This window comes from Canis aureus, chromosome 14 (assembly GCF_053574225.1).
Source record: "Canis aureus isolate CA01 chromosome 14, VMU_Caureus_v.1.0, whole genome shotgun sequence".
Taxonomy (NCBI): domain Eukaryota; kingdom Metazoa; phylum Chordata; class Mammalia; order Carnivora; family Canidae; genus Canis; species Canis aureus.
In genome coordinates, this window is record NC_135624.1 from 63,123,259 (window position 1) to 63,391,636 (window position 268,378).

Here is a 268,378-nt window from a genome sequence, read left to right on the forward strand (position 1 = left end):
ATTATTCAGCTGTGTCTGTAATTATAGGATATAAGCTTGATGTGTTGGCAAAGGATATCAAAAATGATCAAGTAACTTCTCTAATTTCAAAAAACTGATAATGAGTAAGATCCTAAAAATAGGTTTGATATCATGCTTGTAGGTTACAAAGTGCTTTTTTGAATCATTAGATCAACAAATCATTACATAATCTCTGTTCAGTATATGTGCTGCCGAAGCCAGCATTACATAATCTCTGTTCAGTAATCACATTTCATATGTGGGGAAACTAAAGATCATGAAGGCCCTGTGGACCTACACAAAGACCTAGTACATAGTAGAAACCCTGAGCTTCTTTTTGAATTCCTGTGCCATCAGCCAGCCTTTCTTATAGCCCCAAATGTTACACCACATTATCACCATTCCCCACAACTGGCTTTCATTCTCAAAGCACAGCTTTGATTATGGTGCTCTCTTTTCATGCAATGTCTTTTCCTGTTTCACCAAATCCAATTTATTGAGGGTGCCTGGGTAGCTCAGTTGGTTAAGTGTCTGCTTTCAGCTCAAGTCATGATCCCAGGGTCCTGGAATTGAGCCCCAACTTGGGATCCCTGCTCACAAGGGAGTCTGCTTGTCTCACCCTCTTTCCTCTTTCTTTTCCTTCTCTCTCTTTCAAGATCCAAATCCAAGATTATAACATTCATGAAAAACTTTCTCCTATTACTCTAAACAGAATGAATCACTAACCACTTTGACCTTCTTCCATTATACTTTTATTTCTTTTTTATAAATCTTACTAAAATGTCTAATAAAAACATTCATTTACATTTCTGTATCCTTCTCAAGGAGACTGTAAGTTCCTGTAGTACACAATAATCTAACTGTTCCCCAGTACTTAAGGGGAGTATAGGGTCCTCAGTGAATGTTTAATAAATAAAATACATTATGAAAATATTCAAATTCCTAATGCTAAACAAAAGAGCTTTTTCATATCTCTGACCTATATGGGCACATAAATTAACAGATTATTCCTCTTTGTCCTCTTTGTAAAAAAAAAAAATTAAAATCAGTATATCAGTGGTAACATTTCTCTTACTCAATTATTTCTCCCTTATTCAATTACTTTGCTAGTTTTGTTATTAGCAAAACAAATTGGGTGACTTTGTGTCTATCCATACCTCTACAGAAATTGTAGTGCCCATAAAATATGAAGTCATGAATAAAATTATTTGTCACAGGACAATGCAAAAATCATAATATATGTGTGTGTATATATACACACAAATGCACATACATATATATATAATCGTACATAAAATTTTATATATATATTACATGTATAACCACAGGATTTAACATTTGTGTCAGCTATGGAAAAAACAATTTCAGATATTTTAGTTAACCAAATATATATTCCCTTTCATATAAAGTAAATGCACACAGCAAAGATTTTACAAACTTCATTGAAGAATGACTTCTGATCATCGGTTTCCATAAATCTCCTGATGGACATTCTAGAAACAAACCCCTAAAGGAGGAAAAGGTAGCAAGTGGTGAAGAAAATAAACTTTTCTGCAGTAAATGACAAAAACATCCAACAAGATTCTACTTGTACAATGAGCCTTTTATTGTGTCACAATGACAATCTTTGTCCCCACAGGTCAGGAAATTAGAAAAATATCCTTTCCCTTATAATTCCTTTCACTAAGGGAAAGGAAGGGAAATGAGTTGGAAAAATTAGAGAGGAAGACAAACCATGAGAGACTCCTAACTCTGGGAAATGAATAAAGGGTTGTGGAAGGGGAGGAGGGTGGGAGGGGAGGTGGGTGGGGGGTTGGGGTAACTGGGTGACAGGCACTGAGGAGGGCACTTGATGGGATGAGTACTGGGTGTTATACTATATGTTGGCAAATCGAACCTCAATAAAAACAAAACAAAACAAAACAAAACAAAAAAAAGAAAAATACCCTTTGAACAAAGACTACACTTCTCTACTCCAAGTTAAAATTGTTCATAGCTAACAGCCCTAACATTAATGAGGGAAACTCTGCCATGATCCATAAGTTGGCTACAAATTAAGGCCAGCCTAATGAGCCTCTTGGCATGACTTGTATAGGGAAACTGCTGTCTCTCTTGGTTATTTTGAGGTATCAGACGTTTCTCAAACATTAAATATTAATTCTTTGGTATTAACATCAGCAATCCCAGTTAAAACTATGGGAGGGAGAATAAGAGGACCAAACTATCCTCAACATAATTTGGTAAATGAATTTTATAATAATTATTTCTTGAAAATGCCAGTTTAAAATATCATTTGCTTAACCAATAGAGCCAAGCAGGCACTGCTCAAATTATTATTTTTAATGACATTTGGCTTCATTGGGCAAAGTAAAAGAGAACAAAAGACGGGAATAAAATAATTTAGAACCTGTTTCTAATGAATAAAAAACTAATATAATGTTCTCTTAATCTTAGGAATATCCTCTGACCTGAAAAACAAGAGAAGGTGATAAATATCTTATTATATCTTGTTCAGTACATAATACTTCTAATAATTTTTCATATAGAGAACCAGTATCACCTGATGAGTTATTTCCTTATATAAATGGCTAATATATCCAAGAGATAATATTTCTCCAGAATTCTACATGAATTCAGTAACATGGTAGCAGAGTTATTCTTCTGGGTAAACTTCTGGCCTAAGTTTGATCAAACCAAGGCAACTGAAAGAAAGTAGCTGCAATAGAACAAGGTGAAAAGTGAGGTAGTGGCAGCTAAAGGGCTCCTTCTTCCAATATCTTAAGAATGCATCCAATTTCTCTCAACTATCCAAGACTTAAGTAGAGGAATGAAATACAACCAGGGGCACACTGATCTCTAGCAGCAATCATTCCAAGCGAGAGCCCAGTGAGAGCTGAGATCCACCAACAATCAGAGGGAAGTCAGTTCTAATGCTCTCAGGAAAATCAATCCCAGAAAACTTATCTCTTATCCACATACACTGGCTCTTCAGTGAAATAAATTAGAATTCCAGGGAAAACATAATATACCTGCCTACTTCTTCATGACCAGGTTCTGGCATCATCCAGAAGAAAGTAATGAATCCCAAACTTTCAAGCGTATAAAAAGCTATTGAGGTGTTAATTTATTATACAGATTTCCAGGAATGCTCTTCTAAAAATTCTGACTCAATAGTGTGTGCTGACATAAGAATTTGCAACTTAAGCAAGTATCCAGATAATTAATAATTTGTGCAACAAACATTTGAGCGTATAAAATATGCCAGACACTTTAATTAGCTGTATGCAGTGGTGAACTTAGGTTCTCGTGAAAGAAGACAGAGAATAGTACATGAACATATATAAATTTTGAAAATAATTTTATGTTGTAATATGTTATGAAAAACATAAAAAGATAAAATAATAGAGTGATGAAAAGAAGGAAAGGCCTATTTAGAAAATGTGCCAAGAAACATCTCTCAGAAGACATTTGAGCTGAAATTTAAATAATATATATAAAGGAGACACTATTTGAGAAGTATAAGAGTAAGTTTCAGAGACTATGAACACAAGTAAAAAGTTCCTAATTCAGGAAAGAGTATAGTACCTTCTAAGAAAGAAAGGTTATTGAGACTGACACATAGTGAGAAAAAAAGTGGTGGAAGATAACTTAAGAGGGATAGAGACAATAAATCAACAGAAACTAATAGGTGCTGATAAGATGCTTGGAATTTATCCTAACTGCTAGTGAAAGCCACTGAATGACTTTAAGTAGGAGAATAACCATATCAGGTGTATGTTCAAAAGATAACATTTTTTATAACTATGTGAAGAATGTTTGTAAGTTGACAAGAGTAAAAGTAGGGAGAACCAGAAAGTACTGAGATGGTCAAGTGTGAGATGTCAGAAGCTGGGAATGATTAGAGCAATAAATGTAAGACTACAAAGTGTTGGCAGCTTTCAGGTATATTATTAAAATAGGTGCTTATAACTGTTTTAATGGCTTATTGAGGAGGGGACAAAAGATGACTCATGGGATTTTTTTTTTTTTTTTTTTTTTTTTTGTCTTCAGCCACACAGAGTATCATGGCATCATTTACTAAAGAGGAAAAAGCTAGTAGAGGACTTGGTTGAGAAAAAGGATGTGTTTGGAAATCAAATACTGTTTTGTTCATATAAATGTGGGGCATCCATTTCACATGCAACTGGAGATTTTTTTTTAATTTTTATTTATTTATGATAGTCACAGAGAGAGAGAGAGAGAGAGAGAGAGAGGCAGAGACACAGGCAGAGGGAGAAGCAGGTTCCATGCACCGGGAGCCCGACGTGGGATTCGATCCCGGGTCTCCAGGATCGCACCCTGAGCCAAAGGCAGGCGCCAACCCGCTGCGCCACCCAGGGATCCCCTGGAGATTTTTTTAAAGAGTTTTTATTTATTTATTCATGACAGACACACACACACACAGAGATAGATAGATAGAGAGAGAGAGAGAGAGAGAGAGAGAGAGGGAGAAGCAGGCTCCATGGAGGGAGTCCCACTTGGGATTCAATTCCGGGTCTCCAGGATCACACACCCCGGGCTGAAGGCAGGCGCTAAACCACTGGGCCACTGGGGCTGCCTGTGAATGGAGATGTTAAAGCTACTGCTGGATACCTGAATCTGTAGTTCAATGAAGTTAAGAGAATGTGTATCATATTTAAAACCATAGGAATGAGTAGGTCAACTATAAAGGTATTAAAGAGAGACAAAAGGTAGAATGGTAAACTCAGGAAGAATCCATGAAAGTTTTCCCAAATGTAGATAGAGTCTGAGAAACATAAGAGGAACCAAAATGTTAATTAAAAGCAGCCAATAATTTGAGAGCTAAAAACAAAAGAATAAATCATTACAGGTCAGAAGGAGCAATCACCATGCCAATGGCTCCAGAGATTGATTAAGAGAAGAATCTAAACATTTCCAATGGATTTGATTACATAGAGGTCATAGTTAACCTGGCTATATATTTTGAATGGTATCAGAGGAATAAAAGACCTATGGAGTAAATAAAGCAAAGAGTCCTAGGATCATATTGGATATATAATGCTTTACAAAACTGAGAGCTTTCTTGATTACCTTTTTTAAAAATCTGTGTTATTATAGCAAGCCCAGAAACTCTGGGATTCTAAAAGTTACTAAAGCATAAATTTATATGTGCACTAATGCCAAGGTCAAACAACACTCATTCTGGGATCCAGATGATATCCAATGTCTTCTTAGGGCCTCAAAAGGGTCTCTCCACCTATGTCCAACAGAAAGCATTATCTGTATACATACTCTCTGCCAGCAGAAACTATGATTGTCTACTACATTCTTCAAAGTGCCCTGTTTTTAATAAGAACTATATAAGTGTGTACTGTTGATTTAAATGCACTGTGTCATATTCCATTTTGCTAGTGTTGAAAAATGTTAAGAGCATTTTACATTACTTTCCCAGAATTTTCACATACAGCAAAGTTTTCCAAAGCATACAAATTTCTGCATTAAAATGTTAATTTTCTGGTGCCTTAATTAATCATGTTCAAAGTTATGTTAGCTATTTACATTGCACCTACTATCACAAACACTGTTATATTTCAAGCACATGATAGAGTATTGACATCAGCCTGGTATTAATGAAGTAGCTGAGAAATAAAATGAGATAGAAAAAATACAATCACATGCTGTGAATACCACAAAAGAAAAGATATAAGGTACATATCAGATATGAAAAATGATAACAGAAGAAGGATTTGTTATGGGTAAAAGAAAGCATAGGTGTCAATGATCACCATCTTATCACAAAATGATTATTTCATTGTGCTTGAAATGTGAACATATGAACTCACAATCACGTCTTACCCAGCTCCACTACGTCGTTATATAAACAGACATGATTTGGGACCTAAACAGGGGAAAGAAGCTTTAGCTAGACTAAGAAGCCCTGTTGGCCCTTTCCCCACAATTCAGGGATGTTTCAGGAGTAGACTATGATCCCTGAATTGAATAGATGACGAGGTCAAGGCTAGTGAATCAGTTTCAGATTGTAAACACTCTTAAGTTTTAGGACCTTGTTTATCACTATTCCAACTTCCTGAGATATTTCACATTCATGGGAGTTCTGATCTTCCTTTTATTTTTCTTTGGAAAATACCAGAGAATCTGAGTTGCTCCAATGTAGAGTTCAACTAGTTCATCTATACCAGCCAATCAAAACTCTTTAGCTCTCTTAGACTGCCTTAGGTTAATATATACATGCGGAATACTCCATGTCACTAGTATTCAGGTAAATGTTAGACTGTAAGTTTCACAAGGGCAAGGATCTTGGCCTGCTTTGGTTACAATTTATTCCTAATGCCTGAGACAGCACCTGAGCTAATATAAGAACTCAACAGGGCAGTCCGGGTGTCTCAGTTGGTGTAGCGCCACCTTCAGCCCAGGGCGTGATCCTGGAGACCCGGGACTGAGTCCCATGTCGGGCTCCAGCATAGAGCCTGCTTCTCCCTCTGCCTGTATCTCTGCCTCTCTCTCTCTCTCTCTCTCTCTCTCTCTCTGTCTCTCATGAATAAATAAATAAAATCTTAAAAAAAAAAAAAAGAAGAAGAACTCAACAAATACCCAGTGTTTCAAGAAGGTCAGATTATTGTTTGAGGTAGATGGGTGACCCCACTGTAGAAATGGTTTTCTCTTGGTATAGGTAAGGATTCCTAGCATTCCCAGGTGAAATAAAATTACTGAAATATATTTTCCCACTAAAACAATATTATTAAAAGTGTTCTGACGTCTAATACTTGTGAATAATACTAATTTAAATAAATTCTGGTAATTGTGAATTAAATACTCAAAATTAGTATCATTCTATGGCTCTAAATCAATGACTGAGAAATTATCACATAGAAAAGAATGCCTTCATAATTTGGAGACTGACCAGTCCATAATTTTCTATCACTTGACCCTGACAACCAAAGAAAAAAGGTGTGATTAAACAGTCTATACAGAATGTCTGGTCTTAATACCCAGACAACTTGTTTTAGCAGTTTTGAATCTCTGCCATCTTTCTGCAAACACCAGAAGCCAACTATTCTGAGAAATAGAAAATCTCAACTCACTCTGTACATACTCAATAAGCATTCATTCTATGATTCTGAACACTGTTCCTAACTTTCTAAGACATGAGATTGTTCTAAGAAAAAAAAAACAAGAATATAGGCAGAGCTACAATGATGATACTATTTCTTCTATTCTGGCAGTCTTACATTGATTCCTGTAAATACTTCAATCTTGCCAAGACCTCACAGCACAATTAACATTTTTTTTTCCCCAGAGAAATGCAAACAAAAGAAAATATCCTTTTCTGAAGTAGCTAAGCAAATTACTTGGTTAGCTATTTTACCAAAACAACCCCCATATTGGTGGTTTTATGATACTGACTATATATGTCAGAATGAGCTATCTCTAAAATAGAGCAATTATCCTCAACTCAATAATTTCATTTTGTATATCAAGAGTATTACTTGTATTACCAAAACCTAAAAATCTAAAATAAAATTTGATTCTTAAGAGCTTAATCAATGAACAAATGTATACTGAATGATTACACCATGAGTTTACTGAAAACTGTATGTTGCAGCTCAAATGCAAATGGCTATTTTATATTAATTAAAATATTTCACATTAGATTTAACTTGTAAGAAATTGTCCTGGGTGTATAAGAAATGGTCATTTTTCTAATTTTCAGAAATCAATAGTTGTAATTCTATAAAGAAGATCAACTAGAGCTCATAATGTATGCAGTATCACTTGATATCTATGTTTTAAATGAAAAAAACTTTAAAAATATGAGAGTGTTGTGGTTAGCTATTTTTCATTTTTACAACAGCTTTAAATTCAAATAGGTAGGGTTACTTAAGAATACAATTATTTTTTTTAGAACTCTTCTGTATCTTTTTATGAAACATAAAAATTCATTCCTTAAAAAGTGTAAGTAGTCTTTCTTCAGGTTTTACAAATGACAACTCTATTTCCCCCTCCACATTTCATTTACTAAGATTGACCCAAAGATGACCCTACTGTGATCAAATCTTTCCTTTTTGTCATCTTCCTATTCAGTGAAATGTAGGAGGAAAATAAATCACGTGAGCAAAGCACTAATACCCTTTAATAAGTCTTCAGTTATTTATCTTGGGTCTTCCCTACAATCGAGAGGCCAACTCAACCTACCGCCGAGCAAGACCTGACAGGCACAAGGAAAGGTAATCATATTGAAACATCCAGAGAGAGTGATTCCTTTTCACAGTAGGTGTTAATAATACCACCAAAGTTATTTTAGAAGCACATTTTCTTCCTTTACGCTTTTATTGTTAAGCTTGAATATGTCTTGGCTTCATTTTGACATTAGTTTCTAACCTAAACCTTAGATTCTGAATGATGTAAATGATCAGATTTACTTTTAACTTCACTTTGGGGTAAAGGTCAAGTTTTGATACTCATAAATTACTAAAGAAAATGTAAATTCTGAAGAACAAGGTAGAGAGGCAAAGCCAAACTCTTAACTACAGAGAACAAACTGATAGTTACCAGAGGGGAGGTGGGTGGGGGAATGGGTTACATAGGTGATGGGGATTAAGAAGTGTAATTGTGATGAATACCAGGTGCTGTATAGAAGTGTTGAGTCAAAATATTACACACCTGAAACTAATATTACACCATATGTTAACTGTAATTTAAATAAAACCTTTAAAAATTCATAGAAACTAAATAATTAAAAACTAGAAAATAAGGTATTTAAGACAAAGAATCTATTTCAACAGACAAATGTGGAGAGTTAACTTTTCATCAAATGACATGTAATAATAATCCAGATCGATCCCTTAATTAATTTCAAATATAAGGTTATCTTAAGGTCACAATTTTATTTGTTATAGTATAACTATTGTTTTAAAACATGCTCTTTTGTATCGTCATGAAAGCTGAATAGTTCTACTATTTTACAAATTATTTCTATCTTACCAAGTGATGAGGGCAAAGTCAAGTACTCATTGGTTTAAGTAGCTGATAAGTTATGTATGGTCTTATCTGATTTCTGTTTATGCTAAAAAGGAAGGAATTACTATCATTTTATAGAATGTTGTGTGTGTGTGCTTGTGTGTTATAACTTTGTGGGAACTGAACAGGAGTCTTATTCACCATAGAAATTTATTGCTCAATCTATAATTTTAAAAGTTAAATAATCTATGTTCATAATACTTGCTAACACTAGATCTTAATCATTCCAACAACAACAAAAAAAGAAATAATAATTATATGACACGCTAGGGGTATTAATTATCACTACAATGGTAATCATATTACAATTTATAGTATGTATCAAATCAACATGTGGTACACCTTAAATTTATACAGTGTTATATATCAAATATATTTCAATTAAAAAGTTAACTGTCAAGTAAACACTTACTCTTTATGAAATTTGAATATGCTGTAGGTTGTACAGATTTGATTCCATATGAGTACTTTTCTATCCACTGATATCCCATCAACAGTTTAGTAGACAGCCTTAATCATTATCACCTGGGAATGGAGGCAAATAGAGTTTGATGTGCTTCTTCTTTCCAAGCCTGGGTTTTAACTCTGTGACCCTTTGTCATAAAACTCTGTTTGCAGGACTCAAGTCTATTACAAGTATGGCAATAACAAGAGCTATATCAAATATATCATAAAGAATGCATTTTCAGGATCCACCCTCTTCCCTTCATCTTACATGTTCCCATTAGATCGATCATGGAATTACAGAATCTTAGAAATCAGTTAAACCTTCATTTTAGATTAGAAAGATAAGGTCCAGGCAAGGGAAATTACTTTGCCAAAGTTATACAAGCAGAGGTAGGGACTGGGCTAGAACACAGTCCTCCAAAGGAATGTATAGTCACAACACTCTCCAACATAAAACCACACAGCTAGTTTCTGTTGTTTACAAAACCATGCCTAACTTATTCACCTGGCATTCAGGGCTTCTACTTTTGCTGCCCTAAACATTCTTTTCTACTTTATCTTTCCCTTCTTATAAAACACCACTCCATTCAAAATGTTTATGGATATCCCCAAGGCTTTCTTCTACACTTGAGAAGGTTTTGTCCGTATTTATCTCTCCATGGACAAATCCCATCTATATGCCATCTCCTTCACAAAGAATTTGATGATTCTTTTAACTGAGACCTTCTATCTGCAGAAAACCACTCGTGGCATTTTCCACTTTCTTTCCCCTTACACTGATTTGTGTATGTTTTAATGCTCTTCCTAAAACTGATGCTAGATGCTGGGAAAGCCTGTATCAGAGTCACCCTAATAATCTCGTTTGGTTTTTCTAAAGCTTACGATAAAGTTTCCACATTGGCTAAATCTACCCATAAATCTGGCTTTTTCCCTCCCTTAAAGCAAAACAAAATAAAACAAACAAACAAAAAAGTCCCAAGTCACTTCTAAATTATAAAAGATCCTTTTAATTTAATTTTTTTATTTTTACTTTTAGGTGCAATGATGAAGAGATTTTTCCTAGTTGTGAATATCGTTGCATTAGCCTTGCCATTTTTGGTGAGTCAATTTCATCTAGTCAATTGTAGTAAGACTTTAAGAAAATTTTATTTAAAAGTTCTAATTATGCAAATTTTTCTAAGTGCAGTTGTACTTACTTCATATAACAAAATAATTGGGGATCCCTGGGTGGCGCAGCGGTTTAGCGCCTGCCTTTGGCCCAGGGCGCAATCCTGGAGACCCGGGATCGAGTCCCATGTCGGGCTCCCGGTGCATGGAGCCTGCTTCTCCCTCTGCCTGTGTCTCTGCCTCTCTCTCTCTCTCTCTCTCTCTCTCTCTGTGACTATCATAAATAAATAAAAATTAAAAAAAAAAGAACAAAATAATTGCATACTGGCTATATTTTCTTTAAAACAACTTATTGTTACATTCTGGGGGAAAAACAATAGTGGAAATATTTTAAAATTACAAAATGCTCTAAAAATAATTCCTAAAAAATAAATACATAAATCATATTTCAGATCAGAAATTCCTTTAATTAAATTCCTATCTCAGATCCTTTTTCTTTAGGAACTAAATCCTTAAAACATTAGGAACTTGGTTAAAGATTTTCCACCAGTATCAAAGACCTTGAACACATCTACTTTTAACATTCAAATATCATTGTGTCTTTTGTTATACTCCTCTCATTATGTCAACTGACTCCTCCCCAGGGATAGTATCCATAAACAATTCTATGGTTTTCAGACATTTTCTTGAATTGCATGCTATATGTTAAAGCTATTGGACCAAGGAAAAAGATTTGGCTTTTTTCTTTCTTTCTTTCTTTCTTTTTTTTTTTTTTTTTTTTGACTTGCTTTCATGTGTGTTGGCTTTTGCTGTTTCATTTTCACGTTCATTCGGGGATCCCAGGCACTTATTTGCCAATAGCAAGAGCAAGAAAACAAACAGAAGATGTTATATGACCATCTCTTAGATTATATATTTTGGAAGACACTATTGCTTGTTTCATAATTCATGTATTACTAAATTTAGACTTGCTTTTAAGTTGATATCTATTAAATAATTCTATTAGGTAAATTCTTGGAGTCAAACTCTAAAAATTTGTATTATGGCTTTCACATTTATTTTCTTTCATTTATTCTTTTCAATTTATTGTAGCCACCAGCACATTGCAAACTTGGGTTCTTTCTTTGAGGGACAGGATTAAAATTTATATAAGAAAATTATTCTTTTAGGTTTATGGACACAATTCCAACTTGTGTTGTGGGGGAGGGGAGAGGAGTTGTGGGTTCTCACACACCACCAAGTAATTTTTGGACACCACCAGAGTGTTGAAGAATTTGACTCAATTCTGACACTATCTTCCCAGAGATAGTGTCAAATTTCACAAGTTAAGGTTTCAGACCTACAAAACCTCCCACTTCAGACCTTAGTTGCAAGCCCGGGCTGTTACCTGTAGTTCTGAAGACTGGCTATAGATGGGAAGTTCCCACAACTCCCTTCTTGGGCTTGGTTAGTTAGCTAGAGTGGCTTACAGAACTTAGGGAATGTTTTACTTACTAGATTATGGGTTTATAAAAGGATATAACAGTCAGATGGAAGAGATGCACAGGGTAATATATGTGGGAAGAGTTGCAGCCCTCCTATACCCTCTCCAGGAAAGTCATTCTCCCTGAATGTCCATGTGTTCACCAAACTGGAAGCTCTCCCAGTTCATCCTTTCGGGCTTTTGTGGCGGCTTCATTACATAGAGATGACTTATCAGCCATTGACAACTGATTCAGCCTCCAGTCCCTTAACCTGTCCCTGGAGGATCAGGAGGTGGAATTTAAAGTCCCAACCTTCCAATCAAGTGGTTGGTTTTTATGCCAACCAGCCCCTATCCTCAGGTGGGGTCCAAACGTCATTTCATTAACATTATAAAATACACCTTCTTCCCCAAGGCACCCCCATCACTTAAGAAATTATAAGGATGGGGATCCCTGGGTGGCTCAGTGGTTTAGTGCCTGGCTTTGGCCCAGGGCGTGATCCTGGAGTCCCGGGATCGAGTCCCACATCAGGCTCCCCGTATGGAGCCTGCTTCTCCCTCTGCCTGTGTCTCTGCCCACCCCCTCTATGTCTATCATGAATAAATAAATAAAATCTTTTTTTAAAAAAAAAGAAATTATTAGGGTTTTAGGAACATAACTGTGCCAGAAACTAGAATGAAGACCAAATATATATTTATTATAAATTGCAGTATCACATGATCCACAACTTCCAACTCTATGGCAACCTCTTCCTGAGCAACTTGATCCTCCTCTAGCTCCCAAACACTCCTTCCCATTTTCACAAAGGCTTCAAGCCAGAGGGACATGAACAAATAATTCAAAAAAAGAATGAAAGTTTATAGACATATAGAATTTTGGAAGTAAGGCTTCCAGGACCTTGAGGGGGCTAGCTATTGTTGGGAAAAGGTCATTTATTACTGTCTAATAAAACCTGAGTTTTGAGACTCTTCAAATGTATATTGGTGGGTCACATGCTTGAGGGATAATTGCCAACACGTATCTTGAGGGATTTAGAGGTAAAAGAAATTTCTAAAGGAATTTTTATATGTTAAAGTAGACTTCCAGGATCCTGGGGCTCAGGATCAGGGGCAATCAGGCTAAGATTGTCTTCTGCCCTGAGCAATGTATCAACATTGAGGCAGTTGAGTCTGTAGAGGAATGTCACTCTGCCTGATTCAAGGACTTGTCATTGAACTGTACATAGTAAGGAAATTTAATAATTTTTCTTTTGCCTTTCTTTCTGACATCATTATGACCTCATGTCAAAAGTTTATAAAACCATTGTGAGTTTCTAAAGCTTTAAGTATATGCCTATGGAACTTGTTTTCTCTCCTGATTCCCTATACATGTTGCAATCCAGAATTAAGAAAAGTATTATAAAAACAAGTGAAAGTTGATTTTTTAAAAAAACACTATTATTTATATAACATTTATATTTTATGTGAAAGGCAATTTTTTAACCTAAATAAATCTCATAAATATCTTAGTAGGAGAGCAGAAAGTATACTCAATGCTCCTCTTATTTTTAACAATATACATTCAAAAGGCAAACAAAATCCCTCCAAAAAACCCAATGTACATTCAATACAAACTTAATATGTTACTTATATTTTTCATTTAAGCAGCTATCATGTATATTTGTTGGCACAGGGGTCTGATGATCATATTACTTTCAACCTTAAACTCTTCTCCCCAGGGTTGATTTTTAAAGATTTTAATTAGTTTATTGCTGTCACTTCTTGAGTAGTTCATAGGACTTATAGATTAAATAACCATGGAGAATGCTTTACAATATTTTACAATATTAAAAACATGGAAACCTTGTTTAGTCTTTAGTACAAAAGATTTATAAAACCACACGCACAAAAAAAAAAAAAAACTGGACTCTGCCTAATATTTTTTTAACTTATTTCTTCTTTCTGTGAACCTCAGCAGGGTGCAGAGGTGCAAAACCAGGAACAACCAACTGTAAGTTTATTTAAATTATTTCTAACAGAGATAAGAACTCTGAAGTATAATATTATACAAAGTTCAATGATATTTAAATGCCTTATATCTAGAAATTAATAAATATACCCCATAAAATAATCTCATAATCTTTGAAAAAAGTATCACCTTAGCAACCAAATGTATGAATCAATCTCAATATTCATTTGAAAACTGTGGATTCTTTTTATAACCCAAGTCATGTGTTTTTGGTTTTCATGTTTATTTTGCAACATGAGAAAACTGTCTTAAAGTTTAATATTGGGAAAAGAGGAAAACAAATGTAAAGTTTAGTATCTCTCCTCACTGAAGACTTGGGGAAAGATCCCTCTCTGACCCATCTTTGAATACTTCTCATATGTTTGCACTGACCTCCTCTTTTTCCCAAATATGTTTGAATGAACACATTTAAATGTGTCTCCTTTCATGAGAAGTACTTGCTTTGCAGTATAATTTTGTTGATTTGTTTTTACTCATATGAAAAGGTCTAATGGCATATTTTTATAAATGCACATAAGAGACACACAGAGGCAAAGAAAAATAGAAAATTCCCTAACTGAAAAAAAAAAAAAAAGAAAATTCCTTAACTGATTTTTAGTGAATAAAATGAAGCTGAAAATAATCCAAAGTATAAATCCAGGCATCCTCTCACATCACATTATTTTACTACTCTGCTACAATTAGTTTAGAAAAAAAATGTACCCTCAGCCTAATCTCTAGATAAATAAATTTGTAAAGAATTACAAATATGTGGTAAGAATACATATATACATATGTACTTACATATATATGAAAATATATATATGCACATATATTTCTGTGTGTGTGCTATGTTTAAACACAGTATGTCAAAGCTCTCTGAGATTTTTCTAGCTGTTGTACTTGCTATAATGCCCCACGTTTACTGAACACTTTTCATACATGCCTAAACCTAGGCAACGTGGTTTTACATTATGGATTACCTCAACTAATTTGTTTGAAGCAAACATTTTGGGGGCATCTGGGTGACTCAGTGGTTGAGTGTCTGCCTTTGGCTCAGGTCATGATTCCAGGGTCCTGCAATGGGGCTTCCCAGAGGGGACCTGCTTCTCCTTCTGCCTCTGTCTCTTCCTCTCTCTCTGTGTCTCTTATGAATAAATAAGTAAAATCTTTAAAAAAAAGAAACTAACATTATTTTTAGTGTTTGCTGAAAATCAAAAAGTGGAAGGGAAGAGGACAAATCTGTATCTTTGTAAAATAATATAGTGATTGAGTTCATTACTTCCAGTATTGTAGTTATTTAAAGTCAAACACTGAAATATGTACTTCAAAAAGTTCTGATTTAAGATATCTCTATATTCTAACCTACAATAATGCCATCTGCATGATGTATTCTTTTTACAGTGTCGTGAGAATGATGAAAGACTGTTCAATCAGAAAACTGTCAAGTATATCCCTATTCATTATGTGCTAAATAGCTTTTCTCACTATGAACCCAACTACTACCCACATAGACCAGCTGAACCAATTAATCATCAATATGTGCCTTATCCATTTTATGCAAAACCTGCAGTTGCAGTTAGGACACATGCCCAAATTCCTCAATGGCAGGTCCTGCCAAATGCCTACCCACCCACTATGATGCATCGCCCACAACTACATCCATCATTTATTGCCATTCCCCCAAAGAAAATTCAGGATAAGACAAGCATCCCTACCATCAATACCATTGCTACTGCTGAGGCTACACCTATTCCTTTCACTGAACCAAAAGTGAACACTGCAGTCACTTCAGATGCTTCCTCAGAATTCACCATCACAAGCACACCTGAGACTACCACAGTTCCAGTTACTTCACCTGTAGTCTAAAAACTCTGAGGAAACACCAAAGAAGACAACGCAGGTAAATGAGAAAAAGACAAAAATAAATAGTACAGACAAGATTCATGTATTTATCAGTATAATCATAATACCTAAAATAGTATAATAGATAAATTAAGCTTATTATGAGAGTAAGCAAAATGAGTTCATTATAATTGTAATTTGGTGGTGCCATAGCATTGATATACTAGATTCTGTTCCAATAAGAAATGAAATATCTTCTTTTACAAACTACAGAAAAATTAGAGATTTTATTAGCAAACTTTATTTCAATAATTGAAACACTCTTAGAATCTACTAGTTTTGTTTCATTCCTACTCATACACAAGGAAAGTAGAGTACCATATTATGTTAAACTTACGATTTTTCTTATTTCAAAAATAAATTTTTAGAACATTTATATAGAATATGAGGGTAAATACATTTTAAACATTTAACCATGTTCTTGCACTCTTAATTTTGCCCTGAATCAAACAAAAGGAAGTACATTTTCCATGCATTCCTTTATTTCAGACATCATTTCTGAAAGTGTCCAGGAAGCCAGGCACTCAAAATTTCTTGTATTCTAAGATGAACCCATGGGAAAATTGGAATTCCTAGTTTTAAAAGCACATATATACTAAAGGAATACTTTCAGAATCTTAAATGTGATGCCAACATTTCCATTTATTATTTGGATCAATGAATAATGGCAAAATCTAAACTGAAATTTATGGAAAGAAATTAAAGGGAAAGATAAATAAAATAGAGAATAACCAGGATGTGAAGTACTTTGGGGGAGAAAGTTGTAAAATTTTAAGGTTCTTTGAAATAAATATTTTCAGTGCATCACATTGTCTACACGTTATATAACCTGAAATACAACACAGTGACCTGTGATACAAGGGAATAGTATTAGACCAGAGAGGGTATTTGTTTCATCTTTGTGACTTAGGCAAGTCATTGCTCTCTCTGAACTTTCATTTTCTCTTAATTTTGGGTTCTATAGGGTTCAAGTGACAGTGCATATTGTGGAAAGATTGTAAAAATGATCAGTCTACAAAATGTATTAAAAGAATAAAATCCGTAAATGCTAAAATTTACTTTTAACCAATATCTTGTTCTTACTAAATGGTAGAAATGTTACATAGTTATCTCAGATTACTCCTATAGCAACCATATGGGACAGATTATATTACTATCTTGAATTCACAAATAAAAAATAACTGGCCCATGGATATTAAATAAATTACCACAACTCAAAAGTTCAAAACTGGGAACCAAACCAAACCTGTCTGGTTTCAGATAGTAAAGCAAAATTACTGTGCTATTTCTACACAGACTGTCTAATGCACAGAAATAGGGAAAACACATTATGGTTTTCTTAGACAAATGTATGTGCAAATTATATTATTTAGCTCTTATTTAATAGGACATATGGTAGGAAAAAGAAAGTGAGATAGTAGATAAATTTTTGACTTATTAAAATTTAGAAAATAAAATAAGAAAATTAATAGAAGCAACATGAAAGCAAGTAGTAAAATTACATATTTTATTGATTCAAAATGTTACATGATTCCGTTTCTAATGAAATAATCATTATTTCAGTAGTTATGAGTAAACTCATAAACCTAAATTTCTAAGTTAAAAACAGTGCATAATATCACTTATAAAGAAGCATATTAAGGACATTGTCTTAGTGTAAATATTAAGCAAAGTCAATTATTTTCAGTTACTATAAGCCAAGTTTAAATATTTAAATTTATAAAATCCTTGGAAACAGATATATGAGACAAATCACTTAAATAAGAGTCTACATGAGAACTATTAACATACTATTAGCTAAATTCCTCAACTTTCACCATTTTTTTATAGGTCTTGCTGAAACCAAATGACTACTCCAAACTCTTCCTTTGGTCACTCGTCTAAATTCATTCAAGAGAGAATGTGATTTTGATGAATTTGGCTCCTTTCTCTTCTCATCTCACATTTTACATCCAGATCACATTTAATTTTTTGTTTCTTGCACAATAAAGCCATTTGAATGCAAGCGGATCTCTTAATTGAGGAGTCTGTGGATTATACCTCAGGGATCTTTGAAACCTTGAAATTCCAAGGCAAATTTAGTGTGAATTTGAATAAATAAGTTTATCTGGGGGCAAAGTTCATAATGTTCTCCAATTCTCAAAGTGGTCCATGGTCTAACGGTGATTAAGAATGTCTTCTCTAGTATGACACCAGAACATCTAAACTTACAAGTACGTCATCAGAACTAGAAAAGGATTAAGTTAACATTTTCCAATCCAAGGGACCACAAAGTGACTCTTGGGAACCCTGGAAACTCCATCAGCTTCTGTAATTTTGCCATGGATCTGTGTTTGTAGCTGTGGTATCTATAGCCTGCCTATACCCAAATTGGCTCCTAGGAATTATCTAAAATTAGCAATACTGTGGAGCACTTAAATTTAATGTTAACTCTAGGGCAGCCCAGTTGGCTCAGCGGTTCAGCGCAGTCTTCAGCCCAGGGCCTGATCCTGGAGACCGGGGATCGAGTTCCACATCGGGCTCCCTGCATGGAGTGTGCTTCTCCCTCTGCCTGTGTCTCTGCCTTTCTCTCTGTGTGTCTCTTATGAATAAATTAAAAAATCTTAAAAAAAAATAATGTTAACTTTGGAGTTTCCAGGGTTTCATATCTATCTGTCCAAACATAAACATGGGTATGTGCATGCACATTGCGCGCACACACACGCACACAAGGAAACTTCTGGAATTGTAGTCTTCCAGTCTACAAACATTGGTGAATACTCAAAGTCCAAAAATAGAGTTTTCCCTTAAACACATATTGCAAGGTAAATGAATGGGTTGTTCATGTGCTTGCTCCATATTTAACACATCCTGCCAGAGAAAATATAAATTACTCAACCCTTACAAAGTGCTTACTGTCACCCTTCTAATACTTTTGTGAAACCCTCAACAGATGTGTTATTATTTAGGAATGATCTTTAGCCCTTTACCAACTCATTCATTCAAATTCTAGAGTCTGGAAGAGGAAGAGAGGCATGGTCAGGAGCATGGGATGGCTGGACCTCATTTGCTATGACTATTAACTATTAATTTCTTGAAAAACAAAGCAAAAATGTGGAAGAGGTAGAATTTATTTTATTAGTTAAAAATATCATCTAGTAGGTACAAGGTACTATAAGAATCACAGTACTATATAATGATATTTAATAATAACAATATTTAATAATAATATGCAATCAGTATACCCTATAGACCAGTCAATATTCTATTTGTTTACATATATTTACTAAATTAATATGTACCCATGGACTACATGTTGTTGTTGCTGCTGCTACTGTTGTTATGCTAGAGAAATGAAATAATTTTCCCCAAGTGGGGCTGGGGTTTCAACCCAGATAGTTTTGCTTTATTTTTTTAAGAGAGAGAGAGCAAGAGGGGAGGGGGACAAAGGGAGAGTGAAAGAGAATCTTAAGCAGGCTCCACACCCAGAATGGTCTGACACAGGGCTCGATCTCACAACCCTGAGATCATGACCTGAGCTAAAATCAAGGGTTGGAGGATTAACTAACTGAGCCAAAAAGGCACCCCACAGATAGTTTTGCTTTAAAGTCCTTGCTCTTAACCATTTGAACACTACTATATAAGCATTTCCACTCTGGTAGGTGAAATAAAATATGAAGCATACTTTGAAATTTTTTTAAAAATCTTACATATAAAGCTTTCACATATATTAATCTTCACCAATAATCTCTCTTTTTTTTTAATTTATTTTTTATTGGTGTTCAATTTACTAACATACAGAATAACACCCAGTGCCCGTCACCCATTCACTCCCACCCCCCGCCCTCCTCCCCTTCTACCACCCCTAGTTCGTTTCCCAGAGTTAGCAGTCTTTACGTTCTGTCTCCCTTTCTGATATTTCCCACACATTTCTTCTCCCTTCCCTTATATTCCCTTTCATTATTATTTATATTCCCCAAATGAATGAGAACATATAATGTTTGTCCTTCTCCAACTGACTTACTTCACGCCATCAGGGAAATACAAATCAAAACTACAATGAGATACCACCTCACACCAGTGAGAATGGGGAAAATTAACAAGGCAGGAAATAACAAATGTTGGAGAGGATGCGGAGAAAAGGGAACCCTCTTACACTGTTGGTGGGAATGTGAACTGGTGCAGCCACTCTGGAAAACTGTGTGGAGGTTCCTCAAACAGTTAAAAATAGACCTGCCCTACGACCCAGCAATTGCACTGTTGGGGATTTACACCAATAATCTCTTAAAATAATTTGTTACTGCTCTTCATTTTCTATGTGTGAAAACAACTTCAAAACAGACATAAAGTAGTGAAAATTTATGGGCTTTGGATTTGGATAGAACTCAAAGTTTCAGCAAAAATTATCCTTACCGTGTGACCTTGAGCAATAAATAGAATAAAAATTAATATTTTTGATTCTTTGATATATATGTGTCAGGCTTTGTAACAAGGATTTTATAGGTATTAGTTTATTCCATGTGGTACTCTGTTAGATACTATTATTATGCTCATATATAAATGAGGAAACTGAGACTCAGATTAAGTAACTTGCACAAGACCATAAACCACTAAGTAGTAGAGTTTAGCTTGAACTCTAGCAATTTAATGCACCAGGCTTCATTACCTTATTACTAGACTATACAAACTGTAATCAGAGATATTCATTAATGTGCCCTATATTAACTGGGCATTCGGTCAATTTTCGTTCTTTTATCCCTAAGTTCCCTAAGTAATATTTCCAAGGACATCCATTGCCCACAAGGTAAAGTCAACTTTTATGATTTTGCTATCACCTTCCCACATCATCTCTTTTCCTTACATCCTCATATCATACACTCCAGTGACTTAAAACCTCTGGTGGCTACTTTAGCTGTACCAATACCAACACAAGCATTTTTCTGAAGCTGCTCAAGTTCTTCTGATAATTCATTTTTTTATGACTATAACTGCAACACATTTTCTTCCTTTTTTTTATAATAAATTTATTTTTTATTGGTGTTCAATTTGCCATCATACAGAATAACACCCAGTGCTCATCCTGTCAAGTGCTCCCCTCAGTGCCCGTCACCCATTCACCCCTACCCTCCCCCCCGCCCTCCTCCCCTTCCACCACCCCTAGTTCATTTCCCAGAGTTAGGAGTCTTCATGTTCTGTCTCCCTTTCTGATATTTCCTACCCCTTTCTTCTCCCTTCCCTTCTATTCCCTTTCACTATTATTTATATTCCCCAAATGAATGAGACCATATAATGTTTGTCCTTCTCCGATTGACTTATTTCACTCAGCATAATACCCTCCAGTTCCATCCACGTTGAAGCAAATGGTGGGTATTTGTCATTTCTAATGGCTGAGTAATATTCCATCATATACATAAACCACATCTTCTTTATCCATTCATCTTTCGATGGACACCGAGGCTCCTTCCACAGTTTGGCTATTGTGGACATTGCTGCTAGAAACATCAGGGTGCAGGTGTCCCTGAATTTCATTGCATCTGTATCTTTGGGGTAAATCACATAATCGAAATCTGATTTCTTGGCTTAGAGATCATATATATATTTTTAAAGATTTATTTACTTATTTTAGAGAAAGTGAGGCGAGTACAGAGGGAGAGAGAGAATCTCAAGTAGACTTGCCTCTGAGCATAGAGCCCAGGTGGGGCTCAGTCTCATGACACCAAGACCATAATCTAAGCCAAAATCAAGAGTCAGACACTTAACTGACTGAGCCACCCAGGTGCCCCTTGGATATCACATTCTTAAGAAAACCTTTCCTGAACTTCCAAAATCAAATGACCTACTAATGTGCTACCACAATATCCTGTTTCTGCCAGTTCCTTCCCCCTTAGTAGTCATCAAACACTGTTACACCTGCCTGTCTACCTTTCCTGCTGGCCTATTATCCCTATGAGCATAGGAACTCTATTCTGCCCACTACTATATCCAAGGTAAAGACTTGATACAGGGATCCCTGGGTGGCGCAGCGGTTTGGCGCCTGCCTTTGGCCCAGGGCGCGATCCTGGAGACCCGGGATCGAATCCCACATCGGGCTCCCGGTGCATGGAGCCTGCTTCTCCCTCTGCCTATGTCTCTGCCTCTCTCTCTTTCTCTCTCTGTGACTATCATAAATAAATAAAAAAATTAAAAAAAAAAAAAAAAAAGAAGACTTGATACAGTGTAGGAACTAAATAAATATTTCCTACACTGATCCAAGGTAAAGACTTGATACAGTGTAGGAACTAAATAAATATTTGTTAAACAAATGAGTAAATAAAGGAATAAGTAGATTGTTAATGACTGAAGCTGAAACACCCATTTAGGAGGATTAAATAACCTAGACCTTCCTTGCTGAAATCTAAAAAAAGTAAATGTTGACTTCAGCAGTTTATTTGTGATCACAAATCAAACCACCAAAGCCAGTGATATTGTTAAACCAAGTTTAAACTCAAAAGGGAATTACTACAAATCATTATCACCAATCACAGCAATATAAAAGTATAAAGAGAGAATGTTTTTATAACTTACTCTCAATTTTCAAGGAAAGAAAGCTGAATGTCAACAGAATGATAATTAAGTTACTATATCAACATTATGTATTATCTTAACTTTAGCAGACTATTTAAAAGGAGATGACATCATGTTCTCTTCCTAATATGATATACTTGAGGAGTGGCCACATGCCCATATTAATGAAATCATGACTATAAAGTCAGACTGATGAACAAAAACAGACTTAAAATATCAAGCATATTCTTTTTTTTAAAGATTTCATTTATTTATTCATGATAGACATAGAGAGAGAGAGAGAGAGAGAGAGAAGCAGAAACACAGACAGAGGGAGAAACAGGCTCCACACTGGGAGCCCGACACGGGACTGGCACGGAACCGCTGAGCCACCCAGGGATCCCCAAGCATATTCTTTTATGTGCATATTTTATTGACTATATTGAAAAATCCCAGAAACTCTTGAAGGCAAGATTAAACTCTTATACATTCCTATAAAATAATATTTGGCATTAATATAGCTATTTTCCATATTTAAAAATCATTCTTTTGAATCACTCATCACAAAATACCTACAACCATTACTGGGATGTTAAGACAGAACTTTAATGAATAAAACCTTTAAATATTTCAGGCCATAGAAATGATAAATTTTAAACTACTGATTTCAGCTAATAGTAAAAATAATTAAAAAGTTATAAAGAATAAAATAATTTTTCTAAAATTTATCTTTGAAACATATTTCCACAAAAATAATCCATGAAAGTAATTGATGTTGTCAACATATCTGACTTTCTTTTAATCAGTATTAACCATTAACCCTTGTCAACAGTAATGATATTAAAGTTTTCTCAATCTCTCCCCAACAGGAAATAAGTAGGAGGGACATCAAAGTATGAAAGGTTTATTTATTGAAAGGGTGCTTACTAGTTTTAATTTGGAGACAACATCTACTAGAGAAGAATCAGCTTGGTAAGGAGAAGATAAAATCTGCCCAGAACACTGAGGAGAAACCCTCTTCTAAGGTATCTAACACAGGTAAGAGTGTGGAACATAAATTTTTCATTAGACTCTGGGCTTTCCATAGTTTGGACACAAATGTAATAGTTAAACTAATCACTGAAATGATATGCTGACTGAGATAAACTGAACTTGTTTCTAATATTATACTAATTATTATGGGAACTGTTCATACACCATCAAAAGACAGAGTTTCACTTTTTCTGCAGTTTAATCAAAGCTTATTCGTATGAATTACTCAAATTCTATGGCCAAATAGCAACCTTTGATAAAATGCAAGTTAAGTAAAAATCATAAAGCAAGTTTGTCTTCATTAAGTAAAAACTTCTGTAACAGGAATGCTCCATTCTGCCTAAGACACTGCTGAAAAAGTGGGTGCCAATTTCAATGCTTGCTTCAACCCTTCCAGGCCTCTATAGAAATATTGACTTAAACATCATAAAAGTATGAATTATAATTTTTAGCTAAAACTTTCTAAAAATAATTTTTACTTAATAGGCTTTTTCTTATATTTAAAGAAGCATTATGACGTTAACCCTAATTACCCTCATATTATTAGAACTTTATAAAGGATGCAGAAAGCCTTTAGGTAACCAGCAAATTATTTAGTGATAGTACTGCTCCCTGAAAAGTCTCAATATCATGATTTACTAAAATAATTTACACTATTTACACTATAAAGTATGGACTGTCTTTATTCTTAATTTCCTTCCTTCCTTTCTCTCTTTCCTTTTTTGCTAGAGTCTATGAAGAAAAGATGAAGATCTTCATCCTATCCATGATTACCTTGAACCTTACTACATTCTTCTTGGTAAGTTTTCAAAGCTCTTCAACAAGAAATTTTTTCCCTTTTAGAAAAAGATAAAGAGGTTCATATCAATCATATGCCTCCAAAAAAAACCTTAGAGTAAAATATCATTGTGTTTGTAACCAAGATAAGGCATGTTTTGTTGCTTTAAAAAATTTGCCATGAACTCTGATTATTATATCCCTTTCTATATATTCATGTAGTGGGATTATAAAACATCAGAAGCTTATGTCCACACAAAAATATGCACAAGGATGTTTATAGCAGTTCTATTCATAAGTACCAGAACTTGGAAGCAACCAAGATGTCCTTTAGTGGTGAGTGACTAAACTGTAGTACATCCAAATAATGGAATATTATTTGGTACTAAAGAAAAATGAGTGGGCTTCCCACCAGGTGGCTCGGCGGTTTGGCTCCGCCTTCAGCCCGGGGCGCGATCCTGGAGACCCAGGATCGAGTCCCACGTTGGGCTCCCTGCATGGAGCCTGCTTCTCCCTCTGCCTGTGTCTCTGCCTCTCTCTCTCTCTCTCTCTCTCTCTCTCTCTCTCTCTCTCTCCTCTCTGTGTATTCTCATGAATAAATAAATAAAATCTTTAAAAAAAAAAGAAAAATGAGCTATCAAACCATGAAAAGACATGGAAAAAATTTAAATGCAAATTACTAGGTGAAAGAAACCACTCTTTATACTGTATAGTTCCAACCATATCACATTCTGAAAAAAAGGCAAGGTACAAAGAATTTGGGGGGCAGTGAACCATTCTGTAAGATACTATAGTGGTGAATATATGCCATTACACATTTGTTAAAACCTACAGAATGTACATCAAGAGTGAAATCTAATTTAAACTATGGACTTTGAATAATGATGTGCATATGTAAGTTCGTTGACTGTAACTAAGGTACCATTCTGGTGTGGAATACTCAAAGTGGGGGAGACTGTATATGTAGAGGCATGGAGTATATAGAAACTCCCAATACCTTCTACTCCATTTTGCTATAAACCTAAAACTGTTCCAAAAAGTAGACTTAAAATAATAAAAACAAAATTTGAAAAAAAAATTAAAAATGCTTACTTTTTTTTCTTTTTACTAGTGAATATTTTTAAATTCAACCAATATGACTCATGACCAATGCCACACATTTTTAGAAATTTGTATACTTTTTTATTTGCAGACAAGTGAGAGTCTTAAAACTCATGACCAATCAAGACAAAAGCTATTAAGGCTGAATTCACCTTCCAAAACCAGAAAACCAAAGTCCTCTCATGCCCAGGCTGCACTAAGACAAGCCTAAGCCCAGACATCAAAGCAGCCATCAAGTCAGGCTCCACTTACTGAGACTCAACCAAAATCATCTTCATCAGTTTTACCAAACCAATTCCCAGTATCTAAATTTGAAAAATCTTCAAATTCCAGGTCTACATCCAAGCATTCATTATCTTCCCAAGATGCAGCAAAAAAGATCCACCTTTACTAAAAAGCAATTCCTAGCTAATAAGATTGTACAAAAACAGCCACAATCAAAATCAACTTCAAAAAAACAGAACACAATCCACAAGTCTGCATGCAAACTGATTTTGACTGGCAAGTCTGAGTCCAAAAATCCATCTCCCACCAAAACTTCTATAAAAAGGAAGAAAACTACTAAGCCTAAGCAGAAACGGTCAAAAATTATCAAGTCTCTACCCAAGCAGACATCATTTTCCCGCAATATGGGAAAAGGGTCTTGTTGCTAGTATTACAAGAAAATCAGCTGTAAAGACAGAAAAACTAAAGGCTTCCACTGCCACACTTGCACTTAAATAGACATCATCTTCCCAAGGTGCAGTAAGAAGCCACCGGTTCCTAAGTCTAAACGGCCAACGTCTATAGTTTCTAAGAGTGAAACAAAGAGAGCTTCTTCCAAGAGGTCTCCACCAAACAATATACCAGGCTCCAGGTCTGCTTCAAAAAGAATTGCTAAGTCCACAGCCAAGTCTCAAGGATGCACTTCTGCCAGAAACCAGGGTCTAGCTTCCAAAAGCAAACCAAGGAAGATGAAACTTTTGCATTCTGTTAACCAGTCTCCAACAGATCCAGAATTCCTAGGTGCTCCCAAGCACTATGTGCACAAATCTCATCCACCACTATCTTGTCTAATAAAATCTCCTCCATCTCGACCTCAAACTCCTGCATCTAAACCTCGTATGCCTTGTCAAAGTCAACCAAAAAAGCAGTCATTTGAGAGCTCTGTAGGGGCAGTTCCTGCATCACCCACAGCAACAACTACTGTCTTTGCAGATATTACCACAATAGCCACTGGAAATATTAATGATATTACTACTAGCATAGCTCAAATTACACCTAATGCAAAAGACTTTGCAACCACCCTCTCACCTGCTACTACTATTTCTGCATTTCAAATCACCACCCAGTTTGCTGATACCACCACCACCAGATGAGAGACCACTATCCTTGAAGGTGACATAGCTATGGCTGCTGTAACCAGCAATACTGCTATGGCAACCACTTCTGCAATTGACACCACCACCACTAACAGTGGTACCACTATTGAAGAGACTCCTGTGACCACTTATGTGACTAGCCCCATAGCCACTACAGTGAGCACCAACAGTGCCAGTGGTACCATAACAGACACTGCAGCCGCCGCAGAAGTTCTGAAAACCACCACAGCTGCTCCAGGAGTGAACTCATCCACCCCTGGCACTGCTCTGCTTTTGACTGATAACCCCTAAAGCCACCACTGTTACCAGTACAACTGCTGACACTGTGCCTGAAGATGTCACCAACCCTGAAGAGTATTCCTATGCCACTAAAGATTATGATTCAGCCTCTGAATATGAATATGACCCAGGGCTTCCTGCAGATCCCACTGCTATTCCAGAGTCTAATGCCACAGGCCTGTTACGCCTTTAACTCCAGAGGTCACTTCTCCTAAATAAAAGGCCTCAGAACCTAAAACTGATAACACTACCCAGAACCCACAGGGGAGCTACTGCGCATAGACCCTGAAGATTGACTTAATACTCCAACCAGTAATCAAAGGTATGAAATACTGAAGATATGAGCAGTGAAAATACAATAATTCTTTAAGTATACTGTATTATACATTTTAGCCTTTATTCTTTGTCTATCGCCCACATATCATTTCACATATTTGAAATACCATAAGAATTGTCATTGTGTTTTTTAAAAATATTCTTTAATCTCTACACTCAGTGTGGGGCTAGCATTTACAACCCGGAGATCAAGAGTCATTATGCTATACCCACTGAATCAGCCAGGTGCCCTGAGAACTGTCATCGCATCTTATTAGGATGACTGAATTCATTTTACAGCCCTCAAAACTTGACATATAAGGATAAATTTATCTTTTACTCTCACTCCAGTCTAAAAAGTCCTTAATGTCTTAAAAGCAAGAATCCCTACATCCTCATAATTCCTCTCTTAAGCAATGAAATCTCTCATTCACTTACCTTGACTATATTATTCCTCCAAAATTTATCTCTTATAGTTCAAAATAATATTTTATTAACTTGGTTAATTTCATTTTATGAAAGGAAAGAAACACTTACAAATGTTACCTATAGAATAATAGGAATCCTTTATGCAGGGTATGAGACTTCTAGGATACCAGAAAATCAGAGGCAGAGATCTCATTCAGCAAACCTGGAAAATAAACATTCTCTCTTCCACCGAATGAAAGCTGGCACTGGTAAATACCAAGAGGGTTCCAGAGGTTTATAAATATTTCTTTACATAGAAAAGACTATTTAAATTATTCCTGAACTGTGAATCACTGGAAGAGCAAGAAAGAGCTTCTTAGATCCAGTAAGATGCTGTCTTGCATGGACAATGTCACTGGCATCTTTGGGACCAGACCACTCCTCACCACTGTAACCACACACTCATGGACTGGGTCCCAGTGAGAACTAAACTGAGAAATCCTGCCTTATCCTTCCCCTCCATACCATCACACTTCACTAAAGCCTCTATATCCTCTAAATAAATAGGGGCTTGATTCTCTTGTATAGGGCCTGTATGTGTCTGTGTAAGAGAGGGAGAGGAAGAGAGGAGGAGATGTGGGGGAGGGGAGTTGCTTGTCAATCTATAGCTCATCTGAAAGGCTACACTCATATTTGTTATTTCCATTTTCCACCACAAATTCTTTCTTCTTTTCTACAATGTGGATTCAAATGGCATATATACAACAGTCATTTAGAATTGAAAGAAAAAGAAAGGGGCAGCCCCGGTGGTGTAGCGGTTTAGCGCCGCCTGCAGCCCAGGGCCTGATCCTGGAGACCTTAGTAGGATTGAGTCCCACGTCAGGCTCTCTGCACAGTGCCTGCTTCTCCCTCTGCCTGTGTCTCTGCCTCTCTCTCTCTCTGTGTGTCTCTATGAATAAATAAATAAAATCTTTAAAAAAGAAAGAAAATGAAAGATTGTTTTTCTTATCAGGCTGAATATATTTTAGGTTTATCAATTTTTATCTTAAAATATTCCTTCTCAAGACTACCCCACAGGAAATTTTTAAATCAGTGTATTCATATTGGATGGGCACACCTTCATAATCTGGATTGGGATTATAAAAGCATACCAAATTAGTAGATAAGATGTCTCTTCTTTTTATAGCCTTTGAAGATAGTTTACATGTAGGTGAAAAATATAAGGATCTCTGAAGCATAAGCTTACATTTGGATCTCTTCCATAGCTCCATGAATGCATATGTCTAAAAGATTTCTGCTGATACTCTCATTCTTAACACTTAGGAACTTTTATAGACCCAAAATGCTGTCCAAGGTTTTTACTGTGTAAATAGTTTTTAATTTAATTTTATTTTCAGATAATTGGATATATTAACACAATTTTGAGCATCTACAAATAGCAAGACTCTGTACTAAGTGCTATGAGACAGTACAAAAAGGCCCCAAATAGTGACAATAGTCTAAAAAAGCTCAGACTTAAAGGTGGACACATAGAATATGTGTCTAACTAATGATGGAACAGTCCAAAACGGAAGGGGCAATTTCTTACAGACTGAGAGACCAGGGCAGTGATAATAAGAAACAAAGAAAAGTGTATGAATAAGGTGTTCTTTGAACTGGGTCACAGGTTGAACTTTTACTTTCTTATTTTTTTCTGATTTAAAGAGTACTTTTAACAACTGAGTTAATGACTAATAAATAAAACATTTTAGAAAATAGGAGAACTCATATAAAAGTCCATATTTTCCTCCAAAACACAAAAGATCTGGTATTACGGCCATGTAATCCTGCATAACTGTCAACCACAGCAATGCTACTCAGAGTGGTCTGCAAACCCGCAAATTGATACAGACCAGTTAGGAGTGAAGGATATAAATCAATGTTGTTAATGCACACAGTTGTTTTTTTCAGCTTCCTTTATCTTAATAGATTTATTCATGTTTTCATTCCTTCAAGAAATCAAGGCTTTCTTGCCAACAAAACTATTATCTTCTGGTGCAAACTCTTCACCTAATCCCTGACCCATCCTTTGAGTATCAGTGAACTGGAAGTAAGAAATGGCTAGCCCTTTCTTTCTTTTTTTTTTTTATTAATAAGTTTTATTAATTCATTCATGAGAGACATAGAGAAAGAGAGGCAGAGACACAGGCAGAGGGAGAAGGCTCCATGCAGTGAGCCCAATGTGGGACTCGATCTCGGGGCTCCAGGATCATGCCCTGGGCTGAAGGCAGAGGTGGCTCAACCACTAAGCCACCCAGGCATCCTGGAGCCCTTGCTTTCATAAAGGAGGCATGCTCTCCTCTGGTCTCCACCAGGCCTACTTCGCAGATTCATTATTAACTAGGTCCTCTAGACATTTAAACTTGTAATCCTTGCTCTTAACAATGAAATCACATGTTTGAAAAGGAAAGTAGAATTTCCTTAGAGACGATTTAGGATTGGAGTGGGACTAGTAAAGGCTTAATGGGGAAACTGAGGGAACAATTTTGTAAGATATTAAGTAATAAATAATAGTAGAACTTGATAATTGGTATATTTGGTAGGACAGAGGTGAAGAAGTAGCTTATTATATTCTGGTTTGGATGACGAGTTGGAAGGTAATACCACAACCCAAAACGGAAAAAGTCAGTTTACAAGAAAGATCTTACTTTGATTTAGACTCTACACATATCCCCTCTCTTCTAACTCTCTGAGCTAGACTGTACACTTTTGTGTCCTAAAAACTGAAAGTATGGCATCATTTCAAGTACCCATGGAGGATTTACAAAAATGAATCACAGATTAGGCCACAAATATAACTTCCTCAGATGTTACAAACACAGAAATCCTACAATTGGAGACCTCTTGAATGCAACAAAACTAAAAACTAATTTTAAGTCTAACCAAAAATACCCAATTATTCTTCCAAAAGAACAAAACTGCAATTAAATAGCATTAATAAGGAATTAAAAACAAAACTGAGACTAAATAATCAAGCTAATGGGATGTAACCAAAGTTCATGAAGAGGTGAAATGCTATATTAGTATCATTTGAAGATTAGATTTATCAAAAAGCTATACTCCTCCTTATTTATCAAATGAATTTCAAATAGGGTAGGGGGAATATAAAAAGATTAAGATTTTTTTTTCTAGTTTTACTGAGGTATAATTGACAAACACAATTGTATATATTTAAAATACACAATCTGGGTAGCTCAGCGGTTTAGCACCTGCCTTTGGCCCAGGGCATGATCCTGGAATCCCAGAATCAAGTCCCACATTAGGCTCCCTGCATGGACCCTGCTTCGCCCTCTGCCTGTGTCTCTGCCTCTCTCTCTTTCCTGTGTCTTTCATGAATAAATAAATAAAATCTTTAAAAAAATAAAATACACAATGTCATAATTTGCTATATTCCTACATTGTGATGTGATTACCATAATCAAGTTAATTAACACATCCATCTCCTCAAATGATTATTTAAAAAAAATTTATTAAGTTCAGCACTAATGGTGATGAGGGTCACATAGATTTTCACATTGTCTTGGAAGCTGACAGCACTTTTGAAAAAGAAACAATTTCTACTTCTCCAAATGGTGACAATCTCAATAATGGTTATATTTCAATATAATATATACAGTGCATAATGCTACAATCACAGTTTGAAAAAAATGTATGCAAGAGTATATATCAAGAACCAAGCTAGAGAATCAAATATGTAGCACTGCGGTAATTAAGAAATTGTTTCCATTTTAAACTCTCTCTTGATTTACCGACACACAAAATAATTTAATTTTCTATTGCTATACAGAGCAACACTTTCAACCCCATTAAAAACAAAGATACTTGACAGATGAATCATTTGAGGAGATAATTATGGAAAACTATATAGAAACATATATTTATTTATACTACTTAATAAAATCTACATTGATCTCCAACTTCATCTGCCAATACACTTTGCAATTTTGGGAGCCATTATTCCAAAGTTCTGTCATTCTCCAATATGAACATACAGAACATACAGCTGTAGCTGCGTATGCTACTACTATGTTACTACTACTAATAATAATAGCTAACACCTCTACAATGCTTACTATGGGCTAGTCACTGTTGTAAGTATTTGACATATATTAATTCATTTAATCCTTAACAATCCTATGAAATAAGAATTATCATTATTCTCATTTTATAGAGAAAACTAAGGCATGGAGAAGTAAGCCATTTGTACAAGATCACACTACTAGGCAGGGCAGCAAGGATGAAACTCAAGCATGTCTGGCTCCACAGCATGTCTGACCACTACCCAGAACAGCCACTCAATTTAAATGTTTAATTTATAATATTCATATTCTGGTACTGATTGAGATTCTCAATATTCTTCATTTTTTAATTTGTAAATATTTTTAATTGAGTGAAATCTTATTATAAACTATCTTACTGGGCAAATAATTAGTAGAGTTTTCCATGATTCTTTATAAAGCTCAGAAAATGCTTTTGAGAACAATGACATTGAATAATTAAAAATAGTAGCTAATAATGGAAGTATAATGAAAGATGCAATCCTGCATTAGAAAAATCTATTATCATTAGAATGTTGCAGCTATTCAATAAAATTGCAAATTGCTGAAGTTATATTAAAATACTATAAATTAGTTTGAGGCATCAAGAAGAAGGTATGGTAGTGAAGATGAAAAGATACAAAAAGAAATGCACATTCTAAATTGTTTATTTTTTCAGGAATGGGAGTAAAGAATCTATATTAATTTCAGGTTAAGGAATGTTATTAGTATATCCTAATTTATAGACATACTATATTAACATATGCATTTAAAGGTCTTGTCATTTTTATCTAAGTATCTTCATATTATATAACAAGAGGGGAGAAACAATATTATTTCAATATTGGAATCTGTAAAAGAACCTACAAAAGTAACAGAAAGGCATAAAGAAATAGTTTTAATGATTTTTTTCTATATTTAGGAATGATTTTTAGGAATGATTTTTTCTATATTTAGGAATGATTTTTTTCTATATTTTTTCCAGGTCTTGTTCAAACTCAATCAAGCATTTTTGCTATAATAAATGTTTCTTAGTGATTCAGTAGCACCTGTATTCAACTTAAATGTGATATATTTTTAGGTCGTAAAACTTTTCCCTGTATTTTGTCAGTGTACTTTCAAGTTTCTCAAGAATAGTCATCACTCTTTAATAAAACTTTTGGCAAGCAAATTAATCTTTGAGTGAAGAAATTTTAAATAACAAGACTAAACTAAAATTAGTATTTTATATCATTTATAATTTAATTTTAAATATTACTTGAAGCGCAATCTAGTTTATTTTCAAATTTTAGGAAATAGAAAAACCAACAAAACACAATTATCCTGCCACCCAGAAGGAGGAAAAATGGTCTCCTAATCCAAATGTGTACATCTCACACTGCCACAAAATATTTTCTCTACATGTAAGGACAAGTTCTGTATCATTAAACAGCATCACAGATAGAAGGCTTCATATTATTAATGCATCATAATTTACATAACCAACTTTTTTTAGGTAGATATATTTTCTCTTTTTTCTTTTACTGAATAGTTGTATGACACACATTTCTAGGATCCAAAATCATTTCTTTGGGATAAATTTCTAGACATGAAAGGAATGAAGGCAACAAAACATTATACAGACATTTGTCTATAGAGATTTTACAAACATTTTATATTGATTGCTGATTTTTGAAAGCTATAAAGGGCTAGTGGCAAATGTAAGCAGTGAAATGGTTTGGCCTAAAACTATCACATCCTTGAGATCTTGGTGTGGCAGAGACCTGTTAGGAGAATGTTAATATAAGCAAGATTCTCCAAGCCAATGATGGTGGCTTGGCTGAGGAAGGAAAAAGAAGTAGGACTCTAGATACTCTTTGAAGGACTTCTTGATGGACTAGACAAGGTATGAGGTAAAGAAAGGGTCACGATGATTCCCAAGATTTTGGTCGGAAAAACTGAAAAGATGTTGAAGGCTGTAATTACAGCAGGTATAGTTTAAGGGAGATTATGAGTTCCATTTTGAATACATCAAACGTGATACGTTTCTCAGTGATCTAAATAACAATATCAAGGACACAGTTGGATACTCAAGTCTGAAGTGTAGGAGAGAGATCAGGACTGGCAAGATTATATATTTAAGAGCTGATCCCATAGAATAGGCATTTAAACCCATGAGACTAGATAAGATCACCAAGGCAGTGATTGTAGATAGAAAAGGGAAGAGTCAAACAACAAGCTCTGGGACACTTTAATATTAAGGAGTTTCTAAATAAAACTCTAGGTTATTATTTTAGTTATTTTTATTAATAATAAATTGAATATGTTCTCTTTGATTAAATGTCTGAATCCCCTTGTGTTAACGCTAAGGAAGATATAATAAAATAATTAAACAAAGATAAACATATAATGTTAATAAGGGATATTTTCCCACTGAAAATATTGTTAGTCAAGAGGACACCAAGTGAGAGAAAGCATTCTATACAGAAGGAATAGCTAAAGCAAAGATCAAGATATTTTTCTTAGAAAGTTCCTAAACAAAACAACTTATATTTCTAATGTCTGCAGACCAGAATCTCTTCACCCACAAACCCTCTTGACTATGTCACAGTATCTGAATAACAAAACTATATGGAGAACTAATGGAGAACTAATAAGCAAAATAAATAAATAAATAAAGCAAATCATATTATGGATTAAATCAGTGTGACACGCTTAAGTGTATGTGACCTTTCTAGTTTGAAACTGATGATCTCAAGTCTCATGAAGGGACAGTATTATGTATTGTTCTGTTACTAACATGTTTATTACACTGTTCTATTACCCAGCAGACATTCAAATCAGAGGCTTTCTAAAAGAAAGGTGAGTTAGAAGACAAGTTCTTCCAATAGTAGGGGAATTGCCTAGCTGAAATATATTGGATCTACCAAAAGTGGTCCTTTGAAAAAGCAGGCTACTCATTTCCACTTGATCTTTCATTAGTGCCATAATCATTGTTTTGACGTACTCTCATCTCAGTACCAGTCACAGAGCTTAAAAGAAAATGTTTACTTTCTTTGAATGAATGAGTGGGATTTATTATAAAAAATGCTTTAAATATGAGATTTAGTTAAAATCAGTATTTTAACATACAAGCCAATTAAGGTAGGGATGCCTGAGTGGCTCAGTGGTCTACCTTCAGCTCAGGGTGTGATCCCAGGGTCCTGGGATCCAGTCCCACAACAAGATCCCTGAGGGGAAGCTGCTTCTCCTTCTGCCTATGGCTCTGCCTCTCTCTCTGTGTCTCTCATGAATAAATAAATAAACTCTTTTTTTTTAAAAAAAGGCCAATTAAGGTAAACAAGTATTAATTCAATTCAATATATAAATGTTTACATTTGTTAACCAGACCTACAAACAACTTTACAATGTATTTTATGCATTACTAAACATTCTCATTTAGATCTAAGAACATCTTATAATGTGAAATAGGAAAATTTTTTACAGGTAAGTTAAATGATCTCCCTTGGTTAGCATAGGGAGTAGCAGCTAGGGTTTATATAAAAACCCTCTCATTCCAAGGACAACTTCATTTACCATCCAAGAACTATCAGAATTACTTCTTTAATGAATTTTCAAATATACTGATTTATTCTCTCACATGTATTTCCTCAGGCACAGAATTTTTTGCCATCTCTCCTGGATTATGATTTAATATATTTTACATGTGAAAAATGGAAAATGAGAAAATAACTAGTATCCAGGGAAAGTAAACTTTGTATAATTAAAAATACATTCAAAAAGCTCTAAAGTACTTGCTAATGAAATAATTCTGATACGGACTTCCTAACACATTGACAAGAAAGGTGTTCTCTATATTTTTCCAAATAAAATTATTTAAGAAAATATTCCAATACATTTTAAGCAATTGGAAGAATTCCTTTTTTTTCTTCCAAAATATTTTATTTATTCATTCATGAGAGACAGACAGAAAGGCAGAGATATAGGCAAAGGGTAGTAGGCTCCCTGCAGGGAGCCTGATGCAGGACTCTATCCCAGGGCCCCAGGACCACAACCCGAGCCAAAGGCAGACACTCAACCACTGAACCACCCAGGTGCCCCACAACTGGAGAATTCTGATTGTAGTTTTCTCCTGGAATGCTTTCATACATTGATTATTCAGCTTTACCAAAAATATATACAAGTCAAAAATAGTCTATTAAAGTCCTGAAACTTTATAGTAGAAATATGATAATATTAATTACTATATAATTAATATTAAGTTACTAAATGTTATTCTTTGATAATGATTTTCAAAACAGAATAATAGCCTAGAAATTGCAAGATAAATTATTAAGGAAAATCATTAATTATCACATTCTACACTAATTAAATGCAAGGATTCATATGGTCTTCAAAAAGAATATGTAAAAAGAAAATCTTCTTTTTCAGGAACTATCTACTTATCTGGTTGCTGTTGTTTCAAGATTAACCTGGAGCTATCCCATCTACATGAACTGTCATCCTCTATCCCCAATAGTACCATCCATCTACCCCAGAAAAGTTAGAGGGAAAGAGAAAAAAAACTGAATTATTTTACCAAATGAAAAACCACTCAATTAGTCCCCAAAAGGCATTAAGACATTTGGGGACATTATTCAGGTTCAAAAAAAGAACAATTCTTAGGACACTTGGGTGGCTCAGTGGTTGAGTGTCTGCCTTCAGCTCAGGTCTGTGACCTGGGGTCCTGGGATCGAGTCCTGAATCAAGCTCCCCAGAGGGAACCTGCTTCTCCCTCTGCCTATGTCTCTGCCTCTATCTGTGTATCTCTCATGAATAAATACATAAAATCTTTAAAAAAAAAAAAAAAAGAACAATTCTTGATCAGGATCCAGGGAAAGCATAAAAGCATAGCTACCAGGGTATCCAGTTAGATAAACCTAGCTCTAGGACATTCTTGTTCCAGATTTCTTTATAAATTTCTCTACCAATTCCTCAAGGGAAGAAAAGAGGCCTGGAAAAGTTAAGAGATCAAGTGGGGAGCACAGTGGTTTTGGAGAGCTGTGATAAAAAAACAATAGAAACAGTTCATTAACCTGTTCAATCCTTCACAAGAGACCTGAAAGGAATCAGATATAGATGGTGTTAATTCTAAGGAAACATGTGACTACATGCAGGAACTCTGCATGCTTATCACTGTTTATCAAGTTATTTTTAAATTCTGCTTACTAACTATGATAGGCAGAATAATGGCCCCCAAAGATGACTACCTTAATCCTTAGAACCCATGAATAGGTTGAATAGGTATCCTCCCTGGCAAAAAGGGACTTTGTATATATGATTAAGGACTTTAAAATGGTGAGATTGTCATAGTTTTTCCAGGAAACATCACTCCTTACGAAAATTATTCTTTATGAAATGTGCCTGGGCCTATTTTAGAAAACATCAAGACTAAATGCCTCGTTTGTTTTTGATATTGATTAAATGTGTTTTCTAATTCAAATTCATCTAGGTATCAAGCTCTTCCTAGTTTAAAATCTGCAGTATTCGTTTGTCTGCTTGAGCTGTAGATTGGCTGATTACTGGATACTCTGAGTAAGGATTTCTTGTTTGGTTCTCCAAACTTAGTGTTAAGAACAAGGGCATTGATTCCCTCAGCCACAAAGGACCCATGGTCACTTTTGTTCTTGGTAAACTGGTATTCAAGTAAAAGGAGTAAAATAGTTGTTCTGTGTGTCCTGGAATGGTACGGTATGCACATCAAAATTACCTGGAAATTGCAGGGCCCATGCATAACTTTGCAATTGTGCTAAATCTTCTCTCAGTGCCTTTAGATCCACCCTCTACCTTTTCCTCTCTGCCCCCAGAGGCTCACCTGTGTGAGGTGACTCATTAAGCTCCTAACTTTCATACTTCTTGCTAGATTCAGCTAATTAGTGAGTGCTAAAATGGAATGAAGGGAGAAAGACATTCCCAGATTATCTCACCAGTTTCAAAATGAAATAAGAATGGATGAATGGACGAATATTTAGGTATGAAGGGCATGATATGGAGAGTGTGGACTGGAAAAACACATGTCAATATAGAACCAATGGCAGCTACATAATTCTTCTGTCAAGGAAAATATGGACAGACAATATTAACACAAAAAATGAACTTTAAATTTCTCTCAAAAGAAAAATTATAAAGAAATTTATATATTATAAAGTCATAGGGATTATGGCAAGATAATGGATTTTTTTTTATTTTACCACAAATAAATTTTACTTTACTATAGGTAAATTTTCTTCAACGCTATTGAATTAAGAGCCCAAATAGGGGGATCCCTGGGTGGCTCAGTGGTTTAGCGCCTGCCTTTGGCCTAGGGCGTGATCCTGGAGTCCCGGGATAGAGTCCCACATCGGGCTCCCTGCATGGAGCCTGCTTCTCCCTCTGCCTGTGTCTCTGCCTCTCTCTCTCTCTTTCTCTCTCTCTCTCTGTGTGTCTCTCATGCATAAATAAATAAAATCTTAAAAAAAAAAATCCCAAATCGTTCCAAATTTCTATAACTGAAATATGGTGTTTCACTACTTCAGAAACAGCACCATATTGTGTTAAAAGTATCTCTATTTAAATTCTGACTTAATTATTCATTCAACAATCATTTACTTTCTTAACTTATAAACTATTGAGTGAGATCATATTTGATCAATTTTTGAAAAGCCATAATTTTGAGGTTGCTCACGGTAATAATGCCAAGTTAAATGATGAAGACTATGAGCAAAAAGAAATTGGCATTATCAGATAATTACAAATGCAAAAGATAAAAACATTTCACACTGAAATTAACTGAAATAAAAATTATATTTTCTAGAATTTTTATATGAACATATATATCAGAATAAAGATGTCTATTTAATAGATTGTTCCCCAAATGACTATACCTGCAAATCCTCATCTGTTTCTGAATTGTTACCCACTATTTGTAATTAATCTGACTATAGCTTCAAAAGCTATATATCCTTCAAAAGCATATATGATATATTTATTCTCCTTTCAAATTTTCTACTAGGTAGTCACTTTACATTGTCTTGATTTTCTAAACATTACATTTTAGATCAGATAGGCAAGTTGGTCTGAAACTCCCTTCTCTAATTACTAAATATGAATCACATGTCAGCAATTATTCTACTTTTTACTACAAAACCTGACAGAAAAATGTCTAAGATCATGCTAATACACAAGAATTTAATAAGAATATATGCAGATATTTTATATTTATTTAATTGGTGTTTAAATGTAAAATGATTAATAATCTTTTCTGTTTCAATAACATTATAAACTATGCAATGTATTTTATTAAATTGTATGGAAACTTGGTCTACTTTTCTAAAACTTCTTGAATAACTTTCAGTTCACACTGAACAAGGCATGAGTAATTCATAGCTTATGATGTTATATGATGTAATTTCCATGTAAGAACTGTCCTTAAAAAAAAAATAAATATAAACTCAAACTCAGGAAATATGCAAAGTTTTTACCTTCCAAAGTCCTTTCTACCATATTCCAATATCCAATCAAAATAAAAACCATAAATTGGAACACCTATAATACTGATTTCATAAAGGAGAATGTTATGATTAATGTTCCAGAGTAATGATAAACATAAAAGAGGAAGGAGGTCAACTTCATTATGAGTCAAATCAGTGTATCAGTAATAAGTACACATAATTTTATTAACTTTAAAGTGATTACCTTGATTTTCAGAAGAGACAATATTGTGCATTGTTATTGCATAGCCTTTATTATGATATCGATTATCACGCAGGCACCTAACCCTTCAGGTGCAGCCAAACCCTGACTTCTGATCTTCACAAGATTCTTGGAAGAAGAGGTGAATGAAGAAAGTTTGTCCAAAAGAAATGGCTAAGTGGAAGTGTGCTTTCTCTGTTAACCAGGTATCAATGGATCAAAGCCTCTCTTTTTTGTTTGTGTTATATTTCTTTCCAATAAATACCTAGCTCCTCAAGGCAGAAACTAAGTCTCTTGTTCCTACTGAATCCACAATGCCTCCCATAGATGGACATCCAATAAATATCTGTTGAACGAATAAGTAAATAAAAGTTGTCATTTCAAGTCCAGTAATGCTTAGACTTAAATTATATTAAATACATCTATAAATAATAAGTTATAAAAATTCAATATATGAATAAGTTATATATATAATAATATTGTCATAAAGTGTTATAGAGTTTTACTGTGTAAACTTAATTTACATCTTAATTTAATCCTAATAGCAACACACGCAGGTAAATAGAATGGGATTGATCATTTTGTAGATGTGAAAATGGCATTTGCAAATAAGTCTATCAAAATTATATAGAAACAAAATGACAGAGCTAGGAGTTATATCTAAACCTCCTGATTGCCAGTTCAGCGTTCCTTCTATCATTCTAGAATTGCCTTTAATTTTTTTTGCACTTTTTTCTAAAATACACTGATGATTTTTCACAGCTACATTTCTTCAGAATTAGTGTATTTGCCATTTGTTCTGGTATTTAGCTTAATATGGAGGAATATGTAAAAATAGTAACTAAATCAATATAAAATTAATAAAAGTGAGTATGCCTAATGGAAATTATCTGTATTTCTCTCATTGCATGGTCACCTGCAATTGCAAAAGTATTTAGAAAGTAGATTACTAGATAATTTAGTATGTGCTTTTCAAAATTTGGGAGCTTCTAAGTTAAAAGGTCATGAGGAAGGAGAATGGGGGCACAGCAGGATAGACATATTTCACAAATTTCCCTAATATGGGCACTTGGAGTTTACGTGCTAAATAAATGTGTTTTAACTCAATGGAGGGACAAATATTTATATCCTCTTATTACATTCTCTCAGACATTCATCTCTTCAATTCTATTAAACTTTGAAATACTGAAATAAACTGCAAAAGTAAAAAAAAAAAAATCAAAATAAATAAATAAACTGCAAAAGTAAAGTTTTTCAAATGCCAAATACTGGGGAACATTTGACAATATATAAATTATTCTACAACTACAAATAAGAAACTGAACCATAGTTTTCTTAAAATGAATAATATACATATAAGCTACCACATTAATTTATGAATTTTGTTCGCGATCAGATCTTATTATTATCTCTGCAAAGTAAAAGATAGAGTTCTTAATGTTCCTGAGTCAGAAAATCAAAAGGGCAAATATTTCAAGATTGAATTGAAATAATTCCACATGCATATTTTTTTTCCTAGCCCCCACTCCCTACCACAACCAATAGGCAAAAAGTAGGAGGTACAAAGGGAAGGCATGGTTGCCTTATTAGATGGAGGAACCTTTCAATTAGTTCTTTTTACATCAAGTCTTAGAGGCACCGCTGAGTCAAGAAGAAGCAAGTCCTGACCAAGACCCAAAGGAGACACCCCTCTCAAGGTAATTGTATGGATATGACACTGCTTCCAGGGCACTTTTACTCCATAATATCCTTTCCTTTATTAACATCTGGTTTCCCAATCAAGAAGAGGCTAGGGGGCACAGATGAATTCAATTTTGGACAGGCTAGATAAAAGGCAAAATGGCAAAACCAAATGAAGATGTCCTTGAAAGAGTTTGACATATAAATCTTGATCAATAAGCTTAGAAGTCAGCATAGAGATGGATGCTGTTTCCAAGTAGAGGCAGTAAATCACACAGAGACATTGCTATACAGTGAGAGAAAAACAGGACTGATACCAGAGCCATAGTGTGGGTAAGCAGGGAAAAAAGAAAACCCATGAACAAACCTAAACAAAACAAAACAAAACTTCAGAGAGGTCAGAAGAATAAGGTGGTTGCGCAAAAGCCATGAGAAGAGGGAAGGACCTGGCAAAGGCAAACACTGGGGAGAATTCCATCCTGTAAGGTAAGAATTAGATGGACAGTAAACACATCATTAGATAACTTGACTGGAGCTGTTCCAGTAAGCAGATGGAATAAAAAAACTTTTTGCATTGAATTTTATAACAGAATATGTAAGGACCTTTGAGGAAGAAAAGAGTATCTCTCACACACACACACACACACACACACACACACACACTGTGGGTGACAGAGAGATACCACTGAAGATCAATGAGAGGTGGGGTTGCAAAGCACCTTGTAAGCCACTTGAAGAATTTTTTAGGGGGGAGGCTTCAGGATAAAGAGTAATGGGAAACCAGGAAAGAGTGCAATGAGGGAACTAAAATAATCAGATCTGTATTTTATAAAAATCATAGTGACCATAGTTAATTAAAAGCAGGGCTGTCGGTAAGTAAAGAAATTATTTTGGTAACCGTGAAAAAGAAAACTCAGTAAGTCAGGGACACTGAATTGATCTCCCCTATCTCTCCATATGCTAGAACAGTGCCTACTACTTAATAGGCAATAATATTTGCTAAGTTAAGGAGTGGCTCAAATAAGATGTGATACTAACTTAGCTAGGATGCTGTTGGTGAAGATGAAGAGAAGCAAAGGAACTCAAAACTCTGTCTAGAAAGTAAAATATAGAGATTTAGCGATGGATGGACACAACAAAATGAGTGGAAGAGTCAAGGCTGGCTTGGGTTTCTAGCTTACACTAACTACTGGGTGAATACTGTGTCATTCATTGACATGGGGACACATAGAAAAGACTTCTGTGGGGGAAGATGATGATGGAAACTGATTCGGTTCAGACCCAGATTGAAACACCAAGTGGTTTCACAGTTCTCCGATGACTCTAAAAGGTGATCTGGTGGCACTAACAGCCACAAAACTGTGGGTTCCCACTGCATCTTCATAAGCCATGTGCTACTAGAGACCAGCTAATTTATACTGAGCTTCCCTATGGTAATTCCTTTTTTTTTCCCCCCCCATGGTAATTCCTAAGACAGGTACAGGATGCCTTTATTTTCCATTTTCCTTTCAAAATATTCTGGAATCAGCGGTCTTTTTTTCCTATATACTCATCCTCATAATCCGGCATCATGGAAACATCATACAGTTTCTACCCATAAAACTGTCTTACATTCAGAAGAACAATACAGGGTTAAAAATTAGGGATCCCTGGGTGGCTCAGCAGTTGAGTATCTGCCTTTGGCTCAGGGCATGATCCTGGAGTCTCAGGATCAAGTCCCAAATCGGGCTTCCTGAGCGGAGCCTGCTTCTCCCTCTGCCTATGTCTCTGCCTCTCTCTCTCTCTGTGTCTCTCATGAATAAATAAATAAAATCTTTTTTAAAAATTAGACTAATACAGGTCAGAAACAGATTTCATATATTCAGTAACTTTAATTGTGATGTGCACCTCACCTAAAAATGAATTATCAGTAGGTAAAGTACATAATAAAATTTTATAAAACATTTTCAGGTAAAGGATCCTGTAGACTAAGATGTAAAAAGGTGAGGAGGAGAGCAAAAGTCAAATAGTGTCATAGAATCCCAGGATTTCATGGAGACTATCCTTCAATATAATAATATTGTGCACCATGTCCCCATCACACATGTAAGAACTGAGTTCCATAAAGCTGGCCACTCAGCCTAACAGCACACCATGTACCTTCCTAGAACTCTCTTTATGTCACAACTGCTATGGTTTTCCCAAATGATGGGATATGGGGGGAGAGGGCAAGCAGGGCGTGTGTGTATGTGTGTGTGTGTGTACATGTGCTTGTGCAAATAAACATGCAGTAGTGCATAATGGATAGGTAAGGGATTTCTTAATTATTACAATTCCTAATGGAGGATGAAAGTCTCCTTTTAAGTGAGAATTTAAAGAAAAATAATCATCTTATTAGCATACCAAATGGAAAAAACTGATTTTTAGTGGTTTCAAATAATGATAGTGTTTTCAAAATATATATAGGTATCTTCTCATTTCACATTCACATTAAGCTTAATTTTAGGAAAAAAATTCTTGACTTTTAAACTTGCTACTAAATTGTAATTTTGTATCACTAGGCAGTTTGGTAAAACCTATTCCTTCACAGTCAAATACATAACAAATCTTTCTCTTGCTTCTTCACTTATAGGGGTTAAAAGGACAGGATGAAGGCTTTAATCCTGACTGGGCTCATCCTGGTCTTTGCCATTTGTTTCCCGGTAAGATTCTATACATCTGAATACAAGAACTACTTAAAACTGAGAACTACATTAAGATGGGGTTTGGAGTGAGATTACAGCACTGTATTTTTAAAAACAGAACAGAGTCACATGAGATGAGAACAGGAACGATTACTTCTAATACTATAAAAAATACGTTTATTCAAAATCACCAGAAATTTGAAGAGAAAAAAACAAAGCAAAGGGAGATGTGGAAGGGAAACAGAGAAAAAGAGGGAGAGAAGCAGAAGAGAATGACTGTTAATTGAGGACGGTAAGGTATGAGAAAATCTCCACATACATTTGGAGGACTAGAACTAAACTTGCAAATTAATGACCAAGACTTCCACTTGTCCTTCTCGTCCATGTTCACTCACCACCTTCGTTGTAAGGAGATTCCCCTGTGAGGTGAAAAATGAGGATGCATTTATCTGTCTCTCAAGTTCGTTTTTCACTCAACCTCTGAGTCTATTATTATGTTCTCATGATCAAAAACTGCAACACGTTCTTCCACACAAGACACAAACACAGTGAGAAAGAAGATAGTCTCTTCTATTGATATCTAAAATAGACAATTATTAGCACATTTGACTCATCTGAAACATGATTTGTGCAAATAGGTTTTTTTGTACCTCTTTGAGTGAGCCTTGGTATTTTGAATTTTGTGGCTTTTGCTTTACCCTTTTAAATCTCTTGCAGAGTTAAAAAAAAAAAATCTTCCTCAGGGCACTTGGGTGACTCAAATGGTTAAGCATCTGACCCTTGATTTCACCTCAGATCTTGATTTCAGGGTCATGAGTTCAAGCCCCATATTGAGCTCCATGCTTATAGAGGAGTCTACTTTAAAAACAAAACAAAACAGGGATGCCTGGGTGGCTCAGCATTTGAGCGTCTGCCTTCAACTCAGGGCTTGATCCCAGAGTCCTGCATTGGGCTCCCTGTATGGAGCCTGCTTCTCCCTCTTCTTATGTCTCTGCCTCTCCCTCTGTTTCTCTCGTGAATAAATAAATAAAATCTTAAAAAAAAAAAAAAATTTTCTGCTCTTCTGACTTACATACTATTTTTTAGTTCCTTACATTTCTCTTTGATCAGAGCACAGTAACCACTATTTTTAGAATTACTGGTGGTCTTCAAGTGTCTGTTCCATGCCATTTTAACCAACCATGCTTTATTCAAGAATCCTTTCCTTTTCTGCCATTACTATTATATCCCTGTCATACTGTTCCCAGAACATTTAATGCCTCAGACAAAGCTTTTCCAATCAAGAGAAACTCATTTTTGTTGCAGTTTTTAATATCCAACTTTCTAATTCAACACCAAATATTTCTTTTATATAATTTCTAAACTAGGGTTTAGGGTTTAGGGTTTCAATGAGATGCGTGTAACATGGTTGCCCTACTATGTGATTCTTTTGCCAATTCCTAAGGGAGATGATTTCATCCTGCAATTGTTAAGCAAAAAACAAGTTTTAATAGATTTAATGGGGTATTTTTATGAAACCAGTGAGTTGGATTTCCCCAAATTAGATTTCTATATTTTGTTGGATTTTCTCAGTAAATACTAAAAGCATTGAAAGTAGCACTGAGGTACTTTCTCTAATCACTCACATATCGTGCCTTGTTCTTTTAAATGTATAGTGCAGTTTATTCTAAATTTATATGGCACTTAAAACCAAAGCACCTTCCAAACTAAAGAGCAGAACAGCTTCTGTAACTAAAGTGAAAATACAAAGCAATAATTGAATGGTTCATTTGGTAATATCTTTTATTCTCTCCTCCTGCAGTTCAGTGAGAGTCAGCAATCACAGCGCCGGGCAAGAGGGAAGACCATCAATAGTCGATCAGTGCAAAGTTCCCCTGCCAGGACATCACAAAACAGATCTCCATCCACCCAAGTCAATAGGAAACCTCAAATCCGTTCTCGTGCCTCTGTCTCATCTGTGTTGCCTAACAAAGCAGCCAGCCAATTATCTTTAAATTCTAGGATATCAAGTAGAAAGAAAAAAACTGTCCTGACAGCAAAAAGGCAAAGTCTACAAGTCAGGCCTAAGAAAAGTACATTAACTTCTGCCAATAAAAGGCTGACCCCCCTTTCGTCTGGTTTAACAGGACGAAATATTCCACGGAGCACAAGTAAAACTCTAAAACAGCCTAAGAAAAATCAGAAGACAACTGCCAAGAAACAGTCAAAAAGGACTGCAGTAGCACCAAAGCCATCTTTAGCTATAAAGAAAAGTCAAAATGCACCTAAAAGACCCCCGCCCCCCTCTGCCAAGAAGCAGCTGAATTTCCCAAAAGTAGCTAAGGCGGCATCAAAAGGAACTTCAGCTTCAAAGAAAAGTTCACAGAAATCAAAGAAAATCCAGTCTCCACCTGCTAAGAAGAAACAGTTAAAACGACGCAAAACTAAATCAGCTCCAAAAACAGATCTACATAAGAAGAAATCTCAAAATATTTATAAACTAACCATGTCTGTATCCAAAACACAATCTAAGTCCACGACAATAAAACGTTCCCTCAAAACTTCCTCAGCTCCAAAGAAAAGACCAACTAAATCTCGCAAGACTCCATCATCATCTGCCAAGAAAAAACAGAATCGGCCAAAAGCAGTTAAAGCAGTCCCCAAAAACAATGTAGCCAAAAAGAAAACTCTAGGGAAACAAAAAAATAAACAGTTACGTTCAGTCAAAAAAGGGCCAGCTAAGGCAACAGCAACAAGCGCAGTTTTAAAAGTCAAAAAGAAAAATCTAACCGCATCTAAAAAGACAGCATCTATGCCTGCCAAGAAAAAGCTCAATCAGCCAAGAAAAGTTGCAACAAAAAGGAAAATATCTAAAGCCAAAAATAAAGTGTCAACAAAATCCAAAAACTTTAGTGCACCTGCCAAGAAACAAGTGAATCAACCTAAAGTACTTAAATCAGTACTACAGACACAACCAACCTCAAAAAAAATACCAAAGAAATTGAAAAGCTCCTTGCCCCAAACTGCCAGGAAGGGGTCAAATCAATCAAAAGAAAGCAAATCTCCAGCTCTCAGAAAAACTCCGGCCAAAAAGAAAAATCTAAAAAAATCTAAACCAGATGCTAAAAAACTGCTCAATGGGTCTAAATCTGCTCAAGCTGGACCAAAAAGATCTTTAGCCAAGAAGAAAACTCAAAAGAAATCTCCACAGAAAGGGCCCACAGCAGGTAAAAAAACTGTGAAAATAATTCCTGCAAAGAGTAAAGGTATAAAACCAACTAAAAAAAGGCAGCCTCCCACTCTAACAGCAAAGAAAAGGCTAAGTAAATCCAAAAAGAGACGATCTAAACCTCTTAAGAAAGGTGTAAATCAACTTAAACCCCTCAAAGGAAAAAAAAGACCATCTTCCACAGCAGGCAAAACTGTAAAACAACCAAAAAAAGGGAAATCTATACTTGTCAAAAAGAAGTTGAAACCATCTAAACACAAAGGATCTAAATCTGTTCAAAATCCACAGAAAAAGTGCCTGCGTAACAAAGTAAAAAAACCATTTCCATTAAATGTACCATCTAAAGTTCATCCCTGTCTACAACCAAATCGACCACGTAAGTGTCCACTGACAGCTCATCAAATCTATCCACCTCCACTAAGACCATGGCCAGGTGTCCAACACCCCCATATACACCAGCAGCAGCATCACCGACCTCATTTGCCTCATAAGCCACCCTGTCATAAACCAAAACCTCCAAAAAGGCCAACAGGAACAGAAGACAGTACAACTGGTAGCCTGACCAATGCAATCACCACGACACCTGGAGCTGTCACTAATTTAGCTTCCATCACTAGCACCACGTCCAATAGCAAAACATCTCCATCAGTTGCTCCAACTAGTATATCTGACACTGCAACTGAGGGATCAAATGCAAGCACCAGAGCACCTGCAACTCTATCTCCAACGGCTCCCACCATGGTCCATGTGACGTCATCTACTAACTCAGCAACAGATGTTGCCTCCACCACAATTGCCCCAGCATCTGTGGTGACCTCAGTGGAATCCACATCCCAAGAGTCCACTGTTTCTAGGGCTGCAACCTCCATGAACGCAGGGGCTACTTCCACCACTGTACCTGATTTTACCACAGAGGTCTCAGAAACTGAAGCGAACACAGAAGAAGATGCCACTCTCTCAGCTACAGAGGATTCCACCACTCAAGCTGCCTCTACAACTTCAGCAAACACACCTCCTGCTACTGTTGCCACCATTGCTGTAACCACAACCCCTACATACGTTGCAGCCACAACTGTAATACCTCCCACAACCCCAGGGATTGGTGCCACTAACTCCGGTGCTACCTCATTATCAGCTGGTGCTACCACAGCTCTCGCTTCTGCTACTACGGGAATACCCAGAACTTCTACCACTGCTTCTAGTTCTGTCACAACAACAGCTATACCTGGTGCCACTACCACAAGTGCACTAAGTCCTACAACCACCAGTGTACCTGGTCCTGCCACCGGAGCTGCATTGAGTCCTGCATCGAGTCCTGCCATCCCACCAGTGGCCGAGGCTACCACTGAAACAGCAATTGACACAACCACTGAAGCTACTTCCCCAGTGAGCGAGGAAGTCACTGAAACAGCCGATGACACAACAGCCAACGCAGCTGCCACCACAATTTCACCTAATGGCTTAACGACTGGGGCAACGGACTCGACAACCTTGGAAAGAGACATCTCTCTCCCTGCTACCACAACTGCTGGATCTTCAAACTCAACACCTGTGGGGACAACCACCACCACCACAGCAGCAGCTTCTTCAACCCTAGGGCTGGATACGACCACCAGTGGTACACTCACATCCTCGGCCACCAGTGATACAACTGCTGCTACCAGCACAACTGTAGTAGGTGCTACCACTCCAACCCCTGTGACGGCAGCCTCCACTGTTGAACCAGTTGTGTTAACCAATGCAGGTGAAACCACTACCCAGAGCCCTGATGTTACAGCTCCAGGGGAAGAGGCCACCACTGAACCAATAGATGACACAACCACTGAAGCTGCCACAACTGCACCTGCTGAGGCCACAACTCTCACAGCTAACCCTGCATCCTCAGCGGATTTCACATCTCCAGCTGTGGGTAAAACTGGTTCAGCTACAACCAGAATATCTGGAGGAGCTACCAACACGACCACAGCAGCCTCCATAACTTCAGGGGTTGATGCCACCACAAGCGGCACCACCTCTCCTTCCATCACTGGTACCACATCTCCTTCTGGTGCCACCACAACTGTACCACGTTCTGCCTCTACTACTGAATCTGGTGCACAGACCAACAGTGAAACCACCACCCAGACCCCTGGTGCTCCAGGGGATGAGACCACCACTAAATCAGCAGATGGTACAACCACGGCAGCTATCACCACTCCAGCAGAAGGTACCACAACCCGTTCAACTGACTCCACAACCTTAAAAGCAGGCACTACATCTGTTGCTACTACTGCAACAGCTGCGTTATCTGCAACCACAATTCCTACAGCAGCTAGCCCTGCAACAGCTGCAGCCTCCACAGGGACTGCAACTACACCTTTAGCCCCAGATGCCACCACTACTGCCAGTATGAGTGTAGCAGCCGCCACCACCCCTGCTGAACCTGCTTCTTCAACCACTGAAGCTGCAACTCCTACGGAGGAGAACACTACTGAACCTTTAGGGACAGCGGCCACTACAACTCCATCAAGCTCCACCTCCGCCACTGCACCAGAAGATTTAAGCACTACACTGGATTCGACAATGCTGGAACCTGAAACAACTGCCCCCATTGATGAGGCCACAGCAGATACTACTCTCCCTGAAGGAAGTACTGATGCTGCCACAACTCTTGCAGGATCCACTGCACCTTCAGAAGAGAACTCTACTGCTCTAGCCATCACAAGAGTAGCAGCAACACCCATATCTGAAGCTAATACCATTACCACTGCCCCAGTGACAACCAGTAGGCTCACAACTACAGTCACCACAAATACAGCATCCACTGAAACCACCTCATAAGAAAAGCAATGCCGTGGTGCATCTCAAGCATCTTGATAACAGGTAAAACACTGCATGCAAAGATTTAGATGAGGAAATTCAATAGTGCCCTATATATCTCTCAATGCCTTACTTAATAACTAGTTACTCTTGATATGTATATGTTTTGATTTTTTTGTAATTCTATGAAAGAGAGAAGATAGTCAGTCTCTCATTTTTCATATAGGACACAGAGGTTGGAATTTTCTCAAATTCGGAATACACAGTGGCAAGACCAGGACTAGAATCCAAATGTCTTAATACTTTTTTTTTTTTAAGATTTTATCTACTTATTCATGAGAGACACAGAGAGAGAGAGGCAGAGACACAGGCTCCACAGGGAGCCTGATGTGGGACTCAATCCCAGGACCCCGGGATCATGCCCTGAGCTGAAGACAGACTCTCAACCACTGAGCCACCCAGGTGCCCCCAAATGTCTTAATACTTATGTCAGAAAGCTTAGAATTCTAGAATTAATCCCAACAGATCATTTAGTAGGCAACTGAGTCCTAATCAGTTTGTTTCTTTTTCAAAATAAAGATTACTGAACTCTACTACTCTAGAAACTATACATTTTTAAATAAAATTCCTGGGGGTTGAGGCGGAGTCTGATGAGGTCATAGTGTAAAAACAGATAGTATTTCAGAAAGGGAAACTGGCAAGTATACAAGCTCAAGTGCAAGAATGAGTATCACAGTCAATTGACTGTAAATAGTTGAACGTGATTGGACTATACCAAAAGTGTCACCTCAGTAAAGTTCAGATTGAAATGAGTGAATGTTGCTACTACTGATAAGGAAAATCCATGGAGGAGAAAAACAATTAGAAAAATTTATAAAATAAACTTTCATCAAAATAGAATACAATGAAACAGCTAGTCTAGATTAGAACCATGATCTAAAGCTCTTAAGATACCAGGAGCAGATCTATTTCAGAGAAAGGTTACTGGAACACATAATATCGAATTTTTGTATAAAGATTTTTGATTTTTTTGTTTTTATTTTTTTAAAGGTGTATGAAAGTATTCTAAGTTGTAATAATGATGAAGCAGGCCTTAAGCATAGCAACTAGCCATGCTTTAAATATAGGACATCTAACTAGATATGTTTTACTTTACAATAGAATCATGAGCGGTCATGAAAATGAGAGAGTTGTGCTGGAAAAGGAGAGGGTATACAGACTGGAATTTATTTTATGTAGTTAATATTAAATAGCAATTTTAAACCAAATAGATAATGCTCATTGGACTGTCGAAATTAATTTTATATTTCTCAACATTTTTTCTAGGTCACAATTTTCCTAAATATTAAACTTCTCACCTTAACTTTTGCCAATATTGCCTCAAGAATTGACTGCAATCACACTTCAGAAATGAGATCATTCTAGAAATTCTGCTTCTTTCACTCTCTCACTTCTTATGTGTGTTCATTTACTTTTTCAGCTTTGTTCAATAAATCATTTTGAAAATCGTTTGTTCCCTGTATGTATTTGTATCACTCTCACATGTTTGGAAATAAATGAAAAGAATAATATGCCTGTCCTTCTAAAAAAGATTCCAATAATGAGCAATACTTAAACATAAGGTTGATGGAGACCTTAATGTTCCCCTCAGCTTGACTAAATTTTAGACAGGTTTCTTCCTGGGACACCCGGGTGGCTCAGCAGTTGGGTGCCTGCCTTTGACTTGGGTTACGTTCCCAGGATCCGGGATTGAGTCCTGCATCAGGCATCCTGCGAGGAGACTGCTTCTCCCTCTGCCCATGTCTCTGCCTCTCTCTCTCAGTCTGTGTCTCTCATGAATAAATAAATAAATCTTAAAAAAGATGGACAGGTTTCTTCCTGACTCTAGACCCATCAAGTCTTAGAACAATTCTTAATTCTTTATCTCCCTCTTTGACTTTTTAAAAGCCTCTTCTCAACTCTACAACCCAGAAATATCTTTCCTAAGGACGTAGAAGCCAAGGAAAACAGTGCCCCTATCTCCCAGTCTCTGTGGGAGGGTAGGAGCCCATTTAGATAAGCACCAACAAACACATAGTATAAATGTATGTAAAACATTTGCCAACTCAAGAATTACATAATTTGCTCTACACCTTCCATTTATCAATGTATCCTCATAACATCAACTGGGTAGTTTCCCACTAGCTCATCCCAGCACTAAGAAACCTCCCACCTTTTGTTTTCTGTAGAGTTGATTATTGAAATAGTCTTGAAGTCTTCCTTGTCTGTTAGTTAACTTTGTCCTGCAATATTTGCTTTGACAAGGTAAATGTGTGGAATGCAGAAATTATAAACAAAGTTTGGGTTAAAACTTCCATCAGACAAGCTCCACAAGAAGTCATAAAAAGAATGAAAAACAAGATCAGGCCCACTAACATAATCTGAAATGTCTTTCACATTATGCCAACTCTTATATTTTGGAAACTGAGAAAATATGAACAAGTATACTTTTAAATGTATAGCTAACTTTAAAAGAAAGTAATAACAAGGGAAACCCCTACAATACAAAAATAAAATGAAAATAAAATCCAGGGAGGACATATGCATGGACTCTAAGGCCAACCTCAAGGATGTGGCTGGTCTTGGTAACCCAAGGGTTTGAATTTCAAATCCTAGAGAGAAACACAAAACAATGGGCATTGAGCCCACTCCAGACAGACAGCTGAAATGAAGTCTCTCCACATAAACCTGGGACTCTCAGAAAGTCACATCCTTTCACTGGATTCAAAACATTTTGATCACTGGTAGAGGAAACTGAGAAACTGCACTATACCCACTTGAGTCTGAGAAATTAAACAGAATTTAAGAGACATTGGACATAGATTGAAAGTGCCTATTTCCCTCCTAATAACATAATAAAGACAAAGGAACAGAGGCAATATGCAAAGATGGAAGGGTTGAGAATCAGTCATATCATTCAGTTTTATGAAAATAACAAATATAGATATTTTTATTAAACAAAGAACACACATAAATCTTGAGCTAATCCTCCCCTTGAGCAGCATCTTGGTACACATCTTCCTCAACTTATGAAAGGGTTATGTCCTGATAAAACCATCGTTAAGTTGAAAATATAGTAAGTTGAAAATTAATTTAATACACTGAACCTACCAAACATCAGAGCTTAGCCTAGATACCTTAAATGTGCAGAGAAAACTTACATTAGCCTACAGTTGGACAAAGTCATCTAAACAAAGCTTATCTTATAATAAAGTGTTGAATAGTTCATGTAATTTGTTGAATAGGCAAGTGAAAAACAGAATGGTTGTATGGGTACAGAATGGTTGTAAGTGTGTCAGTTGTTTACCCTTGTGATTGCATGGCTGACTTGAAGCTGCAGCCCCTGCCACTGCCCAGCATCAGGAGTGCATCTTGCTGCATACTGCTAGTCCAGGAAAAGATCAAAATTCAAAATTCAAGTGAAGTTTCTACTGAATATGTATCACTTTTGCACCATCATGAAATTGAAAAATCATAAGTTGAACCATCACAAGTCAAAGACCATCTATGTTAATCACTCTAGTGAATTCATTAGATCAGTCCTGACCCAAGGACACCTTCTTCACAAATACACATCGCAGAAATAATGGCCATCCTGGAGGCTTTAGTATTGTCCAGCTTGTCTGTATATCTGAAGTACTCTTGAGGTTACTATTTACTTTCCAAAAGAGTAACAACAATAGCTGGTGATTCCTGAGCACAAAAAGGTCCTAAGCATTTTATGTGGTGTTGTATGTAAGTGATGAATCACTAAATTCTGCACCTGAAACCAATATTACACTGTATGTTACCTAACTGGAATTTAAACAGAAAAAGAAAAAGAAAAAAAAAATTCAAATCTTAGTAACAACCCTATGAGGTTGGTTCTATTGCGAGGCCTTTTTTACATATAAGAAAACTGAGGCTTGGAGAGTTTAAGTATTTTGCTCAAGGTCAAAAAGCTAAGAAGTGGTGGAACTAGCATTTATAAAATAACATCTATATTTAACATAAATAAAGACTGGGACACCTGGGTGGCTTAGTTAAGCAGCTGACCTTTGGTTTCAGTTTAGATCATGATTTCAGGGTCCTGGGATGGAACTCTGCATCAGGCTCCATGCTCAGCTGGACAGTCTACTTATGGATTCTCTCCCTCTCCCTTTGCCCCTGGCCTTACTCACACACTCGTTCTCTATCAAATAAATAAATAAATGTCTTTTAAAAATTAAATAAAATAAATGAAGATTAACACACAACTTTTTTTTTTTACTTAAATTCAATCTGCCAACATATAGTACATCTTTAGTTTCAGATGTAGTTTTCAATAATTTATCAGTTGTGTATAATACCCAGTGCTCATCACATCACATTTCCTCCTTAATAATGCCTAACTGGGTAGTTATCCCATCCACCCACCCACTCACCTCCCCTTCAGCAACACTCAGTTTGTTTCCCAGAGTTAAGTCTCTCATGGTTTTTCTTCCTCTCTAATTTTTCTCTATTCAGTTTCCCCTCCTTTCCTTATGGTCACTTTCACTATTTCTTATATTCCACATAAAAGTGAAACCATATGATAATTGTCTTTCTCCAACTGACTAAGTTCACTCAGCATAAAACCCTCCAGTTCCAACCACGTCAAAGTAAATGGTAGGTATTTATTCTTTCTGATGGCTGAGTAATATTCCATTGTATACATATCTTCTTTATCTATTCATCTGTTGAAGGACATCATGGCTCCTTCCAGTTTGGCTATTGTGGCCACTGCTGCTGTGAACACTGGGGTGCAGGCATCCTGTCATTTTACTACATCAATATCTTTGAGGTAAATACCCAGTAGTGCAACTGCTGGGTCACAGGGTAGCTCTATTTTTAGCTTTTTGAGGAACCTCCATACTGCTTTCCAGAGTGGCTGCACCAGCTTGCATTCCCACCAACAGTGCAAGAGGGTTCTCCTGTTTACACATCCTCGCCAACATTTGTTGTTTCCTGTCTTATTAATTTTAGCCATTCTGACTACTGTGAGGTGGTATCTCATTGTGGTTTTGATTTGTATTTCCCTGATGACAAGTGATGTGGAGCATTTTTTTTCATGTGCCTGTTGGTCATTTGTAGGTCTTCTCTAGAGAAATGTCCTCTGCCCATTTCTTGACTGGATTGTTTTCTGGGTGTTGAGTTTGATAAGTTCTTTATAGATCTTGGATACTAGCCCTTTATCTGATACGTCATTTGCAAATATCTTCTCCCATTCTGTAGGTTGCCTTTTAGTTTTGCTGACCGTTTCTTTTGCTGTGCAGAAGCTTTTTATCTTGAAATCCCAATAGTTCATTTTTGCTTTTGTTTCCCCTGCCTTTAGAGACGTGTCTTGCAAGAAATTACTATGGCCTAGATCAAAAAGGTTGCTGCCTATGTTTTCCTGTATGATTTTAATGGATTTTAATGGATTCCTATCTTTCATCCATTCTGAATTTATATTTGAACATATAACTAATTTAATTGCAGGTAACATCTTTGGCATAGAAAAGCTACCATGAGCTTTCATCCACTCAGTTGCCCAAGCTACAAATCTCAATATTATCCTCACCTTTCTTAATCTCACCATATTCTACTGACTCCCAATTATTTTGTTGGTTTTTTTATAAGTTATATTTTCTTTTCTTGCCCTTCACAGAGACTTACAACCTCTATTTTACACAGATTTATAGATTGAAAATTAGTCTTCCTGCTTCTAATCACTCTCATTCATCTTTCTCACCATTAAGGCCAAGAATGACTGAAATATACAAGGCACCACAACAGAGTATCATGGCTGCACAGAAATGAGTTCTGAGAGGTAACAGGGGATAATATTCTATAGGGCCTTTAAGAATTTAGTTTTATTTTTAGTACGATGAATAGTCACTGGAGGCTTCGAACAGACAAGTAGCATAATCTAATATTTAAAAGAAACACTATACCTGCCTATAATGATAATAGAAAGTGGAAGCAGAAAACTAGTTAAAATACAAAAGCAGTAATCAAAGTGAGAACTGATTTAAATTTGGACTAGGATGGTAGTGCTGTTCCTGTGAAAAAGTCATCAGGTGCTAGATATATTTTGAAGGCAGAACCATTAATATTTGCCTAAGAATTTGAGAATATGAGAATAGCATTTGAATCAGTTAAAATAAAACAAATAATCAAGGAAGACTATGACCTGAACAACTGGAATTAATGAGTTGCTGTATTAGTTTGTACATGCTGCCATAACAAAATACTTTAGAGTGTGTAGCTTAAACAATACAAATTTATGTTCTGACAGTTATAGAGGCTAGATATCTAAGATCAAGGGGCCAGCCAATTCAACTACTGGTAAGAAATCTGTCTTGTAGATGGCCTTCTGATTATGTCTTCCATGACCTTATATCTGACGATGCACACAGAAAAGAAAAGATGTTTTTTCCTTCTTATAAGGGCACAAGACCTATCTAGTTAGGGTCTCACCCTTTTGTCCTCACTAAAACTTAATTATCTCTTAAAGACCCAATCTGCAAATTGGTCACACTGGTAATTAGGGCTTTGACATATAAATTTTAGGTGTACATAATTCAGTCTCTAACAGCTGTCAACAAACAAGATGAAGGAAACTATAGAAGCTTCTTCATTAGGTGGTTTTTGGAGTATATTAGAAGTTTTGTTTGGATGTGGCATCTAATTAGTTCTGTTAAATAAGAAATTGGATATAATATTCTAGAATTTAGGCTAGATGTCTGACCTGGAGACATCAATTTGATAATTGTTATTATTTTTGTATTTAGAGACATGTTAGTCACAGGAGTGAGTATCCATAGAAAAGCGAAAAGATTCAAAAACTAAACCATGGAGTACTCCAAATGGTTAGGAGATAAGGAAGAATCAACAGAAAAAAAAGCAAGGAGAGACCAGTGAATTAAAAGAAAGCAAGAGTATATGGTACCACAGAAATCAAGTGAAGAAATGTTTCATGGAGAAAAGCATTATCAACTGTGTCAAATGTACTGATAAGTCAAGTAAAATGAGACCCTAAAATAAACAACTTGATTCAATAACATGAAGGCATATGAAAAACTTGAAAGAATGAATTACCAGAGCAGCTTACTCAGGTAGAGTAGTGAAGGCAAAAGCCTTTGAAGTAGATTGAAAGAGTGGGACAAAGGAACTGAAGACAAGCTTTATTTAGTGATGTTATTATAAGAAGAACAGAGAAACGGGGTATCTGAAGGAGAAAATTAAATCAAGGGGGGGGAAAGGTCTGTTCTTTTTTTTTTTTTTTTTTAAGGTCTGTTCTTATTTTTTGTTTTATGGTGGAAGAAAAAACATTATATCCATATGTTGATGATGATGAGCTAACAAAAAGGGGAAAATAATACAGGAAGGAGGGAATCACTAGAATGAAGTCTTTGAATGGGCAGGAGGGGTGAGAATTGGTCTAAAATGGAGGAGTTGACCTTAGGCCTAACTTTGGAGAACTTATATGTACTAATTGGACAGAAGACAGAATGCATGAATTCGGATTATAGAGAACACAGAAATATGGTGGTTGAACTTGTGAATGTTCTCTTTTGATTTCATCTATTTTGTTTTTCATGAAATAAAGAACAAGGTCACCAACTGAGAGTGAAAATGAACAGGAGGTATTGGAAATTTGAAGAGGAAAGAAAAGCTATAATAAGATTGAGAAAGTAAATGAATTTGGATTGGTCATTCTGTTTACCAATCAGCATTAACAAGTACCTAGACATTGTGATCAAGTATGCTTTTCTCTGGGCACAAGAACAAAATGGATGGAGAGTTATGTTTACTCTGAATTGATGTTTTCCAAACAAGTATAATGAAGCAAGAAAAGGACAAAAGAGTTAATGGTATGTGAAAGGGAGAGATTATAGTACTTTTTCATAAAATATGAACTGAATAAGGAGAACAGTGAAGACTCAGGGAGTAAGGAGAGTTAAAAGTTGGTATGATTCATAGACTGTAGGAATTCGTGAAATTAAAGAATTGTTAGAATCACAGTAGCAGAGATAGGTTAAAAAGTAAGACATTTCTAACAGGGATCATTAGTCACGAATGGTATGTTTTAGTTGTGGCCATGAGAATGAGTGGTTAAGACAAAGTAAACAAGCATATTGGAAAAAACAGTCAAAGAACTGAGAGGACAAAACATTGAAAAAAAACTATGTAGACACTGAAATCACCAAGAATTGAGAAAGCAGTGGTTATAAAAAAAAGTTACAGTAAGCCAAGAGATAAAATTTGTGATCGTTGGGCAGCCTGGGTGGCTCAGCGGTTTAGCGCCGCCTTCAGCCCAGGGCCTGATCCTGGAGACCCGGGATTGAGTCCCGCGTCAGGCTCCCCCCATGGAGTCTGCTTCTCCCTCTGCCTGTGTCTCTGCCCCCCACCCCCCATGTCTCTCATGAATAAATAAATAAAATCTTTTGTAAAAAATCTGTGATAGTTATTTTTTTGTGTTAACTTGACTGGGGTAAGGGTTGCCCAGATTAAATATTATTTCTGGTTGTGCCTGTGAGGTTGTTTCTGAATGAGAATAGCATTTGAATCAGTTAAACTCAGCAAGGTAGATGACCTTTCCCAATGTAGGCATCCATCATCCAATCCTTTAAAGGCCTGAATAATGCAAAAAGGTGTAGAAGGAAGGAATTTGCCCCTTTATACCTCCTACTGCTGCCTAGAGTTGAGACATATACCATTAACTACCCTGGTTCTCAGGCCTTCAGACTTGGACTGGAATTATACACCTCAGGCTTTCCTGAATCACTAGCATGTAGATGGCAGATCATGAGACTTCTCAGCCTCCATAATCATATAAACCAATCATATAAATCTCTTCCTGTAAAAAAAAAAAAATACACACACACACACACACACACACACACACACATACACATATATATTCTCTTTCTCTGGAGAACCATGATGAATACAAAATCTTTACAGGAAGAGGGAGACTGAATTCAGTCTGAGTTTAGTCACTAAATGACTAACTGGATATATAGTGAGAGGTATATAATGATGCAAGAAATCTAAGCTGGTAAAAGTTTGAAAAAAGACACAAAATGGTGTGAAGCATCAATAAGGAGCAAGGGAGATTCCTGATTCACCTCTGAGTTCAAAGGTACAAGGACTATGGAAAAGCAAAGAGGCAAGACTTAAAATAGTGACAGGTAAATAAATCCATGTTTTCAGGTTGGGGAAGCTAGGTTTTGGATTTTGTAAAGGACAAAGGGCACAATAAGATTAGTTTTCATGATTTCAAGGTAGATGTGTTAAGGTTGGGACTAGAAAAGGGTTGAAGTCTTAGAGCCTTGAAGTCACTCCTATATACTGAGACTTTAAGACCCAAAAAGGGCCAGTCTTCTGAGATGTTACTCATGAGTATAGTGACATAAGGAAAGATTTCTTTACCTCAGAGTTCCTAGGACTTCCCTAGATCTCTGTTGATCTTACTCTTGTCCCAGGCCATGGATGCTACAAAGAAGTATGGAAGTCAGACATTCTCTCTTCTTAACCCCAAACACCCCTGAGAATTCTCATTTCTGTACCATTTTTTACACTTTTTCCTACACCTAATAAGTACCCCCAACCCAACTCCAGTCTCAGAACACCCAAACTTCCAAGCCAAGAACTTTTCAAAATTTCATTTCTTCTCTATTGAAACCCTAAAATTATAGCCCTTTGATCATGCAACTCACAGGCCAGATTTTGCTTATCTTGCTTCCCCATTATGTCACTCAGGGCCTGGAGCTGAACCTTAAAGCTAACAAGGGCTCAATTAATACTTGAATGCATAAATAAATAAATAGCAATAAATATGGTTATTTAATCTTTCCTCTTAGAATAGATCATAAATTCTTTGAGAATCAGTGTTATAGCTTCTACTTCTGTTTTTACACCAGTGCTTTTTACAGATACTCAATAATACCTGTTGAATTGCTATGTATCCTCATCCATTAAACACATGATGCTGGTAAGCTTGGTGAGTCAGTAAAATAAAATAAATATTCTGTGAAAATTAATTAGGGCCATGCCTGTAAGCTTCACTTTTGCCATTTAAGAATCATAACTACATAAAGACACCAATAACCTGTTTTCTAATCTGTGGCTCCTCCTTTGATATAATTATTTTAGTATATGAAAAAGTACCGGTGTTTGCCTACTTAGGCATTACCAAGGACAACTTCCAGAAATAGTGAGTAGATCATAAACTGGAAGGTATGTGGAAAAATAAATGAATTGTTCACCTCGATGAAGGGGAACAATGGATGAGAACTTCCTGGACTACAAAAAAAAAAAAAAAAAAAAATCAAAGATGAAGTTTCTTAACAAAGACTTGATTTTTTTGTCCCAGGTTCTACTTTAGAAATGATAAAGCAGAATTCTAAGCTATCTCAGGTATTATAAAGATGAACTTGTGCCAGCCAGGAATTCTGAGTCTGGTGGCTTACTTGAAAAGACCTGCAAATATTATCTGTAATTGGATGAACATTTCATCCTTAAGTATGTATTACTTCACTAGCTTTCCAACAATTACGTCAAGTACCATGAAGAACAATATTTAATGTCATGGCAATGGTATTTCTAAGCTACTAAAGTGATAACATTATAATTGTTCAACTCATGACACACTGCTTTTGATCTGAAGGTAATTATGAACATAGAAGTTTTGTACATCAATACTCTACCTGATTAAAAGAACAATCCAAGGACAGTCTGGGACATAATTTGGGGATTTTGTATTTGTTCAATGTGTAATAAAAGAATGTCAGCCATAGAAAAGTATTAAGATGAGCCAGAGGGTAAGGAAAATTGAGGGAGCCTAAAGGAAAAACAAAAGTACAAAAAGCTTGATTTTATTTGTCTTTCTACTTAGTAGCACTCATATATCACAACCATTATTGAGTTTTAGGGTTACATGATATGAAAGAAGTATGCAGGGTAAAAGAAAAAATTATAATTGGCAGTAATTAAATCTTCAGGTGTCTTCAAATGAAAAGAAACAGCAAGCCAATTAAGTTCAAACTGAGTCTCTATTTTGTCTGATAAAAGTACTATTGTACCATGCCTTCCATAGCATAAACTGAAAGTCAATAAAAACTTAAGTTCAGATTTTTAGGAAGGATTTAAAATATACACCAATGAATCACGTCAGCAAGTGGCAAAATAGGGATGATGTATTTTGGTGGATTCCATGTAAATGGACAATTAGTCTCAGTCACTGGAGTTAACAGTTGTATCACCCAATGCTGAGTTGAACAAAGGAACTAGAAGCCTGGTATCTATATAAATGATGTAGAAAAGAAAAGACAAAATATAATAGGTATGTTATTTTTTAAAAATCTCTTCTCCTATATTATAAACATATTTTTCGAACACTCAATGAAACACAATTCTGTCCTTACAAAAACCACAGCCTCATAGGGTGAATCCCAAAGTAAACTAATTAACGGAAATACATGTTAAATGTATGTTAAACTTTTGCTACAGAAGCAGAAGAAGGAGCTTATGTTTAAAAAAAAAAACCAGGAAAAAAGGAAATGACACTAAAAACTAGACAGTTAATTTTTAAAAGGCTTCAAAATAATTAAAATATGAGCCTTGCCTCCTTTCAATTTAAAGATAAGATAATAGGTTCACTTCCTGCCTGAGAAATGCATGCCCAAAAGCCAAAAGACACTTCCTCTCTTTTGTTTTGGGATTAGCTCAGAAGCAATCCTTTATATGAGAAGCTTTTTCTCTTCCCATTAAAATAAAGGAAGAAGAATGAGGAGCTTGCCTTTCTTTCTGAGATTTAGACTTTGTCAGCATGGATTTTAACTTTGTGCACTGCTGAACCGGGCTGATTTGATCCAGAGTTGAAGCTAGAAGACGGCTGGAAGGAAAGGTAAATACTTGAATAAATCAGGTTTGGAGCCATTCTTTCTTCAAATATATATACTTTCTTATAACCCTTTTGTATAAGGGACCTACTTGGAAAAATTGTAAATTCTAGCTGAATAAAGATTCAACAAATTAACTTTTGTCTAAATAGTCCTGAAAAAAAAAGAGCAAGAAATAGATATCAACATGAGAATAAGGGTGAATTTCTACAATGAAGCCCCTACTGAAGAATATTGTCCAAAATGTACTTTGTAAACACTTACTCCTGGATTCCCTGTAAGTTATAAAAAATAGCTAAAATTCTTTCTATTCTCACTGATGGGTTAATATTGACCTTAGCAAACAGTATTCTATCCCACATACGGTCATTTCTTTTTTATTATTTAAGATTTTATTTATTTATTTATTTATTTATTTATTTATTTATTTGAGAGAGAGAGAGAGAGAGAACATGCACACAAACAGGGGGGAGGGCAGAGAGAGAGGAAGAAGACTCCCTGCTGAGCAGAGAGCCTGATGTGGGGCTCTATCCCAGGACCCTGGAATCGTGACCTAAGCCAAAGATGTTACTCCTGGGATAATGACCTGAGCCCAAGGCAGGTGCTTAAGCACCTGAGTCACTCAGGCACCCTTGGCATATTGTCATTTCTAATAACGAACTAGATTTACTTTGAGTACTGTCTATCTTATTAGCAAGCCATCATTTTAGTTAATGTTTAATTAATTAGCTAATAATATTAAAATATAATAAAGATTATTTATGATGTTTTCTAAATTGTGATTTAAATTGTCAGTGAGTTAATGTAACATAAGACAATTTTGCCCTTAGTTGCAGGGAATAGCAAGACAAGATGAAGATTCTAGTGTTAAGTGTGACCATCTTGAATTTTGTGACTTGCTTCCCGGTAAGTTTCAGTATTTTGGATAACAGTATCCTTATGAAACTAAAAATTAGATGGAGGGAAAACATCGATCATTAGCTTATGTTTAATGCAGAAAGAATACTTTGCTGAACAAAATACCATTGTATTTTTAATGTTCTATTTTCCTCCCTTAAAATTAATTATATACATAATGAAGTAAAGATAACAGAAGTTATAATACGTAACAGTAGAGAATTTAAAGGGCTTCTGTATACTTCTTATAAGAAATTCCATACTGAAAGTCTGCTATAGGACACCTGGATTTATACTTGCAGAGGCTAATTAATCTTAATATATGAGTTGTTCCTTTTTACCTTGAACTACGTATTTCTGACTTGATTAACCTAACAACTTATGGATAAAAAAAAAAAAGCACAGACCTACAGAATGTTGTTTTATTTGATCAATTTAGCACTGTGACTACTGATTTCAGGTTTTTAGTAAAATATAATCAGCAAGAGGAACCTCATAAAAATGTTGTACTTCTTTCCCTTTAGTATAATGGGAATCAGGAAACACACAGTCAGACAAATTATTTGTCTGCCAAACCACCTTTGTCTGCATCAGAGAGCCACAGAGCAAATCAACTCTCATCCATCCTCAGAGCAAAAAATAATTCTGCACCTACAGATGATTCAAATAGTTACTCTGAGTCTACCGATACAGTAACAAGGCACTCTGGATCTCTTTCAGAGAGAAACCACTCAGAGACTCTTCAAGCTAGTATGTATAACTTTCCCCCATTTGGAAACGATGTACCAAGTAACCCTTCAGCTAACCAGACTTCAGCTAGCTTTGCTTATGTTGAGGGTCCAGAAGACAACTCTACTCAGGCAGAGTCTCCAATGAGCAATGTTTCACCTTCATCTGCTGCTATGCAGGATACTTCTGCTGTCAGTATCATAATTTCCAGATTTGTACCCAATTCTGCAATAACACGGAGGATGATGGCTGTTTCTGAGGAAAACAGCATCTCAGCACCTGTATCCATAACCACCCACCAGTATAAGTCTGATTCCATTGCTATTCCCCACTATCAGGGAAACACCAAAGCAACCCAGAGTCTTGAACCCTTCTTGCTATCCACTGGAAGATCTAAGCCATTCTTTGCTCCTAATCATGCTGCATACATACAAAACACTAAGAATGAGTTTAGTGCCTCTGCAGACGAGAGAAACACTGCCATATCAAATTCAAACAACCTCCTTGGAACTTATACCACTACTGGTGAGGAAGAAGCAAGACTAGAGAATATATTCTTCACTGATACTACCACTCTTATGAAAGAAGGCAATACAGCTACAATTGATGCCACAGACATTCTAGAAGATTATACAACTCTGCTTGATGTTCCTGACATGGAGGATGAAAATGTAATTATAAGTGATACTACTTACCTGGAAAGATATGGCAAAACTATGAGCAACTCTCCAGATGCTCCACAGAAAGACAATTCTGTTGTAATTAATGCCACAGACAAAAAGAATCACCACAGAACTACAGTTAATACTCTAATGCGTAGCGTTTCCTCTGCAAAAAATACCAATGACTTTGAATCTTATCCTATTCTGCGTACTTATAACAAGGCTGATATCAAATCTAGCATGACCACCACTGATGCTGATGAAGCCACTTCCAATATCAATCCCATTAATACTAAAAATTCTTTTCTTAATTATAGAATGTATAAGAAAAACAATAATGCTATTAGTAATTTCAATGATACAAAGACAATGTTAGATGTAGCTAAAAATACGATGCATGCAGGGGACTTAACTTTTTCCAAAACAAATGGCATCACTTCTACAAAGCATTATGCTAACCCTAACTCCATAGCACCAACAACTAACATTAATTTTAAAACAGCTCGGCCTTCAAAGGAAAATACAATAATAGATGGCAGACATACTGTACAGATGGAAAACAGCATGACACCTAACAATAACAATATTGCTAAAGCAACTGGATCTAAACTTGATGACCCAGTAATTGAGTTCCATTCTAATAATCCTGCCAGTGTACATCTTAAACTCGATAGGAATTATTTTAAGTCTGTGAGCAATGATGAAATTGAGGAAGTCATTCCTGTGGTCCAACAGACTACAAATATGGACCAAGATGATGCAGTTACAACGGAAGTCATCTTTCTTCATCCAGACATTTCCACAAGAGAAATTAGAAGAAAAGTCTACTCTCTTAACCCTGGTGCAGATTATGGCCAAATAGCCAGAAACAAAATCATCCTCCTTCCTGACATCCCTGATATGTTCAACTCCCTATTCAAAAATAAAATAAGGCTCTTTACAATAGACAGCAAAAACCTCATTAAAAATAGAGGTGACCATAGAACCCCCACCACAATTTCTGCAAATAACACCAGAGCCAAAATGGATGTTGAAAGAACTAGTGTGCTTAAAACAGCCAATTTCCAGAGCAATATCACTCCTATCATCACTCCCCCTGGAACTGTTGGAACCGTCTATTTTAGTGAAGACCGTGTAGCTGACATGACCACCACCTCAGCTTCAAAGCTCAGTTTCACTCCTTCAGATAAATCTACTGACTCTGTGGATGAAACCATTAGCCTCTCTACTAATAATAACAATGCCAGTGGTGGTACAGGTCCCAACCCTGAAACAGACTTTCCTATTAACAAAGGAGACACTTTTCTGTCAGTAGCTGAATCATCCATCCTAAGGCCCAAAGCCCAAAATAATCAAGATCAAAACTCCCTGCTAACTAAACATGATTCCTTGACTGATGCTTGGATATCAGATTCTGTGGCTAAAAATTCTCATCTCACTAATGATGCCATTATACGAAAATGGAAAATTAATAAAGTATCAGTAGATCCTTTGAACATTCCATTGGAGTCTACTTTCCTTACAGCTGATTTCACCTTTCCCACCGACGAATACAGTACAGGTAAGGGGCCCACAGATATGACTGACAAGTCTAAACTGATGATTAATAAGGCCACCATACCAGAAGGAAGGTCCACTGTAGCCCTTAACTCCTTGCCTGCAAAAACAGCTGGTATTCATACACAAAAACAAAGATTTAGAAGTTTGATAGACAAAGAAAGGCTTAATGAAGAAGAATTAACTCCCTATATGGAAGTAAAATCTGCAGTGGGAGAAGATGGTATTTTTCAGATAGAAGATCTTTTACCTGAACATAATTCCAAGTACTCTGAATCAGGAAGCAGTGACTTTGAAAGGAATGGATTTGTGGCTGTGCATAGCACAAAACCTCTTTCCAAATTAAGTAGTAATATACTTACCACTGAAGTAACAGTAAGTGACAGAGACCTTACCACTCCTGAAGAAGAAAATGCTGATGTCCTATATGTCACTAAACCTGCAAATGGCAAAACACATTTTAAGACTATAGTCACCAAAGCAACAGTTAATGGTTTGAGCAAAAGTGCATCTGTGAAACAGAATGTGGAAGCAGCAGAAGGTCCTGAATTCCTTCCACGTAGCAATTCTATCCCCCAAAGTGGAAAGGATCACCGCATACTCTCTAATTTATACTACAGTGTAATCACTGATAATCCACTTACTATCAACAAAGAGAACCCAAATGTTGCTCGGAACACTATGCAATATAAACCATTACTCTTCGCAATGGATAATGCAGACCTTACTGATTATACAGATGACTCTCAAACCCCTGCTGCCACCCCATCAAGCAATGCTAAAAGACTGATCAATAAAGGCAAAAGGGCTGGGACGGAAATAACAACTATCCCTCTTGGCCATCCTACTCTAGTTGATGATATTTCCAATGAGGATAAAAATACTGATGCTATAACAGACTTGGCTTCAATAGCTCTCATCTCGCCATTAAGGAAAGGCATTCTGCCCATGAATGAAGCTAATACTCGTAACAATAAACCTAAGAAACTAGGAACTGACTTTACCATGTCCAGAGGAGATCCCAAGGTGTCTACAGATGATGGCACTCTATTAGCAGCTTATTCCTCTGCTTTTATGCCATCTGTTGACCCTTACAGTCATCCTCAAGCAACAAATCCTATAAAAAAGATCTCTTTGGCAGATATTATAATACCAAAAAATTTTCAAAATAAGTCTACCCCAGCAGCTTTGACAGTGGCTGTCACTGCCACTTCTCCAGGAGATGCTGACACCATGCTTTACAGTGCACAATATGAATCTAAGCACCCTTTTAAGGAAAATATAACAGTGAACTCTGAAGCATATCCTCAAAAAGACATAGGCATTATGGCAAAGGAAGAAGGTGGACTTGAAGAAAATGTGAGGGATAATGTTTATGTTACACCTATTGCAGGTGATAATGTTCCTAAAGACAACAACTTGACAGCTAAACATTCTCTTCACTCTGGTGTATATCATTCCACCAGATCCAAAGGAACAACTAAAACCACAGCAGACCAACTTGAATTTGAGAATCCTGCATCATTTTATAAGACTGAAGTCTCAAAACCTCTACTTAGAAAATTTGCTCCAGAGTTCCAAAGAAAAGTGATTGTGAGAAACAGTAATAGTGATGCTGAACATGACACACCCTTTGGTGGTGATAGTCTTTATCCGATGATGAAAGAAAATGTCCCAAAAGGCTATATATTTTCCCCTGAAAGAAGATCTACTTTTATAACATCAGATTTTAGAATTCCAATGAAAGATAATACAAACCCTGTTCTGGAAGGCACTGTATTATTAGGTAAAGGAATTTCTCACACAAATTATGCATCCTATACTGATGAACAAAGTGATCCTGGAACAGAAAAAGACCAAACTGGTACAGATAGCACAAAAAATTCTCACACAGGCATTATACCTGTGACCTTCTCCATTCCTATTCCCTCTGAAGACATAAATGTGAAAAATTATTACCATATATCTGGAACAGGTACTCCTGTATCCCTAGGATATGCATATACATTAAGAGATGATTCCTCTATTCTTAGGCCTGAAACTACTCTGGCAAAGGAAAATAATCTAGATGCTATGGACCTGATCATCATTGAACCTGATAAAAGTGATTCAGAGTATATTTCAAATAAGCATTCCCTTGAACTAGAGAAGGAAGAAAAGAGTTTTATTCAAAAACCTATTTCATTTATACACAGACCAAATGGACTCGAATTTCATACAACCTACCCTAAAGCTGCAGCCTCAAAGAGTCTTCTGTATAGAATAACTCACCCTGAGTTTGAAACTAAAGAAAAATATCAAACTATTATTCTCAAAGAAGAAAATTCTGACTCTGATATTGTTGCCACTTTTTTCAAAGATTATACCAAAAACTTCAACACTCAACATCTGGAAAACATGGCACCCTCCCTAATGGATGCTACTGAGACTTTTTCCTCTGAGTTTCTAGAAAGATCATCTATGCAAGAGGAAACTATAAGTGAAGATGAAGCTGACATCATTCTCCCTGAAATTTCTGATTTGGGAAATAAAAAAATCCAGTATTTCTTTGTACCATACACAGAAACAACTGTTACCATGGGAGAGAGCAGCACATTTGGCACTGTGCCCACTGATCATGCTGAGATCATTACCTCCATAAAAAGTCAAGGTCATCCCTATAGGAAAGGCATTTCATCCACTGTTGGTAACCCAATTGCTCCAGAGTTGGCAGACACCATCAAATCAGAAAAATCAAAAGTCAATGAAAATAAACTGGACTTAGCTGAAATGATGCCTTCACAGGATCACATGCACCTCTTGGCTCAGGATATTGCCTCTCAAGCTAAGAATATCTCCTATGTCAGTGAAGTTACTAAAGGTATCATCAAAAAAGATTCAATATCTTCTCTTAATCCTGTTAGTGCCACCAAAATACCAACAAATGTTACCATCATTTCACCTAACGCCCCCACCTTTGACTCTAAGGAGAGCAATAAACATGGTAACTCTACCCTGTCTGAAATAAATGATGTCCGGTCCATAAAATTAAAATATCTACTTATTCCTAATCAGAAAAAAACTAGAATTACAGATGCTCTTAGTCAAAATGATGATTCTTTATCTGATAAATCAGTGGACTTAGAGCTACTAGGTGAACATTCTATTATCACTGACCAAAACAGGGAAGTCACCAAGGTGCAAAGTAACCCTCAGCTTTTCTCCATGGTCTCCTCTGTTCCTCTGGAAGATCCTACTACTTTTTCAGAGAACCCTATAAATGTAGCCACTGGCATACCTACCACTGAAAATGGAGGCATTTATGATAAAACTGGCACCATGGCCATTGCACCTAAAACAGTTTTTCAACCCACAATTCACAAAAAAGAGCAGATAAATAAAAGTTCTGACCAAGATGTAAACCACCATATAAATAAAGCAGTTATCAATCCATCTGCTAAAGAAATCACTGCCTCAGGAACTGGGACGAATGCATTCTTCGGTAAAGATAAGGCTATCCTAGAGGATGAATCCTATAATTCTGATGCCCAAATTCCAGTAATCTTAAAAGAGGTAAATTCAGTGAACATTGGTCCTTTCATTCTTAAGCCTTATGTTGCTTCTGCTGAACACAAAGTACCCAGAACTTTAAAAGAAACATTTTACCCTGATTTCACAATGAGCACAGCAAAGCTAAGAAAGGCCAAGGCTGAGGGCTCATTTCCTCTTGGTAATGATAACTTAAAGAAGTCTGTCACAAACTCTAATAATAAATCATATCCACCTGTGAAACCAACTCTTCCTCCTACTGGTTCTGTTGATGATAATTATGAATTTGATCTAGCGCTTGTTGCAGGAGAGAGCAACATAAAAATGACTGATGAGTCTATTATAGCTAGAGATATCATTGTTCTACCTGACAAAGAAATAATTTCACCTGACAATATTATCTTTATTGATGACATAAAGAACATTATAAATGGAAAAAGGCATGTAAACTCTATAGAAAGTGATAATGCTGCTCAATATGAAGTAATCCCTTTTACAAAGGACTTTTCAATAGAGTCAGATGTGGTTTTTCTGGAGGACGAAAACAATCCAAATGATATAAATCTAATGACCACTGGGCTTGATGGCAATACTTTTAACTATGTATCAGAGAAAAATAGCTTTTATGTTGGAGAAAAAGGAAAGAGCCTCACAACAAAAACATCTCCCTCTGTTCAAGGACTCCATGGATATGGATCTCATGATCCTTTCCCCACTGTACATGTCCCTGAGGGTCTCCCGAATGAAAATCCTGTAGAACCCAAAACTAAACAAAAATACCAAATGTTGATCTCCAGAAAAGGAAACCCTGATTCTGACAAAGATAGAACCTTTCTCAAAGATTATGTTGCCAAATTCAAAAGCAAGTCGCCTACAACCATGAATTACTTACCTACAGATGGAAACAGTAAAATCTCCCCCAAGTTTCCTGATGATTTATCTCTGGAAAAGGACACTCTAAATGGAAATGACATTATCATCACTCTTCCAGAAGGCAAATGGATTGAGCATATCAATGCTCCAGACCCAGAATCAACAGAAACTATGGGAGAAAGTAAGACATTCCCAGATGAAATCATTGATCTCACCGTGAGCACAACTCCAATAACAAGCAAAGGCCAGCTCTCCAGGGGATATGTCACATTCACTACTCTTTCCTACCAAAGGGAACCTGAGATGTCACCCAAATCAGAATATAATCAAAATAAACATTTGAAGACAGAGAACTATAATTCACAGAATGCCACTGTTCCTTCAACTACATTCAATGTCAGCCTTAACAATAATGAACTTCCCTTTGTTGATAAAAATTCTGGGAATAAAAATAATAGAGCTTCAATATCCTCTTCACCAATGAGGACAACTCACACCGTTGGCAATACCACTGCTCTTTCACTTGAGAACAGTTATGAAGGGGGTGATTCTACGCAACCTGATGAAAATAATGATAGGCCTAAAGAACTTCCATCTCTACTAACATCTGAAAGCATCGTTCTTATGCCTAAAGTCTTGGCCAATGATTCTGTTCTAATGAGTGGTAACTCCTTGACTGACCCCTCAAAGTCAGTAGTAGTAGCATCAGAGACAGGGATTGAACACCTTGACTTCATTCATGGAAGTGATATTTCAGAAAATCAGGACATTAAAATTCAAACAGATTTTCAGCCCTATCTCTTGGATTCAAATATTCCTTCTAATGATTCAGGAATTTTTACAAGGAATTCCACAGATGATGAGGCTGATTCAGCACTTCCTGTGGAAAGAGAAACTGTTAACATTTCTGAAGTTAAAACAGATGTTCAACCTCGGAGTACAATGATGAGAGTGGTTTTGCCTAGAGAAATAAGCCCCTTCTCTTCTGAAATTAAAAAAATGGTTGGGCTCCCTAGTAAGGAAGACACAGCTGCTAAATTTGATTTAAATCACATTACAAATTTCATTCCAACTTTGGAAAAAACACTTCCTTCAGTCTTTGAGCCCAATGCTCTCTCTAAGACCAATAACAAAGAGGACAAACACAATATTTCTGAAGCAGGCAATTTTGTTTCAGGAGATTCAAGGACATTGAAAGATAATCCTTTCTTTAGTAAATTTAATATTTTTGCTACACCTCAAGCTCCTCCCAATACAAAAAGAATCCTTTCAATTGATTCCACCATGTCTCCGGTAAAGACTTTAAAGCCTAAGTATAAAAACTCCTCTCCTCCTGAAGAAGATGCAGACATAGCAGGTTTGCTTCAGAATGTTCCCACTGGATCCAATGTGCCACTATGGAAATCAATTATTTCTCCTAATTATACAATGTCTGTGAGTTTACCTAAATATTCTGAACTTCATCCAGTTGTTAAAATAAATGAAGATACAACAACAAACACTTATAATAATACTCCATTTGAGGAAAGAAGTACTCCATCCTACAAAGCCATCATTTCACCTAGTACCAATACTTCAACAAAAGGCATGGTCAACACTATTTTTAATAAAAGATTTCAGATAATCACTGAATATGAAATAGTTCCTATTACAGAAAACATTTCAGACATTACTTTAGATGGTGAAAACATTTCAAATACTGAGGGTGTGATAAGCACTGTGCCTAATGACACAACCCTTGAGTATGCCACAAATATGTATGTACTAGAACCAAAGGAAGAAAAATACAATCCTATTATTAAAAAAACTACTCTTGTTTATGATCCCCAAATACTTAGGTCTCATCAATTCTACTCCAGTGGTGATGCCTCGGAACATTTATCTCGAGGAGCCCCAACTGAGATTAAACCTAGAGAAATACTGCAAAATTTGGTATCTAGAGAGGAACATACCAGCTCTGATCTTGATGCTATTGTTCTCAAAAGTTCCACTGACAATTCAAATTCTCAGGCTCCCAGATCTGTGACTCACCCCCCAACTCACACAAGTGAGAGTATTCACGAGTTTCTAGGCAAAACAACCTTGAAAAGGGACACTTTACAAGGAGATGACACCATCATTTCCCCTAAAGACAAGATAATGGAATACACCCTTGTTCCAGACCCAGAAATAACAGCAACCATGGTAGAGGGAAGGATTTTTCCAGATGAACCCATGCACCTCACTGTTACCACCTCTCCATTAAAAACTAAGAATCAATTCTTTAGAAAAGTCATTTCACCTGCCATATATAACACTGATGTCCAAGGTAAAGCAGACAACATCTTATCGTCCCAAGCAGACACTGTTAAAGGTAAAACTAATATGACAGAGGTGCAACTCTCAATGGATGGCATTATTCCTTTGGCTGAGTTCAATGTCATCCCTAAGGACAAACTTTCTTTCACCAATGAAGATACTGAAATTTTAAACAAAAGGACTTCAGTCTCTTCTTTACCTATGAATACAGTCAACCATGTGGATGAAACCACTACTCCTTCCACTGAGAGTAGTTATGAAAGAGGTGATTCTCTGCTGCCAGAAGACAATATTAGGTCCAGGGGATTCCTACTTCTACAAACCCAAGAAAAGGCCATGTTCACTCCTAATGTGTCAACTGAAAATCCTGAAATCTCTGACCCAGTGACAAATACCTCCTTGGCTAATTCTTCAATTTTATTATCAAACACACTTAAGACAATTATTGAATACCCTAATTCTATTAATGATGGTCATAGTCCCAATAAAAATAAAACTGACCTCAGGCAGTACTCCAAGAGCTCAACAAAACTTCCCATTGGTTCCACTATTTTTTCAGACAATTCCACAAATAATGAGTTTTATTCACTGTCTTCAGTAAATAGAGAAACTACTGATGGCTCTAAAACTAAGACAGATAAAATACATTCTGAACCTCAAAGAACAATCATGAAAGCCTTTTCTCCTACAAAAGTCTCTCAACATAAGGTCCCTGAAGAAAGAAAAATAGCTAATTTCTCTGATCAAGAAGCTCTAGCTGCTAAATATGATTTAAGTCACATTCCAAATGCAACCAATCTCAGAAATGCAACCATTCTCAATTCAGCTATGAAGAAAATCTTTCCCTCAGTAACTGAGCTTACTACTCTGTCCAAGAGTGACAACAATGTGGAAGAGGAAGTACACATTTCTAAACCAGGTAATTTTTTCCCAAAAGATGCAAGTACATTGAGAGATAATTTTTTCACTGCTAAATTTGATGCTACCTCTACTAAACCTCAAGCACCCCCCAAATTAAAAGGAATATTTTCAGCTGGTTCCACATTAACTCTTCCAGAAGCTTCTAGGTCTAATTATCAAAGTTCTTCTGAAGATGCTACTGGAGAAAGGACCATCACAAATATTCCCATTGGGACATATGGCCTATCACCATGGAAACCAACTCTTCCTTCTGATTTCACAACATTCGTGAGTTTATCTGAGTATTCTGAACTTGATCCGGGTATCAAAATGAAAAAAGACACTACAACAAAGACTAATAATAATATTCTACCTGGGGAAAGATATAGTCCATATGACAAAACTATTTCTTCACTTCGTATCATTCTTTCAAAAAAAGGCATGAAAAACCCTATGAATACCATTAATAACAATAAATTTGGAGATAAGATTTTTATAGGAAAAGATATATCCACTGAAGTAGTTCCTTTTACAGAATACATTTCAGAAAAGGCACAGGACACCCTTTTGGCAGGGGAAAATATTCCAAATGATGAGGATATAGTAACTATTATACCTGTTGACAGTGCCCTTGATTATGTTGCAGATAACTATGTCTTTGAACTAGTGAGGGAAAGAAATGGTGCCCTAACAAGCAAGACCACACTCAGTAATGACTACAATGTACTTGAGTCTCTTTCACCCCATGCCAGTGCTGCAGTATCTGAACATGCATCCCAAGGATCTCCAATTGATATCAAAACTACCAAAAAACACCAGAGCTTTATTCCCAAAGACAAAAATCTTAATTCTGATGCTGCTGCTACTGCTCTCAAAAGTTCTTCTGTCAATTTTAATAGTCAGGCTACCAGATCCATGATTTATTCTCTAACTGATTCAAGGTGGATTTTTTCACCTGAATTTCCAGGTGAAACAGTTGTGGAAAACAGTTCTCAAATTAGTGATAGCACCACCATCATTCTCCCTAAAGGTGAAAGAATGGAGTACTCATTTGTTCCAGACCCAGAATTAATGATAAGAACAGGAGAGAGAAAGACTCTCACAACTGATTCCATCAATCCTGCTGGGATCACCCATCTTACAGAATTTAAGGACCAATTCAACAGGAAAGGTATCTCATTTGCTTTTTATAATAATGATACCCCAAATGAAGCAAAACCCACCATATCAGCCATATTGAATGCAAATAAGCATAAACCAAACTTGGCAGATATGCCCCATCCACAGAACAATATTACTCCTTTGGCTGAGTTTAATGTCATTCCTGATGATGATCTTCCCTTCATTGGTAAAAATACTGAAAAAGCAAACAACAGAGCTTCACTCTTTTCTTCATCTATGGATAAGGCAGCCAGCACTGTGGCTGATTCCATTGTTCTTTCCACTGAAGGTAGTTATGAAGGAGGTGATTCTACATTACCTGGAGAAGATGTTAAATCTAGAGGGTTCTCATCTCTATTAACATCTGCGATGGTTATTCCTAACTCCTTGCCTGAAAATCCTGAAACCTCTGGCCTAATAACAGATCAATTCTTATCTGAATCTGTAATAAATAGGTCAGAAATGTTACAAAGAGCAATTGAAAATGTTGATGTCATTAATGGAGGTGATATTCTAGAGAGACAGGTAATAAGTCAAGCTGACATTCATTCCTATCCATTGGCTCAGAATATTTCTCCAACTGGATCGATTACTTCTTCAGGTAGTAACACAGATGGTGAAGTTGATTCATTTTTCTCTCTGAATAGAGATACTCCTAAGAATTATAAAACTAAGACTGACAAAATACATTTCAAATCTCAAAGAGCAATGATGAAAGCCTTATCCCTTAGAGAAGAGTCTCAAGATAGTGTCTATGAAAGAAGGAAAATGGCTAATCTTATAGATCAAAAAAATCCAGCTGCTAAACTGGAACTACATAATTTTACAAAAACAACAGTTTTCATACCAGCTATGAGGAAAATCCTTCCATCGGGAACTGAACCCAATCCCCTCTCCAAGAGTAACAGCAATAAGGAAGATTCTTTCACTGTTAAATTTAATGCTACTTCTTTTGAACCTCAAACACCTCCCAATTTAAAAGGAATCTTTTTAGCTGATTCCACATTAACTCTTCCAGAAGATGTTAGGCATACCTCTCACGATAAAGTCACTAACACAGGAGGTTCCATCATGAATACCCCAACTAGACTACACGGTCTACGATGGAGGTCAACTTTTCCTCCTTCTGATTTCACAACATCCATGGGGACTTCCAAATATTCTGAACTTGTTCCTGTTACTAATATGGGAAAAGATATGACCAAAAAGACTGATTATAACATTCCACATGAGAAAATAATTATTCCATCTGATAAAGGTATCATCTCGCCTATTATTACCTCTGAAAAAGACATGGCGAGTACTTTACAAGGGAATATATCTGAGCATAAAGATCTTCCAAAGAGAGGGATGGCAGCTGAATATGGAATCATTTACTTTCCAGAAGACATTTCAGAATGGGTGGATGACATTTCTTCTGAAGGCAAAATCACTCCAGTATATATGGACCATACAACTATTATGTCTGATGACAGTGGTTCTGAATATATCTCAGATATACATGCCTTCAAATCAGAAGACAGAGCAAATAATTCCCTGACAAAAATGGGTACACTCATGTATGTCCCCAAGACACATATGTCTTATGCACCATATACCACAGTTGCTGCTTCAAACAGTCTATCTAAGACAGTATCTCCAGTGTTCGAAGCTAAAGAAAATTACCAAGCTATAATTCCTAAACAGGAAAATAGCATTGACACTAATGCTATTGCTCTCAAGAATTCCAATGCTAATGTCAATACCAAAACTCACAGACCTACAACTCACTTCCTAACTGATAAAAGTATAAAGTTTCCTTCTAGTTTTTCCAACAAAACACCTGCAGGAAAAAGCACCATAAATGGTAATGATGACACTGTAATTCCCTCTAATGGCTTTGACTCAGAAAATAAAATAACAGAGTATTATTCCCTTTCTCCAGAAGTAAAACCTGTAATTGACAGCAAGACATTCACAACTGATACCACTAATCTTGCTTTTGAAAATACCGGTAATTTTCTCAGGAGAACCATTTCACCTACCATTCATAAGACATTTACACTCAAGAGAGCAGACACTACCACATCTAGTTTATCTGATTTCACTGAAGATCAAACAGGTATAGCTACAGTATCTGGTTCAAGGTTTAGTAATTTTCCTTTAGTTCGGCTTTCCAGTGATGACCTCTCCAATGTGAAAGAAAACAAAGGAGGTGGAACCAACACAGTTCTTACTTTCTTTTACCCTTTGAAGAAGATGTCTGCCAGCAGGTCAAACGTTCCTGTTATTTCTACTAAGAACAAAAATAACATTGGTCATTATAGCCTTCCATCATCAGAGAGCATCAGGTCTCTAAGACTTGCACCTACGGGACTACCTGAAATTCTCATCCTAACTTCTAAAGATTCTGCTAAAGAAACTGCAGCCTCCAAACTTATAAAAGGCACAAACGTATATTACCCAACACTGTTAATATCAGCAGCATCAGAGCCTGTGTCTACAGACTTACCTTACTTCAATAAAGGCATTGCCTCAGAAGGACAAAATACTAAAAGTCAAATAGACCCAAAGGCTTTCCCTTTGGTCTATACTGTTCTCCAAGCTGATTCCACAGGTTCTTCAGACAATATGGCTAATGCCGAATCTAACACATCTGCTAGTATTGTCACCAAGAGCAAAATTTTTGATATTGATGCCTTTGGTGATCAACATTCAGAACCCAAGAAAACAACCATCAAGTTTTCTCCTCTTTTTCCTAATGAATACAGTAAACCAAATTTCTATTACACAACGGAAATAACTAAAGTTTCTGCGATGAAAGACACAGCTGAAGTGAATCACCTTATAGATGTAAGTAGAGCAACAGGAAATGATCCAGTTATTCAGGTGGAAACAAACTCTCTAAAAGATGCTAGCCTAAAGCCTTATCTTGTAAATAAAAATATCATTGATGATAATAAATCAGGTAATAAAGATGATGACATTGTCCCTGTTGCAGCTTACTCAAGCCTTCACAAGTCAAAGAATTCCCTTCCAGATGGATCTGTTCCTCAGGAAACTTACTTCACTACCAGGAACTCAAACTTGCTCACAGAAGTGATCACCATTATTCCTACTGAGAGAAAATCTTTATCTGACACAGAGATCATTCCCATGGTAGAAGAAAATTCTTGGTTGGAATTTAATTAGCCAATTTCAGCACAAAAAATTCTAAATTTCAAACTTCAGAAAGCACAAATGATACACAAGAATGCACTGTCAAGATAAAAAAAAATTTTCCTAAGTTTCAAGAAATTTCTTTTGTAATGCAAGCTAACAAGGAGGTTGAAGGAAACATTTTCTTTAGGGCTGATATTCTTCAGTCACATATAGAAACAATTACTCTAAAGGATATCCCTGAGAAGCCTACAAACAACAAAGAAGACATGAGTGTCATAACCCTGATATATATGCCATCTTCCTTGGAAAGAAAAAAAAATTGACACCACAGGCCAACACATCCTTCAATTACAATTTCCTTACTTATGAACCCAACATTCCAATCACTGGAGGGTAAGAGAAAAAAAATGTGGATCTTGCTATAATCAAATATCCAGATATAATTGTTCCCCTCACCTTCCTCCCTGTTTCTGAAGCCTGGGAATTATCTCACAAATGAAGATATTGAACCTGAAACTTCCAACAACAACAACATTCCAATGATGATTGCATAATCACTGCACCTAAGGTTAACTCTATTTTTTCCAATAAATTCATAAAATTTGAAGTTATATAGACTCCTTCAAAAGTAGGAATTCCAAAAAAAAAAAAAAAAGTAGGAATTCCAGTGTCAATGGAGACACCACTTACCTCAACTGATATTTTTAAAATTGCATAAGACATATCATCTAATAAATTTCAAGATATTCTCCAGGCAAAGACAGTCTTAAGAGTATCACTATGATATTGGCATTTTCAAAGTCTGTATCTGAGGACTTTTCCTAGCCAGGTATCCCTGAAAATCATAAATTGTCAAATAACCTTCCTGAGGCCTTATTGAGACATCTTCTTTTGTTACCAGCTTCCTCCTTTTCACTTAAAAAAAATTTTAAAAAAAAAGCTTTTTTTTTCATCGTGGACCTGAAGAAGTTGCTACTTAAATATAAACTTAATGCTTCGGGATCCCTGGGTGGCGCAGCGGTTTGGCGCCTGCCTTTGGCCCGGGGCGCGATCCTGGAGACCCGGGATCGAATCCCACATCGGGCTCCCGGTGCATGGAGCCTGCTTCTCCCTCTGCCTGTGTCTCTGCCTCTCTCTCTCTCTCTCTCACTCTGTGACTATCATAAATAAATAAAAAAAATTTTAAAAAAAAAGAAAAAACTTAATGCTTCTCTAAGAAAAGACAATTTCTTTCCATTAGTATAATAGACATTACAACCATAGAAGAAACAACTATTTAGATAAAATGAAACTCATCTATACAATATGATCCTCTATCCTTAGTCAAGTAGTATCTTTGGTGATAATGATCTATTGGTCAAATAAGAGTCTCCTGTGTTCTCTAGAGCAGATGACTCCAGTTCCATGCTCAAAATTGCCATAATTCCAGGAGTCCCGCTAGAATTTTCACCATATGCTTCCTGCTCTTTGATGGATGATACATACTCTCAATGGGAGGTGTTCTCTTTAAAGTCAATGGTTTTAAGAAAAAAAAAAAGATAATGGTAATAATATCCTCTATAGGAAAGAAAATACTTATTATGCTATAATCAATGTGGTATCACCTCACAGCTATATTAGTTGAAACAGTTTGGTGTTGTATATTAGTTGAAACAGAGCACAACAGTAATCCCTGAAATTAAACTTAAGGTGACAAATTAGTATCTATGAAGATATTATATGACATGACATTTCTAACCAGGAATTAAATGTTCATAAAAAATTAATATTTTGCTCCTTATTCTAATATTATTCAATATAACATATACCAAGTACTCCAAACTGACTTCCAGTGATTATACAGCTAACACTTCCAACTTTTTTTCCCCTTTTGTACATGAAAAAGATTCCCCCAAAAAGGACACCAAGTCTTCTGTTTATAGCACGCCTTATCCTGAATTAAGGCTCACAAACTCTAGATAAGGAAAAAAGGAGAGGTTAAAAAACCTCCCACTGAGTTAGCCAAGTGAGAGAATGGCTTTACCTTGTGATTTCCTTTACTGCCACTGGAAATGAGTTAGAAATAAAGAAGCTGTGCTTGTCACTAACTTAAGACATTCCTCCCCGTCCCTGATACTGACAGCATTTCCCATGTCAATAAAGGGGAGGTGGGCGGGGGCGGGGGGGTGAATGGGTGATGGGCACTGAGGTGGGTACTTGATGGGGTGAGCACTGGGTATTATTTTATATGTTGGCAAATTGAACACCAATAAAAAATAAATTTATTATTAAAAAAAAAAAGACAATGGGACCCTCCATAGTGACATCACCTTGAAGCAAAAACATTTCTGGATAAGCTGTCTGTATCTTAAAAGGGAAAAATGCCCATCTTAATTCTACAGAGAATGGTGATATAATCTACACCAGGCCAATCAATTAAGAAAAGACACTGTAAACTTGGAAGTTAGTCCATATCTAATGAAGAAAAGCATTTGCCCTTGACATGGAAACTGCTACTCTGGCTGATGCCACTAACCTTTTTCAGATTTAGTTGTGTCTAAGTATGAAAATTCTCTTCCTTCTAATGACACTGGGCAAACACTAACAGTAAGCTACAATCTCCTTTCATCTAAGTAGCTAAACATTAAGAATGATAACAAAATGATGATGGCTGATACAACTAATATCATTATAGAAAACACTCCCTCTGAAACTGAAGATATAATTCTTAAAGCTAATACAGTTATTCCATACTTCAATTTTGCTTCTGGGTGAATTTTGACATATAATGCCAACTTCCAGGCTTTAGGTTGAAATAACACCCTCTGTAGAAAAATACTCCTAATGAAATTAAATCTACAAAACCTGACATTCTCATTGTTAAGCATGTTAATTCAAGAAAAAGTAAGAATTGCAATGAAGAAGAAAACTACAAAAACCCTAAAAGGCCAGTAACTTATTATCTTTCTTGAAAAAATGAGAATTCACTTTCTGAAGAAGAGAACTAACTGAAATCCCTGCTACCTAGTTACCTTTTGCAACTACATTCATGGCCAAAACTGCCATTAATGTTTTTTAGACATTTATTTTTTTTTTTAAAGATTTTATTTATTTATTCATGATAGTCACACACAGAGAGAGAGAGAGGCAGAGACATAGGCAGAGGGAGAAGCAGGCTCCATGCAGGGAGCCCGATGTGGGATTCGATCCCGGGTCTCCAGGATCACGCCCTGGGCCAAAGGCAGGCGCCAAACCGCTGCGCCACCCAGGGATCCCTGTTTTTTAGACATTTAAATACCATAAATCTCAAGAGAAGATGCTTAACCTCAAAAAAACATTGTTAACTTATTTGAAAGACAGATAACTTAAAGCTAATGCTTATAATCTCATGGCTCCTAGAGTTTTCCCCACTGACACTAAACCCACAAATACCTGGCTGACTCTGCTGTGTCTGTTTCAAGTGACACTAGCTCCATAATGGAAGGTAGATCCCTTATAAAGAAGAACATGATAAGTCCAGCTATGAATGATCATTTCATAATCAGGATTCTATTGTCTTTTCATCTAATACCAATAACTCTTGAAACTAGATGCCCAATCAAAGCACAGAAACAACCTACAAGGAGAGCCTGTGACATTGGCCCTATGGTTGATGCAACAATCACCATGATGACCAATGCTTCAATCACTATAATGCACATCACTCTCCTGCCTAGGGATACCACTGGGCCCAGGGAAAGACCTGTGAGTGTACATAGTGCCATTTTGTCCCATGGCTGAAGATGGTTTGCCAAAAATTTATTCTCATCCTCCAACAGAAAGGGGTAAAACAACAACTGAAGCAACCATTTTCTTTGGGGCTGACAACACCATTCCGAAATCAGAAAAAAACATTACTTCGGAAGGAGACCACATTACTCCAGTAAATGACTATACCCTGGAAAGTGATTTCTCAACAACAGACAGCAAGCTTACATCTCCAAAAGAAAAACTAAAATCAGAAGATAATGTTGGCTCTCGTATTATTAAATCATCAACCCATGTGGAAAAAGAAATTGCTACGCTGACAGGCACAGTAAACTCCATAGCTAATGACTCTATTACTGAAAATTTAATTCCAGTGAAAATTGATAATATCTCATCACCAGGCGCAACTGTTTCTTTAATAGATTTTTCCACTAACATGGCAAAAGAAGATATTCTCTTGGATACCACTGACCCAGCGAATAAAGATGTCTCAATAACTTCTGAAGTCTCTGGCACATTAAAGGAAGGCACCACCAGCATTGCAGACACCCCTAATCTTCCAGCTAAGAAGGATAAGCCTGATGATAACAATTATAGTTCCTCAGTAAAATCCAATGTCACTGCTAATGAGGCAGTCCAGATCACCAACTCGTCTATTCCTGAGGCTGAAATCTCTACTGCTACTGAAAAAAATTTCACTATTCCAGACATAACTGCCTTTACAGAAGAGAAAATAACTGAAATTGACTTAAGTCTTCCAGAGAATGACCCCAATCCTGTGCCTAAACTAACAGACTCTGATGAGGAAAACTTCATCACTGTGTTTGAACTCACTACCACTGTAGAAAGAGACAAAGATAACCCTGAAGATATCCTGCTAACCAATGAAGAGTCTATGGATGAAGTCAATGTTTGGATGGAGAAAGATATCACAAATGAAGCAGAGAACAATCCCATTTTGCTCACTGCTGTGGAATCCAGATATGACTTTGTAATCCCTACATCAGTAGCTATGAACCTCACGGAGGATTCATCTACCCTGACAAATGAAGATCTGTCTGAGAATAATGCAATAGAATTTGTAACTAAGGACAGCGAGCCACTTTCAGAAACTACCCCTGATCCAGATACCCTAAGTCATGAGGAAGATGCCTTTACAACTGAAATGGGTGTCTTTAAGTTACTGAAAGAAGAACCAGATGAGTTCCTGATTTAAAAGCAGCAAAACAGATGCCACACAGAATTGAGCAACAATTCTAGACAGCTAGTTTTAACATCTAAGAAGCTTGCCCACCAAGCAAAAATCTTAATAAATTAAAGAAAGTGAGCATTTAAGGCAAGTATTCGACTCAGAAAAATGTGGATACTTAACAATAGAGGTCATTCAGTAGAATATATTTATGGAAACTTAAAAACTCAGTATACAAGAGTTCCCTGAGTACCAAAAAATTTAATTCAATTATTATCCAATTATTTATCTTAATATAAAATCTTTAATCCCAGCTTTCAGGTATATGCAGACAGCAATAAAGAAAGCTGACTTCCTGCCTACATTTAATGATGTATGTCATTTTAGTTAACCCTTGAGAGCATATTTTAGTGTGAGTTGAAGAGATGAGAACTAAATTAACATATCTCAAAAATTATTGTAGTATTAAAAGTTCTGAGATGCTAATTCTAAACAGATTTTTTCATGCAACCAATGATTCTCTTCTATTAAAAAATATATTTGCAATCCTCCATAAGAATTAAGGTTATTCAGTAATTTTTAGCATGTAAAAAATGTAAGAAATAGTATAGGGTTCCTGGTTCATGTTGGATGCAAACTAAGTCAAAATGATATTTTATAAACATGTAAATTTGTCAAAATATTGTGTACAAACATATGAATCAATTTAATTTTCTTTCTGTAAAATTTCTCTCCTGAATTTTTGTCAATTTTTTTCAGGTCTTAAGCACTGCTAACGCACTCTTCTTATGCTTTTGGTTAGCAATTCAAGAACATGTATCTTCATTCTTTCCTGACACAGACTTTTAAAATAGGTCTGTTTTCATTTTGCTGATTTTTCTTCAATAAATCTTTTGACAGCAACTGATTTACTGTGTGTAAATGTGTTTGATATTCTAGTACAGAATTCTTAAATTACAAGAAATGTAAGTACAGTTGATCCTTGAACATGGGAATAAGGAAGGCTGTTTCCCTACCAGTCAAAAACACACCTATAACTTCTGAGTCTCCCCAAACTAAGCCATTAAAAAACTACTGTTGACTGGAATCCTTACCAATATATAAACAGTCAATTAACACATACTTTGTGACTCTGTTATAAGCTGTAGTCATACAGCTAATAAAAAGGAAATATTATTTTAAAAATCATGTAAGAAAAACATTTAGAGTATTGTACCATAAAAAATCCAAATATACGTGGACCTGTGCAGTTCAAACTTGTGCTGCTCAAGGGTCAGTTGTAAAATTAAAATCTATTGTTTAAAAAACAACTTAACTTTGTTATTGGACAGAATTATTCTACAGAGACTCGACTCATAATTTTATTGAATTAAAAGAAAAAGAAAAACAAAGCCAAAACACTGGGTAAATAGAAAATGGCATACTTGGGGGAGGGGGGGAGTGTAGAGGAGGGATGTATACCATTAGATAGACTATAGACTAGAATAATTATGGAAGCATGTTAAAACCCAGAAACACATCTTAACATAAAAATTTAGTATATGTTAAGGTGAACTTCAAAACCATGAGATATGATGAGTAATTAATCTTGCTTTAATAGCTGAGTATTTGAGGAAAAATTAAGCTGCAGTATTAGGATCACACTCTAAAATAAATTCTACATGAATCAGAGACTTAAATATAAAACCATACAATAGCATAAAAGAAAATACATGTATATTTATTCAAGTGGAGTTGAGAAATCTAAGCATATAAGAAATGGCAAAAAGGAGATTTATAGATTTGACACCATAATAGGTAAATTTTGTACAAAAGAAAATCAACATAAAATTAAAAATCAAATAATAATTCGGGAAAAATAACTGCAATATTCATGGCAGTGAAAAGGTTATTATCATCAGTCTCTGAAGAGCTCCTAAAGAGAATGTGTTTTTTGAAGAGAAAATATTTTAAATGACAATAAGAAATAAGTAATTCATGAAAAACAAATTGCCACTAAACATATAAAAAGTCAATGATCACAGTATTCCAAGAAAGTGAAATTATTAGATATTTATTTTAAACCATTTAATAACTGAAAATGATCATTTTAAATATTCATTGTTGGATAGTACAAATTTCTCCACCCTTTCTGGAAGGCAATGTGGAAATATATGCAACAAGCATTAAAAATATTTAAACTTTTTAGCCTATTTTGCAACTAAGAATTTTCTCAAGAATTAGAGACCATGGTGGATCCTGGGTGGCTCGGCGGTTTGGCACCTGCCTTTGGCCCAGGGCGCGATCCTGGAGTCCCCAGATCGAGTCCCACGTCGGGCTCCTGGCATGGAGCCTGCTTATCCCTCTGCCTGTGTCTCTGCCTCTCTCTCTCTCTCTCTCTCTCTCTCTCTCTGTGTCTATCATAAATACATTTTTAAAAAATCTTTTTAAAAAAAAAGAATTAGAGATCATGAAAGTAGCTAACAGTTATTATAGGCTTTATTGTGTTCAACATTTAGAATAACATTTGCTTTTCATGACAATCCTATAAGGGAGAACAATATTCTACTCATTTTATAGATAAAGAAACTAAGTCAGGAAATCTATGTAACATAGCCAAGCCTTATAGCTATTATGTAGTAAAGAAGGCTTCAAACCAGGCAGTCTTCCTGCAGAGCCCATGCTCTCCTCATCACTATGCTCTATTGGCTCTCATAGTTTTACAAAAAAAAAAAATATTGTCAGAGGGATTCATGTAATTTTTTAAGGTTTATAAAAGAGATACACTAAAAATAATCTAAAATTCTAGTGACGTGGATGGAATTGGTTACATTTCTGTATACCCATATGAAGCAACAGTACGCACTTTTTAAAAATGGTCTGTAAAAGAGAATTCATTCATTCATCTGTTCATTCATTCATTCATCTCCACACCCAATGTGGGGCTTGAACTCACAACCCTGAAATCAAGAGTCATGTGCTCTACCAACTGAGCAGCCAGGTGGCCCAAAAGAATTTAATCACATAGGGGGAAAAGGGGAAAATCACACTAAACTCCTAAATGAAATTTACACAGTGATATGTAACATATATATATAAATAGCTAGATACATATAATAGTTTAACAGTGATCATCTCTAGGAAGGAAATGGAGGTGATTTTCATTCTCTCTGCTTTCATGCATTCCAGAATATAAACTACACCAGGGTGTTGAATGATTGTCAACACTATCAGCCAGAAAATTAGAGTGCCAATCTATATCTTCCTACACCTAATAAAAATATTAGCTAGTATTTATTTACTTTGTATCAGACACCATTTTATTCCATTTTAATTTATAAAATATTTATTGTTTACCTACTACATTCCAAGCACCTCAGAAGCCTCTTATGTATGCTATAGTGAAACAAAGGACACAGCCCCTGCCATCACGGACATTAATCCACTGGAAAAGAGAAATATTAAACAAATCTCAAATAATCACACATGGAGCAATACCAACTATAGATTGTAATGGTTCTTACAAACAAGATATTATTTTTAAAAAGAGAGAGAGATTATAGCTGCAGGCTTCACACAAATTTAAATCTAGAGAAGTTGTCTCTGAAAAAAGTGAGATTGAAGCTAAAGATTGAAAAATGTGAAGAGTTGAGGACACAACGTGCCTAAAGCCCTGAGGCTAGAAATGTCCCAAGTTTCTCAAGGAAATGAACAGACTATGTGATGAAACATATCATTGGTTGAAAAATAACAAATTGAAACTGAAAAAGTAGGCAAGAAACAAATCATGTGGTGCTTGTTGAAAGCTATGAAAAGGTTTTAATAATTTTGTCCTCAAAAGCACCTTAGTCCTGAGATAGGTGGCAAGCTGAATAGCATTCACTACTTTATAAACTGCAACCATAGTTCCTTTATGGACTTTGTTTAAAAAAATAGTTTGATAGTCTCCTTTGAGATATGAGGCCCTTGAGGCATAAACTAGACTAGAACAATTAAAGTAATTAATGTGGTCAGTTAAAACAAGATAATGGGAAATTTAAGGATAAGACAAAGATAGGAGAAACACAATACCTGTGCAACTGGCTAGAGTCTAGAAAGAAGAGTGTCCAGTGTTGTATGTCAACTATACTTCAATTTAAAACACACACACACACACACACACACACACACACATTTTAAAAACAGTGGCCAGTGAGATTACTGGTGGCCAGTGGACACCAGACTTTTCAAAAATTGGATGCTTAATAATCAATTTTAAATTGCACAACTTCATAGTAAAATTTCTCCTCACCCTGAAATTTCATTAAACATGAAAGAAACAAGGTCTTGAATACGTGATTCTTAAGTAAAGGAAATGGTGGGCCTGAGGAGACACAGCTAAGATATGGAATTAAGGAATGGATGTAAAATTATCTTTATTCCCAAATGTACTAAATAGTGATGACCCTTGAAAGGAGTGGAGGCATACAGTGGGTGGACAGTTGGGATAGTTTCATTTTGCTGATGACCAAAGTAAAAACAAAAAAGCCACTGAATCAAGATAAGCAAGCCAGTAAATGGCAAAGCTTAGCTCTCCAGATTTTTATGACTCTAAAGCCCAAGTTCAAAAGTCACATAGCTTTGTGTGAATTGTTCAACAATCAATCATTCTCAACGTTTAACCCTCCTTCTTTCTCTATTTAAACTGCCACTCCCTTCTTTAAGCCTGTCTACAATCCTGTAACTGGCAATCTACCTCTCATTTTCTTTCCCATCAATTAATGCCCCAACATCCTCATCTTTCTTCTAAAGCCCTTGACTTGCTCCTTAGGATAAAGTCTAAACTCCAGCAATGCACACAAGCCTCTCCATGTTTTTTCCTCTGCCCAACTTTTTCTTCAACCCATCTTTACTTCTGCCCTCCCTTCACACAGTACACTCTATCTACACAAAGTACAAATGTATACTCCCTGAGAGCTGGGATCCCTGACTACTGAGCTAAAGAGTACCTAGTAGATAGGAGATACTCAATAAATGTTTATAAATGAAGAAATGAGAGGAATTAAAGTTTCCTTAATGTGAGTGACATCTGTTTTTGACCTAGCTTCTAAACTCTGCCTGCCATAAAATTTTCTTTGTAAGACATGCAGATTTTTTGTTTTACAACTCCTTTCCTTTCACGCATGTTTAAGTGAGACAGATCCCACCCCCAACTCTGGCAATGAGCTAGTTACTCTGTGTCCCATACACCTTGCCACAGTTATTCAGGGATAAGCACATAAATCAATCAGAGAGAGGGGAAGAAAATGTATTTGTGGAAAATGAGCTTCTAAAAGAAACATCAATCTGGAAACATAAAGTGCAAGGAGCTTCTGGAGCCATCTAGGGATGATCACAAGGAGGCACACAGCTGAAAATAAAGCCAATGCTGAAGAAATAAGAGCCAAGAAATATAAAGAACTACTGAGTTATAGTCACATCATATATCAAGCCTTCATAGAATAAGCCAGGTCTGCTTATTTACCTGAGACAATACATTTTCCATTTTAGTTAAATGAGTTTGGGCTGAGTTTTCTGTTGGTTAAAACTGGAAGCGTGCTAATAACTAAGAACTCAAACAGTTTCAAATTTCTGCATCATTCTTCATCATATTCTCTGTCCCTAGAATTCTCTGCAGTTTCACATGGTAAATATTTAACCATCTTTCAAGACTCACTTCAAGTGATAGCTTCCCTAACCACCCCTCGGTATGATAACTTAATGATAACCCTACCCACCATATATATTCTTCAATAATATCACTTATTACACTTTATTGTATTTGATAAAAGATACTCCTGAATCCGAAATAATCCTATTCATAGTTTCCTCTGACATAAGATCCTTCTGTCCAAAGTTCTTCTCTGTCCTAATGTAACCCCTGTTCACAATCCACGCTGTAACTTGTATCCACAGCTATCCCTACCCTGTGACATAAATCTCTTTTCCATGTCTTAAGGAATTATTGATCTAATATGAGAGAGAGTGGGAGAGAACCAGTTATAAAGTGAAAGGATTCCTGACCACAAAGAAAGACAGTTCTAAAGAGATGCTATACATAAGAATGCATTAAAGAACATTTGTAACTTCAAGGTACCAGAAAGACTGGGGAATTGGGCCAGTATGCGTGTAATATGTGTGCATTGCCCAATTCTACCTGTTGCAGATTAGAAGTAAATAAATGATACATGAATTAAATTTTGAGTCTGCAGTCTATTTCCAGAAGACTACTGGTATGTTCTTTTGCATTTTTTACATACGCTTTAAAGATAACAGAAATCTAAATTGAAATTGGCATTCCCCTTTCCTCAAATTTCTCTTCTAATATTGCCTATCTCAAGCAAAAAATACCATCTGCACAGCCATCCAAGCCAGAAACTGGGATTCTTCTTTTACACCACTCTTTATCGTTTTCCATGTGCAACAAAAACAAAAGTTTTCACCTCTGGGCCCTCAGGACTCCACTTGCGTCCATTCTTACCACTCTTCTTTATCTTAAGTTTTATCCTGAAAAAAAAAAAAAAAAAAACATGTTATAGGACAAACTGATCATGCCACTTCCAGCTCCATACTCAGAATGCTCCATTGACTTTCTACCAACTTTCATATAAAATCTAAAATCCCTTTGCTTTTTGCCAGGTTCTCCACAATCAGGATATTGCTAACCTATGCAGCCTCATGATATGCTACTGTCAACATTCTCTCTTAAATCTCAACTATGTAGATCCTCTGTTGGTTTCTTTAGAGTATGAAAAATGCTCTTGTCTCAGATCACTGAACATGCTATACTCTTCCTGAGACAGTCTTAAAATCCTCTAAATGTGATTTCCTTCAACCATGTAGGCTTCTATATTCTCCCACAATATTGTCTTAAGGTATAAAATATCTTGCTTAACACACAATTTTTTTTCAAATTGCCTGTTGTATTGATTTCCTAAGAAAGCTGTAACAAATTACCACAAACTGAATGGCTTAAGACAAAAATTTATCCTCTCACAGTTCTGAAAGTTCTAAGTCTGAAATCAAGGTTTCAGCAAGGACACTACTCTCTGAAATTTCAAGGGGAGGATCTTTTCTTCCTTCTTCTAGCTTCTGGTGGTTGCTAGCAATCCTTGACTCTCTTTGGTTTATAGACACATTACCACAATCTCTGCCTCCCTTATCACAAGATATTCTCTTGTGTGTCTCCATGTTCAAATTTCTCCCCACTTATAAGGACACTGGCCATTGGATTAGGACTCTTAATTCAATATGACTGCCTCTTAACTTGGTTACATCTGCAAAGATTCCATATCTGGATAAGGTCATGTTCTTAGGTACTGGGAGTTATGAACCTAACATATTTGGGGATGGGTAAAAGACACAATTCAACTCAAACACCTGCTTAAAGTTTGTCTTCCTTACTAGACTGTATGTATGTTTGATAAGTAAGAAGATAAAATAATTTATCATCAAAACCAAAATACTTTTGAGACTGAAAGAAAGCAGTATTAATAATGATCCCACAACAACAGGCATAACCTAGAATGTCTCAAATAAACAGAGCTGATCACCCCATCCTAAGAAAAGAGATCATATCTCTCTTATCCACTGCTCACTTCTGAGAGCTTTGAACACAGGAGATGCTCAATAAATGAATCAATTGAATGAGTGAATGGTGATTTCACTTATTATGCTATGAATGCTCTCAGAGAAAAGATGATTTGAACTGGATACTTCGAGATAAATATGAGTTTACCAGGACAAGAAAAGATCATTGGTTTCAAGCTGAAGGAAGCAAGGGCAAAGGCAAAACTCTAGAAGAACAGAGTTGACCCTTAACACAGATTGAAGTGAGTAGGTCCACTTACAGGTGTATATATATGTTTTTTGGTAAATACAATACAGTACTGTACATGTATTTTCTCTTCCTTATGATGTCCTTAATATTTTCTTTGTTCTAGCTTGCTTTAAGAATACAGGATAATAATACATATAACATACAAAATATGTGTTAATCAACTCTTTATGTTATCAGTAAGACTTCACCAGTAGACTATTAGTAATTAAATTATACATGGATTTTTGACTTTGTGGAGTGCTGGCACTGCTGACCCCCACATTGTTCAAGAGTCAGCTGTATTTAGTGTGCTCAATAATACTGAAATAAGTTTATAGCACTGAGAATTTGAAAGAGAATGGTAACAACTATACCAAATTGTGACTGATATTACAGCCTCTCAAAAGCAAAAAGAACCAAACTGTGTCAAACTATGTGTATTAGTCAGGGTTCTCCAGAGAAACAGAACCAATGATGGATGGATGGATGCATGCATGCATGCATAGATGGATGGGTGTAGATAGTCAGACAGACATAAAATTTTAAGAAATTGGCTCATGTAATTGTGGAGACTGGCAAGTTGAAAACCCATAGTACAGGGTTGGTAGGTTAGAAATTCAAGTTTAGAGCTGATATTGCGATCTTGAGTCCAAAATTGACAGGGCAAGACTGCAGGCTGGAAACTCAGACAGGGATTTTCTGTTTCAGCCTCTAGGCAGAATTCCTTCTTTTTCAAGAAACTTCAGTCTTTGTTCTTCAATTGATTAACTGAAGCTCATCCATATTATGGATCCGTTTTACAAGTTAACTGATGATAAATATTATCACATCTATAAAAATATCTTCACAGCAACATCTAGACTAGTATTTGTCAAGGAACTAGGCATCATAACCAAGGCAAGTTAACATAAAATTAACCATCACATCATGTGTTAGCAGCTTAGAGTTAAAATTTTACACAACAGGGGCACCTGGGTGGCTCAGTCAGTTAAGCTCCCAACTCTCAGTTTCTGCTCAGGTCATCATCTTGTAGTCATGGGATCGAGCCCTGCTTTGGACTCTATTCTGAGTATGGAGTCTCCCTCAGATTCTTTCTCCCCTTCCCTCACCCCCTCCTCACTAATGCTTGCATGTTCTCTCTCTCAAATAGATAAAATCTTTTTTAAAATTTTCACATAACAGCTCATACTTCCTAAGCCAGTTTCATAGGAATTCATGGCTTTTTTGCAGGGGAGAAGATAAAAAGAATTTCAGGGTAAAATGTATTGCTGAAATGTTGGGGTGAATATGAGAATATGTATATGAAGTGTCCGTGGAGCTATATTTTCATGGAGCTCCAGTAAACGTGTCTAAGCATGAATTATTATTATCAAGCATGTTACATGATCTATGTAACATGGTTTGGGAAATTCTGTTGCATAAAACGGGAGGCATTATAAGTTTTAAGTAAGGGGATAATACAGTAATTGTGTTTTAGGAAGATTATTTGCATAGAAAAGTAAAAGTTGGACTGGGGATATAGACGAAGCAAGAAGCAGAAACAAGAAACTACAGCAGGAATCAGCAAGAATAATTATCAATTATCAATATGAGTATATTCCATTTGTACTACTAACCAGAATGAGAATCAAATGAGCACAGTCTTAACTACATAAACTTTTTGACATGAAAATTTTACATAAAAATCTGAAAGCTCTAGCAAGTTGTCCCTACCCAGGTTGGCTGCCTCTAATAAAAACAAGCATCCTTGTCCTGTGAGCTGAAATCCTTACATGTTCTCTCAATCTAGAGAATTTGGGATTAGATATAATTTACAACAAAGTCAGAAAAGCAAAGGAAGTTCATAAATATTAACTTGGTCAAAAACATTATTTATCACCTAAAGTTATGCCAGGAAATCTACCAGTTATCAATATTCAAAAATGCCTAAGACAGTTCTCTTTATGGCTTACTCACTATAATAATTAATCAAAAATTTTCTTCAACAGGAGTCAAACACACTTAAAAATATCTTGCTTCAGGAGAAAGAAAAGGCTGTGAAGATAAACAAATCTGGGTTAGAATACAGGTTTTTACAACTATGAGCTAGCTGTTTTTTCAAGTCTCAGTCTCTTCATGTACAAAGCTATAATCTAGGTCTTCAACTTGATTTGGATTTTAGTTTGCCCTCATTGCAATTAATTATCTTAAAAAGCCAAAACAAATTGTGAACAAAGTGAAAACCAATAATCAAAGAGACACTGTGTCCAGCACCCTCAAATTCAACTTTAAGAGAAAAAGTCTAGACGTTCCTGTTTATTTTTTTTTAAGATTTTATGTATTTATTCATGAGAGACACAGAGAGAGAGAGAGAGGTAGAGACACAGGCAGAGGGAGAAGCAGGCTCCATGCAAGGAGCCCCATGTGGGACTCGATCCTGGGACTCCAGGATCACGGGTCCGAAGGCAGGCGCTAAACCACTGAGCCACCCAAGGATCCCTAAACATTCCTGTTTAATCTTCAATTCATCGCTGGGTGAATTAATGCCAAGAAGACACACCAGTGTTAACTGCTACCTTGAAAGAAAAGCATTAAAATCCCATTACCCACCAGTAGACCTTCCATGTGTAAGTACATGATGTTTACCTATCCTGCTGGTAATAGAATGACATTTTGGGGAAAGTAAAACTTATTGACATCAAAGCAAATATCAAATTAATATAATACACACATTTTGTATTATTCAGTAACTGGTGCATTCCTTCTGAGCAAGATAATCACTGCAGTGCACAATATATCGTACTTGACAATTTAATTAAAGAACTATTAGTCTTGATGTTAGCATATTAAGTGTTGTCAAAATGGTTTACTAGCTTTTTCTCATTTTTATGTCCAGAAAGGCAAGAAAAGAAGGCAATATTTGCAGCTGCACCCCAACTACTAATGCTTAATGTTGACCTCATTTTACAATCTCTATAAATTCACTTTCAGGAATGAAGTATTTTTTTCTTACAAAGCTAAAGATGAACACAAAAGAAGCTACCATCTTCAAATACTTCCTACCAGCTCAGAATTCACATTATCAAATGGTAGTGAGGCAAATAAATATAGACAGCAGTCTTAATTATGAAAGTGTTCACAGACCTAGGGCTTATAGTCAAGTTTCAATAATTACTGCTTTGTTACTAAAATGTCAAGTTCTGTAAGAAAACATCTGAAATAAAGGAAAGAAATTGACTCCAAGTATTATCTTTAAGTTATAAAGAATAAGCTTTCAATTCTTCTGATGCACAGTTAATTAGCCATGATGATTCTGAGAAAAATGAAAAGGAAAAATGTCAACTTCTGAAGATTATAACACTCCATTTTTTGCTTCAGGAAACAGTTTGGATTAGCCCAGAAGTAAATGCTAAAATAATAATAATATATTTTGCTTAGCAATAGGAATAAAATAAAAAGGATAATGCGGGGGGCGGGGGGGAATTTCTTTATAAGGCATGAGTCACCTGAACTCTTTCTCCAAGCTTCCGGACTTCAGAACCTAAGGTAAGGCTGACATTGCTGGAGAAGCAGAAAAAGGATCCCCTGTTGTGGTATCTTTTCTAAATTTTCGAAGACTTTAACCAATTTTCCTCAGACTTGGATTATATCTATTTTCTTTTCTTTTTTTTTTTTAAGATTTTATTTATTTATTCATGAGAGACACAGAGAGATGGACAGAGACATAGAGGAAGAAGGAGGTTCCTTGTAGGGAACCCGATGTGGGACTTGATCCCAGGACCCCAGGATCATGCCCTGAGCCAAAGACAGATGCTCAACCACTAAGTCACCTAGACAACCCTGATTATGTATATTAGTGTAATCATCATAGGCTCTCCAGTTTCTTTTTTTTTTTTTAATTTTTATTTATTTATGATAGTCACAGAGAGAGAGAGAGGGAGACAGAGACACAGGCAGAGGGAGAAGCAGGCTCCATGCACCGGGAGCCCGACGTGGGATTCGATCCCGGGCCTCCAGGATCGTGCCCTGGGCCAAAGGCAGGCGCCAAACCGCTGCGCCACCCAGGGATCCCAGCTCTCCAGTTTCTAATTAGTATAATCATCATAAGATCTCAGACTCTTTTCCACAGAATTCCAACACACAATGCATTTGAAAGAAAATATCATAAATAGAAAATAAATGGAAATGTTTTAATAAATTCAGCAAACTACAAGTTCTATCCACTTAATATATTAGTAAAATGTTAGCAATTTCAGGAAATATTATATTAATAAAAATAGCTAAAGGGGATCCCAGTTTTAAAGCGGCTCCCTTTTAGACATGAATCTGTATCTTAGTTTTGAACATATAAAAACAAAAGTGTTTTCAGTGGCAAGAACATATATTTAAGTTATGCAAGAAATCATTGAGCCTGATTTTTAAAATTTTTAATACTTGAATGTTTCCATTCTATTTATCTTTTAATACAAAAGGAAGGGCATATAAATATCTAAATGTGCCTTATATTTTGCTTGAGATTGCGAATGCTTCACAGATGAAGAAACAGTTATTAATATGGTTTTCTATTCTTCTTCTTGGGAGTACTGAGATGTGACAGTTTTGTCAAATAGATTAATCACTCCATTTTAAAAACAGAACCTGGGCCTCAGGAAGGCTAAATAATGTGACCAGGGTTTGACATCTGAAGCTCAACTCCAACGACTATTGATCCAGTGATCTTTCCCTTAAAAATCAAAAGATACCCTATTGAATAAAGTCATTATTAAAAGATAGTAATTCTTCGTCAAATGCGTTGTGGCTATCATGTTTGTAAAGCTGTAACTTAAAGATTAGAAAACAGTCACATCTGAACCTGAGATTTTCTAAGTAAAAATAATTAGCCATTAATTCCTCTACTTAGCTACTTTTCTTCTTTCGGAGAGAGATTAGTTAAGTAGTGACAAAAAATGATTCATTACTAAAATATATATGAATGCAAAGTTATGAAGAAAGGATAATTTTATAATAGCCCTCAGAGAACTGCAATTGGAGAGGTTTGGGTTTGGTTTGTTGTTTGTTTATTTTGCTTCTCCTTTAGATAGGAGAACCTAGCAATAATGATCATACGAAAAGAAAATAAAAAGTTTAGCAAAAATGTCAAATTTCTAACAGTTACTCAGATAATAAAAATAATACTGATACTATTAATATAAATATCTCATATTTCTACCTATCACATTTTTTAAGTTAACATTTTAAATTTTTTGTCTGAAGTCTTAAGTGTGTAAGGTCAAAACCATGCCAGAAGACTATTTTAATGGCAATTTCTCTATTTCTTTTCTGTGTTTAAATTATAAAACCAACAAAACATAAGAATTTAATAACAAAATCCACATATAAATTAAACCATCATGTCACACTTATTTTATATTTCACTTAGATTTTCCTGTGTTGTCTATTTGGATAACGTACATACAGTATAGTATTTAAACTTTTCACTTGTGTTACTGGATAACTTAGTATGGTAGTTAAGTTTTTCACTTATCATTACAACAAGCATTTTTTAAAATTTCTATCAAGTCTTCATGATTATCAGTATCTGCATTTTTTTACCTATAAGTAACATTAAAATGACTTACATTTTTTTTCTACTGATTAAGTTATCAAAGATAATTCTCAAGACAGAGTCTTTAGGTTAAAGGTACAAACATTTTCATCTTTTGTACATTGCCATACTGCTTTTCAAAAAAAAATCTCAATTAATAGAACAAACAGCTGTGCGTGAGTATATAAACCTCACCATCTTGATCATAATTTGGTTTTACCTTCTCAAATACCTCTTCAATAATTGTAAAATAGCAGCTCAAAAAGAAGCTGTATATGCTCTCAAGAGGAGAACTTTCTTGACAATGAGACAAGAATTATTTCTGATTACATTTTTGTCTACAACAGGTATTACCATAGGGGTTCATTATTCATAACCTTTGCACGTTATTAGTTGTACTATTCTTCTTATAAGTGATCATTTTTTATTATACCATAGATACAATATATGCCACAGATATGCCTTACCATGCATGTTTTTCATTTGGTTGAAATTTAGCAAAATGAAATATTTATTTTATTCTCTCACCACCAATAAAGCATCATCTTCTGCTGCCTACTTCTAGAAGACACTAAGACATTAAAATGAAGGTTCTCATTTTGATTGCTGTCATCTTGACTTTCACTGCTTGTTTTTCGGTAAATATTGAATATCTTCACCTGTGTTTATTTTCTTATTTAGTTCTTTTTTTTTTCTTATTTAGTTCTTAATCATAAAGTGTACATTCAATTTATTTTATGTCAACACAGCTTTACACGACACAAACCTTGTTTAATTTTATTTTTTTTCTAAGGCTTTAATTTAATTTTCTTTGTGATCTTTTTTTGACCTTAGGATAAAATCAACATTTTAATTTTTTTCCACATTTGTAGTCCTTAGAATTTCCACATGTGTAAGCAGGATGCTGTAGTGTTATGATTTTAAATTGTGTATTCAGATTCCACTCCTGCAACAGCTTGCCTGAATAGCCTTTAGTCTTTGGTAAAACCATGTTTTCTTTCACAAAAAGAAAAATGTGTGAAGAAGAAAACTGATTTTACAGAACACTATAAAATAGATTTTTTAATCATATAATGTATTTTACATGGATCAAAAAATTAAGTAATTCTAGAGATGATATATAACTTTTCAATCAAGAGCATGTACTTGCTGTCCCCTTAACATTTTTAGATTTATTTACCTAAATCTAGCACCTAAGTTACATTATCTAAAAAGTAGGCTACATTATATAACACTTAACTGCTTTTCTCTCCCAAAATGACAGGTTGGTTTTTTCTTATATCAAGTTCATAATGATATTGGTTCTATATTGGTCCCCAGGCTTGGTTCTATATTGGTCCCCAGGCTCAGCACCTGAGTAAACGGTAGTTATTACAATAAAAGGAGTCAAATCTTGCACTACCTGTAAACTTGTTGGCAACACACTCATGAGAATATAGAGGGAGAAGAACACTTCTGCCTAAAGACCTCCAGAAAAATTGATCATCTTTACCCCAAGAACCGTGTACTCCAAACTGTTACAAGGTCCCTTATATTTAAAGATAACACTTAAAATTCTAAAACTGTATTCCATTCCATTACCTAACCCAACCACGTATTACCCTCAAACAAGTTCTAGTAAGTATTCTTAAAATGTCATATATGCTCTGGGTCTAATTTTTTATATATATATTTGTATTCTCCATTTCCATTTCAGTCAGCTGATGCACATAAGCAAAAAAACTCCAGGGTAAGTTGTATTCATATTTCTAATTATCTTTTTATATTTTCATTCATAATCAAAAGTCAGTTATGTCTGAAGGGTTAAGGTACAGTTTCCTTTATTCACAACCTAAAGAAATGCTGAGAGTCCCCCAAGTGGGAAAATTTCTGTGAACACCAAAACCTTGCTCAATTGTCTGCTTCTTTGATACATATAAATGTGCAATGGGAGTAGAGCACACAAAAAGCAAATTTTACCTAGGCTTCAGTACCACAAACTATCTACATTTGTCTGTTCAATGTAAATACCTTTCTCTTTATAAATGCTAATGGCTTTATAGTAAGGAACATTTCCTATGATCCTACAAAATGCAAACATGTAGTTTCTTTTCTCAAAATCAATAGCTTTCAAAAGAAAAATAAAAGAAAATTCAGAATCATCTGGAAAGACTTTTCATAATTACAAATCCCTGTTCCCACTCCCTGCCATCTTTAATGTTCGTAATCCCCATTCCATGTCACAATGGAGGTAGGCTGCACAGCAAGGTGTTTTAAGTGAAAATACTGTCACATCATTCTCTTACATCCCCTAATCTCTCTTTTGCCAATTCCAAATACTCTAAATGAATCCTTAAAAACAAAAACATTCTCCTGTTTTTAAAGATGGATAGACAGTAAAATAAACAATGCCTGGGTTTAGTGACCCAACTTGTTTTGATATTTAGAAAAAAAATTCTAAACCTACCTTGAAAGTTTATGACAATTTTGGCAACTTATTTCTCCTTCATCATAAAGTCAAGTATGAGATTATTTCTTAGAATTTATTCACTTTGAGAACTAATGTTTCATGAAGAGGCAGGGGGAGTGTTGTTTTTAGACTCCCAAGGATTAGCTTCTGTCAATAAAGACAAAATGAGAAGCAAGGGCCTCAGTGGACACCCTAAGGGAATGTCATGTTAAAAGTCCATATAACTAAAGGCAATTAAAACTATCCATGGCTTTGCTGTAATGAGGCTTTCACTGCGTAATTATGCACTGACTAATCTAAGGTACTTCTAGCCTTTAATGTGTAAGATTCTGTGCAAATGAGTCAACCACATGGGTTCACAGAATGCTCTATCAATCTCGTATTTTGGGTCTACTAAAAAAGAGCAATATAAAGCTTCTGTAGTTTCCTTTTATTCCCTATCCAGAATAGTAAATGAAGTATGCTTTTTTCCAGGATGAAAATCAGAAAAGCAGGTTCCAATAGGTTCTCCAGGAAACACTAAAACACTAGATGAATAAATGCTAAACACACGTACACATACACACACACTCTTCCATGGTGAAGTAAGTTTGAGAAATACAGCACGTCCTTTGGATTTGTTAAATATTCACAGCATATTATATAAATAACTCTAATAAATCCTGTAGCAAAGAAACATGTTTACTTTACCCAAATCTTTTCCACAGTTATTTGACCACCAAAATCTTTTACTACTTTGTCTATAATGGATCACATTTTGGAAAAATCTATAATAAAACTATTAGGCTTTAAGAATAGCAGAGATACTATTGTGCTTTATATTTCACCAAAGGTCATAATTTAAAACTCTCTACTCCGTAGGAACACCCATCAAATTACTTATGGAATGAAGTTAGAATATTGACACAAATTTAAGTGATAAAACAAATATATTTTTAAAGCCCGAGGTCAGGCAAGTTTATGCATCCCACCTGTATAAAACAACTGTGTTTCGTATTCTCTCTTAAGTCTAGTGAAAGCTCCGAAGAATATTTTAAACTACCTAAACAGTTAAGGTCTAAGCTGTCAAGAAGATATTCTGCAAAATTCCAACGAGCTCCTGGAAGTCCATGTGGTCACTCTGTTCGTCATGAACCCCCCAGAGGCCACCATCTCCTCCACCTCCCTCACCATCCTCACATCCCACATGAACCGTCACCCAGACCTACATTGCCACCTGAGAACACTGTCTATCCTAGTTCTCAAGCACCATCAGCCCCTTTTAGGGCTCCTCCAACCATAATTTACACCACTGCCACTGTGCTGCCACCACCACTGCTTTCACTGTCTCTGCCCAAAACACTGAGAGTGTTGCATCCAGCACTAACAGCTTCCAGTGCCCTCCAACCTGAGGACATCACCAATGCCCTTGAAGCTGACACTACTACCCCTGCCCCAGTAGCTGACACTACTACCCCTGCCCCAGTAGCTGACACTACTGCTGTCTATCAGCAACAAGAGCCTCAGTGAATTCCACAACTGTCCAAGATTACAAATGCACCAAAGCACAAGAAGACAAAGACAAACTAAGGTAAACAATATTTTCCAAAATATTTTCTAACTAAATGAGTAACTTTAAGACATGTTGAAATAAGACCAGGTAGTTTTTCCCATATCAAAAAAAAAAAAAAAAGTTTCTAACTCTGCCATATGAATTAGGAACTCTTAATCTTTTTTTATTTCAAAACTAAACTTGCATCTGGGTAGCTCAGTTGGTTAAGTGACCAACTCTTTTTTTTTTTTTTTTAATTTTATTATTTATGATAGTCACACAGAGAGAGAGAGAGAGAGGTAGAGACACAGGCAGAGGGAGAAGCAGGCTCCATGCACCGGGAGCCCGGCGTGGGATTCAATCCCGGGTCTCCAGGATCGCGCCCTGGGCCAAAGGCAGGCGCCAAACCGCTGCGCCACCCAGGGATCCCCTAAGTGACCAACTCTTGATGAGATCCACATTGTACTCAACACTGGGCAGGGAACCTGTTTAAGATTCTCTCTCTCTTCTCTGCCATTCCCCTACCATTCTTCTCTCTCTCTCTCTCTCTCTCTCAAAAAGAAGCAAACAAACAAAAAACCCTAAAAAACTAAATTTAGTCTTCTTGAGTTGATAAGTTATATCTACAAACCCAATGCTAGCAAATTCCTACAAAAGAAAGATATATGTTAAAAAGTCCACTAATGCATATGCATTTGACCTTCTGTCCCCAATGCTAAAATGTGTTTTATTTTCCTGAAATAATCACTTATAATTAGGGCCTTAGTAAATAAAAGTTAATTTAAACTTCAAAGTATATTAAATCCCACAAAGTGCGGACTCGACATAAAGAAGTGCTCCTTTTCTTCTTCCAGGACTTACCAACTCTAATAAGTTTAGCAAATATTACAATTAGCCTTTTGAGAATAAAAATATAAACTAAATCACAGCCCAAAGAAGAACTCTCTTGCTATACTAACTGAAACATACACATCATCCTTAAGAAACATCAAAGAAATTGGAGTACATCACATATTGCTCTATTTTTTTAAAAGATTGTATTTATTTATTCATAAAATAAATATGAGAGAGAGAGAGGCCGAGTCATAGGCAGAGGGAGAAGCAGGCTCCATGCAGGAAGCCTGATGCAGGACTCAATCCTGGGACCCCAAGATCATGCCCTGAGCCAAAGAAAGGCAGGTGCTAAACCGCTGAGCCACCCAGGGATCCCCACATATTGCTCTATTTCTAAATACAGGTTGATCCTAATTACAAAGATAAATGAGAATTATCCCAATTATATAACATAAAAAGATACCAATTGCAGAACATTTAGAATAGTTCCAACACTGTTACTACACTGAATTGTTCTTGTACTAATTCTCATTTAATACTCATAGCACGCTTGTAAAGCTGATATCACTGTCTCCCTTTAAAGATGAGGAAGCTGAAGCTATGAGAATTTATGGGACTTTCCAAAGACTACAAAATTTAAATGGCAGACTAGTCTTCAAACTCAGATCGATTTAACTCAAGAGTCCCAGCTTCCATGTTCTTTCTAGCATTCAGCCATTGTAAAACAACTGGATGGAGCTAGAGAGTACTATGCTAAGAGAAATAAGTCAGAGAAAGACAAGAACCATATGATTTTACTCATATATGGACAAAAGAACAAAAGGGGGAGAAAGGAGTGAGAGAGGCAAACCAAGAAACAGACTCTTAACTACAGAGAACAAACTGATGGTCACCAGAGGGGAAGTGGTGGGGGGGATAGGTGAGATAGCTGATGAGGATTAAGGAGTGCATTTGTTGTGATGAGCACTGGATGGGTAGCATATGGAAGTGCTGAATCACTATATTGTACACCTGAAACTAATATTACACTGTATGTTAACTAACTGGAATTTAAATAAAATTTAAAAAAAAAAACAATGGAAGAAGAAAGAGCTTACATACTTTTAATTAATGGCTCATGGTATTTTGTTTTGTTTTTACAGATCCTGAAAGACTGAATACTGATATATTATGATCACCATCTATCACCATTTTGATTTTAACAAAAATATATAAAAAAATACAAAAATAAAGGGATGTGGGTTCTTATTGTTTCTTCTTTAGTTTTGCTATACTGTACAGATTTCTAAAAATAATATGATTCATGCATTTGATCACATGTGTTGGTATCCTTTTCATTTCTTGTAGAGTGATGGAAGTATTAATGGCACTTTCATTCTTTCAGATGGTTCTATAACACGCAAGGTATGTGTCCAGAAAAATTGTAAATATTTCATAGGCATAAAAAATTATTTGAAATCACTCCATATAAGAGTCTGCTAAAATATTACAAGGATCAGGGATCCCTGGGTGGCGCAGCGGTTTGGCGCCTGCCTTTGGCCCAGGGCGCGATCCTGGAGACCCGGGATCGAATCCCACATCGGGCTCCCGGTGCATGGAGCCTGCTTCTCCCTCTGCCTGAGTCTCTGCCTCTCTCTCTCTCTCTCTCTGTGACTATCATAAATAAATAAAAAAAATTATTAAAAAAAATTTAAAAAAAATATTACAAGGCTCAGAAATGGCTTTTCTTGGTGATATAAAATACCAGTGCAGTGTTATGCTATATGTTGGCAAATTGAACCCCAATAAAAAAATTAAGAAAAAATTAAAAATAAAACCTATTTCAGGCTGAAATTCAAAAAAAATACCAGTGCATTTAGTCATAACAAAATAATTACATATAAGTAATTTGTATAAACTGTAATTTATATATATATGTACATATAAAGTTACATCTATGATAAAAGTTACAAAGAAGTGGTGCAAATGCAATCCTACCCTCAAAGAGATTATAATCCAATAGGACACATTTTCAAGAAATATAGAAAGAGTAAGTTAAATTTCTACAATCTACAGATATTCTTTTTCTGAATATCTCAAACACTATTTCTTCATCTAAAGAGGTATTTTTTCCAGGGATTGTTCAATTGATACTTTGTACCATTCCATGAATCATTTCACCCAGAAATATGTTAGATCAATTTCTAGTTGATAAATTAATTCATCCAAATGATTTAGTAAAATTTAGATCTAGGTCAGGGAACAGAAGAATATAAATATAAGCAATTCTATCACTTATTCCTCAAAGATTCAAGTGGCAAAGATAGAAACAAGGCAATGAACTCAAGGCAAATACTATATATAAGGAATATATAGTAAATATTATATGTAAAGGCACAAACAATAATGAGCAAACAGGGGAGGAGATATTTACTCCCCTTTAGGAAGAGCAAACACTTGTGAAAAACCTATAATGGATAAGCTATTAGAGGAGACAGAGATAATCACAAAATCTTGGTATTTAAGGGTTGAAAGTAACTTCAGTAGAAAGTAACTTCAGTAGCTTAAGGACACACAACCCAGTCCTGAAGGAGTAGGAAGTGAAGGTTAAGATGGTACATAACTATGATGAAAGTCACAAAGAAACGATCCCCAAAATTTAGTACTGAATTTCACTGAGGAGATTTTTTTTTCCCCAAGTTTCATGGAAGACATGAAAAGGGAAGGAATGATTTTAACAGGCAGGAAAAAAAGGAGCCTCACTGCTGGATAAAAACAGCAAATACATGAAGGCAAAAGACCAAATAGCATTCATATCCACACCCCCTAAATATTTACTAACCTAACACTATTGTGAGGCTTGCAATTCTGGGAGTTAAAAAATGGATAAAATACATACCACACTGTCCGGTTGTTCCCAATCCCACCAAACAAAGTTGGCCATGAATACAGGACATATCTAGAAAAACAGATATCAGAATGGGAAGTCATCATGTTATCGTGGAGCATGATTAGGAATTTGGATTAATTCTAAAGAAAAGAATTAGGGGCAGCTGGTGGCTTAGCAGGTTAAGTGGCTAACTCTTGGCTTCTTGGTTTGGGCTCAGGTTATAATCTCAGGGTCCTCTCTCCCTCTCTCACTTTCTCTCTCTCTCTCTAATAAATCTGTTTTTAAAATTTTTTAAAAAGAAAAGAGAATTAATAAAGGTTTTACCACAGAAGACAACTGTAAACAATATCTATAGAAAATATCGTATAAACAATAAAAACACTTCACTTCTTACATGTCCGAAACTCCATTCTAAAAGCTTGACATACAATATCATAACTCTACAAAATAATAACATTGACATTCTAGACATAGGGAAACTGAGGCACATAGAGGTTAATCAACTACCCAAGGACACATAGTAGGTTAATCAAGAGCAGGCATTCAAACCTAACTAATCTAGCCCATGTTCTTCATTTCTGCCAAAAATGTCTAGAACAACTGAAATGAAGAAACAAATTAGGGATCTATTGTGATGGGCCAGTCAGCTTTGTGTTCTGCTTATCCTGGAAACTTGTAAGGGAAAAGTTTCGTTCAAGTAGGACTGTGCAAATCCACATTAATGTAATTCATAGTGTCTTTATCATCAGCAATAGTTCAGAGCACGTTTCATTTTAATCATAAGTTCTCCTATATGTTTATTATTGTACAATGAAAACAAGAGAGAAAGGAGAAGTGAAGGAAGGAACAGAACTGGAGGGAGAAATGCAGGAGGAGGAGTGATAAATGTAGAATCATAAGAGAAACCCATACTTAAACCAGAAGAAAGAAAAGCAAGAACAGTAGATAGAAAAGGAGCTATCAGAGGTGAAAGAACTAAGAAACTTTTTATAAAAGCCAAGAGGAGGGCAGCCCAGGCGGCTCAGGAGTTTAGCGCCGCCTTTGGCCCAGGGTGATCCTGGAGACTGGGGATCGAGTCCTGCGCCAGGCTTCCTGCATGGAGCCTGTTTCTCCCTCTGCCTATGTCTCTCTCTGCCTCTTTGTGTGTGTGTGTGTGTCTCATGAATAAAAAAATAAAAATGCCAAGAGTAGAAAAAGGTTTCACAATGTTTCAACACTTTTTAAAAGAGAAGAAAAAAATAAAGTATAAGGAGCACATAAACAACAAAATGTTTAGAAACAAGTTTCAATGTTGTCCAAATCACAAAAAAGTTAAGGGGTAAAAAGTAAATGATCAACAAAAGAGGATGTGCATTAAAGAGACCAAAAGAGACAAGCTGATGGCTTGAAAAAGTAATCCAATCAAAAGCATCACTTTGTATTAGGAAAGATGAATTAGGAATTATATACAGTTGAAAATGAGAAATTGAATGCTCAACTTTTAAAAGTTAATAAATAATAAAACTATATCCCAGAGAAAGCAGAAGGAATCAGGCTTTCTAAGAAGAAAACTGCTTCTTTACAAGAAACAAATAGACTCTCACAAGTGGAAGTTAGTGATTTTGCATCCATCCTCAATCACATGGAAATGAAGTGGACTTATCATTCTCTCGGCTGTGACCTCCCAACTGGAGTAGATGGTACTAGTGTCCCTAATAATTTATTTCCACTTCCCTTATAAAAAGAGAATTTTACATTTCTACTCATTGCCAGCAGGCATGCAGGGCATCCCGTCCACATACCCCACACAGAATATACCTCCCTATCTCATTGCCAGGCTTGCACTAGGACCTGCCCTGGCTGCTGAAATGTGAGCTCAAGTCATGGAAGGCAAATTAAAAGCAGGAATTCCATCACACCTGCTCTCTTGCTATTTTCCTTTCTACTATAAGAGCTCCATATCCTAAATAGAGACTGTTTCTTCAACCTGCTAGAATAAGAAGATACACACAATGGAGCTGCAGAAACATCCCCCCAACAGTTGCCAACATGTGACCTGAAAGATTTGTTTTTATTAGACAGTAAGATTTTGGTGTGGTTGTTACTGCTGTAAAGTCAACTAGGCATAGAGAGCATTACTCTTTCAATCTTCTAAAAAACTATTCCCAATTAAATGAAGGCTGTGCCATTTAGCCAGTCCTCCTCCTTCACGTCTTCATTGCTGCTGTCAGTCAAGCTCTCAGTCACCACTCTCACTCTGCAGAAAGTAGGATTGACAATGTTTATCCCCAGTGCCACCATAGTTCTGAGAAATGTCACAGTCCACACTGACCATCCATTAAAATCCAGGTTACTCCATTCTTTGATCTCATTTTTTCCTTTTTTTTTTTTAATCTCCTCATCTTGAACGATCTTTACATCTCTTCAGTTACACAAGTTACCTGGACCTTCCTATCATCACACAGATATACCCCACTCTTAAAGTCATATATCAAGACATACCTGATCTTCCCATTCTCCCAGATATTGCACTCAGTTATTCTCTCTATAGCAACTCTTTAAACTCTTTCTATTCTCCAGTTCCTGGACCGTTTACCACCTCCTTAGAGTATCCTCTTCAACTTTCTTTCATATCCAACTTAGATTTTTATAATTCATCATTTCAAACACTAGTTTGCAAACATCTTCAACTTTTTAAAATGTTTTTTCTAATAGCTCACAAATCTGATAAAATCCCAATCTTTGATTAATAGAAATAATTACTTTCTCTGCATGTATATGCAATCTACCTAATGGTGCTGAGGAAAATTACACAACTTTACAGACAACACTAAAATTTGAGGCCTTGAAACTCAAACGGCCATTTCCCATTTTCCTCTCCAATTTTTCCATTTGTCTATTGCTAATATCTTCCACATAACAGACCTATAGACTCAAACCCATCTCACTTGCAGTTGAAATATTTCTGACAATTCTTACTCATATTTTTCATGGCAGTTCCATCTGTTGTTATTTATTCAAGATTCCTGAGAAGCCCTGTTTTTGCTATTTGCCCATACTACTATTATATCCTACAGCCTGAGTTCAGTGTTAACTACATACAAACTATTCTTTTTTTCATTATCTTGGCTCACATATCTCTACTGTCCTGAAATAACCTTTTAATTTTATGCATATGTCTTAATCAAGTTTAACCCTCTTGGCTAAATTACCAACTTCTTCCTGTAATTTTACCTGATTAATGGCATTATCCTTGACATTGTTCTCTTCTTCGCCCCCCTAATACACATCCTTATATCCCTTCAAAATCTCTTGATTCTGTCCATTTCTCTGTAGTCTCATTACCACATCCTTAAACCATCTGGACAACTGTAACAGCTTTTTAGAAGGTCTTTCTTCTTCCAGTTTGACATTCCACTATCCACTCTCCATATAGCTCTAATGCCTGGAGTAGGCAAAATCAAAAATATCTGTTAAAAAACTAAACCTGAATATGTCAATTAGGTACTGAAATCAGCAGTTATGCTTCACCTAGAACAGTGATTCTCTATTGGGAATGATTTTGACCCCTAGAGGACATTTGGCAATGTCTAGAACATTTTTAGTCATTACGGTTGAGAGAACCTACTGGCATCTACAGGGTAGAATCCAGGGATGGACAATACAGTCCTCCACAAGAAAGAATTATCTGATCAAAAATGTCAAGGGGATCCCTGGGTGGTGCAGCGGTTTGGCGCCTGCCTTTGGCCCAGGGCGCGATCCTGGAGACCCGGGATCGAATCCCACGTCGGGCTCCCGGTGCATGGAGCCTGCTTCTCCCTCTGCCTGTGTCTCTGCCTCTCTCTCTCTCTCTCTCTCTCTCTCTCTCTCTGTGACTATCATAAATACATTAAAAAAATTTAAAAAAAAATGTCAAGTGTCTAGATTGAGAAGCCCTATTGTAAACTATGTCCAATTTTAGATTCTTTAAAATTAGAAATCAAGGCAGGAATTTAGGGACATCAACGATGTTAACTTAATTAATAGCTCCAATTTTTCACAACTCCCTTTATACAAGCCCAATGATTGTACTACTCTCTTGCACTGTCTCCAGGCTTCATCATTAGCATATTTTGGCATTACGACATTGTAATTGAAAAAAAAAAAGGTAGAGATCTGTAAAGACATTTACGCATTTCTGTTTTTGTTTCTGAATTCCTCACATCACTATGAGAACATACCCAGACTACTTGAAGGATAAGAGAGACATGTGAAATACAGCTGAACTGTCCTAGTCAAAGGTATCCTAGACCAGCCAGCCCCAAACAACTCACCAGCTGAACATAGACACATAAGCAAGCCCAGAGAAGAGCAACAAAGCCTAGTCAGACCAGGGAAACTTCCAAGCAAACATGTAGACTTACAAGAAATATTAAATAGTTACTGTGTTAAGCCATCAAGTTTTCCAGTGGTTTGTTACACAGAAATAGCTAACTAGTATACCCTAAAAATCAGTCTATATCTCCTGGGCCCATTCTTCCCTAATCAATGCCCTAAACTAGATACTACGTATATGCCTAAGTTGAGGGTTCAACTTTCTCTGGACCTCTGTTATTCTAATAATTGAGTCCTGAGTGTGGTCCTCAAATATTTCTGCCTTCTAACCACAGGAGACTGAAGTATCTTTACACAGTGTAAGGATGGCCTTCTGGCCTTCACATCTAATCATTAATAGCCTTTCCTTATCTTTTTCCCAAAGTATTAGTTGCTCCCAATAATAGTTTCCAGTAAAAATGGAATTGTCTATTTCCAGCCTTTAGTTGCTCACAGTATAATTTATGAAACATTTGTGTTGGAATTATCTATGGTTATCTACTAACACTGCAGTTTCCTAGGACCCACCCCAAACCTAATAAATCATAACCTCAGCCACTGAGTCCCTGTATGTTTCAGGGGGCATCCCTGTATTTTTAGTTATCACTACCTCCTACGTACTTATCATGCAAATCAAGATTTAGAACAAATGTGTGGGACCGTGAAGACTTCCAGAAGGAGATTAATGGGAAAGCTACTGAAACTGGCCTTCAAACAGCTAACACAATGTGTTCAAAGGTCATACAATTTTATCAAATTTGCAAGAGTAAGACACTTAAATTACCATCAGTTAACACTGTCTTCTCTTACTATTCCAAATTCCTCTTGGGCACACACACCTCCCCTCATATAGGTGGACTCTGAATGGCTCCGACCATTGTGTATCCATATTTCTTCCTATAAGATGACCTTGGAGTAGCTGCAGGTATTTTCTAATTATAATTTCATATTCTTTTTCTTAAAGTCAGCTTCCAAAATTACATAAGCAGTAGGCCCCTCAAAAGTTACATATGCCTGTAATGGAGACAACAATTTGATTTTATCATTTTACAAAGGAAAAAAATAAGCCCTTGAACTTTCCCAAGGTTCACAGGTGGCAATATCAATTCTGGGACTGAGGTCTTTCGAATTCCATCTCAGAGAACAAGATGCTATTTCCCCTCAAAATATGAAGTTGTTATTTAAGGTATTTGTACTAGCTTTTAGGCTATGACATGTAAATCTTCATTATGTTTTAGAAGACTTAAGAAGTTTTAAGAAGTTTTAAGTTTTAAGATCATTAAGTTTTAGAAGATGTAGGGGCGCCTAGGTGGCTGAGTCAGTTGACCATCTGACTCTTGATTCTGGCTCATGTCATGCCCTCAGGGTCATGGAACTGAGTCCTGTGTTGGGCTCTGCGTTGGGCATGGAGACTGCTTGAGATTCTCTCCCTCAGCCCCCTACCCCTGATCACTTGCTCCCTCTCTCTAAATAAAAATAAAGAAATCTTTAAAAGTTAAGGTGTTAATTTTTTCCCATGTCTTAACCTTATTTTCCATATTAAGTGAAAAATAAATATAACATGATTTATTAACTAACAAATGTATTTATGGTTTAAATTTTTAAAGTATTTGATCTAGTTTACAGAGAAAACATGCATACAACCATATTTAGAAAAATAAAATATGAAAAAAGGAAATATAATTTAGAAATTAAGATAAAGCCAGGAGATATCCTAATATCTCTAATAGAGATCTTGTCAGGATAACAAAATTTATCTGATTACGTAATTGAAGTTATCAATCTAGCAAAAATCTGATTAAAGGGCAACTATATACGTATTTACAGTCACATAAAGGAGACATTCTGGTTAAACTGTGAAGGTCACATTCATATTTACTGTAGAATGTGTTCTCTGCTTGAAAATGAATGAGAAATTTTCTCATGGCACTTAACAGGAAGGAAAGATACTTCTCTTAAGCAATCACTGTGATTTTATCTTATGATATTGTGCATTTTTTATCTGATTGAATTTTTCTTTTAACTCTGGCTGCTTGAAAGTGCAGGGAAAAATTTGTAACCAACTTTCTGGCCTGAGTCTGATGCAGAATCTATGCTGTAGAGTCAGTTACAGCTTTTCTGCAATCTGCAAAAGTCTATTATTAATCCTACCTCATTGTGCTTGACTTTTTCAATTCAATAGAGTAAGTTTTCTCTTGGGACCTAACAGTATCATTAACAACCCTACACAACAAATACTTCCACACAAAATTTTTTAAGCAATCTGTAAGTTCAATAGCATGACACATATTTAAAATGTTGTTAACCCAGAAGCCAAATCATCTACTTCTAAATAATCTAAGAGAAGCATTCATATGTTTTCCACGGGTCCAAAGAAAAGAGTTATTACTAAGGCTGCAAAACAGGACAGCGGACTTCAAATATGTTGCTGTATGACTGGGTTTAATTCTGCTAAATTTAATTACATCAGGAAAATATTTTCTTCCTGTCACATAAGTCTCTGAACTAACAATAGGTTAACTCCACTGTCTCCTTGAGTTTTCTGTGACCAGAAACTTGATTTTTTAAGGTAATGTTCTAGAAAAGTATTCATTCAGGATTAAAGCCATTAATTCACTGCAGATTAACTTGAGTGATTTTTCCTATTTATTAACAGATGTGTGCTTTTGTTGGCTTATGTTGCTCTAATTTTCTGTTGCTCATAACCCATTCGGAAATCATCTTTCAGTTTTGCCAGTGTTCATCCTAAGTACTCCAGAGCCAATGATCCATTACAAGGTAGATCACACATGCATTTGAAACACTTGGCTATTAAATATATTGGCATCCAAATAATAAAGAAGAGATACTTATCTTTTGACAAACTGAATTATTGTCAGACAAGAAAGTAGTTTATTGAACTTTCTATGCTAATTTAGAGATGAATCATCTTCACTATTTGGGCATTATAATTGTTCAGTAACTAACAAGGGCCTAAGTTTAGCATACCAGTAATACATTTTATTACACATAATTATGTCAGAATTTTTAAGACAGGGGGTGGGGCAAGATAGTGGAGGAGTAGGGGTCCTCACCTCACCTGGCCCCATGAACTCACCTGGATAACTTTCAAACCATCCTGAACACCTACAAATCCGACCTGAGATTTACAGAGAGAACAGCTGGAACACTACAGAGAGAGGGGTTTCCACTTCTAACAGGTAAGAAGGCGGAAAAATAAAAATAAAAAAAAGTAAAAAAAGAATCCAGTGGGGGAGGGGCCGGGGGAAGCCGGGCTGAGGCCCCGGGAGAGCCCCCGGGACAGGGGAGCCCCGCCCGGAGCAGCGGGAACCTCACCGACCCCCGATTCCTCCGCGGAGAAGGAGAAGCGCTCGCGGGGACCTCGGGCAGGACCGGGAGGGGCCGCGGGGCCTCCGGGCTCCCAGGGTCACTCACGGAGGAGGGGGCCCGGGGAGAGGCTGCACCCCGCGGCCGAGCTGGGAGAGGGCGGGGGCTGGGGGGGCCTCGGGGAGAAGCCGGGGGTCAGGCGGGGGCTGGAGGAGCCTCGGGGAGAAGCCGGGGTCGGGGGGGGCTGGGGGGGCCTCGGGGAGAAGCCGGGGGTCGGGGGGTGGCTCGGGGAGAAGCCGGGGATCGGGGGTGCTGGAGGGGCCTCGGGGAGAAGCCGGGGTCGGGCGGGGCTGGGGGGGGGCTGCACCTGCTGCCTTCGGGAGCCGCGGCCCGGGGAGCATGATACCAGCGGCACAGGCCCCGACCCCAGGGCGCCGGGACACGGCCGGGCTCCTGCGCTCCCCCCGGGACAGGCGGAGGCGGGGAGGGCCCAGGACAGCGAGGACGCTCCTGCCCCGGGGCCCCCAGCTGTGCAGGGCAGCGCCCCCCGCCCCAGGAGCACCCAGGCCCCTGCGGACCGGGAGACTGCGGTGGTTCCTGGGGAGCTGACTCCAGGGCTGGGGACCTGGCCGCCGCCGGTGGTGGTGTCCCTCCTGGGGTCACCCTGTGCCTGGGGGGGCGGGGCCGCCAGGGAACAGGGGCCTCACGGGGTCAACACCTACCACTGAGCCCGGCACCCGGCGGGGGGTGGGGGGGTGGGGCAGCTCCCCCAGGTGCACACACCTGAAAACCAGCACAGCAGCCCCTGCCCCAGAAGACCTGCTGGAAGGACAGGGGAAGAGCAAGTTCTGGACCAAGGAGCACTAGGAAGCTCCAGGGGAAGTCGAGGGATTTACAGTATATAGAACCAGAAGATACCCCTCCTTTTTTTTTTTTTTTCTTTTTTTTTTTTTTTTTCTTTTTTTTTTTTTTTTTTCCTTTTTCCAGTACAACTCGTTTTTAGCCTCTCTGCATTGGGCAAAATGACTAGAAGGAAGAACTCACCACAAAAGAAAGAATCAGAAACAGTCCTCTCTCCCACAGATTTACAGAATCTGGATTACAATTCAATGTCAGAAAGCCAATTCAGACGCACAATTATAAAGCTACTGGAAAAGCTCTGGAAAAAAGCATAAAGGAATCAAGAGACTTCATGACTGCAGAATTTAGATCTAATCAGCCCAATATTAAAAATCAATTAAATGAGATGCAATCCAAACTGGAGGTCCTAATGATGAGGGTTAATGAGATAGAAGAAAGAGTGACAGAAGACAAGTTGATGGCAAGGAAGGAAGCTGAGGAAAAAAAAGAAAAACAATTAAAAGATCATGAGGAAAGGTTAAGGGAAATAAATGACAGCCTCAGAAGGAAAAGTCTATGTTATTTGGGGTTCCAGAGGGTGCTGAGAGGGACAGAGGGACAGAAAGCATATTTGAACAAATCATAGCTTAGAACTTCCCTAATTTGGGGAGGGAAACAGGCATTCAGATCCAGGAGATAGAGAGGTCCCCCCCTAAAATCAATAAAAACCATTCAACACCTCGACATTTAATAGTGAAACTTGCAACTTCCAAAGATAAATAGAAAATCCTTAAAGCAGCAAGAGATAAGAGATCCCTAACTTATATAGGGAGAAATACTAGATTAACAGCAGACCTCTCCACAGAAACCTGGCAGGCCAGAAAGGGCTGGCAGGATATATTCAGGGTCCTAAATGAGATGCAGCCAAGAATACTTTATCCAGCAAGGCTCTCCTTCAGAATAGAAGGAGAGATAAAGAGCTTCCAAGATAGGCAGAAACTGAAAGAATATGTGACTACCAATCCAGCTCTGCAAGAAATGGACCCTCAACTCTATAGTCAACTAATATTCGACAAAGCAGGAAAGATTACCCACTGGAAAAAGGACAGTCTCTTCAATAAATGGTGCTGGGAAAATTGGACATCCACATGCAGAAGAATGAAACTAGACCACTCTCTTGCACCATACACAAAGATAAATTCAAAATGGATGAAAGATCTAAATGTGAGACAAGAATCCATCAAAACCCTAGAGGAGAACACAGGCAACACCCCTTTTGAACTTGGCCACAGTATGTAACTTCTTGCAAGATACATCTATGAAGGCAAGGGAAACAAAAGCAAACATGAACTATTGGGACTTCATCAAGATAAGAAGCTTCTGCACAGCAAAAGAAACAGTCAACAAAACTAAAAGACAACCTACAGAATGGGAGAAGAGATTTGCAAATGACATATCAAATAAAGGGCTAGTATCCAAGATCTATAAAGAACTTATTAAACTCGACACCCAAGAAACAATCCAATCATGAAATGGGCAAAAGACATGAACAGAAATCTCACAGAGGAAGACATAGACGTGGCCAACATGCACATGAGAAAATGCTCCACATCACCTGCCATCAGGGAAATACAAATCAAAACCACAATGAGATCCCACCTCACACCAGTGAGAATGGGGAAAATTAACAAGACAAGAAACCACAAATGTTCGCAAGGATGCGGAGAAAGGGGAACCCTCTTGCACTGTTGGTGGGAATGCGAACTGGTACAGCCACTCTGGAAAACTGTGTGGAGGTTCCTCAAAGAGTTAAAAATAGATGTGCCCTATGACCCAGCAATTGCACTGCTGGGGATTTACCCCAAAGATACAGATGCTGTGAAACGGCAGGACACTTGCACCCCAATGTTTATAGCAGCAATGTCGACAATAGCTAAACTGTGGAAGGAGCCTCGGTGTCCATCGAAAGATGAATGGATAAAGAAGCTGTGGTCTATGTATACAATGGAATATTCCTCAGCCATTAGAAGCGACAAATACCCACCATTTGCTTCAACATGGATGGAACTGGAGGGTATTATGCTGAGTGAAGTTAGTCAATCGGAGAAGGACAAACATTATATGGTCGCATTCATTTGGGGAATATAAAAAATAGTGAAAGAGAATAAAGGGGAAAGGAGAGAAAATGAGTGGGAAAAATCAGTGAGGATGACAGAACATGAGAGACCCTTAACTCTGGGAAACAAACGGGTAGTGGAAGGGGAGGTTGGTGGGGGGATGGGGTGACTGGGTGACGGGCATTGAGGGGGGCACTTGATGGGATGAGCACTGGGTGTTATACTATATGTTGGCAAATCGAACCCCAATAAAAAAAATCCAAAAAAAATTATCCTGAATCATTCTGTTGTGCATTTGAAGCTAATACAAGGCTATATGTCAATTATCTTCAACAATATATACATTTTAAAAATTATTTGATGTGTGAAATAAAATCTACCTATCTAGTACAAAAAAAATTTTAAGACCATGAAATTAAGCACAAAAACTTATAACTAAGATCAACTCTCAAAGTGGGGCTTCTTTGTTCCTACACCATCTATGACTTCAAAGAGATTTTTTGACTCCCTAAAGATTTTTAAAACACTAAACATTTAAATATTCCGTGACTTTAACAACTAGCACTATGTCTTACACCCAACAGGTATTCAATAAATGTTGAATGAGTAGATGAATTAATAAAGGAATAATAAAGGAATAACTAAACTCTGTGACATGAAAATTAGAAATATTCACATCTTACAAATTAAGGAATTGAGGCACGATGAGGTAAAATAACTTGTCCAATATTATCCAGCAAGTAAATCTGGTATTGGGCTTTGAAGTAAAATGACCTGACCATAATTTCCCTTGATTAATCTCTGCAGCATACTATAACATATAATGTTAGTTACGTATATGAAGGTTATTTAGATTTGGAAGGCAACATTGAATACTGGTTAACTCAGTATTCAGACCTGAAGTGAGCAGAGGTTGATTCATTAGCATCCATGTGTAAAACAAAGATGATGACAACTCATTTCATCCTGTCATATGCTCTATGGTAAAGGCTTAACAAATAAGAGCCATAATATTATCATGTAACAATTTATTAAAAAAAAGGACAAATTGTATTATGACCTAAAATATGAAAAATTTTTCTTAAAGCCTGAGTTTATAAATAATATAAAGCTGTGGATTTTTTTTTTTTACAAAATTTACTGAATGATAGTAAAGTGATAGTACAAGTCCTGAAAGGGTTGCCCAAAGCTGTAGCTTTAATGTAAATAACCACCTCAAAATAAAAATATCTGTTTAATTTCCCAACAATCAAAAACTTTAACATGTCACCATATTTTTTGTTAAATTAAATTTCTCAAGTTAATAGCAAGCACCAATGTAAATTAATTTTTTTAAGATTTTATTTATTTTTTTCAGTGAGAGAGCACAAGTGGGGGGGGGGAGGCAGAGGGAGAAGCAGATTCCCTAACAAGTGGGGAGCCCAATGTGGGGCCCAATCCCAGGACCCTATGATCGTAACCTGAGCCAAAGGCAGATGTTTGACTGAGCCACCCAAGTGCCCCACCAATGTAACTTTAAAATACAGTATCAGACTACTGTTTAAATTCTTCATTAGCAAAGGAAACATCCTTAAAAATGTCCATTTAAGGATCTTTCAAATAAATATCTTGCAATAATTACAGACACAGTTAAGGCTGAAAAACTGCATGAATCTTGGCTACCACTAGATATTTTTTTTCTTGCTATTTTCAAATCTCAGATCAAATCTTTACCCTGGAATTCATTTTTCTCATCTTTCAAAAACATTTACTAAACTAAGCCAATGTTCTATAAATGGAAGAAATAATATATAGGACCAGATATGTGAAAATGCCCAAGTATAAAGGAGTAATACAATCTCATTATTTCAGTTGAAAGAGAAAATAGAAACATGAAACCCACAAGATATAGCACAGTGGTCCAAACAATCAAGCAATATATTTGACGTACCCTGTACATAACTGGCCACAATACTAAGTATGTGATATTTAGCAACATCTATTTAGTAATGGCCTCTAATTTTAATTCTAGGTGTGTTATTTGCCACGACATGGATGGAGCTAGAGTATATTATGATAAGTGAAACAAGTCAGTCAGAGAAAGACAAATACCACATGATTTCACTTATATGTGAAATTTAAGAAATAAAAGAGATGAACATGGAGGGAGAGGAAAAAAAGAGAAGGGAAAAAGAGAAAGAGAAGCAAACCATAAAAGACTCTTAACTACGGAGAACAAACTGAGAGAGAGGTGGGTGGGAAATGGGCTAAATGGGTGATGGGTATTAAGGAGGGTACTTGTGGATGTTGTATATACATGATGAATCACTGAATTCTACACCTTAAAGTGATATTACACTATACATTAACTAATTGGAATTTTAATAAAGGATATTATGAACAACCTTACAGCAAAAAAATTATCTACTTAGATGAAATGTCCTTTTAAAAATTTATTAAATAATATAAAAAGAAATAGAAAAATAATAATTCTAGGTTTTTCCCAACAAAGTCTCTAGACTTTTTACTGAGTTCAATTTTAAAACAATGTGATTTTTTAAATTTCCCACATAATGCAGCTAGCTTTTAGATAAAATTGGAAATATGGTGATAGTAACACATAACAAAAACTGACCCATTAAAATTACTTGAAATAAAACAGCTTATGCTTGTTTTTTAAAACAGAGGCAATGGTGCACCACAAGCTCTAGGTTATTTTATTAAGACAAAAAGACATTATGACTCTTTGTGTGATATGTTTCCTCAGAAAACACCAAATATTGAATGGGTCAAAGCTCCTCCGAAATGAAAAAAAAACATGCAGAAAAAAGATTGCAAAACTGGCAACAACAACTTTCCCGTCTTTTGTTTAAAGAACATCAACCCACAAGTTATTTTATCTTCCAACTTAGTCTTACCTTTATTATCACAGAAATCCACTCCAGTATATATAAGAGTTGAGATTTCTTGCTCCCTCCTGCATTTGTCACCTAATTGGCAGGAGTCATTGTGACCAGTGGAATAATCAGCCCCAAGAATTCTCTCACACAACGGTAGGTACATGGAATATGAACTGAAGAACTCTTACTCTGAACATCAAATTGTTCTCAGACTTTCAGAGATGCCATCTTAATGGGCTTTTTATAGAACATTCATTTTCACCAAAGGAATAATATATACCTTACAGGAAATTTGGTAAGTCATAATATGCATTGAATTTTAAGAAATTTTAGGAAATTCTGTATGTCAGAGTAAATGCTGGGCACTTGGAACAATAAATCCATCCAATTACTTTTCCCTATGATGTACCTTAATGCTTTTGAACTTCATATTGGCTGGAATACCAACACAGATATAACTCTGAAAGAACTATATTCTACAATATATTTTTATTATTGGTTTTGCTTTTTAACTTTTTATAAAAATGTGTCATAGGAAAAGGGATGCTTAAAGAAATGACCATATGCACATTTAATAAAATATTCACTGAAATTTTGTCCCTAGGATTCTTTCAAGATTAGGACTGTTCAACCAATACATTTAACCAATGGTCAGAACTTGTCAGAAAACCAGTCTGCATAAAGGTGCATTGAGTCACTTTCCCAGAACTCAGGCTAGCATATACTTGAAATATATTGTAAATTTAAGACCTATTGAGAGTAAAATACTTAGACACCTCTCTTTTCTCTTCCCTGATCTTTGATGTATCATATATGAATTTTTAGAATTAGAAACTGCTCATCATAGACTAAAATAACTTGGATTATTGTTAAAACTAGGATATATATTATGTGATAATTTTTCTTTAAACTACATCCAACCGGGTGGTTCTTTTCCTTTCCTTATTTTTGAGATGCCCCAAGAAATTAAATTAAAAACATATGATCTAGTTAAAACATCAATACCTCAAACATAAGCCTGCAGAAATCTATAAAATAATGCAACCACTATGTAATAATACCAAGATGTTCAAATACAAAAAGGTACCATTTCAAAGTGGTTACTTCTGAAAGCAAAAACTTTAGTCATCAAAGCTTCCATTGAGTAAAACACTTTAAGAACAACCTTTTGACATTACCTCCAGTGTTCATTTACAAGTCAAAAGTGAAAACTAATTCCACCATTTTATAGTTAAATGTTATAAGCCTACCAATATTGCTCCAAAATAACACTAGGCAAATTTCTTAAAATGCTACAGTACTACTCCTGTACTAGGTCATAAACAGAGTTGGAATACATTCCAAATAATATTTTTTTTTCTTTAAAGGAATGCTGATCAGCCATTCATTGTGCTTACTTTCAGGGGTAATAGTAAGAATGAAACCACTATGCCTGATCATGGGCCTTTTGGCTCTTGCAACATGTTTCTTGGTAAGTCTCATCAATCATGTTTTCACATTTTTTCTCACAAATTTTAATTCAGATTTCTTTTTACATGTTTTAATGTTACCCTTTCTTATATATTAGTAGCATCAATCATTGATGAAACACAGTTCTAGTGCTTTAAAGTCTAATTTAATTTAAATAGGCACACATGGCTTAGAGCTACCATACTGGACATTTTTATTAATATTTATTTACAGAGAAAGAGAATGAGTGGGGGAAAGGGCAAAGGGAGAGGGAGAGGGAGAAAGAGAATCTCAAGCAGATTTAATGCTGAGCAGGGTTCCATCTCATAACCCTGAGATCATGACCTGAGTCAAAATCAAGAGTTGGACACTTAACCGACTGAGGCACTGGACAATTTAGATCCATGATATCAGACTGCATTATACAGACATGTATAGATGTGGGTCCTCATATATTAATAATTTCACAAGTAGACAAGTTTACTTCAAATTTTTGATCCAATATACTTAAAGACACTATATGAATATCCTTGAATATGTTTTTTAATTTCACTAGGACTTTTTCCTTATCTATAAAGTGAGATACTCAAAATAAAGTTTTTCTCCACATAGGGTTCATGTATCACCTACATCAAAGTAGCCCAACTCACTTATTCAAATATAGTACTCTGGGCCTCAACCCAGAATGAATAAGGGTGTCTTAGAGGAGGGAATATGCATTTTGCCATGGACTCAGGAGTTACGGACATTTATATTAACACCTATAATGTATAAAGGATTGAGTTAAGCAACACAAAAGCTCCTAAATATTCAAAGTTGCAAGAGATTTTAAAAAGCCACAGGTTTAAAAAAAAAAAAAAGCCCCAGGTTTCTGGGCTTTTTTTAAGCATTAGAATGATAATTTCAAAATAACTATGGAATTAATCTCTTCTCAAACTGAAATTAATCTACCCCTGTTATTTCTACCAAGGAATTGTAAAATCTATTAAAAATCAAAAATCAAATGGAAGGGAAAAAACATTTTTTCAGAAGACTACAACTCCTACAAAACAGGCAATGTAAATTTATATCATTCTGAAACATGAAACAGTGCTTCTTCTCCCATCTACTCTCAGAAACTTGAATAAAAGCAGGTAATTAAATAGATCATTCAGGCAGTCTGAGCTTGACCACATTACTTCTACATGCATTATAAATGTGACATAATTTTTGATAAACCAATTAAATATATTTAAAAGGTTATGTCTTACTGATGCAATCTTAAAGCTGATTTTCAATATATGTCTCAGTATATAAAAGAAACACTTTATTTTAAAGGATCAGGCTTTGATTATCTAAACAATGTTTGGGGTTTTTTGAAAAATAAACCTTAGAGTTCCAATAATATAAGAAATTTAGCATAAGCAGTTTATTTTTATTATATAAAAACTTTTTAATAAAATTTAAGGTTCATTTTTTTAAAACTCTCTTAGCAAACAGGATTCAAGGAAATTTCCTTAATCAGATAAAAGTTATCCTCAAAAGGATGAGGTTGTCTTTGGGGCTCAGCTCTAGTATCAGTCTGTTCTTTCCTGATCTAACAGACCTGCTGATCTTCTCCTTGCCCCATTCTGAAAGGGAGAAGAAAGGGAGCCACACAGGTCATCAAGATGTCTCCTCATTCCCACAGCATAAGCAGTTTAAATAGAAATAGGCTTTTCACCAACTTAATTGTATGAGATTCACGATGATTAATAACTACTGAAATATAGAAAAACACAAGGGTAGAATAGAATATCATTTGTATACGAGAGGGTAAGTAGAACATTGAGTCTTCATTCTGTTATAGGTAATTTTCCAAATGCTTTGTAGACATTAACCCACTTAATCCTCAAAACAAATCTAATAAAGTAACTATTATTAATCTTATTAAAATATAAATAAATTTAGGTTCAAGGTATCTATGTCTTAGCTGGATTGTTCATAAACCAAGTAATACAGGAAATTAGCTGCAAATACATAGCTTTGCTATAAAGGAAAGTGGTGAAAAGAGAGTGATAGCAACACAGGAATTCCCGGTTGAAAGTGGAATCTTTTTTAAAAAGTAAATTGAACATAAATGATGATTGTTTTCTAAAGAAAACAAGCCAGTTAAAAGCCAAATATTGAAGTGCAAGGGGAAAGGGAAAAGTGACAGAGCTCTGAGGGAATAGTTCTAAAAGAAAAGGAAATATGTAGATTTTTAATGACTTTGGTGTGTGGCCAGTAAAGTAGTGAAGTTTGTTTCTAACTGCTTGCATTGTTTTGGAGTAGGAGGAAAGTTATACTGGTGGGGTGGCTGAGGGCTCAGCAGCAGGTAGAGAACCTTTTTTTTTTTTTTCTTTTTAGAGGCAGAGAACTCTAATAAAATTGGCATAAATGTGGAAAATTATAGGCCTCTGCAGAATAAGGGTTAGTCAACCTTAAGACACTTGAAAAGATTGCAGGGCAGTGCTAAGGGACCATAAGTTTGTGATGGTACATCTGCCGCCATTGTTCAAAAACCTGGAATTAGGAATCGGGGAGACAGATGATTTAGAAAATGTTTAAGGTTTAGGTTTTGCAAGGGCAAAGTGCCAAATGAACAAATAAAAGATGGGGGACAGCAAGAAAGAAACGCAGACATGTGTCCTGAATAAACCCTCAGCAGAGCAGGACTTGTGCTTTCATACCCTACAGCACTGGCTTAGTTTACCCCCATTCTTCTCCCTGTTCTACCTTATTTCAGCTTCCTTACAAAGTCTGCCTTCCCAATTACATGATCCTTAGTCTTTCCTCTATCCAAAAATAATCACTCTAAATTTCTAATGTATTTGTTTCCTTCACTATTTTCCAACTATTTTCATTTCTAAAATCCACTTTTCAAAAATTGTAACCACTATACTAGGTGTTAACATAACAAATAGTAGCATATAACATTTATTGAGCACAATATCTGAGCTAACCAGTACCCTAAGCACTTTATAGGTAGTGTTTTACAATAAATCTGACTCGAATCTGAGACACCTGACCCACCTGAAATCTCAGACAACCTCAAAATTGTCTCAAACTTTCAGGCAGCAGGGGTGGGGTACTGCATCTTTGGAATTTTCTTCATTAAAAACCAGGGGTAGGGGGGATTCTTATTATAAACTATAAAAAGGTTTCAAAACTTTACAAAGTCACTGAAACAAAATTAAAATTATACTTAATCTTAACACCCAGAAATAAACATGACTACCATTTCTTTAAAAAAAAAAAAAAAAGGGATCCCTGGGTGGCGCAGCGGTTTGGCGCCTGCCTTTGGCCCGGGGCGCGATCCTGGAGACCCAGGATCGAATCCCACGTCGGGCTCCCGGTGCATGGAGCCTGCTTCTCCCTCTGCCTATGTCTCTGCCTCTCTGTCTCTCTCTGTGTGTCTATCATGAATAAATAAATAAAATCTTAAAAAAAAAAAAAAAAAAAGGGGGGGGGATCCCTGGGTGGCGCAGCGGTTTGGCGCCTGCCTTTGGCCCAGGGCGCGATCCTGGAGACCCAGGATTGAATCCCACGTCAGGCTCCCGGTGCATGGAGCCTGCTTCTCCCTCTGCCTGTGTCTCTGCCTCTCTCTCTCTCTCTCTCTCTCTGTGTGACTGTCATAAATAAATAAAAAAAAATATTAAAAAAAAAAAGGTAGGTACTTATATGAACATCATTTTTCAGATGAAGAAAATCTCAAAAAGGATTCCACATCACACAGTCTCTAAATAGCAGAGGCATTAAGCTCTAGGGGATATCATTCTGCTTCTGTTTGGGCCATTTTGTACTGCCTTGTACTGTAGCTACTTAGTCTATAGACTCACAAGAAGCATTTTTGCATGCCCACAGCTCCTACTTTGGCGTACGGCACAAAATAGATGCTCAATAACATGTTTCACAGTTTTTGTGCTCAAAGCCTGAAACAATCCTGAACTCTTGAATAAGATATAAGAGATAGTTTCCCCATTTGGAATTAATTCCAATGACAGGCTCTACCAAAAGCACAGAATAGGATTTTACCTACAATTTTTTTTCCCATCAATACTATCTCGGCTTTCATTTGAGAGCCTAAGCATTTAGAGGGTGAAAGAGAAACTCTTACTTTTACACAGTCTAAAATTCTGTATTGAAGAACTTAGATACATATATAATAGTTTTCTATTGCTATATAACAAATTACCACAAACTAGTAGCTTTAAAAAATTCATTTATTATCTCACAGTTTCTTTGGTCAGACTCTGGCCTTGGCTTGGTTGGATTCTCTGTTCAGGGTCCCAAAGGGCTAAAAAGGTACTGTCAGAACTATATTCTTTCCTGCAGCTTAGGGTTTTCTTTTCAAATTTGCATGGCTGTTGGCAGAATTCAGCCCCTTGTTTAAAGGACTGGGGTCTCCACTTTCTAAATGCGGGCTGTAAGCATGGGGCCACTCCTAGCTCCAGCTACTCAACTACCATTTACTTCCATGTAGTCTTCTCCACGTTTCTTTGCTTTAAAGCTAATAGAAGAGCACATGCTGCAGCTTCAAATCTCTCTGACATCTGTGTCTGACCTGTAGAACCTATTTCAAAAAACTCACCCAGTGTGGTCATGCCAGTATATGCCAGTAGGGAGCGGAAATCCTGGGAGCAGCCTTAGCATTCTGCCTGCCACAGACAGTAGACATTCGCTTGACGTTGAAATACCCGATTAAAAACTGTTCACTTCTGTTTTCCCACAGCCCACTGAGAGTCACAGTGGTCCCAGGAGACGATATCCTTCTAGGCCACTGCCGCCTCCTCCTCCTTTTGGTCTAGGATTTGTTCCACCCCCTCCTCCACCTTATGGCCCTGGAAGAATTCCACCCCCTCCTCCACCTTATGGCCCTGGAAGAATTCCACCCCCTCCTTTACCTTATGGCCCTGGAAGAATTCCACCCCCTCCTCCACCTTATGGCCCTGGAAGAATTCCACCCCCTCCTCCACCTTATGGCATGGGAAGAATTCCACCCCCTCCTTTACCTTATGGCCCTGGAAGAATTCCACCCCCTCCTCCACCTTATGGCCCCGGAAGAATTCCACCTCCTCCTCCACCTTATGGCCCAGGTTATTCATATCTACCTTTCCAACCAAGGCCTTATCTGCCTGGATCTCCATTCATCCCACATATTCCCTTTATTCCTGTACCCCAAATACAAACTACAACAGGCTCCATTACAACCACAATAGATGCCACTACCACCCAAACAGACTCCACCATCCCCACAACCACTGCTTCGACTGCCCAAAAGACAACCACTGCTTCGACTGCCCAGAAGACAACCACTGCTTCAACTGCCCAGAAGACAACCACTGCTTCAACTGCCCAGAAGACAACCACTGCTTCAACTGCCCAGAAGACAACCACTGCTTCAACTGCCCAGAAGACAACCATCGCTTCGACTGCCCAGAAGACAACCATCGCTTCGACTGCCCAGAAGACAACCATCACTTCGACTGCCCAAAAGACAAGTCAGCAGAACTTTTTAGATAAAATTATTTCATTTTTTGGATGAAAATGAGATATTCCATAAGCTCTGAGATTTGGGGATGAATAATTTTAAAAAGAAACTACAAAACAATCCACACAAATATGACAACAAAGTGAAAATAAAAAGTTGGGCCATAATATGAAACCACCAGTGTTATCATGAGTGCCAACAGTTTATCCCCCCGTTTTCCACCCCAGTGAAAATTAGTGCTGCCAGAAGCCTGGCCTTATAACATGAAGTGAAGCACATAATTAGGGAAAAATACAGCAAGATATCTAGACTTATACTTAGGGTGATAGAACTGGAAAATAGGCCCCCTTGACCACAATCCACCATACAACTACCAAACACAAAATAATATGTTAATAGATATTTAAATTAAATAATCTTAGGTCTCCCCACAGCATTCCCCTGAAATATTCCTAAGTACCACCTGATCATTAATTATAAAAAAGCTTTCATATTAATCCACTCAATTCCAGAATAGAAATGTCTCTCTAGTAAATCAAAAAAATTTAAATTAAATATGGGGCACAAGTCTTGGAATTTGACATGAAAACTCATTTTCCAAGCTAAGGAAGAGATAGATGATGATTTCAGACATTAATAATAAAAGGCTGATGGCTGAGACTCCAAAAAGCTTCCTTTGCTTCCAACCATTAAGGTTTTAATCAAAAGTAAAGAACAAGGGGTAGTGGAAAAGGAGGTGGGCTGGGGGTTGAGGTAACTGGGGAGGGGGGCACTTGGTGGGATAAGCACCGAGTGTTATATGTTGGCAAATTGAACTCGAAGAAAAAGAAAGAAAGAAGAAAGAAGAAAAGAAAGAAAAGAAAGAAAAGAAAGAAGAAAGATTTTAAAAAGTATTTTGGAAATGGCCTTATTATATCCTGAGAGCTGTATCTTTCATACATTTTTGACTGTTAAAGTATAAAACTCCATTTTCCATCCAGGCCACAACTACTCACATGGTCACCAGACACATGAATCAAAATTTCTCAAAGATATCTAATGTAAGCATAAATTTGTTTATATGTGTTTAATGTTATCTTTAATCCCATAGATAGTTGTTGAGAATCTACTATGATACAGAATATGTTTCAGTAGTTGAGGAATTAGCAATAAGGAAGGCAGTCAAAGTCACTACCTTCATGGAGCTTCCACTGTAGTATGACCAAAAAAAAAAGTTAACACACATATATGTAAGAAGAGAGAAGTGCTCTGAAAAATAAAGAGAAAGGTAAAGAGAGATTTGTTTTATAACAAATAAAACGTTGAGATAATAAGAAAGAACCTCTCTGATAAAGCAGTATTTAAACAAAGGCTTGAAGAGTGTTAAGAAGTAAAGTTTTCAGAGATCTAAAAAAAAGAGTATTGAAGGGAGAAAGGATCCACCATAGAAAGGTCTGAAATAGCAGTGAATGCTTTTTGCAAGAGCACCAGGAGAATGTCAATGTGACTCACACTTAGTGAGAAAGGAGGAGAGTTGAAGTGAAAAAATACCAAGAAGGCAGAGACAGACTACATCATAAATGACCTAGGATTTAAATTTTATTCTAAATGTATCTGAGGTCATTAGAGCTTTAAATAAAAGAATAACATTATCTAATTAACATTTTCAAAACTTTATCCCTCTGGCTGCTCTATGAGTACCACACCATAGAGCGAACAAGAATAGAGGCTATTTAAAGAATCCTGGAATCAAAGGTGGGGGCTTGACTAGAGTGGAATCAAGTTTGATTAAATCGAGAAGAGAAGAAGCGGGCAGATATAGAAACAGGTTAATGGTCAGACATAGAAACAGCTTAAAAATATTCAAAGTACTTAATCTGGACCTGGGTTTTAAAGGAAAAGTAATAATCTAGAAATAATTATATTCTGGGCCCAAGCAAGCATGTGAATAATGGTGTCATTTAGTGAGAGAGGTAAGAGTGGAGAAGACTCAACACGGTAAAGGCTTGGAATATCATACTTCTGCACTGAATATGTTAAATTTGACATCTTTAAATTCTGTATGATTTTATATTACTGGAATAACACTATTACCACAAATTTAGCATCTTAATACGAATGCATAATCTTACATTTCTATGAACCAGAAGTCCATGAAATAGCAGGGCTCAACTACTTTCTCTGCTTGGAGTCTCACAAGTCTGAAGTCAAGGTTATTGGCAGAGCTGCATTCCTTTTTGGAGACTCTAGAGAAGAATGTTCCAAGGTTCATTAATCTCTCCTATACATCTCTTCTGCCTCACTCTTCTCCACATCTCTGACCATACTCAGAGAAATATATATACTTTTAAGAGCTCACATGATTAGATTGAGCCTACCAAAATGTTCCAGGATAAGCTCTCTATAAAGATCTGTATCTCAATAACATCTAAAAAGTCCTTTTGCAGCAGTATCTACATTAGTATTTGATTAAATACTAATCTTTAGGGGCACATCCGTAGAAATCGACCTATAACAATTTCTAAGTAGAGATACTGAGCAGACATGATGTAGGCAAGAGCAGAATAAATGAGAGGACTGAGTTCAACCAGGATCCCCGTATTGCCAGGGAAGAATGGCAGAAAGATAGCTGGAGAAGAGGAGCTATTCAAGGAATTTGGTTATATATAAGCTAAGTTATACCACAAAGGCTGATGCAAGTTTACAAATTGGATATAATGACAGCTCAGACTTGGCTAAGTATACTCCTACTTTGTATTATTATCAAATGTGTGAACAAGCAAATAAATCAATACACAGAAATGAAGAAAATGTGGAATAAGTGACTTTCTGGCAGTTCCCTTCTTTCTTATATAGGCATACCCAAATTTTGGAAGTCTCAACAGCCAATGTAGACTGAAATATCTACCAGATCACAGAACCCAGAACTGACTTTAAACTGTTTCTGCATGAGGAGGGGTACATGAGCACTGAAAGGGGCACTATAGTGCCTTTTAAGAAATCATTTGCTGAACCAGTTATTGAACTTATCATCTATATTTTATTTCAGTGGGCCATCAAGTCAAATCAAGGTTTCCGAGCACTGAGTATGGACATGGTCCATGAGGGTATACAAGAAAAAGATTATAAAAATGGACTATATAACCAAAGCTGGACAACAACAACAAAATCTACAAAGACATGAGGAGTGTATTCAATATACTTTATTGTTGCTTGTCTTCAATTCCCAGCAATTTATATGTAACCTTTTATGTATCAGAAGAGGAAAAAACTAAAAATTAGATTTCCAAGACACAGCTGCTATTCTGAATGTGATTGGATTCAATCCATTGGGAAACATTTACATGACATTTAGAAGACAGAAATAGGACAAAAGCCATCTTTTTGCTGGTAGGATTACTGGCAAGCAAGAGCAAAGCTGTTAGAAGTGTCTGGGTGTTGCCTCATGGGTATAAAGCAGTTGAGCTATAATGGTAGCAGCAGGTGCATCTTTGTGCTCTCTGAATCACAACTATAACCCTACAGTCTTCGGGTCAATAGACAGTGGAAGCCCCGTAACTGTCACTGCTTCAATCACTCTTTCCAATGCTTACTAAAACATAGCTATCTGTACGGACTCCCTTTCTATGTGAAAGAATGGTTTATTTTCTTGAACAGAACCTTCACCAACACAAAAGAAAGACAGGAAACAAGGAATAGGGGATACAGTCAATAGATAGCAGACCACTATCTATCTAATATTGTATTGGTAAAAGAGGATTTTAAAGAATCATTAAATAAGGACAGTAGTGAAAGGATCTGGATATGGCTGAAGACAGAAAGCAAAATTTTCTGGAGACATATAGTTTATAGTGAGTGGGATAAAGAGCATTTCTATAGGCTATTGTGAGGAAGAAGCCAGGTTTGGTTAGTTTATGATGCAAGGGAAAACCCCAAGATAGAAGAACACTTGCTCATAATAGAGACTTGACACAGTGAAAGGCTGATACAATCTCTTTAGCCCATCACCAGAAAATCATTCTCTCAGATACAAATAAAATTCCTTTATTTCAAATCTGGGACTTTAGAACCTCCTCTTTGGCCCATTTTCCTGTCTTTCTAAATTTCCCTTCCTTTCCCTCTACTGAATATCTTCTTCAATATCACTATAAATATCACAATATCGGGGATCCCTGGGTGGCGCAGCGGTTTGGCGCCTGCCTTTGGCCCAGGGCGCGATCCTGGAGACCCGGGATCGAATCCCACATCAGGCTCCCAGTGCATGGAGCCTGCTTCTCCCTCTGCCTATGTCTCTGCCTCTCTCTCTCTCTCTCTCACTGAGTGCTTATCATAAAAAAAATATATATATATCACAATATCAATTTATGTCCTCCTGATTTTTCAGTGTATGATTGCCATTTGGAATTTACTTATATCCATTTTCTGCCTGGATCTTAATGTTGAAAAAATTATAGAGACATCAGTGAATATTTTTGAGTTACTAATAAATTGACTACAACACTTAATACTAACTACCAAGTATTATAAACCTTTTACATGTTTGAAATTTACTGAAAAATACATATACCAAAAGACAGATTAAAATAGATTAAGTATAAAAAGTTGACCCTTGAACAACATGAGAGTTAAGGGCACCAAGCCCCACATAGTCTAAAATCTACATATAACTTTTGACTCCCCAAAAACTTAACTACTAATATTCAACTGTTGACTAGAAACCTTACCAATAATATAAACAATTAATATATATTTTATATGTATTATATATTATATTCTTATAAAGTAAGCTAGACAAAAGAAAATGCTATTAAGGAAATAATAAGGGAAGTATAGTTACAGTACTGTACTATAAATAATTTATGTAAAAGTGTATCTGTTCAGTTCAAATCCATGTTGTTCAAGATTCAACTACGTGTGTGTGTGTGTGTGTGTGTACTGCTCTACAATACAGGTTTTATATTTTCCTTCTTGAGATGAGGCTCAAAGAGCTAAAATAACTTGGCTAAGAACAAACATCTCATTAGTGGCAAAGTCAGGATTCCAACTCAAGTAGATCCATATTCTTTACACAATGCTTACAATTTCTAACATTTCCATCTTTATCTTTTGTTATCACTAACTCCCACTGTCCACTTTCTCTGCTCCCACTCCTAGGTCAATGAAACTTCTGCAGAAGCTCAAAAACATATGCTGTCTGGATAGGCTACATAATCCTGCCATTTACTACAGTAAGTCCATTTTACCTACACTCTCTCCTCTGTATTGTAAACAGCCCAAGAGCAAAAGTATAAATCACTCATCTTTACAAACATGCAAATTAAAATCTCAAAAATTTTGTAAATGAAAACAGAATTAAACCTCAAGCCAAAAAGATATAATAACATAAGGAAAACACCGTGTATAAAACCATTCTTGTTATCCTGAGTACACAGGACCCTTGCTAAATCTACTTACAAGGATAAAAAAATAATCTCACTTTGGTTCCTTGTTAAGTACTCCTTATTTCACTCACTGACAGTAATGCTGGATAATGTTTACTTCATAATAGTCACCTTCTGAAGGTGCCTCTCCAAATGGCTTATGTTCTACTGTGATGTCATTCAACACTGCCAATTACAAACAATATGGATGTAGCAACATAAAGATGGTCAGGTCTTTAGAATATTTCCTATCTGTCCAACTGTCCCAAGTTGCTCTTGAAGAATCATATCATTAAACAGTGGGCTTAAGAAATTCACAAATATCCAGGAAAATTCTGCACAAATATTGATCAAAGGGGCTTTTATGGAAACATTTATTCAAAAGAGTCATCTTGAGGGAATGTCAAATCTCTTAGAGAACTCTTAAAGTGAGCAGAGGAGTTTAAATGTCAATTCAGATTATAGCAGAAACTCTACGGTGTCATAGGAAAATCCACTTCCCTTTTCTTTCTGGACATACAGCTAGATTATATCTCCCAATCCTCTTTCAATGAGGTGTGACCATGTGCCTAAATTTCAGGCCATGAGATGGGAGCAGAAAGTGATCTGTCACTTCTAAATCCAGCCATAACTCTTTCCTGTATGTTCTTTTAGGATCTTTGCATTTGCATTTGTGTTTCATATCCTGAGACCTCTCCTGCAAGCTTCTAAGTTTTTATAACTCCAAACATTATCTTTCTTCCCTTAGCCTTAGGAGTACTAGCTTCTTTCTATCTCCATGGCACCTTAGTGTTCTCACTTTATCTATTCAATTACCAAGTTAATAACTTGTAATGCCTAAAGATATTTGATAATAAATTCTCTTTATTAAAAATAACTGGTGTTATCTGTATCTCTTGATGGGATCATGACTGATACTGTAACAAAGGGGCTACAACATCTACTGGGCTCTATTAGCAACAATGGTCTCAGGTTCAGACCATAATGTTCAAACTCCCACAACAAAATGTTCTTCACCAAGTAAGTGTACTTAGCATTCCCTTAGAAAGCATACAATACATGTAAAAACACAACATACTTGGTAAAAGCTTGGTAGAGATTTGGTGAATTTTATGCTTCTATGTCCAACTTTGAACCTGAGATATACATGGTCATGAGAAACAAGTCTGAATATGATTGAAAAACTAAAGTTCAGAGAAGCCTTAATTCTTTATTGATTGCAGGGGAATTTGATACAGTTAGTGGGCCTTGGAGGCTGAGGCTAGAGGGATATTTTTATGGGTTTACTATGCCAATCTAAACTATGGTAACATCTCACCTGTAAATGTGATGTCTTGGACATCAGTCTTAGCAACATACTTATGGATATGTCTCCTCAACTAAGAGAAAGAAAAACAAAAATAAACTTTGGAGAGGATACCAAATTAAGAAGGAAAGCAAAGGAAACCATCAACAAAACCAAAAGGCAACTACTGAATGGAAGAAGATATTTGCAAAATATATCCAATAAAGGAGTATAACTCAACACCAAAAAAATAATAAAATAAATAAAGTAATCCAATTTAAAATGGGCAGAAGACATGAACATTTCTCCAAAGAAGACATACAGATGGCCGACAGACTCTGAAAGATGCTCAACATCACTCATTATTGGGGAGATGCAAATTAAAACTACAATGAGATATCACTTCACACAAAGCAAAATAGCTAGTATCAAAAAGACAAACATTAAAAAAAAAAAAAGACAAACATTGGCAAGAATGTGGAGAAAAGGAAACCCTCATGCACTGTTAGTGGGAATGTAAGTTAGTGCAACTGCTATGGAAAACAGTACTGAGGTTCCTCAAAAATTAAAAATATAAATATTATGTGATCCAGTAATTTCACTACCATTTACCCGAAGAAAATGAAAAGACTTATTTGAAAAGATATATGCACTCCTATGTTTACTGTAGCATTATCTACAATAGTCAAGATATGAAAGCAATTCAAGTATCCATTGATAGATGAACGGATAAAGAAGATGTGGGGTGAGAGAGTGCGTGTATATGTATTCAAATATTACTCATCCATAACAAAGAATGAGATCCTGCCACTTGGAACAACATGGATGGACCTAAAGGATATTATGCTAAATGAAATAAGTCAAAGAAAGACAAATACTATATGACTTCACTTATATGAAATCCAAATAAACAAACAAAAAAACAAACTCTTAAATACAGACAACAAACTGGTGGTTGTCAGAGGGGAGGTGGGAGAAAGGGAGGATGGATGAAATAGGTGAAGGTAATTAATAAGTACAAATATCCAGTTATAAAATAAATAAAGGTACAGCATAGGCAATATAGTCAATAATATTATAAAAATCAGGGCACCTGGATGACAGTTAGTTAAGAATCTAACTCTTTGTTTCAGCTCAAGGCATGACCTCAGAGTCAAGAGATCAAGTCTCACAATGAGAGATTAAGCCCCAGGTAGGGCTTCATGCTCACAGGGGAGTCTGCTTGAGATTTTTTCTCTCCTTTTCCCTCTGCTCCTTCCCCGGCTCATGCATTCCTGTTCTCTCTCTCTCTCTCTCTTTCTCTCTCCCTTTCTCTCTTTCATGAATAAGTCTTTAAAAGGGGCACCTGGGTGGCTTAGTCATAAGTGTCCAACTCTCAATTTCAGCTCAGGTCATAATCTCTGGGTTGTGAGATGGAGCCAACCTCAGGCTCCTCACTCATCATGGAGTCTGCTTGTCCCTCTCCTTCCCCCTCTGTTCCTCCCCACCTCCACCCTCTCTCTCTCTAAAATAAATAGATAGATGATAGATGATAGACAGATAGATAGATAAAATCTTTAAAATAATATTATGTTTAAAAATGTAATAGATGAGTGACTACATCTATCATGGTGAACACTGAGTAATGTATAGAATTGCTGAATCACTATGTTATATACCCAAAATTAATATAACATTGTATGTCAACTATACTTCAATTTTTAAAAAGTCTCCACTACAAAACTCATCAATTTACATATGCCAATAAACTGCCTCAAACTATAGTGGCTTGAAACAAACATAAAAAATTATCATCTACAAGAGTAACATAAAGACACTGAATGACTGGGAGGCGACAGGGCGATGGAAAAAGCATACCATGCAAAAAAACATCCAAAAGGAAGCTGACATACCTATACCAATAGCAAAAGAAATAGATTTAAAGATGAGAAGTATTATTAGAGATAAGAAGACAAATTTTCCAAAAGACTCCACTCCAAAATTGCTAGAATTCATATAGCAATTTAGCAATGTGGCAGGATACAAAATCAATGCACAGAAATCAGTTGAACTTCTATACACTAACAATGAGACTGAAGAAAGAGAAATTTAAAAATCAATCTCATTTACAATTGCATCAAAAGCTTAAGATACCTAGGATAAACCTAACCAAAGAGGTAAAGGATCCGTACTCTGAAAACTACAGAACACTTCTGAAATAAATTGAGGAAGACACAAAGAGAGGGAAAAACATCCCATGCTCATGCTTCGGAAGAATAAATATTGTGAAAATGTCTATACTACCCAGAACAATCTACACATTCAATGCAATCCCTACCATGGACATTTTTCACGGAGTTGAAACAAAAAACCCTAAGATTTGTATGGAACCAAAAAAGACCCCAAATAGCCACAGGAATGTTGAAAAAGAAAATCAAAGCTTGGGAGCATCACAATGCCTGACTTCAAACTTCATTACAAAGCTGTGATCATCAAAACAGTGTGATACTGCCACAAAAACAGGCACATAGATCAATGGAACAGAATAGAGAACCCAGAAATGAACCCCCAACTCTATGGTCAACTCATCTTTGACAAAGTAGGAAAGAATGAATATCCAACGGAAATGGTATTGGGAAAATTGGACAGCCATGTGCCCAAGAATGAAACTAGATCATTCTATTACACCACACACAAAGATAAACCCAAAATGGATGAAAGACCTAAATGTGAGAGAGGAATCCATCAAAATCACAGAGCAGAACACAGGCAGCAACTTTTTTGACCTCAGCCACAGCAACTTCTTACAAGACACGTCTCTAAAAACAAGGGAAACAAAAGCAAAAGTGAACTACTGGGACGTCATCCAAATAAAAAGTCCCACTCTTGATTTCAGCTCGGGTCATGATCTCAGGGTTATGGGGTAAAGCCCTGCCTGGAGCCCCTCCTGGGGCTCAGCCTGGGGTTCTGATCAGGGCTTCCCACTCAGGAAGGGGGAGTCTGCTGGAGATTCTCTCTCTGCCCCTCCCCACTGCTCCCCCCATGCATGCACGTATGTGGTCTCTAATAAATAGATGATAGATAGATGATAGATAGATAGATAGATAGATGATAGATAGATAGATAGATAGATAGATAGATAGATAGATAGATGATAGATAGATCTTTTTTTTAAATCCTGACAGAGGTATTTAAGAATACCTTCAGTGGAAGATTCATTTCTTGAATTTTCAACTTGTGGTTATATAAACTGAATTATCTGAAAAAAGCTAAGATTAAGCAGCAGTTTCATTGTTCCAAAAAAGAATATCCTGCCCAGGTAAGTATTTATAAGTATATTTGTTAAGGATTTTGACTTTGGAATTCTAACTTTTGCTAATATTCTCAAGTATATCATTCTCTGGTGTAGTATATACGTATACATATATAATAGAATATTATTCAGCCTTTAAAAAGAAGAAAATCCTGCCATTTGCCACAACTGGATGAATCTAGAGGGCATTATACTAAGTGAAATAAGCCAGACAGAAAAAGACAAAGATTTCAAGGTTCACTTATATGTGGAATCTAAAAAGAAAAAAAAAAGTCAAACTCTTGGAAATAGGAGAAAAGTGATTGCCAGGACTGGGGGTTGGAGAAATAGAAGTTGGTAAAAGGAATACAAATTTTCAGTTATAAAATTAGTAAGATCTGAGGATCTAATGTGACTATAGTTGATAACATTGTACTGTATAACTGAAATTTGCTGAGAGTAGAACTTACATGTTCTCACCAAAAATAAAGGAGGAGGTCGAAGAAGAGAAGAAGGAGAATAAATACGGCACGTATTGGTTGTGTTAGTTAACTCAACCAAGGGGAATCCTTTTATATATGTATCAGATCATATACTTTAAATATCTTATAATTTTGTTATCTAAAATACCAGATGTATTTTAAGAAAAAAAAAATATCATCAATAGTAAGACTCACCACAATTTCTGGAAATGCATGTCAAGAGGAACATTCATGTTGACTGCCCTGCACATTTACATCCAATTTTGCAATCAATTGACTCTTTTTTGCTAATGTATTTTAATGATCTCTAAATTCAATTATAAATAGAAAAGTATCAAAGACACATATAGATAGATTTTACATTTCTATTATTCTTGTTTGACTTGGGGTTTGTAATGTTTTTAAACTGCCTTTCAAGACAGCATACTAGAAAAATCAATTTTAAGGGGGTGGCCTCATGAATATATAGCTTAGAACCTGTGGACCTCTCTTCCTATGTCACCTTCAACGTTCATACAGATGATAGATACCGTGTTGACCCCAAGATAATCTGTCAGCATGATGGTACTTAAATTTTGCCTTCCCAGAACATAGGTGCCATGTACTTTTGATATATTGCTTAAAACTTCAATCAAATTAAGAACAAAATCTCTTTCTACAAATTCAGATACTGATGGACAACAATTGGCTTTTGGGAATCACTTGACAAAAAAACATATCAAGAAAAGATATACATTATACAACTCTTTTTCCCTTCAGATAAACCTAACAGAGGAATTATGGTTTTTTTAATTGTTAAAAAATAATTGTATTATGTTATTTTTTTACAATAGTCCAGTCACATTGACACTATCCAGGTCATGAATCTACACAAATATATTTGTTTTTACTAATTTTAACAAACATATCAAAGGTTTACCCAAGTATGTCTCTCCAAATTAGTCACCACTGGAGGCCACAAAGATTTTCCAAATATGTTCTTATTTTCAATAAGTATTTGAACAACTATCTGGAAATTTTACTTTTCATGAAGCAAAAGTCTCATCATTTTGTTATAAAGTATCAGAAACATAACAATATTGGCGTGTGTATATATGCTGTTTCCTTTCCCCAAAATGTCAAGCACATATTTAAAAGGCTGTAGTGTTATTTATCATATAACAAAATGTGCATCAGAATCCTTTCTAAATTCTGACTTGAAATCAAGAAAAATGATGTTGATCGATTTGACTAATCATAGATAATCACTGGATGTCTTTCAGGGGCAATATTTAAAAGTTAAAAAATTATCATTCATCTCCAGACTTGTAGTCTCTTATTGCATGTTTCAGGGTAAGTCCCCCCAGTCCTAAATACTCTTGTACACTTCTTATTAATTATAACTTCAAACAAATTTTTTATACTAATAATGTTATCTTTCTTTACATAACAATAATTAAAGAGAAATAAAAACAGAAAAAGACGGGTCATTCATTTAAGAAACACTTAATGTTAATTGCAACTTTTGAAAAATGCTTCTTGGTTTTTGCTTTGTTTTAAGATTTTATTTATTTATTCATGAGAGACACAGAAAGAGAGAGAGGCAGAGACATAGGCAGAGGAAGAAGCAGGTTCCATTGCAGGGAGCCTGATGTGGGACTCGATCCCATGACTCCACAATCATGCCCTGAGCCGAAGGCAGACAATTAACCACTAAGCCATCCGGGTGTCCCGAAAAATGCTTTTTTGAAAAGTATTTCATTAGGCTCTATAGAGGATCCAAAAAAACATAATTCAAAATAGCACTGATAGACTCCATAGCCAAAAACATCAGTAGAATAATATGAACCTCAGAGAAACAATAGTTACCCTAGTGTATATTGATGTTCAAGTCAGGTTTAGGGGCAGCAGAGAGAAAGGACTCAGAGTATCTTTCATTTCTTTTTTTTTTTTAAGATTTTATTTATTTTTTTTATTCATGAGAGACAGAGAGAGAGAGAGAGAGAGGCAGAGACACAGGCAGAGGGAGAAGCAGGCTCCATGCAGGGAGCCCAACGTAGGACTCAATCCCAGAACTCCAGGTTCCACCCTGAGCCAAAGGCAGACGCTTAACTGCTGAGCCCAGTCCCTCTTTCATTTCTTAATAACTGACAATCCACCATGTGCTGAGCCTAGTGCTAAGTGACACCAAGAATACAAATACTGAATTCAAAATCACAATCTTCATAGTACTTAACTGAGAGAAACTATTTGGGAGTCCATCTACGTTACACAATGAACAAATATATGTGAAGTTTCTTGAAATAACACAAATAGAGGAGAGGCAAAAAAAAAAGAATATCTGGCTTTGGGGTCACTGATCTATTACTAAAATATTTAGACTAACCATTTCAATACACTGTATCCAAAACAAGAGGATAATGCCAAAAACATTTTAGGATATAACCTGTACTTAGGGACTGAAATTACATAGGCATCAGAGGAGAAAATGAAAAACAAATACCACACGAAAAGGACTGCTACAACTAAAACATCTTAATGGAGAGAATTTTGGATTTTCCATCTTCTCTCAGGAACTTGAACAAAAACAGGTTGCCTGAAGGCATATTTAATGATCTGACCTAGAAACTGGTTTTGACATTGTGATTCTTCAGATTGGAGAAGAAACTATTTTTAAGAGTCTAAGTGTCAAACACTAGCTTTGACTAATTAACCCTTGAACAAGTATTAAAAAACATCAACATTGGAAAAGAAGAAATTGTATGACTAAACAATTGTTTAGCATTCTTAGTTATTTTAGAATTATTTCCTTAACTAGTTACTTTAAACCAATGTATTCACTCACCCATTACATATTTAACTCCTTCTACATATCCAGAACAATGTTACTTGCTGGTACTTTAACAAATCAGTCAAAGTCTCTGCTAATCCTTGTGGAACTCATACTCCATTTAATCATTCTTAATGATTTAGACTATCAGATGATGAAACTGCAGGAAAAAAGTGCAATTACATTTGACTATGGACAGGCTTTATAATATCAAAAGCTACCACATGGGGAGTACTTATCTATGCCAGTAGTATGTTATAGAAGTGTATTATTTAATCTCCCCAGCCATCCACTGTAACCGTTATTATTAGCCTTTTTTAACAAATAAGGAAATAGAAACTCAAAATAGCCATGTTTCACTATGTTTCCAATAAGCCTTTCTTTTTAAAGGTGATTAGTCCCAGATGTAGACCAGTAAGAAGACATACTCATCATTTTTCTAAGGTTTTAAAATTCACCGTTCACCACCTCTAGCCAGTGGAGAAGTGAAACTAGTGGGTTATAAGCTTGTAATGAGGAAAAGATAGAAATGATTGACAGAAGTCAGCAATCTACTGTAAAATGTGCCATTTTTCACATGATTTCTCCCCTCTTCTGCTTAGTGAAGGTCATTGTGAGCTTGGTCTCCATGCTCCTGTACCATCTGGGTTTTTCCCAACCTAGGCATTAGCTGCTCAGCTTCCTCTTATTGATCTTCAAGTTTCTGTCCTCAGTCATTTCTTCTTCTCTCATTACTTTCTCATCTTATTGATGAGACCCAATGGTACTTTCCAAATCTGTATTCCATATTCTCCAGCTTGGAGATCTCAATCTGCATTTACAAAGTGCCATTGCTTTTCACTCTCAAAATGATTAAAAACTAACTCCATTTTTTCTTGGTACCTTTATCTTCATTAATGACAGTGCCTATGACTTAAGATCTTAGAGTTCTGAGTCCACATCTATTCATTCAAAAACATTTACCAAGATCCAGAAAGAACCAGAAACTGGAGGTAGAAATATGAACACTACAGGGACATTGTTTTTTGTTTTGGGTTTTTTTTTTTTTTTTTGAGAGTAGGGTGCTACACAAGTACAATACTACATAATATTGTAGATGATTATGGATTATTATGATAAAAGTGCTAAACAAACCAAAAAGAGGAAGAATACCTAACCGACTTCCCACTCTCCCCTCCAAAGTTGCCAGAGACAGAGAGCTGAGGAAGAAAGATACTTATCTCTTCCTTCAACAACAATAAAAAAGCCCATAATTTTAAAAAGCAGAAAAATACCAAAATAAAAAGTAACTATCACTGGGACAAGATAATGATGAAATATGCTTTGGCAAAGCTTCACAAACAAAAATTTGGTTGTTTGCATATTGTATAAAGGCATTTGCCGTACAGTTCTTTGAATTTTCAAATTAAAGTACGGGGAGTGGAGAGAAACTACTTAAACATTTTGAAAAAAGGCAATGAACTTTCCTGGGGGATAGAAATTAGGTAGGGAAGGAGTGAAGCATTCTCAGCTAGAAGAAACACCTGGACAAAAGCACAAGGACAGGAAACAGCTCCTTATGTTGAAAAACCAAGAATAGTTCTATATAATCAAAGCAAAGACACATACAGAGTGACAAGAGATGAGAATGGAGGGTATCACAGTCTTTTTTTGTTTGGTTGCAAATAACAGGATCCACTCAAGATATCTCAAGAAAAAGGAAGCCAAAGCAAGAATAAATGCAAATTAGAACTGAAATACAAACCCCAGTGGCCCTAAGACCCAGGCTCTACTTCTCTTGGCATCCCTACTTCTCTCTGCACTGCTCTCTTTACTCATAGTTTGCATGCTCCTAGTTTAGCTTGTGTGTGGCTCTTATTAACACCTCCCTTTCTATCTGGGTCCTTTCATCTTCACATTATTCACAGTTTAATTACCACTTTCTAACTAGGAAACATCAGTATTTCCTAGTTCAAGTTATAAAGAAACAGAATTTTATTAAGATCGTTTATTTTTCTTAACTTGGCAGTAGGTCAAAGGATCCTGGATAGCAAGTGGCTTGGAAGATCCTGGTTTCAATAATCTTTTAATAATCCAAATAAATGTAGCTGGAGAGAAATTAGTCATGTGACAAAAATACAGTTATAGCTCCTTCTGAAATGACTTAAGACTTCTGAGTCATCACTGATCTCTGTAAAAGAGATTCAGTTACATGTTGAAGATAGAAACCAGAATAAATAGCAAATAAAGAGTAGAGAGAGAAAATCCAGTCTAGCCTTCCCCAATATCTGACTAGGAATGAAAAAGATAAGCTAGTGATGATAGCAACAGAGGTACATGAGGTTGAAAATGGGATTCTTTAATATATGAGGTATAAGTTGGGACTACAGACTGAAAGAACACAGCCAGGGATTGAAAAGAGGTTGAAATGAAAAATGAAAGGTGATGATTAGCAGAGAAAATGCCCTGGGGAGGGATAGGAGATGGATATAAACTATAGGTGAAGAGGTTGGTCATAAACAGGACAAGGAAAGAGCTGGATATAAGTGAATTTTATGGGTGTGGGCAGAAAAGTAAAGTTCTTCATTTTTGTGAAATAGAAGGCAAGATCATCTTCTATTGGGGGGTGGGAGGCAAGAGGGATAAAAAATAAATGTAAATGCTGAGAAGATAGCTTTGTGGGAGAAAGGGGAGAATAGATTAGCATCGCTGAGGAGCCAGAGTAGGGCAGACCCTGTGAATCTCCAGTGTGTCTAATATTTAGGGATTTGTGGTATTCAATGTTCACCAGCCTCCAAGTTGAAATAGACAAGGTAGTTTTTTGTTGTTGTTTTGTTTTGTTTGTGTGTGTTTTGTTTTTTGTTTGGTTTTTTGTTTTTTTTTTTTGTTTTTTTGTTTTTTTTTTTTTTTTTGTAGACAAAGTAGTTTGTAAAGAGTTGATCCCAAAGCTTGATGTTTCCTAGGGTAGCATATCAGAAAGACACAGAGGCAGGGAGCTGAAGGTTGCAAGAGAGTTAACAGAGTCTTTCACCTTCCTAAAACTTCTGTTCCAGACAAACTGGTCTTCTGTCTCAAGAAAGGGACTTGTATTTTCCTGACCCTGTTCATTTATTCATGTTCTTTTAATTTTAATTCCCCATTTCAACTCCATTATTTAATTCCCCATTTCAACTCCATTATGCTCATTTCAAATGCTATCTTTTCCACAAAGTAATCTTTAATCCTTTTTTGCCAAAATTAAATTTTTTCTCCAAATTGCTATTGCATCTAGAATTGTTCTATTTATCAGCTAATTCTTAAACTGTTACCAGATCTATAAACCACAATACCTGTTAAACACAGTGCAAAATAGTTCAAATTTATAGAGTACTTACCATAATTTACTGTGTCTGAACACTATATATAGATTACATAAAATCCTATCAACCACTACATAAGGTAGGAACTTTTTCTAGAACCATTTTTGAAATGAGGAAACAGAGGCACCTGGATGGTTCAGTTGGCTAAATGTTTGCCTTTGGCTCAGGTTATTATCCTGGGGTCTGAGATCAAGCCTCACACTGAGCTCCTACCTGTTTCTCCATCTGCTGCTCCCCCTTGCTTATGCTCTCTCTCTCTCTCTCTCTCTCTCTGTCAAATAAATAAATAAAAATCTTTTTTTAAAAAAAATGAATGAAATAAAGAAACTCTCTCTCTGCTGAGAGTATAAGAGAGTTTAAGAGTATGAGAGGGAGTATAAGCACCTTAGCCTGCAACATTGGAAGGACTGGCTTTAGCCATAGACTCCAGGGTCTTACTCAATGCACTATTCTACTTCCCACAGACTTTTTACTGTATCATCCCATATTGTAGTTGAAGGATTATAGTTCCTACTAGATTTCAGATTCATGTACAGAAGTGTTCATGTCTTAAATCTGTTTCCCTTAGTCCCTAAAAAGGTAATGGAGAATAAGAAAGCATTTTCTGGTTGGTTCCACTGGAGCATTTACCTTCATTTGAAAACAAAAAAATAAATGATAAAAAATAAAAGTATATTCATTAGTGTTTGAACTTTAATCAAATTTAGAAAACTTTTTTTGTTTCTGTTTGTTTTTCTTACCTCTCCAGCCCACTTAAAGTCAAAGAGTTCCAAGAGAACCATATCTTCCTGGCCATCAGTCACCATCTCCTCTGATCTATAAGCAAAGACAGGTTCCACTAGGCCTCCCTCCTCTCTATGGACTTATTATTCTATCACCTACTCCTTTTCCTTTCATTCCACCAAGGTGTGTTCTACTACCTCTTCCTTTCAGTACACAAAGGCACATTCTATAATTTCCTTTTTTTTGGTCTACCAGGGCATGTTCCTCCTCAGCATCATCATAGTCCTCCTACTCCTCCTCCTTATCCACCTCCAACTCCTTCCTCTGATTCAGTACACATTCCATATCAGTCCCTACATTGGGACCTATGAGACAACCTCAATCCTTTCCAGGCAATCTGAATCCAACTTTCCAACCAAGATCCTACCCTCCAAGACCTATTAATAGGTCTTCCCAAATTCTGTATATCCTATACACTGTTTCTTCCCTAACCCTAAATCCAATCACTACAACCAAAATTGCCACTTCAGAACCTGCCACCACAACAGAAACCACTACCACTTTCAGAAAATCTACCATCACAGCAATCACTACTACTATAGAAGCCACCAGTACAACAGCAGTCATGACTACTTCTGTGGAAACTACTACAATAGAGCCACCATCACTTCTACAGAACCCACTATAATAGCCAGCTACTATCACTTCCACAGAACCTACCACTACACCAGTACCTACCATCACTGCCACAGAACCCACCGTCACCATGACAGAAGCCACAGGTTTCTCAACCATACCTATCTCTTCAGCAATAGAACCCACCTCCACATCAGCAGCAACCACCACCATAGCATCTACCACAGCTACTACTGAAATTATAATCAACACTCCCTGCAAGAAACTTCCAACTTCCAAACCAACTACATCAAGCAGTAAAATTTTTAAGTTTCTTGGATAGCCTCATATCCATGTTTGGTTGAAAATTGAGAAATTATATTTTCCAAACTGATCTGAGCTTTTAGTAGAAATGAACCTCATTTATTTCAATGTAACCAACTCTGATCTAACCAGAACACTAAAGTTAAAAAAAGTATCTGAGCTTCCTTCAAGCCGCCTGGACAAGCCTGCACCTGCACTGATCTCCCCAGTCTGTGAAGAATAAACCTTTTCATATCTGCCTGGTCTGTGTGGTGTCAACAGTGTCCACAACCAAACCAACTGACAGGGTAGAAAAGGGATGGGGGTCATTCCTATGGAATGAGGAAAAGCCTGTAAAAGTGAAACTTTTACAAGTTTCATACTAAATCCATTTTTGTGTGTACTTATATAATTCTCTTTCTAAAACATCCACTCTGATTTTTGAGCAATGATGCACAAAATTCATATTTTCAAAAGAATATTAAGCAGGGGGGTTGCCTGGGTGGCTCACTGGTTGAGTATCTGCCTTTGACTCAGGTCATGATCCTGGGGTCCTGGGATCAAGTCCCACATCAGGCTCCCTGGAGGGAGCCTGCTTCTCACTTTGCCTGTGTCTCTGCCTCTCTGTGTGTGTCTCTCATGAACAAATAAAATATTTTTAAAAAGGAATATTAAACAGTCTTAAGAGTTTTTATGTACTTCCTTAAAAGTATAAATATTCTGAAATAAATTTAATTTACAAAAAATTCAACTCACATAAACTTTTCAAGAATAAATCTGAGTCATAAAATGAGTTGTTCCTTAGAGAAAGCTTATGTCATTAGACAGGTATTCCTTCCACATAATGTAAACAATGGAAAGATTCATTATTGTATTATTTCTCAAAATATAAAATCATCCATAATAGACGTTGTTCTGACTTGCATAACACCAGAAATATCACTAATACTAAAGTCATTTTCCACTATGTTAAACTACGAGAATCCCATTTGGTAGATGTAAATCTGACTCCAGAAAAAATAATAATAATAAATAAATATATATATATATAAATAAATCTGACTGCTTCTTCACGTTTCTGGCTTTTCCTGATCAATCTGATTCAAGTTTTCTGGTTAGTACTATTCAATTTGATGTATGTGTACTGGATCCTGCTCTCTTTCTGACTTCATATTGTCAACTGATCCAAACGCAACTGTGATCCTTACTTCATGATCTGGCCTGTTTTTTTTTTTAATCTTGTGGTGTATCTGGTGAGTGATTTCTTTCCATGACTCATCATGTCAGGATATGAAGGGCACATAACAAGGAAGAGTAAGACAGAACTTAAAGGAAATCTAAAATATGGCACAAACCTATGCAACAAATGTGTTGATGCCAAGAGATCAAGGAGTATAGCTAAGTCATAATTACTTTATAGTCATTCAAGGAAAAAATAATTTCAATCTTACTTTAAGGAATAATTAGAGCTTAAAACATCATCCATGGGTTTTACTTCACTGGAAAAGCCCTATGGAATAAGAGGACTCAATGTGTACAGAAACCATACATCAAATCTCTGAGATACACATCTTACAACTGTGTATGCTACTTACATGAATGACTAGCAAGAAAATATGGGAATGTAATAAAGTCACCCCCACTACTGGGAGACCACATTAAATGCTAGACCAAAATTATTCCCACCTTCCAAACACTGCTTTGAAGTAAACATAAAGCAAATCCCAGATAGACAGCTAACCTTTATTTAAGAGTTTAGACTTAAACCTCATCAATATTGTTCAAAATTGCCAATCATAAAGCAACTCTGTGAAAATACGAAACTACTGGCCCTTCTACCAGTTGAACATAACTTTATGCCAGGGTTCATGGCTTGTTAAGCAGGTAAAGGTAGATTTTAGCTTTCCCCTCTATTTCTGGGCATCTTCAAACAGTGAACTTACACAACTATATTTGGTCGCCTTGATATTCTCAATTAATAACCAGATAATGACTACCACTATCTCAATTCTTACACTATTGTTGACTTTTGATATCACACACTAAAACCGATGGAGAGAAAGAATATATCTGGGCTCTCTCTTTGTCTCTGAGTGCTCTACGGAAGAGGAAATATATTTCCTTGGACACATACTGATGTAATCACCTGGTCCAGTTGAGATCACTGCTGTTAGGTACTCTTCTCTACTGTCCCAAGCCCTAGTCTTGGACTCTCAGTTGTCTAGGGACAAGGAACTAATCTCTATTATTCAACCAACATAAACAATTCCTGAAAGGAAAGATGAAGCAGTCAGGTCCTTCTCCGAAACATGGAGTGATCGATCCAAAGTCTAGAAAAACACACTCTATATACCAAAAGAGTAAATATGTTGAAAAGCCAAGAGGTACAGGACAACCTGAAAGGCTTTCTGTCCCTCAGCTAGAAAATGAGTAAGATGCTGCCATAGAACACAACAAAGACCAGCTCTCATTGTAATGAGATGCTTCTGGTAAAACAGGAAACAACTTCAACTAAGCAACAATACTTTATGAGCCTTGAAGGTCAGTATGCAAAAGGCCTGCTGATCCAGGAACAAGAAAGAAACCACTATAATAATTTCAGACATCTGTCATGTTCCAAAGAATAAAGCATTCTAGAAAGTAAAAAAAAATAATTGCCCAATTCATCCTTGAAATATGGCAATTCAAAGGTTCCCACTCCTCATGGACATAGGTAGTATTAGCTGTCTGTGACGTTAATTGAAAGAGAAGGGATTAAAATATCAAATGAGCCTTTTACTGCTAAGTACAAATTGTTTCTCTAACTTCTTCTAATGTACACTTCTAAGGACATTAGCTTAAAGACAGAATTAATTTTATGGTATCTTTCTTAGTCCCAGAAAAATCTATTGGTAACATAAAAGTTCTCACCTCCCTACATCACCAAGCAATTAGATCATAAAAATCTTTTTTATTTATATGAATTTTAACAAATAGATCATTTGTCTTAGTTAAGAGGTACTGGCACAAAAACAGACACATACATCAATGGAACAGAATAGAGAACCCAGCAATGGGCCCTCAGCTCTATGGTCAACTAATATTTCACAAAGCAGGAAAGACTATCCACTGGAAATAGGACAATCTCTTCAATAAATGGTGCTGGGAAAATTGGACAGTCACGTGCAGAAGATGAAACTAGACCACTGTCTTACACCATATACAAACTCAAAATGGATGAAAGATCTAAATGTGAGACAAGAATCCATCAAAATCCTAGAGGAGAACACAGGCAACACCCTATTTGAACTTGGCCACAGCAACTTCTTGCAAGATACATCTATGAGGTACAAAAGAAAACTCCAATTCAAAACGCTAACTTTGAAAGTTTCGATACCCAGGTTTGGTCAAATTGTATAGAGTTCTTTTTGGAAGAAAAAAAACAATTTCATGCAGATACTCTTTCCTAGAATGAGAAATAAGTCTAAGACACATGATACCAGTGGAAAAACAAAATGCAATAAAGAAAAACAGAAGTAAATATTGCTTAGCCCTACATAAACAGTATAAATTCAGACAAAGGGAGATATACTAGGAGATAATATCCTGGAGATGGTGACTTCCTAAAGGCATGAATCTGGGAAGCCTGAACTAGATAGAAGGACAGGTAGACAGATATTTCTGTCTTTCAAATTATACTATAAACAGAAGCATTTAGCTAATTACAGGGGAAAAAGAGAATCAAGTTCTTGATTTTGAATAAGTCTTAATTGCTCTCTATTGTAAAAATGTGGCATATGTGTAGCATGCTTAGAGACATATCCTGCAAGGTCAGCATCTAATTCCTTCATTCCACTGACCCCAGCATCTAAACATCCTTTTTTCAAATAATTATACTATATGGATGTCTAAATCAGCTGAACTCCCTTCTCTCCAGGGATTTTCCTTAAACAGCCGATTTCCAGACATCAAACATCACACTTTCTCTTTAAAAAAAAAAAAAAAAATCTGTAATTTGAGGAAATGAGATGCCAAAAGGATAAATCAAGTTACTTGCCCAAAGCCACAAAGGTAGTAAATAGCACAGTTGAAGTTCAGAGACAGGTAGTTTGTTTCCAGAGACTGTGCTTTTAACCTCTAGTCTATTTTATTTCTCCCTACATAAATTCCAACAAGTCCGGAATACATACATGCTCATTAACATTTTGCAAATAGTAAAATGGTAAATAAGAATGTTATACATATCTTTAAAAACAAACCAGCATTAAACATATCTAATGAATTTCCCCTGTCCTTTTCTTCAGGCTAGCAGTTCATAGAAGACAGAAGAGGACAGAGCCCAGTTAAGACACTTTCCTCTGTGGACTAACAGCTCCATGTCATCATTTCCTTTTCCTCAGGTCAGACTCATTAGATTCTATTTAATTCTATTCCGTTCAATAAACAAAGTTCTGGAGTACCCCAAAACTATTTTAAAACTTTTGCTTCAAAAACAACCAAAAAAATCTGATCAAATTTACCTGATCCACAAAGTGTTCAGAAACCCTAAAACCACATGAATTTACTACATAAATCAAGGTCTAGCACTTCTAAATTTCAGTCAATTAAACCTGCTAAAATTTTAGGAAAAAAATCTAACTCTTACCCTAGGAACAACATTCTGTAAAACTTAAATGGACCCCAAATTCCTTCCTCTAATAAAAGAAATGGTCAACACCAAATTAAACTGCCAATATTAGGTCAGCCAAATGCATCAGGATGATCAAAACTTCATGAAGTCACAGCCAAAAGGAAAAAAATTCAACAAAATAACATCTCTAATCTCACAGCAAGCTAACCAAAGAAGCTTTTAAATAATGCTAAATTAAAACAAACTAGCCACCCAAAATCTGACTCATAACTCTGTGTTCAACAAAACTGCAAACAATCCAAACCGCAATCAACTTAAACAAGTAAAAGAAATGGACCAACTCAAATCAAGCTATAAGCATTAGGTCAATAGAAAACTCGTGGCCAAATTTCACTCAAAAAATCATAAAGTAGGGGTGCCTGGGTGGCTCAGTTTAGTTGAGCACCCAACTCTTGATCTTGGCTCAGGTATTGACTTCAGAGTAGTGAGTTCAGGCCCTGCAGTGGGCTCCAAGCTGGGTGTGGAGCCCACTTAAAAAAAAATCACAGGGCAGCCCTGGTGGCTCAGCGGTTTAGCGCCACCTGCAGCCCAGGGCATGATCCTGGAGACCCTGGATCGAGTCCCACATCGGGGCTCCCTGCATGGAGCCTGCTTCTCCCTCTGCCTGTGTCTCTGCCTCTCTCTCTCTCTCTCTCTCTCTGCATCTCTATGAATAAATAAATAAAATCTTAAAAAAAAAAATAAAAAAAAATCACAAAGTAAAAACACAGTCACACAAAAACTGTCAAAAAACAAACTAGTCAAGGAAAATAGGCCGATTTGACCAAACACAACCTAGATGCTAAAAACTTAAGCCAAATACAGGGGTTCAAAAGAAAAGCAAACCATCAAAACATAATCACAGACCTCTCCCACTATGCTCTCAGCATTCTCATTCTGGGCAGCCAAAACCTTAGCCAAAGGGGTCTTCACTTTGGCATCCTACAGGACAAAAAACATTATTCTGTTCCACTGTATATTTGTCCATGTAATCACTAAGCTGTACATCTACAACTAATATAACATTGTGTGTCATCTGTACTTCAATTTAAAAAAGAAAAGAAAAGAAAAAATTCAACTGACAGGTGCTTTTAACAGATCTGCAGGAAAGACTCCTTCAAGGGTAGGTACTTGGGAATTCACAAATGAAGACTTTTAAATATAGACTCAAGATTATATCCTTAAACACTGCATTTCTGGCAATTAATGTGAAAATTTACTGATTAGAAAATCATTTCTAAATGCTCTTTTAGATAAAGATAGGATCATTAATGTTATTTTTCTAATCTTCAAAGTAGTTATTTAAGAGTATAACAAAAAAATTCATGAGGTTTCATAAGACTTCTATTAGTGAAATCTACATGAAACCTAACTTATTGACCATCCCCTGATTTCCCTCCATAACCTTCTCCAGGCAAATAGTTGTAGCATTTGTAACATTTATTATCTAAGTAAACATTAGTTCTAATATAACTCATTGTATGTGGAGTTGGCTGTTATCTTTCAGAAAATAATGGTTACATCTAGGTTATCTGTATTTGGCTAAGAATAATTTCAAAAGAGGAGAAAAAAGAACAAAAAAATCCTTGATCTCATAGGAAAAAATAGTCTTGTCCCACATAAGGTCTTACAAACAATAAAACCAAGAATATATGAAAAATATATTCTTATAAAAGACTTTCTTCTTTGGATTGTGTAAACTCCTGAACAAAAACTTATTTTCCTGATCTACCATTATATTTGAATTAAACCATGAAATTCAGAGTTGAATAGTCATGGATTCAAATACTTATTCATTCACTTTACAGGCGTATGGTTTCGGGTAAGGCAATTAAAGCTTTTCCTCTTTGTAGTGTGAAGATCCTAACATCAGCCTGATTTATGACTCATCATGATTCAGTGAAGTTATTTGCAGACAGAACAGACTCACTGGGGAGTAAGAGTCTGATAAGTGGTGACTTTTCTGTAAAACAACTAGAGCAGCTGCAGATGCTATTATCCCGGGTAGAAGGTGAGATCTTACCTCCCAAACCCTTTCCAATGATAGCAATGTATACTTCTAAGGTTCTTAATTCAATGGGAAATATTTTAATCATTCTGATTTTTAAAAATAATCTAAAGAGATTATTTAGACCAGCCAACCTTTAGAAAATTCACACAAACCATTTACATTTCATTCTTAACTAAGTATATAATTACACTTAAATATGATGATAGATATTTGTTAAATCTTATGTGACTTAGCTATATATCCATTTTCCATTAATATAACATTTTTATAAAACACAAAATATCAAATTTATAAAACAAAAATTTTAACTATAGCCAGTTTACCAAAAATGTAGTAGTATTACTTCCACTATAAATATGTAAACATCGTCATAATCGTACTTCCTAACATTAAAAGGGTTCAAATATTCTTTTGTATTTCATATACTTTACTGAGTATTACATATTTCTTCTACAATTCTAATAACCATGTCTCATAAGAATTACTTTTTATACTATTCTTTTATAGCTATAATTATTCTGGGACAAACAGGATCTCCTATGACAACTAAAATAGATATTAGGAGGCACTGGGTGGCTCAGTTGGTTAAGTGTATTCTAACTGATTACTGATGTATAACAGTAATTATAACAAAACTAGAAATAAAATTTCAATTTCCATCAAAATAGAATTTGGCATTGAAGGAAAGATCCAGTGAGGAGCCAAAAAGGAAATCTTATCCATTCATATGGAAAATACAGCCAGTGGTAAACTTCAGGATTTCACAGAAAATCTAAGTTTAAACATGTTTATTAAAAATGTAAGGTTAATTAGTTAAAACTATAAAATTAATCTGTAATTTTAAAAGTTCTTGAAGGAAAAAGAATAAACCAAGAGATTATAACCAATATAACCATATTAATGAGTTTTTTTAATTAAGGTAAGTATAAAACATAAAAAAGGTTAAGTTTAACTAGTCACAACTAATATAAATGTGTTCAACTTCCATATTTAACTTGGGATTTTCATAGTTTTCAAAAGGATAAATTAAAAAATTATCCATTTATGTGTTCTCTCCAAGATTCACAATCCTAAACAAAGTGACACCAAAAGGTTGAATATAAAAGAACAAGAAATTCTATGTTTAGACTATAAGAGTGACTAAAAGAAATTTGAGAACAGAGAAAGACAAATTTTATATATATCGTGGAATATATAAAAGCTGAACTCAGAAACAATAAAACAGTGATTACGAGGGACTGGGGAAATGCAGATGTTGGTCAGAGTACAAACTCCCAATTAAAAGATAAACAGGGGGATCCCTGGGTGGTGCAGCGGTTTGGTGCCTGCCTTTGGCCCAGGGCGCGATCCTGGAGACCCAAGATCGAGTCCCATGTCGGGCTCCCGGTGCATGGAGCCCGCTTCTCCCTCTGCCTGTCTCTCTGTCTCTCTCTCTCTCTCTGTGACTATCATAAATAAATAAAAATTTTAAAAAAATAAAATAAAAGATAAACAGGTTCTGAGGACCTAATGCACCTTGTAATAATAGTTAATAATACTGTATTATAGACTGAAAATTGCTAAAAGAGAAGATCTTAAATGTTCTCATCACAAAAAAGTAATTATACAAAGTGATAGAGATGTTAGCTAACAGGACAGTGGCAATCATATTACATCAAAACAACACAAGGTGCACCTTAAACTTATACGGTGGTTATATCTCAATAAAGCTGGAAAAAATAAAGTGTTTCCTTCAAGTAAAAAAAAAAATTTCTGATACATCAAATAAAAAATTATGACTCTTCTCTCAAAGGCCTCATCCAATCTATCAGCAAACTTTGTTGGTTCTCAAGTAAGTCTAGAATCTAACCTCTCTTGCCACACTGCATCCACCCTTGTCCACCTCAGCATCTCTGCCCCTGATAATGCATATTACTGGTCTCCCTGCTTCCATTTTTGCCTCTTTCCTGTGGTCCTCGCAGTATCATAACCACAGTTATCCTTTTAAAGCGGGAGTCAAATCATATCAATGCTCCACTCAAATTTTTCAGTGACTCCTGCCTCATCCAGTAAAATGTTAGGCTCTATGGGATCTGGGCCCTGTTTGCTCTATATCATCATCTCTTTCTGCTTCTTCCCTATTCATTGGTCCCCTAAGCCTTACTGGCCCCCTTTGCTGGTCCCAACCAAACTAGGCACACTTCTGTCTCAGGGTTGCTACACTTGCAGTTTTCTCTGCCAGAAATATTCTTCCAGAAACCACAGAATTCATCCCCTCACCTTCACATTTTAATTAACTGGCATTTTTCTCAACAGGGCTATTAGAAGGTGGAGGAGGGACAGTAAAGTGTCCTTCAGATTGAGAAGGCATTTTGAGACAGAAAAACAAAGCAAGCACTCCAGACCATTCACACAGTTTTATTTAGGATAACTTACTGACAGGGAGTCAGGTGGACATTACAAGTGCTACACAGCTATTCTCTGCAAAGTCCAGAGCCTACCTTATAGAGTGAAGAGCATTGTGGTGAGGTTAATAAGTAGTTATCTAAAGTGATGCTTATCTGTGCACCAGAGGAAAGCTCAGAACACATTTTCCTGAATTCCAGCCAGGGCATGCACTAACCATCAAGGGGCCTGGAACATGTAGCCCTGAGGGAGGTCACTGTACAGACATGAACAAGATGAAGACAGCATTGTCAGCACTCTGCATAGAGTATAGATGATGATCATATGTTTAAAATTACAGTGTCCCCTCCACTAGCACTTCTGACTATCAGAAGTGGTATATGGTATATATACCATTGTATACACGTATACCACAACTTCTTTGATAATATTACCCAACTATGTTTTTTCCACACAAGGTATTCCCTTTATTACATAAATTTAATATCACACACACACAACCTAGAAGGAACTCTCTGTGAAGCAGGGGTTTTCTTTTTTCCTTCTTTTTTTATTTAAATTCAATTAGCCAACATATACTACACCATTAGCTCCAGATGCAGAGTTCAATAATTTAACAGCTGCATATAAACACCCAGTGCTCATTACATCATGTGCCCTCCTTAATGCCCATCATCTGTTACCCCATCCCCCCCACTCACCACCCCTCCAGCAACCCTCAGTTTGTTTCCTACGTTAAAGAGTCTTGGGCAACCCTGATGGCTCAGCAGTTTAGCACCGCCTTCAGCCCAGGGTGTGATCCTGCAGACCCAGGATCGAGTCCCACATCCAGCTCCCTGCATGGAGCCTGCTTCTCCTTCTGCCTCATGAAAAAATAAATAAAATCTTTAAAAACAAAAATAAAGAGTCTCTCATTATTTGTCTCCCTCTCTGATTTCTTTCAATTCTGTTTTCCCTCCCTTCCCCTATGATCCTCTGCGCTGCTTCTTATATTCCACATATAAGTGAAACCATATAACAACTGTCTTTCTCTGATTGATTTCTTCACTCAGCATAATACTCTCCAGTTCCATCCACATCAATGTAAATGGTAAGTATTCATCCTTTCTGATGGCTGAGTAATATTCCACTGCGCATATATATATATATATATATATATATATATATATATCTCACATTCTCTTTATCCATTCATCCATCAATGGACATTTCTGCTCTTGCCATAGTTTAGCTATGGTGGACATTGCTGCTATAAACATTGGGGTGCAGGTGCTCCCTCAAATTTTGTTTTCCAGAGTAGCTGTACCAACTTGCATTCACCAACAGTGTAAGAGGGCTCCCTTTTCTCCTCACCAACATTTGTTGTTTTGGGACTTAATTTTAGCCATCTGACTCAGGTGAGGTGGGATCTTATGGTAGTTTGATTTGTAGTTCCCTGTTGAGCATTTTTTCATGTATCTGTTGGCCATTTGTATGTGGGATTTCTTTCTCATATTGACTGATACAATCCAATTCTTAGAACAGAAACAAAGTATACATTTCATAAATACAAGTAATATTTTTCCATTACTTTAATCTACTAGGTTTTGGTCTGATAAAATAAAATTTTAATTCAGCAAATGTAGAAGACATTGCTAGCTCTTCATAAATAAATAAATAAATAAATAAATAAATAAATAAATAAATAAATAAATAAATAAATAACTGCTTCCTCTTATCCCTGGGCACAGCTAGACATATCTCATTATCCCCTGTTATTAATTGGTCATATGACTGAGTGCCACCACATGGAATATGAGTAGAAGTAAGGTAGTCACTTCCAGGCCAAGGCTCTTAAAGGTCTGTCTACTCTTTCCTCCTCCATTTCTCTTTCATCAGCTGGATAAAGGTGTTGATGGGAGGCTAGCAGATGGTGGGACTACAAAATGAAATAAGCCAGAGTTCCTGAATCACCACATGAAATAAAGCTGCCCACTGACCTAGAACAGCAATCTTAAAGTAAATAAATAATTTTCTGTTAAGTGTGAGCTATTATATATATTGGATTCTATTTAGCATCACTCCATCTAACATGTAGAACATCTACACTGTACAATAAAGTTCTATGCAAAGTGCTATAGTACTACAGAAGATACAAAGATGAAAAAGATACCAAGTCTGCCACAAAACTAAGTAGCAGACAAATGTAAATTACTAAAAGCAAACTGATGAGTGTCATCAGTGGGTAAGAATATTTTTAAATAAAAGAGAGAATATTATGAGAAGATAGATTAAGCTTAATTTTAAAAGGGGATCCTGGGAGAATACTTAAAAGATTACATAACAATGTGTAAAAGAGATTGTATGAAAGATCTCTTTAAATGAAACTTTAAATCACAAGAGAGAGAACAAAGTCAAAGAAATCCCATCAGATAGCATGCTTAGAGAAAATATGACATATACCCAAGGTCAATGACCTATGAAAATGTCAGAAAATGCTTGTTGCATGAGTAAGTTTTGTCACCCCCAAAACATTTTGAAGATATAATAAAGCCAGATTTTCTTGTGTTAAATAATATCCTGGAGCAATTAAGCAATTCTATTAGGAACTCTGATTACAACACCAATGTCTCCAGCTGAACAGAAGATAAGTTGAAGGCATCATCAAATATCTAAAACTAAATTATGGGGTACTAAACAATAATCAAAGTTCAAAGAGATGAAAGAAGAAGAAAAGGTCTACAATGCTGGTAATCTCATCAAATATGGCTTCATGAAGGAATTTCATTAAGGATGGCTTCATAAATACAACTTGAGAAGTCTCATTTTGATGGATAAGTAGTCATATATTATGTCAGATGCAGGAGAAAAAGAAAAATGACAGACCTCCAAGAGTGAAGTGAATGATAGGTATAAAAGCTATGAATAACTTTTATTTTAATTGTACATCTAATATTCCAAGTATTCCTCTACTTATCTTTGAAATATAGGGAGGGGGTGCAGAATGTGACCCAATCAATACTGCCTGAAGTTATATTTTACATTTCTAAAATAAATTATATTCTCTGTAAGATATAATAAAATCAGGCTCAGCAAGCAGATCTTAAGTGCCTGATTTGCACAATATTCTATGCTAGAAGCTGTGGCCAATACAAAGGAGAACAAGTCCTCAAGCACATCCCCAAGTCAGACAGATGTGTACATTACTATAATAAAAGATATACTGAGTATATGCAAAATAAAACAATGTACTGGGATTTACAGAATAAATAAAATAAGCTCCTATCATTAATATTTTATAATACCACTGTCATGCCTTCAATCCTTTTTACGTTCTTTTCCAATTTATACATTTTATCTTGGATAAAATGAGCATGATTATAACAGGCTTTTTTTTTTTTTTTTTTTTTTAAGACCATAGGCGGGAGCCTGGGTGGCTCAGCCGTTTAGCACCGCCTTCAGCCCAGGTTGTGATCCTGGAGACCCGGGATCGAGTCCCACATCAAGCTCCCTGCAGGGAGCCTGCTTCTCCCCCTGCCTGTGTCTCTGCCTCTCTCTCTCCTCTCTGTGTATTCTCATGAATAAATAAATAAAATCTTAAAAAAAAGACCATAGGCTTTCTTCAGAATTATAGAAATTTGGTGTTTTGCAACCCTTCAGGCACATAGATTACCAAAACCTCCTGAAAATCTAAGTTGGCACTTGGAAAACCTGGCACCATGAACCACAACATAACTGTTCATCAGGAAGGAAGCCAAAGGACAACTGTCAAACACAGTAAATGACAACCACCTATTCTTTTGTTCAAGCAGAACCCTTCAATCCAGTCATGACCTTCTCTTCCATCAAAATATTTCCTATCCCTAAGAAGAATGGAAAAGGGAAACAACAGGTTATAAAAACCACAATTGCCTCACTGGTTCTTCTTACTCGATTCCTTAGTCTTCACTTATTCCTAGATCATGAAGATGTTCAAACACAGTCACTGACAGGAGTAATTTGACCACATCGGGAACAAAAGATACTGCAAGAGTAAGTACTAGTAATTGTCAATAGAGGCTTTTGAAAAGACTCAGAGTCAGTTCTTTTAATTTAGGATTTTTCAAGTCAATAAAAAAAAATTCCAGGCATAGGATGAATTTCTCTTTTCTTTAAAGATTTTAATTGTTTATTTCAGAGAAAGGAGAGGAGAGAGCATGCAAGAATGAGCAGGGATCGGGGCAGAGGGAGAAGCAGGCTCCCCACTGAGCAGGGAGCCCAATGCAGGGCTCCATCCCAAGACCCTGGGATCACAATTTAAGCCAAAGGCAGACACTTAACCAACTGAGTCACCCAGGCACCCCGGAATGAATTTCTGATATGCCTTTAATGAAATTGTAGCCAATGATGCTGTTTTTACATATTTGGAATATCTGGTATATGTGGTAGGATATGATAAAGAATTCATTAAGCCCTATTTAGAAGAGCAAGTCCTATCTAACGGGTATTTCTAGACTCTTCTTCCAAACTTTTGATGTCAAGTAACTTGACTCATTTAATCATAGGTTTAAATTAATTGAATGTTTGTCTTAACATAATAGCAGAATATTGTTCATATTATTTCTACTCAGAAATTTAACTACAGCATCTATCATAGTACGGAAAGAGTAAAATTTTTTAAATATCAACTATGTAATTCGCTTACTCCATTATTCTTGTTCCATGGTTTAATTAATTTCCCAGAGAGCAGCACATAGAACTAACAAAAAATAAGACTATATTAGGGAAGAGATGCTCCCTGCCACAAAAAAAGTTTTCTTTCTTGAGAAGTTTTTGGGAAAAAAATACATTATTTTTAGATCGTCTGCAATAATATAATAGATGTTTTGCAGTTAGAAAATCATGTTTTCAAATCCTAGCTTTGTCACTTACCGGCAAACAAGTTGCTTAAACTTTTTCTTAGTATTTCTATTTATAAATGAAGATAATTTTACCTACTTCCTAAAGTTGTTTCTAGAATTAAGTAACCAATGCGAATAAAACATGAGCCCATTTCTCAAAACAGTTCAGTAAATGGTAGTTACTCAGTAAATGGTGGACCTGTTTTTGAGACTGGAGACTATGTTCTCAAGACATACTGCACTAATGGGTCAGAAATCATCATCAGCTCTCAAATCCTTTAACTCTCACATCCCATGACTTCATAAAGTGAATTCCCAGTACAATGAAATATCTGCTTTAATCATACTAACTCTTATACTACAGTAGTAGAGGCAATCATAACTTAAATAATACAAAATTAAATAAATCCATTATATAGTTGCTGTCTAGACAACTAAGAATGAGCCAATTCTTGTTCTTTCAGGGAGCAGATGGGAAGGATGAAAGGGCTCTACTTGACACTGGGCCTCTTGGCACTCACAACCTGCTTCTCAGTAAGTACCACCAAGTCTATTCTGCTTTCATATATGGTTTAAAGACATTAATATGCACCTTAAAGCCATTAATATGTAATCTGAATTTTTTTTAAGATTTTATTTATTTATTCCTGAGAGACACAGAGAGAAGCAGAGACATAAACAGAGGGAGAAGCAGGCTCCACACAGGGAGCCCCATGTGGTAGTTGATCCCCAGATGGGGATCATGCCCTGAGCCAAAGGCAGACGCTCAACCACTGAGCCACCCAGGCACCCCTGTAATCTGAATTTTTTATATTACTAAGCAACTATATTTTTCCATTTGGAGGGTGAAATAAACAACTGTAAAAACCATTAATTCAACAACAAATAATTATTGAGCATCTACCAAGTACTACATACTATTCTAGACACTGGAATACAGTAATAAGCAAAATAAACAATAAATAAATAAGCAGTGGTAATAAATGTTAAGGAAAAAAATTAAGCAAGGAAAGGTGATATACAGGGGAATCAGGCTAAATTTTTTTATTGGATAGCCAGGGAGCACCTCTGAAAAGATGACTGAAAACATGACTTTAAAGGAAATAGCTAAGGGAACAAGTGAAAGTGTGCCTGATATTTTCAAGGAACAATAAGGAGGCCCACATGACTGAAGTTGAGTTGAGAGAAAAATTAGTTTGAGATTATATCATAAAGGTAACAGAAGCTAGATCATATAAGGCCTTAGAGGTCATAGAAAAAAGTTTTTTACTCAGTGAAATGAACAGACACTGGAGGGTGTTAAGTGAAGGTACGACATGATCTGGTTTATGGGTTTTTTTTAAGATTTTATTTATTTATTCAAGAGAGACATAGAAAGAGAGAGGCAGAGACACAGGCGGAGGGAGAAGCAGGCTCCATGCAGGGACCCCAACGTGGGACTCGATCCCGGGTCTCCAGGATCACGCCCTGGGCTGAAGGCAGTGCTAAACTGCTGAGCCATCAGGGCTGCCCTGGTTTATGGGGGTTTTTTTTAATAAATTTATCTTTTATTGGTGTTCAATTTGTCAACATACAGAATAACACCCAGTGCTCACCCTGTCAAGTGCCCCCCTCAGTGCCCGCCAACCCCCGCCCACCTCCCCTTCCACCACCCCTAGTTCGTTTCCCAGAGTTAGGAGTCTTTCATGTTCTGTCTCCCTTTCTGATATTTCCCACTCATTTTTTCTCCTTTCCCCTTTATTCCCTTTCACTATTTTTTATATTCCCCAAATGAATGAGACCATATAATTTTTGTCCTTCTCCGATTGACTTATTTCACTCAGCATAATACCCTCCAGTTCCAACCACGTCGAAGCAAATGGTGGGTATTTGTCGTTTCTAATGGCTGAGGAATATTCCATTGTATACATAGACCACATCTTCTTTATCCATTCATCTTTCCATGGACACCGAGGCTCCTTCCACAGTTTAGCTATTGTGGACATGGTTGCTACAAACATCAGGGTGCAGGTGTCCCGGCGTTTCATTGCATCTGTATCTTTGAGATAAAGCCCCAGCAGTGCAATTGCTGGGTCGTAGGGCAGGTCTATTTTTAACTCTTTGAGTTTTCCAGAGTGGCTGCACCAGTTCACATTCCCACCAACAGTGCAAGAGGGTTCCCCTTTCTCCGCATCCTCTCCAACATTTGTGGTTTCTTGTCTTGTTAATTTTCCCCATTCTCACTGGTGTGAGGTGGGATCTCATTGTGGTTTTCATTTGTATTTTCCTGATGGCAAGTGATGCAGAGCATTTTCTCATGTGCATGTTGGCCATGTCTATGTCTTCCTCTGTGAGATTTCTGTTCATGTCTTTTGCCCAATTCATGATTGGATTGTTTCTTTGGTGTTGAGTTTAATAAGTTATTTATAGATCTTGGAAACTAGCCCTTTATCTGATAGGTCATTTGCAAATATCTTCTCCCATTCTGTAGGTTCTCTGAGTTTTTTTGACTGTCCTTTGCTGTGCAAAAGCTTCTTATCTTGATGAAGTCCCAATAGTTCATTTTTGCTTTTTTTTCTTTTGCCTTCGTGGTTGTATCTTGCAAGAAGTTGCTGTGGCCGAGTTCAAAAAGGGTGTTGCCTGTGTTCGCCTCTAGGATTTTGGTGGAATCTTGTCTCACATTTAGATCCTTCATCCATTTTGAGTTTATCTTTGTGTCTGGTGCAACATACCAGATGCTGTGTTGAGAATAACCTACATTTTGTATTGATCTATGTTTTCAGCAGATTAGTTACTATGTTGAGAATTAACTGCAGGAATATATGATTAGAAGTGAGAGGACTAAACTAGGCAGTTACTGCAGTAAAAAATACTGATGGCTTAGGGCACAGTGGTAGTAGTAGAGAGGATCAGAAGTCATCATATTCTGGTTATATTTTGAAGTACAGCCAACAAGATGGACAAGGTGGGAGGCATGAGAGAAAAGTCAAATTTGACTCCAAAGTCTTATCCTAAACAACTAGAAGGTAGAAGCTGCCATCAACTTAGAAAGGGGAAGCTTTTCCCAGAAACTTGCAGAAGTCCTGGAGGTCAGAATTTCAGTTTTGATGTAATAATTATGAAATTGTTATTAAATAATTCAATTAGAGGAGCCCCTCGGTGGCACAGGCAGTTGAGTGTCTAACTCTTGGCTTCTGCTCAGGTCATGATCTTAGGATTGTGGGATCGAGCACCATGTCAGGCTTCAAACTCAGCAAGGAGTCTGATGCATTTCTCTCTCCCTTTGTCCCTTCCCATGCTCACCCACACTCTGTCTCTCAAATAAATCTTTTTAAAAAATAAATAAGATCTAAACAATTCAAGTAGAGATTTCAAGGAAGCAGTTGGATGGAAGATTCTGAGTTCAAGGGAAAGATCAAGAGGATGTTATAAATTTGTATGGTATGAGATTAAATGAGATAACCAAGGGAGTACAGATAGAGAAGACAAGAGCGCCCAAGAATGAACCGTAGGCCTTACAAAACTAAGACATCAGGGAGAAAGAACCATGCCTGAGGAAATTTGAGTGCTAGTATTTATGAAGCCAACTTAAAAAAAAAAAAAAAAAAAAACTATTCCAGAAAGGAGTGATTAGCTGTGTCAAATGCTGATAACAGATCAAGTAAAATGAAGACTATGAATTGACCACTGGATTTAGCTACATAGAGATTATTGGTTATCTTGCGAACAAAGACTTCTGTGAAAGAGTAAGGATAAAAGACTGAAGAAAAGACTGAAGGGAGTTTAAGAGAGAAGAGAAGTACATTTGGAGTAAGAATAGTTAACTCTTTCCAGGTGTTTTTCGCAAAGGAATGTGTTATAGCTGGTGGGGAAAGTAAGTCAAAAAATATGTTTTTACTATAGAAAACAAATTGATGATTACCAAAGGGGAGTAAGTAAGGGAATGGGTGAAATAGGTGATGGGGATTAAAGAGTACACTTGCCATGATGAGCGCTGGGTGATATATGGAACTGTTGAAGCACTATATTATATACCTGAAACTAATACAGTTTTTTAACTATATTATAGGAATTAAACTAAAAAAAAAAAAAAAAAACACACACACAGTCTGGTCGGCTCAGTAGGTTAAGCATCTGTCTTTGGCTCAGGTCATGATCCCGAGGTTCTGGGATAGAGCTCTGCATCCGGCTCCCTGCTCAGGGAAGTCTGCTTCTCCCTCTCCCTCCTGTCTCCCCTCACCCTGCTCATATTCCCTTTCTCTCTCTCTCTCAACCTCTCTCTCCCTCTTCAATAAAGAAATCTATTTAAAAATAATTAAAATTTAAAAACACAATATTATTTTCCAAAAAAGAAATATGTTTTTATACTGATAGAAATATTTTTGGAGGAGCAAAATATTGATGGAGGATAACTGCAAGAGTAACATCCTTGAGTAGGAAATAGGGAGTAGGTTTTAGAGCACAAGTGAATTAGAGCAGGTTTACATAGAGCAGATTTACATCTTTGGTGACAAGTGGGAAGATGACAGTAGATGGGTGAAAATGTCAGTAGGAGGGTAGATGTTGTGGAAGTTTGAAGAAGTTCTCCTCTGTTCAGTTTTCTTAGGAAAGAAGGAGCAAGGTTATCTACCAGGTGAGAATAAGAATAGAAGAGGTTTGGTAGTTTCTTAGGAAAGAAAACAGGGCAAGAATTAACTTTACAGAAAAGTAGAGGACACTAGGGATTTGTCATTATCTGGCAGAATGGAATGCCCACCCAGGGAATGTGCATAGAAGGAAAAGAGAAGAGATCCAAAGTCACTATACCATGCACACAGGCAACATTTAACTAGATTTACCAGGTGTCCACCACTTTCTTTGCCCAATATAATCATAAGGCATAGAATTTTAGGATGAGACTTTTACTTTAGCAAAGCATTAATGTCTCTTGTTAATGGAAACAAATGGATAATTCAGCTTCATTCTTAAGGGACTCTATCTTTTATCATTTTCTGGTTATTTTTATGATTTTCTCTTTAGTTTTTGATATTCTACAGTTCCACTATAATGTATATAGAAAGATTTCATTTTGTGTATTTATTTATTTGGTATCAGGCTTCTTAAATCTATGGGTTGGTATCTTTTAGTAGTTCTAGAAAATTCCCAGATGTTATCTCTGAAATAATACCTCTATCCCATTCCAAGAAAGTTATGTTAGCCTAGTCCTTGTCACTCCATCTTCCATTTTAACACTTTTTATGTTGTCCATTTATTTGCTCTCTGTGTTGCATTCTGGATAACTTCTTCATATTCCCATTTTTCTCATGAGTTGCACCTAATCTGTAGTTAAGTATGGATATATTTAAATGAGTTCTTGGTTCAATCACTGGGTTTCTTTTTTCCTTTCCTTTCACTTTTCTTCTTTTAAAATTTACCTTATTTTCATGGTATTTTGTTCCTGTACATGTTTTCAAAATATATCTTTAAATTTTTGTCTGATAATTCCATTATTTGGGGTCCTTTGAAGGTATAATTCAGCTGTTTATTGTTTCTGCTGATTATTATTGATGTGCTTTATTTCCATGTGAAGTCAATTATATTTGAATATAGGCTTCTCATTCTTTGAGACCTGGAATAAAGGTGAGTTCCTTCAGAAAGAAAATCTACATTTGCTTCTGTTAGGTGCCTGGACAAACAGCTAGGTCTGAAATCACTCTAAGTTCTTATCTTAAAGTTTCTTACATCATGCAGAATGTGAATTGAAGCTACAAAACCAAGGGAGTGACAACTTGTTTTCCAAATTCTTAGTATCAATATCCTTCTTTACTCGTACTTAATTTCCAATAAGCTGGTTTTTCTTGCTATCTTTTCTTAAACTAAGTCCATTTTGACACAATTGTCATTTCATAATATGTTTTATGTCAGGGCGGAATAATCATTCAAAAAATGTATTTGTTCCCACAATTCTTTCAAAATATCAAGTGTTTTATTTTCTGTAAAATATTTACTTATTTTGTCTGTCAAAAATAATTAGCTCTTTTGTCTACTCATCTTACCACTCAGTATTTAGTTCACAATAGTTGTCCTTTATTTCTGTAATTTCCCTTTCTTGCCACCCTAATACAGTGTCTCCTACAATACATACACTATAAATAAAATAGCCACCAGAACCCAAAGGTACCCAACCTCTAGTGATAAAGAAAGGAACAGTAATAATGATTACGTTGCAATGTGTCTATGTCAAGATAGTAATATTCAAAGAAAATTCTAGGGACACTTGGAATAGGCACCAACCCCAGTAATTTCCCTAGCATTTCACATTTTTACACTTACTCACTACTTACCACCTCTCCTCAGACCATGTGTTGCCACATCTGCAGAGGCTTGAAAAACTGGTTCAGAGTTGGCAGTATGAAATTTACCAAAAAGAAATTAATAATAGCAGCCAGCTTTTGTGGACTCTTATTGCATGCCTAATATATATTAACTATTTAAATGTTTATTTCACTTTTTACAAGAACCTTAAAAATAGATAAATTACTATAATTTCACAATGTATATATTATAAACCAAACCACAGACTGTTTAAAAAAAAAAAAAACGTTTCCCAAGGTTGCAGAGCTGGTCAGTGTCAAAACCAGAATACTGAAACAGGTCCATGTGATTCCAAAGTCTGTGTTTTCACACATTAACATATATAATATTGTATCACCCAGTAATAAATTGTTCTTTATTTCAATTTTTCAAAACCAACTTGAAAAGAATATAAGAAACATAATAAACTAACATCAATTTTTTAAAAATACATAGGAACTTAAAGTTGACTACAAATCACTTTAGTCACTAGTCAATATTAGTCAGTAGTGTAGGCAGTTATTCAAACAAGTGAAGTGAACTGAGTGCACCAACAGGGCAGCTGAGGCCTACACTAATTAGAACACACCCACCTCACCGGGCTGTGATATTAAAAGATGATTTGATAATAGAAAGTGCAAAGAAATGATCCTGGTTTATAATAAATACTCAGTAAACACTAGTTTCAATATAAAAATAAATTTAATAAAATCCAGGAACATATTAATGGAGGACACTGAAAAAACTGTAATTGTTCAACAGAAAAAATTCAACCAGGTGAATGATTTGAAAATTTTTTCATACGGCAATGGAATGGAAGGAAACAAATGATATTTAGGCTGAAGAAGAGAAGTCTTAAGATGACTATGATCGCAAACTGTCAAAAACTTTTTCAATGAATGAATATTTTTGTGGCCTTTTTTATAAAAGACACCTTCATTAGCAAAGAAACAATAGATAGTGTATAATTTCTGGTAGCAAGGGATTACACTTTAGTGTGGTAAAAAATGATATATACAAATACATAATTGCATGTCAATGCAAAATAGAAGAGATGCCACCCTCAGAACCAGAAATCACTTTCAGCAAGAAGCAGCAGGTAGTACCTATAGTATCAAAGGATGTGTAGGATTTCTGACAAGCAAAGATGTGAACCAAGGGTTTTCAAACCCAGAGAATTACCAAAACATACAGAACTAGTAAATCAGGTCAAAAATTAAGCAAACATAATGCAGAATTTATAAGTTTAAATTATAGGGGCACCTGGGTGGCTAAGTCAGTTAAGTATCTGCCTTCAGCACAGGCCATGATCCCAGGGTCCTGGGATTGAGCCCCTTATTGAGCTCCCTACTCAGTGGGAAGCCTACTTCTCTCTCTCCCTCGGCTGCTCCCCCTGCTTGTTCTCTGTCTTTTTCTCTCTTTCTGTCAAATAAATAAAACCTTTAAAAAAAATTTTTAATCTTTTAAAAGTTCAAATTACAGACTTGAATCAAATCATAAAGAGGTAAAATAATCAATTCAGTACTCTAAGAAAATTCAAAAATATTAATTCAGCAAAAACTGTTGATTTAGAGGACGGGAATGTAGCAAACTGCAAAGATTAGAGGAAGTTTCTATGAAGATAAATTACCAAGTTGTCTAAAGGATGTGCCAAGAAAGATTAAAGAGGAAGTAGTAGAGAAAAATTATTTGGACAGCTATTGTACAATAGAGGCTCTTTATATAAATATATTTTATAAATATATAAAGCATATTTCTATTTATATATTCTCTAGTAAGTAGATACTGAGTACCTAAAACACACAAGTCCCTTAACTAATGGCTCTGAATATAATTTGCTTTAGCCCCTCTATGAGTTGGAAGAATTGCAGTCTAATAGAAGACTCAGAGCTTCACATTCTAACTCCATAGCATCAGTCAGGGATACAAGATTTGGCAGGTTCTGTGACTCTGGGACAGCAGCCACCATGTGATATTCGAAGGGTACTCCTAAACCAAAGTTCTATTCCCAATACAGCAGCTGTCTCAGAGAAGAGTTTTCCCTATCATTCAATAACAACAGAATTTTACCAATGCATAAAAAAAGCTTACTCAAGATTTTGAATCCATGAAATTTTAAATGAGGGTTAATTTATACTAAATGCTTTTCCTTTTTTTTTTTTTTTCCTGTAGACAAGTACAACACAAGAGAGACAAAATAGGCTGAAAAATAGACTACAAATGAATCCATCTGCACAAGCATCATCTTCACCTCAGCAAATACTTTTCTTAAGGAAAAGTGGTAGGATTCCCACTCAGCTAAATCCATCTGCGCAACAAAGACTTGGAGGCTCTCGAGCCTATTTAAATCCCGCTGGTCCAAAGAGATCTCCAAAGATAAAATCTAGTCAAAGCTCTGCTGTACAGCAAATTAGCCGAAAACCCTCAAATTACCTGAATTTTCCAGTTAAAACAAGATCTAGAACTATCAAATTTGATGTAAATAAACGTGCCCAAAAGTTAATTAAAAGTAATAAACTTCTCATGGATACCTACACTCATTTAAAATTAGATAAATCCAAAATTCCTTCATATCAAAAAAACATGAAGCCCAAAACTAAGCTAAACTTATTAAGTAAACCAAGAATACCTAGCCAACCAAAATCTCAGTCAAAAATATCTGAACAAAATCAAAATAAACGCAAAAAAGAACAGCGTGTTATAAAGAGAAATCACCTAAGTGGGACTAAAAACCATCAAATTAGCCAACCAAAAGCTAGTCAAAAATCTGCCCATCAAAAAAGCCACCAACTCCAAAATAACATAAATATAACAGCTCACAAAAGATCTAGCAATACCAAATCTCATATACTCAAAACTAAAATATTACCAAGGAAATCTAAATCTCTTTCCAGGGTAAATAATCAACAGAACTCAGATTTGACTAAGTTATCCGCAACTTCAACTGGTAAAAAATATAGTCAACGTCAAACAAGGCAACAAAGATTAGGTCCACGGAAAACATCTGGTAAATCAAAACTTCTAAAATACAACAGAAGTAAGAAGGTAAAGCAGAAAACTGGTCCAAATAAACCTGATCTAACTGGACCCAGACATGATCAACCTGGTCAACCCAAGCCTGGTCAAAAAAATTACAAACAAAATGTCAACCATCTCCCAAATCAAATGAATTCAACAGCTCCCCTCAAAATTAACAAACCCAAATCTCAGCAAGGAAAAATGGTTAAAAAATCTCCAAGAAAACCTAAGCCTCACTTTATAACCAAAGTTGAGCAAAATCCAAAAAAATCTAATTCACCTGTAGTTTTAGTTGGTAAACGAAATGGCCAGCACCAACCTAAACCACAAGCAATAGGTTCACATAAAATATATACACTATCAAAGCTTCATAATAATGCAATCAAGAAACAACGAATTAGTCCAACAAAGACTTCTGAACAAAAGAAAATTAACCAAAGGAAGTATCATCTAAATTCTACTAAAGAATCTGGAAACTCGAAACCTGTTGCAAACAGATCAAAAAGAACCAAAAAAGTGAAAAAACAATCTGGCCAACAGAGACCAGTGTGTAGACATTGTCCATCAGGCCAATCAAGACCTCTTCAAATATTTCCTATGCAACAAAATAGCTACCAACTTTCAAATCACAGGAACTCATCAGCTCTTAAAAAACCTAGAATTATCAAATATCAGCCAGGCAAAACTACTAAAAAGTTATCAAGGAAACCTAAACCTTCCTGTGGGACAAAATTTCAACAAAAGCCAAAAGTACCCAAACGACCTTCAATTTCAAATGGTCCAAGGAAAGGTCATGGTCAAACCAAACCACAACCATTAAGTATCAAGAAAATATTCAGCCAAGCAAAACTCCATAAAAATCCAACCATAAGGCAACAAAAGAGTCAAGTAAAAACTTGTCCAAATATTCCCAAACATCATCAGACTGGGCCCTTAGGGCATTATTTGAGTAAACCAATAAGAAAACAATCTGGCCAAAGAAAACCGGAGGCAAAAGCAACCAAGCAGAAGAAAAGCAGGAAAGCAAAGAATCCACCCTATTATTCAAGACCTCCCCACCCAGTCCCTCAATTTCATCTCCCTGGTCAACCAATACCTAGACCAAAGGTGCCCTATCCTAACCCACTTTATATTCATCTGTATAAACCCATCCAACACCCTGCCTCACACATACATTGTGGAAAGCAACTAGGTAAAAAGCACCAACTTCACCCACACAGAACTTGTCAAAAGCCAGCACTGAAACCTAAACCTGGATTTCAGCAGCATCATCCAGGGATACTTCCTACCACACAACCTGGAAAGTTGACAACAAATCTCAATCCAAAAACTTCTAAACCTGTATCCTCGGGACCATTTTTAGTGACCACCAAAGCCTCTGCAGCCATTTCATCTGGATCAACTAGCAGAAAGCCCACCACAAACTCACTGGCATCTACCACCAAATCTTCCTCAACTTCTAATCCAACAACCACAGCCGCAAAATCCACTGTTTCCACCAAACCTGTGGTTAATACTCCCAAATCCTCCACAACTGCAAAGTCAGCAGTTCCTACCAACAAATCTTCCAGCACTAATGAACCTTCTACAACTATCACTACACCTACTACCACAACCAAAGTTATCTCCTCCACCAAATCCATCGCGAACTCTACGCCTGCTGCCTTCACAATCAAATCCACTACAACTTTAAAACCTGTAATTTTCACTACAAAATTGACCACCTCTCCCAAGCCTGGGGCACCTACCACCAAACCTACTACCATCATTAACACTGTAGCTGACACCAGTTCATCTGCCACTGTATTACTCAAACCAACTGAAATTCCTAGTTTCTCTTCCACTGGCCCTACTACTATAAAACCTGCCCAAATGACCAAATCCGTGGTGAAAACCACTAAATCCCTTCCTACTACCACCAAAGTCAACAAACCTACCAGCTCAATATCCATCACCAGAAGAACTCCTGCTTCTAATTTCTCAACAATTGTGGCAGAAACTACATCTCCTCTCACAAAATCAGTTTCTCCATCTTTATTAACCACCACTCCACCTGCTACTACCACTGTTTCACCTGCCAGTACAGCCACACTGTCCTCGGTCCCTGCTACAACTCTGGCAGGAAGCACCTTAAGAGCCGCAAATACTACAAAGATGCCAGCCACAACCACAGTTTCTCTCTCGACAGCATCACCAAGACACACGTCTGCTGCCACCACAGCTGCCCCTACTACATCTGCTCCCAAAGCTACTTTGCCCCCTCTCACCACAAAGGGTGTTCCCAACAAAGTAGGTATCTCTACCACATCTGTTGCTTTAACCACTCCTGCTCCCTCTGCCCTTCCTTCTTCAGCTTCTTCTACCTCCATCACCAAATCGTCTCTCTCCCCCACGGCTGCTGCCACCAATCCCACATCCACTGCTGAGGACACTACAGTTCCCATGACCACAGCACAGGTTTTCACCAGCACCCCTGCTGACATTACATCTATTTCTACGTCTGCACTGACCGCCACATCTATGTCTACGGGTTTAGAAGTTAGTGACACTACCTCTGACACTACAGCCACAGCGCCCATGGAAACTACTGCTTCTCTTTCTAAAACCACGGGTGCTCAGTCCACCGCACCTGCTGCTCTAGGCACAACAAAATACACAGTGATCACCCCTGAAACAACCACGAATCTTACGTCCACCACTACCACTACTCCTGATATGTTGCGTTCGACTACCAGAACAGACGCTGCAGCTCCACTCACCGACACAACCCAGATCACTGCAGGTGAGACATCAACACCTTACTCTAGCACATCTGATGACACCACACTTGATTATCAGCCTGAGCCTCCTGACTTCACCTCTGCTGCTTCCTATACATCACCTGCCACCACACAGCCCTCCACCTCCAAAGACATTCCCTTGGCCACACCTGCTGCCACTATAGCTGTTCCTACTGCTCTTCCTAAAACCACCTCTACTACTAACACAGATCTTGTTACCACCCTGCCTGCTGCCTCAAATATTTCCACTCCTTCCGGCACCATTCAAGCTGCCACCTCCAAAGCTGTACTTCCAACCACAGCCACTGCCACCTCTATCTCTGGTGTCACTAGCCAATCAGCTTCATCGACCTCACTTGGAGCAGCAGCATCCACAAGTATCACCTCTACTACCACTAACGTGCCTCCTCTGACCACAGAGGCTCCTACCACAGTTTCTTCCACAGTCACTCCTTCCTCTGCTGCTTCTGTCACCACACAAGCTGCCACACACGTGTCTGCTCCTCTTAGCACCACACACAGGGCCACAGGTATAGCCCTCCTCCCCATCTCCTCCACTGGACCCAGCACCTCCCTTGCCAACACAACCACTGCTATTCTTGACGCTTCCCCTCAGGCTGCCGCTATCACTTCTCCAGCCCCCACTCCCGCTCCTTCCACCCCAGGTGCCTCCACTTCTGCTGCCACCAGCACTTTATCAGCTTACTCCATGTCTTCTAGCACTCGGCCAGCTTCCATCACATCTCCTGCCCTCGGTTCATCAACAGCCACTGCGACCACTGCTGAAATCACTATGGGTGCTATTTCCACTACTTCATCTGACTCCTCTGCTCCTCACTCTACTACCATAGGAGACACCACAACCTCTCCTACTGCCATTGTACCAAGCACCCTGCTCACCACAGATGATACGACAACACTGAGCTCTGGCATACTTGATGACACCACTACCGACTATGACCTTGACACTACCACTGCTGCCTCTGCCACCACTCACCCTGCCACAACCTCTCCAGCTCCTTCTACCACCTCAGAGCCCAACACTACCACTGATGATCACTCCAGCTCACCTGCTGCCACAAACATTTCTTTTCCCTCTTCCACTATACAGTCTGTCGCTACTACTTCTGACACCACCCCAGCTGCCACAGCCACATTTGCTCCTGCAACAACCACTGCATCTCTGACCACAACAGTAGCTGGGGTCACTAATAAGCTGGCTTCTTCCACCACAGTTGGAACACCTCCAGCAACATCCATAAGTACCACATCCGTGGCCACCAGCATTCTGGCCGTGACCACAAAGGGTGCTAGCACCGATGCTTCCACATTGATTTCCACCACAACTACCTCTGCTCCCTTTACCACATCAGCTTCCACCTCCACTTCCCCTGCCGCCTCCAGCACACCCCCTCCTAACACAACCACTCCCGTCTCATCTACCACAGTCAGGACACTATCCTCTGCTGCCACCAGCACATCATTTACTACCATGACAACTTCTGCTCCTTCTCCCACCACTCAGCCTGACACCACCACTGCAGCCACCATCACACCTGCCTCTACCACCCTCCCCATAGCCACCTCCACGTTGACTACCACTGAGCCCGTCACCTCCACAGTGGTCTCCTCCCCACCTACTACCATCACTAGTGCTTCTGCTCTTCCCAGCACCTCACGGAGTACCACTAACACAGCTCTTCCTACCAGCTCATCCACTGCAGCCACTAGCACAGCTCCAGCCAGCTCAACTACTTCTCCTCCCTTCACCACCACACAGTCTGTCTCTACCAGTTCCGCTGCCACATCTGTCCCTACCACACCCACTACTATAACCACCCCTGTCACAAATGTTGCCACCTCCACAGTTGAAGTCAGTTCCTCGTCTGCTGCCACTATGACACCTGTTACAAGCACACCTGCCCCTTCTACTTCCACACAGCCACCCACCAGCACAGCCCTGCTCTCTATCTCCTCTGCTATGAGCTCCATCCCTGCCACTACAATCAAATACTCCTCAACTACCACTCAGGCTGACACCACCACTGCAGCCACCATCACACCTGCCTCTACCACCCTCCCCACAGCCACCTCCACGTTGACTACCACTGAGCCCATCACCTCCACAGTGGTCTCCTCCTCATTACCTACTACCATCATTAGTACTTCTGCTCTTCCCAGCACCTCACAGAGGTGGGAATCTTCCCCAACATCTGTAAGCACTATACACATGGCCACTCACAGCACCATGGTTACTACAGCCAATCCTACCACATTAGCCTCTACAACCACTCCGGCTACTTCTACAGGCACACAGGCTACCACTGCCATGCCTGGTCTCACTACCAGGTCTGCTATTATTAGCACCATACCTACCACCACAATGACTTCAGTTCTCCTGACCACCATGTCTAGCACTTCAACCACTCCTTTCTTTAGTGTCTCATCAACACCCACCATGCCTGTTGTCACTACAGCTGCAACCACAGCAGCACCCTACATCACTTCAACTGATGCATCCAACACACCTGTTTCCACCAAAGAGATCATTTCTGACATCCCCAAGACTCCTTTGCTCACTACTACATCTGATTCTTCCATACCTGATGATACTGCCACTCCTGACACTGCAACTCCAACTACTATGACAACCAGTACTGACATCACAGATGATGACACTTCAACACTTACCCCTAGCACATTTTATGAAACTATACCTGATGGTGATGATGGCACTACTAAGAATAACACAGACGAACCCACATCAGATGATTTTACAGAAAGTCAGACTCAAACTGAATCATCATTTACTGCCCCACTACCATCAAGCACGATTTACATGGATTGAATTTCTGAACCAAATTTAACCTGAGACCAAAATCTTAGCCCTACTACTCTTTCAAACATACTAAATTTTCTTCTAGCTAAAAAAATGTTCATTTCTATTCTTAATATTTAAAGGAAGTTTAAATTGCATAAGTGTATTTCATTTCAGTGAAATTTTCTATTGCCTATGAAATTAAGACTTAGCTTTAAATAGTACAAATCATGATGACTTTTTTCTCAAATCTATACCCAAAAGAAAGATTTAAGGAAATTATACCTAAACATTAATGGTGTTTGTTTTGGCGGATGAGATCTAGATACTTCAGGACTGAGACAGAATGGAATCATATTTGACCAAAGAAATTCCTATACAGAAAAATCCTATCCAACACCTCTCCCTAAACCTATCCAATTCTCCATATCACCCAATGAATTCTACAAATGCATTCTGGACTTGATAGATACCCACAAATACACAAATGTAAATCTTTAAGAAATATAAACAATTTTAAAGTAATCAAACTGCAAGCAAGTCAATTTATAAAGAAAAGTTAATAAGTAATTACTTACCAGTTATTAGTATCACAAAGAGATCCTAAGTTAAAAGAGTCTTTATCTGGGGTGCCTGGGTGGCTCAGTCAGTTAGGTGTCTGCCTTTGACTCAGGTCATGATCCTAAAGTCCCAGGATGGAGCCCCTCATCAGGCTTCCTGCTCAGTGGGGAGTCTGCTTCTCCCTCTGCCCCACCCCCCTGCTCATGCTCTCTCTCTCTCTAATAATTTTTTTAAACAGAGTCTTTATCCGTGAAGGTGCAAAAACAATTATAAGTGAATTAAAAGGATCCAGCATCATCACTGTTTGAAAATCAATAGAGACCACAGGAAATATAAAATGCAAACAATCTGAGCTCTCATTCACATGAGACTGGCCATAAACATGCACATAGCTGCTGTTACCCAGGGCTCATTTGAGTGATAAGATTAAGATGTTCTCCAGGAAGAATAAGCTAGAAGCAATAAAAATTTAATTAAGATTAAAACTAATGTGAGAAAACTGAAAATATATTGTTGACATTTTCATTTTCTCGCTAGTAATACTTAGACTCTGAAAAGATAAATTTTAAAAGATAATTTGTAGTTTTGAGGAGCACCAAGCACAGATCAGTCATTCATTAATCAAAATTATGAAATGGTTAAAGGTAACCTTTTACAAGGTGACAATATAACGCTAAAAGGAATTAAATGAATTATACATGAGAAAATTTAATATGGAGTATATATTATTCTTTACCCTACAAATGTATTTCTAAGAATTCTTATGAAAGCCAATCATTTTTAATCCAATCATATCAAAAGCACCAAAAATACCCACTATGTAATACCTAATACTTATAATAAGAAAAAATCACCTTTTCTTTTATCTGCTGGGAAGCACTGAAATTTTATTCATGGCATTTGCTTAAAGACTTATCAAGGAGAGTATGAAAAAACAATTATAAATTCACTCCCAAAATGGGATGCCTGTGTGGCTCAGTGGTTGAGCATTTGCCTTAGGCTCAAGCCAGGGCATGATCTCAGGGTCCTGGGATCCAGCCCTGCATTGGGCTCCTCACAGGGAGCCTGCTTCTCCCTCCACCTATGTCTCTGCCTTTCTGTCTCTCATGAATAAATAAATAAAATCTTTAAAAATAAAATTGACTCCCAAAGACTATGATTGTGTATCTTTCACAGATTATACATAATAGCAGCAAGCACTAAAAATTTACTTCAAAGCCCTTTAAGCTCTTTATTAGTTAAGCATAATAAAGGTCTTGTTAAATAAACAATGTATGTTAGCATTACCAAACAGAAGTAAATGCCTGACACTGATAGGAAAGCTACAACCAAAAAAAAAAAAAAAAAAAAACCCTCTTTTTTTATTTTCTCTAATAAAAGTTTTAAATGACCATTTTTTCCATTTGTTGTACATAAAAGAATCTTAGAGCCCCTCCATTTTGATTAAAAGGATATGTATGATAAATTAAATGCAGTGATTAGATCTAGCCACACATAAAAACCTCAGATGCACCTCTAATACTTTCTTTACAACCTTGTAACTCCTCAGTCTGGACAGATATTTGACTAGAATATATGCCTGAATATAGTAACCTAAATATAACACATTTCCTACATTTTTCAAGTGAGAGGACAGCCAAAAAGCTTCTGAATTTGTAAACTCAAATAAACTTCTAAAGATGTAAATTAGATGATCACATTCTACTTATTTATTTAGTTACAGTCATATATATGTTTAAAATATGTTATATGGGAAAAGATACTAATTTTTAAATGATGCTCTTTTCTGTTCTCACATTCATATAATTTTCTTCAAACTCTTCTGTTTCATCTTTTTTTTTTTTTTTTTTTTATTGGTGTTCAATTTACTAACATACAGAATAACACCCAGTGCCAGTCACCCATTCACTCCCACCCCCCGCCCTCCTCCCCTTCTACCACCCCTAGTTCGTTTCCCAGAGTTAGCAGTCTTTACGTTCTGTCTCCCTTTCTGATATTTCCCACCCATTTCTTCTCCCTTCCCTTATTTTCCCTTTCACTATTATTTATATTCCCCAAATGAATGAGAACATATAATGTTTGTCCTTCTCCGACTGACTTACTTCACTCAGCATAATACCCTTTTTTTAATTTTTTTTTTAATTTTTATTTATTTATGATAGTCACAGAGAGAGAGAGAGAGGCAGAGACACAGGCAGAGGGAGAAGCAGGCTCCATGCACCGGGAGCCCGACGTGGGATTCGATCCCGGGTCTCCAGGATTGTGCCCCGGGCCAAAGGCAGGCGCCAAACCGCTGCGCCACCCAGGGATCCCTTTTTTTTAATTTGTATTTATTTATGATAGTCACAGAGAGAGAGAGAGAGAGAGGCAGAGACACAGGCAGAGGGAGAAGCAGGCTCCATGCACTGGGAGCCCGACGTGGGACTCGATCCTGGGTCTCCAGGATCGCGCCCTGGGCCAAAGGCAGGCGCTAAACCGCTGCGCCACCCAGGGATCCCCTGTTTCATCTTTGATGCACCATGAAATACATCTCATATCATATACACACCATTTTTAATATTTTAATGCTAGTCACTCACCACTAATGTGCCACAAAACATAGTTTGAAAAACACTGCCTTAAGAGTTACATTTGAGCTAGACTAATGAATCATCCAATGAGCATGGGTCACAAGCTACAAAATCCATTAACGTGTTGGGAATTTAGTTTTTTGAAAATAACCTTTCCCCTGTTGATTACCTCTCCTTTTCATTCTAGTTTCTAGTCTTTGAGTGTGAACTGGCAAGGTTATTCTCCTTACCTTGCTGTCACGTCTCCAGATCTTGCCTAAACAAACCTGATTCCATTCTTCTCTGGGACTGACCTAGCACTGTAACCATCAAACCTATTTTGACCTGGATTCCAATTTCAACATTTTCAGTGCAGAATTTTCAACTATTCTTCCAATCCTAACAGCTTCTTTGTCTCACAATTAGTTGTCTTTGGCTGTAAATGGTGCCTGGACTCCAATTAATCCTGTAAAAGCCAAGGGCCTCTTCCCATGCCTAGCCAGGGCAAGTAAACCAATACAGCGAGAGAGTTCAGGGGAAAAACAAACAAACAAACATGATCTACTAGAAATTAAGAAATACTCTCAACCCCTGGGACAAAAAAAAAAAAAATCAAAATTACTTATAAAGTATCTAGAAAGTTAGGAAGAGTTGAACACTTTGAAAGCTGCTTATCAAAGAAAAATCTAGCCTTAAACATTATTAGCAAAAATAAATAAGACTACAACAAACTAAAAAGCTTCTGTTCAGCAAAAGAAATAATCACAAAATAAAAAGGCAACCTAAAGAGGAGAAAAAACATTTGAAAATCATATATTTGATAAGGGGTTAATATCCAACATACACAAGAAACTCATACAACTCTAGCAAAAAAAAAAAAAAAAAAACAGAAAACAATCCAATTTAAAAATAGGTAGAGGAATTGAGTATTTTTCTAAAGAAGATATGCAAATGGCCAACAGACACATGAAAAGATACTCTACATCACTAATCATCAGGGAAATGCAAATCTTTTTTTTTTAATTTAATTTTTATTTATTTATGATAGTTACAGAGAGAGAGAGAGAGGCAGAGACACAGGCAGAGGGAGAAGAAGGCTCCATGCACCGGGAGCCCGATGTGGGATTCGATCCCGGGTCTCCAAGATCGCGCCCTGGGGCAAAGGCAGGTGCCAAACCGCTGCGCCACCCAGGGATCCCGAGTTAGGAGTCTTTATGTTCTGTCTCCCTTTCTGATATTTCCCGCACATTTCTTCTCCCTTCCCTTATATTCCCTTTCACTATTATTTATATTCCCCAAATGAATGAGAACATATAATGTTTGTCCTTCTCCGACTGACTTACTTCACTCAGCATAATACCTTCCAGTTCCATCCACGTCGAAGCAAATGGTGGGTATTTGTCATTTCTAATAGCTGAGGAATATTCCATTGTATACATAAACCACATCTTCTTTATCATTCATCTTTTGATGGACACCGAGGCTCCTTCCACAGTTTGGCTATCGTGGCCATTGCTGCTAGAAACATCGGGGTGCAGGTGTCCCGGCGTTTCATTGCATTTGTCTCTTTGGGGTAAATCCCCAACAGTGCAATTGCTGGGTCGTAGGGCAGGTATATTTTTAACTGTTTGAGGAACCTCCACACAGTTTTCCAGAGTGGCTGCACCAGTTCACATTCCCACCAACAGTGTAAGAGGGTTCCCTTTTCTCCGCATCCTCTCCAACATTTGTTTCCTGCCTTGTTAATTTGCCCCATTCTCGCTGGTGTGAGGTGGTATCTCATTGTGGTTTGGATTTGTATTTCCCTGATGGCAAGTGATGCAGAGCATTTTCTCATATGCATGTTGGCCATGTCTATGTCTTCCTCTGTGAGATTTCTGTTCATGTCTTTTGCCCATTCATGATTGGATTGTTTGTTTCTTTGGTGGGAAATGCAAATCTAAACCAAAATGAGATATCACCTTATCCTTATTAGGTTTTCATAAAAGAGATAAGAGATAACAAGTGTTGGCAAGGATATGGAGAAAAGGAAACCCTAGTGCACAGGGTGGGAACGTAAATTGGAATAGCCACTATGGAAAAAAGTACTCAAAATATTAAAAATATAACTACCATACAATCTAGCATTCCCACTTCTGGGTACATATCCAAAGGAATCAAAACCATTATTGTGAAGAGATATCTGCACTCCCATGTTCACTGCAGCATTATTCACATTAGCTAAGGAATAGAAACAACCTGTCTGACAATGTATGAATGAATCAAGAAATATAAGGGGTGTGTCTGTGTGTGTGTGTGCGAGAGAGAGGGAGAGAGAGAGAGAGAATGTGTGTACACACATACACAAAAGAATATTACCCAATTTAAAAAGAGGAAATCCTTTCGTTTGTGACAACATAGATGAATTTGGAGAACATTATGGTAAGTGAAATAAGCCAGAGAAGGGTGCCTGGGTGGCTCAGTTAGTTAAGCATCTGCCTTCAGTTCAGATCATGATCTTAGGGTCCTGGATCGAGCCCTGCTGTGAGTTCCCTGCTCAGTGGGAAGTCTTTCTCCCTCTCCCTCCAACTCTGCCCTCTACTCATGTTCATGCTCTCTCTCTCAAATAAATACATAAAATCTGAATGAATGAATGAAAGAAAGAAAGAAAGAAAGAAAGAAAGAAAGAAAGAAAGAAAGAAAGAAAGAAAGCTAAAGAAAGACAAATACTACATAATAGCACTTAATGTGGAATCTAAAGAAAAAAATAGTTAAACTCAGAAATAGAGGGTAGAAAAAGTGGCTTCCAGAGGCTGGTGGGGGAAATAGGGAGAGGTTAGTAAAAGAGTCCAAACTTTCAGTTACAACAATAAGGTCTAAGGTCTAAAGATCTAATATATAATATGGTGATTTAGTTGATAACACTATATTATATAATTAAAATTTGCTAAAAGAGTAGATCCTAAATGACTGCACAAAAAAAGATAAATATATGAGATGATGCATGTATTCATGAGGGAAATTCTTTCAAACTGTATAGGTGTATCAAATCACCATGATGTACACTTTAAATTTCTTACAATTATATACGTCAATTTTGCCTCGGTAGTGCTAAAATTAAAACAAGCAAACAAACTCTAGCTCTTCTCTAAATGTAGGCTCCCAAAGCTTAGCCCAGAGTGGGCAAGGCTAGAGCTCACATAGTTTACCTACTAGATGATGGCTGCTCACCTGCTGCCTGCCAGATTTTGCTAGGTGCTAAAGACACAGAGGTTAATCAGGCAGATATGGCCCTGCTCCTTTGGAGCTTGTGATCCAGTCAGGAAGTCATCCAGGAAGCAAAGAATTATACAAAGTTTTAGGTACATTGTGATAGTCTATGAAAGCATGGCAAAAGTGAACTTAACCCAGTCTGGAGCTATGAGAGAAGGCTTCTCTAAAGAGTGATATTTAGGCTGAACCTTGCACTAGGCAGGAGAAGCTAGATAAAACTGAGGGGGAAATAGCCCTACACTTATATTGTCCACCTGTCCACCAATGTGAAGGCTTTTCTATATACATTAAAATACCAAGTACAGTGAAGCTCCCAGAGCCACCTTGGAAATTTCCCCATGTCACACCAATGTGATATCAAAAAGGTTCTGAGGTGGGATCCCTGGGTGGCGCAGCGGTTTGGCGCCTGCCTTTGGCCCAGGGGCGTGATCCTGGAGACCCGGGATCGAATCCCACATCGGGCTCCCGGTGCATGGAGCCTGCTTCTCCCTCTGCCTGTGTCTCTGCCTCTCTCTCTCTCTCTAACTATCATAAATAAAAAAAAATTTAAAAAAAAGGCTCTGAGGAGCCTCTTTTTCTCTCTGGGATCACAGAACCATGAGACCAAGAATACCAGGAACACTCACTCTCCAAAGTCTACTGTGCAAGATAGAGAGCCTACACAGTTTTTTTTTTTTTCCATTGCAAACTTAGGCACAAGCAGCAGTATAAATATAGTGCCACAGTGCCAAACTCTATGACTGCAAGCTAAATTAAACATAGTGGTATTCAAACAAGGAAGGAACGCTGGACAAGAGGAAACTGAACATCGGCTTTGGGAGATTTCTCTAATTGATAAGATTACTTTAACAACTGTGGTTTTGAACACTTCTATTAATGGCTATGATTTTGAACAATTAGCTAGTCTCCTGGCTAGAAGTGATCCTTCTTAAATGAAAGATAAATCACTAGCTTAAAGTAAATAAAACTGGCCATTGTTCTTAAAAAAAACATATTAAGCTTTGCTCATAATTACTTAAACTATTAAACTTGAACATTATTTTAAGTATTAAATAGCAATTATTAGCCAATACTAGTTGTTGGTTTTATTTTTATCATAATGTTTAAATTTGAATTAATGGTGAAAAAGTGAAATGTGGTGGATTGTGGGCAAAATGGCAGAAGAGTAGGGGTCCTCATTCCATCTGGTCCCCCTAATTTATCTAGATAACAATCAAACCATCCTGAACACCTAGGAATTCAACCTGAGATGTAAGGAAAGAATGGCTGGAACTCTACAAATAGAAAAGTGACCACTTCTTGTACGATAAGAGTGCAGAAAAGAGAAATGGAGGAGATATATTGGGAGATAAATGGTGGGGAGAGTGAGACTTTATAAACTGGCTATGGGAAAATGATATAGCCCTGGAGCTCAAAATCAGAACATTCAGAAATCTGTTCTTATGAGAGTCTTCCCTGCCTGAAAGGTGCTCAGTGATGAAGTAGGGCACAATCACAAGTGGGATAGTGGGGTCTCAATATTCTCAGAGCCACAGAAAGAACAGGGGTGCCTGAGCTGCCAAAGTCCTAAACATTGGAGCCAGGAAACGGGTTAGGTCAGTGAGCCCTGGAGGAGGCTCAGCTTGTTTTGCCATAAACCACAAACCACAGCTGGATCAACTAACTGCTCTCTGTGTTGGGTCCCTACAACGTCTGGAACGCAGCAACTCTCTGCTTTCATCTGGGAGAGGCGGAGCAGGTGTGTACTCCACCGGGTGAATGCTCTCTGTGCCAGGGCCCTGCAATGGACAGAAGTGGGGCAAGCGTCTGCTTCCAGCAGGAAGAGCAGAGCGGGCAAAGGCTCTCCCTGCTGGAACACTACAAATTACACAAATCAGTGCCCCTCCCTCCCTCAGAGTAAGGATCTAAGTGGGCTCCACAGGAGTTTGTAGAGTTTGGCACATACTATAATCTCTCAGCTCCAAGGATCAGTATGAAACCATTTTTTTTCACCCTCAAAAAAGGCAAAGAAAGCCTTCAGGGAACAAAAGCTTACACTGAGCCCACCGCCTTGGAAAGGGGCAGTGAAACTCCGCCCAGACACAGACACCTGGGAATCAGTGCAGCAGGCCCCTCCCCAAGAAGAACAGCTGGAAGAACAGGGGAACAGCAAGTTTACTGACCAAACAGGACTGGAAAGCTCTAGGACCATGGGAAAAGTATACAGAACTTGAGGTTTTCTTTTATGATTCATTTATCTTTAAGTTTAAAATTTTCCTATTTATATTTTTTTTTCCCCACCTCAACTAGTTTCTTATTTTATCAACTCCTTTTTAAGCTTTTCTTTTTTAACTTTCATATTTTATAATTACATGTTACAGATGTATTATTCATTTTTGGCTTCCTTTCACTGTATTCAATTTTGGTTTTGTATATATATATATATATATATTTTTTGCTTTCTTTATAATTTTGGAATTTAGTATCTTCTAACACAGACTGAAATATACTCAGGAACAAGTAGATACCCTTGTTTTGTCCACTCTGTGAGATTATATTTTCTCTCCACACCCCCTCCTTTTGCCCCTCTTTTTTTGTTTCTCTTTTTTTGTTTTTTTTTTTTTTCTTTGTCTTTTTTCTTTTATTTTCTAGTCCCTGACCTCTTCACAATTGTCTAGTGTATATTTTGCTTGGGTCATGATTGATATTTTTTATTCTGCTCACTCAAACAGCCATTCTACACTGAATAAAATGACTAGAAGGACAATTTCACCACAAAAGAAAGAACCAGAGGTAATACTCTCTGCCACATATCCAATAGATATGGATTTAAGTAAAATGTCAGAGATGTAGTTCAGGATTACAATTATACAGTTAGTAGTTGGGCTTGAAAAAAGCTCAAAGGACTACAGAATCTCTTAGTGTAGAAATGAGAACTAATTAGGCAGAATTGAAAATACTCTAACTGAAATGCAGTCTAAACTGGACGCTCTAACAGCTAGGATAAATGAGGCAAAAGAAAGAACAAGTGACACTAAAGACAAGCTGATAGTTAAGAAAGGAAGCTGAGAAAAAAGAGAGAAAAACAACTAAGAGCCCACAAGGAAAGGCTCCAAGAAATAAGTGATAGTTTGAAAAAAATCTGTATTATTGGAATTACTGAGGGCACAGAGAGAGAGGAAAAGAAGGTATATTTGATCAAATCATAGCTGAGAACTTCCCTAATCTGAGAAGGAAAGAGGCATTCATATCCAAGAGATAACAAGGAGCCCTTCCAATATCAACAAAAGCAGATCAACATCCTGACATATAATAGTGAAGCTTGTAAATACCAGAGATAAAGAGAAAATCAGAAAGCAGTTCAAGACAAGAGATTCCTAGCATACAGGAGGAGAAATATTAGATTAACAGCAGACCTATCTACAGGGACCTGGCAGACAAGAAAGGGCTAGCATGATGTATTCAGGGTACTAAATGAGAGAAAAATGCAACCAAGAATACTTTATCCAGCAAGGTTGTCATTCAGAATAAAAGGAGAAATAAAGAGCTTCCAAGATAGAAACTGAAAGAATATGTGATCACCAAACCAGCCCTGTAAGAAATATTAAGGGGGGGATCATGTAAGTGAGGAGGGACTCCACAGAAACAGAGAAAATCTGCAGAAACAGGGACTATACAAGAAATACAATGGCACTAAATTCATATCTTTCAGAGTTACTCTGAATGTGAATGGGCTAAATGCTCCAGTCAAAAGACACAGGGATCAGACTGGATAAAAAAAGCAAGACTCATCCATTTGCTGTTTACAAGAGACTCATTTTAGACCTAAAGTTACCTTCAGACTGAAAATGAGGGTAGAGAACCATCTACCATGCAGATGGACCTCAAAAGAAAGCTGGGGTAGCAATCCTCATATTAGATAAATTAAATTTGAAACCAAAGACTGTAATAAAGATGAAGAGGGACACTATATTATACTTAAAGGGTCTATCCAACAAGAAGATCTAACAATTATGAATATTTATGCCCCTAATGGGGGAGCAGCCAAATATATCAACCAATTAATAACCAAAGTAAAGAAACACATGGATAATAATAATAATAATAATAATAATAATAATATATTAATAGTTGGAGACTTCAACACTCCACTCTCAGCAAGGGACAGATCATCTAAAGAGAAAATCAACAAAGAAACAAGGGCTTTGAATGACACACTGGACTAGATGGACTTCACTGATATATACTGGACATTCCATCCTAATGCAACTGAATACATACTCTTCTCAACTGCATATTGAACTTTCTCCAGAATAGACCACATACTGGGATGCCTGGGTGGCTTAGTGGTTAAGCATCTGTCTTAGGCTCTTGGCCCAATCCTGGGGTTCTGGGATTGAGTCTGCATTGGGCTCCCTGTGAGGAGCCTGCTTCTCTCTCTGCCTATGTCTCTGCCTCTCTCTGTATCTCATGGATAAATAAATAAAATCTTTAAAAAAAGAGACCACAAACTGGGTCACAAATCAGGTCTCAATTGATACCAAAAGATTGGGATCATTTCCTCCATATTTTCAGACCACAATGCTTTGAAACTTGAATTCAATCACAAGAACAAATTTGGAAAGAAGGCAAATACATAGAGGTTAAAGAGCAACTTACTGAAGAATGAATGGGTCAACCCAGAAATTAGAGAATTAAAAATATTCATGCAAAAAAAAATTCATGCAAACTAATGAAAATGAAAGTACAACTGTTCAAAACCTTTGGGATACAGCAAAGGCAGTCCTAAGAGGGAAGTACATTACAATACAAGACTCTCTCAAAAAATTAGAAAAATCTCAAATACACAAGCTAACCTTACACCTAAAAGAGCTGGAGAAAGAAGAGCAAATAAAGCCTACACCAAACAGGAGATAAAAAATAATAAAGATTAGAGTAGAACTCAATGAAATGGAAACCAGAAGAACAGTAGACAGGAACAACCAAACCAGGAGCTGTTTCTTTGAAAGAATTAATAAGATAGGTAAAACGCTAGACATATTCATTAAAAAGAAAAAAGACTCAAATTAGTAAAATCATGAATGAAAGAGGAGAGATCACAACCAACACCAAAAAAATACGAACTATTTTAAGAATGTATTATGAGTAACTATATGCCAACAAATTAGGCAATCTGAAAGAAATGGATGTGTTCCTGGAAACTTATAAACTTCCAAAATTGAAACAGGAAGAAAAAGAAAACCTGAACAGACCAATAACCAGCAAGGAAACTGAAGCAGTCATTAAAAACCTCCAAGAAACAAGTGTCCAGGGCCAGATGGCTTCCCAGGGGAAATCTACTAAACATTGAAAGAAGAAATAATATCTAACCTACTGAAGCTGTTTCAAAAGATACAAATGGAAGGAAATACTGTATGTTGGCAAAATTAATTTAAATTAAAAAATAATTTAAAAAAGAAATGGAAGGAAAACTTCCAAACTCTTTCTATAAGGCATTACCTTGATCCCAAAACCAGACAAAGACCTCATCAAAAAGGAGAATTACAGACCATTATCTCTGATGAACATGGATCCAAAAATTCTCACCAAAATACTAGTCAATAGGATCCAAAAGTGCATTAAGAGGATTATTCACCATGACCAACTGGGATTTATTCCTGGGATGCAAGCATGATTCAACACACACAAATCAATGTGACAGATCATATTAATAAAAGAAAAGACAAGAACCATATGATCCTCTCAATTGATGCAGAAAAAGCATTTGACAAAATATAGCATCCTTTCTTGATTAAAACTCTTCAAAGTGTAAGGATAGAGGGAACATACCTCCATATCATAAAAGCTATCTACAAAAAGCCTATAGCAAATATCATTCTCAATAGGAAAAAACTGAAAGCTTTTCCCATAAGGTCAGGAAACGACAAGGATGCCCTCTCATCACTTTTGTTCAACATAGTACTAGAAGTCCTAACCTCAGCAATCACACAACAATAAGAAATAAGAGGCATTCAAATTGGCAAGAAGGAGTCAAACTCTCCCTCTTCACAGATGACATGATATTTTATGTGGAGAACACAAAACACTCAATCACAAAATTGCTAGAACTCATATAGCAATTTGGCAGGATACAAAACCAATGGACAGAAATCAACTGCATTTCTATATGTTAAAATGAGACTGAAGAAAGAGAAATTAAGGAATCAATCCCATTTACAACTGTACCAAAAGCATAAGAGACCTCGGAATAAACCTAAACAAAGAGGTAAAGGATCTGTACTCTAAAAACTACAAAACACTTATGAAAGAAATTGAGGAAGACACAAAAAGATGGAAAAACATTCCATGCTCATGCATTGGAAGAATAAATATTGCGAAAATGGCTATGCCACCCAGAACAATCTACACATTCAATGCAATCCCTATCAAAATACCATGGACATTTTTCACAGAGTTGGAATAAATAACCCTAAGATTTGTATGAAACCAAATAGCCAGATGAATGCTGTAAAAGAAAAATCAAAGGTTGGGAGCATCACAATGCCTGACTTCAAGCTGTATTACAAAGCTGTGATCATCAAGACAACATGGTACTGGCACAAAAACAGATACACAGATCAATGGAACAGAATGGAGAACCCAGAAATGAACCCTCAACCCTATGGTCAACTCATCTTGGACAAAGTAGGAAAGAATATCCAACGGAAAAAGGACAGTCTCTTCAATAAATGGTATTGGGAAAATTGGACAGCCACGTGCCCAAGAATGAAACTAGACCATTCTCTGACACCATACACAAAGATAAACTCAAAGTGGATGAAAGATCTATATGTGAGAGGAATCCATCAAAATCACAGAACAGAACACAGGCAGCACTTTTTTTTACCTCGGCCACAGCAACTTCGTGTAAGACACATCTCTAAAGATAAGGGAAACAAAAGCAAAAACGAACAACTGGGACTTAATCAAGATAAAAAGCCTCTGCACAGCAAAGGAAATAGTTAACAAAACTAAAAGACAACCTACAGAATGGGAGAAGATATCTGTAAATGACGTTATCAGATAAAGGGCTAATAGCCAAGATCTATAAAGAACTTATCAAACTCAACACCCAAAAACCAAACTAATCCAGTCAATAAGTGGGCAAAAGACATGAACAGACATTTCTCCAAAGACCTACACATGGCCAACAGGCACATGAAAAAATGTTCCTCATTACCTGTCATCAGGGAAATACAAATCAAAACCACAATGAGATACCATCTCACACCAGTGAGAATGGCTAAAATTAACAAGACAGGAAACAACAAATGTTGGCAAGGTTGTAGAGAAAGGGGAACCCTCGTATACTGTTGATGGGAATGCAAGCTGGTACAACCACTCTGGAAAACAGTATGGAGGTTCCTCAAAAAGTTAAAAATAGAGCTACCCTAAAATCCAGCAATTGCACTACTGGGTATTTATCCCAAAGATACGTATGTAGTCAAACAAAGGGGCACTTGCACCCCAACGTTCATAGCAGCAATGTCCACAATAGCCAAACTGTGGAAGGAGCCTTGATGTCCTTCAACAGATGAATGGATAAACAAGATGTGAGATATATATCCATCTCCATACACACACACATATAAACAATGGAATATTAGGAAGCCATCAGGAAGGATGAATACCTACTACATACATCGGCATGGATGGAACTGGAGGGTATTATGCTGAGTGAAATCATTCCAGAGAAAGACAATTATCATATGGTTTTACTCAATATGTGGAATATAAGAAATAGTACAATGGGCCATAAGGGAAGGAGGGGGGACGAAATGGGAAAATAATTAGAGAGGAAAACAAACTATGGGTGACTGTTAACTCTAATAAACTGAGGATTGCTGAAGAGGAAGTGGGTGGGGGAGGGGTAACTGGGTGATGAGCATTAAGGAGGCCACATGATGTGATGAGCACTGGGTGTTATACTATATGTTGGCAAACTGAATTTAAATAAAGAAAAAATAAATTTGAACCAATGAGTGGAACAGAAACAAAAGAAGAAAGTAAAATTTTCAGAGAATCCTTAAACTTCATTCACTAATCAAATCTTTTTAATTTGCTTGCTTTGTTACTTTCCTATTTTTTTATCAGGGCAATTTAATAGGTGGTAGCATGACAGAGGAAATAACAGAGTAAACTGGGAATCAGTGTATCAGGGTTCTAATCTAGTTTTAGTTACTAATTAAATTTATTCCGTGATTTTGAATTTTAAATAACTTAATTCTTTGTAAATAAAACACTTAGTTGACTAGGTTATTTGTAAGTTTTTCTGTTGTTTAAGGGTTCTAAGCTAATTAAATAGAAATTTACTTCCTCTTCACATCAACTCTAATCATTAATTGCTTACTAGGATTGTTATTTCCAAAATATAGCTGACTAGATAGTCAAACAGTGGTGGTTTGTCTAATGGGAACTCAGAGAGGTATAGGTAAAGGGGTGAGGATGATTTGTCCCAAAGGGAATTTGGCAAACCTCAAAAACCTGATTGTCAATTTTCATTCTACATGAATGTCTTCTAGATTTGGGGTAGTAAAGTTGTAGAAGAGAAAACACTCTAGTTGTTTTTGCTATCAATATACTATATCCTCAAATAAGATAAACCAGAAATACCCTATTTCATCCACCATCACTACCAGGAACTGCAAGAAAATAGACCTTGATGCTGAAGAAAGAATTAAAAAAAATAATAATAATCACCCCAGAGAAGATGTAACTACAAGTCATCCTTGCCCAATTTAGCAGACTAAATTCATGCAGTTCATGCAATCAAAAAGATTCATTCTGGACAATGCTATAAATCAATCTGACCTAATGGACCTTTATAAAAAAACTCCATCAAACATCAGAATACAAATTCTTTTCAAAGGAATGTGGAGCAGTCACCAGGACAGATCATGAAAAGTTTTCCTTTTTTGTGGGGAAGGGAGCAGAGTCAAGGAGAGAGAGAATCCCAAGCAGGCTCTATGCCCAGTGTGTGAGCCTGACATGGGCTCAATCTCACAACCCCAATGTCACAATCTGAGCTGAAATTAAGAGTCAGACACCCAAGCAACTGAGCCACCTAGGTGCCCCAATCATGAAAAAAATTTTAAAGTCTCAATATACTAAACTTACGAGATTTGATACCATATAAATGGTCTTCTCTAACCACAAAAAAATTAAGCTAAAATTAAATAATAGCAAGATAGATGAAAAATCTCCTAAAAATTAGAAATTAACATTCTTTTAAATTACCCACCAATTAAAGAATAAATCAAAGAAAAAGTTAAAAATATCTTGAACCAAATGAAAATAAAAACACATGTTAAATTTGTGGGATGTAACTAAAGCAATGCTTAAGGAAATTTCATATTAGGAAATGCTTGTATCAGCAAAGAAGAAAGGTCTCAAATCAAAGATATCAGCTTCATTTTAGGAAACCAGAAGAAGGACATATTAAACCTAAAATGGTCTGAAGAAAGAAAATAATACAAATGAGAGCAAAAAAAAAAAAAAAAAAAGGCAAAAATAAAGAAAATCTATTAAACCAAAAGGTACTTCTTTGAGAAGATGAATAAAATTACTGAACCATTAGTCAATCTGATCAGATAAAAAAGAGAAGACACATATTACCAAAATCAGAGAGGAGAAAAACACTACAAACTCATCAAACATTAAATGACTAATAAGGAATATTATGATCAACTTTTGACAATAACTTTGACAGGTTAGATGGAATATAACAATTTCCTCAAATGACACAAACTACCAAAGCTCACACGGGAAGAAACAGATAAACTGAATAGCGCTATATGTATTAAAGAAATTGAATTTGTTATTTAAATATTTTCCCACAGGCAAACTACAAGCACAGATGGCTTCACAGAGAAGTTCTACAAAATATGTAAATAAGAAATAATACCAATTCTTTTTTTGAGAGAGAGAGCAAGCAGCGGGGAGGGGCAGAGAGAGAGAGAGACTCTTAAGCAGACATCAAGCCCAGCATGGAGCCTGATGTGGGGCTTGATTTCACAACACTGAGATCATAACCTGAGCTGAAATCAAGAGTAAGACACCTAACCAACTAAGCCACCCAGGTGTCCCAGAAATAATACCAATTCTATACGAAGCCTTCCTGAAAATAGAAGAGGAGATAATATATCCTAATTCATTTTAGAATGCCAACATTGCCCTGATACCAAAACCAGACAAGACATTATAATAAAAAAAAAAATACAGGCCATTTTCCTTTGTGAACATAGGTCAAATCAAACAATATATAAGGAAGATGATATGTCATGACCTAGTGAGGTTCATCCCAGGAATAAAATGTCAATGTAACATTCAAAAGCAACTAATGTAATTCACCATATGGAAAGATTAAAATGAAACCATATGGTCATCTCAGTGAATAAAGAAAAACCGTAATTCAAAATAATTCAACATTCCTTCATGACAAGAGGAGAAGAGAATGTCCTCAAACTAATAATGAGTACTGGCAAACAAAACAGCCATATCTAACATAATACTATTGGTTCACAAACTGGCCCCTGGTAACACAGGACAAGGAGAGATGGAAGAGAGAGGAAGACCATTCCAGACTGGTAGGTAACAGTTTTAAGAAACAAGGGAACTTATGTACAAGGCTTGTCTTATATTCAATTGAGAAGTTCTCAACAACACATTGTTCTCTCAAGGCTGCATCCTTGAAAATGGCTCCCATAAGTGCAAATGATGGGGGTGAGGAGGAATGTACATTCCAAGGACAGAAGGGTTGATGAGCTTGATTTCACAGGTCCACTCACAGGACAACCAGAAATCATGTCCTCCTCATGACTTCCTCCAACACTACAGCCCTCCTGACCTATTTTTATAACCTTCCACAGAGCTCTCTTCCACACTGTGTCCAAAGTAGTCAGCAAGGGGTTTCATTAGCATGGAGGTAGGAAGCATGGTGGCAATAATACAGACACATGCAAGAGGAAATACAGATTAAGATAATGATTCCCAATAATAAGTAACAATTTTTTCTACCAAGAGCCTTATGATCCAAACCACTGATTTAATAAGTCCCTCAGTTTGGGAATTCACTGGTGTCATGTGATTTAAAGAAGATGACACATTAGCAGACTCATTTATCAGGTATGAACATACAATTTTCTGTTTGAATAAGGTGACAAGTGCCTTCTTATGAGGCAGTAATAATGTCCAAGACCATTCTGTTTTGGATTACTGCTTTTCTCCTTAAAGACATCTCAGTGTTCAGTAAAGATAGGCTATGTCAGCTATCATTTAAGGCTTGCTGGGTGAATTTAGTAAAGAATTCTATGTAGCTTACAACATCCTCCCGGCCGCTGGAGGTAAGAAAGCAACCAAATTACCATACTACTAGAAAATAAAAAAACCCACCTAGCTTTGAAGACAGGGAGATTGGCAGCTTTAGAAATTTAACCTGGTTAATACATGCTGGCCAAGGGAGGCAGCACTATTTAGCATGAGGATATGCCAGATCAGGACTTCAATCTTCTTCCCTTGCTCAATGCTGCATGTTCCATTCTAGGTATAGTATATTTCAACAAGTACAGCTTGTAGTAGGACAGTGGGATCCCAATGAAGATTGAGTAATTCCCCCTTACCCAGAGGTATAAAGTAAAGTAACTCAGCCATCCCAGGAGGACATCCCATTCCAAATTCTAGTAGATATCACCTTTACTAGACATGACAGAGTTTGGCATTCTCAGCAACATAGCTCACTGACCAACAGTGAGAGTCAGACCAATGGCTGTCTCCAGCACTTTCCAAACCTTTGTGGTGTTGGGTGTCTTGGCAAGGGTCCCCAATTTTGCATACAAGGCCAGAGGCCTACTGGCTTGTCATTCAAATACATTAATGCCTAGGATGTGAGGGGATGGAGAAACATTTATCAAGCAAATGGATGTCAAAAGAAAGCCAGAATATCAGACAAACTAGACCTTAAAACCAAAACTACAACAAGAGACAAAAAGAGGCACTATATAACCATAAAGGGAACAATCCAACAAGATATAAAAATTGTAAATATTTATGCAACCAACATGGGAGCACCCAAATATATAATAAAAAATTAATAAGAGATACAGGGAGAAGCTAAAATAGTGGAGTAGTAGGAGGACCCTAGGCTTGTCTACTCCCTCAAACACAGCTAGATAAATATATTAAAGCCAGGGACCAAACACTGCCCATAGCAGACAGGAGAGCATCTGCAGACAAATGACCTGAAGGATAGAGCAGCCAAAACACAACAGCAGAGTACACAGAGAACAAACCAGAAACACTCCCTGAAGTGCCAGATCCTGGGCACTACATGACCACTTTTCATAAGGCTATTATTTTCAAAAGCAGGAGACCCAACTGATTTTTCTAACACAGAGAAGAAGGCAGAGTCTTAGACAAAATGCCAAGACAGAGGAATTTATCCCAAATGAAAGAACAAGATAATGCCATAGAGATCTAAGTGCAATAGATGTAAGCAAAATGCTTGTTGAAGAATTTAAAACAATGATCAAAGGATTCTCACAGGGCTTAAGAACAGAAAACATTGATAAGAATTTTACCATAGAGATAAGAGAGTTAAAAAAATTAATCATAGGTGAAGAGTGCAATAAACAAGATTGGAAACAGGCTAGATGCAATGAACAGCAGGCTGGAAGAAGCAGAGGCACAAATTACTGACCTAAAAACAAAGTAATGAAAAGTAATAGAAAATAATAAGGAAAGTAGTAAGGCTGAAAAAAAGAAAAGATGTAACATAGTAACTAACATTCATATCATAGGAGTCCCTAAAGAAGAATAGAAAGGGGGCAGATAAATTATTTGAAGAAATAATACCTGAAAACATCTCTAAACTGGGGAAGGAAATAGATATGCAGATTCAGGAGGCACAGGAAGACTCTCATCAAAATCAACAAAAGCAGGCCAACACCAAGACATATTATAATTAAATCTGAAAAATATAGTGATGAAGTAAATATCTTAAAAGCAGCAAGACTAATAAAAAAAACCACAAGACAAAAGAAGTCCTTAATTTATAAGGGAAAACCCATAAAACTAGCAGGAGATTTTTTAACATAAATTTGGCAAGCCAGAATGTGCAGAATAGGAAAAATCCTAAGTCAAGTAAATTCTATGCAGTAAGGCTATCATTCAGAATAGAAGTAGAGATAAAGAATTTCCCAAACAAAAACTAAAGGAGTTTGTGACCACTAAACCAGTACTACAAGAAATATCAAACATGGTAAATACCAAGAAAATTAATCTAAGGACTGACAAAACAAACTGCACAACTAGTGGGAGAGAAGATGCCACATCATTGAAGGCAATCTACGGTTTACTAAATCCTGCTTTAGTAGTAAATTGGTTACTATTTTCACTAAACCTAAATTATAATATACATTTCATTCTATGATTTTGATGTTGTCACTGAGTTCCCTAAGTCCATTCTCATGTTGCATAGTTCTTTCTTTAATTGAAGGTTTTTTCAAGGACTAGTGGAGCTATACCTCAACAAGGCCTATATTAAAAATCCATAGCTAATATCATCCTCAACGGGAAAAACTGAGAGATTTCCCCTAAGGTCAGGAACAAGACAGGTATGTCCACTCCATTATTATTTAACATAGTACTGGAAGTCCTAGCCACAGCAATCAGACAACAAAAATAAACAAAAGCATCTAAATCGGCAAAAGAGATGTTTGATTTTTCCATAGACTCATTTAGACCTTTGCTTATTATTCATTCATTCTCTTTAAAGATCTTCTTTTGCTTCCTTTCCTACTGTTAGCAAAAAATAAAAGGAAAAATATGGATTTCCAGTATTTCCATGCAACTTTGCCCAGTGACTATCACTTTAATTAGATGTCTCCATTTTGTTTTAATTGGAAATCAGTTCTGGGAGTATCTCCTTCATAATGTTTACCTAATCTATCTTTTGGATCAAGTAGAATTTAAACACAATCTTTCTCAGAAATTGCTTGAACAAAGGATTGGGGTTTTTTAAATATTATATGAAGTTGAACTTACAAACAGCTCACTATATTTAATTACATGTACTTTTAATTTTACACTTAATTACTGTATTTAATTATATTTTATTTTTTATTCCTTCTTGAAAAAGAAGGAATGTTTAAAAATAAAAATAGTTTTCAAGCAAGTTTTTTAGAAGACTATAACACATTTTATTTTATTTTTTTAAAGATTTGTTTATTTATTTATTCATGATAGACAGAGAGAGAGAGAGAGAGGCGGAGACACAGGCAGAGGGAGAAGCAAGCTCCATGCCAGGAGCCTGATGCGGGACTTGATCCCGGGACTCCAGGATCGTGCCCTGGGCCAAAGGCAGGCCCTAAACCGCTGAGCCACCCAGGGATCCCCCAGAAGCCTATACCACATTTTAAAAATCATCTTCATCAGAGACATCAATTGACCTTCCTCTTGTGCTCAGAAAGTGAGATTCTACCCTTTATAAAACTTCACAGGATCCAACAATATACCAGAAAAGTCATTTCCTCCTCAACTATTGTTTTATTTATTACATATCTGCACTAAAATGATATGGTAATGAATACAAATGCTGTTAATCCACTACACAAGTCAATCTGAGAAATTATTTTGGGAGGTAGGGGGGCCTAATCACAGACAGATGCCAAGAATCACCTTCTCCATTCTTGCTGTAAAAGGTCCACTAAACAATCCTCTCTCTACTACAGAATGACATGTATCCCTTCTTGCCCTTTCAGTCCAAGACCTTCTTATCCCATGTCTCTGTCTCCAATATAAAATGCCATCTTTAAAGTGGACTTAAAACTTCAGAAGCAGGTATAGCAATTACAAAAATAACTGTAATTTCTCAATGAGGAAGAGTCTTAGTGGAATGATTTACCTTAGGTTTTGCTAAATCGAAACAAGAAAGAAAGAATCAAAATGCAATCTTGAAATCAAAAAAAGAATTAAGAAAAAACTAAATCCATAAGTACATAGCTAATACAAAAGGTATAGCCATGACAAAGAAAAGATTGACAAGCTAACTTAAGTGAGAGAAAGGGAAAATACCAAATGAGATATTATACTGAAAAGTACAAATTATTTATCTAACCTTCTAGTAATAGACATGCTTAGAGAAAGCAGTATTAAGATTTCAATCTTACCATTATCCATTGTTGGTCCATTGGCTTAATTACATTAAGCAAAATGAGTGCCCTACAAATTTCCAGAATACTATACTTGCTTCTAATAATTGTCCTAAAACATTGATAGTTATGAAGTATACGGAATTACTTTGAAAACAAAAAGGACAGACACATTTAGGATATTAGGATTGATAATACAGATAAAGCAGACTGTACTGGGAAATCAAAAACTAAAGAAGATGCAAATAATGCTTTCTTTTTCTCTTGCCTGTATAGACCTAGGTCATAGAGTCCCTGCCAAGACTAGACAAAACTGAAACGTTGCTCTCTACCACTTTTCCAGGCCAATTTTCCAGTGTCAATGCCAAATTTGCTTCCTTGTTATTTCAGATTATTTCTGTAAACCTGAAAAGACCTCCTCAAAACTCTAAAAGGAAGTCAACTCTCAACTTTAGTAAAAACAGAAGATACATTTCAAACCACAAAAATAAATCCCAAGATAACATTGATATAGTAAAAGCTATCTTAATCCGCTGATTTAAATAATTGATATTCTCTGTATTCTAATTATGTCTAAGAAGGATAAAAAAACATAAAATAATCTGAAAAATCCATGGGGTTGGCATCAAGGTAGAAAAAAGATTGGTAAAAGCCTTCTACTATGAATACTACGTTAATGGACTTTGCTATTAACCAACATCTGATACTGATTGAATCAGGTGAGAATTTTTTTTTTCTTTCTGACAATGAAACATTTTGGTGTAGAGGTAGTAAAGTGAGGAGCAGAAAATCAGCTATCATTCTGTACTCCAGAGGAGCAGAACTCAATGGGCAGTAAGCTGTTGGGGCTATCAGTTGAGTTTCATGTCACAACACCCAGTACTAATTTAAAATATGGCATAATGCTGATTTAGTCTAGATGTTGGTAATTTCCATACATTATTTCCAAAAACTGTATCACTGATATGGTATAATTGCTATGGTATGATTATGAGTTCCTAAAATGCCAGGCAAGTGGCTCCCACACTGCAAGAATGTTCAAAGAATAAATTATACTCATTATTTATTTAAAAATTTTAAAAGAGCTAAACAGCACTGGATTCTCATGCTTTTCCAATATTTAAAGAAAACTAAATGTTCAGGTGAGAATCAAGACTGGAAATAAATATTTCTGGAAATCTTATCAATTTCTTATCAGGTCATTACAAGTCATCAACTAAGTGAGTAAGAACTTAAGGTAGTTTGAGAATTGTTCTAATGAAGACATGGGCTCAGAAAAACTTGCTTCATATCAATAAAAATTCTACCCCACAGTTAATTTTGACCACAGCAAGCATTATGGTAAATACGTATCACTGGTTACTAGCAAAAAGGAGGGAAAGAAACTGATATTATAATCTATATCCATTAACTCAATGCCATGTCAAAAACTACTACTTCCCAATGATGCCAATCGAGCTGAAGGCTTACAATTGTAAAGCACCATGTGAGACTCTTTAAATTATCTAATGTTATTCTCACAGCAATTTTGTTAGATGACACTCCTACTTTGTAGATAGGAAAATGAGGCTTAGAGAAATTAGATACCTTGCCAAATACTATATTGCTATTAAATGGAAAAGCAAAGAATCAAACCCAAACAAATTACTTCTGAACCTACCCTACCCTTATCCTGGAATCAGAAGTGAAAAAACAAACTGACTAGCTAAAAGTACAGTCACAGCTTCAAAATTGTATTCCAGTTTGATGATTTTATATAGAAGTATTTAATTCTGAAATCTTTATAAAAATGGTTCTTAGGCGTCTTTCTAAAAATGTCTTATAAGACAACTGGTCTAATCATTCAAGAGATCATATCATGGGAGACAGAGGAAAATGTTTTAGAATTAAAGAAACCAGTAAAACAAGTGAATGTAATGCATGGTCCTTATCTGAGTCCTGGTTAGAACAAAACAACTAAAATTACTTTTGGCAAAATTCAGGAAATTTGCATATGGACTGAGTTTTAGGTTATATGTGCGAATTACCAATGTCGTTGGATGTTACTGTTGTTGTGTTATAAAAGGGTTTTTTTGAAGTTAACTATTTAAAGAAATATTATTAATGAAAAATTCAGAGATTAGTTCTCATAATTAGCTATCATGATTTCTCAAATATTACAGTAAATCGATCAATTAAGCATTTATAGCAAAAGGTTAACAACTGAGAAATCTAGGGAACAAGTGTATTGTTGTGCATTATATTACTGTCTGCACTTTCCTACATATTTGAAGTTTTCTCAAAATAAAAAGCCAAAATATTAATAACTACTCATATAAAAGAAGTCAATGTTTATCTTTCAGGTGTGAAACAATTGTTCTTTACCAGTATTTAGCATCATGTTATTTTTTTAATCCTCTGACCTTAGCTAAATCATCTTTCTTGACAGAGGAAAAATGGTGCTTCATCACATGAAACTGTCAGAGGGAGATCACACTGCTTACTTTGAGAAGCCAACAGGAAACTGTGGAAGATCTATTCCTTCTTGAAAGACCTGGGCCATGGCTGTCCAAGTCTTCTTAGGTGTCATCATTCACTATAATATTTCTCATCAATCAGGTAAACTATTCACTGAGAAGCTCTTATTGTTACCATATTTATCAGGAAGAAACTGATGTACAAAGGACTGCTGTCAACCTGGGCAAATTACAACTATCCTCTCTTTGTTTTTGAAATCAAATTCCCTGACAGAAGTGACCTTATCCTAAATCCAATAAATTTCCTATTTCCAAAAAACTCAACTGAAGAGCTATAAAACCTGAAAATTGTCTTGTCCTTTCTCCTCCTTTGCTTCCAGTTACCGTCCTAAAAGGATCAGCTGAAGGCCATCAATTGCATCGAACATCCTAAGAAGAAAGAATCACACCTGGCCAGGTATATGGATATTTTAGATATGTTGGGGACTAATAATATATCTAATGTAAACTAAGCAGCTTTCAAGTTACATACATATATTGAGTAATAGCAGTAGTTGTTATAATAGTTATTCTCCTCTCTTCTTGTGAACTGCTAAACTGTGTAATAACAGATTCAACTCATATGTTAAAAGAAGAAAATATCATCAATGGGGAATATTTTTTAATCTCAAAAATAAAGAGAAGACACTCCGACAAGATACTAGGAATCTAATAATATAATAATGACAATTCCTTTCTCCAATTGGGCCAGATGGTTTTCTTCTGGGTATACTAGTACTATAATAATTACCACCACTAAGCCTTTATCATGGATCAGACATTGTGCCCAGTATAATCTGCAATATGTATCATTCCAGTTAATCTTCAGTACAACCTTAAAATGAAAGTTTGGCAATTCACTCAAAGTCACACAGTAAGTGGCAGAGCTGTGATTTAGACCAATTATGACTGACTCTAACACCCGTGTGATAAACAGCAGGGTTCTCTTGTGAGACGTAGTTGATCTGTCTGACAGCACACCACATTAACGTGTGCACACGAATTTACTTGCCCTAACAGTATTGTCTACATAATGATTTTACCTCTCAAACTGACATGTACATATTGTATACATGATCAAAATGAGAAAAATAGAAGGCCATATCCTTCCCTTATGCTCTCTTGCTACAACCTAAAGCCAAAAGTAAAATTATTTTGGAAATATATTTTTAATTGATTAAATCTGTACTGACTACGATGATATTATAATGAATAAAACATAATTCCATCCTTTAGAGATTTAGAAAAGGGGCATCAAACAGAAAAACCTTCAGTAGAATGAAGTTTGGGAAAGAGTCCATTTGATAAGGTTCTTGATCCTAAGTAACAGCCTTATAACAGAGAGACCAGGAACACTACTTTGCTTAAAAGAACATCATAGAACACTTACAAAATCATAAACATTTACTGCTCAATAAATATCAGATTATTCGATGCTTCATCAAAAAGGGAAATTTCTAGAACTAAAATAGAAATAAGAAGGAAACTATTTTGTTCTCTTATTAAACTTCCTAAGATCCTGCCCTTCCTAGGCAATCTTTAGTATCAGTGGAAAATGCCCCTACTACAAACTAGTTAAAAGAAGAAGAAGAAAAGAATTCCTGACTCTCCTCCATTGCTTTCTCGCTTAAAGAATGCATTTTAGCTTGAAGTAATTTTGCCTCACCACTACGGAGTGGAAATATATACATAATTTTTAGAAACCATTGCTGTCTTTGAAACCATGCCTTCTAACAAAACCAAGTCATTTATCAAAACGCATTCCATCTCTCACAGCATCCTAATAGTGAGCAACCTTTCTGCTTTCCTCAAGAGTCAACAGAAAAAGATGAAGACTCTGACACTGCTGGCATGCATTTGTGCACTGACTGCTTGCTTCTCAGTAAGTATTCATCCAAATAACTGTTATTCTTATACATCAGTAACATTTAGTGCATATATACCTAATTGAGACTTCAAAAGTACATGTACATGTAATTCCTATTTCCGAGAAGCTTAACATCTTTTGTTTTCTGTAAAACATAAGAAAAAGCTAATTAAAGGAAAAGGAAATGACTCATTTCAATTATGTTAATCAATATTTCCATACCACTAACTTTATCATGGGTGTGATAAGATAGAGATACAGAAAAATCAATCATATAGGGCCTCACTGGTGTAGAACATGGATTCTATTTTCAGATTATTAGGAGGTCTCAGGATGACCAGAGTGTCCACAGAGGAAGGACCTGACTCTGGGTCCTGGGAAGAAAATAGATTTCAGGGGACAAAAACTAAGGTAGAGAAACCAGGCAAGAAGCTAAGGCAGTGCCCAGATAGAAGATGGTGGTGTCTTTTACTAAATGTCAGCAATTAAAACAAAATATGAGGGTGAATTTAAGACATACTTTGATTAAGTCTACCATACCTTATGCTGCTTAGGTGTGTAGTCAAAGAAAGAAATGAACAAAAGAGTTTTGTTTTGGATGTGTTAAATTTGAAATGGCTGTTAGACTTCTTCAAGGGGATGTCAAGAGGCAACCAGACACTGTCTGGAGTTCAAAAAGAAGTTTAAGAGTGAAGTTTAAATGTTAAAGATATTTGAAGCCACGGGACCTTATAAGATAACTTAAGAAAACATGTAACAAGTTTGGATATGGATAGAAAAATGAAGGAAGCATAAAAAGGGACAGGAAAGAACAGTTTTTAAAATCAAGAGAAGATTACAAAATGGGACTCTACCTTTTAGACATTTACCATCCAGGACACTTGGATGGCTCAGCTGGTTAAGTGTCTGCCTTTGGCTCAGGTTGTGGGTCCTAGGATCAAGCCCTTCATGGGCTCCCTGCTTTGCTTCTCCCTCTCCCTCTGTCCCTCTGCTCTTCTTCCATTTGTGTACTCTATCTAAATAAATAAATAAGGTCTTTTAAAAAAAGATATCTAGGGTCTACTGGGAAAGGAAAATTAAAATTAGTAGTGATTCAAGGGGATACATGATGTAATAAAGAACCATATTTACCCCACAGCTATATACCTATACATATTTGTTCACTTTTATTTTGACAAATTTGAAGAAAGGGTCAAGAAGTGAAATATAGATTTACTAAATGCTGCTGAATAGCCTCAGAATACTATGGTTATAAAAACAGATATAGAAGGCAGAAGAACTGCTAAGGTAGACAGAATTACTCTTGGGTACTCTCCTATTCCTCACTTACCACATAATATCCATTCCCCCACTATCACCAAAAAAAATATCTTGGGCTTTACCCTGGACCCTAGTGTTGATTTCCATGATTACAGCACAAAGTGCACACAAATGGCATTCAAAAAATGTGGGTTTATGCTCATTATCTGAACATCCAGATGAATCTTTGAGCTGTAATCTATCTATAGGGCTCCAATTTCCCTATGGGGAAATAGCAATAACAGTATATGCCTCATAAAGCTGCTAAAGAATAAGTAAGAACCACATGTGTTTAAAAATTGTAAAGGAGGGCGGCCCAGGTGGCTCAGCGGTTTAGCACGGCCTTCAGCCCAGGGTGTGATCCTGGAGATCCAGGATCGAGTCCCACGTCGGGCTCCCTGTGTGGAGCCTGCTTCTCCCTCTGCCTGTGTCTCTGCCTCTCTCTACCTCTCATGAATAAATAAATAAATAATCTTTAAAAAAATTTGTAAAGGAGAGTACAGATGTAATAATTATGATGTAAAATTGTTATAATCTCCATTTAAAAATGTAGACATATTCTCCTAAAATTTACTTTATCTCTTTGGGATTCAGTTTTTCATCTGTATAATGAGGATAATAATAGGACTTACTTTCGGGTGTTGCTAAGGAATTAAGAAAATTTACATTTGTAAACCACTTAAAGTAGAGCCTGACACTAAGTGCACAAAAAGCTATGATTTTTTCTACAAAAATAAATGACAGATGTGAACAGGCAAATGAGGATATCTTAAATATGCTCTTCCTGGCTTAACTATATTTAGTATAAGTACTTCCATCCTTCAATCTAAGCTCAAACCCTTGAGGGATTTTCAACTCCTCCCCCTCTCAAGCTTCCCTAATCCCAATTCTAATAAAAAAGTTATGTCAGGGCCATCCACAACTGCCAATCATAATGATAATTGGTCAATATATCTTAAGCAAACTACTCAAACTGGTCATGTTCTGTGCTAAGCTAACATTAAAGTTAATATGACTTTAATTTGTCTTCATCAAAACATCACAGATATTATTTTGGTCATCTAAAAATTAAAATAGTTTTCATATCCTAATTAACACAAATGTTAAGATTTTATTTAGTGATGAATTTGGCTTTTTTATTGTCAATTCCACGCATTTGTTCATTTAGTAAATATCTAGTGGGTGCCTAGTATGTGCCAGGCATATTTCTAGGTATTGAGCCGAGATTAACAAAACAAAATCCCCACTCTCATGAAGCTAATCATTCTGATTAATCATGAATAAACAGCATTAACTATTTCAAAGCATAGAAGTCATACAATCAGCCTCTGGATCTGCAATTTAATTTAATTTTAATGACTCCATAAATGGGTACACGGAGATCCAGTGAAATTAAGTGATTCGCCCAAAGTCACTCAGTATTAATGGTAGATGCAGGACAGACCCAAACCTCTCCTGATGATCTGCTGTAGTGTGTTTCAAACATTCAAACAAACATTCTGGGAGTTCTTCACACCATCCTTAAACACCACATAAAAAAGTGGAGACTGAGCTGGTGGAATTCAAGGCCCCCAATCTTGCTTCAATCAAAGCAATTTTGTGATTATCTGGATCACATATTGAATCTTGAGGAAAAATTTGCTTGAACATGTGACCTCCTTATTTTATATTAGAAAACTACTCCCCTATAATAGAGTACATCTCCCGAGAGGTTCCATGATCAGAGGAGCATCCTAGGTTCAGAGCTGCAGACTCTCATTTATATAAGAGAGCTATGCAAAACTACCAGTTATGTGGATCAAAAGCCAATATTTTACTTTATGAACATTCTCAGTTATGAACTGAAATGTCTTGGATAATTTAATTTTTAAAACAATTAATGCTTTCCGAAGTTATTTTTAAGGCTGGGTATATCAGTCTCTGAGGAAGTTATGTTAGCTGAACAACTCTGCTAATCTCTCAAAAGTTGTCACCTTTGCCTGTGCCAAACTCTGTCTCTTAAGAAAGCTTTATAGTGTGGGGCGAGAAAAAGTGGTGAAGCACAGGCTGGAAAGCCATTCAGGTATACTGGGAAAAAAGATCAAGTACTGGGTGTGGAATTGAACTAAATCAGTGTTCTTTTCAGATATGAACATGTTTGAGAAATCATGAGAGCTACAGGTCCTCTACAGACAAAAGACAGAAACATGCAAAATTTTCCTACAATATCATAGGATTCATTGACCCCTTAGTTTCTGCAATTATAATTTTTATAATGATATAATTAAAATGTAATGGCTGGGTGCCTGGCTGGCTTAGTTGGTAGAGCATGCAACTCTTGATCTTGGGGTTGTGAGTTCGAGCCCTATGTTGGATGTGGAACTTACTTTAAATAAATTAAATATTTTTTAAAAAGATAATAGCCAAAGTTCTTTTTCCAACTGAAAAAAAAAACTAAAAACTAAGTTTTCTTTGATGTGGAGGTCATAAAGGAAGTGGTGTATTTGTTAAATTGGTTGTTTGGGATTTTGTTGTTTTGTTTTTTGATGATGGCAGATACGAAAGGTGTGATTCAGAAAAGGCTCCTTAGTCCCAGGCGAATGCCTTTGAAGTTTCATGATCAAAATGCAGCAAACAGGGTGCCCTTTTGTTCAATCCTCAGGCAGTAACCTGATCATTCTCTACTATAGAAGAAACTATAAGCACAAAGGACAATCTAGCTAATTCTCTAGACTTGAACCCACAGGAGTATATCCGTTGTAGCTAGCGGGGAAATAAACACTTGACAAAGTGAAACTCTCTAATAGCAAGTTGTTCTTGAGATTTGGTAAAATTAGAACAATTATTCAACCCACCGCTATCTGGTTTCCATTCCTAGAGCTCCATAAATACTGCCCATCCAACATTCAGCAATAATCCCCTACTTGATAAATCAATGGGTGTTTTCAGTTCTTGCACTTTCTTTCTTTCTACAGCTCTGTGAAGGTTGGAAAAAGCAAGGGAAAATACATCACAAAAGGAATAATGTCCAACAATATACAGTAGACCGCCGATTACCAACTCATCTCAAATTTCACCCTAACTGGAATATATTAATTCAAAAGCATTTAATTTTTGGTCCACACAGATACCCAAAGCTTCCAAATCCAAACAGAAGAAAACCAAAGCCGAACCGTCCCCAGCCACCTAAGTGTCCAACTAAAACTAACACCGTTGTCAACAATAGCACCTCAGAGGCCAACATTCAAATCCCATCTTTGAATCCCATAACTACTTCCAACAAAATTGTTACATCTCCAGGTGTGACTTCTACTAATAATGCTTCCACCATATCTCAAAAAGAAGATACCGATACAGGCCCTTCTGCAGCTACCCCATCAACACAACCTTCCCCCACCCTGCCAGACACCACAGCTGCCCCACCTACATCTTCCCTAACTACACCAGCACCACAACCTTCCTCACCTGTACTGGACCACACAACTGCCCCAAATACCACACCTAATCCTTCCCCAACCACTCCTGCTTCTCCAACTTCCAAAACTACAACTGCACCCACCACCCAAACTACTACTCCAGCCACTACTCTAACTACTTCTGTTGAACAAACAACCTCACCTTCCAGCCAAAATGCAAATTCTCAATTCTGGCAATATATTTATGAGTTAATAAAGTACATTTCTGGTATTACACCAAAGAAATAGTACATCATACATTATGAAGTGTTCTGTTGTCAGACATGAGTTATGAGTTACTTTTGCCACCAATCTCAAAGTGAAATAGCAATATTCTTCAAATTTAAAGCACTATCACTAATCTTTGAATCTATTTACCTCACATGACTTATTAACAAGAAAAACCACCTCTATCTCACAAAACAAGTGCATAACTTTAATAGATCACTTTGTGGAACCTATAGAGACAGCCCTCTGAGGGGGGAAAAGACATTAACTAAACAGACAAAATTACATGGATCAGGAAACATTGATTTTTCCCTAAATGATGGAAACCATAAGGTCACTATTCTATATCCTCAACCAAGAACTCACCTGAATTGTCTAATCCCACAAATATAAAGGGATGATATCATGTCTCTCAAACAAAAACATGTAAATATAGATTAACCTATATTGTAGGTTAATCATTGTATTACTGGTTAGAGACAAAAATTCTTTAAACAATCATCCTAAAGCCTTAAATCCAATTCCATTCCACAAAATGTGAACCAAGGAAGGGAAAGTTGATTTGAAGTGAAGATTTGAAGTTAGTGAAAATGAAATCTGGCAGCCAAGCACAAACCAGGTCCCTGGCACTATGTATTTGAGAGCATATGATTGTTTAGACGTATGGTTGATTTTAATTGTATTATATCTAAGTTAATTTGCATCCAATGTACTTGATTCTAGCCTCTGTGAATCACAAAAAACTTTTTGTGTATGTTCACATGGTGGTAATAATATTTTACTATGAATTCAATTAATTTCATCTTACTAATTCAATTAATTCAATGTGAAATGTATTCAGCAGCAGAATATTTTCTAAAACTTTTAGCCATACATTTAAATGTGTTTTAAAGCAAACCATACTAAACTACTGCCCTGGTGTTACATTTGCAAAACTGTCTCTGAAAATAAACCCTGATTGTAGTCAATAGGAGAATAACAACTATCTACTTGGTATAGAGAGATAATGTTAATTTGGGATGTGAAGGTATTTTTACTTTGTTTTACTACTACTGAGAACTCTAATGATTTTATTTAGATTTTTTGTCAAATAATAAAGACTTCTCATGGCAATCTGTTTTCACTGCGTGTATCTGCAAGCCCCTTATCACTTAGATTCTGAGAAGGGTGAAAATGAACGTCTGCATTTTTGTCAACTCTACCACCAATTAGCCAATGACCAAACCATCCCCAGCCACCTAAGTGTCCAGCTAAAAATAACACTGTTTTTTAGGTAGGACACTCAATATCTCTGAACACTGGGGGTTTTAATCCTTTAAACAAAGTGGTTAATTTACTTAGATTAACTTAATCTTTACTTATTTTTAACTTACAAATACATTTCCAATCCAAATTCTGTGTTTGCCCTGTGCTTCCAGACTGACAATAAAAGACCCCTATTCCTTTCACTTAATTCTGTTCCTTCGGTTTCATCTCAGACTAGCTTAAAAGGAACTATCAGAAAGAGAAATTAAGAAAACAATTCCATTTACAATTGCATCAGAAATAATAAATCACCTAGGAATAAATTTAACAAGGAGGTGAAAGAACTGTACACTGAAAACTGTCAGACACTGATGAAAGAAACTGAAGAAGACACAAATAAATGAAAAGATATGCCCTGCTCATGAAGTGAAAAATTAGTATTGTTAAGATGTCTATCCTACCCAAAGGAATCTGCATACTCAATGCAATCTTTGTCAACGTTCTAGTGGCATTTTTCATAAAAATAGAAAAAACAATTCTAAATTTGTACGAAGCCAAAAAAGATTCTGAATAGCCAAGCAACCTTGAGAAAGTAAAACAAAGCTAGAGGAATCACACTTTATTTCAAACTATATTACAAAGTTACACTAATTAAAGGTAATGGTACAAACAGACACATAGATCAATGAAACAAAATAGAGAATCCAGAAATAAACACACATATGTTTGGTCAATTAACTTAGAACAAAGGAGCCAAGAATATACAAAGGGGAAAGGATAGTCTTTTCAGTAAATGGCGTTGGAAGAACTGGACACTTATATTCAAAAGAATGAAACTGAAACACCACTATCTTACACCATATACAAAAACCAACTCGAAATGTATTAAAGACTTTCATATAAGACCTGAAACCATAAAACTCCTAGAAGAAGACATGGGGGTAAAATCTTTGACATTGATCTTGACAACAATTTTTTTTGGATTTGATATCAAAAAAATAAAAAGCAAAACTAAGCAAGTGATACAACATCAAACTAAAAAGATACACAGAAAATGAAACCATCAACAAAATGAAAAGGCGACCTATGGCCGAGAGAAAATATTTACAAATCATATCTGATAAGGGGTTAATATCCAAAGTATATAAAGAACTCCTACAATTAATAAAGAAAAAAATCTGATTTAAAAATGGACATAACTGAAAAGACATTTTTCTGTAAAAGACATACAAATGTCCAATAGGTATATAAAAGTCACTCAACACAACTGATTATGAGGAAATGCAAATCAAAACCACAATGAGGGGCACTTGAGTGGTTCAGTTGGTTAACAGTGTGCCTTTGGCGCAGGTCATGATCTCAGGGTCCTGAGATGAAGCCCCACATCAGGCTCCCTGCTCAGCATGGAGTCTGCTTGTTCCTCTCCCTCTGCCCCTCCCCTCCACTCATGAGTGCATACACATGCACCTTTGATTTGTGTCAATATGGAAGAAATATAATTTCCAATACCTGCATTCTTCCTAGGGAGAAACTCCAGGACAAGTAGAGTTGGTTGGGTCTCAGGTGCCAGGGTGATATGTCCCATCCAAAGCAGCTCAGAGCCCAAAAAATAATTGAACACAAGCCACGGTCTTATATAGGGGCAAGGCAGGTGGTGTTGTGAAGATAGGGAAACCAAGGTCATTCAAAATCACAAGAGCAGAAGCACAGGGTCCAGACCTGGTAAAAAACTGGAATGGAATAGATTGAGAGAAAAGGAAAGAATGGGTTGAAATGCTTTGAAAATTAGACTGACTCTTGTTTTTTATAACCTTCTAGCACAAATACATGAGCTGGTCATCCTGGCTTAATAGTACAGATGTGCTGTGTAAAAAATGACCTATTTATTCCTAATCTACATAAATAGAACACACTCCCTAGATGTTTTCAGTTTTACTAATAAAATAGAACCTAGAAACTTTTGCAGTCTGTTATTGTCTTTCAACAAAATGAAGATGAAATAAGGAAGTACATATTTACTATCTAAAAATGTTTTATGAGTTTGATACAGTACAGTGTGCAGTCTTTAGTACTGAATATATCATGTCTCCAAAACCTAGGTTCTAAACAGGCTGTAGTTTCCAAATTTTTGTAAGACTTCCACAAACTTAACCTATTTTCATATTCAACAATTTCATTCCTTCTCCTCAACCCGTGTCCTCCCTGAGAGAATTCCAGCCAATTTTACAAGAGGCAACCAAAGAAATATTCTCCTGTGACTTCAACCAACAGGTTAAAAATTATATAAACTTTTTAAAGAAATGACCAACAGCAAAGAACAGTGCCACCCTGGGTGGCTCAGTTGGTTCAACATCTGCCTTAGCTCAGGTCATGATCCCAGGGTCCCAGGATCGAGCCCTGTGTTGGGCTCCCTGCTCAGCAGGAAGTCTGCTTCAACCTCTCCCTCTGCCCCCACCCTGCTCAGGCATGTGCTCTCTCTCTCTATTTCTCTCAGTGAATAAAAATCTTTAAAAAAATCTTCGAAAAGACAAACAATCTCGAAGTAAAAGAGAAATGATACAGAAAAAAAAGCCCTAAAACACATTTAGTGTAATTAGAGAATATTAAAAAACAAGAGAAAACTAAAAGCTTTCAAAAGAAAGAAAAAAATCAGATTGACATAAGATTCCTCATTATCAATACTGGGTGTAAGATGACAATGGAGTGGTTTCCAAACTACCGAAGGAACAGAACCCAGAATTTTATATTTAACTGAACTGCCATCAGCATATGAGGCCAATAATCTCAGGAATTCAAAGACTCAAAGGCTTTGTTACACAGAGTTCTGTCATGCAAAAAACTGCCAAAAAGGGTTTTTAATAAAAAAAATTTTTTTAAAGAATAGAGAAAAACCCAAGAAATATTATAAGGTATATGAAGTAAAAATGGCCATATATGGTAGTAAAGTTTTTACCTTTTTTTTAAGATGTATTTATTTGAGAGAGTGAGTGAGAGAGAGAGAGCATGCACATGCGCGCAAAGGCAGGGTAAGGGGTAGAGGGAGAGGGAGGAGTGGGGGGAGGAGCAGAGGGAGAGGGAAAGGCGGACTCCCCACTGAGCAGGGAGCCTGATACCAGCTCAATCCCTGCACTCCAGGATCATGACCTGAGCTGAAGGCAGGCACTTAACCAACTGAGCCACCTACGCGCCCCTAGACTCTTTTAAAACGAACGATTTAAACATCCTTAAGAAGTTATACAATGAACAACAGCATAATCCCAAATAACATAGAAAAAAAGACAATAAATAGGAGTCAAAATTAATTAAGCAGAACACAAGGAGAGAAAAAAGATTTAAAAGCCAAAGGTTAGTTCTCAGCAAAAACTAAAAAACTGATCTTTAGTAAGACAAATCAAGAGTAGAAAAGGCACAAGTTAACAATATTGTAAGTTAACGCAGAGTAATTACACATAAAGTAAATATTAAAAGTGAAAAAATTTTTTTTAGATTTTATTTATTCACGAGGGACACAGAGAGAGAGAGGCAGAGACACAGGCAGAGGGAGAAGCAGGCTCCATGCAGGGAGCCCGATGTGGGACTCAATCCTGGGTCTCCAGGATCACACCCCGGGTGGAAGGCAGGCGCTAAACCTCCCAGCCACCCAGTGATCCTTAAAAGTGAAAATTAAAAGTAAGGTAAGACAATGCCATGAGCAAATACATGCCCAACAATATTTTCAAATTTACTGAATGGACACATACCTACATTATATCTTTACAGACTTAATCAGAAAGAAAAAAACTCAAGTAGTCCCATAACAATTACATAAATCTGCAATGCCTCTCTGGGATAAAGCCCTCAAGATGCCAAAAACACCGTAAAACATCTAGGAGAGAGATGGAGAAGAACCGGTGGCGATTTTAGGAAGATATTTAATATATAACAAAATAATTGTATTACTGTTTTCAAGGTATTTAAAAAGAACTATTTTGATACTAGGAGTAGAGAAAGTTCTTTTTTAAACAAAAACAAAAATGAAGTATGACATCTATGTACAATTTTTTTAATAAATTTTTAATTATTTATGATAGTCACACAGAGAGAGGGAGAGAGAGGCAGAGACACAGGCAGAGGGAGAAGCAGGCTCCATGCAGGGAGCCCGACGTGGGACTAGATCCCGGGTCTCCAGGATCACACCCTGGGCCAAAGGCAGGTGCTAAACCGCTGCGCCACCCAGGGATCCCTAAAGTATATTTTCGTTTGTCATAGTGTACCCGAACTTTAAAGTAAACTAAACGATCTTATCTAAAACAATTTTCCTTGATAAGGTAATAATCAAAGGAACAGTCTTAAAATTATATAATTGCACCCTCTCAGACACATATTAATTATGAAACAATCATAGAGTGAGGTACAGCTGACCCTTGGACAAGGGTTAAGGTACCAACCACTCATATTTGAAAATCTACCTATAACTTTTGACTCCCCCAAAACTGAATTACTGTAATCCTGCTGGTCACCGGAAGCCTTTCAGATAACATAAACTGTCAATTAACATGCAGTTGTGTGCTATATGTGTTATATATGGTATTCTTACAATCAGGTAAGCTAGAGAGAAGAAAATGTTATTTTAAAAACCACGAAAGAGAGAAAATACGTGGTCCATACTGTACTGTACTTTTAAAAAGAAAAATCCACTGATAGTGGATCCATATCGTTTAAACTCATGTTGTTCAAGGCAAACCACATAGATATGTGGGGCCCATAAAAAAGGATTGTGTAATCTGTGTTTTATGCATTATTTGAGAGTATTCAATATTGCCGTACAAGGCCAGAAAAACAAGCCAAATGGGTGAAATCCATAAGCAGTGTTTAGCATAATAGCTTATGAAGCATCAGCAAAACAACACAGCAGTGCCTCCTTTGATTGTGCTTCACTTTATTGCCCTTTGCAGATACTGTGCTTTTTACAAATTGAAGGTTTGTGGCAGCCCTGCATGGAGCAAGTCTATCAGTGCAATTTTTCCAACAGTAATTGCTCGCTTTGTGTCTCCGTGCCACATTCTGATCATTTTTCCAATATTTCAAAATTTTTCATTATTATTATGTTTGCTATTGGTGATCTGCGATTCATGGCTACAACTCGCTGGAAGTTCAGATGATAGTTGCCATTTTTTAGTAATGAAGTATTTTCTTTAAGGTATATACAATGTTTACACTCATGCTCTCTCCCTCTCAAATAAATAAAATCTTTAAAAAAAAAAAAAAGAAAAAGAAAAAGAACATTAAAAATAATGCATAGGGATCCCTGGGTGGCGCAGCGGTTTAGCGCCTGCCTTTGGCCTGGGGCGCGATCCTGGAGACCCGGGATCGAATCCCACGTCAGGCTCCCGGTGCATGGAGCCTGCTTCTCCCTCTGCCTGTGTCTCTGCCTCTCTCTCTCACTGTGTGCCTATCATAAATAAATAAAAATTAAAAAAAAAAATAATGCATAGTAGAATTTCTAATGAAAAAAAGAGAGTGCCGTAATGCTTTCAAGATAATTCTGACACACATCTACTCAGAAGCAGATTTTTATTTAGGTTCTTTGCACTGCATTTTTCAAAGCATTGAATTCTAGACTTTATTTTTATCAAAATTTCTTAGAATTCGATTAGGCTAAAGAAAATTTTAAAGTCTTCATTTTATTTTGTTTTTAATCTGCAAGTTAATTGTCATCATTCATCCTAACATGTACTGAGCGCCCATTATGTGCCAGGCACAGAGCTGGCTCGGAGAAGAATCTTTCCCCAAAATATTAATCAAGACAGCCTTTCATTTTGAGTTCCTCTTACCCGTTTCTCTGATCTACCAGTCTATTTCTCCATAACAGGACTCCTGATTCTAAATTATAAAAGTCCAGAAACTAGTCAGATAAAGGTAATAGTCTCCTTTGATAATAGGAAAGAGGAATGAGATAAAGATGGGGGAAAAAAAAACAATGCTTTAAGTTTTTTTTTCTTTTTTTTTTTTTTTACAGATTTTATTTATCTTTTAATGAGAGACACAGAGAGAGAGAGAGAAAGGCAGAGACACAGGGAAAGGGAGAAGCAGGCCCCATGCAGGGAGCCTGATGTGGGACTTGATCCCGGGACTCCAGGATCACACCCTGGGCCGAAGGCAGGCGCCAAACCACTGAGTCACCCAGGGATCCCCATGCTTTAAATTTTTATTTTATTTGTTAGTTATAACAAATACATTTAGTAAATATATTAATAATTTTTAAAAGTTTCTTTTACTGGGAGCAATGAAATTAACTCTATTGTTTTTATAGGTAGTTAATACTATACAGAAATTCAAAATTTTTCTTGTGTTCAGTTTATTTTAAAAATAGGCTTTGGAAAAAAAAATAAAAATAAAAATAGGCTTTGGGATGCCTGGGTGGCCCAGCGGTTGAGCATCTCCTTTGGCTCAGAGCATGATTCTGGTTCAGGGATTGAGTCCCGCATCAGGCTCCCTGCAGGGAGTCAGCTTCTCTCTCTGCATGTATCTCTTGTCTTCTCCCTCTGTCTATGTCTCTGCCTCTCTCTCTCTGTGCCTCTCATGAATAATTAAACAAAATCTTTAAAAATAAATAAACAAAAATAAAAATAGGCTTTGTAGGCAATCATAGCTGCAAACATGACCTCACAAGTAAATGTAGATCCAAACAGAACATTTGGGCCATACATATCAAATTATCATGCCCATCTTGGATTGGCTATAACTGTTGAATCATGACACCTGTTTTCCATTCAATTCACCAAGTCTTATAAGTGTTTCATCATATCTCTTTTCCTAATATCAATCAGTTTTTCTCATAAACTAATCAGATGGTCTTGTATTTTTAACCCACTGAAACTCTCAATTTGGAAGGTTTTCAAATAGTTTAGAGTATTATTTTCCAAGTTTTTTAAGCATGAGAGCTTATTTAGGAGACACAAATAATTTTTGACAACAAAACTTATAGGTATATTTCTAAAACATATTTTACAGGATACATGGGTGGCTCAGTGGTTGAGCATCTGCCTTCAGCCCAGGTCGTGATCCCAGGGTCCTGGGACTGAGTCCTGCATCAGGCTCCCCACAGGGAGCCTACTTCTCCCTCTATTTCCTTTCTTTTCTCTTCTTTTCTCAACATATATCTTCCCAAGCATAATACCAAATTAAGCAAAACATTGTGACATGCGCCTTATTATACTAACTCAGTAGTCTACCAACAAAAAGCCAATGTTCCTTAGTAGAAACATGACATACGAATGTTTGACATTTGAACCTAATTAATACCTATATTAGATACCAGTAATGCTTATTTTAATTTTTAATTAAAGACAAAGTTCTAGAATTTTCCTTCCACATTTAATTGATCATCTTACACATATCGCCAGGTGGGCTCACTCCACCCTGGAGATTTTTGGGAGATGCAGTTAGTGTCATGACTTCTCCAAGGTCCTTCAGCTTAATTTAAGAAACTTCTCTCTTCCCTGAGCGCACAGATGAATGAAACAAATAATGAAATATTGAACACAAGTATTAAAGCAACTTCCAACATGAAGGACAGTTTGGAGTAGTACAGAAAAGAAAAAGGAAATTCCAATATAAAGGTTATATTTAGCACAAAACCTGTAGTTTTGTTAACACCCTCCAAGTTCAACAGTCGTTTGACATAGCCTTAGCATTAATCAATATTTAAGATGCTTATCTAAATAAGAAAACCTTAAAGTCCCAAATGAACACATAAAAAGAACTTAAAAATATACTAAAAGTTATTCTTAGGAATCACACTTTTTTTAACTAGAAGAAATAACTTGTGGGAGTGCCTCAGTTGGTTAAGTGGCAACTTTGGCTTGGATCATGATCCCAGGGTCCTGGGTTGGAGCCCCACATCAGGCTCCCTGGTCAGTGGGAATCCTGCTTGTCCTTCTCCCTCTGCCCCTCTGCCATCCTCTGCCACCCCATTAGTGCCCTCTCTGTCTCTCTCTCTCTCTCTCAAATAAATAAATAAATAAAACCTTTTTTAAAAAACAGAATAACTTGTATTAATGTAACATCTCTCTGAGTTTAACTCTCCCACATAACTGTCTCCACAAATTTGGTCATTTAATGTCATAATATTATAAACAATCCACCTATTTCATTCAGTTCATTTCACTTTAATTTTTCACAAGTATTGGGTGTTCCAACATTTGATTAGAGAGTGAAGACTGCATCACACTGCATAAGACATTATACTGTCCCTGGAATTTAGCATGGAGCGATGGTGGAAATCTAGGATGGGTAAGTAGCTCCTGTTTGTATTTACTATTCCTTTTAAGTTTGCTTACCTTGCTAATATTAAATATAAATGAACTCTAACCCCAGATGTCATTTCCCGAAAATAGACAATCTTAAATTCTCCTGATATTTTAGTTGCTCCAGAAAACATGGTGGAGACTATATAAAATATTTAAGGACAGCAAGGACACTAAGTTTCCATCACCTACAGGTCCTCCCATAGACACACCCCAGGGAGTCAAGAGAGTTAAGATACTTTTCAAAATGAACTCTGAATGTACAATCTGTTTTCCAGAAGAATATGAATCTCTATTTGCCTAAGAAAAAAATACACGTAAAAGGATGCCTGCCAATATCTACTCACAACTACCCATTGTTTCAGAAAAGATCACCAGACTTGAAATAAGTTCATCAAATTTTTTTGTATCACCAAGAGAAATCCAGCAAAGGGATTGTGTATAATCACCCATATTTTCCTACAAATTCTCCTTCTTAATCTTCTTTTTAATTTCTAATTACCATCAAGAGGACGCTCATATACGGTAGCTGGTAAGAATCAACCTAACAAGAAGGAGCTCCTAACAGGGTAAGTATGTGGATATTTGGAAATATCCATTCTATTTGGAAGGTACCTAAAATTCCTCAGTTTATAATAGAATTCTTAATCAAAGGTATATATAAGAAATGCCAGAAGATTGTAATTGCAAATGATCCAAAAACTGAAATGTGCCCTAAGAAAAAGAGGTGGTGGGACATTTTTTTTTTAAGATTTAAAGTTTTGGGGGCACCTGGCTGGCTCATGTGACTCTTGCTCTTAGGGTCATGCGTTCAAGCACCATGCTAGGTCTAGAGATTACTTAAATATATAAGTATTTTTTTAATATATATAAAATTTCAGCAACTGAATGTGGCTGAGAAAAGAGCTTTTGTTGTTTTGTCAAACAGTTCTTTTGGAACAACTCTTGAAACAAAGATGAAATGCAAATCCAAGACCTTACTGTGGTTCAAGAAGTCCTGCATTATATCTCACTGCTGGCATTTCTTTAGCTTTATCTCAACCAGTCCTCCTATTGACCACTATCCTCCTGCCACACTGGACTTCTTGAAATTTAGCTGTCTGCTTCAAACCATCTTCCCATACTCCTTATCTAGCTAACTTTACTCACGCTACAAATGTCTTCCCTTTGTATTCCTTACCCTCTTCAATTAGAATTGTCCCATTACATATCTTCTCATAGCACCTGTACTTATTCTTTACTGCACTTATCACCATTTCTAATTGGGTATTTATTTGTGTCTTTATTTAATTGCTGCTTGGCTCCCTAATTTGTTCTCTTAGATATATAAGAATTCTGCTTTGCTCACTATTGGATTCTTCATGCACCACGTAATCCTGCCATGTAATAGACTTGCAGTAAATTTCCATCCAATTTTCCCTTAAATAAAATTTTCTTCCTAGAATAGCTTAATTTTCTGTAGTACTCACTAGAACAGGTAATAGAAAGCAAACTAAGTTAGGTTTGTCAAAATAAATGTCATACTGAAAGGCCTCCAATACATCCTGTGGCATTTTTTATCTGTGCCAAATATGAAGTGAACAGGAACAAAACACTTTCTTCCTTTAGATGTTTTTTTACTGTGATTTTTTTATTTCCATGATTTATTATCCCTACAAAATAAAAAATTAAATTATTTAACCAAACACTTGCAATAATTAAACATCTATGTAAATATAATCACGCACCCATTATCTCTCAAAAAATAAATGTTATTTCAAGCTAACTAACTGAACTAATTGAAATATCTGAAGTTAGAAAGTCATGTATAGGACCTCAGTCATTTCTGTGTGCAAAATCTTTAGGATTCAATTTAAAAAAAAAAAACTTCATTTTAAAAAACTCAGCTTTAAAATGAAATAATGACCATCTTACAGTGTAAAAATAAAAACAAAAAAAACTAAGGTTTAGTCTATAGTAGAGCCTTATCTCAAAGAGTAGTGCACATTACTCAAATTAAAAATATAAGAGCATTTAAAATATTTGCTTCCTAACCTACCAATCCTTCTCACTCTCAACCTACACTCCATGGAGAGACATCTATTAGTGTGGGAGGTACTTTGCCAGGCACTAAAAATACAGAGATTTGGGGGTTTTAAGTTCCAATCTTAAGAAGAAACTTATAATCTGGATGTAGGTAGGGGTGGTGTAGGAAAAAGAGTAGATAATACAGTATAGTTTATAGGACTGTATTGAGCATAATGTGAGGGCATGGGAAGGCTTAGGGGCCCTGGCAAAGTTTTAAAAGATGAGTAGAAATTATCTACTCATGGGAGCAACAGGAGGCAGAGAAGCCATTGCAGGTTCCAGGTAAGAGCAACAAACACAGCAAGAGCGTGGTGTATTTAGAAAACTGCCAGTCCTTTATGCTGGCATAGCTGGCTTAAAAAAATACATTAGACAGAATGCAGAAAACCTTGCACACTTTAAGAGTTTGGATTTAGTCCTGAAGCTGTGGAAAATAAACAAAGGATTTTAAGCAGAGGAGCAACATGAAGGCATTCATATTTTTGGAAGGACATTCTGGTTACAAAGGGAAAGGAGTTGAAGGAAGGATGGAAAGTAGAGTTGAGTTTCAGTTTGGAAAGTATTATATAATACATTTAGAAATGGTGCAAAACTGAACTACAGATGGGGACATAGAATAAGGCAAAAAGACAGGATCAGGAAACCTTAATGAACTGAATAGAAAAGATTTGGTCACTATTATGACTGGTGAATCCTGCTGAAATGTGTGAGGGGAATGTGAAATGAAGAGGAGTTTTGCTAAGTGAAGAGTCAAAAATGACTTTCATATTTTTCCTTATATTAGTATGTGAATGGTAATGTTATTCAGAAACGGCTATAGAAGGACATGAGGCGGGGTGAGAGAGACACGTTACTAGTTTAGTTTTGCAGATAGTCCCTGTTGGAAATGCGAAGGGAAAATCAAGTGGAAGTAGGACATACAGTTTTGGAGCTCAGAGAGAGATGTGTTGCATAGATAGAGATTTGGGAGGCCATGGCCTAGAGCTGCTGAAGCCCCCACTTGGATGAGATTGCTCAGGGAGACACATACAATAGGAACAAAAGACCTTCCTGAATGCACCGCTTTCTCTTTCAATTCTCTTTATTTTTTCCCCTTCCTCTGCTGCTGTGCTTTCTTTCCTTTTTTAAAAGATTTTATTTATTTATTTGACAGAGAGAGAGAGCACAAGCAGGGGGAGAGGCAGGCAGAGTGATAAGCATTAGCAGACTCCCCACTGAGCAGGAAACCCAATGTGGGGCTGGATCCCAGGACCCTGGGATCATGACCTGAGCTGAAAACATACTTAAGACAAATTAATTAAAGACAGGTCCTTAATTAATCTGCCTAATCTACTGAGCCACCCAGCTGCCCTGCTCTATTTTCCCCTACACTTCTCTATCCTCTTCTCACAGCTTCCATCTCTCTGTACTTCTTACATAATATCCCATTATGAGGAACTTACTTTTGTTTTAATGATTTCTTAAATATATAAGAACCTTATGTGCCTTGTGTTTAACTTTTAAGTAGGTTCCATGTCCAGCATGGAGTCCACCACAGGGCTTGAACTCATGACTGTGAGATCCAAACCTGAACTGAGATCAAAAATCCAACACTAAACTGAGCCATCCAGCCACCCTCATTGTGTTTAACTTTTAAAAAGGCGCAAGCAGGGACACCTGGCTGGCTCAGTCAAAAGAGCTTGCAACTCTTGATCTCCAAGTTGTGAGTTTGAGACCCACATTGGGCTTAGCAATTATTTTAAATAAATAGATAAATAAATAAATAAATTTTATTTATTTTTTTTAATAAATTTTAATAGTGAGTGAGCATTTCAATTTCTACTTTCTTCTATCTAAAGTTAGCTAGACTAAATTGTACATGATACATCTAAACTAATCTGAGAGAACACAGGAAGAATTGCATAAAATTCTTACTCCAGTATCAGTCCTTAGGTATGATTTTTCATTTTCAACCCAAATAAGAAAATTATGATGCATTTCCTTGTTTGTGTAATATATAGCTATGATCTGCCTGGAAATGTCAGGAATCCTCATAAGATAAAAGGAGTTTTAGTTTATAGACAAGCTTTAATTGCAGGAGGAGAAATGCTCTTTCCAAAAATATCAAAGTTTGAATTATTCGAGGTCTTATTTCATGAGTTTTTAAAAAAGAAAATAAAAAGTTGATCTCTGCATTTATTATAAATATTCTTCATCTTCATCATCAAAAGTTTCATTCCTATCATAAATATTGACTTTTCCAAGCTATGCCTGTTGAGCAAATAAAAATTTTGCTCCAATCTTGAATCAGTGTGCGTAACAGAATAATTATTTTGGCTTTTTCAGAGGATAGCAATTAAACATGAAAATCATATTCCAGATTCTATGGGTTCTGAGCATTTGCTTCTCGGTAAGTCCTGTTCATCACAATGATTCCTCAGCCTTATCCAATTGTAGTAGTGGACAATGACTTGCAATTATGTTTTTAAAATTTTCACTATAGTTTGTCTTTGACTCTAAACACTGTGGTAAAGTGATGCATAATCAATATGTGATTAAAAAATACTGATTTTTGCATGGGCTTAATTAATCAGCTATGAAGACAAATAGCAAAAAAAATGGGGGGTTACAAAAATTACTTTGGAACAATAGCACTGTTGAAATAAGAATCTAAAGTATCAAGTGACTAAAGCAGAATTTCATTTAGATATATATGCTCTAGTAGAATTATTTAAGGGAAAAGCATCTAAGTGTTTTTCTTTTCTTTTTCCACTTGTCCTCATTTCATCACATTGACAGTAGTTCAGAATTCAGGAAGAAAGCTGCTGAGGGGGTTCAAGTTTGAAAGTCTGTATGTAGCACATGGGCTAGAAATCATAGTAGAAGCTATGAATTTGATAGACCCTACATCCCAAATGTCTTCCCTAAATGTTCCCAATCCTTCTTCATGCTAACTGCAATCAGGCTCTTCCTTTAGAGCCTGGTTTCCCCTGCAGCTTCCTCAAGTAGGGACTGCTTTCTTCCCTCTGCCTCACTTCACTAGACCTGTTGTGATGGCTGACCTCCTTGCCTTTGATCACTGCTTCCAGCCTGTTCTTCCCTCCCACATTCTTTTTCTTTGAAGATTTTATCCATTTATTCATGAGAGACACAGAGAAGCAGAGACATAAGCAGAGGGAGAGCTCCCTGTGGGATCCCGACTCAGGACCCATTCCCAAGGCCCCAGGATCATGACTGACCTGATCCAAAGACAAATGCTCAACCACTGAGCCACCCAGGTGTCTCTTCCCTCCCACATTCTTGAAAATTACTAGCTTTGAATTTCCCATCACCTATTATAGGACCCATGAGCCTGTCCAGCCTTAGTCATCAATTGACCCAGGTTGCTGATCCTCATTCCTCAAGGGTTTTAGCTCTTGGCTCATTATCATTCTCTGATGTTATTCCTGTCTCAATTATTGGTAATTTCAATATCCCCATAGAAAATCCTTCCAAACATCTATCCTCCATTGCTGATCCTACAATCTAGAAAGATCTTATTATCCACCCAACCAACCCTTCATTCTTTCCAGGCCTCTCCTGTTTTGTGCACTAAATCCTCTAAGCCTATTTTGTTGTCTAACTTTCCTTTTGTCCTCACTTTTCTCCATAGCCAGATTAGAGTTCATGATCTACCAGTATTAACCCCTCCTTGCTTTTTCTTCTATCCATATACTTTTTCACTATTCTAGATAACTAGCACCTTTCCCTCTCCTCTACACTTCCAACACCTCTTCCTCCATCCTCTTTCTCAGCTGATGAGTTAATTCCTGTTTCACCAAGAAAATAAAAACAATTAAAAATGAACCTTCACAAGTTCCTATCACCATTAGATATGTAGATATACCATATACTCTCATCCATACCTATATATTTTGAGCAGCCCAAACTCTTGCTAAGGCCAAACTTTCCCTTATGCACCAGATCTCATGCCTTTTTGTCTACTGAAGGGCATCACCTCTAAAACCCCCTTTCTCTCCTCCCTTTTCTCACTCTTAACTAGATTATTCTCAACAACATGAAAGTTTGTTCTTCTACTTTAACAAAGAAAACAAAACAAAGAAAACTTCTACCAACTCCCCTCATGTCTCTCCCAGCTACTGTCCCACTTGTGAAAAATTGTCTGCACCCAGGTGTTCTTTCTCCTCCAACTTTCTCTTACCCTCATTCCAACCAGTCTTTATCTCTACCACCCCAACTGCTGCATTTGGCAAAGTTAATCACTTTCTCCTACTTGAATCCCTTTCTTCATTTCCACAAAACCAGTATCCATGCTTTCTTTACTCCTACTCATGGCCATTCCTTCTCCTTTGCCTGTTCCTCCTTATCTGCCTGACCTTTAAATGTTGCAATGCCTTAAAGTTCAGTCCTTAGACCTCTCCTCTTTTCTATCTACATTATCCTCTAAGTGATTTAAATCCATTTTCATTGTCTTAAATAATATCTACATGCTGATAACACCAAAATTTAAATTCCCAGCCTGACCTCTTTCATGAATTTCAGAAGTTATATATTTAAACTCCTATTCAGCACCTATACTTGGATGTCCAATAAGCTTCTTTAACTTATATCCAAAACTGAGCTTCTCACTATTCCCCATTTTATCTAGACCCTCCTATAATCTTTCCTATGTTTATTTATGTTTAACTACATCTTCCAGTTGCACAGGTCAAAATTTATGGAATTGGGATGCCTGGGTGGCTCAGTGGTTGAACGTCTGCCTTTGGCTCAGGGAGTGATCCTGGAGTCCTGGGATCGAGTCCCGCATCGGGCTTGGATCCTGCATGGATCCTGCTTCTTCTTCTGCCAATGTCTCTGCCTCTCTGTGTCTTAATTTTATTTATTTAAATAAATAAAATCTTTTAAAAAGAAAACAAAAATAATGGAATTATCTTTGATTCCTCTTTTTTTCTTTTGTGCCCTTCATCTTTTTCAGAAAATCTTGTGGGAGTTATCCAGAATCAACATCTCACCACCTCTACTACTCTACCCTGATCTGTACCACTATAAACTCACACCTGGCCTATTTCAGGCATTTTCTGACTGGTGTCCTTGCTTTCATCCTTGCTCCACAGTCTCTGGTCAATATAGCCAAGTTACATTATGTCACTGGTCTGAGAATTCCCTACCACATTATGAGAATAAACCAAGGTATTTACAGTGTCCTGCAAAGGTCTATATGATAGCTTCCCCATCTCCCATTACCTCTCTAACCTCATCTCTTACTTTTGCACTTGCTATTCCCTTTCCCTGGAATACTTTCTGCCAAGAATTTACATAGCTTGCTCTCTTGCCACCCTTAAGTCTTTGCTCAAAGGACTAATGATGTATCCTTTCCAACTACTCAATTTTAATTGGAAATGACCCCATCTCAGGACACCCTTACCATCTTTATTTTTCACCATGGCATTTATCATTTCTTAGAAATGATAATTATTATTATCATTTATATTTATATTATACAAAAAAATAATTATTTTGTTTATCGTCTCTACCACTAAAATATAAACTCTAATAGGCCAGGAATTTATTTATTTTTGTTCATTAATAATACATCATTAGCACTAGCAAATATGCAATAGTAGATATTTATTAAATATTTGACAAATGATTGATAAAGATCACTCAAAGAAAGCATGTAAAATGAGATTGACTCACCCAAATTTCCTTTTCCTTCCTCCTTTCTCTTCATTTATCCTCCAAGTATATTTATTTCTTAATTACCCATGATAGGAATGACACTACATTAAAATTTTGCATTAGTTTTTCTTAACTAATGAAAAATTTTAAAGATATTAAAAATAGTCAAAGATGCTTATGACTTTCTTTTCTAAGCTTAATTCTATTTGGCTTAGTGTCACTCTCAGGTGATTTTTTTAATGAGTTTGCAAAGGAATATAAACACTAATCTTTAATTTAAAAATTTTCTATTCTTACTTTTCATCCTCAACCCAATATCCAAAGGGATGTAAACACTAACCCTTAATACAAAAATCTACTATTCTTGCTCTTCATCCTCAAATCAATCAAAAATTTTCTCATATTATATTTTATTTAACAAATGTGTTGGACTAAGATTGTATGAAATTTTTAAAAAGCTTTGTAATAGAGAATTGTAGATGACTATAATAATATATATGAGTTCGGTTTTCAAGGTCCAAATATATCAACAGCAGCTTCTTTAACTGAAACTTATAATAAATAAGAGTTTATTGAATATTGTACTGCTTTTAAGCAATATGATTAATTTATCCTAAATTAAACTTCTTTTTCAGTAAAGAAAGAATAGCTTATTCAAGACTAAGTTATTCAGAGTCTGATATGTATCAAAAATTATAGACTTAAGATGACATGAGAAATAAAAAGATGATTATTTCTTCCAGGAAGTTTAAATTTATTGTAGAATATTTAGAAGTTTATAATTTAGATAAATATTTAATTTTTTAACATGAGGTCCTGATTACTATTATAGAAACAGAAACCAAATTCTATGGAAGAGAGAGAAATTAATTCAAATTGAGGGAATCTTTTAAGATTGTCTGGAAAAACAACATTGAGTACATAATGTGCATGAATGGCCAAAGGTTTCATCTTCATTTGTACCAGTAACAAGATCTTGTCTGTCTCACAAATAGATAAAAAAATAAAGGAGATTCTCACTTTAAATGCATGCCTTGTCTTTTTATGAGCCAGAACCATAACTATTAGGAACAAATGTTATTAATTCTTTGAATTTAATATTTTACAATAGAGATATTAAGTATAATTGATTTTGCCTATGTCTTTCTTCAGGCCAGTCAGAGTCAAGAAAAGAATAATGGATTCAATCAAAGACGACAGTTGCATTCATCTGGTCGAGATCTAGCTCGATCACAATCTGCTAAAGCCAAGCCTCTTCCAAATTCAAATCCACCAAGATCCATCTTGCCTCAGTATCACCAAAACTTAGCTAGCCAGTCACTAAGCAGATCAACCAATTCAAAGTTACTTCCTCCTAAAAAGCAACTTCCTTTAAAGTCATCTATCCCAAAAAAACTAGCAAAACTACAAACTCATTCAAATAAAGCTAGCCAACCAAAACTAGGTCCAACTGAGAACAGTTCAAAAACTCAAAGTAGGTCTAGGCAGTCACAAGTTTACCAAAATAACTCTATTCAAAAAAGGCCTCATTTCAAGTCAGCTATTCACAATAGACCCCATTCATTACATCCTGGTCAATTACGGTACTCTAAGAAACAGCCTCAAAAATCCCAATCTCCTCCAAATCCATCTATTAAAAAAGTGATAAAGCCATTCAAATCTCTTTCAAATACAGCCCTTCAGCAAAAACCTCAACTAACGAAGCATAATCCTAATTCACACACTCTACAAAAAGCTAGCCTAAACAAGCCACAACCTAATAAATTTGTTAAAAGAAGAACCAGACAAAGAAAGCCTAATTCAAAAGCACTGATCCAAAATATACCAAGCCACACCAAAACTCATCTAGAAGCACCTGGTGGAAGAAAACATATACAGCCGCTCAATCCAAGAAAATGTCTACAACCATCTAGTCAAGGAAGACGTCCACAGTCATCTAATCGAAGACAACACCCACATCCGCTTGGTCAAAAGATACCAAATCCACTAATTAAAGTACCCAGACAAATTAAGCCTTGTATTAGGCCACACATTCAAAACAAACCTGAATCACACCACTATCATCCACATGTACCTCTTTCTCCAGACAACCCATATCCATCTCCCTTCATTCCCAGCCTGAAACCTCAGGTGCAACCAACTAGCAAAGTGGTAAGCACCAGAACCCAAGTCTTAAACACAACTCCGTTTGCTGCCATTGCCACCACAACTCCCCACTACACTATCAGCTCCAACACAACCTCAGCTACAACCACAAACAAAATATCATCTGATCTCATCTTCAAAAGTACAACTCCTTCTGATATCACAGTTTCCAGTCCTAAAACCCAAGTTCCAGTTACCATTCCACTCACTGCTGCAACCACGTCTAATGCTCCAACTACCGAGATTTCACCTCCCCTTGTAACTGCCACTACTCTTCCTGCCACCATGCAAACAACTCCTTTTACCATACATACCATACTCAAGATGACCACTGAGTCAGGATATGAAACAACAGAACTTCCCTACAGCAGCACTAACCCTGATAATAACTACATATATGAAACTACAGAATCTTATTACTATGATGAATTTGATGTCTCTAATTCTGAAATTACAGCATCCACCTATACCACTCCAAAACCTGCCTCTACCACCAACTAAATACCAGTTTTCTAAAGTATATTGCTGTTAACTTCATGATTATATCTTTTTCTTTAAAATAATTTTCCATAGTATTTAAAAAGACAATAAAAATGAAGCAAGTGAAATTATGAAGTATTTTGTGATTTCATTAGAAAAGAACACTCTAGTTAGTCATTCTAAAGTATTACCCTCCTTTTCCACCTCCGCCACTGAGTGCTCTGAGTCCACCAAGTCCTCAGAGAATTAGATAATTTAAAGTACAAATAAAAACACTTCTAGAATCATCTTAAGACTGAAAGCTTAGCATTGGGTTGGAGAGGGGAAAGAAATTAGTAGACTTTCAGGGATTTCTTTGAAAATTGTAATTTAATTTGCTCTAGTAGAAAAGGATAAAGGAAATATTGTGAACTGCTTAAAGGTATAGTGGCAGTCAGATTAGTATTGAGTCTTATTCCTCTTCAAATTCTTCATCTATTAAAATGATAATAATGCCTTATCTTATAAAATAGTTGAGAAATTCAAAAGAAATGATGAACCTGACATAGGTACCTGGCACCACTTTAGAGTAACCATTTAGAGTAACCACTAAATGGTTGTTATTGTCAGAAGATCATGTGAAGTTATTCTTTACACCTAGACATGAATTGGAACTTTCTCTGCTTTTTTCATTGCACATTAGCTGAGCACTTGGCAGGCATTATTCCCGCAGTGGGACAGGTTGTTATTGATGTTGGCTTCTTTAGAACCCATTCATTCTGATCTGTCACACCTTGGAAAACCAGGCTACCTTGCTCCATACAAAAAGTCAGGTAGTTCGATTAGGTAGATAGGCTCTTCAGTCCTTATTAGCTCTTGATTTTTATCATTTTCTTTAGTGTGTCTTTCAGAGATTCAATGCAAAATTGGATATTAAAGCAAAATATCACTTAGAGAATTCAGATTATATGAATTTAAGCTTCACTTTTGAGACTTATACTCTATCAAATTTGCCCTCTAGGTTGATTCTGCTTTTGAGGAAGGTCAATAAAGTGAAATATTTTGGAAAAGATTTGTGTCATGTTATGTCACATGCTGTGTAAACTGGATGAAATACAGTACAGCAAAAGAAATTTTTCTAAATTTTTAAAGAATTTATTTCTGAAAATAGGTGACTAAAATGTCAGTACATACATCAAAAGTACCACCAGGCACTGAAAAAAATCACTGTTGACATCTTTACCTAGTTTCTTCGAAAAATACATGTAAATTCTCCTCTAATTAGAGAGACATTTTTATTTTTGAAAACATGTCTCTCTCCTCTGGGTTATCTGTATTTAAAATGTTCTCTTCTTGGATAGTGCTCATTTAAAGTGGCAAATTATTTTGCTTCCCTTCTAGAGATTGAAGTATTTCTCTTTTTTATGTCAATCAATGAAAGATGTCTAGGACTCCCAAATTATTGATCACCATCTGGGCTTTTATCCCCATATGGATCTATATATGTCCTATTAAAACCAGATCTCTCACCCTCCTGTTGGCCTCTACCTTTCCACTGTGCTCTCTAAACTCAAGTGAAAGTCAGTTGTGAGCACAATACCATGGGTTTTCAGTCTCTATTCAGAAAGTTCCTGTCATCCTATTTCCCTAACTGGGACTAGGTTCCTCAAAGTAGACTTCCCAGCCTTGACTACTTTTTTCTCATACCTCCATGAAGCACAGGACCTGGAGATAGGATATATGGGTACCTCATAGCCATTCCTAGATTATTTCCATTCTCTTTCCCTCAAAAACCCATAATTCCCTTAAAGTGTGTGTCATCAGAGTTTACAAATACTACTCTCCCTTTTTGTAGTTACCTGTTCTGCCTTCAATCACTCTTCCAGTCACTGAACATTTTACTTCCCAGATCACTAACTTTTTCCCCACCATTGCTTTTTCATGCTTGGTGACTCCAACGATTGCATAGGAGATTTGCTTAAAACCTGGCCTCACTTCTTTCACTTCACATCCAATGATCCTTTCCTCCACCCTTTCCCATAGTTAAACCCTGGGAATCAATTACTGGACCTCTGCCAAGTTCCCAATTCCAAGCTTTCTATTCTGTAATCACCATCTTCTATCTTTCCAGCTCCAGTACTACCAATCTCAATAATTCTTTGGTATATCTGGCCTTTAATCAACTCACCTCCCCAGCTGGGCCAAGGTCCATCACCTCCCTTCTGTCCCTTTTTCTCTTCTTACATAACTGTAGCCCATTAATATTATATTTTTATTTATACACACTGAACACCTTCTTTTACGTATATGTATTTTTACATAAAACTCTCACTCTGCACAAGCATAAGGTGAACTTCAACATCACTGTATATGCCCTTCTTTTCTAATTCACAAAATTCCAGGCATATATACATTATAACCAGAGTGTAATGAAACATTAGAATAAAGGACCTAAAAAAATAAAATCTATCAAGATACTCTCTTGTGTCTGTAACTTGAACCTGGTGGTTGTACCAGGCTTATTGCTTAATTTCACTGAAGGTAATATGTCCACAAATGTTGCTGACCCATGGATATCAGTCAAAAAACAAGTATAGTTTTAAACAGGAAAATAATGTGGAGAAAATAAGGCTTGGGGTTAATAATTCTACCACCTGAGTGCATTTTAAGCTATAGTATGGGAAGATAGTAAAAGTATTAACCAAACTAGATGAAAAGTAAAGCAAGATTAGAAGAGTGGAAAGAGCACCAAAGCACAAAACAAAGTCTAGAACAAAGAAAATGTCAGAGGAAATTAGCAAGACTGAGGTCAAAGCTGAAGATGAAGAAAGAAGGACAAAGAAAAACCCCTACACCTTTCAGTAAACCCGACAAATGCATGGTAGTTCCCTGATGTATACAAGTGCTTGCTTGTGGGAGAGTTTACAAAATTATTTTTAGTATTGATGGTATATCCAAATGGAGATGTTCACGGGAAGCTAAAGAGCTGAAGTTGGAAAGAGAGATAAGGTTTTAGGAAAGAAAATGGAGATTCAATCTGTGTAAAGTACATAAAACCATGAGAACAGATTAGCTCCTTGAGCATTATTTGCAGAACAAAACAGGGATTGTTACTCTCATAGTAACTGTTATTTTCTCACTAGCACTTACCAGAATTATATATATTCTTAATATAATAAAAATATAGTTGTAGATTTTTTGGTATGTTTACTTGCTTTGTCTGTCTCCTTCACCTGTCTATAACCTCCACAAGGACAAAGAACATGTTATTTTCTTCTCTACTACATCTCCAGTGGAGCAGAGCTGAATCTCAAGAAATTTTTGTGGGTAGATAGAATGTAAATAGATGGATCCATGAAGAAACAACATGAGCTTGGGAAACCCCTCCAAAAATTATTTAAGGCGATGAAAAATCAGCTTTCAAATGAATACATACCTAACCTGATCATCCCTTCTTCTCAGTCTTCCTGGGATAGAATGGTACATAAACTCTCCAAGAGAAAATATTGAAACAACTAGGAAATTAGGAAAACAAGATGTGCACTGTTACTCCTTCTACACCCTCTGAATCACCATCTTCTTCATTACGTTTTCCTGCCAGAAGCCAAGACTGTCTCCTTCTCTCTATCTCAGTTCTCAATCAAGATACCCAGCATCTTCTGTGGTTCAGACCCAGGGCCAAAGGAACAGGTCTACCTCAAATAAGCAAGACAAAAAGCCAAAGCCTCATGTTGATGTTGGACTCTTTATGTGATCCATACATTTCACAGAATCACAGAATTCCATGATGAAAGAACATTAAAATACATATTTAGGATTACTCAAATTTACTGTTGAATTTACTTGTTGGAAGAGGTTACCAAGGGGATATGACAACTCGTTGACCCACGAGATGGACGTGGGCCAATTAGAGACGCTTCACCCTCTCCCCTGTCCTTGAAATGTGTTTTCTGCTTGACTTTTCCACACTTGAAGCTGATTCAAGGACACAGCCTTGAGATACTGATGGCTTGCTGCAAACACCTTGACAGTGTACATAGCTAAACCCAGTTAAGATCTCTATAGAAGTTTTTAAGATCCAGGTAGGTTGGCATGGTGATATCCTTGTCTTTCAGCCACCCAAGATAAGTCCCATATGTAAGTTCCCTTATGAACACTGCCACCAGCAGTCTGGAAGTGGCCTGACTTTCTTTGGTTTTTCTTTGCCCTCCATGTATGGGGGCCAGTCTCAGATTTCACCCAGAAAGCTCCCAAGGATGAGAACCCATACTAGTTCAAGAGCACATGTCACACGTGAGTGCACTTTGAAATTAAGTCACTGTTGTAAAAGCAAGAAGAAAATGGCACATTTAAAGATTTAAATCAAGAACACTTTGTCTTTGACCTTCTCCGCCCTATCCCAAAGAAACTAAATGGGCAAATAAAACTCAGATCTCCTTCCTGACACAAAAGAAGACTAATGTCAGTTGAAAGGTTAATAGACTGAAAAGACTGAAAATTCTAAATGAGCCATTTACTATAAAGCATGGGTGTTTATCTAACCTTTGTATTAACATACTCACTGAAGATAATTGAAATGCCAACATTCTTTATTGTCAGTCCTTTAGACCTGTTTTGTCAAAGATAAGGATTGATCTTCCTTTATATGTTAAGGAAAATCAGTATTTGCGCACATCTTTTTAGTTTTCAATTTCCATTATAATTTGGGACACCTCTATCCCACAGTTAAGATACTCTAAGGAAAAAAAAATAAAAATAAAATCTAAAAAAAAGATTCTCTAAGGAGACAACAGATTACTGTGTTATCATATCAAATTAGTAACCATAAATCTTACCTACACAGGGATTACCAGCACATCATCTTGAACTTCTTAATTAAGCTATTCATAATATGTACTTAAATAGGAAATGTCTAAAATTGTTAAAAGAGTTATTAAGTCAAGGATTTCTTATTTTTAGCAAGGAAAATTTTCTCTCAACCCCCAAAGTTTCAACTGGGTGAAAGAAGTATTAGTAATAAAAGCCATTAGCAATATGTATAGTAGACCCTATCATCAACTGTGTTTTCCCCACCGAGAGTCTGGGCAAATCATGAGGAGAAACATATGGGATTTTGCAAAATGATAGCGTATCTAGCAAATAGAACTTTAAAAACTTTGAGTAGATCATGACCTACCATTTGAATTACCTATTTCAGCAAATTGTACTTAAAATAGTTATTTGTACTTTTGCATCGTTACTTTTTTCTAATAATATTTACCTTTACGTTTAGCCAACCCATTCAACCCACTTTGAAATATGCAGCAGAAAAATTAAAGTCTTTCTGGTCAAATAGGTTGGAATTACCCACTAGTTATTTAATTACTTTGGACAAATTGATTCCTCTGATTCAGAAATCAGAAAAAGAGGATAATAGTACTTAAATATCCTAGAATATACTGACACACAGTAGGTGTTCATTTAATTTTAGATCCCTTCAGCTATATATAAGTAAAGTGTTAATGCTGTTATCTATAGACTTTAATATGAAATCAATGCAAAGCCATACATTTAAAATAATCTGAAAGAAAGAGTCAGGCTTTAGCTATTTCAAATAAGTTTTCCAAGACATGGTAAAATTTAAAAAAGCAAGTTTAAAAATAATATGTGTACCATAATCTTATATTTTGTTAAAATATCAATGTTAATATTGTCAAAGAATTGTAAAATATGTACAAATATATATCAAATTCTTAAAAAATATCCTGAGGCACCTGGGTGGCTCAGTCAGTTGTCTGACTCTTGATCTCAGCTCAGGTCTTGATTTCAGGGTTATGAGTTCAAGGCCCGCTCTGGGCTCCATGCTGGGCATAAAGCTTACTTAAAAAAACATATCCTGAGAAGTGGAGGTGTTTATGGAGGACTTCAACTTTCTACAACATTATATACTTCCCTAATATCCAGATTGTTTTAAAAGTAGTTACTATGAGTTACTATTTTTGTGTTAGAGAAATTAATAATAAAAACAGATTTTAAAATAAAAGCATTTTAAAGAGATTCATTTTTTGCTCATCCATCTATGACCAAAAGAAACTGTATGTAGATTCACAAAAACCAAGTCTCAAGTTAAGCTTCAATTTTTCCAGAAAATCTATTCAACCTTCTAGTTTTAATTTTATCCCTCCCAAGAAATTTCTGAAGCTATCATAAATTCATAGTTGAAGTTCAAGAAACTGCATTTATCCTATCTTTGGCAAAGATCACTTCTTTAAAAGAAATTAAGAAATCACCTAGCTAAGCCATCCTCAGAGAACAGGAAATATAGATAATTCTATGCTCAAACTACACCCTTAGAGGCTCTAGATTCTTACACTTTTTTTTTGTCTATCCTGTGCATGTCCTGAAGTTCTATGTACTATAAGTCAATAAATATTTTGATGGTGATAAGGAAAATTATTATGATGATAATAATGATGATGACTAAAATATCAGAAAACCTGTAAATATTATTATCTTTACTATTTCACCTTTTGTTGGAGGAACCTATCCTCAGATGCTCAGTGAGTTTGTTATCCATGACTTCTGGGTACATCTGGAAAATTAACCCTTGTTTAGTTCAATAGCAAGTACCTTTTAAATTGAACTTGGATGAGGCTGCGGTAGTCTGAGAAGGATGAGGTGGATGAATGAAAAGTTTACTTATTACTGAAGGTCTTTGCATTATATTTTAGAGTGACATTGAGGAACATTTAATTTAGATGATGCTGGTCCAGGTAAGGCAGTCTCCACATTTATCCATGCTAACTATATAAAGGACTAATTCGACATTTTGTATCTGTGTATACATCTAGACTTAGAAAAATATGAACAAGTTCCCAGAAGGTGCATATAATTCCCACTCACCAGCATATTATCATCTGTACATTCTGCCCCTGCTGTGAAAGTCTGTGGGGATGAAGATGGCCTTAACATTCCACTCAGCTTGACTAGACTTTTGACAGATTTTTCTGTCTACAGGCCTTTGGCCTCCCTCTACCTGGAGCATTTACTCTACTACACTTAAAATTGCCAATTCTTTTCCTGCCACTTTTAAAACTAGACAAATTATCTCATGGTCTTTTGCCAGTTTTACAACCCAGGGAATGTCTTTCTCTAGGACCTAGGAAGCATCTCTTTGAAAGGTAATTATCCAGAATTAGAGTATCCTTATCTCCTAATTCTCTATGGGAAAGTAGGAGCCAACCTCCTAAGTACCTAACAAGTCTAACTACCTAATGCCAATGAACAAATACAGATGGTTAATCACATTGACCAATCCTCCCCTGCTTCAATGTCCTCCAATACTTTTCCACTGGCTCACCCCAGGGCTTAAAAACCCTCCCACTCATTGTCTCAGTGGAGTTGAGTTCAATCTGTCCTCCTCTTGCAATACTTTTGAATAAAATATTCCCTGCCTGTTTAACTCTTCCCAGTGCAATCTTTCCTCGACAACCAAGTTCATATCTCTCTTAGAGAAAGCTGCTGCCCTCTCTGCTTACAATCCTGACTGTGCTGACTTCCTCCTATAAGAAACACTGCTTGAACTACACAATGTGTCTGTTGGGTCCTTCTATCCGTATCTCATGACATTTGTTGGTTTTATTTTCAGAAAAATGTAATGCAGGAAAAGTAACATTCAGGAAAAATCCAGTATGTTTAAATCAATCTATATATTTTATATAATACATACAAAAGAGCTATGATTTTGCTCACACTTAAAACTGTGATTTATTAAAAATGTGAAATTCATGTTTCAGTCATTTCTAAAACCTCCTAAAAAGCTAAAAAGCCAACATAGGACCACTGGGTGGCTCAGTGGTTGAACATCTGCCTTTGGCTCAGGTCATGATCCTGAGATCCTGAGATCAAGTCCTGCATCAGGTTCCTTGCAGGGAGCCTGCTTCTCCCTCTGCCTATGTCTCTGCCTCTCTCTGTGTGTCTCTCATGAATAAATTTTAAAAATATTTTTTTAAAAAAGCAATATAAACTGATAAATTATTGAACACTACATTTGAAACTAATGTACTATATGCTGGCTTGAATTTAAAGAAAAAATAAAATAAGATTCACATTTATTAAAAAAAAATTTTAAAGCCAATCTAAGCTAAAAATATATCATTCAGGCTTACAAAAAAAGTAAATTTCAAGTGATCGTGTGCTTTGTACTTCTCAAAAAGTACCCTATAGAAGAGTGTCACATGAAAATAAATTTTCCAATCAGATAAATTTGAAGTATGTTAGAGGAGACATATTCATTTATTACAGGACTTCTGGGAGACTTGGACACGCTCTGTAGTGCTGTGAACCTCCGGAAGCTTTGTAGTATGCAGCCACTCCTGAGCTTACCCTAACCATGGATCCCTTCTTTACCGAGCATCCTGTGGGAAGAGTAACTATTGACTGAAAAATGAAAAATATTACAGTCCATTCATTGCACACTTCCCATGAGACTAACATTGCAGTGGGCATGTAAAGTTATGTGCTCTGCCCACAAGGAAATTTGCCTGTTTCGAGATACTGAAAAATAAATTTAAAGAGGCTGCTCTTGTGGCTTTTAAGCTTTAAAACCAAAGAGTAATTTGCAGTAGAAAGTCTCTGAACAAATTAATAATTCTAAAATATGTTTGAGTAATCTATCCTTGATATTTTAGTAAATTATCTCGCTTGGGCTTTTAGAATCAAGTTTGTTAACTACTAAGATTTAAAAAATAGAGAGGGACACCTGGGTGGCTCAGTGGCTGAGCATCTGCCTTCAGCCCAGGGTGTGATCCTGGAGTACCGGGATGGAGACCCACATCCGGCTCCCTGTGTGGAGCCTGTTTCTCCCTCTGCCTATGTCTCTGCCTCTCTCTCTCTCTCTCTCTCTCTCTCTCTCTCTCTGCCTCTCATGAATAAATGGATAAAATCTTTTTTTAAAAAAATAATAGATAGGTTAAAAATAATACAGTACATTTCTAATCAAGAAGTTCCAGAAAACCTGATTCGGGGTCAGAAACCATTACAGAATATTGGTAAAAAGATGACTACATTTTCCTTAAAAAGTTAACTCTTTTCAGCATCGTTTTTATGTACAAATAGGCTGATCACTATTCTTTTCATTTCACTTTTTGTAGAGAATTTTATTTCTGACCATTGACAAGAAGGGAACAGGAGGTGTTCAGGGCTTGAGAAAAAGAGCACACCAGCTTCTCACCAAGCAGAGCCTTGACAGAGGCATCCTCTGCTGGCAGGCTTCCTGAAGTGCAGATTCCGGTCTTGGGTGGGTGGTTTGCTTATTGGCTCATTCGCTTTTACTTTATTTGCTATTTTATTTGAGGAGTCGCTGTCTCTCTTTAAACTGTACAATCTAAAAACAAACAAACAAACACTAGAAACCTGCAGTTTAGAAGTGATAACAAACAGCATGCCGCATCATATTTTAAGTCCTTGTGGCACAGGATGTATTTTCGTTTCATTCTTTAATTTGCTAATTGTATGACTAATGTACAGTTGCACCTACAAAGACATAGAAGCGTGTGGTTTTGAAAAAGAGTGTGGATATCATCAGCAGAGGCTTAAACAAAATAAAAAGACATTATCCGGACATGATTTCTGAAGATCAACTGTGTTAGGAGCAAGGTTCTCTTTTCCAGAGTGAAAGCAGAAGGTCACAGATAATCTTCCAAGACAAACAGATCAATTCTAGGAACCATCGGAGGGTAAATAGTCCTTTAGCTTTACCAAGGACAATAAGAAACATCCTGAACAAATGCCACAACTTTGTCAGGTAGCTTTCAAACCAGTCCTAGAGAACACATGGATTTTTTACTGTTTTTCTTCTCGTTTTCTCCACTTTACTCTAGTGTTGGGCATGTATCAGGAACAGTATTCATTACGGATTGATAAATTTTATTTCTTCATTGAATTACAAATGTAGAAGGGGAAAGATATGCTACTTTCAACTGGCTACAGTGTGATCCTTAGAGGAAGTAGCATTCCTTTTAGAGAAGGAACTGCTGCTTCTTTTAACACTCTTGATTTTGCAAAGATAGAATTGAGAGCTAATCTGTGTACTGGGATGTGAGCAAAGAGAGGGAAAAATTACATATTAATATATTAGAAACATCAAAATTTTCTGCTACTAGTCAGCAAGAGAGAAAGGTTGGGAACCTGGAGAGGAGTTAGCTAAACTACTCCCAGTATCATCTAACTACCATCTAATCTGTGCATGTTCTCTAGTGAGTTTTTGAGCCCCAGGCAATACAGGAGTCCCCAGTATAACTGACTGGTAATGCTGACAGTTTGTAACCCACACATGCTTAGAACACAGACATCTGCAAACAAAAATTGAAGAGGCAGCAGTGGTAGGGGATGGAGGGAGAGAGCTCTTCACTCTTATAAAGAAGTGACCTATTATTGCTTAAAACCAGCAGCAAGAAGAAAAAAAAAAAAAAACAGCAGCAAGGGGACCCAGTGAACATGCCCTTCCCACAGATGCCAATCCACTGTCTGCTTAGCCTTGGGTCTCAGACCCTAAACAGAAGATAAATACTAAATATCTACTATGACCAAGAATAATGGTAAATATTCAGAGCCATAAAAATTTTCAATTCTATAAGGTGAAAACAAAAATGCTTGTTTTATAGAAAAAGTATTTAAGGATTAGCAATATTCCTTAATTTGCCCGAGGCAATCCAGCCAGCAAGTCCCAAAATCAGGATTTGAACACAAATGTGTCCAATCCTGATACCCTATTCTAGTCAGAGGAATATGCAAGTAAGTAGTAGGTCATTAATAAGTAGTACAAGGTCATTAGAAGTGGAGGTTAGTGCTGTGAAGGAAATAAGCAAAGTGGTGTGATGCAAGGTGATGGAAAGCGCTTCCTTAGGAGTTAGTGTTCTAACAAAGGCCTCTCTGAAAAAAAGAAATATAAGCCAAATGGTAAAGATTGAAAAGGAACCAGCCAAGAAAACATCTAGAGATTAAGGATTTGGGAAGATGGAAAAGCAAAGGCAAAAGTTCTGACATGTTTGTGGAAAACAAAAAGGAATTCAAAGTGGCAAGGACATAATGAACCATAAGAAGACTAGTACTAGATGAAATTAACTAAATTATTTTAAGACTTTTTCTAATTTAAAAAATTTTAAACATTTAAAAAGATTTTATAGACCATAGTAACAAGTTTATACTTCACTCAAAATTCAATGAAAGTCTGCTAAGGATTTTAAGTAGGGCAAGACAATATCAACATGCTCTCTAGTAGCTGCATGTAGAAAGAACAGGGGGATCAAAGTGGAAGCAGTGGTTAGTGAAAAAGCTATTTCAGTAGTCTATGCACAGATATTGGTATCTGAGACCAGGAGGCAGAGGTAAGAACCAAGAAATTAGTTTGGGGGTTACCATATCAATTCATGTTAAAGATAACGGTGTCTTAGAGTAAATCAGTAGTTCTTAACTGGGTACAATAAATAATGCCCCCATCAAGAGACACTTAGCAACATCTAGACACATTTTTGTTTCACAACTGAGGGGATGCTACTGACATCTAGTGGGTAGAGGCCAAAGATGCTGCTGAACATCCTACAATGGACAACATTGTGTCCCTTCAAAAAAGAATTATCTAATCCATGACGCCAATGGTGTCAAGGTTGTAAAACATAGAACTAGATGAGACCTGAGGGGGAAGAAGAGGACTACAGGAAAATCGAGAGATTTGGGATATATTTTTGAAGTAGTACTGTTGGTACACAACAAAGTAGGTAAAATAAAGTACAAATCCTAGCTATTTGACCTGGAAAACTGGGTAGGTAATGGTGGCATTTACCAAGATGACAATGATTTGGAAAAAACAGTTTGGGAGGAAAACAGAGGGCAGTCAAGTAGTCAGTTTGAAACATTATGTTCAAGATAACTATAGATATCCAGGTAAAGATCTTATCTAGACCATTAGGTATAAGGGTTTGTGCTCATAGGAAAACTCTAAGCAAAAATATAAAATTGAGAGTTATCAGCATTTGAATTGTATTCAAAGAAATAGAATTGAGTGAGAATACAGGAGGAGGGAGGTGGGAAGAGATGAAAAGAGAAGTGAAGGGAAGACAGTGAAAGAGAAGGCAAGGGAAGAATGCTTAACACTGAGCCTTGAGGCACTCTAACTTTTCTAAAGACAACAAAGAAAATTACAAGGAACAATCAGGGAGACAGCAGAAAAACCAGAAGAATGGTATCATGAAAGCCAAGAGAGGAAAGGAAAGTATTTCAAGAAAGAGGCAATGGTTGATGATACAAATGCCACCAAAAGGCTGAATAAGATGAAGACCAAATACTGCCCCTTAGCACTAGAAGAATAAGGGTCACTGGGAAGAGAGAGAAGTTTCAGTGGAGTGTGGGAATGGAAGCCATTGTGAAATGAGTAAATGGAAAGTGAAGTAACAGAGACAATGTAAACAATTTCTGTGAGAAACAGTCAAGAAATAAGGCAGCAGCTGAATGGAGATGTAGAGTCAAGAGAATTGTGCTATTTCTTAATGTGGACCATGTTAGTATGCTGATAGAAATGATCCAAGAAAGAGAGATGGAGAGGTAGCTGGAAAAGGAAAGTCCTTAAGAAAGTAAAAAAAAAAAAAAAAAAACTAACAACAACAGCAACAAAACCAAACCAAAAGTAGAGGAGTTGTCCATTAGCTGGGGTATTGTAACAAGAATCAAATGAGTCCAGGTGCAGCTGTGTTAAGAAGATAAGAGAGTTCCCCCAAAATGGCTTTTATTTTCTCCATGTTGTTTCAGTCCGGGAAGGTGAGGTTGTCAGCTGGAAGGAGTAGGGAAGAGGAAGAGATCAGAAGCAGGAGAATCCCAAGTGAGGATCCCAGCTAGTCTCCCGCCCGCTCGCCCTAAAGCTGTGACTGCTCAGCAACAGGCCTGCGTCTGCAGTAATGCCAGCTCCCTGCCAGGCACCACCGCGTGAACCACACCACCAGAGCCAAGATGCCGACGGGCACTGGAGAGGATCACACAGCAGAACGATGCCCCGATGGCCCGGACCACCAGTCTCTTGTCAGCATGCTCACTAACACTCCGGACGATCATGGTACGCACTCTCCAGCCTAACATCTGTCTCTTTCCCTTCTCCCCCAACTCTTAGTAAATGACCTTGCCTACATTTCACAGAGCAAAAAAGGACCCATCAAATGGATTCCCTCAATTTACTGCCACCTTGTCTACAAATCTACCCATATCTGTTCCCATCTTCTCCTTTATTTCTGGTCCGATGACCTAGTCAGAAACCAATTCCTCCAAGCGTGCTCTAAAGACAACAATACCCTGCCTTCCCAGAGCCTTTATTCCTCGTCGTCCTTCACCAGTTGGCAGTGGAAGTTTGCAAAAGGCAGAGTTGTCTACAAACATCACACCACCCTGTGTCCTCCTCGTTATCTCCCACTCTCTTCTCAGCATACTCCAGCTCAGCTTTCACCCCATGATTCCAATTCCTCAGTTCACCATTGACCTACTTGTTGCTGCCTTCAAAAGACATATTGCCGTCACTGCTGTGCATGCCCTCTTAGCCACTCTCCACACTTTGATCACTTTGTCACTTGCAAAACTCTCCTACTTTGCCTTGTATAAATCCATCCTCTCCAAGTTTTTCTCCTAAGAAGCTGCTCCCTCCCAATCTCTTGTACTCTACCTCTGTCCACACTTGATGCCTGGGGCACAACCTAATCTTTGGCCTCATCTGTCTCACTTTACATGACAGGTACCAAACTGACAATCTACCAGCTCAATCCTCACTGTCGGAAGGGGAGGCGGGCGGGGGGTCAGGGGGACCAGGTGACAGGCACTGAGAGGGCACTTGATAGGATGAGCACTGGCTGTTATGCTGCATGTTGGCAAATGGAACTCCAGTAAAAAAATATACAAAAAAAAAAAAAATCCTGTCTAGCACAGTGTCTGAAAAATAGGAAATACCTAATAGAGATTTTTAAATAATCAGTTATAAGACCAGAACACATTTGGGCTTAAGGTAAGGGGATAGGGACACACAGTGAAACTGTCACTAAAGCAAGCCCCATGGCCAGGGATTCCCCCCATCCCGTATGGATAACCAATTAACATAAACCATCTAGGCTGAACAATTGATCAGGAAGTGAACAATTGACATTTCAGCACTTCCTCAACATGTGATGATTTAAAAAAACAATTACAGTTATTTGGAGGGGGCACCTGGGTGGCTCAGTGGTTGAGCGTCTGCCTTCGATTCAGGTCATGATCCCGGGGTCCTGGGATCGAGTCCCACATCGAGTCCCCACAGGGAGCCTGCTTCTCCCTCTGCCTGTGTCTCTGCCTCTCTCTGTGCCTCTCATGAATAAATAAATAAAATCTCTTTTAAAAAGTTATTTGGAGTTTTTAATCAAGAAAATCCTACCACTAAATTACATAGACAGATGAGAGCCAGCTTAGACCTCCTAGTAAAATGTGGGTCAAATAAAACACACTGCCATCAGTTTTTTACTTTTTTCTCCTCTAAGATTTAGTGACAGTTTTTTATGTTTACCCTTCTCTCCAATCAATCCTACGACAATCAGCAAAGGAAAGCTAGAACCAAACATAGAGCGTAATCCAATTCACCTGCATTCAGTCCAAATTCATTTCAATGCAAGTCTGATCAAATTTCGGTGTTTTTTTTCCCCCCAACCAACTGAGGAGAATAAAATAGCTCCATCCTAAACTCATTCAGAAATAGTTGGTCAGCCAAGACTTGGCTCTATACAAACTTGTTCGAGGCCAGTTAATCATCAGAGGTCCACCTCATCCAAAAATTCATCCCCAAACAGTTGGCCATTCAAAATCTAGTTCTACACAAATTCATCTGAAATCAACTTGTCAGAAAAGAGTTTCCTGTCCAAAGCTCATCCAAAGGCAGCTGTTTAGACCTGGAACAACACAAATTCGTCTTAGACAAGCTGACCCGCAAAGGATTTTCTTGCCCAAAGAAGTTATTCAGCAAGGAGCTATCTTAAACCAACTCATCTGAAACAAATTAATATATAAAGAGCTGTATCATTCAGAACTCGTCCAAAGAACAGCTGCCTCTCAAATTCATCTAAAACTAACTTATTAGAAAAATGTTACCTTGTCCATAGCAGCTCCAAAAACAGCTGTTTAGTTAAGACCTGGATGTACACAAAACCAGTGAAGAAGACCTAATAAGCAAAGAGCCAACCCATCTAAAATGCATCCAAAAGCAGTTGTTTCATCAGGTGCAGCCTTCCTTATTGTCATCCAAGAACATCTATTAAGCAGAGAATTGTCTTGTTCAAAGTTCTTCTTATGCCAGCTATTTAGTTAGCCACTGTTCTACAAACACTCATATGAAACCCTGTAGTCAATCAAAATCTCATCTATCAAAATATTTTCTAAAATCTGTTATTCATTTAAAAACTCATGAATCTCAATCTTGTCCAAAGCTACCTCAAAAAAATATATATCTGATTTCACCAAACTCCATCCAAATCTGCAAATCAACAGTGGCCTTGGACGAACTCAACCTTATCAAAATGAAATTTTCCCTCCTTGTGATTCTCTATTCAAGCCCACACCCAGATCTAATGTTTTCATTTTCAAGCTCTCACCCTCAAACACAAACTACTACTAAAACTTTCATTGCTCCTCCTACCACTACTTCGGAAGCAACTTCTCCCATCACCACCACATGTGCAATTGAGCTCCAGCTATCATTCCCACACTAACATCTGTTATAACCATAAACCAAACCACTCCATCCTACAACAGCCCAGAAGCTGGCATCTATGACAATTACTTTGAAACAAAACATCTCCCTGTGATTGCATCTAACTTTAAAACAGAATCTCCATGTGGCACCACAAAATCATATACTAATCTCCCGTTTGACTTTGAAACTATGTATTTTCCTAATTATTTTGACAAAACTTAAAGCAACTACCCAGTTGGCAATATTGTATGGATTCTGAAACTACATAAATTCCCAACACCCTTCCAGAACCTTAACTAAATCATCACACCATCATCTGAACACCGAAATTATGAATTAATCCATGACATGGGTACTGCATCTCTTATCCCTCCCTTCAGCATCTTCATTTGTTGCCATTTGCAGGACATTCTTTTCCATTTCAGAAAATCATCTATAATCAAGCTTATTTTTTTAAATCCATAAGTATGTGCTCTTAATGTTGAGTTGAAATTTTTCTACATAAACAGAGTACAATGTTACCACAATCTATTGACCTCAACCTTATAGGATATAGAAATTTGATATAACATATTCAGCATTTCTAATGATATTACATACTGAACTTTATTACCTCTGAAAAGGGGGAATCCACTTTGTCAAATAGTTTGGACATATTTTTCTGATGCCTAATCTGAACAAAACTTTAAAAGATTAGTAAAAACATAGTTACATTCTATTTAGTAGAATTTTAGGTAACTTAATTGAGCAGCTGTCCTTCTGACATTCACAAAAATACTCCATAAAAAAGTGGCTTTGCTGCATATTTCCAAGCACATGCCCTAATTTCCTCTGAAAGAGTATAAACTAGTCAACAATTATAAAGAATATTGTAAATTTAAAAGTCAAGCAAGTGTTGATTCAATTCAGCGGAGATTAATTTTTCTACCACATGCAGGATACTTTGCTGGGTGCTGCAATAAGCAAGACACAAAATCTTCTTTGAAATCAAATATCCCAACATGAGCACAAATAGCAATAGCATCAGCCAAAGTAGAATAAAATAAATAAGAAAGTCACAAATTCCCAGAAGTTTTCAGAAAAGGTAAAGGCTGACGCCTAATTAGGGGAAGGTAGAAAGACTTAATGGAAATTGTAGCATATGGAAGGATCTTTAAGGCCGAAGAGAACATTGACAGCAGAGATTAAAAGTGAGACCCCAAGCAGAGGGAATAGCAGGAAGAAATGGAGAGAAACAAGATGAAAATACACTAGGGATGTCTTCTGACCCTTAGTGCATATTTCCATTTCACCTGCGCACTGAACAGTGATCAGACACTTGCTATATTTCCCACAAGAATTCAAGCAGGAATTTTGACTTACTCAGTTTTGTGCCCTAGCTCCTAGTACAATGCTTGGTCCAGCACAATTTAGGTTTGTGTTGAAGAAATATCATTGGAATGACCATGCATCAGGGAGTACTGACTGCAGTTTCCACTTATTCCATTTATCAAATAAATCAATTTTATTTTATTTATTCCACCAAGCTCTGGATGCAGTTAATAGCCATCTTGAATCCTGTTAACACTGTGGTTGAATGATTGAGTGATGGAAGGAGAAAGAGAAGGTTTCCGGTCTGCCTTACTCTTTCATTGTCAAACAGGGTCTTAGGCTGGGATTCACAGAGACAACCTTGGTTAAGGGTAATTCCAGATCTTCCCACAACCATTGGGTGTGATGGAGTTGGGAAGATAGTACATTACTTGTCTTGAGGAAGCCTAAAAAGCTCAAGGATGACAAATCACTAGACATTTCCACAAAGATTCTTCTAAACCAGAGATTTTTAGGGCATTTTGGTGGCTCAGTCAGTTAAGCATCTGACTCTTGATTTCAGCCCAGGTCATGATCTCAGGGTCTTGAGATCGAACGCTGTGTGGGGCTGGGCATGGAGCTTGCTTAAGATTTCCTCTCTCCCTCTCCCACTGCCCCTCCCATGCTGCCCGTATTCTCTCTCTCTCAAAAATCATAATAATAAAATAAACCAAAGACTCTATCCTGACCTATCAGGAGACCCATGAAACCCCTAAAGTATTCTGATACATGAGCATATGCGCTTTTCTGAGAAGATAGTGATTCAATCAGATTCAATCAGATTCTCAAAGAAGTCCATAACCTAAAGAAATAAAACTAAAACCAATTAGAAAGATCAAGAAATGTCTAGACCTATAGGTCTAAAAGATGTCATCTGCAGTTCATAAAACACTTTCATGAATCCTGGTATCTTTAGTCATTTTAGAAAAATAAATTACCTCACTGTTTTTGCTGATGTCTCTGTTTTATAATGATTTAGGAATTTTTTCCCTTTTGTACTACATATTTCTTGACACTCAACTCCATAATTATATTATTGTAAGCTATCTGATTCCAGACTTAAAATTTCTTGTCTAAAAAATTACTCAGCCTTCTGAATTTCCCTTGTTTATTTTGGTCAAGTCTCACAGCTCAGTTTTCGAGCTAGGGCGTGTCCCATTCTCACTTGGGGCTGGAGGCATGTCTGCAATAGGAGCTGTCAATTCCTTGAATCACCTGAAGCCCAGACAGTCTCAGTGATTCAGTTCCAATGAGCTGTTCCCTAGCACTGTACTTTAGGCTGGAGATAGAGCACAAGTCTCCTCACCTAAGTCCAGAAATAATAGTGCCATAAAAGTCAACTCTGCCTCCACTAAAGAGAAAAAAAAACTTAAGGAAGCCCCACTTTCCACACATTCATTGAGAATAGTGTCCAGGGAAAGTGGATTCCCTAGTGTCATGGGCTTCTTGAATATTTAATTTTTCCACACAGTGAGGCTACTTGAGTATTTAATGTTTTACCACCTCCACCAAAATGTAAGCTCATGAGGACATGGATTTTTACCCCTCCCATTCACTTTTATTTCCAGGGACTGAAACGTTGCTAGCAGAACATAGGCTGAATTTATGCTGAATTATGGGTTGGAAGACAAGTTGATTGGATAAGTGAATGAGTGAATGAATGAATGTATTGAAAGCCTCTGAGAACATAAAGTTGCTTCCTTTTCACATCCTTTAGGACTTATGCTCCACTGCTCCTCCCAATCTCATCCCCTTTCCAGGCTATTCTCTGTCTCATCAATTATATTTTTTCTTCAAATCCATTTAAAACCCCATCTCTTCTCTGAAGTTTTCTTTCACCTCAACCTTGCTCCAACTCCCTGTGGCATATATCTCTACCCTTTATTCATGAACATGTGGTGACCATCTGGTTCTTTGTAATGTTATTAACATAGAAGACACCAAACGAATATAAAACAAGGCACTAAGGACTCTCCATCCAATTCAAAAGAAACATACAGTCAGGAAATAATAAGGGAGTCTTATAAGATAATGTCTAATTAAGTGCCAAAATGAGTAATAAAACAAACAAAATGGTACAGAAATTTAAAGAATTAGGTATCTCTCCAACCCCACCTTCCACTTCCACCTTCACTCCATTTTGTTCCAATGATTTGAAACAATAACATCATCCCTCCATACCTAGACCCTTGGATTGCCTAGATGCTCTGCTTACCTTCTTAGTGAATTTTTTTAATCCTTCAAAACTCCAGTTTAGGGTCACCTCCTTGCTAAGCTTTTTCTGCCTTCCTGCCTCCAACAAAATTAACCACACTCTCCTTCATACCTGTGAATGATCCTATTACTTCACTTACCAAGTATATACTAGCTAACCTTGGTGTTTCCCCTCCTAGACAGTATTCCCTTTCCTATCTGACAATAACAAAAACGAACTGAATAGTTACAGAAAAGCTTTCTGGAATGTCTCATTGTCTCAGACAATTTTCCATTGATAGTCTTTCTGGACCCCCAAACAAGCCAAACTTAAGATGGCCTTCCATGCAAAATCCTGGCATGACACAATACATCACTGACGTGTACTTAGAAGTTGTTGAAGAGACCCAACCAACCTCCATAGAAACATCATTAAAGAAATGTCATATCTCAAAATCTCCCCGTGCAGCCTGGGGCCCTGAAAACCTATGGTGAGCACTTAGTTGTTCTTTTTTTTTTATGACCCAAACCTCAGGAGGCATTTGTGTTTTGTTCAAGTTTCAGTATCTTTTTCCTTGTTGAAAATAAAGCATACCATTCAACATTTCTGGATGGCAATCGACCTTATCTATTGAAATTAAAAACATAAATATCCTTTAATTCAGCACTTCTAGGAATAAAATCTACAGAAATACTCGCACATCTGTGAGACAGGTTTTATAAGGATGTTCATTATTCCACTTTTATAATTATAAAATACAATGGAATGGATTAAATGTCCATCAAAAAGAAATGTTATGTGTCATAACATAACCATTAAATAAATGAAATAAATCTATATGTACTGACATATGAAGTTGTCCATTATTTGTCAAGTAAATAGAGTTGCAAAGCAATGCATAATAGGCCTAATTTTTAACTATGCACAAAGCTACACATCTTGATGTTTGATTTATGTGTTCATACAAACATGACAAAACAGATACATCTGGGAAGTCATTTGGGAAGGAGATGAAGTGAAAGAGGATTGTAATTTTTTATTGTCTGCACTTTTTTTAATTGCACAAGGTATGTATTCTTGAAATACCCTCTATTCAAATGGTAGACATTGGGTAATATGATGTCTGCAGCTAATAACTCACCTAATGAAGTGTTGGGAAATGAAAGAAACCAAATGATTTCACAGACAGCTAAGTCCTGATTGGCCTCTCAGTTGCCAGCCTCCTGGAATTGAGTTTAAATTCCTTCTACAAACTTACAACTCATCAAAGGGTAAAATTATTCACCAAGAAACTGGAGAAATCAACTGGACTTTGAATATCATTTCACCTGTACATTTTGCCAAGTGGAGAGAAAGGTAATGTTAACTGATCATATTTCAAATAGAACTTTTTTAAAAATGTCTCCTCTGAAAAGAGAAAAAATAGAGTGAAAGATTGACACTATTTTGTTACTGTAGGTAGCATTTTGAAACATGAAGACTATGATTCTACTACTTTATCTTCTAGGATCAACTCAGTCATTACCGGTAAGTGCAATCCGTCTATTTTATTATCAGTTGGCCTCAGCCGCACCCACTGCTTGTAGACCTATCTTTCTTCCTGCACTCCATCAACACTGCTCTGTCCTGTGACCCATTCCCTTAGTTTTCTGTTTTTGTTTTCCAAGGTGAAAATGATAAACTAATAAGGTGGCAGTGCATATTTCAACATACTTAGATTTTTTAAAAACATCCACTCTAACATGATAGAATTTCAATTATGTTGGCAGAACAGTGGGGTAGAAACTAGGGGCAGGGGGAAGGAATGCCTTAAATTTTATCTACTCAAAGTGGCTAATTATTTTACTTTCCAAAAAGAATTTAAGACTTTCTTGGTAACCCATTATATTCTCATAACTAAAGAGGTAAACTACATTTTTTGATTTTACTAATTGGAAGCATGAAACATATAGACTATAGAAACTCTAAAAAGATTACCAAATTGTGTGACTATATAAACTCTGAAAAAGGGGATCAAAGTGCACAACACCAGGGGAATATTACAAAGTGGCCAACTTTTTTTACTTAGAACATTAAAAAATATATTCACATATAATAAGTGTTTAAAAGAAAGGAGAACTAGTGTCCGAATACATACTCCAATTGTCCTCCAATATTTTATAGACACAGATGTGGGTGGTTTGGATCTCTAAATGGACTTCCCTTTGACCATTTGAGATGCTTGAGTGTGGACATAGAGAAAAAATTAGATGCAATTTTCTATGAAATAGGAGAACACAAAGAGACCATTGTTTTTTTTTTTTTTTTATGATAGTCACAGAAGGAGAGAGAGAGAGAGGCGGAGACATAGGCAGAGAGAGAAGCAGGCTCCATGCACCAGGAGCCCGATATGGGACTCGATCCTAGGTCTCCAGGATCGCGCCCTGGGCCAAAGGCAGGTGCCAAACCGCTGCGCCACCCAGGGATCCATTTTTTTTTTTTTTTTCAAAGAGACCATTCTTAATTGAACTCTCTTGACATGTCTATAGTCATCCACACAATCAACAAATACTTATTGAAATCTCTATGTACCAAATATTGCACTAGCTGCTGAAAATACAATGGTAAGGGGTAAAAGAAAAAAAAAAAAAGACATGATCCTTCATGGTGTTTGCAACGACTGTAGATACTAATAAAGATTTTTTTAAATAAATGTTGTTATAAATTATAACTATGACTAGTTCTATGAAGATGAATAGGGTATCTTATGCGGAGGGGATAGAACCAATCTCCTTTTATTTCACTCCAAATATACCAATGTCCTTCTTTAAAGAAGTTGTCTGCAAAAAATTATTTTTGAAACAAGCTAAATTAGCAATTCTTTTGTAAAATACAGATTTTTCACTTCAAACAAATTTACCAAAAAGTTCTTCGAAATAGGGTATCTTTAGTGTATTCAAATTACCATATAATTTGTGAAAACTCAAGATAAATAAAACTTTCCAGGCATACAGCCACTATCATTCAAGGTTGACTGAGGAGTTGTGTGAAGGTTAATGCAGATTGCTAATCACCAATGATATGACAGCAGCTGGCAAGTTAGTGGTGCAGGGGATGCAGGGTGTGATACTGACATGCCTTTAAGGTACAGCAGTGGTATTTATCAAATGAAAAATAGGACACATGGACAAGATATTTTTTATTATTTGTAAATGAGTTTATTGAATATATCATATTTATATAAAAAAATGAACCAAATTTTAAATGTGGACACATAAAAGAGCCTAGTGATTATTTTTAGCAGACCCAAAGCTTGGAAATAGGGTACACATTGGTGATGGAGTAGAATGCATATTCAGGAGAGTGGCTGGGGTAAGTGACTTTGATCAATAAGAAAGTAAACTCAAGCAAAGACTTGAAGCAGGTGAGAGAGTGAGCCAATGTCTAGGGTAAGAATATTCCAGACAGAGGAAACAGACAGAGGTGAGGTTTTGAGGCAAGAGTGAGCCCATCTGCCCAGAGATAGCAAGTATCTTTGATGGCAGCGACAAAGTGAGCAAGAGGAAGTGGGATGGGATGGAAGGTCAGAGAGATAATAGAGGTCCAGGGCATGAGGACTGTGTAGGCCATCATAGAGTCTCTGGCTGTTACTCCAAGTGAAAATGGAAGTCAATGGAGGGGTTGAGCAGAGAAGAGAAAGAACCAGACTATTGTTTTCTTTTTTTTTTTTTTTAAGATTTTATTTATTTATTCGTGGGAGACACACACACACAGAGAGAGAGAGATTGAGGCAGAGACACAGGCAGAGGGAGAAGCAGGCTCCACACAGGGAACCTGATGTGGGACTCAATCCCAGGACTCCAGGATCACACCCTGGGCTGAAGGCAGGCACTAAACCACGGAACCACCCAGGCATCCCAAGACTATTGTTTTCAAAGGAGCACTCTGGTTGCCATGCTGACAATAGATCGTGGGGAATGAAAAGCATACATACATAATCTTAAACCTTAAAGGGACCGCTAAGGGTAGATATTACCAATCCTACCTCTTACAACAGAAGGGAAAAGTCCATAGTGAAACCAGTCAGTGGCAGCTTCACGATACAGCCAAGTCACTCAAGGGCTGATATAGTGCTGGAGGGCCATACCACTCTGCCCTCTGGGATGCAAGGGCAAACTGGAGTTGACCAGGCCAGGAGGCTTCTACCTGAATGCAGAGAAGCTGATGAAAAAGGATTTATTTATTCGAGGACTAAGAGAACCTGCAGGGATTCTGGTACAGGCTCTGCTACTCACCATATCACCTTGGGCAGGTCACTTTGCTTCTGTGAACCTCAGTTTCCTCATCTATAAAACAAAATGGTACAACTAGATAATACGGATGTCAATGACATTTTCATACCTGCAATTAGGTTATTAATACACTAGGAAAATACCCAGGCCAGGGACGAAATTGAATTTCCATTACAGGAAATGACTTGTCAGGCAGAAGGCAGAAGCAGGAAGCTTCAGGACAATGCAGTAGAAGTTATGGCAGTTTACCTTCAAGCATGGGGGAAAAGCAAATACTTACAGAGCTAATGTGCCGACGATGTTTTTCATGTCCTAGAAAAGGAGAAAGGCAATTCCAGAAAAGAGAAGGAAACCTAGGAATTACCACCGTGTGCTCAACCCCACCTTAGACCCCTCCCCACCACACCCCTCTGCTGTGGCATTTTTCCACTCTACAATCCCGTCTCCTGTCATACATGAAACTTTCCAGGGAATTAAAACTACTCCAGAAACACACAAAGCCTAAAAGCAGACATTTCTGCATTTGTGACAACTTTTTAGGTCCTGGAAATAAATGTATACAAAACCCCAGACCCATCCCTGCCTCATCTAATATTTGTCATCACAGGCACAGCTCAACCCTGCTTTGGGGCTTCCTCCAACGAAACTGACTCCACACCAGGCAACACTGCTAAACCAGCAACAGCCAAATCAGGTAAGCGTCTACAGTGGAGAACATCTGCAGACCAACAAAGGGAGCATGTCAAGACTAGTAAATTTAAAATCAAGATATACACCAAGTCTTATGGCTGAACAAGAGAGGATGACTTTCTCTTGGGAAGAAAAAAAAGAATCAACATGCCTTTTGAAAATTTTGAGCAGGAAAAGCAAAACATCTTCATTCTTTTTCTTTTTGTCTCAGTAATAATTTGGTTTAGCAACCAATAGTAAACTCTGAAAAGCAATAGCTACACCTATAGACAAAGCTTGGTCATCAATGCTCTTGAAATACTGTGACATAATCATATGTGGTAGCTGCCAGAGCCAGCAGGGATTAAGATACTTCTACATAAATAACTGCAGATTTCCTTATAACCTTTTAAAGTTCTTTTGTTACTGATGAGCTGATGTTACCATAAAATCTGTTTCTTCAAAGCATATTGAAAGACTTTTGAAATCTACATTGTCTCTTGGCTACCCCCTTCTTCCCACTCCAACCCTTGTTCTGCTCTAAAGGATCCCTTCTTACCTACCCTAAACTTTGTGAAATAGTACAATAACACCAAAGTCTGAAGCTTTTTTTAATTTATGGACACTAGAAAACACTCAAGACAGGACAGCATCTCATTCCTTAAGGAACCTGAAGCTTATACAATTTAGGGATCCTGTTTAAGAAAATGAACACACACACAAAAAAAAAAGAACACAAAATTAGATATGTAAAATTACATATGAAAGTGTATGAGATAAGAAATAAGAGCCAATTACACATTTGTAATCTCGACACACTGCTACGATGCCTCTGAGGGCCACGGAAAAGACCAACACTGATAAGAGGTCCCAAAGTTTAACCTCCATTTACCTTCATCCTAAATCCATCTGTGACAGGAGTATAGGTACTTGAGGATATCCACCATTGGCAGCGCGCTGGAAACAGACAAGCTCTGTTCTTACCTCAATTTCAATGCCCTACAGGTCTTCCCCTCTTTAAGTCTAATACCACTGACACAGATGTTCACACTGGCATCAGATCTGCAGCTGGTAAGTACCCTTAAATCATTTTAATATCCACTGTTAAATATAATACCTAATGTTGAGTATATCCACAAACACACACACACACACACACACACACATTCTTTGTGGATAAGTTGAAAAAGTACACAGAAAAGTCAGAGCATGGGATGCTATTCAGTATAACATTAAAAATTCCTCCTAGTAAATGGGCTTTTAGGGGAATTAATCAAATTCTCATATCTTTACTGCTTTAGTTCTTCTTATGTCTTCTTCAAGGTCCTCTGCACATTCCTCTGACATATTTTCCTCACTGGCCTCACAATGTCCACACACCTACACAAACGCTATAACTACTATCATCATCCCAACAAGAGGAAACCAGAAGGGGTAGAAAGATCTTCATCCTTCTCAAGGACTATCTGTATAGTTGACTCTGTCTGGGAGAGGAAACATAATAAATTCCTCTCCTGATTAAGGTGGTCAAATTTAAATACAGTATTTAGGCCATATTCAGACTAGATATTTCATTGTGACCCTCACCATTTTTATGGGACTACCTAAGAAGGAATTAATTTCTTTATAAGAAAGTTAGCAAAAAATCATATGAACCATAGTTATTATAGTCAAAAGGGGAAAGTGAGGATAAAATCATCCAAGTAATCCTCAAGAAAATGCGTTCATATGGGAAAAGTTAGTCCTGCACATTAGGGTTGTACCAGTAGACTAAGTAAGTCCCCAAAGTCTCTACATCTAATTCCCAATGCAATAGTATATCACATACTAGTTTTTATGTGTGAATAGTAAGTGTATACATGTGCCTTGCAAATCCTCCCTTCAAGCATATTTTGCATTTGGTAAATACATTTTAGTTTCTTGAATGCGCAACACATGACACAACACAATGACAATCTCCTCCGTTGTCCTACAGCTAAATCCTGCTGCAGGGATGGCTTCTGGTACCCAGACCCTCCCACTCAGCCTGGGGGTACTGAACACCCAACAGCAGCTGCAACCCCAAGTAAGTTCAAGACAGGAGTTCAGTTCAACTTCAGGGAGTATATTCTATCTAAAGCCTAAAGGGGAGGAAAGAATTTTTTAAGCTTCTTACAAGTTTTACCCAGAAGAGCACCTGGGTAGCTTGGTCAGTTAAGCATCAGACTCTTGGTGTCAGCTCAGGTCATAATCTCAGGGTCCTGGGGTGGAGCCCCACAGCTGGTTTCATACTCAGCATGGGGTCTGCTTGGGATTCTCTCTTTGCCTCTTCTACCCCTGCCCTCTCATGCGCTCCCTCTTTCTCTCCCTCTTTCTCTCTCTCTCTCTCTACCAAATAAATAAATAAATATTTTTTATATATAAAGTTTTTATTTATTTATTCACAAGAGACACAGAGAGAGAGAGAGAGAGGCACAGACACAGGCAAAGGGAGAAGCAGGCTCCACGCAGGGAGCCCGATGTGGGACTCGATCCTGGGTTTCCAGGATCACACCCTGGGCTGAAGGCGGTGCTAAACTGCTGAGCCACCCAGACTGCCCAATAAATAATCTTTAAAAAAAAAAGTTTACTCAGAAATTTACAGAGGGATGTTCAATTAAACATAGAACATTTTTGGCAATTTGCTCCTTGATGAAAACTTACCAAGAAAGCTGAGCACACCACCCTATAACCTCTCTAAAATACATCTATAATGAGTAACAGGAAAATGTGAGGCACTGGGGAAAACTGAAAAGTAAACAAATATAAAGGAGGAAATCGAGAGATAACAGAATTCTTTTCTAGCTTGCTCTTTTCTATAGAAGACTTTCTGGATGACCAGAATCATCCCAAAGAAAAAAATAAAGAGATGAATTTGCATCAAGTCTAATCTTTTTCTGTGCTTGTTCCATGCCCAAGTCCCCAGTGACTTTCTAGTTCCTTCTCCCCTCCCATCATTACTGGCTTTCAGGAAACCCTCCCCCCGAAAAACCCTCTGTCACTAAGATTTAAATGGCATACGTAGAGCATCACTCTTACCAGAAGTGTTGTGTTTTAACAAAAGAAAAAGCCCAAGATTTACCTTCTTGAAACTTCTCTAAATACCTTAGTGACTGGAGAAATACGTAATGATCTCTTTACAGCTAGACTAAATTGTTTAGAGGTAACTTATTCTCTGTAACAGATTAATCCAGCCCCTGTCTTTCCCACATAATGATCTAATTTTTTGTAGAAGTGTCTTTATGTATTATATATATTGTGTGTTAATTATAGAATTGAGAAAATTTAGAAAACCAAAAAGAAAAATAACCCACCCGTAATCCTACCAGCCAAAACTAAACACAGCTAGCATCCTAGGGTATGTCCTTCCAGTTGTTTTTCTACACATATAAGTACATTTTTTAAAGAAAATATATTCTTACTATGTCTAGTGTTCTATAATCTAATTTTTTCACTTATGTATTTTGAATAGTTTTTGTATTTTGAAATATTCACTTATAAAATTGTTTTGATTGTTTAATGTTCTATCATACTGCAAAAATTTGGTTTTTTTTAATCAAAATTTTTGCTTCTGTAAAGAGTATTACAGTGAAAACACTTTAACTAAGTCTTTAACCATATCAATGATTATTTCCTTAGAACCAGTTCTTAGGAATAGTATTTGTGGGTCTAAAGATACACAAAAGTGCAAGACTTCTAGTACATGTTCCCAAATTATGAAACATAAATACAGCGATGAGCCAATATATTCTAATCATCTTCCTACCTCTCTGGACACCTCCAGGTCATATTCAGAGCAAGCGTGTATTAATTAGTAAATGTAATCAAAGCTGGGTGTAATTGACAAAATAATTTGAAGTTGCTTAATTTAAATTCTATATCATATGCAACTGATACTTTTCTCTGTATTTTCATTGTCCAAAATAACAGTACAAGAAACCCTATGTTGTTTCATTTATTCCTCTTTGTGAAATTCTGTGACATAACTAATTTTCACATTTCTTTTTTAATATTGAGATGGATATAAATCAGCACTTACTTCTTACAGATATATTAGAGCCTTCACTCAAAGTATTTGCCGCTTATTTATATCTTAATAATAAAAGTGATCCTCTGAAAAAGACTAGAAACACAAGCAAGTAAAATGAGACTCTCTTTAAACACGACCCTGATGTAATCCATATGCTAACCCTCCAGCTTCAGTTTCAATTGTTGCTCAGCTCTAACCTTGAAGTCCAATTTGGCACATCTTCATATTCACCGAAGAATATCCACTGCAGTCAAAGGCTTTAGTAGGCACTGCAGATGATCCTGAAGGTTCAGCAGGGAGGGTGTGACATTGCATGCTCCCCAATATGCAATAATATAAATCAATCACCATACTTAGTAGGGATTCTTCAATGTCTTCAGGATATGCCACCACCAAGTGTCCCCATATGTGACCTCCTGTGCAGCCCCAGCCCTTCCAATCCTGAGTCTCCCTATGCAGCGTGACCTACATCCTCTGCCAGAAACCTGGGCACCTGTCCACAGCTCTTATTTATCAACATGAGGCCAACATGATTAAGGATGAACTCTAAAACCACAAAACTCTGGCCAAATCCCAGCTCCCTAGTTATACGTGTGTGGTCAAGTTACTTCACTCTGCGGCTCATTTTCCTCATGATTTAAAACAGGGATTAAAGTAGAACCTATTTCGAGGGCTGTTAAAAGGATTACATAAACAAATAAACATAAAGCACTTAAAATAGTACCTACCACACAGAAAACACTCAGTGTTAGCTATTTTATTTCAAACAATTCCTCCACCAAAAACTAATACAATTTTTTTCTCTTTATTGTTATATTGGTGTACAACTAAATTATCTTTTATGACACTTCATATTCACACATCTGTGGTTTCCTATTTGTATCTTTTTGTTCCTTCTAATTGGCCTTTAAAGAAGAAATCTCAATTATGCTTTTTTCCAAATCCTCAGTACCCCTTCCCTTCAACCCATTTTCCCATCGCCATTCTGAAGAATAGTTGGGCTTTTTTTTGTCAGTAGCCAAGGATCTGACTGACAGTAAGGCTTTTTCTTAAATGTATATCCTAAATGTGTGTGTGTACCTTTTGGCATTATGGGTATTACTGTACAAACTATCCTGAGAAATAACAAAGTTAAGAGTCTACTTCATAAGACTTCCACATCTTTTGGGTTGGTTAGTGTCAAAATTCCATTCGGATAACTTTCATGACTCTATGTGAATTTCTATAAAAATAAAAATAAATTTTAAAACCCTAGTTCTCTGTACAAATTCGAGATTAGTTCTTAGAGTATCAGAGCATGCCAACACCTCACCCCAATCTTTTCAACTAAAACTTCATAAAATTTATGTGGTTATCAGTGACCTGTGAAGTAGTTCTCACTTACTTCTAAGAACTCTGCCAGTATCTAGATGATAGAATGATATTAACTGTAATTTTCTACCAGTGCTCTATTTTAACAGCAAAATATCCATCCAGATTACCATTATGAGACTAAACACATATGCTTCATTAAATCTTTGTATTTTAAAAATCCATTTTTAATGTGTCTTCTGAGATGTCATATAAAAGAAACATATGCATTCTACTATTCTTATTGCTTGTACAGTTTGGAGATAGCTTGAGACCAAAATTATTTTTTGCCTATTCTATTCAGTAACTAAATGTGCTGCCTTGGACTGATTTCTAAATCTCTCTGGGTCTAATCTGCTTTTTTCAAATTGGTTGACTTCCAATTCCCAATTAACTCTATGAGTTTCTACCTATGACTGTAGCTGATATATTGGTAACAAATATTTATTCAATGAATATTGTATACTTTTAAGAAAATCTCAGTATTTATATCATCTGCTAGAACTTATCTTTGAATATAATTTCAATTGAATTTTTCACTCTTTTTCAGATGTTGCCAGTTATTGTAGCACACCTTGGAGCCCATGTAAGATTATTCTATAACGTAATTTTTATTTTATATCATCTTAGTTTGACATATGTCATCCTGCCTCAATTCACCAGATAGTTGCCAAATTTCTTATTTACTTTGCACTGTATAAACACTGGTTATGATGAGCTAACCCTTATTGAGCATTTATTATACACAGACACTGTTCTAGGTATTTTATTATTTGTTATATACTATCTCAGTATTCATACCAACCTTTGAAGATAAAATTTTTATTTCTAATTTGAAGAACAATTGGAAATACAGTTCTTCAGTTACAATCACACAGTAAATGTCATGGATGAACTAGTCAGCCCTTTAAACCATACAGCTAAGAAAAAAATTAATTAATGGGATTGATCTAATGATTAATGATTTGGGGGATTTCTTTTTCAATCTCAAATTTACTTATTAACTATGTATCTTTTCCCTAAAAATAATACAAACACCTTCCTTTCTCCTTATTTTCCTTTATGAAAGGTAATACTACTTGAGATCACTGATAAAATTACCAAGGGTCAAGATCATACAGGACCCACATCAGGTGGTAGCTTTAAATTCTGAAAGCAGAATCAGATAGAAAGTCTGTATCAATTTTTAATTCCACATCTGGGAACACAACCCAATGAAATAATCTGAAATATAGCAAAGGTCTATTTACAAATATATTAATCAAAATAATAATATGTGTGATAGAGAAAAAAATCGGGTGCAACTTAAATTTAAACAAAAGGAAAATGATCGAGTAGGTGGTGCAACGTAAAAGCAAATACTTTGTGACCATTCAAAAAGTACATTTATTTGAATCTGTCACTGGTAAGGTTAAATAATAGTTGGTGTATTATTAAAAGAAAAAATAAGACCCAAATTACATAAAGAGCTTATATAAAATAAAAAATAAAAAAGAGCTTATATAAATTATATAAATAACTTCTATTATATAAAAAAGAAATGTGTGAAAAACATGTAGAAGAAAATCCATCAGGCTCTGTATGACAGGATAGTATTTTTTTCTTTGTTGCTTTCTGCATTTTCCAAGTTTCCTCCAATGTACATATATTACTTAATAGTAGAAAAATATATGTTTTAAAATTCAGAAAAAAAAATTCAGAAGACTTCACATCACTCAGATCTTAGGTATTAGCAGTCCAATATCATAAAGTGACTTGAATTATCTGAAACAAGTCATAAAGGCAATTAAAATACTGTTGAAAATTTTTAAATCTCTTTACAAATTTTAAAGTATTTTAAGTTTTTAAATTATATTATACATACCTTACCTCAAATATATTAAACTTTGTCTAACAACTTGTGTTATTATTTTCCTTTTAGGGTGCTATCCTGAGCTCAGAGGAATTGGTAAAAAAAAAAAAAAAATTAAATTACTAGCATTTCAAATTCTTCTCATGCTATCACAATCCTGCTTTCTGTCACCATACAATCTCTTTTTACCACTAACCTTAAATCTGGTGTATATTATCGTAAAATGAACATTTTTTACAGATCCTTGCATTGAGATACCTTTGTCTAGCTGAGGATTTCACTATCCTTCTCCAACTACTTTTCCATTAATTTGACTTAGCTTTTGTTTTCCATATGTTGATATTAGATTCAATTCTATCCAGAAATTCAATGCATATTTTTAACTTTATATGATTAAAATCTAGGATTATCAATGATCAAAAAACATGCAATGTTGAATAATATACTTATTGGTATTTGTTGCAGGAAAAAATTAATTTCTTGGCTTAAATTTTTAATATTTATGGGAAAAGTTCTAGCATTTTATCCTGATGGATGAACTCTTCCCTATACACATAAATAACTAGAAGGCTGAACCTAAATAATACTCATCTTACCATTATTAGATACTTCTGTATCTTTCCCCATAAGTCATTTTTAGAAAAAAATGAATTAATGTGATATCTAAACATGACACTGAAGAGTTGAGGCATTATCTGGGAAGACAGGTTTTCTTTTAAATCTTTCTATTATGAAAAAGGTAGAGATTTACTAGATTGTTCACAAATAAAATCAAATAATGGGGCTGTTTTTCAACAATGATACATGAAAGCCCACATTTACCATTAATAAGCCAATTTTAAGAGACACCTTCTAGATCTTTTATATATATTGCCTTTAATCCTCACCAAATTACAAACTACAGATATTTTTTAAATAAACTTTATGCCCAGTGTGGGGCTTGATCTTGACCCCAAGATCAAGAGTTGCATGTTCTGCAAACTGAGTCACCCAGGCACCCCACAAAGCACAGATTTTTTAACCCAGGTATATAGATAACAAAACTGAGGCTCAGAGAACTTAAGCTATGTTGGTCCCAAGGTCAAGAAGTAGTAGATTCAGATCAAAAGTCATTTTTCTATCTGCTATACCAGTGGTTTTCAAACTTTTTAAAGTAAAACCCACAGTAATAGCTGTATCTTTAATGCAGCTAACACACACACACACACACACACACACACATACACACTTCATGAAATAGTATTTACCCTTACTGTATGGAATGCACTTGGTAACTTATAGTCTATTCTTTGTGTCTTATTGTTTAATGATAGGCCTTACCACCTTCTTTATTTCAAATCTATAGATGCCATGACCCCCAGCTTGAAAACACTGTGTTCCACTCCTGTCTCTTTTCTGGCATAAGCCTAATTTTGCCTTCAGTACCTGGTAAATCTAAGACAGTGTTTTCCAAACTTCAGTCTTGGATCACCAGATCAAGACAATTCAGGGTGCTGATAAAAATGTAGATTTCTGGATTCTGCCCTAGATCAGATCAATCAGAATCTCTAACAATGGAGCCTGGGAATTTAAACAAACTTCTCAAGAGGCTCTTACACAAACAATTAGGAACTATGCCCAAAGAAACTAGCCTATATCTTAATTATGAGCCCTCAAGCCTTCCTATTCTATGTCAACATCACTGGAACTGAGGAGTTTCAGAGAACAAGTTCCTGCCTGAACTTTCTCCAAATCAAGTTCATACTAAACTATTTCTTCTTAGGAGGAACTTACTACAGTAATATTTTCCAGGAAAAATAAATAAATATAGGCAGCAACAATGTTTATATCCAGTACGCAAATCACTGACAAACCTACACAGAAGAGTTCCTTTAAGTAACCTCAAGGAATACACAAGTTGCTGAACTGACAAGAGAAGTATTTCTGACTGAATATTCAGTGCCCTCAAAAAAATCAAAAGAAACTTGAAAAGATGGAAACCATAAGATGAAGATTGATTGACTAATTAATTTTTCCCATTAATTTTTTGTCTCTTAAATTCTTTAAAAACTTCTGGGCAAAAGAGACACTATAATTTAGGTCAGTAGCAGGGATATAGCCCAGCATAATTGTATGGATTTTCTACCTTAGTTCTACCTTCATGTACACCTGAGATGAACACATTATTCATTATTCCTTTTCCCATGACTGGCTTGGTTCTGATTAATCCTTTCTGAGGAAAATAAAATACAGCATGGAATTAGTCATGAAACCATCACCAGGCTCGATCAGGAGAGGGAAGCATTTCTTCTGAGAAATGCCTAATCTTTATTATTTTCTCTGACTCTACTACCCTTTCCATCTTGCATTCCTGCCCCAACTCACTGCCCTTGAAGGAGAAAAGGCTGGTTGACCAGCCTTAAAATGTGTCCTTTTGACTTTGTTTCCCTTTTCCTTTCCTCATTCCAGCCAGGGTCCCCACAAATCTTCACAGGCCTCATTTTTCAGCCACTGTTTCCTGGAGCCATCCTGCCTACCAGTCCAGCTAATCCAGATGCCCAGAATGGAATCCTTCCTGCAGGGCAAGCAGGAGGGAATCCTGCCATCCAGGGAACCCCGGAGAGCTTCTCCACAACTCCCAGCGACACAGATGATGACTTTGGAGTGACCGCCCCTGCAGGCATCCAAAGGGGCACACACACTACCCAGGAAACCACCAGTGGGCCACCAAATGGTAAATTTTCTGAGCCAGGAAAATGCTGCAGGAGTCACCGCAGAGTGGGAACAGGGTTCTTAGTCTTGCCTTGACAAATACAGATCCTAATAAAATCAGGGCTCCCTTTTACCTCATACAAATGATTCCAGCAATGTGAGGGAATATTTTTACTGGGCCACCAATCCTGTTGTATCAACCCAGAAAGGAGACATTTAATTGCTGGCATTTAATAGAAAATATTTAATAGAAAATAACATATTTTCTATCTTAGGTTGGACCTGGAAGTCTTTGGAAAGAGACTGTGCTCTCCCTTTCTTATCTCTCTCTCTGACCCCCAAACATAGACAGGTCTACAACAGACACAGTTAATCAATCATTGTACTCTTGTCCACTCACTGATCATGGATGATACACAGAAACTTCTTAACATAGCATTACAAGCAGCCACTAGTAATAGCTGCAAAACTAAGCTCATTAAGCGTCAACAAGCAGAGATAATCATTTAACATGTAGGGATGTCTAGAACCCAATGTCCTTGGAAATAACAAAAGAATGATTTGACATTGATACTCTTGCTCCTAGAAAAGAAATTTGATCTCAAGTAACAATGCTTAAATCTGATATGATATGCTTTTACCTACCTTTAAAAAGTGTTTTATTTTCTTCCAGGAACTCAGTAAGCTGTTTTGAATTTTTTCAACTAAGCTGCCTTAAATGTGGTGATACATGCAAATAGATTGAGACACACTAGAGACTGTCAGAAGAAACTCTTAGTTTACCTAACTTTCTTGAAATTTCAGAAAACATATTTCTCAGAATATGTTCAGAAGAGAATAATGACTTCTGAAAAAAAATTGAATGGATACATTTGCCTTTGAAATGTAACACTATGCCACCTCGGACCTGGAAGTTATACATATTAAACGGATTTTGAAACTGACCCTTTTTCTTCTTTGGGGATGGAAGGGTGGACCCTTTCAGAAATTACATTACCTCAGGACACTTAGATCATGCTGCAGATGGAAGACTTTCTTCGGAGTAGGGATACTACAGTCATGGAGGGGATATTCAGCAATATAAGGATAAGTTCTGATTTTTTTTTTTAGGAAGACTTTTTTTTTAAAGATTTTATTTATTTATTCATGAGAGACACAGAGAGAGAGGCAGAGACATAGGCAGAGGGAGAAGCAGGCTCCCCGCTGAGCAGGGAGGCTGACAGGGGCTTGATCCAGGACCCTGGGATCATGACCTGAGCTGAAGGCAGATGATTAACCACTGAGCCACCCAGATGCCCCTGGGAAATCTTTTTCTAGCACTTTTAATTAGTATCACATGACACTAATAGAAAAATAGTTTTGGAAAATTGAATCCCGATTTCTTGTCCTTTGGCTGTGAAAATCAATTTCATAAATATTTACCATAGTTTTTTCTTTTTCAGTGGGAATTTATGAAACTTATTCTTTACATATGTACTGCATTAGCAAATATATTCCTGGCAGAAAAGATCTACCCTTTAAACAAGACACCAATGAAAACTGAAATCTCCGCTTGCAACTTTACTCTCTGGTAGAATTTTCCACAGACCAGCTTCTGGCTTTAAACAGTATATAGAGCTTTTTCCTCTACCATTACCACATATTTCTGCTTCCAAGCACCACAAGACAAGTTCATATTTCAATACCAATTCTTGCCTTTCACTGTGGTGTCCCAACATTTGATGGGGTGAGTCACTGGGGCAGTAGGGCAGGACTATTCCCAAGAGCCATTTCTGAAATGAAACAACCAGAGCAACTTCATATTCACAAACCACATAAATATACCCCATTATACCCAAATTCAGTGTATCCCCAAATCAACCTTTCGGGGCAGATCCCAAAAATGCCTGTGATCATTTCAATGCCATTTGACACAAGACGGAATAAGATGAAAGGAAAATCGAGGTGGAGAGAGTCAGATGTTTTCACTGGTTGTGGCTAAAATATCTCACTATTTTAAGAGCCGTAAAACATAAGACCCTGTGAGCAAATTACCGGCATCTTCTTAGGGCCTTGGAAGGGAACTATACAAGTGAAGAGCACTGGAGCGTAAATTTAAACTTCATTAGCTTCATCATAAATCCATCTCTGCCTTCCCACCTTTATCCAGATCTAAACATGCTCTCTGCCCTTCCTTACCCGGTATTTTGTGAGATTTTTTTTTACATTAATCTTATTTATGTCCTTATATTAAAAGGGCAAAAATGTCATAATAATATCTATCTTGTTCTAAGTGACAAATTGTTCTTGGAGCACAAAGAAGGGGGAAATAATATATCCTGAAGGCATTCTATGTGGAAAGTACAAAATATTTTTAGAAAATTGAATTCTAATTTACTCTTCACATGCTAATGGATACCAAAGTCTAAAGAAATACCATCTAGTAGAAATATATCATGAATCATATATGTAATTTAAAATTTTCTAGTAGCCACATGAAAGAGGCAAAAAGAAATAAATGAAATTAATTTTGACAATACATTTTATTTAACTCAATGTATATAAAATGTTATAATTTGACATGTGTACGATATTTAAAAATTAATTATGTTTTAGATTCTTTTGGGAGGTTCTAAACCTTTACATTTTTTTCACGTTTTAAAACTTCATTTGCATATTTTAAAAATCGTGCATTCCAGTAATCAAAATCATTTGGACAAAAAAACGGCACTCCGATTAAACTGCATTTTAACAGCCTGCGGGATGCTCTAGATCTCACCGTCCTCCCATCCCACCCAGCTTCTTCCTTCACCAACATGCAAGTCATTTTCCTTCCCTGCCAGCCAGACAGACAGGCAGATGGGAAGGGCAGGCGCCTTCGTCGTCAGTAGTTCTCCATTCTTTGATGTGAAAAGGGGCAGCACAGTCATTTAAACTTGATCCAGGGGATCCCTGGGTGGCTCAGTGGTTTGGCGCCTGCCTCCGGCCCAGGGCGAGATCCTGGAGACCCGGGATCGAATCCCACGTCGGGCTCCTGGTGCATGGAGCCTGCTTCTCCCTCTAACTGGGTCTCTGCCTCTCTCTCTCTCTCTCTCTCTCTGTGTGGACTATCATAAATAAATAAAAAATAAAAAGTAAATAAATAAACTTGATCCAACCGCTTTGCATCTTACAAAGGTAAACAGCTAAAAGAGGCAAAACAAGAAGGCAATACTGTGCGGTTGGCGCAGCCTCACTGCGGTGGTCCTGCTTGCTTCTCCGGTTCAGTCGCTTCTTTCGAGGGCAGCGGATTTTTCTCTTGCGTTCCTGTCTTCTTCCATTTCGACTCCTCGAATCTCTCGATCTCAGCCACATCGGGTTTGGCAGACACGGTTGCAGAGCAAGCCGGGCGAGGCGCCAGCGAGCTGGAGAGAGGAGAGGGATCCGCTCTGCGCTGCGGTCCCTGCCGAACTGGCTCTGAATCTCTAGAATCAGAGGAGTGTTTCCGTTTGTATCTCAGTTTGAACCAGTTACACTCCAGGTGCGGTGCTAGAACTATGATATCCATATTCAAAAAAACAAAAAAAGAATTTAGACACTGACCTTACAACTTTTACAGAAGTTAACTCAAAATGCACAACTATAAAATTCCTATAATATAACACAGCAGAAAATCTAGACGACTTTGCATAGGGTGATGACTTTGTAGATACAATACCAGAAGGACTATATGAGAGAAACACCAGGAAGTTGGACTTTCATTAAAATTAAAATTTTCTGCTCTGCAAAAGACAATGTTAGGAGAATGAAAAGACTGGGAGAAAATAGTAGCAGAATTGAAAAAGGACAGTTATCCAAAATATCCAAACTACTTATAAAATTCAACAGTAAGACGACAATCCAATTTTTTAAAGGACAAAAAAATCTGAACAGATATCTCACGAAAAAAAGCTATACAGATAGCAAATAATTATATGAAAAAGAGAAAAAGCTCAACATCATATGCGTGAAATTACAAATTCAAAAAACAATAAGAGACTACGATGTGCCCATTAGAAAGGCTAAAATCCACAATACGGGTAATACCAAATGCTGACAAATGTGTGCAATAACAAGATCTCATTTCATTGCTGGTGAGAGTGCAAAATGGCATAACCACTTTGGAAGACAGGCTAGTGATTTCTTCCAAAACTTCACATACTCTTAAATGATCCAGCAGTTGCACTCCTTGGTATTTACTTAAGTGAGTCAAAAACTTAAGAAACTTCATACACATTTTTATAGTAGCTCTACTCATAATTGCCAAACTTACAAACAACCAAGATGTCTTTCAGTAGATGACTGATAAACTGTGGAATATCCATATAATGAAGTGTTCATTCAGCTATTAAGCCATGAAAAGTTAAGCTTTTGAAGGAAACTTCTATGCATATTGCTAAGTAAAAGAAACCAACCTGAGAAGAATACATAGTATATGGTTCCTACTAGCTGACATTTTGAAACAGGCAAAATAATGGAAACAGTAAGATTGGATTGCAGAGGTTCAGAGAGACGGAGAGATTAATAGGTGGAGCACAGAGGATTTTTTAGGACAACGAAAAAAACCTCTGTATCATACTGAGATGATAAATAAATGTCATTAGACATTTGTCAAAACCCATGGAATTTATAACATAAAAAGTGAACCCTAATGTAAACTATGGTATATAGTTAATAAAAATGTATCAGTGTTAGAGAGGCCCTGGGTGACTCAGCCAGTTAAGCATCTGACTCTTGATTTTAGCTCAGGTCCTGATCTCAGGATCATGAGATTAAGCCCGACATTGGGCTCTGCACTGAGTGTGAAGTGGGTTTGAGATTCCCTTCTTCTCCCTTTGCCCCTCCTCCAATGTATTGGCATGTGTGCACGTGCGGCATGCTCTCTCTCAAAATCTCCCTTCTCTCAAAATCCTCTTTAAAGAGTATCAAATAAATAAATTTACAAAATATCAGTATTCAATCATCAATTGAAACAAATGCACCCACCAATGTAAGATATCAGTAATAAGATTCATGGTTGGCGAAGGGGAAAGAGGACAACGGGAACTTTCTGCACTTTCTGCTCAATTTTCCTGTAAACCTACAACTTCTTTAAAAAGGGTCTGTTAATTTTTTTAAGATACCCAAAAAAGCATTTGTTGGTGTTTTAAAATATTAGACCACAAGGCTTATAAATTCATAGTTTGCTAGAAATGATCAAGCCAAGAGATAGCAAATACCTCCCCCTAGTGGTCCTGAGGCAGAAAAACTAAAAGTGTATCAATCAAATAAAGGCAAGGAAAAAAGAATAGCCCTATTAGGAGAAGAAGGCACTTTTAGAAACAAATTTAGTCTCAAATCTGATAGATATCCATAAAATCCAAGTTAGAACTCACATAGGAAGAATGTTGAGGAAAGGTCAACATCTAAGGAAAATCAGAAAGTGTATAAGCAAAGGAAGTGATTGATGCCTTATACCATAGGAGTGACCTGGAAAGGAGGAAACAAAATTCCATAACTCCTCCAACTTTCTAAGTACTCCCTTGGGTAAAAAGACCCATACAGTCAGGAATGAAATCACACTAAAAGAGCCATAAAATGCAGCCTCATTCTCCCAATGAAATATTGGCAGACCTCACCAATTTGTAAACATTCAATCTAAGATGTTAGGAGCCACATTCAGGAAACTTAACAGAATTAAGCAAACATAAGTTGAACTTTTAATTATTAATATATCTAAAACTTTAAATTTGTAACACTAAAACTATGTACCTAGCATGAAATGAAAGTGGTAGATTTTAAACCACACAAGACAAATAATTACAATTATTAATTTCAGGAAAACAATTAAGAAAGAGGCAAACCAAGAAACAGACCCTTAACTATAAGAGAACAAACTGATGGTTACCAGAGGGTCGGTGAGTGTGGGGATGGGTTACACAGGTGATGGGGATTAAGGAAAGCGCTGTGATGAGCACCAGGTGATGTATGGAAGTAGCAAATCACTATTTTATACACCTGAAACTAATATTATATATATGGTAACTAACTGGAATTTAAATAAAACTTAAAAAAATTTTTAAATTAAAAAAGAAAGACCAACTAGTTTGAATTAAACTTCCTTTAAATCTATAACCACAAGAAAACAACACATATAAGAACATCTTATATTCCTTCTGGAATCTACTAAACATTTTTAGAACCTAAGAGCCTATACCATTTTATTTTGGTGTCCCTGTGCATCTGAGACTAGGACAATTTGAGAAGTCATAGAAAACAATCCTGGAAGAAAGTTAGGACATATAAGATCACTTTCTGTGCGGATAATGCCCTCCTTCCCATTACCATTTCAGGTGGATAGCCGTCACTGGTTTGGTGGACATGTACATGTTGCAGATTGCATCCTCAGTACCCTGGGAGCAACTTCCTGAAAGGCAATATGTATTTCTTAAAACTTTTCATGTCACCCTAATTCTAAGCTTCTGACCTATGTTCTATTTATTAGGTCTTTTTTTCTTTTTCAGCTGTGTCTAATCTGCAGCTAAACCTGTCTATTGTTTTCTAATTTGGTTTACTGGCATTTTCAATTCTAGAATTTCCGTTTGGTTCTTTTTGAAATCTGCTATACTCTATCTATAGTTTCTTGGTCCCTGACCAGTTTTTCAAGCTTTGCTTTTATCTCTTTGAATATAGTCTCAGTTTTTTCAAAGCAAAGTATAATCCTAGTTATCTTGATTCTAATTTGGTCTCTCCTGTTTTGTTTTTCTTCTCTTTCTTACTCATGTGATCTTGCCTCCTATTGAATCAAGTTATCTTTGATAGCAGGTCAAATGTTGTTACTAAAAATCTTTGTAGAAACAAGGCCAGAGAATATTTTTGTTTGTTTCTGCTAGGAGCCCAGAGGAACATCAGTTTATATCATCTTCACTCAATTTGAGAGTTTGAGATTTTTCTGGTCCACTCAGATAATAGAAAGCCTGACTGCAATTGTTCCAGGACTTACTTCATTCTGGTGCACCCCTAACAACAGCAGACAGTAGCTCCCCAGGGCTCCCATCTTTGGTGGGTCCTAGATTTTGACTGCTGTCCCCCTAGCCTAGCCAATCTATTAAACATGTAGGTCAGCCAAGTCCAAATTTGCCACCAGCCCCAGGGCAAAAATGGCTCTGAATGCTGGACTCCCCTCTTTAGATTTCTTTTTTTTTAAGATATTATTTATTTATTCATGAGAGACACAGATTGAGAGAGAGAGAGAGAGAGAGAGGCAGAGACCCAGGCAGAGGGAGAAGCAGGCTCTATGCAGGGAGCCTAATGCGAGATTCAATCCCAGGTCTCAAGCCCTGAGCCAAAGGCAGGCGCTAAACCGCTGAGCCAACCAGGGATCCCCCCCTCTTTAGATTTCCATCCATCTCCTGGATCTTGGCCTACTAATTCCTTACTATGTGATTAACTCTTGGATGGTTTAAATTTTTTTCAATATATCATTCGTGGTTTTAGTTTTCTCAAGCAGAGAGAATCTGCCTAAATGACTTAATCTACCATTACTGAAACAAGAAATCCATTTCTAATCTTTATTTCTAACCCATTCCACAGTATCTTCAGCAGAGGGCAGATCTACTAACAATCAAAAGGTGTATACTGCTTGTCTACACACTTAATGCAATCTCTATCAAAATATCACCAGCATTTTTCATAGAGCTAGAACAAACAATCCTAAAATTTGTATGGAATCACAAATGACCCTGAATAGTCAAAGCAATGCTGAAATAGAAAAGCAAATCTAGAGGCATCATGATTCTGGATTTCAAGCTATATTATAAAGCTGTAGTCATCAAGACAGTATGGTACTGGCACAAAAGCAGACACACAGATCAATGGAACAAATAGAAACCCAGAAGTGCACCCACAACTATATGGTTAACTAATCCTCAACAAAGCAGGAAAGAATATCCAAAGGAGAAAAGATAGTCTCTTCAACAAACAGTAATGGGAGGGGCATCTGGGTCGCTCAGAGGTTAAGCATCTGCCTTCAGCTCAGGTTGTGATCCCTGGGTCCCAGGATCAAGTCCCGCATCCAGCTCTGTGAGGAACCTACTTCTCCCTCTGCCTGTGTCTGCCTCTCTCTCTGTGTCTCTCATGAATAAATAAATATATTTTAAAAAGAGCAAAAGTTAGTCACTTAAATTTTACCATTCATATAATAATACTCCCATTAACACTGATGAATATTTTCTAGTTACTTTTTTCTGTGCATATTTTGTGTATTTTTTTTCACAAAGTTGAGTTTTCACCACAGTAACATATAGTATTAATGCAACATGCTTTTTCCCCTTAATTATATATCATAAATATTTTCCCTTCACATTATTTTGCCCCCAAAACCCCATAGTTTTACTGTCTAAATTGTATTCCGCCTCATTAGCGAACCATAATTCATACAATCAATCCCTTAACATTTTTTTTTTTAAGATTTTATTTATTTCAGAGAGAGAGGGAGATAGTGAGAGAGAGCATGAGCAGGGAGGAGAGGGAGAAGCAGGCTCCCCACTGAGCAGGGACCTCAACTTGGGGCTCGATCCCAAGACCCTGGGATCAGAAGGCTGAAGCTTAACCAACTGAGCCACCTAGGCACCTCCAATCCCTTAACATTCTTAAAGCGGTTTTGTACTTTAAGAAAATCTTTAAGTATCTCTATTATTCACACAAAAAGTGAAATTGGAATTCCCTATGACTGTGAGAACATTTTGCTCCTTTTCCCTACCTGACATTAGTTATCAGTGGGATGATATTTGGCATTTTTTCCTTTATCCTGCCCCCATGGCTGTGATATTATATATGTGAACAATAACAGAGAAGGGATTTGGTAAGAGAAGGAAGGAAATGAGGGAGAGAGTTTTAAAAGTAATATCAACTGAAAGCTAGGATGTGGTTCTTTTGGCAGTGTGAAAGGTCTCACTAGCTCATAACCTCCACCATGGTATGAGAAACCCCCCTCCCCCCCGCCCCCATAAGCCCTATCCAGTGAGCAATAAATTGGACTAACAAATGGCTCTGGAACCTTGGGACCAAAAAAAAAAAAAAAAAAAAAAAAGGGTGGATCCCTAGATTAAAAGAATCCAGAGACCATAAAGAAAATTTAGGTCCTAATGAAAAGTTTGTTTTTTCTCCTACAAAGTATAAAGCAGTATGGAATCATAAACAGTTATTTCCATGAAAAATGGAGGGACTCTTGTCTGTGAGTAACAGATAGGGTTGACCGCACCCAGGGCCCTTCTGTAGGGGTGTGGGTTGTAAGACTTGACACTGACCTGAAGGACTGTCCCTTACATTCTTGTGGATACTGTGTATGTGCGTCCTCAGCTGACGTCAGATTACTCAGTAACATGCTGTCTCCCCCCACCACCTCCGGGGGATGTAGTTGTGGGGTTGCAGAGAAAAAACTCACAATGTATAATAACTATAGACACGTTTCTTTATCATTACTCAAATCAGACTTTGTGTCAGCAAGATTCTCCTAGTTAATTATCAATCATTTCCCCCTCCACGCCCCGTCTGCCCCACGCACTGTAATTGCAGTCTGATTTGCTTCTCAAAGGAATGTCTCACCAGACTAATTGAAGCCAGTTGCACCAGTGCAATCCTCAGAAACATGCTTAGGGAAGCTTTCAAACCCATGCCAGGCAAGTGGCTACTAGATGAGTCTGCTGGAAATTCTGAGCTTACACATAACTTATCTGATCAAATCTCTAAACCATTACAAAAGCATGGACATTTAAGCTTGTTTTAATCATAACGAATTATTCTAAGTGCTTTAAAGAAGTCAAATAATGGGGACTCTGTAAAATTCAGAGTACATACATGACATACACAAAAAGGAAACCACCTTATTTCACATTCTGCTTTCTTGCACCCTCTATTTTTGTTAACGGTACCACCATATTGCAGATCACCATGGCTTATAACCATTAAGACCTTTATGTTTCCGTCTTCTCCTGCCAATCACATCCAATCAGATGCCAGTGCTCTCCACATCCAAAACCTGCTTGTAAAATCATAAAGAAGATTAGATGAGATCACCTATTTAGAAAACACTCAGCAAACTCTCTGGCATATTGTAAGAATGCAACAAAGGGGGGGGTGCTTGAATAGCTCAGTTGATTGAGCATCAGACAGACTCTTGATTTCTGTTCAGGTCATGATCCCAGGGTCGTGAGATCAAGAGCCCTGCATCGAGCTCTGCTCTCAGAGCTAGTCTGCTTGGGATTCTCTCTCTCCCTTTCCCTGTGCCCCTTCCTCCACTCATGATCTCTAAATAAATAAAGGAAGAAAATCTTTTTTAAAAAAAGAATGCAAAAAAAGGCTGGATATTATCATCATTATTACTATTATTATTATCGCATAAGGATTACCCAGTTTTCTGACCTGTAACGGCAAAAGAATTTGGCTTTCCATTTTCACTTTTGGAGAGTGTAGAAAAGCTTCGCTTTCCCAGTTATTGGCTGAGTGCCAGCCAATAACTAACTGTGGCCTTGGAACTTAGTGAACATCCCAGAGTCTCTATTTGAAATTTATAAAACTGGGATGCTAATAATGATTACCTTTCAGCTTGCAGCTTACAGTTGGTGAGTATAAAGTGAGATATAAATATAAAACTTTCTTCAAAATATAAGGAAATATATAAACATGTGCTTTTTAAAAAAAATTTAAAGATTTTATTTATTCATTCATGAGAGACACAGAGAGAGAGAGAGAGAGGCAGAGACACAGGCAGAGAGAGAAGTAGGTTCCACACAGGGAGCCCAATGCAGGACTCGATCCGGGTCTCCAGGATCACAACCTGGGCCGAAGGCGGTGCTAAACCGCTGAGCCACCCAGGCTGCCCTAAACATGTGCTGTTATTTCCATCCACTTTTTTAAACTATAAAATGAAAATAAGCAGACTGGACTATGTGATGTTCAAGATGTAACTCTATTGATTGTGAAGAGATGTTCCAGAAATGCCTATGCCAAGAGAGATTTAGTATATTAAGTAGTTTTCATTCCCTAGGAACAGTGCTTTGCAGACCCGACCATGAAGGAGAGGCTATATACAGCCAAGGCCTCTGTGTTCTGTAATAGAAATGATCACTGGGCAGCCCCAGTGGCTCAGCTTCCCCTTACTAAATATTTGGGGGAGATGACTTTAGGCTACCCAAATATCCTGTTTCTCCTTAAATTTTTAGCACTAATTGTCACATCCATCCGTGGATCTTTCCAAAAGGCAAAGATTACTGTGAGATTCTAATGGTGAATTTCCTTTTCCCTCATTTCTTCTCCTTTTTTTTAATTGGAATTCTTACCTAAGGGAAAGTTGTCCCTTTCCTTTCCCAAATAAACTTTATTTGGTTTGTCACCAAGAGCAGTCATTCTTCCACTCCTCACATGGTTTACGATCCAAATGTCCTGGCTACCTTACAGAATTATCATAAGAAATGAATATGATAGAACATGATAAGTACTGAATGGATGTGAGTTCCTTTCCTTCTACTACCCTTTGCTTAAAGAATGCCTAGATGGCCACAATGTCTGAGCCATGCAGTTAGCACTCAATCAGCCAGAATGAACTTTGTAGACATGTAACCAGATCAAACAGATTATAAGGCCCAAGATGAGCAGATTTCCTTATGGTCACATAGATTCATAGTCCTAGTAGAGTATACTACATAAAGATAATCCAAAAATGTATTAAATCAATGGATGATGGGTATTTGATGGCTGGTAAGAGGAGAGATATAAATACCCATGGCCCCTAAATAAGGATTAGTTTAAATATTCTTCAGAACATTTTTTTCCTGTCTCTCTTTGGTGCAATTGCTTCTAGATAAATTTAAATTTCAATGCCAACCGATCTCTACCTAATAATTCATTCAGGTCCCTCATTAAGGTATCAGTTTTTTCGTATATCCAAACATCTGAGAACATAGCCCTAATTTTAAAACAGGCAAATGATGGAAACAGACAATTTATAAAGATGATCTATCAGTGGACAAAAAACATATGAAAGATAAAACCTCAAAAGTAGAACTTCTGCAGGTTCAAGTAAAAACAAGTTACTGTTTTTGCCTTATCAGATTAAGAAAATATATTACATCAGTGCATCTCAATGGTGATGTGAGTTCAAATCAGCAGAGGATTTTGTTAAAATTCAGATCCTGATTCACTGGGGCAGAGAAAGAGCCAGAGTCTGCATTTCTCATTACTTCCAAGTGATGCCAATGTTGCTGAACCTGGGGACCACACTTTGAACACTCAGCAATCTCCAACTATAATGATGAGGATTGGTGAAAATATCTGGTGCCATATGTAACTGATTCTGTTTTAAATCAGTACAACCTTTTGGAAAGTAGTTTGGCTGTGTAACTTACAGCAATGCTTCCCAGTCCTGGCTGTACATTAAAATTTCCTGGCAAACTTTACAAACTATATATGCCCAGATCCCATTCCAGAATAATTAAATCAAAATCTCTGGGAGTGCAGCCTAGTAATGAATATTTTCTTTTTA

At 36.7% G+C, this 268,378-nt stretch overlaps 7 protein-coding genes and 3 long non-coding RNA genes across 51 annotated transcripts; 7 read left to right on the top strand and 3 right to left on the bottom strand.

Moving 5' to 3' along the window:
- Positions 1 to 2,452: 2,452 nt before the first annotated feature.
- CSN3 (casein kappa) lies at positions 2,453 to 17,934 on the top strand. Of its 2 annotated transcripts, none has more exons than XM_077848267.1 (6): positions 2,453 to 2,485; positions 8,104 to 8,246; positions 10,523 to 10,584; positions 14,010 to 14,045; positions 15,447 to 15,945; positions 17,778 to 17,934. In XM_077848267.1, exons 3-5 carry the CDS (start codon positions 10,528 to 10,530, stop codon positions 15,909 to 15,911), a joined length of 558 nt encoding a protein of 185 aa, XP_077704393.1. In that variant the 5' UTR covers positions 2,453 to 2,485; positions 8,104 to 8,246; positions 10,523 to 10,527; the 3' UTR covers positions 15,912 to 15,945; positions 17,778 to 17,934. The 2 variants fall into 2 exon arrangements, with proteins under 2 accessions (XP_077704393.1, XP_077704394.1); XM_077848268.1 differs by having other exon boundaries at positions 14,013 to 14,045.
- Positions 17,935 to 39,515: 21,581 nt separating this feature from the next.
- On the bottom strand, positions 39,516 to 129,504 carry LOC144283752 (uncharacterized). 34 transcript variants are annotated; one of them, XR_013352323.1, is made up of 9 exons: positions 129,398 to 129,483; positions 126,054 to 126,167; positions 103,517 to 103,576; positions 92,218 to 92,295; positions 88,794 to 88,949; positions 85,782 to 85,869; positions 61,682 to 61,777; positions 44,170 to 44,269; positions 39,516 to 39,853 (listed from the first exon to the last, which is right to left on the bottom strand). It is a non-coding gene; the product is annotated as an uncharacterized LOC144283752 (long non-coding RNA). The 34 variants fall into 34 exon arrangements; XR_013352325.1 differs by lacking the exon at positions 126,054 to 126,167 and having other exon boundaries at positions 129,398 to 129,504; XR_013352326.1 differs by lacking the exon at positions 126,054 to 126,167 and having other exon boundaries at positions 129,376 to 129,484.
- Positions 81,210 to 83,352, top strand: CABS1 (calcium binding protein, spermatid associated 1). Its single transcript, XM_077848276.1, has 2 exons — positions 81,210 to 82,592; positions 83,205 to 83,352. Exon 1 carries the CDS (start codon positions 81,282 to 81,284, stop codon positions 82,470 to 82,472), a length of 1,191 nt encoding a protein of 396 aa, XP_077704402.1. The 5' UTR covers positions 81,210 to 81,281; the 3' UTR covers positions 82,473 to 82,592; positions 83,205 to 83,352.
- Positions 93,724 to 101,951, top strand: LOC144283751 (uncharacterized). The gene is made up of 5 exons (XM_077848279.1): positions 93,724 to 93,786; positions 96,364 to 96,462; positions 97,521 to 97,553; positions 99,282 to 99,843; positions 101,781 to 101,951. Exons 2-4 carry the CDS (start codon positions 96,409 to 96,411, stop codon positions 99,780 to 99,782), a joined length of 588 nt encoding a protein of 195 aa, XP_077704405.1. The 5' UTR covers positions 93,724 to 93,786; positions 96,364 to 96,408; the 3' UTR covers positions 99,783 to 99,843; positions 101,781 to 101,951.
- Positions 117,162 to 172,698, top strand: LOC144283748 (uncharacterized). Of its 6 annotated transcripts, none has more exons than XM_077848269.1 (6): positions 117,162 to 117,297; positions 118,370 to 118,473; positions 146,451 to 146,546; positions 155,150 to 155,222; positions 156,535 to 156,604; positions 164,555 to 172,698. In XM_077848269.1, the coding sequence occupies exons 5-6, from the start codon at positions 156,542 to 156,544 to the stop codon at positions 171,026 to 171,028; spliced, it is 6,537 nt and encodes a 2,178-aa protein (XP_077704395.1). In that variant the 5' UTR covers positions 117,162 to 117,297; positions 118,370 to 118,473; positions 146,451 to 146,546; positions 155,150 to 155,222; positions 156,535 to 156,541; the 3' UTR covers positions 171,029 to 172,698. The 6 variants fall into 6 exon arrangements, with proteins under 6 accessions (XP_077704395.1, XP_077704396.1, XP_077704398.1 ...); XM_077848270.1 differs by having other exon boundaries at positions 118,406 to 118,473; XM_077848274.1 differs by lacking the exons at positions 117,162 to 117,297; positions 118,370 to 118,473; positions 146,451 to 146,546 and adding an exon at positions 148,673 to 148,826 and having other exon boundaries at positions 155,003 to 155,222; positions 164,555 to 169,916; positions 170,244 to 172,698.
- Positions 172,699 to 186,802: 14,104 nt separating this feature from the next.
- LOC144283753 (uncharacterized) lies at positions 186,803 to 204,827 on the bottom strand. Of its 2 annotated transcripts, XR_013352332.1 has the most exons (4): positions 204,602 to 204,827; positions 197,741 to 197,898; positions 196,963 to 197,031; positions 186,803 to 186,832 (listed from the first exon to the last, which is right to left on the bottom strand). It is a non-coding gene; the product is annotated as an uncharacterized LOC144283753 (long non-coding RNA). The 2 variants fall into 2 exon arrangements; XR_013352333.1 differs by lacking the exon at positions 196,963 to 197,031.
- MUC7 (mucin 7, secreted) lies at positions 195,280 to 202,960 on the top strand. Of its 2 annotated transcripts, none has more exons than XM_077848277.1 (3): positions 195,280 to 195,437; positions 196,796 to 196,901; positions 201,140 to 202,960. In XM_077848277.1, the coding sequence occupies exons 2-3, from the start codon at positions 196,848 to 196,850 to the stop codon at positions 201,866 to 201,868; spliced, it is 783 nt and encodes a 260-aa protein (XP_077704403.1). In that variant the 5' UTR covers positions 195,280 to 195,437; positions 196,796 to 196,847; the 3' UTR covers positions 201,869 to 202,960. The 2 variants fall into 2 exon arrangements, with proteins under 2 accessions (XP_077704403.1, XP_077704404.1); XM_077848278.1 differs by having other exon boundaries at positions 195,287 to 195,437; positions 196,833 to 196,901.
- Positions 204,828 to 211,630: 6,803 nt separating the features above from the next.
- On the top strand, positions 211,631 to 221,858 carry LOC144283754 (uncharacterized). The gene is made up of 3 exons (XM_077848282.1): positions 211,631 to 211,949; positions 215,773 to 215,836; positions 220,258 to 221,858. Exons 2-3 carry the CDS (start codon positions 215,789 to 215,791, stop codon positions 221,749 to 221,751), a joined length of 1,542 nt encoding a protein of 513 aa, XP_077704408.1. The 5' UTR covers positions 211,631 to 211,949; positions 215,773 to 215,788; the 3' UTR covers positions 221,752 to 221,858.
- Positions 221,859 to 244,964: 23,106 nt separating this feature from the next.
- Positions 244,965 to 256,785, top strand: AMTN (amelotin). Its single transcript, XM_077846640.1, has 8 exons — positions 244,965 to 245,234; positions 245,859 to 245,945; positions 246,926 to 246,991; positions 247,896 to 247,985; positions 251,869 to 251,904; positions 253,240 to 253,266; positions 255,619 to 255,883; positions 256,535 to 256,785. The coding sequence occupies exons 1-8, from the start codon at positions 245,184 to 245,186 to the stop codon at positions 256,543 to 256,545; spliced, it is 633 nt and encodes a 210-aa protein (XP_077702766.1). The 5' UTR covers positions 244,965 to 245,183; the 3' UTR covers positions 256,546 to 256,785.
- A 1,646-nt stretch (positions 256,786 to 258,431) lies between these two features.
- On the bottom strand, positions 258,432 to 262,739 carry LOC144282990 (uncharacterized). The gene is made up of 3 exons (XR_013351386.1): positions 262,183 to 262,739; positions 259,055 to 259,304; positions 258,432 to 258,947 (listed from the first exon to the last, which is right to left on the bottom strand). It is a non-coding gene; the product is annotated as an uncharacterized LOC144282990 (long non-coding RNA).
- Positions 262,740 to 268,378: the final 5,639 nt, after the last annotated feature.

Excerpts from the sequence above, each read along its gene's own strand:
- AMTN (XM_077846640.1), top strand. The coding sequence starts at position 245,184 with ATGAAAAAGGATTTATTTATTCGAGGACTAAGAGAACCTGCAGGGATT. Across the intron at positions 246,992-247,895 it reads TGGCATCAGATCTGCAGCTG|CTAAATCCTGCTGCAGGGAT; the intron begins GTAAGTACCCTT and ends GTTGTCCTACAG. Across the intron at positions 253,267-255,618 it reads TCCTGAGCTCAGAGGAATTG|CCAGGGTCCCCACAAATCTT; the intron begins GTAAAAAAAAAA and ends TCCTCATTCCAG.
- CABS1 (XM_077848276.1), top strand. The coding sequence starts at position 81,282 with ATGGCTGAAGATGGTTTGCCAAAAATTTATTCTCATCCTCCAACAGAA.
- MUC7 (XM_077848277.1), top strand. The coding sequence starts at position 196,848 with ATGAAGACTCTGACACTGCTGGCATGCATTTGTGCACTGACTGCTTGC. Across the intron at positions 196,902-201,139 it reads CACTGACTGCTTGCTTCTCA|CTCTGTGAAGGTTGGAAAAA; the intron begins GTAAGTATTCAT and ends TTCTTTCTACAG.
- LOC144283754 (XM_077848282.1), top strand. The coding sequence starts at position 215,789 with ATGAAAATCATATTCCAGATTCTATGGGTTCTGAGCATTTGCTTCTCG. Across the intron at positions 215,837-220,257 it reads TTCTGAGCATTTGCTTCTCG|GCCAGTCAGAGTCAAGAAAA; the intron begins GTAAGTCCTGTT and ends GTCTTTCTTCAG.
- LOC144283751 (XM_077848279.1), top strand. The coding sequence starts at position 96,409 with ATGAAGGTTCTCATTTTGATTGCTGTCATCTTGACTTTCACTGCTTGT. Across the intron at positions 96,463-97,520 it reads CTTTCACTGCTTGTTTTTCG|TCAGCTGATGCACATAAGCA; the intron begins GTAAATATTGAA and ends TTTCCATTTCAG. Across the intron at positions 97,554-99,281 it reads ATAAGCAAAAAAACTCCAGG|TCTAGTGAAAGCTCCGAAGA; the intron begins GTAAGTTGTATT and ends TTCTCTCTTAAG.
- LOC144283748 (XM_077848269.1), top strand. The coding sequence starts at position 156,542 with ATGGGAAGGATGAAAGGGCTCTACTTGACACTGGGCCTCTTGGCACTC. Across the intron at positions 156,605-164,554 it reads CACTCACAACCTGCTTCTCA|ACAAGTACAACACAAGAGAG; the intron begins GTAAGTACCACC and ends TTTTTCCTGTAG.
- CSN3 (XM_077848267.1), top strand. The coding sequence starts at position 10,528 with ATGATGAAGAGATTTTTCCTAGTTGTGAATATCGTTGCATTAGCCTTG. Across the intron at positions 10,585-14,009 it reads CATTAGCCTTGCCATTTTTG|CAGGGTGCAGAGGTGCAAAA; the intron begins GTGAGTCAATTT and ends TGTGAACCTCAG. Across the intron at positions 14,046-15,446 it reads AAAACCAGGAACAACCAACT|TGTCGTGAGAATGATGAAAG; the intron begins GTAAGTTTATTT and ends TTCTTTTTACAG.